The 226,860-nt window shown below is 41.9% G+C and overlaps 6 protein-coding genes and 2 long non-coding RNA genes across 21 annotated transcripts; 5 read left to right on the top strand and 3 right to left on the bottom strand.

Annotated features, from left to right (window-relative positions):
* The first annotated feature begins 1,340 nt into the window (after window positions 1–1,340).
* On the top strand, window positions 1,341–17,511 carry NDE1 (nudE neurodevelopment protein 1). 5 transcript variants are annotated; one of them, XM_085074793.1, is made up of 9 exons: window positions 1,341–1,361; window positions 8,257–8,384; window positions 8,933–9,086; window positions 12,199–12,347; window positions 12,662–12,798; window positions 13,820–13,996; window positions 14,412–14,503; window positions 14,872–15,008; window positions 16,118–17,511. In XM_085074793.1, exons 2-9 carry the CDS (start codon window positions 8,299–8,301, stop codon window positions 16,209–16,211), a joined length of 1,026 nt encoding a protein of 341 aa, XP_084930919.1. In that variant the 5' UTR covers window positions 1,341–1,361; window positions 8,257–8,298; the 3' UTR covers window positions 16,212–17,511. The 5 variants fall into 5 exon arrangements, with proteins under 5 accessions (XP_084930919.1, XP_084930918.1, XP_084930914.1 ...); XM_085074792.1 differs by lacking the exon at window positions 1,341–1,361 and adding an exon at window positions 3,972–3,992; XM_085074788.1 differs by lacking the exon at window positions 1,341–1,361 and adding an exon at window positions 4,042–4,195.
* A 1,725-nt stretch (window positions 17,512–19,236) lies between these two features.
* Window positions 19,237–72,570, bottom strand: MYH11 (myosin heavy chain 11). 4 transcript variants are annotated; one of them, XM_085074786.1, is made up of 43 exons: window positions 72,449–72,570; window positions 65,982–66,340; window positions 61,773–61,929; window positions 55,485–55,512; window positions 49,623–49,725; window positions 47,940–47,960; window positions 45,616–45,708; window positions 45,190–45,253; window positions 43,862–43,960; window positions 42,714–42,857; window positions 41,236–41,331; window positions 40,742–40,860; window positions 40,426–40,578; window positions 40,086–40,259; window positions 39,726–39,899; window positions 39,167–39,281; window positions 38,143–38,339; window positions 37,863–37,984; window positions 37,682–37,751; window positions 37,382–37,542; window positions 36,421–36,529; window positions 35,404–35,535; window positions 34,917–35,123; window positions 34,393–34,530; window positions 33,614–33,737; window positions 32,984–33,155; window positions 32,203–32,415; window positions 31,924–32,068; window positions 31,627–31,833; window positions 30,694–30,798; window positions 30,439–30,591; window positions 29,772–30,020; window positions 29,322–29,534; window positions 28,403–28,615; window positions 27,573–27,734; window positions 26,683–26,811; window positions 26,064–26,152; window positions 25,716–25,839; window positions 25,340–25,548; window positions 24,664–24,772; window positions 23,897–24,069; window positions 22,758–22,789; window positions 19,781–19,923 (listed from the first exon to the last, which is right to left on the bottom strand). In XM_085074786.1, exons 2-42 carry the CDS (start codon window positions 66,321–66,323, stop codon window positions 22,762–22,764), a joined length of 5,835 nt encoding a protein of 1,944 aa, XP_084930912.1. In that variant the 5' UTR covers window positions 66,324–66,340; window positions 72,449–72,570; the 3' UTR covers window positions 19,781–19,923; window positions 22,758–22,761. The 4 variants fall into 4 exon arrangements, with proteins under 4 accessions (XP_084930910.1, XP_084930911.1, XP_084930912.1 ...); XM_085074787.1 differs by having other exon boundaries at window positions 22,762–22,789; XM_085074784.1 differs by lacking the exon at window positions 22,758–22,789 and having other exon boundaries at window positions 19,237–19,923.
* Window positions 56,016–77,461, top strand: LOC146430804 (uncharacterized). Of its 2 annotated transcripts, none has more exons than XR_014855116.1 (4): window positions 56,016–56,122; window positions 74,758–74,963; window positions 75,299–75,406; window positions 76,474–77,461. It is a non-coding gene; the product is annotated as an uncharacterized LOC146430804 (long non-coding RNA). The 2 variants fall into 2 exon arrangements; XR_014855115.1 differs by lacking the exon at window positions 56,016–56,122 and adding an exon at window positions 69,741–70,603.
* A 459-nt stretch (window positions 77,462–77,920) lies between these two features.
* CEP20 (centrosomal protein 20) lies at window positions 77,921–82,143 on the bottom strand. Its single transcript, XM_085074783.1, has 5 exons — window positions 82,030–82,143; window positions 81,411–81,608; window positions 80,745–80,829; window positions 79,724–79,860; window positions 77,921–78,406 (listed from the first exon to the last, which is right to left on the bottom strand). Exons 1-5 carry the CDS (start codon window positions 82,055–82,057, stop codon window positions 78,330–78,332), a joined length of 525 nt encoding a protein of 174 aa, XP_084930909.1. The 5' UTR covers window positions 82,058–82,143; the 3' UTR covers window positions 77,921–78,329.
* A 107-nt stretch (window positions 82,144–82,250) lies between these two features.
* On the top strand, window positions 82,251–84,661 carry LOC146430802 (uncharacterized). Its single transcript, XR_014855114.1, has 3 exons — window positions 82,251–83,855; window positions 84,145–84,306; window positions 84,522–84,661. It is a non-coding gene; the product is annotated as an uncharacterized LOC146430802 (long non-coding RNA).
* Window positions 84,662–85,391: 730 nt separating this feature from the next.
* On the top strand, window positions 85,392–132,958 carry LOC146430801 (multidrug resistance-associated protein 1). 2 transcript variants are annotated; one of them, XM_085074776.1, is made up of 32 exons: window positions 85,392–85,547; window positions 97,766–97,942; window positions 98,677–98,802; window positions 99,879–100,016; window positions 101,136–101,258; window positions 103,087–103,148; window positions 104,009–104,140; window positions 105,185–105,412; window positions 106,079–106,256; window positions 106,986–107,147; window positions 107,821–107,913; window positions 109,009–109,212; window positions 111,119–111,265; window positions 111,630–111,717; window positions 112,165–112,234; window positions 112,910–113,036; window positions 114,142–114,318; window positions 115,385–115,552; window positions 115,926–116,103; window positions 118,410–118,454; window positions 120,230–120,314; window positions 121,464–121,602; window positions 122,541–122,748; window positions 123,506–123,816; window positions 124,654–124,853; window positions 125,346–125,472; window positions 125,845–125,946; window positions 126,907–127,053; window positions 128,019–128,177; window positions 129,385–129,551; window positions 130,118–130,312; window positions 131,439–132,958. In XM_085074776.1, the coding sequence occupies exons 1-32, from the start codon at window positions 85,500–85,502 to the stop codon at window positions 131,545–131,547; spliced, it is 4,620 nt and encodes a 1,539-aa protein (XP_084930902.1). In that variant the 5' UTR covers window positions 85,392–85,499; the 3' UTR covers window positions 131,548–132,958. The 2 variants fall into 2 exon arrangements, with proteins under 2 accessions (XP_084930902.1, XP_084930903.1); XM_085074777.1 differs by lacking the exon at window positions 118,410–118,454.
* Window positions 132,959–134,941: 1,983 nt separating this feature from the next.
* Window positions 134,942–162,407, bottom strand: ABCC6 (ATP binding cassette subfamily C member 6). Of its 5 annotated transcripts, XM_085074779.1 has the most exons (31): window positions 161,682–162,393; window positions 161,001–161,177; window positions 160,530–160,655; window positions 159,782–159,919; window positions 159,410–159,535; window positions 158,770–158,831; window positions 157,855–157,986; window positions 157,357–157,569; window positions 156,548–156,725; window positions 155,949–156,110; window positions 154,633–154,725; window positions 154,031–154,234; window positions 153,554–153,700; window positions 152,769–152,856; window positions 152,427–152,496; window positions 151,645–151,771; window positions 151,000–151,176; window positions 150,482–150,649; window positions 149,579–149,762; window positions 149,142–149,205; window positions 148,542–148,659; window positions 147,727–147,934; window positions 146,741–147,051; window positions 146,172–146,371; window positions 145,934–146,060; window positions 145,242–145,343; window positions 144,358–144,504; window positions 143,762–143,920; window positions 143,360–143,526; window positions 136,832–137,026; window positions 134,942–136,299 (listed from the first exon to the last, which is right to left on the bottom strand). In XM_085074779.1, the coding sequence occupies exons 1-31, from the start codon at window positions 161,733–161,735 to the stop codon at window positions 136,191–136,193; spliced, it is 4,533 nt and encodes a 1,510-aa protein (XP_084930905.1). In that variant the 5' UTR covers window positions 161,736–162,393; the 3' UTR covers window positions 134,942–136,190. The 5 variants fall into 5 exon arrangements, 3 of the variants coding, with proteins under 3 accessions (XP_084930905.1, XP_084930906.1, XP_084930907.1); XR_014855113.1 differs by lacking the exon at window positions 136,832–137,026 and having other exon boundaries at window positions 143,360–143,554; window positions 161,682–162,407; XM_085074780.1 differs by lacking the exon at window positions 136,832–137,026 and having other exon boundaries at window positions 161,682–162,400.
* A 120-nt stretch (window positions 162,408–162,527) lies between these two features.
* On the top strand, window positions 162,528–186,663 carry LOC146430799 (BOS complex subunit NOMO1). Its single transcript, XM_085074782.1, has 31 exons — window positions 162,528–162,706; window positions 162,936–163,025; window positions 164,268–164,313; window positions 164,748–164,848; window positions 164,972–165,078; window positions 165,269–165,341; window positions 165,854–166,006; window positions 166,681–166,818; window positions 167,358–167,447; window positions 168,071–168,176; window positions 168,603–168,753; window positions 169,932–170,109; window positions 170,326–170,467; window positions 171,340–171,471; window positions 172,239–172,375; window positions 172,641–172,728; window positions 173,172–173,235; window positions 173,717–173,812; window positions 175,883–176,092; window positions 176,386–176,468; window positions 177,455–177,614; window positions 177,731–177,857; window positions 178,113–178,226; window positions 178,862–178,989; window positions 179,595–179,736; window positions 180,554–180,637; window positions 181,542–181,652; window positions 182,998–183,099; window positions 183,317–183,436; window positions 184,022–184,114; window positions 184,865–186,663. Exons 1-31 carry the CDS (start codon window positions 162,575–162,577, stop codon window positions 184,994–184,996), a joined length of 3,630 nt encoding a protein of 1,209 aa, XP_084930908.1. The 5' UTR covers window positions 162,528–162,574; the 3' UTR covers window positions 184,997–186,663.
* The last annotated feature ends 40,197 nt before the right edge of the window (window positions 186,664–226,860 follow it).

Genomic DNA, 226,860 nt, shown 5'->3' with positions numbered 1-226,860 from the left:
AACAGAACACTGCAAATCCTTATTGCCTTGACAACTACTGGTCAAAGAGAGTCGAGCAGAAATGAATAGAGTATAAGGTTAAATAACAACTTGGTGGCAGCTGATAGGATGAAATACAACCTCAAATTACTGCAAGTGATTATGCTAAAAAAAAAAGTCCTTACTCAAGATAAAAATGACTTAGCAAAACCCAAAACATCAGTGTTTTATCAGCACCACTTGCATTCCGAACCCAAAACACAGCGCTGTAGCAGTTTCTGAGAAGAAATTGACCCTATCCCAGCTGAAACCAGGATAGTGACTGTTTCTGTATCATTCTCTCTTTGTTACCATTTTGTATAAAAGGCTCCGCTGGTTTCCTCACAGGGGTACCACCCGTGTTAGATGCCTGACACCCTGTTGTGCAGAATGGTAACAAAATCAAGTATCTTCCCTTGGTGTTGCTTGACTCTTGCACTCTGCATGAAAGAACAAAGGGACAACAAAAGGGATCTCCAGTAAATCCTGTGCAATGGCCTGGCTTCCCAGCAGGTACCTGAGCAGTTGTGGTCATGGCTCAGACATATGGCAAGCAATAAGGAAATTGCCAGGGCACTGGCAAGTGGAATTGGGCTCTTATAAGTAACAATTCTTAATGCCTTGCACAGAATTTAAAGTTTCACTTAGAACTTAAGTCACACACAAAAAAATCTGGGTGGCTTGCCAGGGACATACAGTTTTAAGTGGTTTTAGGAGCCTGTTCCCTTGAAGGCTGTTTTTAGTCCCAAGCCCAAGGACAGCAGCTGAATGTCAATACCGTTCAGAAATCTGCTGTTTGCTTATTTTAACATGTCTGACCTCTCTGTACTTTCTCTGGGTGCTTTGGACATCATTAGCTGTTCCCCAAGTAAGATCTACACAGTTTGAAAATACAAAGCAATTACTGGCTAACAAAAAGCCAACTTGCTAAGGACCCACTGGATTAGGCATTAGTGTGTCCCCACCCTGTGACAAAACACCTGAAGTCTGCTGGCCAAAAAAGCATCAAGAAATCTGTGGGCATCCCCTCATCATTCACTGGCTCTGTTGATGCGGTGGCACTGGCAACTCACTGGAGATAACTGGGGTTTGCTCGCTATAGGATTGTATAAGTTTCCCCATTGACACTTTTCCTCTTGAATCCTTGTGCTGCTAATAGTCCTTGTCTCAACAACCCCACCTCTTTTTCTAATTTTCCTTCTCTTGTCTTTCTACAGACATGGCTCTGTCTCACGGTTTAGCAGCTCCCTCAGAAGGCTGGGCCAAAGTCATGCAGCCAATCCTATCATCCAGGCTGAGCTTGCTCCTCAGCATGCAGGTGGCTGAGTCCCTCAAGGAGCAAGGTTACTGACAGCACAGGGTGAGGATCTGCTTTTTGGTGGCTCAGTATCTTTTGATCATAATTGTCGTATTAGGCTAAGCTGGAATTTGCCCCTTTGCCTGAGAAGTTGCAGCCAGCAGCAAGGAGAAGCCTTGGTGACAATGCTCAAAGCCACAGCCAGGCTTGCCAGGGTCACTGGGGGTGTCACTGCTGTGTGCCAAGGCCTGAGAGCTGCTGTGTTCTGCTCTGCTCAACAAACTAATGCTATTAATGAGCACTTGACAGTTTCATCAAAAATGTGTCAGTTCAAAATATCAGAAGGTTTTTTACGGAGAATATGTTTCTTGCTTAAGCATGTGCAAATCTGATTCTACATATACAGACTGCAGAGAATTATGTAACATATTTAAAGAGACAGAAGTAGGTTTTATTGATGTTAAATACTTGCTCTTCAGTGATAGCAATATTTCCATGTGATATTCTAGCATGTTTGTCACATCTTCTTATGGGCATCAGTAATCCATTTGAGAAAAAAAAAGCAGTTCAGTAGTTTGTAATGACAATTGATGAGCAGTTCCTGTTCCATCCACAGAGTGAATGGTGTGGTGAGTTATTTAATTCTCTCAGCAAAGCAAATATATTTTTCCCAACAGAAGCTTATTGCTAAAAGATAAGGTGTTAAAACGTTACCAGAACTTACAGTGGATACATTTTTGTCCACTTTGTTTTCATGGAAGAAGCAGTGTGGCCTTCTTATTAAAATAACCAGCACATGAATCCTAGCACCACAAAGATCTGCCAGTTATTAATTATTAATCAGCAAGCTAAAAATAAATGCATAAAATAATTTCTCCTCCTCTGCTAATTTTGAAATGGACAAGTGTTCTTGTTCTTCTTGCAAACAAGGCAGTCACAGTGATTACAGTAACCTTTCTTTAAGAATATTTATTGCTTGTGTGCAGTAGTGCCTCTGGTAGTGCCTCTGAGCCCCTGGCATTTATTAGGGTGCTGTTTCACTGTTTTGGAATTGGAAGAGAAGCTAACAGCTTCCTCTGAAATCTCAGAATTTTTGCTGTGTTTTACAAGTATTTCAAGATGAGAAATATTAAAAATACTTGGGTGTACCTTTGACATGATCTGTGTAGTCATCCTATCCTCAAAATTTTGCTTGAAGTGTTGAAGTAAAATGCCCTTTGTCCCAAACTTGTGAACGATGTATAATTTTTTTAATTACTGGAAACATACTACAGTAGTGTGTGGTTTATTTTCTGCAACTTATCCGATAATAAAAACATTCTTGAGTAATGACAGAACTGCAAATGCTATTAACCCAATTTTTTAAATACCTAGTTTGGTTTTCTCTTCATAGTTATATGATAGTTTGTTGCCTTTTACTTCTGCTGAACATCTGACTTGAAAACATAGTTATTTTGCTGAACGCCTGATGAGAAAGTAGAATAGTTTTGCTCACCCTTTTCAGTTAAAGTTATTTTAGTTATGGACAGATTCCTTCTAGTGTAATATTTATAGAAAAGCATCCATCCTCTGAGTTACAGTCCCAGCCTTGCTTTACAAAGGGAGAGGCATATTTCCAGTTTAGACAAGTCTTTTCAGAAGCAGACTGTGCTGCAGGCCTGGTGTTACATCAGAGAGGTAAATGAAACTGGGAGCAGAGCTCCTGCCCGTGGGTACACATCAGCAGCAGTTTGGGGTGTGAGGTGACACTCGGTGACACATGGCCCTGCCTGTGTGGGCTGCAGTGATACACGTGTGGTAATTTGTGGGTTTGTTTCGACTCAGGAAACAAATGCCAGGCACCACTAATGAGCAAGTGTTTGTGTACACGGTTGGTACGAACACACCCGGGGCACTTGAGAAAGCCTCTGCATACCTCGGTTGTCTTCCTATTGATCGTGCCTGCGAGGGCACGGCAAGGAATTTCTGAGCTGCAGTGAGCTGCTGCTCTGTCCCATTGTCTGCCGGAGCTCGATTCCCCTGCGGTTGCCAGTGGCTCGTTTTCTGGAATGATGACATCGTGCTGAGATGGAGATGAGTGGAAGTGTCTAATATTTCATAGACTGCGACACAGAAACCTGTCCTTGCTTCGGAAAAGGGCACTTTGGTCTAAAGATGTTGCGCTGGCATTAAAAATAGTTACGGGCGCTGTCTCACTGCTTGCTTTTGCAGCAGAGGTCTTTCGAATTGAGAAAAAAAAATAATGCTTATCCTCTTTTAGATAATTTTAAGGGCAATCACGTCTTTAAAATTACGGCGTGTTGGTTTACACCCTTAACTCCTCGGAAGATGCGCAGCCTTGTGCGTGTGACTGTAGGTCGTTGAACACTGACGGGGCGTTTAGCGATGCTGACGGGAGCTGGGGCTGGGAATAGGGATGGGATCGGGATCGGGATCAGCACCGGCCGCCGCCCCCCTGCGCCTTTTGAAAGTCTCCAAAGTTTGCGAAGCGCGTCCCGGCGGCGCTGATTGGCGGAGCGCCCCTCCGCACGTGACCGGCAGCCAATGGGGCGGCGGCGCCGGCCGGGCCGGGAGCGGCGGTGCGGGCGCGGCGGGAGCGCGGAGCGAGCCCGGAGAGAGCCCGGTGAGAGCCCGGGGGAGAGGCACCGGCACCGGGACACGGCACCGGGGACACGGGGTACGGGACCCTCTGCCGCCCCGCACGGGCCTGAACCCCCTTCTGCTTGTGGAGCTGCTCCTGCGGGTGCTGGTGGGGCGGGGAGCGGAGCGTGGGAGCCGTGCCCGCTGGTTTAGCTCCCGCCCGGCTTCGTGCTCCGCATGGGAATGGCAGCCGGGAGCGCTGCCTCGCTGACCCCTTGGCTTGCGGCTGGAAACACCAAGGTCAGGCGTTTCAGCGGAGAAAAGTGCGGAGTTTCCTTGGGAATCCCTGCGAAGTTGAAAGTATCGGAGCTGGAGTGGTAACTGAGAAGAGGAAGGTTTTGCTGAATTCAGCCTTTTGGTAGAGAAGCCCCGGAGAAGCTGATAACTCTTTTCAAAGTGCTGGCTGTGGGATTCGGTAGTAATCCTGGCGCTCCCGTGACCTCTCCCTTTTCTTTCTCTTTTGTGGTGATTTTCTTTTGTATTGCTTAAACAAAAGAAAATAGGCCCCTGTGCTACGGGAAGACCCTTTCATGAGGACTCTTTTAAGCAAATGTAACTTTCATAGGATGGGGAAGTTCTCTTTCAGGAGCATTGAGGTGGTTTGTTTTGGCTTACATTTAGGAAAAAATGTCTAATAGGAGCTTCATCATGTCTGTCATGGATAATTCAGTAGTATTTGTGGTACTGTTTTACTTTCTTATTATAATTAGATCAAGATTAATTATTATTAATTTATTTGACTTGGACTATTAGGCATTGCTGCAAAGGTAGGCCAACTTTGTTCAGCAAGCTAAATGTTCTTTTGTGAAGAAAAAAGTTAAGTATCAGGGTTGTTTTGAGTCCTTTGTTCTAGGACTGAAACAATCTGATTTGAGGCCTTCATGAGTTTGGGTGAACTCAGACCCTGATTCCCAAAGTGAAGTTCCTTCAATAATTTTATGTGTGGCTTTTCTTGATACTTGTTTTCTTCCTTCGCAAGTTTGCAATTCTGCTCTCACTGCTATGAAATTGTTTCCCGCAACATTTATGCTGCGATGTTTTCCTCATTACAAAATTCCAGTCCCCACCCATGATCACTTCCACTTCCTGCATGATGTGGAGGTTTGTAATGCTTGTGACCAGCGCTTGTGCTGCCTGCACGCAGGAAGTCTGGCCAGATGTCTCTTCTGGTCTCGTGTGTGTGAAAACAAGCAAGGTGCAGCCAGTATGTGCTTGTTACACTCTTTCTCCTCGTTTTCCCCAGCTTTTAACAGGGTTTAACAGAGTGTTTCTAAAACTTCCTTCACCCCCCTTGCTCTCCCTGATTTTGTAGTGAGCCCAGACAAGGAGGAGTTGCCAATTAATTCCTTTTCAGGCATTTTACATGTTGTCTCAAAGTTGTTAAAAATTAAGGGGAGAAGGCAGCAGGGGAAAATCAGTCATAGCCCTACCCTTTCTGCAGGCAGTTTAGCAAGACTTATGTGGTTTCTGTTTGCACTTTTCTGAGACAAATTTCAGGAAAAAAGTTTAAAAAAGCTTTAATACATTGTCTCAAACTTGGAATTTTTCTTTTCACTTTAAGTTTGTATTTTTCATCTTTGGTTAGTTTGAAAATCCCTGTGAGCTATGAGGTAGTGCAGGGAAGGAAACTAATAGGTCCTCCATGTGTGTTGCAGGCAAAAAACATGTGCCTGTGGCACTGGACAGTAGCCACATCTCTGGAATAAGTACAGGTCCATAGTCTGTCCATGTATTTGCAGTTGAACAATTAATTTTAAATTGTGAGTACTATTTAGTAATGGTAACCATGAAGCAGAGTGAGCTGTTAATGGATGACAGCCTCAGTGGGACAATAATTTCATGTTCACAAAGACATACCTGGAAACCAAAGGGGCACAGCACCTTTGTGCTGCTATGAATGTTCACAAGGTTCTCTGAAAGTCTGATAGGTGTATGGATCAGTTAAAGAAAGTTCTTTTCTATGTGGCCATACAATCTTAAAAAATCCCAATTAGTACAGTCTTTTAGTTCTTCCAAAGTGCAGTAGAAAAACACAAGAGCCAGATATGAACATGTTCAAGATTTTGGGGCTTGTGGAAAAGCTATCTGTTAGTTCCAAATGGTTGTTGGAAAACTTTTTGAGGCAAGGTGTATTGCACTCCATCTTTCCTGAATTATTTTTGTTGACTGTCTGAACACAGATATTTGATTTATTAAAATGCTTGTGTCAGAAAAAATCCTTTCTGGAATTTTTTCTTCACGACTGTGCTGCAAGGATCGATGTGTATGTACACAGTGCCTTGAGCAGAAGGACATGCTTATTAACATCAAAGGCACTTTCAGTTCCCTTAAAAATAACAGAGTAGATGTGTCATAAACTGTCCTAGGTCAAGAATGTTAATTATGCTTGGTCATGATTTTCTTTTCAATAGACAAGAGTACTATTTGGAAAGTCACTCCTCCTTACTCGCACTCCTTCTCCTCTTTTTTTGCCCAGCCTTGAGATTTTATGCTGGAAATGTGTCAGTACATTATACAGTGCTTTTATTTGTTAGAAGGAACACATGTAGCTTTGTCTAATGAACATTTGTGTCAAACTCAGTTGTAAAAACTAAGGCTTAGTAACTTTTTGCTTCACCTGCCAACTCCCCTTTTAAATAATAGTGTAATTTCTGTGAGCTGATACTGTGCACTGAGGTATGTGGGCACAGCCCACTTAGCTGTGATGCTGTTTACTCCTTGCTCAATAATCTGATAATTACTTGAGCTGTGAACAGGACTTGGGCTTTGTGGCATTGCTTGGGTACGTAAGAATTGGGCTTTAGACTACCTTGAGTACTTTTGTCTGTAGTAGAGGTAAGAACTACTTGGGTTTGTCTCAACAGAGTTACTAAACAGGTGGCTGTTAATCAATCCTGTTTACACCAGATGAGTTTCTGGAGAGGAAACTCAACACAGGTTAAGGATATTTTTTCCATTGAGTTCAATAGATGTGCAGTGTATGCACATTTTCTTTAGCTAAGACATGCAGCTCCAAGGGCCAACGCCAGCATTTTATGAGTATCATAAGTAAGAGTGGAAGGCAGGGCTGACATCTAAGTTATCTTTGAAGGCTTCAGGTATCCCTTCTTCATTGTTCCATCAGTATTACCTCTAGGAAGTGTTTTGCTCAGCAGAACTGGAGTAGAAAATTGTGTTTCTTCAGTCATTAGATTTCAGTGATATGGTTTTCTGACAACTGCCACTGTCATGAATTGTTCAATTCCACCTCTGTTTGCTGTTCTTGATCTAATTTGGTTTCTGTTAAATTGGTAATGTCTGAGTGGAATCTTTGCCTCACCCAGGGCATTATGGGCAGATTATGCAGAACACTAGGTTTGATGTTTCTCCATTGTCAGTACAAACTCATATGAAATGATACTTGCTACTGACCCGTTTAATAGTGTGTGTCATGCACATCACAGGACATTTAATTGTGGTGTTTAGATTCTTTAATCCTCAAGTGGGAGTGACCAACCTGAGGTTCTTGATTCCACTGTGGCTCTTTCACGTTTCATTCCCATTTGGGACGATGTCCTGTGATCCAGTTTGTGCTGGTACAGGGATGGCTGGATGGCCTGGATTGCTGCAATCTTATCTGCATACCTAACCCAGCCAGTGGTATTCTGCTCAAACCTCTGGGGAGCTTTTAGCCCCCCTTCTCCCATGGCTTTCTGAGGTATCCAGATATATTGTAGTTCTCAGCCATATCTGGATTTTGATATTTCAGATTTAAAGTTGGGTAGCTTTGTCTGTGTTGACCTAAGGAAGAAAGTTTTCATATGTCCAGCATTTATGTCCATAAAAAGCTTATGTCTTCCTGGAAATGTTAACTCAGGAAATCAGTCTCTTAAGTATCTAATCTGTGTCTCTTTGAAGCCTCTCTTTAATTTCACAATAAGTGTCCTAAGGGTTGTTTAATTGCAGTGTGTTTGGAGCTGAAGTTGTGCCCAAGATGTCCTCTTTCCCTTGTGTCCTCTGTTCATTGGCACAGCTGCAGCTCAGCTTTGGGGTTTTGTGTAGTCAGAGGTGTGGAAGGTGCTCACGGCTGGGGATGTGGAGTAAGCCTGAGGCAGCTTTGGGAGAACTGGGAGAGGGACCTGATACCTTAGCAGGGATTCTTTCACATTTGTGTCTGTCTGACAGAGTCCTGTCAAGGCTGGCCTTTAGTGTGGTCTCCAGGCAAGCAGGACTGTGTGAGAGGAGGGATGTTCTGTCTGCAGCAAGGAGCACTGAGGCTGCTCAGTGCCTTAGTTCTTATGGTTGACCCTTTAATTTTTCAGGGGGGAAAATGAAACAGAAGTTTTAAACTTTGAGGACTCATCATGGAAGACTCAGAAGGACATCACTTCAGCTCAGTGGAAGAGGAAACCAGATACTGGAAGGAGTTGGCTATGAAATACAAGCAGTGGTAAGGCAGTGACTTCATTCCTCCAAGTTGCTGGATAAGGTGTATAACACTGCATGCAAAGACACAGACCTTTCATTGCTGCTTGTTTAGCTTGCTGGAGGATTGTTTCAATAGAATTGTTCAATAATATAAAACATTTCCTTTAATCTTTCTCTGTTTCTCACTTTATATTGCTAATCAATAATAGCTTTGCTCATATTTCCAAATAAATAATTGAATAATGGATTAAATGTGCAGATGGCAGTGGACAATTTACAAATGAAAGAGATGCCACATATCCTCAACACCTATAGTGTGAAGACAGACTGGGATTTTTCTGTTTATTTGGACTTCTTTTATTTGTTTACCGGTTTGCTATGGGGTGACTTTCTATGCATGGCAGGGAAACATTTGCATATGGTTCTCTCTTCCTATTGAATACATATGTTGGTGAAAGGCATATAGCCTTCTCTGTTAAAGAACGGTATTTTTTCTTACCTTGAACGTACAATAGATATTTTTTGTTGTTGTCCATTATGATGAGCTGTGTTGCTGGAATTGCTCTGTAGTGCTGAGAATACCCAGGAGGAATTGCGTGAGTTCCAAGAAGGGAGCCGAGAGTATGAAGCTGAACTGGAGACTCAGCTGCAGCAGACAGAGTCCAGGAACAAAGACCTCCTGTCAGAAAACAATCGTCTGCGGCTGGAGCTGGAGTCAGTGAAGGTAGGAGCTGCTGATGCACACTGTGTGAACATCCTCAGTGCAGAGGTGAATAGGGCAGGTGTTCGTGGACTCTGTTTGCCCTATGGTGTCACCCTCAACATTACAAAGAAATTGAACAGAAAACTACAGAAAGTCTTGAAAAATAAAGAAATGCCAACCTGTTGTGTGCTTTGAGCATTCTGTGTTCCTTGGTAGTGTTTCTGGACCCCTGTTCACAGGTTGTGGCTGTGTGTCAGGATAGATTTCACAAGGGAAAAACTTGTCCACAGTACAGTGGAGACTAAGTGTGAGTACAAGAGAGCTGCTGTTCTGTTCCTTCTTCCATCTATTTAGTGCTTTTGTTCATAGATTTCTTGCTGTCTGCATTATGCAGTCACAGATAATATTGCAGAACAATCAAAGTACAAACACTGCAGCTGTGTTTTTGCATTACGTAAGAAAACTCAATTTTAAGCCCTTTTTACATAGTTGTGTGTTTATTATCTGACATTTCAGATAAGCTGGGAAGCAGCAGCTGGTGGGTAACATAGAAGTGAGAGTCATAAAACAGTTTCAGTCCTGGTTTTGTTATTGAATCTGTCTGTCCTTAGGGAAAAATGAGTTATCCTCTTTGCACTTGGTTAGCATTCTTTAAAACTAAGAACCAGCAGAAAGGCATTATCTTCCAGAACTATAAAACATAAAGGATACAAACTTATTGAAATGGGGCTTCTTGAAACAGTGGCTTAAGAAACAATGAAGCTATCTAGAGTATGAAGAGTGAGGAGTGCCTCATTTCAGTCTCATCCAAGAAAGTGCTAGTCACCTGTGCTGATTGACAGGTTTAGGAAATACTGGTAAATTCTCTAAAGTTTGTGAAAAAATTGGCAGTGGAATTGGTGTGGCTTTTTAAAGTTTGATTTTAGGCCTTTTGCTTCCAGATGAGTTACAGGCACCCAAGAAGTACTACACTGTGTTTTGTAGGGCTAAGTCAATCCCTGTGGAAGCAGGGATTAATGTAATTACACTTCTTCTACTCAATTGGATGCTATAATAAGCTAATAGGAGTGAAGGTATTTGTATAAGTGATTAATCACTGGGTGAATCCAGGTTTGCAATGCCTTTTGTTTAAGCTGTTGTCCAAATTACTGTCTTGAAGAAATACTCTTCTGTTCCAGGCAGATGTCCTGTCCCTCTAGCACGGGCTTAGCCATTCCCCCACCCTCTCTGCTTTTTGATAGCAAGACCTCCAAGACTTTTTTCATTGTATTTGTTATGTTACATTATTCCTCCTTGTTCTTGTTGTAGCCCCTTAGAAATATTAAATGTTGTGCATGTTGTATGGAGTATTGGTCTGCTGTTCTATGTGGCCACGTAAACCCATGGAAGCTGATGCATTTTTGGAGAAGACAAAAGTTTGACAAAAATAAAACCCATAGTTCATATAATTGAGGAGTGTGTAGATTATTTTCTTTCTCTAGCATAGCTGGAATGAGAGTAAGGGACAGTGAACCAGCCAAAGCAGTGAAGAATGAAAATAATAGGAGACAACACAGAGCCTCAAAAAGTGGAGGGTAGCCATATTTTAGAAAATCTGAAATTATTCTTCACAGTAGATAACTTTCTTAAAATATATTCTGCTTGAAATAAACCATTTAACAATTGGCTATTCATGCAGCCTGAAAACTGCAGAAACAGCCTGCAGGGAAGGAACAGAGCCACCATTGAGGGCCAGATCAGCTGATAGTTTATTACAATTGGCTAAAAACAAAGACTCAGACCTTGCAGTTTGGGTCTTTTATCTGAATCAATTCAAGAGCAAAGCATTAATCTTGGGAAGCTATTGAGCAGCAGTGTTAACTGAGCCCATCAAGGATTGGGATCTGCATCTAGGTCAACACCAGTGAACTTTGCCAGGCCCACACAGCTTGTGGCTCTGAGCTTACCAGCCCAGTGTGTGTGCTTGCTCCCCCTCAGAGCTCACAATACCTAAAAACTGATGGGAATAATGCTTTGGAGGGTTAGTCTAGAGAGTCCTGAGAAGCTAGTTGAAAGTAATCTGCCTCTTGGAGCTTAGAGGATTTTAGGGATTTGGAATTATAGCAGTGTCACTACACTGCAATCAAAGAAGGATTTCTTAGTTCAAGATGGGTATCTCTTTCCCTCCTCCCTGTCTATGCATTTCATGTGCTAAAATAGCTGTCTTCACGTTATCATTCACACTAGGCTACATGTTGTGGTTTTCAAATTCCAGTGCATGGATTTGTTTTCAGTGACTTCAAGTGTTTTGTACTTGAATTCTGTCTGAAGAGCACTTCAGGAATGCTGCTTACACAGCAATCTTGGAGTTTCAAAAAAAAAACCTCTGGCATGTTGAAGTGGTCTGATAGTGAGGTGGTGAAGTATAAAGCATTGTAGTAGTGTGCTGTGAAGCTTGCCTTGTCACATGCTGTGGAGCTAACTCCACATGTAGTGGCAATGCAGGAGAGAGAGATCTGATATGGAAGCTAAGTCCTCGTCCCTGCCTGTGTCTCTCTTAAATGTACTCTTGTATAAATGGTATAGAGGGAGATAGAGTTTGCTTTAGGTTCACATCCAAAGCATAACTGTACCTGAAATGTTCTGGGATCTAGAATTCTGAACCTGCTTTGGGCTAATAAAACCACATGGGCAGTGCAGAATCTTGCTGATTCCACAGCAGCGTGTAACAGTGTCACGCTTGGGTTTTTTGGTTTTTTTTTTTTAATTCTTTCTACTTTGGCTCCTAAATACTGTTTGGCTTCATATTAGGGTTGAAAATAAGTGGCTTCTCTTGCATCCTGTTTTGTGTATTGGTGAGAAACTGTGCTGAGTCAGGCTGTCTGAGAGAGGCAAGGAATGGCCTTCTGCTGAGAGGTTGGGAACGTTCCCCAGCACTTCTGTTTGGTAAGGAGTAACAGGAAGAGCTCTTGTCTGCTGGCAGCCCAGAAGTATGTGAGCAATTGAATTTGTTGGTGTTTTAACATAGGTAAAATGATGTTTCTCAAAAAACGTCAGAGCATGTCTTTGCCTTTCAAGGGGCTCAGACAATGCTGCAGAGAGAGAACGTGTGTTGCTAAGTACCTGATGTGCTGTTTGATTTGCCTCTGAGTAGGAAAAGATTGAAATGCAGCACTCGGAAGGATACAGGCAAATCTCTGCACTGGAAGATGACTTGGCACAGACAAGAGCTATTAAAGAGCAGCTTCAGAAATACATTCGAGAACTCGAGCAAGAAAATGATGACTTGGAAAGAGCAAAAAGGTGACCTGCTTTTTGTGTTTTCTTTTTTCCCACCTTTATTCTGTCCCATGAACATGGTGTCACTGAGCTCTGTGTGACACTGTACTCACTAGCACTGGTGTTGAAGGCATTCATTGCAGATGGGCAATGTGATGATTTTTTTTTTACCTCTTTCATTCCCCTGACTGCACTCTTTTGTATCTTACAAGCTAAAATAAAAAATAATAATAAAGCAAACCAAACAAAAATGTTACAGTATCCATTTTCTTGTGAGAGAGGGAGTCGTGGATGTTCTTGAAGGATCTGATAGTGCCACCTTATGCATTCTTTTTCAGAGCCACTATAATGTCTCTGGAGGATTTTGAACAGCGTTTAAACCAGGCTATTGAAAGAAATGCTTTTCTGGAGAGTGAGCTGGATGAGAAAGAAAACCTTCTGGAGTCTGTGCAGCGCCTGAAAGATGAAGCTAGAGGTTAGACAGAAATTATTTGTATCTTTTCCTTTCTCTCCCGCTGCCTTGTAGCTGTTTGGTCCTCTCCATATACCTTAGAGCTTGGCTTTTAAATTTGCTTCTCTAAAACTTGCTATCTGAAATGTAGAAGCAAGTGAAGAAACTTAAGAATGATCCTCCCCCATTCCTTGAAGTCCTGACCTTGTTCCAGAGCACTAACAGAAACAAAAGCCTGATCCAGCCTTCTCCTTATCAGGGCCTTAGGGAGTTGAGAGGAGCCAGTCCAGCTGGGGCATGTGCTCGTAACCCATGAAGGTCAGCTTTAATGCACGTTAACCTCTTTATTTCCCTGGCCTGTGAAAATAAAATAAAACACTAATGGGGAAATAAAACTGGAGGGCTCTGACTGACTTCTAGTTGCCTTGGAATGCACTGGCTTGTTGCCATCTGTCAGTAAGGCTGGGTGAGAAGAGAGAGATCCTGGAACTGGCTAAAAGTCTGTTTTCAGTGCTTGGATTTTGTGCCCTTGAGTGGTATTGGTAAGCTACAGCCAGGCTGTGGGACAGAAGTGCTCTATCCCTTGGCTAGATAATGATGTGGCTACCACCTGGCCTCAAGTTTCCTTCTTCTGGAAGCCAGGATAGAAAAGGGTACAACAGGTAGGATCTCAGCCTTGCAGGGAGCCAGAATGTAGCCAAGGTGTGCCAAGTTGCAAAGCCTCGGACTTGATGTGCCTCTGCTTACCAGCCTGTAATGTTTGGAGAGGAGTTAATTCCCTGTCTGAAGGGGAGCCTTGTGAAAGGGCTTGAAAATGAAAACCAGATAATAGCAGCTGAACTAATGCTACTAAAACATCTTGAGCCATAATCCTAGAAAGACCTTTAGTTATCATCTGGATTTTGAAGATCTGCCTGGAGTAATCTTTACAAGGATAAGTGACTTTACCTCCATGAGAAGAAAATTCTTTTGAGCAAAAGATTACCTCCTGTTTTTATCTTGGTGGCTACATTCTCCAACACTTGCTTTGTTGCTTCCTTCATAGATCTACGACAAGAGCTTGCAGTGCAGCAGAAACAAGAGAAACCCAAAACACCAATGAGGACTCCTCTGGAAGCAGAAAGAACAGACACTGCAGTTCAGGCCTCCTTATCTGTGCCCTCAACACCCGCAATGCGTCGCACACCCATCAGCATACCCACCCCTGGAACATTCAGGAGAGGTGACTGGCAGGGAACCAGCTCAGAAATACAATTTGCTGCTCTTGTTTTTACTATAGTTTGCTTACTTCTTTTTGTTCCTCTTTTAGCCACAGAGTGTGTAGTGTGGTGTAATACACCTGAATCCAATCACCACAGCCTCCATATTCATAGACTGTGATTTTTGGAATTTATTCATAGGCTATTCATTTCCATTTGACTTGAACTGTCCAATAATAAGTGTGAGTGATAAGATGAGCTGTTGGGACTTTACTGTTAGTTCACAACTGTCCCAGAGATGTTGGTCTAATTTAGGGGAAAGATTTAAAAAACCCATGTGATCTTTAATCATGTTACTTGAATCATCTTCTCTAAGAGAGTAGGGTCAATTTTTTTTTTCCCAATGAGTAACATATCTTTCTTTAACCTGCCCTGCAGGCGTTGAGGACAGTTACGGTGCAACCCCTCTCACACCAGCTGCAAGAATATCTGCACTTAATATTGTGGGAGACTTGCTGCGAAAAGTGGGGGTGAGTGATTCCCTGCCAGGTAGATAGTGCTGATGCTGGGAAAGTTATCCCATTACTTCTGTGTTATTCCTTATGCCTCAGTGCTGTGTTGTTACAAACATTTGCATGACTCTTAGATGGGCTGATGATACAGCTGGAAAGTGACTCAATAAAGGTGGGGTGATCTGGAATGGTAGCATGTGATGGAGAGTAGGATATCTGTGGCTCATCCCCTCTAGTGTACCAGCTAATACATGTCTAGGGAAGCAAATAGCTCAAATGAACGTTTAGTAATCTACAAAGTGATGCCTGTAAAAAAGATGTAAAAACCTCCCTGAGGAAGCTGAGGATTTTGTGTTAATCTGACACTTGCCTCATGTTTACTTCAGGCTTTGGAGTCCAAGCTTGCATCTTGCCGAAACTTTGTGTATGACCAGTCTCCAAACAGACCTTCAGTGTCCATGTACATGAACAGAGATGTCCTTGAAACACGCATGAGTCCTCATCAGCCTCTGTGTGATACAGGGTGAGTGCTGTCTCTGTTGGTGTCTCAGTGACAGCTGGTGGTGTTGGAAATTAGGGACTGCTATTTGGCATTAAGGTTTTGGTAGAGACAGATTTGTTTTCAAAATATGTGAAATTCAGTTTTTTAGGATTATGATTTGAATGCTTCAGGTCAATTTGAAATTCAGAATCACTAGCTGCTGAAATTGGAAGACTAGCTGAAGTCAAGTTTTCAATACCTCAAATCTGAAGCAAGTGCAAGATGTGTTTTATTATAAACTAGTGTTTAAATGGGTCCAAGTACAACAGTTCTTGCTCATTGGTTCAGTTTGTTTTATGCTTTATGTTCTTGTACAACTGATATGTCAGGAATGTCGTGGCATATAGGGAGGCTTCCCTTAAAATTCTCACGTATGGGAGAACTGGAAAAAAAGATGAATAGTGGGTCCGTTCAGAATGCTTTACATTTGCTAAGATGTGTTTTTAAGGACCAGCTGACCAGAATTTACCTTAGTCAACTTAGAGATTTCCTTGAATGTTTGAACTGGTTGTCTCTTTTTAATCAAATGAAGAAAAATCAGCAAGGTTATTACAAACTGCTATTCAGTGTCTGCTTAAACTCTGCCAATCCTGTACTGCACATTCTTTAGGTTCTGTGTAAGTTAAGTGCCTATAGTACACTTTGTTTCAGGCTTACTTATTCAGCCAGACCCCTGTGCTATGAGTACTGGTTTGTCCTGTTACCCAGTGTGCAGTGTTGCTGTTTGGAAGGAATGTTTCACATTGTACTTGCTCTCCTAGCCTGGGGAGAAACCTCTGAAACCTCCTGCAAGAAAGCCTCAGGAGCCATACATTTACATATTCATGCAGCTGATTATCTATCTACTGCTGCAATGCTAAACTGAAATTCCAATGCCTGTAAAAGATAGTGTTCAGTACTGAGAGGGAACTAGAGCCTTGTGTTACAGGGGAAACTCAGCCCAGTTAAGGAATGAGCTCATGCAGTGCTGAGAGTGCTGTTCTTTCATCTGCTGGTTTCTCAGCTGAGTGGTGTGTTCTGGAAGTGAGCAGTTATTTGGAGGATGGTTACACTGAGCAAGAAACGCACTGACTTCTATTTCATATTTGCAGGTTAGCGAAACGCCTGGAGTTTGGAACACGGCCTTCAAACATTCCAGGACCCATGAGCCACCCCTCACAAAGTGTTGTCAAGATGCTGCTATGAAAAGCCTGGCTGGCTTTGGGAAAGGAGAAGAAAATGTGTATTTCAAACTTTAGTTTTAAAGAGAGTATCAATGAGCAAGCAGACAGCAGTTGTCAGGGTAGGTGAGAGCTGACCAAGAAGTCACAGTTGGCAGTGGCTTCCAGTGTGGCCTCTGAGCGAGTTCTGTGGGTGACAAAGTGTGACAAAGCAATGCTGACTGTGGCAGTGCAGGACTGGGAATTGCTTCCTGCATCAGCTGCTGTAAATAGCTCCTGGAAGGTTGCTTCTTTTGACACTGCCAAAGTCACTGCCCTTCTGCCTACAGCACAGCAATATTCCCTATGCAGCTCCTCAGGCTTTGGCTTCTGGTGTTAATACACTACCAGTTCTGGCTGGAATTCTGCCTTCTACCATGGGTGTTGTATGGTGCAGTCACCCAAGTTAGAGGAGTGTTTTTATGTGGAGAAAGGTATATTTCTGCAGGGAAGCTGTTCAGCTCCTAGTGGGATGTTTGCTGACCAGAATGCTGCTGCACAAAAGCCTGCCTCTGTAGTGGCAAGATGTTTCTGTAAGCAGTGATTTGTCATTCAGAACAGGTCATGGGTAAAGGTGAGAAATGTCTAGTGCTTAGAGTGCTCAGGAGATCCCAGAGCTAACAGCAACGGGAGGAACTTGGCTTAGCATGTAGACATATTTTATTTTTTAATTTTTTTTCTCCCCATAGTGGCCCATAAAGCCTGGTGGTTGTGGGATGCCAGAGACCTGATTAAGTTTCTAGTTCTAACAACTTGATAGGTGGGTTTTACTGCTTTACAAACCTCCCTTTACTAAGGTGCCTTGGGTGTTAGTGATTTTTTCTTGTTTTATTTTTCTATGTGAATATATCAGCTGTCACTAATTTTAGAAATGCTTTTTAAACCTGAAAAGCTCTATATGCTAGGGAAGTGCATATGAGTAGAGAATTATTTTTAAATAATTTTACCCCACTATAGAATATTACTGCATTTGTTTTTTAAATGGAGTAGATTCATTCCCAGTGTTAATGTATTTTATGGAAGCCTGTGCTTGCAAAAGTAATCATGACTAAACAATTTTTAGGGGTTTTGTTGTGGCAGGTGATAAGGAGAGCTTACTTGACAAAAAAATACATAAATGATTTTGATGTTTTTTGGTTTTTGTTTTTTTTAAGAAAGTGCTGTGAAAACAGCCACTGATGCATCTATTTCTCTAGAATATGGAAACCACAGATCATTTCCATTTTTCAGTCCACCTATGCAGTTGGCTTAACTGGGGAGCAGAATAAAGCTTATTTTGAATCCAAGTTGTTGATGCATTTTGAGTTTTTTTGCAAATTGTTACTGTGGTTTATACAGATGTTTGCTACCAGTTTCTCTCATCTGTTTCTGATCAATGAAGTTAAAAAAAGATATTGTTTGTTTTGATGAATCATATGCAAAGATTTTCCTACATCACTTTCTTCTCATGGTTTCCTACCCTGAGGAGTGTGAATATTGTCATAGCTAAAGATGCCTCTCGGATTTAGTGCTTAGTATTGGCATTGCCTTCTCAAAATCTTGAACTCGGGATTTTTGTCCTTTTACACTGTTGTGATAGGACAAAGGGCAATGGTTTTAAGATGAAAGAGGGTCAATTTAGGTTAGACAAAGGGGAGAAGTTTTTTACAATGAGGTTGGTGAAACATTGGCATAGGTTGCCTAGAGAGGTGGTGGATGTCCCATCCCTGTGAATATTAAAGGTCAGGTTGGACAGGCTCTGAACAGCCTGATCTAGTTGAAGATGTCCCTGCTAGTTGCAGGGGGTTGGACTAAATGAACTTTAAAGGTCTCTTCCAACCCAAACCATTCTTTGACAATGAAGTTGCATTTTCCTTATCTTGCCAGAATTTACTGGTTCTGTTCCAAGCACTGGTACTTGAGACCATTTTATATGAAGTCTGGCTTGCTTGGTCTCCTTGTTCCCACACATGCAGGCTCCCAAACTGTGTCAGCAGCCAACTCTTGAGCAGCTTTACAGAGCTGGGCTCTGTGCCTGATCAAGCAATGAAACAGTCTTATCCAAAACTCCTAACCTCCCTCTGCTCAGTGTGTCATCTTAATTGCTCTAAATGGATTCTTCCTTTACTCTTTCATGAGCAGGGAGAATTGTCTGTGCTCTGATTCTGCTGGCTAAATGCTGCCTAGTCTGTCTCCCCAGTTCATGATCTCTGTAGTTGTGGAACAATGCTTAGATTTAGAAGATGATTGCTTTAGCTGTCAAGGTGGATGTTTGTGCATGATTTGCTCTCCCTGTAGTCACACTGCTTAAGGTTCACTTGCTGTTCAATCAAAGGCATCAAGTAAGCTCTCTGCACTGGATTTAGAGATTTTACATCCTGCTTTTCTCCTGCATGGCTCCCTACTGCCCCGGTGTGACCACAGAGCTGCTGCTGTCTGAAAGTGCTTGAGCTGCATGGGTTTGTCGTAGGTCCTGGTAGCTCCCAGGAGTAGGTTGTGGTCTTGTTAGAGTGCTCCAAAAATAAAAAGTAACTGCATGCTGATCCCTTAGTGCAGAATAGCTTGGCTTGGATCCCTGCATTCAGTGTGGGCTGCTGTTTCTAATTGTTTTCAGCCTGCTCTAGAGGCTTTGGTTGGAAATATTTCTGCACATAACAGACCTCAGGGTGGGTTCAGTTGCCCACAGGCAGACAGGCAGAGAGCCCTGCCTGCTTTGCAGCTCCTGCACCAGAGTGCTGCAAGGCTCCTGCAGGTCCTGTGTCTGGCAGCCCTTGGATACATCCCAAGGCACCTCAGTTAGCACTGTGTGTCCATGAGGGACTCAAACCTGTCCCATGTACTTATGTCATTTTACTTCCAGCTCAGTTACAGACTTTTTTCCTATTTCTTCAAAAGCATTGCTCTAGAGAAAATCAGGGTTTTGTTCTAATGATTACAGATGAACTTTTCTAAGAAGTATTTCAGTTTTAGAGAAGCTCTGCTGCATCCCCCCTTCCCATCAAGAGACACCTGTACACAAGAAGAGTAGAGTAATTTTTATAGCCTTTTATTAGTGTGTAAGCACATCCATGGTGCATATAAAACTGTAACAGTTGACTTAATTTGAACAAATGATATTTTTCAGTAAGTGTTAAAAAGGCACTTCCACCTTGTGAATTGTGCATCAGGGGTGTAGTAACCAGGAGAAAACCCTATATTAATTGAATACTCAAAACAAAATGAAAGTTTAAGAAAAGATTAACTGACCAATGCCTTTTTTTTCCCTGCAGCAGTCTCACAAATCCTGTGTAAACTATAGTTCACTGGGATTTAAATCATTTGAGCTACTAGAACTCATTTTCTGCAAGATTCTCAAAGTGAATTACTCTGTTAAAAAACCCACCTTTTCAAATACACTTCATGGTAAGATAAGTTTTGGAGTACTTTTAGCATCAATCTATACTTTGGAGACAAGGCAGTTGTGCTTTTATCTGTCAGAGGAGTGGGTGTATGTGACCTTGACACTAAGAGTAGACTTATACAGTGCTAAATATCGTCTTCCCTCCCTCCCCTTGCTGCAGTGCAATTTTTAAAAGCGTGTTTATTCACTGGCTTTTGTTCCATTGAAATCTCCATCTCTTGCATCCATTTCGTCATCACCTCCATCTGTTGCATTCTCAATTACTCTTCTGCCTCCAGATCTACGGGGTGGGGCAAAAGATGCTGGCTCATTTCCCCTCCTGCAGTAAGAGGGGAAAAAAATAGAAAAAAAAATCAGGTGTTAGGTCATTTGGAGTCCTCACAAATAAGCAGAGTTTTGTAACAGGACCTGTGGGGCTGACGGTTCTAAGTGCAGAAAAGCCAAGAGCTGTGGGCATCTAATACCACTTTCTGTTCTGTAGCATGTAAGAGTAATTTGTGAACAGGCTGAGACTCCCAATTGCTTGGAAATGTGATGGGTTTCCTGCTCTTGTGCTTGTGTCCTTGTCCTCCTCTAAATAGTCTCATCAGCCCCAAATCACTGCAATTTTTCCCTTCATTTCACTGTCCCCTGTTGGGGATTGTAATTGATGGTGCTTGAAAGGAGTGGAAGAAGGAGCTGCTTGTACCACCACAGCAGAGGAGTGTCCCTTCTCCCCTCTAGGGGAGTCAGGACAGAGAGTCATTTGTACAGAACTTCTGCCCAGCAGTTGCTGTGTGCCTGTGAGGCCTGGGGCAGTGCTGTGGATGTCAGCAGGAATTTCTGAGCCCACAGTTCCTCTCTGCACAGGCTGCATTGGCCAGAGCACCACAGGTGCTGTGACAGCTCTGACATCCAGGTTCTGAGTAACTCCAGTCTCCTTCCCAATGGAGAGAGGAAACAGTCATTGCTTTGGAACTGTTGTAACCCAGGGACTGATGCTTAGCAGTGCAAGTGTCTTATAAAAAATGCTTTTCCCACCTTACCCCCTTTTCCTCTCCCATCTCCCTCTCATCCCCACATATTTCATAGGCACATCCCAAGGCAGGGACACTTTGGTCCTCAAGGTTAACTTTTTGGGGAGGTGTGAGCAAGTGAGACAGAAGATGGGTTTGTCCCATGGCCTCCACTGCTAGTGTGCTACAAAGCATTTCAGTTTTGTGACATGGCCTCTCACTTGCTCCTCATTAAGCAAACCTTTGTAAAGGCTTGAGACCACAGACATAAGCAATGAAATAAATTCATGATCACTGGATATTGTGCCAAAAATACTAATTTGGTGTTAAATAGATCCGAGACTGCACTTTTGGGTACAGCAATCATGCATAAATATTTAAAGGCTTGTCTTGTCCTTGCAAAAGACTAAGCCAGTGCCCTTTCTGAAGCTGTTATTTAAGCCCAAAGTTCAATCTTCCATATGAGGGAAGATGGTGGGAACATTGGCTGGACTATCTTAGTTCAGGGGCATGAATCTGCATTTCCAAGATGGAAATATTACATGTAGTCTGTTTTCCACAATTCTGCCCTTAAACTTCAGTGTGAGCAGGCAATTAGCTGGCTAATAAAGCTTCATGTGAGATCTGCTGATGGTTAACCATGGTTGTTCTGGTGCTGATTGAACAGAGGGGTGTGCCATTTCTACCCTGGTGTGTGCTTGGCAGGGCCTAACAGCAGGGTCTACTGTTTCATGGCAGCAGATATTTGCTATTATTGTTTAGCAAGAAAGTTCTAATTAGGTTAGTAAATTCATTAATTCTTGTTAATAAAGGAAGAGCTCTCCACCCCCTTGGACTTGTGCTGTCTGGACTCAGCTACTCACGAGCCATTTGTGCTGCAGTAATTCACTGAAGTGCTGAAAGAGAATGTGGGACTGAGGGGGAATAACAGCAAGAGTCTCACCAAATTGTAGTTTTGGCTAGAAAGTGAACTCCTTATCACCCACTAACTACTTATTAACAAACTTGTGTAAACTTACCAGTTCTTTTAACTGGTATTGGCCCTGTGGATAAACACTTTTTGTTTATATCTGTTCCTCTTAAACAAGTTTATGTGTTTGATAATATTCATGTGGTCATTGACATTAGTAGCTTTAGAGTAATGTGTGTATCTGGGACAAGCCTTCAGCATCAGTGTTTGCTTAGCACCTCTGTATTTAATCTGCCTTTGAACAAGTGCTACTGGAGTAGTGCTTGAGTAACAGTCTGACTGGAAATATTAGGCTGACTAAAAGGCACATGCAAGGACAAGACATCATCTTTAAATATTTGTGTATTCACAGCAAATTCCAGCATATATAAAATAGAAAATATACAAATATTACAAGGCAATAGCTCTTTATTTTTTGCAGTGAAGGTATTATTCCTATTTCCAGGGAATGTGCTAATAAGTACAACATAATGCTGTGCTAGGTTACAGTGTCAGCTTTAATTTCTGTGTCCGTGCTTTATGTTTTAATAACAGTAAACAAGCAACGTAATGTCTGTAAAATAGTCTAAAAGCCTCAGTAATAACTCTTTGTAAGCAATACAGGCACAGAGTGCTATATAATGAAAGGCAAGACTTTCTCTTTTGTCTGTGATTGTGTGGTGTGTGATAAATCACATGCAAGTAAGGTCTTCCCAAATCTCAGGTGAATTAGATGGACTCTTACCTTAGGTCAGCATTACAGTAGGCACAAGAAATACTGTGAAATTCTAATGACATGCTGTGACACTCCATATTCATTAGTCCTTTTAATCAATTTTACTAATCAATGGTGTATTTTATTTGAAAAAAATTACTCTTTGTGGCAGTGCACAAAGATGATGTGCAAAAAAAAAATTCATGCAGAAAAAGTCAGAGTACTTGATTAGGTACTCTGTTGGTAGAGCTTGTGAGAATGCAACATTGGTAAGTCTACGTCAGTACATAACCTACTTGTAAGAAGGATGTATCACTGATGAACAGCTGATGGTAGCTAAATTATTGTAATATTTGTCTTTTTTGATAAAACAGATTAATGCCAAGATATCCAAGCCTTCACAGTTTGCAGAAACCTCACATAATTTTAACCAGGGCCAAAGAAAATGGAAATTTGTGCAATACAAGCTAGCTGCAAAGTTGAAGGCATGGTACCTGCTTAGTCATGCGAAGGTTCCTGTGTCCCTCTGAAACAGAGATAAAGAGTCCTGGGCAGTTATACTAAGCACATGGTCATGATCAGAGGTAGGTAATTACTTTTAAATAATTAAACAAAGTACATTACAGCCAATTACATTACATTTAGATAAAACAAAAAAGAGCCTTATGGTGTTCTATGTAAAAGGGCTGGACACAGCCACTGCTTCGTAAAGCAGCCAGGAGCATGTACTACCCATGATGGTGCTAGGGGAAAAGGCTGCCATATCCATAACTCTTCACTTTGAAGGGAATCCACATCTAGTAACACTGAAGCATCTTACTGGTCAATACTCTGGCAAACTACTTTGAGAACACAACTAGATAGGTGCTTTTTATTTCATCTGACATACTGTTGGTCTTAGGTAGAACGCAAAATTTTACAGTATAGAGATGCAGATAGAGAAGTTTCTTTTTAACTCAAGTCAGCCTCTTTCAATGAGCTTATGTTTTCAAGCCCAGTGAGTGCAGAACTCAGGGATGGAGCTGACTGACCACAGCTTTATCCTTTTTCCCACACAGTTTTAACAAGAAAATGTAAAGGGACGTTTTAATCTTTTCCTTGGTCTGGTGACACTGAATCCCATTGTGTTGAAGTCCAAAGAGTCTTTGGAAAAAGAATAATTCAATGTGCTTTGCCTTTTACTGCCTGTGATGTCCAAGACTGTTCACAGTCATTACGTGTGAGTTGTGCATGTGTGAAAGTGTGAAAAGCACAAGCATTTCTACCCTTTTGTGACGGCTTCTGTACAAATAGATACAGCTGTTATATAAGGGGTGTTTTCAAAAGCAACCAAGACAAATTCTGTTCCAATTCAAGCCAAAAGGATTTTGATTAGAGAAGAGTAAGGCCTGTGCCATGTTATCACAGTTCATCTCAGCTGAAATCCTGAGACAGCTGCAGTTTTTGAAATGCACTTCACTCCTGACTTCTTCCTTTTGTTCTGAGTGCCAAGCTAACACAAGGAGTGAGTAACTTCGCAGCCTTATCAGTGTCTGTCCTTTACCTGACAGATTTTTTTCCACTTTTGTAGTTGAATTCTAAATTTCAAGGCTGTCAGTGAGTGGGAAGGCTATCCCAAACAAGGGCACTCTACCTGAGCTTGCTCTTTAGTGCTGCAACCTCACGGCCCAAGGCTTCGTTGCTCTCAGTAGCTTCATCCAGCTCCCTCTGCAGCTTCCTGCGGTTTGCGTTGATGCGCTGGGACTCTTCCTCAGCCTCCTCCAGCTGCCTTTTCAGCTGCTTCAGCCGTGTGTTGCCCTTCTCGGCCTAAAGGGGAATTTGAGAGTAATGCTTTAATTTAAAACATGTCTAATAGCTTTATATCCTTCATTTTAATTTCATGCTTCTATGGAGAGTTTTCCTGAAACATGACCCAAATCAAAGATGGAAGCTATAGCCTGAGAATAACCTTGCTTTATGAAAATTCATTTTGCTGATAGCTACTGTATTCAGACACAATTTTGTTGTTTCTTTTGCTGCACAGCCCAACCTCTGCTTTTTGGGCTTGCAGAAGCATGTGCATTGGATAAAGCTAAAAATTTAATGTAAAATGTGTTCAGCATCTGTACTCATAAAGCACTAAGGGTGTTGTGCACAGTCCTGTATATTGCTGTGCAGTCAGACTGTTGCAGCTGGCTGGTGACAAGGACTTGTGCTTTGGCACTTGATGTAGCATGGAAGAATTATATTGTCCCATCTTTTAGTAAAGGACTGTACAGCTCTCCCAGCATAGAATCTAAGCATACATTCTACTTTCTAGAAGGGCATTTGCTTGAGGCAGGACATGGAATCTTCCTTTCTTAGCACACAACATGAAAACTCCTATGCCCTAGACTGAGACCCTTGTGACCCAGTCTGTACCTGATCTTTGTACTGCTCTGCTTGCTTCCTCTCATCCTCCACCTGCAGCAGTGCATCCTTCAGCTTCTTGTCCTTCTGGCGCAGTGTCTTGGCCGCTGCCTGCTTCTCTCTGCAATGACAGGGCAGCGTTTGGTGATGTGCAAGGTCTGTACTCTGAACCCTGCCTCAGGCTCGTGGCTCATGAAACTGCTGCCAAGGACCTGTGTGTTAAAGGTCTTACTGAATTTAACAGGTGAATTCTAAGGAAAACTTAAATGCCCTACTCTTCTGATCAAAACAAAAACAAATATATGTCTCTGCTGTATGCTAGAGGTGCTCCAGGAGACCTGTTCTGAAACACAGGTGATTTCCTCAGGGAATAATCCAACAAGTGGTATGATGTGTTATGGCAGTTAACCTGGCAGAGTCATAGGGCAGTTACTCTAAAATGCAGGGCAGCAGATCCTTGCCTTTTGTACCAGTAGAACCTTTCAGCAATAAAATGGATCTTAATCAGAAACTGTAGCAACTCCAATTACTTGCCATATAGCTCAGAAATTTTAAGTGAGGAAGAGACTTTACCAAGTCCTACTGGCATTGAGATCCTGATGACACAACTCCTGCTTGCCTATGTTTATTTTCTGTCTCATTAACTGGAACAATAAATGGACAGCTGTGCCCTCTGGGAGACCAGTACCTGGCTTCCTGTTCCAATTGCTCTTCGAGAGAAGCAATTTTGGCCTCCAGAGCAGCAATTGTAGCTTTGAATTTGTTCTTCACAGCTCCCTCCATCTCCTGCAGCTTGCTCTTTAGCTCCTTGTTCTGCCTCTCCAGTTGCTGCCGAGCATTTTCATTCTTCTGTGCAGTTGAGCGCTCTGTTGCCAGCTCATTGTTCAGCTGCTCTGCCTGCAAGGTGGGAAGGGATGCTGTCACAAGTGTTGCATGCTCTCAGAAGTGCTGCATGCTCTCAGAGAGAGACAGGTGGCAATTTGGGAGGGCAGTTCTCCAGATATTCTGAACCACAAGTAGCTTTTGCTGGAACAGAAAGTGCCATGTGCTGGAATGAGCTGTACCTGCTGTACTGCTTTCCTCATGCGGTCACCCATTGCCTCTATGTTGCTTTGCTCCTCTTCCAGCTCTTCCTCCAGCTGGGCAATTCTTGCCTCCAGACGCCGTTTCTCATCTTGAAGGCTTGTCCTGGAAGTTTATATTAAAAAAGTGAGTAGTTATGGCTCTGATCATATGTTATGAATGCATCATGAACTGCCAATAATCCAGAGAATTAGATATTTCAATGAAAGTAGTCATATGTGTGCATGTTGGGTTGTCAAGACCAGATGGCTGTTGGGAAAGAACAAAACTTCTCTTGGCAGCATTAGGAGCATGTTCAGAGCCTTGTGTGTAATTTGCTGTACTCCTACCTTCCAGAGGCAGCGCTTGCAAGTTCCTCTGCCATCTCTTCTTTCTCCTGGTCTGCTTGTTTGCGAGCTCTCTCTGCAGCAGCCAGGTCCTAGAGAAATGGAAAAAGCAGCATAGTAAAGAAATCAGTAAATGCTCAAATAGTTATAGCATGATACAAAGGACTGTAAACTTTCTAAAGCTGGTGTAAGATGGGTTGTTTTGTTAATGGAATAAATTCTTGTCATATCATAAATCCTAGGGAAGTACAATGAAATAAACTTTATCCAGCCAGTCGGCTGGTTTCTATTTTATTTGTTTAGTCACAAGATTGCCATCTAATAAGGTAGGAATAATAGCACTAAGCCTTCAAGAATTTATTGCTATGGAAAACAATTTGTGTTGGATCATACAGTTAATGTCCCTTTAAGGCTAGTGATCTGTACCTTCTTCCAAGGTGATTTTTTTCAGCTCAATCTGACTATGCTCAGATGTAGATCCAGCAACTTCAGTGGAGTGCATGGAGCACATGGAACTTGTTACAGGTTCAGTCCCTAAGAGCTGTTAGATTATTTCACTGCAGTTCTGTTTTGCTACTGAAGGTCATATTTCCTTCATTCTGCTCTAGGTTTCCCACTTTACCTCCTGAAGCTGCAGGAGTTCTGCTTCCAGGCTCTTTGCTTTCTTCTCATTTTCTCTGGCTGTAGCAAATATTTCTTCTCTGGCAGCCCGTGCGTCATCCAGCTCTCGCTGGTAGTCCTTCATCTGAGCCTTGTTGAAAAGAATAACAAATTCGGTAAAATTTCAGTAGAAAGAGATTTGGAGGGAACAGAACACATACACATTTGCATAGTCATAATGCTGCTTAAGTTCTATTTTCTGGAGAGATCAGGTAGCACACGTTGGAAAGGTCTGAAATGCTATTCCAAGGAGGGCAATGCTTCCACTTGTATACTGCATCTTTTGTAATGCCTATTGTCCATATTTTCCCTGAATATCTGAATACATGTACACTTTTAATCTTTCTGATTAAGACAATTTTTTTTGTTTAGTTGTTAAGCATGTGACAGAACAGTTGATAATGGAGATTTAAAGTATAAACAGGAACATGCTAATTCAGACACAACCTGATTTCTGAAGAGTCTTTTATGCTCTTGAGTCAATTAGAACCAGGATTGAAGCTCTGTAATAGATTTTATCTTACAGTCCTTTCTCTACGTGTGAATCTTTGTTTTCCTCCATGTGGGTAAGTCAGTAGCAGATGAGTGTTGGCTAGAGATTCTGGAAGCTCTCTTCCATGATGAAATAATTTTCCATGATGAAATTAATGCATAATTTGCCCTGTGAATTTTTCCATTGTCATTCAAACTGAGCGTTGAAATACTGATATTTGGATGTGGGAGTCTGGTTAAAACTCCCCCTCTGACCAATCATCTGTAATGGGTGTCAAGTTCACAAATGTCACCTAACTTTTGTATTGTGGCTGTACAAGACACAGCAGTGGGAAAAACTATATTTGTGGGATCACATACCTGCAATTTGCGCAGCTGTTTGATGGCTTCTTCCCGACCTTTATTAGCAGAGTCAGCCTGGCTCTCCAGGTCTTTAACATCCATCTCCAGCTTCTTTTTGGCAGCAGCTGCCAGGGCACGCTGCTTCCGCTCATCTTCCAGTTCCGTTTCATATTCATGGAGCTGATCATTAAGGAAAACAAGTTCAGTTTAGGAAGGTGTTTGAGCACTCATAGACACTGTTTGTATGTCTGAATGGTGTATACAGACCCCAAATCTCTCAACTCTGATTTCTCTGGCAGTTAAAATAGATTTCAATTTTGTCCCAAAATTAAAGGTTTTTGAAAGGACACAGCAATTTGGGTTCTGTATTCATGGAAATATGTATGTTACGAGATGATGACTGCAGCAGTTGTTCTTGCTGTCACAACACTTCTGTACAAACAAGTTTTATCCTAAATAAGTCTTTTTTAATCTCCAATGCTTTTGTATGCATTCAGTGTACCTTGGGAAGACCGATATATTAGAAGTTGACTTTTTTGCACTGAAAATATGGGAAAGATGTTTCTGACTTTGTCAGAAAAAACAATTCATATGTTCTATACTGTATTGGTTGTAGAGTTAAATAACTACATTTGTTGGTAATTGTGTACCTGCTACTGAAACAGGGAAAAAACCCTGCCTTTTTCAGTACAGTAACACTTTTTTTCCCTCTTTTTTTAACCAGCAAGTACAAGGCAATGTAATGTTTTTTTCTCATTATAGTAAGGTGCTTTTAATAATGGCATGAGGCTGGGGACTTTCAGCTGGCTTGGTTAGATATTTATAAAGGCAATAGTAGGCAACAGTACCTGTCTGAGGAGTTGTCTTTTCTTCTCCTCATTCTGTTCATCTCTGGCTTGTAGATCTCTTTCAAATTGGCCTTTCAGGGCCTGCATATTAACTTCCAACCTGAGTTTGGCATCTTCAGCAGCCTGTAGCTCATCCTCTAGCTCTTCTAATTGTGTCTTCATCTCTTCTACTTGTGCTTCAAGGGTCCGTTTAGATTTCTCCAATTCGTGGACCTTTCAAACAATGAGAATTTAATGGACTTTTTATGAGAAATAAAAGTAATTCTAGTTATACACAGTATACCTGCAGTAAAGGCCACATTTGAAATTATCAGCTGTGGACAAAAAATGAACTAATTTATGCTTAAATGGTAAATTATCTTTTTTTGTACACTTGCAAATCTGTCTTAAAATGACTTAAGATTCTCTTTATCCCAATCTTCCATTTTTATCTAGCAAAATATAATAATTTAATTTATTTAGTATTAGAAGTAATATAATCATATCCCTGTAATAAAAGAAGTGATTGGCAGTGCATAAGTAGAAATTTGCTGCAGCTATGTAAGTAAATATAAGTCAGGTGGCAAAGTCAAATGTAACTAATAAAATAAGATTTGCAGAGTTTACAATTTCAAAAAAGTGTAATAAACTAGTAAATTATTTGGAATCTCTTCAATGTTTTTTCAGCCCTAGAAATCAATAAGAATCTTCTTCATGCTCAAAGTTATATTAATAATAAACATAGCTTACAGTTACTTTGCCAAGTCTGTTGAAAGTTTGGACACAAATGGAATAACCTTTGAATTTGGTATGAAATATCTGATCTTGCTGAATGGATTTGTGTGCTGCAGAGAATTTCCCACACTGAAAACAATGATCTCTCTATTTAGCTGCTATTTTAAGTTATTGTTGTGGGGGTTGTTCTAAGGCCAAAACTTACATTCTTGCCAACATCATCTTTGGAGCTAACAAGATCTTCCATTTCAGCTTTCAACATTTTGTTTGTTCTCTCCAGTTCTTCTTTGGCTTCCAAAGCCTCTTCAAGTGCTCGAGCCAGTGACAGAGCCTTTGTTTCCTTTTCTCTAGCTTCAGCTTCTGCTCTGTCCCTTTCATCTGCATATTTTGAGGAGATGTTCTTTTCTTCAGCTAGCATCTGTCAAAAGGTAGTGCCAATACAGGAGGTCATTAGTAACAGGGTTTTCCTAGTGCAGCTGTCTTGTCAGTTGTTAATGACAGAGAAGAATCTCTGCTTTTGATAAATGCATATAAATACAAAATTAACCACTGTTTGTGTAATTAAATTTTACCTTTTTTTTGTCCCCTTGTCCCAGTGGGCACTGTGAGTTCCAGACAGGTGATAACATGAAAAGGGAGAATCTTAAATCCATACCTGATCAAACTTCTTCTGTTTCTTCTCCAGGTTGGAGACCAGCTGACGCTGGTTGTCTAAGTCCACCACCAGGTCATCCAGCTCCTGCTGGAGTCTGTTCTTGGTTTTTTCCAGTTTGTCATAAGAAGCAGCTTTTTCTTCAAACTGTTGTGTGAGACTTTCAATTTCCTTCTGAAGTTTCTTTTTGCCTTCTTCCATGAATTCTATTGTGCTGGTAAATTCCTGTATCTTCTTCTTAGAGTCAGAGAGCTGAAATTTGAGTTCAGAGGACAAATCTTTGTAGCTGTGACAACAAAACTTGGCAGAGAGACAAAACCTGGCCAGGAGACAACTAAGACGTGAAGCTTTACTTATTTGACGCGTGTGAAGCTGGTGACCAGTTACCTATCACCCAGCCTCCGTGAAATGAGGCAGAGCACAGACCTAGGATACACATAAAGGCCTTGTGTGCAAGACTATCTGTGGAGCTACTTTGCATTTGTACCTGTCCTAGAGATGGCACTTTAAAGGACAGGGAGACTGCCGCCTCCATTGTGGAGGCATCTGGGCTAACAGCACTAATTCCCTGAATGTCTGTTTGCTGTGCCAGGATAATTCTACAGAGCCTCTGGAACTGCTGACAAGACTCTCAGTGGTGGAGCTAACGATTTAGCTATGGCACTGATACCTGTATTGTCAGTGTTGAAATATGTCTCTCCACATTTTGTTTTGCTTCTATTTCTTCATCCAACTGCTCCTGCAAGCTGTTCTTTTCATCCTCCAACTGGCGGAGCTTGGTAGACACATTGAGCTTCTGCCGCGTTTCTTCCTGAAGCAGCTCCTGCAGTCACCACATCAATTGGAAAAACAGTCATTAGTTTAGGTCTTTTTATAGTGCATTTGATGGATATTGTAGGTGAACTGTTCTTGGATGCAAGTTTACCTGTGTATCTTGTAGCTGAGATCCTAAGGCTGCAACGTCTTTGGTCAGTTTGATGTTCTTGCTTTCTGCTTCATTGAGCAAGCTGGTGACATTTTCAACCTCCACCTGTGAGACACCACAGAGAAAAAACTCAGTCATTTTGCAAAACTTTGAAATCTTCCTCAAACTTTAGTTTTCTTGGATTTGTCTGAAATCTTAACTAATGCCACTTTTGTCTAGCTTACCTTAGTATTTATTACTCTATGTCAAAACCTAGTCATGTTCATAAAGCAATAATAGTGTGTTCCTTCCAATGAATTGCAAAAGAGAATGGGGATTTTGGGTGGATTTTCCTTCCTCTTCCCGAGTTTGACAGAAGTTAATGCATTTTGACTTTATTTCCTTATTTTTCCACCAGCTTAAAATAATAAAGCAAAGCTCACTGCTAATATGAACAAGATGTAACAATAACCTTGATTAGTATATCTGGACATTGAACATCTACCAAAGAACCCTTTTAAATTGTCTTTAGTTATTTCTTAAATGGTAGATAAGCGAGCATTCTCCTTTCATTGTAATCTTTTCTGAGCACATGTGTTTAATAGCTGTCTAATCCATTTCCAGAAGCCACATTCCTATTAATTTTATTATACCACCCAAAAGTGAAAGAGCAGAAAGAAACTCTGTCAGATGGTCAGTGGTGGCATTACAGACTGCACCATGCACAGAGGGATGGTGAGAGTAAAAGCTCTCAGTGCCACGAGGTGGAGTGGTTAAAGATGATTAGTGGCGTGATAATTGAGGTAGGAGTTAAAGGTAGGAACCCTACAGATGACAAAAAAAGAGCATTTTGGTGGCAGGGCCATAATTCCTCCAGGTATACCTTAACAGAACAGTATCAACTGGGCTTCTCAGTCCCCCAGTGTCACAACAAAATATCAGACTCCTTCCTACCTGTAATTTATGGACTTTTTCATTGAGTTCTGTCCGAACACGCTCTCCCTCTGTGTATTTGGACTGCAAATCCTGCAGCTGTACTTCCAGCTTCTTCTTCTTGTGCTCCACATCTTGTTTGGCCTGATTCAGGCTCCTGACTTCATTAGCCAGATCAGCATTGTCTTTCTCCAGTGACTGTTTGGTCTTATCCAAGTTTGCTTTAGCCTACAAGCATGAGAAGTGAAGAAAGGTGAATTATAAGAGGAAACTCTGTTATCCAGGAGATAGTTTTCAATAGGATGGATTTCTGTTTACCCGTTTAAATTGTTCCAGCTGCTCTGTGAGCTCTTCCACAGCCTGAGTGTGCTTTTGCCTCATCTCCTGCACCTGGGCTTCGTGAGTTCGAGTCTCCTCCTCCAGAGCTTTCTTCAGCACTGTGACCTCCTGCTCACGCTTTGCTCTGGAAGGTGACACACATCAATGGAGCAGCAGCAGCAGCAGCAAAGAGCATTCCAGCCCTACTGCACAGCAATACACAGTATTGTGCTGAGCTTGGGGATATTTCTTTTTGCCCTTTGGGCTACATCTCCATACCTGAGCTCCTGCTGGGTGGCTGTGGTATCCAAAGTATCCTCAAGCTCTGTTTTAAGAGCCTCCAACTCTTCACCTAAGTCTCTCTTCTGTTTTTCTGCTTTGTTTCTTGCCGCTCTTTCAGACTCCAAGTCTTCCTGGAGATCAGAAATTACAGATTCCAATTCACGGATTTTCTTGAGGGCATTGTTCTTCTGAGTAGTTTCGTCTTCAAGCCTTTTGGAAAAGAGAGCATTTCATTTTAGAAATTAAAAAAAATAATGATTTCACTTTGAGAAAATCAGTGTACACTAAAGATTTATAGGTTCTGTGCCAGGAAGTACCTAAGAAAGGGAGGACTGATGCAAAAAAGATCAGACAGCTATACTTCATCTGGATGCAATGCCTGGAGATGCTGATGAGTTGATTCAGCAAGTTTTGATTGATTGTTTTCCCTCTTAAATTTATACAGAAAATCCACTGAGATTCTGGAGTGGATCAAGGTCAGACTCTTAATTAATTTTGCCTATTGCCTATTTCATTGTACTTGACAGCACTGCCCTTGCCTATAGCAAGAGGAGTTTCAATTGTTACCTGGGGGTAATTTAATAAAATAGATTATTTGTCTATGGACAAGCAATACCATAATTATTTTTCACAAAAGGACATTTGGAAAAGGTGAAGCATAGTGAGGGGGGATGAACTGAGAGAGCAGATTCATGGCTGCAGCTGCTCAGTGTCTGGGAAGGGGCAAGATGTGTTCCAGCCTTGGCTTTCCACCTCATGCAGATCCAGGAATGAGTACCTGGCCAGAGCAGCCTGCAGCTCTTCCTCCTTCTTGGCCAGTTGTGCCTTCAGGTCAGCGATTTGTGCCTGGAGCTCTGCGATCTGCTCATGTAGATCATTTGCCTCCCCTTCCAGCTTCCTCTTGACTTTGTCCAGTTCTTGTCTGCTCTTCTCTTCCTTCTTCAGCCGCACTGGAAAAGGAAGGATTTTGGTCACCAGAGTGTGGTAGTGCCTGGAGTCCTTAATCTCATCTTGAACTTAGGCAAAAAGTGGTTCTGGCCTCCAGTGTTGTCATACATTTAACTACAAGTCATTGTGTTTTTGAAGGGATATGCAGTACCTTATTTCTAGCCATCCTGAAGAATAATTTCTTTATATTTTTCCAAAATAAGCATTTTTCCCCTCAATTTTTTCTCTTCTATTTTGTATGCAAAAAATAAAAGGTTTCTGTGTTTTGAGCACCATGGGGATTTGGTGATTCTCACCAAACTTGCTTCAGCATAAAAAATTTGGGAAATACCCCACTGAGTTTTTAGAAATTCTCTCCAGATTCTGTTTAGTTTCTTTTGTTCTGTGCCAAGAAAAAAAAAATTTCTACAACCCCCCCTTTCTACGTCCCCCCCCCCCCCGAAACTATTGTTCATGTTACCTTCAAGTTCTGAAATCATAGATTCATGTTTGTTCTTGAGCTTTGTAAGATTTTTGGCTTTTTCTTCTTCTTCTGCAAGATTTGTTGTTAGATCACTTATTCTTTCCTCAAGGAGTTTTCTTTCCTTAAGAAAAATAAAATACTTCTTTAGCAAAAGTGTCTGTCATTGGTGATTATCAATCAACTCTTTGCCAACCAAAAATGTTCAAGAGGCTGTCCTTTTATGCTGTATTTCTTGAGATGGTAGTGATATATTTCAATTTTTCAGTTACAGAGGAGCTGTGGAGTGGTGTCTATGACTTCCATGTTCTCTAAGCTGCTGCTCTTAGAATCTTGTGCTCTCTCTGATGACTGCTAAGTACAGGGCTCAGCTCACAGGAGCATTCCCTTTCAAAAAGTACTGTAAGACATGCTTACTTCCAGTTTTAATTGTGAAGTTTGGTTTAAATTAGCTGAAACCCAAGAGAATTATTTAGTCTGCTATTGGACAAGAAGAAAAATCTTCCAGTGATTGTGCTTGACTGCTGTGGGTATTTTGCTTGAAGATATTATTGCTACAGCAGATCTCAAACACAGTAGTTTTACACAAATTTTAATTGATTAAATGAGCAATGGAAAATTATCAGAAATGTATTTGATACAGGCTGGACTGATGACCTGTTATAATTGTATTCTCATGAGATTAGATAGTCAAGAGTATTCCTGTTCTAGTGGAAGAGAAGGTTTTCTCTCAACTTTCACTATTTTCAGAGTAAAAAAACTGGACCCAGACCATTTACCTTGGTTAGTTTGTTATTCTGATCTTCCATTATCAGAATATCATCTTCCATTTTCTTTATCTTGCTATCTGCTGCTACTTTTTCAAGTTGCAGTTTCTGCCTTGCAGCTTCTTCTTCTTCCAGCTGTTCCTCAAGGTCCTTTGAGGGGGGGAAAAGAAATCCACAAAACATGAATTCTGGAAATAAAATACCACTTCTATAATTCTTAAGAAATGCTTGATGTTTATTACTATATGTTGTAAAGTTTGTTGTTTTTATTAAGAACTAAATGCTCTGTAATACTTGACGACACAGAAAGATTTGCTAAAAAAATGTTTTAGAGAAAAGATTATTTAAAATTGAGATGGGAAGAAGAGAACTCTGGAGGAAAGAGCATCAAGTGGTTGTTACTTCAGTGGCACAGACAGACATTCTATAGTGGGCTGTGTAGCAAGCCCTGACTTAGAATCTGATGTTTGCCAGTCTCCATTGTTTCTCAGTGAGATCCAAGTTATTGTCTGTGTTTGTCACTTATCCCTCCTTACCAGCATTTGTTGTTGCATCTTTTTCTTCTCTGCCTGCAGCTGCTGGCTGCGCTCCTCCTCCTCCTCAATTCTGGCTTCCATCTCATGCAAGATCTCTTCCAGCTCTTGTTTTTTAGCAGCTAAACGAACTCTCATCTCCTCAGCCTCAGCATACAGCTCTGTTTCTGCCTGAAGCTGCTCCTGCAGGAGGTTCTTCTCTTCACAAAGCTGCATGAATGAAATGGAGAGGAAGTTAAGCCTTGGAGTGCAAATTGGTTGTTTTACTGGAGAGTCCTGGGGCACAGGCAGGCAGCTCTAGCAGACATTCTTGTGTGGATGTTGGGCCTTTACTGAAGTGACTGGGAGCTCATCTGCACTGACCTTCTGTTCTGGACCATTGCTATGAAGACCCTCATGAGTGCAAAGGAGAGATACCTTTATTATAACAGCTTCTAGACATGGTAAAAGAACACCTTGTGTTTCCCAGAGGCTCAGAGCTGTAAATCACCTGTGAGTGTTTCAATTCCAGCTCCTTCAATTCACTCTCTGCTTTTTGTTGTCTTTCCTTAGTTTTTTGTAATTCTTCATCCTTGGCCTGCATTTCTTCCTCTTGGCGGGTGACTTGCAGCAGTGGTTTCACCTGGAAATAGAAAGGGTTTTTAAGGATGTTTCCTGTCAATATTTGTGTTGCTGAGCACAGGACTTACAGGACTGCCTGGCACTAATGGTAGTGCTGTTATTGCTCAAGACTGGACAAATACTGTCAGCCGAGCTTGATGTAAACATCTTTAAAGACCCAAGCCTCAGCAGTGCTGCTCTTAGCTGTCACTGTGTTAATTCCTGGGGCATTGTGAGCACCTCTGCCTCTGATAGTGTCACTTTTGGAATGGCTCATGGCCTGTTTTCATCCCTTGATAGAGTCTAAAGCTACATCTTCTGCATAGAAAGGCAATGTGCACACACAGGTGTGTGTTACGGCCTGTTTCTGGTTGCAGGGGAGTTGGCTATCAATCCAAGTAGGAGAAGTTTTCTGGATCCAAACTAAAGGCCATTCTTAAAAAGCCCGAGCCTCTCTAATAGGAAAATAGACTTAATTTTCATGAGTGCCCAGCAGGAAGATATTTAGTGTCCCAGTTAAACAATTTCTGAGCTATTGGGTTCCCCACAGATATATCACACTGCATATTCAGAAAATTCAGTTTTACTCTGTTCTCATTTTCCACTCCTGTGAAATGATTTCATTTTTTGGCAATTAAAGAAGTTTGAAACATGCAAAATCTTATATGAATTTTTGCTTAACTAGATTGTTTTCTTCTCAAACTAGAACTAACTTTAATCTTAATAGCATTATATAACTATCCAGAGTATCTCTAACCCCAAATTTTGTGAAACTAATGACACTCTTGCCATCAGCTGCAATGGACTTTGGAACAAGGAGTGTTCCTGGCAAGATGTACCTTGGTATCATGTGCATTTCATTTCTTTTGGAAAACAGAGGAGAGATTTACTGATAGCAGTCACTCACTTTAGTGAACAGTCTCCACCACTGCCAGTTCCTCAGCTTCAGGTAAGCAGCACAGTTTCTTTGGATAACCTTCATTGCAGTCAGCTGTTGCTGTCTCTTAGCAAAGGCTCTGTGATTAAAAATATAAAGCAAATTGGTTCAGTCTGAGAATAGAACGTGTTTGCAGTATACACACATTAAGCAAAGAAACTCTGGCATGAGAGTCTGCTGATGAGCCACATGGTTTGGGAAGTCTGGCACAAATTCTTTCGTTGCTTAAACAGCACTTGTGCTTTCCTGAGGCAAGGTGGTAACTCTGGTTACCTGTCTGGTATTTTATTTGGTCTTCTGGTTTTTGGCTGTTTGCACTCCATGGGGAGTCACATTTATAGAAAGTATAGATCTAGTTTAGGGTGTGGACATCTTTCCAGAGTAAACAGGCACTCAGATCTTGTACTGATCATCATTCTTGAAACATGCTATATTTCAATTTGTATGGCAATTTGAAAGCCTCGATAGTATGCAGGAAAAAGGCATTATTGTTGATAGTTCTGTGTTGTACGTTAACTGAGATCATGCTAGATGATCAGTGCTCCATGCTGAAGCTGTAGAATAAATAACTTTATATTTTATAAATGCCAGGGGTTCTGCTACTTGTAGTGCATAAGACTGCAGTCATGGCTTAGGATGCTCCTTCTCCTGCTGGTACAAACACATAAATGTTTAAATGATGGGTCATTGCCTCAGAGAGCTTCTTGTACAGAGGGGTGTGAGCAGCCTCACAACGTAACTGCTTCCCTGTAATTACACTAATGAGCCTCTTCTGGGAGCAAGTGAAACTTTCATTGGACACAAGATAGTTCTAATGCAACGTAAATAATAGTGAAATGTCTCAGTATCTTCAGTTTGCTCTATGGAAAACTAAAGGCCCCTGCAGATATTTGCTGCAGAAGACATTCTATTTGTTAGCACACGTTCTTACTTTCTTGCTAGGTAGCCTCGGGACATAGCCTGGAAGGTGATAATAACATCTGTGATCTTCAGGTCTCTCTCTTCTTCCAGGTGAGCCAGAACACCAGTTCTGAAGAAGATTTTACTCTGTCCAATTCTGTACAAGTTGGGATCAAGTTCCAGTGCTTTGATCTGGAGGAAAACAGGGATATTTGTTAACTCCAGTGCTGAGGTTTAGGGTACTAAAATCACTTCTCATTTCTGTCCAGTCTCAACACTTTTATATAAGTATAAACCTGATTATCAATAGAATCAAAAATGCTCTCCTTACCATGAGTATGCAAGCCTGCTTCCCATCCATGAATCCCTTAGGAATGGCATTTGCAGCAAGGATTTCATATCTGCCAAAAGATGCTTATGTTAGGGAGGCTGAAACACATGGGATGGTTTTTTGGAGACAGACAGGTGTTACAGCACTGCTGAACCCAGAGCTGGGGCTGAGGGGCTCCTACCTCTGGCGGAACTCCTGGAAGACAATCCTGTTGGGGAATCCCTGCCGGCAGATACGGATCCCTTCCAAGACACCATTGCAGCGCAGCTGCTCCAGCACTAAATGGGCATCAAGTTTGCCAGACTGAAAAGGGAAAAGAAGGTATTTTTAGCAAAAATTCACAAAAATGTTATTGTCCACATATATACATTTAAAGGCATCATCCAGCTCTAGCATGTGCAGTGAGCAGCTCAACAGGAATAATGTGCCCAGAGTCTGAAAACTGAGCATGTGAAATTTACCCTTTTTTCATGATTTGGAATGATGCAGCGGACAAAGTTGGGGTTGGTATTCCTTAAGGTGGTCATCAGTTTGGTCAGCTGCTCCTTATAGAGTTGTCCAACGGTACGGAACATGCCCTTCTTGGTTTTTGAAGCACTGGGAAGAGAGGAGCTTTCACTCATCTTGGCCATTTGGTCCATCCCAACTATACGATCCACTGAAATAGAAAAGAAAGAATAGAACAGTTTATATAAATGTTATATAACATTCTATTTATATAAACTGTTCTTGACTCACATTACGCCCATCATTGGCATTGTTAAACTGCAACTTGCCAAAGAGGACCAGTATATTTTGTATGCAGTAGAGGCATTCTGACAAATGTACTAGAACCCCTTCTGGGTAAATAGTCTACTTCTGTCAAAGATGAAAATGTGGATTTTGTTAACTAGTGACAGAATGGAGCAACTAAATACCCAGGATATATATTTTTTTTTTTTGCTGTAAAAAGGACAGTTCTTCAGCAAAATATCAAATTGGTAGGTTGGTGTCAGAACCAGGAACATCATCATCTCTTGACTCCCATCTGTTACCCAGTGATTCTCAAAGATTAGCTAATCATCTCCCTTGGTTATCTGATAATTCAGAGCCACCTTGCTGGTGTTTGAATGCACATTTATGCCCATGAATTAAATAGACCTGTACAGAATTTACATGAGAGGATTCATAAAACCTAACAATAACCTGTATTAAATGAGGTCTACAATATTACATATTCAGCAACATTATAACAGTGTAATGAATAATTTTTATTCTGTTGCTGGACAATATTAAGGAAATTTTTTGATAGTGCTCAAAACTATCTAATAAAGTTTTTCATAAACATGTCTTCAGAATACATTATTCTCATTTTTCTTAGTTCAGTCTCTTCTATGCTTATCATGTTCACACTTGTGTGCTGCCAGCATGGGATGGCTGTCAAAAAGTTCTTGTAGGAGTTTCTCACTTTAAACCCCATCACTGATTTAGAATTGTGATTCATACCATCCTTCCAAAGGTCTGCTACAAATTTGTCTGAAGACTGGTTCAGCAGAGAAGTCACATTGTCATTTAGTGGATCCATGTTCTTTGTTAGCCAGGCAGTTGCATTGTAGGTAACCTGCAGGGGACAGTGAGTGCTGCATCAAAAATCTGTTCTTGATAAGAAATCTGGAGTGTCTAAGAACACAAAATCATACTAATAATGTCTGCATTAACACAAAATCATAGAAATAATAATGTGCAAAGCTTTCTAGGGTTGAGAGTTGAGTATTTATTCTCACATGTATTAATGTCTTTAAAAAGTCTGCTAGCTAGAAAAGAATCCAAATTACTTGGTTTTTCAATAACATCAGCGCTGGTTATTTTTATTTTCTTGTGAGCTTAGCACAACCATGATTTGCAAATCTTATTTCATGTGTTGTGTAATTAAAGAACTTAATAAGCACATGATGTAATTAAAGCCACGTCTCATCAATGCAAGTACTGAACTGTTTCTCTTTTACCATTTGGGTATCAAAGAATTGAAGTTCCCTAAGTCAAAATAGTTCAATCTGTGCAGTACCTTTCCTGCATAGTGCATTATACAGAACTCTGTTTTGTCCTTGAGTTGCTTGGGCTTCTGGAATTTGGGATGATTGCCTTGTTCTTGCATTAGTTTCTCCACAAACGATGTGTCAGTAGCCTTGGGGAACCAGCACTCTTCATCCAGCAGAGACAGGACACCAGGGGGGTTGGTCTGCAATGGGAGCGATATCAGGTCAGAATCATGACAAGCAGAGGCAAAGACAGAGCAACACCTTCTTTACCCCTTAGGTTACAAATCCTTCCAAGAAATAAAGGAGCTGAAACACCTAAGAGACCCCTCTTATTGAACTGACACATAACTGAATGTATTATCCCACCTACAGAGAGATAATCTTACTGGTCTTTCGATCAGCTCAATGCAAGGTTGCAGGTCAAGGCCAAAGTCAATGAAATTCCATTCAATGCCCTCTCGCTGGTATTCCTCTTGCTCCAGTATAAACATTGTGTGGTTGAATAGCTGCTGAAGTTTCTCATTAGTGTAGTTGATACAGAGCTGCTCAAAGGAATTGATCTGTGAAGAAGAAAAAAGCCAATTTGTAATGTTAGAAAGAGGCCTTCAAGAGTGAACTTAAATAACAAGATGGTATTTGCTATTTTGTATTTCTTTTTGCATATTAAAACCATTCAGATATAAGGATCCATATGAGTTTAGTCAGCTCGTGTCTGACAGGACGTACCTCAAAAATCTCAAATCCAGCAATGTCAAGGATCCCCAGGAAAGAAGCTCCTTGTCTTTTTGTTTTATCGAGAGCTTTGTTCACGCGTGCCAGGATCCAACGGAAAAGACGCTCAAATTTTGCCTTGGCCAAAGCTTCTATGGCAAAGTCTGCCTGGAAAAGGTAAGAGGAAATGATAAGTGAAAGATGAAACCCACTTAACTTCATTTCTGTAGAAATAAGATAGAAAACTGACATTGCCCTTTAGACAAGATGTAAGGAGAAAAAGAGAAAACAAGAATAGTTTCAGGAGAGCTGAGCAGAGTGCATGTGGTACCTGCTCTTTGGTCTGAGCTTTCTGGACAACATCTCGTCCAACTTTGATCCTTGGGGTCAGAATAGATCTTGTGAAATCTGTCACGTTAATTCCCATCAGGTGACACACTTTTTGTGCAGCTAGAATAAAGGAGCGAGATTTTATTTCAGACTATATTGCCTCTTAGCAGGTCAGGAAGTGTGAGTATGAGTAGCTCAGCAAGTATGTGAAATTATTTATCTTCCTTAAAACTTCTCTACTGTACATACAAGAGATGACACTTGCCATAAAAGTAACATTTGTGATCCAAGCAACAAATTCACCATTCATCAATTTATGGACTCAAGATTACTAGAAAAGGTAATGGTAATTGAGCTGATTTTAAGTATATTTTGAAGCCTGAGAGCTACAGAGGTAATAGCAATTAAATAAAAAATACTGCTAAAGAGTGCTTATTCAGTTGCTAATTTATTAATTTCTTAAATTAAACTAAATTTTGAAGTGGAAAATCATACCAGTATCATCTGGCATAGAAGCTTGATCAGTGTTCCTCTCCTTCTTGAAGACAATATTACCAAGCTGTAGGACAGCTGAAACCACCTTCAGTATAGCTGTAAGAGCAACAGACAATATAAATGAGGAACAGAATGGCCATGTTTTGAAAGCTCTGTTCTCTGCAATAACAAAGATCTATTCTATTGCCTGTGATAGTCTGTACCTCTCTGGAAAGAGTTAGGCTTGTTTTAAAGGACTGTGCCATAAACTGCAGGAGTTTGAGAGCTGATTGAATACCAATCTCAGCAGGCTGTGCAGTGGAGTAAATTGGCCAGTCTGGGAACACCAGCACCTCAAGCTAAATTATGCTGGCTCCCCACGCAGATCCCCACATCTCAGGAATTCAGTTCCCATTCACAGTTTCTCTAGCATCATCCCTGCTCAGTCACTCAAGAATATTTCTGTCTTTAAGATAAAAAAATTATCTGAATTACCAGCAGCTTCAAAAATGCATGGCACTTCTGAAGGTCCAGTTATGCAGGGACATGTGGATATTTAATTGGGCAATTAAATAAAATGTATAGATATCTTTAAAGGATTATTTTCAAAATACAGAAAAGGCATTTATTAATGTTTTATTACTAAAATATATGTAAATGTAATCCCACCTAATCTCGGGTAGTAAAATCTACTGATATGTCACAGCTGAGGTTATATGAGTCTGGGCAGCTCTATTTGTTTATCTGGTAAATTTACACAGGAGAATATTGTCCTAATGGGATTCTGTTTCAGAGCATGAAATCAAAGGGCTTCAGGCAGTAAAATGACTCCTGTTGCTGCAGCTGCTGTCCACACCAATACTGGCTGGAGAGTGGACCAGTGTGCACCACTAACATCATCCAAATTGACCAGGGCTGGGGTTTGCTCAGCATCCCTCCGTCACTGATGCAGGTGAGGGATGTGCTCTGCTGCTGCTGCAGCTGCTCAAGGCTCAGGCAATGGGATGATGCTGCTTTTGCCACCAGGTGTCACTTGGGCCATGGCAATGTGCATCCAAGGGCTCTGCACACTCCCTGCATCACCAAGAGGTAAAAGCTATGCAGGTGGATGGTTCTGGCAGGCCCACATATTCCAGATAGTTTAGTTGTTGTTTCATGCTCTTTGTTTTTATTTCTCTTTTCTCTGAATCAGTGAGCACATATGATCTATTTGAGCCTGTTCCATTACTTTCAAAAATAAATCCGATTATTTTGCAATTTTTTCATGCTAGTTGTTGTAAAGTTCATAAAAATGGCTTTAAATGGTCATCACTGTTGTTAGAACTGACTTGAATTCAGCAATCTCTTTTTGGGTATGTAGGGAGTTCCAATATTCCTTTTCATGAACACAACCTTTGCAAAGTGGTTATTCTGGACAGAATTAACCTCTGCATTTGCATCTCTATGTCATGTCACTTGTAGATGTATATCTTGAATATACTGTTGATAACAATTCTCACATGTCTGTTCCTCATCAGTAAAGCCCATAATTTTCATGGCTTCCAAGGTCTCCTGGAACATTTCATCATCTTGTTGAGAAGGAATAGGCACGTAGCCACTAGATAGAAAGGTGTAATTGTTGAAGCCTTCCACCAACAAATCATCTAAAAGGAAGAAGAAAACCTTTTTAAAGTGAATCTGCTTAATACTCTTGGTTCATGAATTCTCCTAAGGAACAACAGAAAAAATCCCAAAATTTTCACCAAAGGAAGATTCTACTTGGATGAGGAGTTCAGGGTTTTATGGTGGACAAATATTTTCAAAATAACTATTTAGCAAGCTTGATGGTGTTAAGTTTCCATTAGTGACTGGGGAATGTCTCTGCACCTTGGTGTAATTTTGTCTCCTATGGACTCAAATCAGAGCCATTCTTCCTAAAATTCTTTTATTTAGTGCCATATGAAACCTACTCAGAATTATGCCTCTCCCTATGGGGATTCATATAATAATAAGAATAGAACCAAGTAGTAACCAAAGTGAGCAGAACTAACAGGCTATTCAACCCTATTCTGTGGCCAACAACAGATTCTTAGGTAAGGAGCAGAGAAGCCAGGGAAAATACAGAGTTACCCATTGCTTTATACATTCTTTGGAAATCAGTGATTTAGAGAAATCTGTCACCAGGAGGTTCCAATACATATTGTGTCTAACCCTTACACTTTCACCTTCTCAACATTCTGAAGCTGTGGCTTTCACAGTGTAATAATGTGCTGTGGGAAAAACATTATCTTAATTTATTTAAAACAACAAGCTGATATTCTTTTGGAACCCCCAATTTCTTTTGTGTAAAGCAATTAAAACTCTTCCCAATTTATCTTCTCAATATTATTCAAGATGGGATCTGAATGGGTCTACATCTCCTGTAAATTGAAATATCCTGTAAACTGCAAACAGCATGACTAAAACAGGTGGACATGAATTGATGTTTTCTTAAAATTCACTAGAGAAAATTATTTTCTATAGCTAAAGGGCTATTTATTAATAGTAAATAAATAAGGATTGAATAAGTAAGGATTGAATGACATACAATTAAAGAAAGAAAAATACTTAGGCAAGCCATTGCTCAGACTTTTCAATGAGATGAGAGAATCATTAGTAAGGAACTTACTTCTCATTTGTTCAGAAGCTCCAGCAATCAAATAGTAAAAGATGTGAAACGTTCTTTCATCTTTAGCCTGACGAATGGCACGGGATTTCTCAAGCAAATCTGTTTGTCAAGTGTGTTAAAAAAATCAGTAACATATTTCAGTCCTTTCTTAATCGTGCTATCAGCCTCAGAACCATCAATAGCATTGTTGAAATATTTGCCACGAGCTTGTCTAACAGGAATATGTGTCTAATTCTGTGGTAGGAGCTCTGGTATTAGTATAATCCTTACCACAAGAAGCAGACCAATTTCCAACCTCTCATTGCAGGGTAAATGCTGCTAATCATGGCAGTAAGCACAATAGACCTGAAAGCTCCTAAAATCAGAGATATAAAACTAATAGTCACAATATAACTCACACCACTTTGAAAATTAAGTACCAATATAATTCTTTAAACATAAGGTAGGGCTTCTAGAAAAAAATAGTTCTTGTGTTCTTTTATTGTAGGTATAAAAGCAATACATTCAAGTTTTATTTATGGACCATTTTTGTGACTATAAGCTAATGAAAATGAAGTTAGCATTAGTCTAAATATTTCAATACCAGTCAGTGATTCACTCTTTAAAAGCTAAAGTGCTATAGAGAAAACTTCAGTTAAGACCAAAAATGTTAAAACATGATTTTTTCTAAAGATCAGTTGTCAAAATAAGAGCAAAATGATAAACTGTTTGTTGCCTGATGCTACACTCAAGAGATAAGGTCCTTTTTATATCTGCATCATTCTTTCTCATTTGCTGCAGCAAGAAGCTCCTTCTGTATGCAAAAATGAGCAGTGCAACACTGAGGGAACTACCTGCATATTAATATGTTCATTAGAACATACTATCTCGTAAACATAGCCAAGGGAACACACAACATGCTTGACAAGCAAAGTCAGACTGAGCTGAATTTCTCTGTACATTTTTCCTGAAAAAATACATCAAGGTTATTGATGTACAGCTCACTGCTCTGGGTGTGTCATTTGATACAGCAGTGAGTATTTAGCATCCAGGCAAGACAACTTCTCTGGACATGAAAACATCCATTGCCATTGCCTTAGGTATGGGTTGTCCAGTTTCTCAAGCTGTATTTGGGGAATAGCTCACTTTCCTATAGCTGAGAAAACAGACCTGAAAATGCAAACCTGAGAGCCACACACACTGAGAAACTGATATCAGCACAAATGGAGCCACTTCCCTCCCTCTTTGTTTGTAACAGCCTCAGCAATATTTGCCTTTCTTCGACATGCAATGAGCTTGTTTATCTTCCTTCCTTCTCTCAGCCTAGTGCAGCTCACTGGAAAGGATACAAGTCTCGATGTTTGCTCCCACAATGTAGCCAGTTGCATCAAAGTTGATGCGGATGAATTTGCCCTGTGAATGAAAAGAAGATCTGAATTGCACTGTTCTTTCAGGTAATGCCAGGTTTTCCAATATTAGCCAGTATTTAGCCTGTTTCATAAGATGTGTACATTCAGGGGGAAGTGACTCTAAAAGGTCACACATAAACTGCTCAGTTGTGAGAGACAATGGTACTGCCAAGTTTGAGCTTGATCTTTAATCTTCTATCAAGCCAAATTCCTATTTCAGAGGGAAATTTGAAACTGTTTGTAAGGCATCAGTTATAAGGCTCTCTTTAGAGAGAAGCACTGCTGGGGTCCACTGTCTGTACATTGGGTTTTAAAAGGTATTTTACCTCCCCCCCATACAGACCCAAATGGATTTCTCCTACTTACGAATCGGGAGGAGTTGTCATTCTTCACAGTTTTGGCATTTCCAAAAGCTTCAAGAATAGGGTTTGCCTGTAGAAGCTGTTTTTCCAGCTCACCCTAAAATGCATTCAGAAGCAGTTAACACTAAACTTCATAATTACTTAGTTGAAACCAACACTTGTTCACGGGAGAGAAAGGTGAAATCTAATTTAAGAATCTAATATTTTTTGCTGAATACTGCATTTCATGTGAGTTTGTTTTCATTCTCTATTACTCTTCGTGTTTATCTATTTGTTCAATTGACTGCTGCTGTGTATACATGACCCTTTTCCAGTCCTGTTGCCTGTAACAGATCAAACTCTATTAATCTGTTTAGCATCATGACTGGCCTTTCTTGAAAAAAAAAAGGGTCATTCAATGTCAATTTTTTTTCCAGTTTAATATGGTTTTTAAAAGGGACCTTCTTAAAAGAACGTCTAGCATGTCTTTTCCAAGTTAGTTTATTGAGACCCTTTGCTAGCAAATGACAATGTAATTAGAGTAACTTGCCGAGAATCATTTTAATGTAATGCAGCACAAAGCTACAAAGCAGATTTCATCAAGTCTATTAATAATGATCCATGCAAGGCTACTTAGGTTAAATATGGAATTGCATTGATTTTCTTCAAACTAGGATAATGAATTCTCATGCAAACACACAAACTTCATATTATATGGTTAATTGTGATTGCTAATTGCTAAGGAGACAAACCATGCAATGAAACAAGCATGCATTTAATTCCATATATTTATCTAATCCTATTTCTAAGCAAGTCAATGAAGCTGAAAAAAATACTTTGCATATGTATACAGCTTTTCAGAACTTTACATTCAGCTCTGTCCTATGAGATTATTTACATTCACGATTACTTTGCCACACTATTCTTTGAGTACTACTCTGCAGTAATATGCATTATTTGAAATAACTCACCCTGGAAAGGAAAAAGTCCTTGATAGATAATAAGGCATAATTTAAATAATTTAAATTAGGAATTAAGGCAATATTTTGTTCTAATCTAGGAAATAATTAGGAAAATGAAAGTGCTTCCCAATTAGTGTACAAAAACCTGGTAACCTTTTTCTAAATGTCACTCCTGAATGTCCTGTAACTTCTGTGCCACTGATGAGAGCTACCTCAAAAATATCAGTAAAAAGCTTACTACCTAAGAGCTGGAGGAAGAAGGAAGGAAAACTTCCAAACAAGTTCATACAGAATCCTGGAAGAAGTAATGAATTCCTAAAAGTCCCTGAAGATCCTCTGTATTGAGCAACTTTGTCCAGTTACACTCTGTAGACTTAAAAACTCCAGTGTAAGTGAAGGGTGTTGCTGCAATCACATAGTGACATCTAAAGCAGAACCTTGTCTGTTAAACTGACACAGACACCACCTGCTTCTAGTGCCATGAACTTGGGCTATAAAACTTTGGCTCCAGATGGCCAGCACTTGGTGCAGCTCTAAGTCCACCAAACTCCACAAAGGTGCCTGTGCAAACCAGGAATTAGAGTTTTCTGCAGAGAGATTGTCAAAGGAAGAACTAAATTAACTAAGGGACAACACTGCTCTTTGGAATAGCTGAAGGCTGGGAGGCAGCAGCCAGAATGGGGCAAAAAAGACTGCATGAAAGAAAATAAATCCCATTTGTCTGGCACAGAAACATAAAGAATATGCTAGCAAACTTAGCTGTATTCCCAAAGCATGGCTATGTGGTATGGCACAAAGAGAGGAGGGCCTCTAACACACCTGCAGACAGGTGCTGCAGTGGGAATTGCTCTGTCACACATCACAGCAGCAAGCTAAGAACATGCTAACTCTTGTGGTGGTGAACAATTCTCAACAGTTGCATTGAAATGTCAAATTCCAAGCAATAACAAATGGAAAGCATGCAGCCAAACAAATCAAACACTGTGAGGTTTAGCAATTATTTCACAACAGTCCTAAAAAGTTCAACCTGAAGCAAAAAAGCATTTGGGTATTTCATTCAGAAACCACATTGTTTCATTTCAGGCTGAGTGGCTCTTCCAGGATCGTGGGAAATTTAATTCAAACTATGGCAATTTGAACACACACAGAAGTATAGAAGAGGGTGATATTTGAAAGATGACCCTGCCTGTGTCAGACCTCATTCTCTGCCATGGAGCCTGACACAGTTAGGGTAGATTTGTGAGAGCATTTGGTGCTATTGTTGCTTTTTATCATATCATACAACATATTTCAACAAAAATCTCTCTTAAATTTTTGGGGTGCAACAATAGCATGCAGATCTACACTCAGTGCCTTAAACACACATCAAACAGTCTAAGTTACTCACGTAGGCAAAAGATGGACCTTGCTGTATTGAATAACATGGTATAAAACAGGTGTCAGTATAATTTCCATTAGACAGACATTTTTATTGCTTTTCCTGTATTAAAATATCCAATACACAATTTCCATGCAAATAAACCAGGAATACAGATACAAACAATCTATTGCAGACACTCCAAGAGTACAAACACCATTAACATATATAGAGCATTTTAACTGAAGAACAGAAAAAAACCTGAAGCAAAGGGAAGGGATTTGGATCCAGTCCCAGGTTAGTCTCTCAGGACCAGACAAGGACAAATATTTTTATGATAAATCCCTAGTTCTTCTCTGGTGCATTTTGGTATTCATTATATTTTAATGACTGAAATTGCAGTGTCAGTAGTCCAAATCACTGAATAACTATTTGTCAGCATGTTACAGAACAGGTTAGACTTTCTCTCAGCTCCTCTCTGATGGATATCTGCCTTCAGGTCTGTCTCAGAGCAAATTTGATCCTGAGACTCACATAATTCCCCAGAAGAGTCAGCAGCAACTGCAGTTAGGGATGGCCTTGGCACCCCATGTTCATTTTCCCCAGCAACTGAACAGGGACTCAATAGGAAGAAATAACTTTTTTTGCATAAAAATTAAACATTAATCTTGGACTGTTTCCACTAAATTTAATCACAGATCTCTAGAAAATACTACTCAAAAGGACATCTACTCCCTCCCCTGCCCCAAATTAGAATCCACAGTACCTAAAAGCCCAGTTATTTGTGGTGGAAGAGGGAGAGCTTCACACCCTGGGCTCTGGAATCCTCTATCTGCTGACACATGGGCAGGGGCAGCTGTGAGACTCAGCACAGGAGTGGTAATGAGATTTTTACTTTATTTTCCTCTTCCCTACTCATTACATATATTGGACCCAGTCTTGTATTTGGAGCACAATGAAATGTCTTCCTGAATTAAGCCTGTTTTGTCATAAAAGTGTATTGCTTCATTTTTCTGCCGAAGTTTGAGTAACGTTGGAAAGGCTGGAAATTACATAGGACCTGGAGTTGTATCATTGAGAACAGCAAAGACAGCTGAGAGCCCCAGCCATGGTAATGACCTCCAGGACCTGGGCAGGTATTATGATTCAAAGTAAGAAAATGAACTTTAGTCTCTCAGGCAAGACTATTACAAATTTTGAAGGCAAAAAGTACTTATAAAAAATTCTGCCTTTCAAAATTGTTACCTCCGACAGAGCAGTAAAAAGAAAAGACAAGTTTTATTCTGGGACTCTTCGCTAGCTAATAAGAAAACTTACTAACAAATCCAATCAAAACTTTGGAAGTTTAAATGCTGGTATACATTTCTGTGATGCAGTTGGAAAATGTGTTAATCACAGGCTTTCCCAAACTTCTTAGTTGCCAGAGGTCAAGGGTAAAACAAGGACTTGAGCCCTTGCAGACTTCAAGGCCTTCATGCTGGGCTATAAATAGGTGCTATGCATATGGAAAGCTATGAATATTTCTGTTCTCCCACAGAACATCCTGATTTGATGCCTAAGATGGTGTCAAGCAAAATTTTTTTTTCCATAAACACAGAGCTGTGATGTAACTGTGTACTCTTAAGATGTGGACTGTTTGACAAGCCCCAGTGCCTGACCTCAGCACAGCCCTGAGAGGCTGAGGGAGAGTTGGGTATGGAAGTGTTCACTTACAGTGACGCTGGTGTCCTTTTTGCCCTTATGTGATGAAGCAACAACAGCCAGGTACTGAATGACCTTTTTGGTATTTTCTGTCTTGCCAGCTCCAGATTCACCTCTGAGAGGAAAGAAAATAACACAAAAGAAGGTAGGTAACCAGTGGGCTCCTTCTGACATGTAGATGTATGTGGTGTACAAAAACAGGACTGGAAACCACTTGGCTCAGTTCTTATCTACCCCAGAACACCATCTCTCCAAATCCACCTGACTTCAGCCTGCAAAGAATGCATTATCAGAGCTACATCTCTGCCCTGGTAGTATTTTGAGTTGACGTTGGGCCATTTAAGGGCATTCTAAAACATGATGCATTTTTGAACAGCGGTTCATTTTGCTTTGGCAGCATCTGAGCACTTATTACAAGTGGGGTTGGCAGGCAGTCTGCTGATATTTTAAGATCAAAACCCACAGCATTAACTATGATGTAGTACAGCAGCAAGATATGGAAACAGCAGCAGTGATACTATGGTTTTCTCTTCTGAAACTCTGGCATTAGAGCAGACTAACAGCTTGATCTTGCCTCATCTGAACTTCATGTTCAGGTGCTTCTCGAATCCAGGGGACCAGGAATAGAACTGCCTGAGGTGTCCCTGTTCACAGGGCAATAAGGGACATGGTGGGGAGATGTCTGGCCAGCAGAACTGCCATCCCAGCCCTGCTCCATGCAGCGTCCCTTGGGAAGCAGGAAGGCAGTGGTAACTTTTTATCTCTTGGAAGACTTCCAGGTTGTTTATTTACAACTCTTAAGCCCTCTCTTAAAGTGAAAGAGTGGTTTTCAAAGTACATTTACAGTCTTTTCTCAATAGCAATTTCTACCCAATTTTCCTAATTGTTGCATTACATTATCTTACATCTTTCAGAAACCTCTAGCTCTGATGATTATATGGACAGAAATGTTTTTATACTGTCCTGTCTCAGCAGTCAAAAAGGGTGGTAAAGTGGGTGTGGATGTAACAAATGAGTTCTTTCAACTGAGCTAATGCTGTGAGGAGAGCAGCAATCTAATCTTGGATCTCTTTTTCTTTGGATATAAACTAAAATGGATTTAAAAAATATAAAAGAACAATACATTCAAAAATCCCAGAGATGTTTGTCAGCTCTTTTGGGTCTGAAACTGTTTAGCTGGATCCATTGCAGTTCTGCTTCTTTTCCTAATTAGGAAATACAGGAATTAATTTTTCCTACCAAAGGACCAGTGATAATGGACATAAAAATATGGAGAAGTGCTGGGCAGAACTTTCAATACAGAATGACATTGATATAAACCTTTGGAAACCAGAAACAATTCCTGCCTGAAGTATGACATGATAAGAACTTCTGGCTTCTTCTGGCTTTTAGAGTTTTAACCACAAATAATTGAGATTAATAGATTCCTTTTCACAAGACCTGGGTTAATTTGCACAGTTTAGAGATTGGATTCATCTCTGCCTGGGCTTCAGTGCTAAAACATTTCTATGTTTTATTGATAAAAATTAAGTGTCCTGGGAACAATTCCAAATCAAGCACACCAATTTGAACACATATGCATACAAACTTTTCAAATAAATCTACCTTACAACTTTGTTTCTTTGGAAAAAAAACAAGCAAAACAACTTTCTTCAAACAAACCCTGGGCTTTGAACTATTCATTTTATTAAGGGTTATTTGTAGTTCATCACATCATCACTGCATTTTCTTTCTCCCAGGGCAACAGTGCCCATCATCTGGCTTTTCCCTGAATCCCTGTGAGTATTACCATATATGGCATCATTTTACTTGTAATTATCCCATCATACTGTAATGCTTAAGTTACTTAACATTTAGCTCTGCTCTTTCATCCTTAACTCTTTGCTTCTGAACAGGCTGCGGGCTTTCCTGTTTTCTGCAGATAGACTTGGGGCTTTAACTTCCTTTTGAAATAGACAATAGAAAGTTTCTCAGCGGGAAATAGAAAACACACAGAACCTCAACTGCTTTAGGTTAATTAGGAAAAAAGTCTCCAAGTTCAATAAGTAATGAAGAATAATGTCTATCTATAGCTGATGAATACCTCTGATTTTCAGCATATCAGATCAGTTATAAATGTCCATGACACTAGACAGGTCTGATGAACAAGTATCCATTAAACAATATTACATACCCTGAAGGATGTATCAGCCATATGACAATGTCTGATTTCATCTCAGTGATGAAATGCCATGTGTTTGAAAACCAACTAGTGAGGAGGAATGGCTAGGTCAGGCTCAATGCTCCTAAATATCAAGAAGTTAACCAAAGGAGCCCCAGGAGGGGGAGAGCATATGAATCTCCTGGTTCACTTCACAGGTGGATGAAATTCCTCCTAGAGCTATTGAGTTGCAACAGAATTGGTGATGCTGGTTTTTTTTCTCTGCATCTGCTTTGAAGTACCATAATTCTGAGGTGGCATGAGAAATCCCACCTGCTTTAAAATCTACATACTCTCTTGAGCTCAGTGACTGAACTTTTAAAGATGGATCTCTTTCTTGCAAACATCTTTCAGTTGTTTTGGCATGGATCATACACGATGGGGTTCCTCCCAGGAGGCACCTGCTCCTGTCTTCTGAGTGCTCATTCTCCTCAGACTTAATTATGTTCCAAATAGGTGTTTACTATATATATGTTGTTACCACTGTCCTAATCATCATCTTTAGGAAGCAGACTGAGCATTTGTTTAATTGAAGCATCTCAAATAATTCTTTTACCTGCCATACACAAGTGAGCACATTTTCTGCCAGTGCTGTTCTTTGCACCCAACTCACATGGCCAATGCAAAAAAACCAGATCAAAAGCACATCCCATTGCACAGTTCTGAGCAGCCCAACAGCAGCACTTTAGCTGCTTCCTATGCAAGTTTTCCTCCTAAGAAACTCTGGCTTTCCCCAGGTAGAGGGCTCCACTAGGCTAACATGCATGCTCTGTTAAAAATACCACTCTCACATCATGGGGTATAATTTAAACTTATTCTTCCCTTGTTGCTTGCCAAGCATTGTTTTAGGAATTCAGTACAGGATTTAAAGCACATAAGCTCACATATATAGTGCTCAGCCATAACTGAGTTTTTGTACCTCATGAGCTACAAAATCCTTGATGACTCCATTACCTTCACCTTAAACTAAAATTATCCCAGCTAGAATAGGTTTCCAGACAAAAACAAGGTGAGACTAGCAAATTGGCCCCACTGTTGTGGGTTGAGCCTGTGTTGTAACTAGTTGAGAATAGCTGGGGGAAATTGGTTTTAAAAGTGTACTTTCATTGTTGTTGTTAAAAATTTGAAAGCTTTCCACGTTAATATTATGATATGAGACTTAGCTTAATTCCACTTTTGGAAACATCTGAAAAGCAACAGCAGAATTTATTTTCAGCGTTTGTTTCAGTAAGCAATGAACCACAAGAATTGCCCGTTCACACATCCCTTAATCCGGCTGTGCTGGCACTGTGGGAAGCCCCTGTGCACAGGGCACTCAATGAGGTGCTCTAAATCACATTAGGGCTTGGCAGCCTTGCTCCTGCAGTATGAGATATGCAAACAGAATGAAAACCTTTGTCCTAGACCAGCTGGACCCCACTGGAGACCCATCTCAGAAGCCAGTAAATCCTACGGGTTTACTTCCAAAACAATTCCCGAAGGATGGAGTGGGTTCAGCATGGAGCTGAACTGGAGCTCCATATCTGTGATATCTGTGTGGGAGAGAGGCCAGGCAGCAGTGCCTGCCAGCTCCAGCCTTGGAGATTTACTGAGCTGGGAAAGAAGAGTTTAGCCTCTCTCGTGGAGGAGTCTTTTGAGTAATGGTTTGGAGATGTTCGGGATGATTTTGCTTCTTGGTGCATGTCAGGGAAGAAAACAGGCTGGAGTTCCATGGCTGGGTGAGGCTTGGGAGAGCTTGCCCAGAGAGAGTGAGAGGGGAAGAAGGGGAAAAGGGCAGGATGGCCACTGTCTCACTTAATGTTTTGTCTGTTCCCATATCAAGTTAAGTGGAAATATGACCCTGCTACTTCCCTGTTTTTATACCAGCTGCTCAAACTGAATGCATGTTTTAAAAAAGAAAAAGGTAACGGAAAAGTACTTGATTAGATATACAGGTATTTAACAGTACATGTTTCCACAGACTTCACAATACCCCAAACACTCAGAAACTGATTGTTTTCTCATTCATTTAAGGTAGCTTTTTGTTTAATTGAAACGTGTGCACAGTTCTCTTAGCCACATTTGCTTTCTAGAAAATACTCTACCTGCTCTTCTCAGGAAGTGGCTAAAAATATGATAACCCCGAGATCAGACAGGTTTGTGAGGAAATTGTTAAAACTCTCATATGGTTAGCTATGCAAATAAGCACTTGTAGAATTTTTAGTAAAGAACCTTTAAAAACCTCCAGGAGAATCCACTTGTGTCTTTAGAAATCAAACAACAAAACACCAGAAATCTCCTTTGAGGTCTTGTATCCCTACTGACATTGGAAGAAGCTTGAAAAGCCACAAGTCTGTTCACTGGCCAAAAGATGTGTGAGGAATTTTTTAAGCTATGGGTCATGATGCACATCCAACATACAGCAATTATTCTAAACATCTTGGGAATCACTTGCTGTGGCTGTTTTCAAAATGGGAAAGGCATTTCATTCTCCCTATTTTATATATTATTGGATGGAAAAGGCAATTAATTTTTTCTGTTTTATATATTACTTGTGTGAAACACTTCAGGCTTCCAGCAAGATGGCCAGGTAATTTCAATAAATGGAAGCTGCAACAAGTGGATCCTTTAATGATTTTCATGAACAAAAAGGCATAAACTTGCAAAAGAAAGTCCCTTTCTTGAAAGCACCAATATTCCAAAGTTAAAAGAAGATTTACTAGTGGAAAAATAAACTGAAGTACAGAAATAGAAAGAGGAAATGCATATTGTAAATTAGTCTTCATAACCATGACATGTTTCATCCTGGGAAGAATGTGATGGTCAATCTTTACTTCATCATTGCAGGAACTTTAGATTTCTTTTTGGTATTAATGCATTTGGGGGCAGATTTTTAATTGGTATACTTACAAATACTGAATTCTTGTTATAACAGAAGTTGGAGCTATGATGACCCTTATGGTACCAGACACAGTATATAATTTTTATTAGGTGATAATTTTTTTCCAGTCAGCAGTGGCACTCAAAAACAATATTATGGCTGGTGATCAGTGGCAGTGCTTTTTAAAACCTTTAGTGTAAATATATATTCCTTCAGTAGCCACATTTTCTCAGGTAATTTAAATCTGACAGATTACAGCATCATTGCATGAACCTGCTATAAATAATACACATGCCAGGTCTGCAAAGAGTATTAGCATTTACAAAGAATCAAATCCTATCTTTTATCAGAAAAACTGGAGAATGCCTAACTTAACAAACACAAAATTATGGCAAAAGCATCCTTGATGGCATTCAAGCAGATAAAACCAACTAACAAGCGACAGAAGAATGGTGAAAGAGTAAAAACTGAGGGTCAAGGAGGAGATCCCTGTCCAGTCAAACAGTTTGAGTGATTTTGGGATTTTGTGGAGTAATAACCACCCTCCCCCAGCTGTTCATTGAAAACTCTTAAATCTCTAAATTTAGGAAAGTCAATTTAAAGAAATAATTTTGTGCATTAAAGAACTTTCTATGACACTGATACCTGGTTTTAATCTTATGAACAGGGCTATCAACTGAAGCAGGGTTGGGACTGGAGTTCAACATTATTGAAGGTGAGGAGAATGTGTCCATTCCATCAGAATTTGAATCAATTTTGAATAAAGAAAGGCATTGTGTCATTGAGATATACTAGAATAGATGAGTTTACTTACGTGCACAGGATAGACTGGTCTTCTCGATCTGTGAATAAAGAAAAATAATCCATTAATTAGGGAAAATGGCTTTTCTGACAGAAGCACTTATATTTGTAAGGATTTACATTGAACAGCCTAGACCTTCTAAAATTTGGCCAACCATGATTAGCCAAAAGTACCAGGTTCACATCTTATTTAATTTGCCCTTGCATTTAAATAACCATCTCTAATGGAAATATTTTGTACAAAAAATGAACAAATGGTTAAGAGGTCAAAAATACTTCTTGTAAATTCCATTAGAGATGAACAGTAATGAGGACAGCAAAAGGATCAGGCTCTCTGTAAGAAGATTATAACAGAATTTCAACCCTGAAACTCGAGTTTTCACTCTGCTTATGAACTATGGCTAGCAGCCCACTTTAAACAAAGTCTGGACAGAGAAGGTATCAACAACTAAAATGTTTTAAGCTGGTCTTGCAAAGCTTTGACTTTCAAAAGCAGAGCAGTTCAAATACCTGAATAATATACTCTCTATTTCCTGTCAGACTCAGAGACAGCTTTTATCAAGAGGACAAGTAATTTCTTTAGAGAGATCTTCCAAACAATAAGTTAAACAAGATACATTGTAGATTTCGCAAGCTCGTATCAACAAGTATGTAAGTATCCTTTATGCTTTTTACTATGAACAGACCAGCAAACACATTTTGTATCAAGGTTTATAAAAACAAGGACCAAAGTCTCCAATTGCACTATGTGAGGCATGTGAGAGGTTTCTGCACACCAGAGTCAGGTGTTCTGTACTGCTGCAGGAAGGTTTAGGGTTGCATCCCATCTCCATAACCTGTTCTTGGAGTGATCCTCCCTGCTTATTGTTTTGGAGCTGGAGTTTCTCTCCACCTTCAGAACTTTTACACGGATTTTTCTGCTGAAAGGCACGATGAACATGTTTGCTGTGATCCATTCTGAAGTACAACCATTTTCTTCACTTGTCAAACACCAGGGCATGTTTCCCAGAGAGGTGTGGTGTCTCCAGCCCTGGAGCTCCTTGGAAGCAGACTTGAGCAAGCAGCCCCAGCACTGAAGGCTGCCCTTCTTTGACTGTCAGTTTGCCTTTACAGACTGTAGGAAAACCTGACTTAGAAAAATTAATTCCCAGACAGGTCAAATATAGTTTTGAAAAGTGTGCTTAGTTTATAAATCTGAGACTTGAGGCAGATAATTAGGCAGAAGCCAGTGCTTCTGTATGGTTTGGCATGATTTATCCAAAGCAGAGCCAGCATCAGCCTCTGCTCAGAGGTTAAGACATGAACTCCTTTTGCTCAGTGTGTGGGACAACTTGCAGGAATACCTGTCTGGTTGCTCAGCCCTACTGCTGGCCTTGTATGTTATAAATATCATGAGATATACTTATTTAAACCCATTTATTAAGCTTTCAAATTGCAACTTCTGCCTGGCCCACAGCCAGCCTAGGAAAAGCTTTAGAGGATTCTGCAATGGCTTGGATTGATATTAGACAACTGTTTTACTCCCAGTTCCTCAAAAGCTATAACATTAACTGCTTTATTGATCACCACACAGCAAATAATGCCACTTAACTGCTTTGTTTGGTAAATTGGTACAAAATAACTCATTGCATTTCTGTTAGAGATATTTGTCAGCAATCAGCACAGCAGGACTCTTTGACATAAACATTTGGGAGGAGAGGAGCCATGAGCCATGTTTGTTTTTCACTGCAGGATATCAGCTAGGCTTTCTTTTAAGTTAGAAAAGTGAGAGCATGGAAGAACTTCTACTAAAAATACACTGTTGTGTAAATAGAAACCATGGGCAGATATTGATATTGCATCATTAACCCATAAATACCATAAAGAAAACAAAAGTGACTTCTTGATACTGAGTTGCCAGTGGAATTTCTGAGCTCAGGGAACATTAGAAAAAGTTGGGCTCCTCCAAGCCAAGTATTTTCTCACTACTCTTTGCTCCCATTGCTGCCCTTCTTTTGCTCCCCAAACCACCCAAAGGTGTCTCACAGACTGGCCCATCATGGGGGCTGGTGTGAGTGCCTGTCTGGGGGCAGCCTGAGGACATGTAAGAGCAGCAGGATTAGGAAGGTCAGAAGTTGCACCAAATGTCCTCAGGGATAGGTTAATCATGGGAGAAACCTCATGCTGACAAACTCTGCTGTGCACACTCATGCAGGGAGAATTCCAGATGTTATTCTGTCTCCTCCATCAGTTCTAACTAATTGAAATTCTAAGGATGAAATGTATGAGGAAATCCAGTCCTATTCTGTTATGGCCTGAGCTGCAGATACTGGTCTCACTTACTTTCAAAGGCTCTCTCATTCCTTTAATCCTATTTCTGTTCTGGAATATTTAGTCTGTATAGAAAAGACTGTGCCCTATTTTGGGAGTCTGCAACTTTATGGGGTTAGATCTATCAGAAGAGAATGCATTGCATAAATAAAACTCCTTAAACATAATTTGTGGAGCTTAAAAAGCAACAAAATATGTCTTCTAGATTTGAATGGCTTTTTGGCTAATGTCTTCAAAGAAAATTTGACACTACATGGAAGAGTATCATATCCACCTCCTGTATGTCTATATTAGATATTTTAAACACTTTCAAAATTTTCTCCTCAGTTTTTAATAGAGACCTACACTTACATTTTAAACCTCACCAGCTTTCCTAAACATGCAGCAGAGTTGTTTTTTTTCTTTCTGCAATCTGCTTACTTTTTTCACCAAACACCTCCAAATTGCCTGTAAGAATTCTTGCTCCTCTGTTCTTGATAGACCAGTAAGTTCTGCTTAATCACAAACAAAATCAGATGGTTTATCACAATGAAGCAGCAAGTTGGCAGCTTTACCATAAAAGGAAAAAAACCCAGACTGAAACCATGTTCCACCACTCACTTACTGCTTCTTTACATTTGTTAATAACTACACTGCCTAAAGGGGACATTTCTGTGCAGTCCTGCTGAGGACACAGTAAACAGATGGCTTCTCACAGCAGCCTCCTTTGCTAAGACCTTGGGAACTGTGCTTCCCTCCCATACCTCCAAGGAACTACCAGGTTGTTTGTCTTTCCATTTTTAACTCAGGCTTGCATAAAAGTGGCTCTGCAGAAAATAATCTCCTTGAATCCGCAGAAAGCTGCAATATATCTTCTCCATGAAGATTCATTGCCGGAAAACTTAATGAAGGCCTAACCAACTACACAAAAACTTTGCTACTTCTCCATAACATGACTTTTCATATTTGTATTTTCACTTTGTATCTCTTTGTATGGAGCTACTTCATCCCAAACACAGGAGACAGCAGAGGGTGCAGGAGCAGGTAATGTTTTATGTTTTATAATTGCAGTCTCTAAGTGTAGCAGTAATCAGCTATAGCTGTCTGTAAACACAGCCAGGAGGGCCCAGTTCAGTGTGGTCACTCCTGGGGGCACACACACAAATGCTCTTGCAGAATTCTCAGTCTTTGAGATTAAAGAAAATTGAAGTTTATTCTTGTTCTGGCTGGAAATGAGCACCCATGGCTGTGCCTGGGCAATGATCATACTGCATTAATGCCATGGTAATCAGCAGATTCAACAAGACACCCTGGCTGAGCATGAGACAGCATGACTGTGATTTGTAAAAGGGTTTTAGGTGCTCAGAACCACTTGAAACAAGTGGAAATTTTATCTTCATCCAGCCAACATCTTTGATAATTCCTGTGTCCTGTGAGATGTCAGCTTTTCTGCATATTTGGAAGAAAGTCTGATTATCTGATTGCTGATAGCTGTAGCTAAGTGTTTTTATCAGAACAGCTTTGATGGGACTTAAACATCATCCCTAATGAATACATTAACCAAGTAAGTCTCTGAAGCAGAGGAGGAATGCAGTGTGCACAGCTCATGTTTTTTTGCTGGATGTTTGTGCCAGCAGAGGGGAGGGTGAGAATGTGAAGGGCTGTGATTCCCAGATGATGAACCTGCAGTAGGACGAGGGATCTGCAGCCACAGAGGCTTGATTCACCCAGAGATAAAGGATCCCTGAGACATCTGAACAAGCTGATTGCTCTGGGCCAAGTGGCCCTGGTCATGAAGTACCAGAATATAATTCCTCAGCCTCATGAATCTAAGACATATTTTACTTTGGCAAGCAGAAACTATGCAAGTTTCCAGATAAGGAGCAGTACCGACTTTTCACAAGGAAAACATTTAGTGCTCTGATCCATGTTTATGAGCAAGAACTTTTGTTTATATTCCATTTGGAAATATGCTCACAAACCCCCCTGAAGCTCTCTGTGCCTATACGTGTTGCATGCTCACACAGAACTGTGTTGACGCCCACTTTCACCACTCCAACGTGGAGAGAATTTGGCTGAATAACCAGAGTTATTTTGAGGGTTGGTTTAGTTTTATGCACAAAACACGAGTAGGTTTTTACAAACAAAAGCACAGCTTTAAAAGCAGCTGGGGCCCTCTTCAGAGATGGAGAGACTCCAAAATGACATGTGCAAGTAAAACGTGGGTTTTGGGCTTGTGCTGGGAGCTCTGGTGGTTCCACTCCACGGCTGCTGTGCCAGCTGTGCGTGGTTGGGGTGGGAGGCAGTGAAAGAGCATCCTCTTAAAGGTTCAACTGATCACCTACTCCCTCCTTGTTCCTTTCTGCTTGCTCTCCCCCTCCTCTCTGCTGCCAGGAAGAATTCCTTGCAAAGGGGGCACATGAATAATAAGGAGTAAAGCGTCCCTGAGAGTTGGTAAGGTCAGGAAATTATTCTGAGCACCAAAAGAAGTGAATAGATAGGAGCCCCCACTCTTGCTGCCTCCAGCATGCAGCCTGGGAGGCACAGCTGAACCCACAGCAAAGGGCAAACCAGCTCCAGTGGCTTCATCACATGCTGGGAGGGACAGGAGACAGAGAGAGGAGGACTGAAAACATCCCTGTGCTGCTTGGATCAGGCTCATCTATGCTGGGGTAGAAAACTTGTTGGGACAAAATAATTCTCTTTGAGCATAGGCTGCGGTCATATGTTTGTTATTTTTTTCCTTTCCTCCAGATAGCTTATGGCCCTTTACTAGTTTCTTTCCCCCACTTAGTTTCTAGGGACAAGTACAGTGCCCTGCACAACTGCTAATGGTCTGCAGGAGCCAGGAGCTTCTTCCAGAGCTCCTCTCAAGGTTTGCTGCTTAAATAAAGGATCTGCCCTGGCTTCAGGGCCTGGAGATGTGCTGCATGCAGAGCACAGGGGTCAGGAGGGAAGCTGGAGCACAGATATGTGCCTGTGGCTTAGTGGGATGACCTCCTCACAAGTAAGTTTTTTATAAATATTATATCACACAGTGTGTAGGAAGGTCTGTTTTCAGGATCTTTTTATTGCTTTATTGGTCCTCCTCTGCTGCACTGTAGCTCTGCCTTCTGGGATGCACTCAAATAAAGGAATTAAAATAGCTTCAGAAAAGAAATGTCATATAAGCCATGGGAAGAAAAAAATTCCTAATCTTTAAGCCCCAAACTGGAAAACTCCAAACTTTAGAGCCAAGCCTGTGAATTTTGCTGAGCCATAGTTGTCAGCCAGAATTTCTGCAGGGTCAGGGTCCTTATGAGGGCATATACATTTCAAAATGATTTTTTAGAGCTCCTGGTTTCCTGTAGCACCCAAGGTCGCTATGAGATGGCAACTAGCTATGGCCCTGTAGTCTGGAGGCATTGCACCTCCTACATCCATTACTTTAGCTTTTCCATCCCTAAATGATGGTTTCTCCTTAGAACAAAATCCCCTCAGTCTGCAGGAGCAGGACAGCACTGTGAATTTTGGAGGGTTTATTTGCACGTTTTGGGGCCGAACTGCTTTTCCTCTACTCATTGCCACCCATGTTGGAAAGCAGAGCACATCTCAGCTCAGGCTCCAGACATCAGGCTGCAGGGAAAGTAGCCCCCAAAGACTTTTTGAATTTGCAGCGCTGGGGGGAGAGAGTAGCAATGCTGACAGATCCAGCAGCGCTCGCAGCTAACTTTGGAATAGTCTCTACTAGCGGAGAGGGAGCATTTTCCATGCCCGTATTTGCCAAAACTATTTGCTTGACTTTGAAACCTTCCCACATGCCTCAACACAGATGGGTAAAAGGATTGTTTTTCCTTTTTGAGTCACAGCGTTTGTGGACCGCTGCTCCTGCCAAAGAATTCCTCTGAAAGTTCTAGAAAGGCAGTGCTGCCCTCGGTGAGAGCTGTTTGCCGGGGAGCTGGCGGGAGCACGTGTGGAGCTGTATCCCCATGGCAGGGCAGGCATTGCTGCAGCCCAGGCAGGGCTGCCCTACCTTGCAGCATGCTCCTGTAGGCTGTGTCGGCGATGGCGTAGATGTGCGGTGGCATCTCATGCCTCTTCTTGCCCTTGTACATGTCGATGATCTTGTCGGAGTAGATGGGCAGCTGCTTGTAGGGGTTGATCACAACGCAGAAGAGACCTGAATACGTCTGCAGGGGAATGCAGATAAAAGCTGGGCTTAGGATCAGCGGCTGTGTCTAGGCTGGGAAACACTGGCATCAGCTGCATTGAGTTAGTGGGGTTTGAGCGAGTAGCACTGCTTTGTGTTCTGCCCGGGGGAATAAATGGAGCAGAGATTTTCTGAATGTATGTGGATGGGTGTTTGCAAGTGCACAAATAATTAATTCTAATAAGCAAGCTGCTGGAAAGTAGGTGAATTTAGCAATCTGTAAAAGCACTATGACCTGATGCTAGACCTTCTTGTCTTCAGTTATTTTCAGTACATAATCCATACCCTTATTCCAGATAAGGGAATGAATTAATGAATTAATTTCTTTAAAAAATAAAATTAAGCAAAAAAATAAGAAACTTTAAACTCCCAAAATAAAAAAATGGACAAGTTACGAGATCATTATTGCAGGAGTATTGTGATATTTAAACTGGCCTATGGGAAAAAAAAAAAGAAATAGCTGTTTCTGACATAGGCAGAAGTGGCTTGTTAGGGTTTAAGAAAAAAATTTATTATTTTTTATTTCATTTTCTTGCTGTGAGTGTGAATGAGAGCTCTGCGGGGTGCAGCTGCTGCCATCCCGAGCCCCAGGGCTGTGTCCCGGCGTGGCTGGAGCTGCTGCGGGGCTGGGCTGGGCAGTGGCACCGGGAGGCTCCGGGCACTGGGATTTCCCTTTCCTGACCATAATAGGCAATGGCCCAGCACAGCCCCGGCACAGCCTGAGCACTTTATATGGTATTCAGCAAACTGGGAGCAGGCTGGGTGCTCCAGCTGGGCACAGAACATCTGGGGTGCTCCGGGTGGTGATGGGGAGTGACCTCCACCCGTGGCTCAGGGAGTGCCTGTGGCACCACAGTCCAAGGAAATCGAGCTCAAAGCCTTGCCAGTTCTCAGCATCCCCAAGATGAACCCCTTGGTGTGGAAGGTAGAGAATTGCTGGGCTGGATTTTCATTGACATGGGAGTTCAGAATGAAACTGTGCTGCTCATGTCAAAATGAACTTCAGTGTTGCCAGGATAACACACTTGAAAAGTGTCAGTTTTATCCTACAATGACCACCAAGGCCCTTATGGAAAGGACAGCAAGACATTTTTTAATAGCATAAATAGATTAACTGTATGCACTCAATCATTCCCACCCAAATAAAATAATAGGAGAAGAAATCAAGCAAATTATTTAGGCCTCCCTTCCCTGAGATTTCCAGGCATTTCCTGATTGGCCACATGCAGGGCTGTGTGCACACCCAGGCACACAGTAACATACCTTTGAAGGGCTAATTTTGAGGCAGAAGAAGCAGGCTATTGAGGCAGAGCAAAAGCTGGAGCTGATGAAGTTGAGGAATCCTCATTTCTAACTGGACTGTGACTGATTTGATCTGTCACCTCAGGAAACTCAATCAAGCCCTCTTATTTTGGCTGATCATAACTCTGGGAATCTGCTTTGCAAGGATTTGGGGAAGCTAGATTAATATAGGTGATGTTTTGACACAGCCAAGTGTGTGATTGAAAATGGAGGCACTGAAGCCTCCGTGCCTTAATCCTTCTCCTTGGGGCACAGCCTGTCTAGAGAGAGGCACCCCCAGCTGAATCCCTCCCCAGAGGGTCTGGAGGAAGAACATAATCTGAAATATTTTAGGGATACTTCTATGGGAGTGCTGAGCTTGTGTATCCCTCAGACAGCTAATGCTGATGGGTATTTACAAGAGACTAGCACAAATGTATTGTAAATATTTAGGTCTGGGCAGAAGAATCCAACCTCAGTTCCAATAAACCTATATTGTTTTATATATCAAAGACAGCATCTTTCACTGTTAAGTGAAGACTGAACAAGTAGTGCCTATGAGTACAGCAACAAGGAACTTGATTCTACTCTCAAATCCAGGGAACTTGCATTGCTGTGTTATTCATGCTTATATAATAATTTTTTGTGTAATTTGTGTGTGGATAAAGCAGATTCTTTTTGTTCTGAGCAATGTGAAACATGAGTTAGTGGCTCAAGTTTCTTTTTGCCCTTCTATCTTAATAATCTGGGATGAAGCAAAAGGCCAGGGTGTTTTTGTAGTGTGCAATCTGCTCTGAATTTTTTTATTTAATAATATTTAATATAAATGCAGGGGGGAGATGATTTTTTCCCCAGCTAGATTGATTATTTTTCTTTAGCAGATTTGGGAATCCCCATTTGCGTCAGTGATGCTCTGGAGAGAAAAATGTTGAGGTCATGTTTTCTTTGAATGTGTGGGACTCCAAGGGACACAAATTAGGCAACACATGGCAAAGCCAAGGGACGGTTGTTTGCAGTTAGTTTTGCAGTGGATGAGACTCAAAGTCTCTTTATGGCCCCCTCTGGTTCCAAAAAGGTATGACAGTGTCTAGTAGGCTAGCACTGTATAAAGCTGGACAGTTTCAAGCAGGTTTTGGTTACTGAAAATACAAATAACCTGTTGCACTACAAGTCAAAATAATTTCTTTGAATCTTTTACCATCTTAAAATCTAGTCTCTTGAGAAAGAAAACTTAATTTCAGATACACTTGCATTTTTGCCTCCATGAAAAACTCTTTGATTTCTAATTGTATTATCCACTCTTGGAAATTAATTTCCTCTTTCTGTAGAAAGTGAAAATTCCACAAAGTAAATATAATGGAAACCCTGGACCATCTATCCAGAGTGTTGCTGAGAACAACAACAAAGAAATCCACCCCCCCATTTTATCCCACTAACCTTTTACTAATTCTTTTAATTTTTGCAACAATGCAGAACACTTTCAGAAAAAGTCTATTTTAATAATTAATGCTGCATGTTCTGATATAATAGCACATGTGTCCACATGTTCACCTGCAAACTTAAAATCCAATAAACTCAAATAATGAAAAGATGGGAAGCCTAGCTTCTTTCAGGAACCTGATAATGTGCATTTTAGTACATTCCTGAAGGAAAGATCTCGAGCTTAGCTCTTTGAAGTTATGCATAACAAGTAAGTAGTTCCTTTGTAGTACTCCATATAACTATCTTATTTTCTGCTTCATTTCCTATTTTTCAATTTAGCATTCCTCATATTAGTAATAAGACCTTGACTACTGTTTCTACTTAAGCTCTGTACTTTCTTTCACTCATCAGTGGTTTGTCATGCAAGTACAATTTTCATAATTGAAACTGTAGATAATTTTTCTGCAGCACAGAATCCCCCATGTAAAACCAAAGATTACAGCTAAGCTCTTTGGAAAAGTTTTTGTGCTTTCCTATTGTGGTGTTCGCTAACTGTTGATGTGGATAGATTACAGGGTCATTAATGTCAAAATATTCTTGTGTTAATGTACTTGTGTGGCCTGAAAGACAGAATAATCTTGCTATTACTCACATGAACACAGAGAAGATTACAATTTCTTCAGGACTGCCTGATCTATTACTTGACCAACATGAGGGACAAAAAGGTTTAGTGGATGTGTGACTTTGCTTCAGTGACACACTGGTATGTATGAGTACTCTTGCCTGAATTCCAGGGGGTTTCTCCCTTTATCCAAACATAAGGTTTAACTCAAGCACCACCAAACCAGAACTTTTCAGCTGTCTTTCAGTGGGAGTTTTGCCTGAGAAAGGACTGCATGATTTGCCTTTTTCGTATGCTCTTTTTGCAGGTTACTGGAAACTTGTTCAGGTTTGCACTGAAGTAATTTCAAAGTCCCTATTATTTTTTTCCCCCAAACAGCAGGACTGAGGGTTTTGTTAACCTATCAGAGAGTACTTTCCAAGCCAACAATATCCTTTCAGAATTCATAATTTTTGTGGAAGAAACCCTTTATGTGTTTTAATTTAGTTAAGTAAAGAAGCAATTATTAAAGAAGCAGAAGAGTCATGGGGAATCAAGTTAATTTAAAACATTTTGGGGTTAGGATGCCATTCGTGGGGGTTAGGGCTTGCATGGCACTGTGACACACAGGGCCTGTGTCCCAGACAGTGGGTGGGATCCACCTTGCTGTTGATGGGACACAGTCACATGCAGTAGGAAATGCTCCGCGTGTGTTTGGGTCTACTCACATAAATTAGACCTGAGAAGTATCTCTCCCTTAGATTGTGCAGCACTGAAGCTTCATTGAGGCAAGTCAGCTCTGCCATGTCTTCCACTTTGGAGAACTTTGGAGGGTTCATCTTCTGGACATCATCCTTGCTCAGTGTCACCTTCTTTCCATTTTCTGCCAGTTCAACTGTCACCTCGTCCCCTTTCTCTTCCTTGATACTTGCTGCTTCAAATCCATGTTTCTCTGATGGAACCCAAACCAGTTTCTTTGCTGACCAGTCAGCCTGGGCAAGTGGGTTGTTGATGAAGTTTTTGTCCACAAAGAGGAATTTCTCATCATCGCTGAGAGGTTTTTGAGCCATTTTGACTCAGCAGACACCTGTTGAGGAAGCAAAACATTCTGCTTTAAAGGAACAATGGAAGGCAAATGTGGAGACATTCCAGGCAAAACACATTTGTCAAATCTGCCATGCAGTAGGTCCAAAGCCCTCTAGGCCCCGTGTCATATCTCACATTTCCATGTGGATACTTTTGGGTGCCAGCTCAGATACTTTAGAATATCTGTGTTCAGATTCCCATGCCTTTGTTACTGTGTTTGAAATCACCAAACCCAAAATCTTCATGGCACAAAATTAAATTAGGATATCTGGGCTTATTACTTTATTTTGTTTATGTTGTACTGAAAAGCAGAGAGAAAAATAAGGCATAACTAATGCCTGTGCAATGAGACTGTCAGAACTGCACCAGGATGACCAGCTGAACACCTTCCTGCTGCCTCAAATCCTGCCCATCACAGAGTTAATTTAATTCAGACAAATATGAAATTTCCCATCACCCAAATGCTGTTGGGTGCATACTGAAACAGCAGTGCAATAATGAAATTAGTAATAGAAGGATAGTTCCAAGGCTGTGTTCCAGCAACGACAGAAAGGAACCTCTCTTGCAAAGGACTATTTCCAATTACTTAACACCATTTCATTTGGAGGAGAATAAGACTAAGACAAGGTCAACAGAAAAAGCAGAAAAAGCACTTGTCATCAGTACTGCTGGTGAAGGAGAAGTAATTTAGAGTTAGCCCCTCCCCATGGGTCAGACAGTGGGAGCTGATCATTTATGAAGGGTAAATGTCTATCATGTGTGAGAGAGAGAGAGAAGAAATAAAAGCAGCCTGGAAATTGCCTCAGCTAAAAGATAATCTGAACCATGATGCTCAGACTGGAGGATGATGCATCTGTGTCATGCAGTTGCACTTGAGCTCAGCAGGGGAGAGTTTAGGCTGCTTTGCACGGTGTTGAGACAGGAGGCAGCTGCTCTCTCTGGCCACTGAAGTTTGGATGTGGCTGCAAGATCAGTGCTGATAACGCTGGAGCTTTGTAAGTGTTTTGCTCTATCCCATGGGGGGCACAGGACTAAATGAGGGAAGGAGTAAACAGGGGATTTGTGGTTTGCCCCAGGGCAGAAAGAGTCGTGCTGGATGGGAAACCTGCTGTGCAGTGGAGCAGAGGGAGAGCTGGGGAGGAGCTAAAAAGAGTGTATGCCCAAGAAAAACATCCCTAGGAGACAGAGGATGTTTCATTTCCTTATTGAGAATGAATTTAATATTTACAGCATTCAAACAAACATGAATCTGGAGGGAGCTTGGAGAACAGACTGCTAAAGATGTCAGCAGTGAACCCATGAGCAGGACAATATTTGTAACGACCAAGCTCTGTGGTATGTAGCCAGATGGACACCCTGTGCTCTGGGAGTAGCAGAGCTTGCTTTCCAAATATTTATCCCTGAAACCTTCCCACAGATTAATGTTTTTTTGCAAGGCCATGCTGTCTGAGGGCTCTGAGAAGGAAACATGGATCATGCAGAAGGTGACATAAAGCTTGAAAACCAAAACTAGGATTTTTAGAGGCGCCAAAGAAGGTTAGATGATATCCCATTGAAATCCAGTGGAAATTAGATGCCCCAGCTCTTTAAATTCCCTTGGCAATTGTCTTGACAAGAAAAAAAAAAAAAAAAAAAAAAAAAAAAAAAAATCTAAATTTGCTTGTTCTAGAGCCTTGCCTGGAAATCCCAAAGAGGAGAATTCACTCAGGTAATCCATGGAGATGCAGTGTGTAAGAAACACCCTGGCAGGCTGGACCTGTGCACTGCCACTGGCCCCTGAGCAGTGTTCCTGCTGTCAAGGCTCTGTGAGGGAGCATCTGTAGGATGTGGCCCTCTGCTCGCTCCCAGGAGATTCTTGGAAGAGAGCAAGAGGAAACTATTTGACCTCTGTGTGGATTAAGGCAGAAAATGCTCCCTGGTTGCCAAGAGGGCTGGTAGAGCCGCACAGTTCCAATAATGGAGATGGTATTCTCTCCAGCTGAGCTTTCCAGCTGGCGGCTGCAGGGGGAAGCTGGCTGGACAGGGGAGCCATGGAAGTGCTGCTTCATCTCCAGAGCTGCCCCATCTTCAGAGCTCAGGGAGCAGCAGGAGCTGCCAGGGCCTCTCCCACTGCTGTGGCAACAGGCAAGGCACATTCTCCGCCCCACTGCCCCAGCAGCATGGGAGGAACTGCTGCAGCAATGGAGATGGGGATTTCACTCCATCCTGTGCCCAGAAGAGAGTTATATGGCCATGCTGAAGCATCAAGCATCAGAAAGGTTGGACAGTGCTGCCTGTGGCTAAATGCCAGGTGGCAGCACTTTTATATACATAGGAATTCACTATTGCTGTCAGAAACACCAAAAGTGAGACTGAGCTGCAGAGCTGAGCTCCAGGGGGTCAAATCCTGCAAATAGCTGAGGCTGCCCACAGAAAATGATGATGGAAATCAAACTGCCAGATCATCCTGACTGTCAACCTCAAAAACCCAACCACAGCTAAAACTGTTGGCCTGGCACAAAACATGTCACTGTGGGACATCCCAGAAGTTCATCTGTTCTGTTGCCCAAGGAAAAGTTGCTTTCCTTGTTACATGCTAAGTCAGGAACATCTCCCACAGATTCTGGCATGAAACTGAGAGCTGGTCTGTCTGTATTTGACTAAGTTCTCCTACTTCTTCCTGCATGTACATAGCAAGGTGCAGAAAGTTTAAAATGCAATCTTTTTCAAAGCAAGATCCATTTGGAAGGTATATAAGCTGGAATGAACTGCAGAACTTGGAAACAGAGGTCCTTATTCTCTAGATCCAAGCACTAGGACTAGTTTCAATATGGTAAGAATAGATCCCCTAAAAGAACTAGTGAATAGACAGTCTGAGCTGGATCCCAGAACTCTGAAGCACAATGAAGTGAAAATGTGGATTTGTGTGGAAAGAACTTATCATGACTGAACCTCTGAAATCTGGAGATAAAGTTTGAACAAATGCTGACTACCACAATTAAAAGGAAAATGCAGTTATGGAGTGTTGATTAAAGGATATTAATAGTTTAATACATTTATTACTTTGCACTATTAATATTCATTATAAAGGAAAGTTTCTGAATATGATCTCCACAAACTCAACTAAATTTCTCCTAGTGAGGACTAATGAGCTGCTAATGAGATGCTGAAGCTTTCAGGTTAATATTTGGCAGTAAATCTTCTGGTCCATCTCTGACCAAGACACCACTGCACTGGGCCAGTATGTGATTGATACTGGGGAAATGGGCCAAGGGGAAAGACTCCTTACTGCCTACTTAGAACACTCCCTGAGAAAGCAGAATTGACCCCTTAGGCAGTTCCTGGGTTTAGTCCATAGGACTGGCGCAGAGAAATGGAGATCACTATCTCATCTGTAAAAGAGGTGATAGGAAGTTCTCATCCATTTAGCCCAAATCATGTACAAGAGCATACACTTTTATATGCAGAGGTGAGTTAGCCTGACAATGGGAGAAGGAAAAGCAATCACAAAAATACCATTGATGTGAAGTTTCTCGCCTTAGAATTGTGCCAAATTACCCCTAACCTGATCCATTTGCTGTACTTGTCTAACCCCCAAACATGCATGGGTATTTCCACAGCTCACTCTATTCCTCTGTCTGCTGTCCCTCTATGGAGATATCTGGCTGATCTTCACTGTCTTTTCCCTTTTCATGTTAATGACGGAAGCTGAATGCTGTCTTTATAATTACTTTATCCTGAGTATATTATTCCAAGGATGAAATATAAATATTTCCAGGAAGTGCACTTTAATTAAAAGGTTATTGGCCAAGCAGAATTGCCTCCTGAGTCAGAGCTTAGAGGGACTGCTTTTCTCCTAAGGAAGAGATAAAGGACACTTCTCCCTTCCTTTGCAGGATATGCATGTCAGTATAAAGCCTTGTCACATCTGTACAGGGGATAAGTATTGCAACAGAGGAACATATAACCAATTATTTTCAAAAATCAAGTCTTGCTCTCATGAGTATTTGCTGATGGAAGAATGTAGCAGTAACCTGCTGCTTGACTCAAACTGCATTTCTTGCACTACATATCTTTTACTCTTCCAGCACTTTAATGAATTATCCAACTGAGCACTGCTTGAAAAAAAGATAATCAAAAGATAATCTAGGAGTGAGTCCTAATCTTGTCACCTTCATTTGGGAACTGGTTCCCCAGCAGTGATAGCTTTATCACAAGCACTGCTATGAATCCTTGCCGGCCTTTCACCTTTCCTCATTGTGGACATTTTCATCTGGAAACAGAGGTACCATCAGTTTGGGGAGTTCTTTTTTTGTTTGGTTTTATTTTTTGGGGGTTTTTTTGTGGTGCATTCGCTATATACTTCAATCAAATTGTCTGTAAGTGCCTCAGTTGCAGTAAGGTCTCCTCACCTTTGTTAATGTGAGTTACTGTATAACTCTGAGTAAACACTTGATTAATTTTCTAATATTCAAAAGAAATCAGCCCTAGTTATTGCCTGTGTTATAAATTGTAAAAATCAGAAAAGAAGGGGGAAAAGGATAGATTCCCTTTATCTAGAAAACACCAGCTATTTCAAATGCTTGTAAATGTCCTTCTATTAACTAAATCAGATTCTGTATATTGATCAGAATTCACAAATAATCCATAAGTTAACTGGACTTTGCACAAATTGGCTCTTGGCTTCTTCTAGAATTAACATACTTAAAAGCCAACAGATTTGCAACTAATAAGTCTGTGTGATTTCCAGAGCATTGGGATCTCTGCATACATCCACACGCTGCCTTTTATGGAGATGTTCTGCTCAATACTCGCTGTTCCGCAAAAATGTAATGATAACAAATTCAAAACAAATACCTTTTAGGGACTAGTGTGTCAATTGCAAATGAGATAATAAAATTCATTGTTTACACCCAAGCGAACACAGCCAGAGCAGAATTGGGCACTAAACTGAAGTGACAACTTAATCAGAGCTTTGCTCTCGGGGGGTTCATCAGCTCAGTCCCTGCGTGAGAGGCTTGAGGGAAGGGGAACTTGGGGAGCTCAGCAATTCCATCCAGACAATCTTGCTGCAAACTGCCTGTCAGGGCAAAGCTTGGAGTGAAGGACAAGCTGGGCTTCTTTTCCAGCAAGTATATTTTAGAAAAGATTTTACTGAGATGTATGTATTAGATAATGACAAGCCTTCTGATTTCCCTTATATTGAAAATATCTCATGATGCTTGTTAATTAGGCAAACGTTTATGCCTTTCACATCCATATCAACATTTTCATAGGTGTGCATGCACACATACACACACAGATACACACATTTGTGAAAGAAGGCTGTGAACCTCTGGGATGATGCTGAAGCTGCTTTCTGCACTGCCATCTACTGTCTCAATTTACTTATGGGATTTTTTTAGAAGTTTGTTGCTTTATTTTCCCTTTAAAAAGGGTATGTCACCGGAGAAAATAGTGTAATTCAGTAAATTATCAGATTAGTTTTGCTTAAAATTTATTCCCAGCATATTAAAAGCATATACATGTAGTGCTGGGGCGTTTATGTAAAGGTGTTTCCATTCCTTCTTTAATTTTTAAGCATTTTTCCTGTTTAAAGAACAAGTTATTGATGAACCGATTATTTTATTTGGGTTGCACTTTCTTTTAGCAGTCCTTTATTAGGACTGAGAGGTTAGGAATACGTAAAGAAGATCAGCAGCTCAGGCCACCAGGCTTTTTCATTCCCAAATGCTCATGTGGTGGTTACCTGCAGCAGGTACCTGTGACCACCTGCACTTTGTGGCTGCGTTGCTGCTGGCTCAGAGCACAACTCCTTCCCTGCAGCCCGTGTTTTTCAGGCTCAACCCAGCAATGGCAGTGTTAGCAGTGACCAGAAGCAGGCTAGAGCACCTGTGCACACTTTCAAGCATGCACAGTCTCTGTGCATTTTAACCAGAACCCAACCAGTAACACACAAACCAGGATAAACCGTCCGAGCACCTCTCTTAGCTCTGTTCCCATGCCCAGGTTAATTCTCTGAATGTTTGCAGAGCAGTGCAAGAGTTAACTTGCCAGACTCCCCATCCCAAAGGGTATGAGCCCCCAGCCCGGTCCCCAGCAGGGACTTCACCCCCCCCATGGTACTTACAGGTGTCCAAATGGGGGAGCAGAGTGAGTTGGAGATACAGCCACCAGCCGGGACAGCCCAAGTCCTTGCTGCCTTTGCAGCCTCCCTATATAGAGGAGGAGAATCTTGTCAGTGGGGAGGGGCCCTGGAAACCACGTCCTGCTGGAAAATCCTTTTGGTACCTGGCTGAAAAAACACAGCCTGAGCCAAGGACCTCGTTCCCAGCAGGGCCTAACCCTGGGCTGCTGCCCCTGCCCCAAGCCACTTTTTAGGGAAGCCGGCTGGTTCTGGCTTTCAAAAAGGTGTATGAAAGGGTCCCCAAACTGCAAAGGGGTGCCTCTAACTCCCAAGTTCAGAGATCTTGCCTTTTCCTGGGGTTAAACAGTTGGACAAAGCAAATGGACCTTTAACTCCTTCCTGCCCTGGCAGTATCCCTGCCCCTCGTGGCCGTGTGCCTAGAAGGGCAAAGGGCAGGTCACGGACCCAAGTGGCACAGGATGGTTCCTACCCACTGTCACTGCATTTTCTTGGAGCTAAATCCCTGAGTTCAGGGGTTGCTTGGGCAAAGAGGGTTATTCCTAACCCAGCAGGGCTGTGTGGGTGGAGGTTGCTCTGGGTCTCCCTGTGTTTATATGACATTTAGGGCGTGGGGCTCGTTTAAGCATCCTTTACCCATGTGAAACTAGGGGGTTGTTTCCCACCTTCGCATAAGTTTCTTTTGCAATCCAGCGTGCAGCTCAGTTTTTGAGAAAGGACTGTAAATACTTGTTCATATATAAGAAATACCTCCCTCTGTAAAAGTAGAAGAGAAGTGATGAGGAGCTGGGGGGCACAGTCCCTGGGATGCATGGAAAGAACAGGGAGCAGGCACCATGTGCTGGCAGGAGAGGAGGACAGGGCGCTGGGAGCCAAACCTGCAGGGGTTAGGAAGTGATCTGGTCCTCATCAAACCTTCCTCACACCCCCCAAACCTTCAGTCCCCAGCTGTCCCCCCTCCTTCCTCTCCTGGTAGCCAACAGCCTTGTGCAGTAGGACCTGTGGATGGAGATATCCCAAAAAGGGAAAGCTAGGATCCTCTAGGAATTCCCATCAACGTGCCAAATACAAAATACCGAAACAACCCCCTCTCAGCAACAGACTAAATATGGTGTATACCCAAAGGATCAGAGCACAGGCCTGAGTGAAATTATTTCTCTTGACATCAACAGCCCTGTCTTCTCTGGAAAATAAACCCTCCCGGGGAAGATGGATGGGGCTCATATTGGTCTCATCATCCTAAAAAAATACCTGTGAGGGGAGGCTGGGCTGAAAACCTCTGCTGTCACTTGGTCAGGAACTTGCAGGTGTGACAGATCTGTAGCCCCTTCTTCTAGCTCTGGGCAGTGGTGAAAAAAATTTGGACAAAGAGAGAGGGAAAGAACCCTGGGGTTTCTGCCCTGCAACATTTCAGAAATATCAGGTGCAGAGTGAAGTTTACGCCTCAGCTGGAGAAGATCAGATTTGCCAGGGCAGTGACACAGTGCTGTCCTGCCAGAGGGAGGGTTGGTGTCTGTGGTGGTGTGGGGCTGCCATGGAGCCATGCAGAGCCTTCCAGGACCCAGCAGTGCCATATCAGACACGTGCATGTGTGACTTTGTTGGAGCAAAGTCAAGGGAAATGATCACCATGATATAAATCCAAGAAACTTGCCCTTGTTAGCAGAAAGCTCCTCACAGGGCAGAGTAGTTCACCCTATTTTACTTTTTTCCCCTGCAGTTTCTCTATTGCAAACTTAGTTTTAAAATAGAAAAATAATGAAATGCAAGGGGATCCTCTGAAAAGTATGATCATTTTAACATTCATCAAAGTTATCCTAAGAAGTTCCTTTTAAACACATGCAGCTGGTTCACAAAACCAGACACATTATAATAGTAGCTTAAAAAGGAGTGGAAATTATTCTGGCTGGTCTGCAAACCGCTGCACACGCAGGCTTGCTGCCCAAGGAGGGTGTTTAACAGCAGCACTGCTGGAGGGTGATATATGATGTGACATTAAACGGAGCTGGAAAGTCTGAAAAAAATAGGGACTGCTGGGACTGAAAGAGTTGCACTCTCAAGCAATGTGGGGTAGGAACTGATAAGTGTAAGCATGGCTTCCAACCTTCATTTAAAATTAATGTAAGAATATACTAATCTGATAGCCTGGTTCTTGAATGTTGTCGTATTTGTTTTAAACCAAAGTTGCCTCAAAATGAAAGCTGTGGATGCCCAGGGGATGATGAGTTTGTGACAAAAAAATAAGCTCTGTTTAAACCCCCTTAATTTATTTATTTGTTTTAATTACTTTTCTAGGAAAAATTAAAGTATTGAGCAGCCTGCCCTTAAATATCTCCTTACTGAGTTTGCACTGTAAATATTGTACTTGGGGAAAAGAAAGAGGACCCAAGAAGGAAAGAAATGAACTTTCAGCTGCCTTACCATGGTGTAACCTGAACACAACAGAGGGGAAAAAAGGAAAAGCACAGATGGTGATGTTAGTTTGTTAAATAATGCAACAGGTAAGTGATTTTTGATTTGTTTAAAGATGTTTTTACTTAAATTTTACCCACCACATTTCTCTATGCCGACAAATGTAATTGGAATTGGTGATTGTACTGGTGGATTACCACCTGTGTCAAGCTGTGCCCTTGCAGCAGGAGGGACCAGTCTGTGTCCAAGCTAGGACATTCAATCTTGAAAACAGTCTGATGAGGGAAAATGCTCACCAACTGCTTGATGTTAAGGTTTGTGCTTTACACTGGCTGCAGGTGGTCAGGTGAGGTCTGTACCAGCTGCTGCTGAAAGGGTGTCTTTGCAAGTGTGAACAAATCTTTTGGGGTTTCTTTTCCTCAAGGTGATTACCCAAGGATAATCACTCCTCCGGAAAAGTGATCCAGTGACACCAAGATTGGGTGCCCAACGCCAGGGTGCTCAGGAAGGAAAGTGTAACTGACTCCTCACAGTGAGCTGATAAAGCTTTGAAAAAATCTCCCCTGTGCAGGACAGAAACTAAAACCTCTGAAACAGCACGGCTGCCCTGGAGCCTAGAGACATAGTTTGCTCTCATTTGAGGGGAGAGCAAAAATTTGGTCTTAAAGAATTTTTTTATTTTTAAAACTTGTGGGTTAAGTTCTTCCAAAGTGCTTTCCAGATCTGATATCCACAGCAGACTTCCCTGGCTCCTTGTCACCTTCACTTGTGATAATGTGCTTAGACAACAAACAGCCTCTTTTAACGGAATTCCCTCCGTAATGCTCTTGGTTAATGTTCTATCTTCAACAAAATTCAGAAATGCATTTTGCTATTTAAAGCACCTAAACTTCCATATGCTTGTATTTTTTTTCTTTTTTTCATTTTCTGTTGTCAGTAGAAGGAATAAAGGCAGTTAATGCAAGACATCCCAGGCTGTAATTAAGGTAGATCCAGCTTCTTAAACTGAGAAAATAATTTTTGTGTATGCTCACCTACATGGAAATTTCTTCTAAAACCTGAACCTGTGACTCTAGGACTGTGAAATATTTTGATCTAAAACTTGACCTCACCTTAAAATTTTAAGGAATGCTAAATGCATCCATATGGTATAGATTTTGCAATTCCTCTTCACCCGGTAACAAGGCAGGCAGTCTGACACATTCATGGGACTTGCTGTATGTCAGCATCTTGAAAGATACTTTCATATTTCATGTTCTGTCAAGATAAATGCTAGACCATTAATAATATTAGACCAGTATATTTTCACAAACATATTTCAAAGCCTTGCTGTACAAATAAATATCACTGGAAATACACTTTAATTTGCTTTTAGTTTGCTTGGGCAATGACTATACTTTGAAACAAGAGATTGTTTCAAAACCCCAAATGTAGGCTGTGAAGATATTGGAGAATTAGAAGAAATGCAAGTTGCACGCAGAGCAAACAGACCAAATTCCACCCACCGTCCCAGTGTAGTGTCTGGACAATAGGTGAATCCACAGAGAAAATTGTCCAAAGATTCTCTTTGTTTTAAATTTATTTCTTCTCTGATGTCAGACATACACCTTTACCTCAAAGCTCAGTGAAGGGTGCCCTCGTAACAGCCTCTGCTTTGCTGACTGTGGAGACAGGAGCCTGCTGAGCTGTGTGTTTGGGAAAGGGCAAACACCAAACATCCCTTTGCCTTCTTCAGCCCAGGCAAAAACTGTATTTAAGTTCTACCACTAAAAATTCATTTCCCAGGGAGCTCCATGGCACCTGGGCAGCATCTGAATGATCTATAGTGGCAAGACAGAAAGCAGAAGCAGTGACTTTGGTTACACTGAAACATTTGCATAGCAGAGAAGGTTTGAGTTTTTGTTTCCCAGAGCCTTTTACTTTGCCCTTGAAAAGACAAAACATACATAACAATTTGATCCACTGGTTCATGGGAAAACAGGGGTCTAGCACTGAACCTCTGGAAAATCAAAGTAAAAATTCAGGAATGACTCTTCAGCCCAGTAGCTGAAGGTGAGGGAGGTGTGAGCACAGAGCAAACACTGAGGGCACACAGAGATTCCCTTCCCTGATCCAGTGGTCAGCTGCCACTGCTGCAAAGCTGCAGAAGACTTGCAGATGGATTTGATTGAGGTTTATTTGCAAACACATGTCCTCCCCTCCTGGCAACAGTCCTGAGACACAAATCAGCCAACAGGGAGCTGCCAGCACTGCCAGTCACACGAAGGAGATGAGCTCATGGCTGAGGCTTCACATGGATAAATGCAGCCTCTCTGCAATCTCACATTAGAGTACAGGCTGCCTGTAGAAATGAAAGTATCCTTGCAATGCTAACTGGGTCAAATCAAGATAAAGGCAAAACCTCACAGTGTGCACAATTTGGGGTCCTCTCAAGTTCACAAACTGCAGGTTCTCTTCCTCTCTTTGCCCCCACCAACTCACTGTACCATTTATCTAACAATAAAGATTTTGAAGAACCTAACCCTAAATATTTATTTATACAAAAATCCTCTCAGTACCACTGGAAACATTTAACATTTATACATTTTGTTAAAATGAGTAGAGAAAAAATAGATGTTATTTTTATGTATCCCTGTAAGTTTGGCTTTTAAAATAAATCACCATTTCAAAACATGTAAATACTTCAGCTAAAAAAGAGTTCTGGGAATCAGTAATCTACTATCAACTTTATTTTTAGCTTTGCCTAACTTTGTATTTCATGTTGTTTGGGAAAAAACCCCAGAAGTTCCTTTCACTCCCATATACCCAGTGTTACACCATACAATTTATAGCAACTCCAGATGGAAAAAACCTCCTCTCATTTGTTTGCTAGCATGAAGATAAATATAGTCCCCATTTCCGGAGAATTAAAAACAACTATCCCTCTAAATCACTTCAATTTTCTGTTCAAATTTATTTTCCCTTACTTATCTGAAACTTGCAGCTTCTTTTTAAAAAGAATGATTAAAATGTTTTAATTTGAACACTCTCAAAATACCACACAGAATAAAATTGAGAAATTTTATTTAGAAACAGGAAAAACACACAAAGATGTTAAGTGCAGCCATGATAAGTCATTATATAAAAATTTATTGGATAAACACAGTACATTCAGGTGCTGTAAGTCATTATATAAAAATTTATTAGATAAACACAGTACATTCAGATGCTATTCTAGACACAGGATTCACTAATGTGACTCCCTGTACAGTTTTCCTTCTATCAGCACTGAGGAAGGAGAGCCTGGCTAACATTTTTTTCTCTGACGGTAAGTATGACCTTGTAATCCTGTCTCATGAGTAGAGGTTACAAGATAAAATGGTCCCATGTGATTTATTGGAGAAATTCATGCAATGAAGAATGTCCTAAATTAGATCTGACAGACCTTGATACAAGAAATTAGCAAATGAAAGATATCATCTCTTTATACTTTGTAAAATAAGGGGCTCTTCGATGCTCGTGACAGCTGTCCTTCCTGGTTCTGGAATTCTGTCTGAAAATGAAATGCAGACAAAAATATTCTCATGCATCTGGAAGTCCAAGGTGTAAGTGTTATTTTCTACTATTATTAACTTTGATACGCAATATCATCATAGGGAACTCAGGAAATTTTACAGATAAATGTTTCCATGCAGCTGTAAGAGATAAAAGCTTTGCATCACCAAGATTAGATTTCAGACAACTTCCAATTCACCTGCAGTGAATGAGCTAAAGAAACACCATATTCCACATGTTTTATCAGGATCCCCGGTCTACTGGAATATTCATACATCTAAACAAGCAAAATAATTTCTAAAATGAAAAGCAAGTTAGATGTTAAATAGGAGATGTGGAAGGTTGAGTTTATGAATGGACTTATTACTTGAATATGCAGCCTAATTAAAAGAACTGGATAATTAGTATTTTAAACCCACGGCCTTTAGATGTCCAGTAACACATTTCACAAAAACATGGAGAAAGTAATTTCAGAATGTATTTACTTTAAGGTTAAAAGCCTTGAAACTGATATGCATTTGTTTAGTTCTAAAAGCAATGTGCTGTTGTGTCTTATGATTAATCCTGCATTTGGTAACTAGCTCTAACCAATTAAATCTCCATGTAGAGTTATATTGGAGTTAACAGGGCAGGGTGACCCTGCACAGTCAACAGAAACAAAAGTATACTCTAAAAACAGTTCTCCTATACACTCAGTTTGTTTTGAAAATGGAGAAATTTCTGATAGGGATAATTGTTTTCTAACAAAGAGGTAATTTATAGCAGTTTGGGTATGGAAATTTTGTTTCTTCAGCCCCCTCTTCTGGCAGAAGAAAACCAGCATTGTTTCAGTGAATTACATGTTAAAAAACTGTAAGTACTTCTTACACTTTTTAGATATCAGTGAGATTTCAGGCCTTGTACTTCTCAAATTTTTGGATACAAACCAAATAGTTCATAGTATTAACAGGAGAGTAATAAATTTCCACACTAAAAATGAAGCAATAAGCCACTTGATCACTTATTTAAACAAAGGCACATCCACAGGTAGTTTCAGGAATCATAGATGGGTCTTTCTTGAGTTGGATGTAGTAGGACCTTTCTTACATGAACAGCTGAGCAACAGGTATGGCCAAGTCATGCAGCTTAATGGTATTTTTAAGATATAAACACTGTTCTACTGAAGACTTTTCCTTACAAAAGGGGTGTCAGATGAAAGCATTCCTTGCACAGAGAAGGAGGTACACTGTGTCCAGCTGCATGCTTATGCTGTTATAAGCATATATAGGAAATCTAGTTACACATAGAAGTTCTGCAAAAATGACATTGCACCCACCTTTTTGATTTCTTTCTGTTGGTGGTTTGCCACGGTTCTGCTTTGGATAATTCAGTGAAGACACTTTTGGAATGATATTCTGGGTACGTTCTTCATCACCACGTAAGAAATGAGAGAGAATTCCATAAAGGAGAGGTCTGTTTGAGAAAGAAATTACAAAAGTAGCCTATAAAAGCTATGAAATACTGAACATTAAAAATACACCCTTTCCCCAGAACTTCTTAGATCTTAAGATTTACTTCCACAATATGTACAGATTTCTTCAATGATTTAGGACACGTTATGCCAAGTATCATTACATAAATAAACACAGACCTAAGCTCCCCCTGAACACCAACACTCCCCTAAAAAGCCTGGACTAAGAGACACTCTCCACTGCACTCCAGGTCCCCTGGCAGGCGAAGAACCAGAGCTTGTTTAGCACAAGAACACAGATCCACATTCTCACTCATGGATCACAAGGATACACACACTCCCAAAGGATCAGACTTTGGTGGGCTATAGGCTAGTCCACCATGGCACACCCCAAACTTGGCTCTTCCTAAGCACCTCACAGATTCATACAATGCAAGCTACAGAGAATGCTGAACATGTCTGAACCTACTTCAGCCCTCAGCTCATTGGTGGAGTTGTATTGGAGCACTGTGACTTTATATCTAATCTCATAGTAATCTTTTTATTGCTCCACACAGCAACTCCCAGATATGCAGAGAGCAGATCTATTTTGTATAAAACACAGACAGTACTCGTGAGAGAGCTGTGTTTTGGTGTGCAAGGACACTATTTGGAGAATGCCATCATGTTGGCAGAATTGAATGTCAGTTTGGAGTATGTCTGAAAATAGCCCCATGTTTGGCATCATGAAGCTGAATTCACATCAGAGCAGGCGTGGGAGCAGCCACATTTCAGTTGGTGAGAACATTTATATGGGATTTATAATAACACTAAGTATAATATATATACTGCTATACAGAATATAGAATGTACAGAATATACTGTGAATTCCAAAACTCCTCCTTACACTGATTTTCCACTTGCATCTTCAACTATATTCAGCTCTTTGGCAAGAAACTGTCTATCCAAGGGCACTTCAGGCTGGCCGGATTCTGGAAAAAAAACCCCAAAATTTCTAAGACTGGTAAAAAAACCATCACCAATTAACAGAAGATTTCAAAAAAGCACAAGGTCACAGACCTCCCTTTTAGACTATCAATAACTAACAGTATATTGTAATTCCAGGGAACTCACTTAAGCATTAGTGATTCACACTTGTGTAATTTACAATAGCACATTACAATTTTTGTCTTCACTCTGAAAGAATCTAAGAAAAACATTAAAGAAGTCTTACAGTATAAAGATAAATTCATCAGGTAAACAACTCTTTCTTTAAACTACTACTCTCAGACATTTCAGGACAGGTATTTTGAGTTTGCACGCTTCTATCAAGTTTCCTTGTTCTTGCATCAACTACTTTGTCAAACAATTCACCTCAGGGGTAAAAGGGCAGAGACTAATTTAATGATTTGGCTTAATGCTGCAAGCAGAACTAGGGAGAGGTTGTTTGTACCCTATTAATTCCCCAGAGAAGACAAGATTATACAGCTTGTCACACTAATTCCATAATATCAATTGATACCAAGCAATTACTGATTACTATTCCAGCGATGACACAAATTAATCCCAATACCTGCCATCAGAACAGATGCCGTGTATTTGTATCTGTTGTACTCCAGGTACTCCCGAATGAGCTCATTGATCAGCAGGTTCTCCCGGGACAGCGTCGGCCGCGGCTCGCTCCGGTCCTCCAGCGCGTTAAACACCTCAGCTCTGATCCTCGCTTTGATCTGGCCAAGAGCTCCTCTTTTTTCCAGCGTATCCTTTAGAACTGTTCCCACAAGAAGACGCGTTAATGTAAAGCCCAGCGCACCCCAAGTTTCCCACACAAACAGGGTTTGGCGTGTCCCCAGTGCCACAGCGATACGGTATCTTATCGCAGCGCCCACCAGGCTGGGCACGCCGCAGATAAAAGTTAGGCCTTCAGAGAAGTCACAAATAGAGTATTTTTTTTAGTGGCAAGCATACGTTCTGGCAGTTTCAGAAGTAGGATGTTACTGCACCAGGACGTGTTTAATACGGAAAGATACTGAAATACAGCCCGCCGTACATGACGAGGGCAGCGCCGAGGGTCGGGGGACAGCGCCGAGGGACAGCGGTCCCCATTAGCGCCCGGGGCGGCTCTGAGAACGCTCCGGGTGCCCGCGCCGCCCTCCCGCCCTCCCGGCGGCCCAAGACAGCCCCGGCCCGACCTGCTTTCAGCTCCGCCACCGTCGCCATGCCCGCGCCGGGACCCGGATGGCGCCGCGCGCGCAGTGCGCAGGCGCGGGCCGGGCGGGAGAGCCCTGAGGGGAGAGCCCTGAGGGGACGGCAGGGGCTGGGCGGGAGAGCCCTGAGGAGAGAGCCCTGAGGAGAGAGCCCTGAGGAGAGAGCCCTGAGGGGACAGCCCTGAGGGGACAGCCCTGAGGGGAGAGCCCTGGGGAGAGAGCCCTGAGGGGACAGCCCTGAGGGGACAGCGTGGGGCCGGGCGGTGGCAGCGCCCTCAGGGGACAGCGCGGCTCCCGCCCGGCCCCTCAGGGCGGGGGAGCCCCAGGGCATCCCTCTGGTGCCAGCGGCCGCGGGCAAGGTCGTGCCGGGATAAAATAAGCAGCATCAGCAGCGCCGCCGTGCTGCCCGTGAGCTAGCGCTCGGTGTCCTGCTGTGCCCGCCCGCAGTCCAACCCTGCCAGCTGGGCGGAACGTCAGGCTTGCCGTGCTTTACCCCTCTGTAATTGAGAGGTTGTCAAGGATTGAGGAAGGGAACTTGGAAAATGAGCGAGAATTTCTCCCATGTGTGTGGCGGAGGAGTTTTGTCCCGACTCCGTGAAAGATGTGCTGTTAATTAAAAGGACTCGCCAAAGATGAGCTTCTAATGCCAAGGACTTGCCAAAATGTAACTGTAGACGGGGTGTTTTGCAAGCCTGAGGATCCCTGGCGTGTCTGGAGGCTTGTGTGCGTGCTCCGTGTTGCTGGGATGAGTCAAGGGTGTTTATTTTATCAATGCTTTAAGTATTTCCCAAAGGAAACGCAGCAGGGGTGGGTGAACAAACTGGATTTGCCATGGTCTAGATGGAGTAGCCTGCTGGGGCTTGAAGGAAAATGTGAGTCGTCTTAGGCAGTAAAGCCTAAGACTCGCAAGACTTAAGTGTGTGGGCTGGGGGGGTTATTGGGATTTTTTGTTCTGTTTGTTTTTTACATTTCCTCTCTAAGCAAATATTTATATGACGACCTTCCCAAAGCATCTCTGGAAAGAGGTCAATAAATCAAATTCAGGAAAAGAAGAAGCGATGGTGAGGTGCATGTGTTTCCTTAGCCCAGCAGTCGCTCTCAGTGAGTCACAGCAGTTCGTGCCTCTGTCCCCCTGCCCGCATCCCTAGGGCGACTCCGGGGACAAACAGCTGCTTATGTTTAATGTTAGGGCATTTTCACAGTCTAAACATGTTGCTCCCCATCCTTCCAAACTTCTCCATGATGTTGTGAGTCACTCTTCTATCACACCTGACTTCCACCTGATAAGTTGTTGCAGTTTTTCACACTGTATTTCCTGTCCGGCTTCAATTTGTATCCTACCAAAAAAAAAAAAAAAAAAAAGTTTATATAGAATTTCGTGTGGCTCTTTTTTCTGCTTGCAAGGGAATCCCTTTTTAAAACAAGATTTCAGTTTCTATTTCTTGTATTAATCTCTATTTTAAAAGATGCAGTTACAACAATGGTTTGTGAAATCCATGTCCAGTGACTTTCTGGTACTCTGACACCTTGGTTTTGTATCCCAGTTCTGGGCTTGTGTCAGCTCTGGTTTTCTCTTCCACAATAAATATTTTGAGTCTGTTACATTTTTCTTCTGAACTCTTCTGCTTCCTCTCACGTTAATTATTTACTCTGTATTTTGACTGTGCTTTGCTTTATAAGGAAATAGAATTAATTAGAAGAGAACTAGTTTGAGGTGGAGATCCGAGTAGTATTTGAGGAGAAACATCATTAACATGGAGCATGACGACTGGTGACATTGGGACAGTCTGAGGCTGAAAGAAAAGTATTTGGTATGTATAACTTAAATTTTGTTAATCTTTTAGCTTACAATAATATCTTGAGAAAAACGTGGGTAAAAATGTATTTTTCTAGACACTGCTCACTTCATGCTTATTTACTGTTTTCTGTATATAAGGGGAATCATACATGAGTGTTTTGCTGTTCTCTTGCAATAGTATAGAGATTTTAACATGGCATGAACTAAGGTATGGGTTAAACTGACAAACTCGTAGAACTTCTGACACCCAATGTGTGTGGTTTGATCTTTCTGTGATGATTCTGCTCTGTTCATCAATGCAGATGTGACCTGGGTGTGGGCTGAACTCAGGTGTTGCTGCTGCTCTTTGACAGCTGACACGCTGAGAATGTGAGAGCCGGGGGGACAGACCAGAAATATTGCAGTTGGATGGACAATCTGGCCACCACCAGCACAGCTCTGAAACTGCAGTTTTGAAACTGCAGGTGAGTAAAGAAGCAGTCTGTGATATGTTTTTGTACTTGTGATGTCTGGTTTTAAGTTATTAATTAAACAAAGGAGACCTGTCTCTTTTTAACAACTTTGTCCATTACCGTATTTGCCATGGATGGACAAGAGCATTTTAAATTGAGGTTTGTGTGATTAAAGATTTCAAATGTCACTGTAGGGTAGTATGTAACCACCCTGCTATTTCCTGCAGCATATGATGCCATTCCATATGTACCACCATACTCCAGCTGGTCTATTCTGGTACAGTAGTCAGCCGAGCTGGCTGGATTTAACGGATGTATTTTAAACAAGATGTGAAGACTGCACCGTGAGACACAACTCAGTGCAACCACAGGGCTGTGCAGTTAGCTCAACTAGTACATATTTTGATGTAAACCTGGTTGTGGATGAAGTAATTTTGGTTCTGTTCATGCTGGTCAACTTGAACTAGTTCAGGGCATTGAAACCATTGAAACCGTGAAACTGGTTCACGGTGAGAAGTGAGCTATTTGAAGGTGAGCTTAGGCTTTCCCTGGGGCCTTCCCCGAGGACGGTGCCCTGGCTCAGTCCTGCGGGGCCCGGGTGCCGGCGGGGCACTACGGTGCCTCTCCTCGGGTGGTACGTGGGGACCCTGTGCTCAGGGGCCGGAGCAGTGCCACGGGGAGGGGGATGCCGTGATGCCCGCCGCCGGCTCCGGTCCAGCCCGGCGGGCAGGTGCGGTGCGGGTGGGAGGTGCGGGACCCTTGGAGGCTGCTGGGGCAGCTGATCCGGGCAGGCAGGCGCTGCTGCGGTGTCCCGGGGGCAGCCATTCCGCCCCGGGAACGCTGCTGAGGGCGCGGGACATTTCTGCGTTCAACAACGGCACGCGTTGGGCTCCGGCCGAGTCTCCTGGGCCCGTCCTCGGCCCGGCCGGGGAGGCGTTGGTGCCCCGCGGGACGCGCAATCCCCCGGCGTTGATGCTCACCCCCGGTCCCCGCACGCGGCGCTGAGCGGCCGCCCCCGCCCCGCCGAGGCGGGGCTGCGCAGCGCGGGCGGCGGCGGCGCCGGGCTCGGCATCCTCGTGACGCGGAGCCAATCAGGGCTCCGAGCTGGCGCCGCCGGCCCGGCCCCGCCTGCCGCCGCCCGGGCACGGAGAGCTGCGGACGGGGAAGCGCTGCCGCGGGAGCCCGCGGTAGCCTCGGCGCGCCCCATGGGGATCGAGAGCTTCTGCAGCGCGGACGCTTCCGAGCCCTTCTGGGTGAGCGGCGGGATGGGGCCGCGGCGGCGCGGCTCGGAGGCGGCTGCGGGTGCCGACACGGAGGGATGGCGGGGAGCAGGGTGGGACGGGGATGGTGGCGGAGCCCGAGGGGACTGCGCCCGGCAGTGGGGAGCGGGAGCCGGAGCCTGCGCTGCAGGCGCTCCCCTGGGCAGAGCGCGGGGGCTGCGGTGCGCCCCGGCCGTGCGGGGCGTGAGCACCGGCGCGGAGCGGCCGCGGGCCGGCGGCTTGTGTCCGCCTGGGCGCGATGTCCCCAAGGCCGGGTCGCAGAGCGGGCGCCGGCGCGCCTCGTGCCGGGTTTCCGGCAGGGATATGCTTGGAGGGTGAACTGGCGAGGGGCTGCCTGCCCGGGAGACTGGGAAGGAGTTCCCGAGTGACCGGAGCAGCTCCTCTGCCCACCCCGTTTGGCCGCTCGGCTGCGTTCCTCGGGGCCGTGCGGTAACAACAATAACGGTGTCTGGCGGCTGCCGTCACCCGAGAGCGGTGTGCACTTGGAAGGAGGCCACAGACGCGCTTTCTGCAGCTTTATCGCGTGTTTGTATAGAATACCGTCGCTCTTCCTTAACGAAGAGCGGTGAGCACAGGTGTTGCGTGTGAACTGAAAGGCAGCTGTGCGCGGGTGAGCGATATGGGGACGCTGCGGTGGGGTCTTGCTCAGCTGAGACACGGGCTCCTGTGCGGAGGCACGCGGGTCCTGACAGCAGCGAGGCACCTGGGAGAGCAGGACCGGAGGAAAAATTCATCTCGGGGGAAACTGGTTGTATGTAGAACGAGGTTGTGTGGAGGAAGGGAAGAGCTGGAAGTTAAGAAAAAAATACGTAGATTGGGAGCTACTGAAGGCAACATAGGGGAAAAGAACTACTTGTGTATTCAGATATTTGCCAGATAGTGTTGAGCTAATGAGCTGTCTTACCATTTAAAAATAAAATAGAATCAGATGTCTCAATAAATACTATTGTATTTTGTCTCAAGGACCACTAAGATATTACTAGGCAGATACTTTTAAAATCAAGACTAAGACAGTTTTCCAACTGATCAAAAGTGACTCTGCTAACTTGCTTTTACATTGCTTATACTGATATCTCTTTTCTGCTATGTCTCAGATTTTTAAGAACTAGCTAAATTATGAGTTGTTATTATACATATTTTTTTTCCTCTCCTTCTAGAATGAGACTTTTTATTTGAAGGGCTCAAGAGAATCTATGTTTCAGAATTAGTTTGTGGAAAAACTGACTTGAGAGAGTAGTAATGTTGTGAAAAAGAGCTGCCAGCTCATTCTTTGAGCTGTGGACTTGTAACATCAGGTAGATGCAAGAAATTCATTTAGGATGTTGAACTAGTTTATATAGGATTTCTGATGGCAGATTCTTTTATTAGGAAAACTATTCTCATATTTACCACAGCCATTTCTGATATTTGTGGTGTGTCATAACTACTCCATACATTTTTTCCACTAGTTGCATTGATTCCCAATGTTTTGCAATTTGTCATCGTTCTCCAAATCACGTGGACTCTGCCTTTCATTTCTTCCAGCTTAAGATCCCTATGGGTGTGGTTGTTTGATTTCTGGATTCTTCTAATCCTGCAGAAGAGCAATTACGCATTTGAGTTGGGGTTAGATGTGCCTGGAAAAGTCTTCCTTCATGCTGAACTTGTCTGTTTCCTCTCAAACTCTTTCCACTTTGTTGTTGCATCATTCCCAGTAGGGGAGAGTAGTAATGCCTGTTTGGGTCCTTATGGGTACTCTGGCTGCTGCTTTTTCTGGCATTTCCATTATTGCTACTATTTGAAGCTGAAGTTGTAGGGGTTTTTCAGAAATTGTCTGTGTATATGCAGTGTTTACTGGGCTTTTAGATATGCCCTGTGATTGTGCTGCTGTTCTTCAGTGGCTTGTGGGCTGTGCTCTTGTGCTTCTCACAGCTGGGTGATAGCTGGATACACAGTGGCACGTGTTATTGCATTCTTGTGTTGGCTGCATGAGGTTTTTTTGGTTGGTCCTGAAGCCTTGCTAGTGGAGCAGAGGGATTTCTGGCAAACTCAGCTTCAAGGAGAAGTGTTTTCAGTTGAAGGTGATGCTGAGTTTGGGACAACTCAGTTTTAAATTGTGGGGAGACTGTGGCTGAAAGGACCTAGTGGACCCTTCAAACTGTATGCTAATCTTCTTAGGCTTTGCTGGCCAGGATTTTTCTTGTTTGTACACCCAAGGAATGTTATTGTTGAAAGTTCTTGTCTGAGAATTAAACAGATTGGTTTTATTTAATACTTACTCTGAAAGGTCAGGAACCCAAGGTAGTTTGCCATCTTCTTCACTGCATGTTTTTTTCTTTCTCATTGTGTAACCTATCTCTGTGCCCCTACTCAGTGTATTAACTTCATTGCCATGAGATTTGTTTATAGAACTTTACTGCATCTTGCTGCCTTTGAACAAGACTCCCTTTTTAGACAAGTACCATTTGCTTGCTTGCTCTAGCATCAACCCTTGCTTGCTCTAGCATCACTGAGTGTCTCAGAATGAATATTCCATCTGTAATATAAAGAAAGCCACAGCTGTGCAAGATAAAGTAACTATTTACTGATAGGTGTTGATGAAATAGAAGCTTTAGAAACCATAGAGGACTTGGGGTAATGTTTTGCACTACTTGCCTTCCAGTTCAGTGATTTTAAGGGCCTGTTCAAGCTGTAAAAGTTTAAAACTGACATACTGAGATAGCTTTGGCCAGAGTAGCACTGCTGTCTGAGTGCAGTCTAGCTTGTTTCTCTACCAGCACACAAAAAACAGAGGTAAAGCAGGGTGAGGAACACTGTGGTTCCAGGTAAGCAGGATAAGTGTCACAGTAGATGTAGAACTCACTGTACACTTTGGCCTCCTGACCTGACTGTCTGGATATAGACACACATCGGTTAGTGGTCTCAGTGCATTCACATTTTGAAATAGCCTGCTGTTTTTTCTTTGAATAAAATTTTGGTTTCCGTTTTTTCAGAACTTGTAAACTCTACAGTATCACATTTAGAGAAGTCTTTTCATGTTTGAAATTGCTAAAGGAAGAGGTTAACAGTTTTTGTGACACTTGGAGATTTCAAAGCTCTCAATAGAGCTTTTAGGAAAAAAGTGAGAAATATGCATCTGAAACTTTTGAGGTTCTTGCTTATATTTAAGGGAATGTGAGATAAGTGGCTTATATTTATATAAGCTCCTATCATGTTATTCACAGGCAGACACTGTGTTTTTTAAAGTTAATTTAGATAAAAGTTCTTTATTTCAGTGGGAATTTAGCAGATTTTCTTTTTCCACAGTTTTCTAGTTGGGCTTTTTGTTGTTGAGAATTGACTGAAAGCAAGTAACTGCATTCACTTCTAGGAGAAAAGCAAGTTTTCAGCTTCTCTGTTTTGTTTTGAGAGCTAGAGTCCTGTAATGATTCAAGCTATATCTCTGGCTATGTAAACCTGGCCTGCTTCTTCCCTGTTGGTTCAGAAAGCTTTTGTGAAGCCTCTTCACTGTTAGTAAAGGAATGGTATCACACTGTTCTAGGTTTAGCACTTCTTCATATGAAACCAAACTATAGAAGAAAAACAGAATGGTTGAGTGAAGGTGAGACAGAGCCTCACACACAAAATCTAGAGACAAACTTGGAGGAATTGGGCTTTGCTTCCTTTGCTACTGTATAGAGTTCTGTCTGAGGCTTTCAGGAATGTTTGTCTGCCTAAATAAATTATTTTCTTAGTGTTTCTCCAAAGACATTATGTTTTGTATTTGGTTGACATAGTTGTAGTGGGAGAGATCTGTAATGTAGCTTGATAGAATTTTATTAAGAAAAAATGTATTAATATTCTTTAATACATAACAGTTATTAGCTGACATTTCTGAAGTGATACTATGTGACATAAACAGCTGCTGTGCTTGTATTGTCTATGAGGATACTGGTAGTTTTACTGAAATAGACTTCTGAAGGAAAACCAGACTTCTTACGTAAAGAGCAATTTCATGTTCTGAAGATCTGTGGCTTGTGCTGTCACACATCAGATAGGCAGTACATTGGCACGTCTCTTGGAACCCTGCAGCTTTTTGCACTGCAAGATATGTCTTCAGTGCTTTTTCAGTGTGTTTGTGGCGCAGCTAGGGAGGGACTTGGAGGTGCTGTGAGAGAGTACTGGGTGAGCTAGATAAAATCTGTAAGTTCAGCCTCTGCTAAAGAGTGTGCAGATCAGGAAACTGCTTATATTTGCTGACATAGGAAGGTCATATGTGCACAGCATTTGGAACAGAGGAGTAGCAGAGTGTTAAACAAGAAAACCTTTACACAAAATGGTGCTTTGTTGTAATTAACAGCAGCTTGCATGATTCTTATGTCTTGGCTGTTGTGTTTTTTAGCAATGAAATAAGCCAGAGGCTTATTTGTCAGCTTTCTTCCATTTATGAACAAGGGTCTAAATGTGCATAGAAAAATTAAACTTAGATTAGAAATGAAACTGATATCGCTTGATCCAGAATAGATCAATTTAAGGGAAATACAGGGAAATTAAGCCTGATAATCTGTTGTTGATGGGGATTTTCTGAACAGATGACCTATCATTCTGCAGCTGTCAATTCAAGGTGGCTCAGAAAAGTTAAATGAGGGGGAAAAATGCCACAAAATGCTTGAATAACTCGTGCTGTTTCATGCAATTACAGTGCAGTTTACATTGAAACACTGTGCTATACTGGGACCAAGTGAAGGTCAGCCCGGGCTGTGCTGAAGTCACTCTGGGTCACATCTCTAAAAAGCCTACTGCTGGGTACTGACCTTTTGCTTACTTTTAATAGAGCCAGAATTCTTTGCATTACTGTTTTCTCACTCTTTGCATCTGTGGTAGCTTCAGATACAGTTTATCCCAACTTAAGCTGTTATCTTAGTCCCTATGTAAGATTATTACCCAGGTGTATTCTAACTTCTCAGTGATTTGAACTCAAGGTACAGGGTGTTGCTTTATTAAGCAGAAGTCCTGGATTTGGTGCAGTAAAGGAGATGAGAGCAGGAATCTTTTTCTTGTACCCTTTCAGGTAACAGTGATTTCAGTGAAAAAGTTTACAGAAGGGTAAAAACCATCCTTTGGTTCTGAAATTAGGAGTGGTAAATATTTTGTTGTCAAGTGGCCAAATGTTTTGTCATGGTACTTGCAGATATGGCAGGGTATGGAAGTGCTAGTCTATGGAGAGAGGCTAAATTTCAATTTTGCAAGTGGTAATAGAATCTGTGATATGTTTCTCTGACACACACAAAAAATTATCCATAGTTGGGTGGCTTTTAGCTTCTTAGATTACAAAGCTCAGCTCTTGTAAGTGCCACAGCTGCAGGTGCTCTTTTATCTGGCAGTTTGTTAGCACTTATTTTAGACTTATTTTGGGCTAATGGGGAAAAAAAGCAAAACATGCTTTTATCTTGGAATTTTACACACAGTTCCAGCTGATGCAGTGGTTTCTATCATAAAGGATCTCAACTCTTCATAAACATTAGGAAGTACTAATGTTTCGGTTTGGGACAAGGAAATACAGACACCTGATTTAAGTTCAGGACCAGTTATTAGAAGGTAGAGGCTTTTTCTTGGCTGTGTTAACAAGTCAAATCTGCATTATGTAAGTCATTACTGCTGAGAACTTAAACCATTAAAACCATTTATAACTCACTAAAACTATTTCTAATAGAAAACATCATGAGAAATTAAGGGCATTTTCCTGTCACTAGAAATACTTGCTGGTGTTTCCCCCTACCAAACTTCTTTATATAAATAATATAAAAATTTTAGGATCCTTGTTTATTATGTGATTATTGTTTTTTGTAACTTTTCCACCTCTTGCTCTAACAGTCTTGTCTTGTGACGACATTAAGAGACTCTTAAGAATAAATCTTAGATTTCAGAAATGCTTTGAAATGAAGGAGGGGCATGGTCTCTTCCCTTTTCTGAGGTCTCAATCTGCATGGGTTTTTTTGGGAAGCTGGGCTAGAAGGCTTGTTTATGAATGATTTAAGGCTCTTTTTCTGACACAACTTGCATATCAAAATCTTAATTGGAGACCTGTATTTTTAAAATTTTTTCTGAACAGTTTTTTGTTTCATCTTTAACTGACTCCTACTAGCATTTTTACCAATGAGCTTCATAATAGCAGGAGTTTTGTTCCATTTGTGGCTGTATGAGAAATCCAGAATTGCATGGTAAGTTTAGTTCTCCTGTAGTAATAAAGAAAACTCCAAACCACGCTTTTATCTTTTTTTGGGGGGGGGGGGGGAATTTGATCTCCATGAGAGTTGGAGATCTGGATCTAATTCTTACAATTTAATTACTCAGTGTGGTAATTACCATTAATGTTTCTTATTTCACCTTTGTGGCAGTAGAATAACAAAAAGGCAGAAACTTATTGATCTAATTGGGCTGTTATTGGCCCAAAGAAAGGTCAGAGAACCTTGTGGGGGTTATGAGCACCTATCCTCACATGAGCCCATGAAGGGAAATGCTGAAGTCTCTTCCCAAACTGGCAGTCAGGCTCACTCTGTTCATTTGTTCCATTGCCTGTGGTAAGTGCTATAGTTCTGTGCAGAGTTCCATGATTTCTTCTGGCAGAAGTAGTTTCTAGAGTCTGTGGAGATCTGGGAATGAGATCAAGTATTTGGTTGTGTGGCTTTTACTTTTTAGTAGAATCCTGGGTTTGTGTGTTCCAAAAATAACAAAAAATCCCTGCTGCCTTTCTTTCATCAAGCATGTAAAATAGCTGTTAGAAAAGTATTGTAAAATCTGTACAAGTATTGTAAAATTTTCTTCTGCCTCCTGTTTTGCAGAGTACACCATTAGATGCTACAGTAAACCATTAATTTCATGTAGTTAGTACAGACTTCAAAGGAATTGGCAGTGTATTGAAAGTTTTATATAAATACAGCATGAGGTCATTGTGTGCAACCACCACAAAGGTACCATTTTACTTGTACTTTCTGCACTCATTTCAGTTGCAGGGAAAACAACTACATTGTGTCACAGGAGAGGTCTGTGCATTTTGAGTGACTTCCTGTTTATTAAGGAAAAAAGCTAGAGGAAATAAATGTCACCTAAGGTAAAAAGGTATGTTTGTCTGTGTATATTGTGCTACTTCTTGACTTGATTCTAGATCCAGTGGATCCTTTATTGCAAGTAGTACTTTTTTTCAAAATAATTTCAATATAACAGGTATAGTATTTTGAAAGGACTTACAAACAAGTAAACAGGAAGTTTGTGATGGTTATTTGAATTTCATATGCCTCATTTTGTGCTTTGTTTACCACTGTTAGGGATGTTGTTACTGTCTACTGCTTGTTTCTGTGAATATTGCTGAGGAGACAGGAGAGCTGCAGTTGTGGGTGTTTCTGCTGCTTTTTGTAGGGGTTCTGGAGTGCTTTTCTTGTACGAATATCTGTTGCTTGTTTTATCAACTTGTCACTCCCTGTGATGTAGCCTGAACAGTAAGCACAGCACAGCAGATGTGAAGCTGATGAAGATTGTGCCATGATTGTGCTTGATTAGGCTCTATTCTAAATGTGCTCTTGGGCAAATGGTGAGCCTCAGCACAAGTTTCATGATCTGGCTCTGAAATGTGAATGGCAGAACAAAGATACCGTGTCAGGTATCAGGGGCTTTTAAAGCAAGTTCAGAGTTCCTTTAAAGCAGCCTTAAAGAGAGAGGTTGTTTTCTGCACTCCCCTTGCCCCCTCCCTGTTGTGCACTGATGCAGCTCCTCTGAAGATGTAGGCTCAGCCAGATCTGCCAAATCGCCTGTCTGGGGAGAGGCAGGAAGTTTGCTGTCCTAGATAGATGCCATGAAGCCGCTGGCTCTTAGCCTACACTGGGAGAGAGTGGTTCAGTTAGCTCATGGGTTTATAGGTGCTACAGCGGGGAATTTTTTAATACTGTATCTAGAGCTGGCAGATTGTGAGACTTCCTATTTCAGTGGGAAAGTGATGATACAATTATAATGAAAGTAGTCAGCTGCAATTACGGTGTTAGTGTCTGAGAGAGCTAATTACTTTCACTCAACTAAATGCAAACATTGCATTAAATGAAAAGTCTTTTTACTGTTGGGGAGATAAGATTGAGAAACTTTATCTTGGTGTTACAAGGGAGGTGGTTCTTTCGTGGGTGATATTGAAGTAGTGGGTACACAATGTCAGTTGCAAACTCCATTTTGAAGGAGCTAATGTTGACCATGATGTTAAGATTCCAGTGTGGTTTTGTAATTTCATTTTTTACATAGATGTGTGATAATGCTTTAAGTCACTTTTCAATCACAGTTTGGTTCATGCAGGTGGATTTAACAGTGTGGCTGGCAGCCTGCACCTCGAGCACACTTGCACACAGCAGGTATGAAACGGAGCAATTTGGGTCTCTCCATTTCTGCCAGTGAGAATTCTGTGGGTCAAGTGGGATTATTGGTGTGAGAACAAGCAGCCCTTGGCTGCTCACTTGACAGCCTTTCCTGGCTGCCAGGAGAGAGGCAGCCAGCATCAAATACTGTTATTCCTCACATCAGCCATACTTGAGGCATACAGCTGCCCTTGGTCTGTCTTCCCTCAGCAAAGGCAGAATAACCGAACTTTAGTGTTGCAACTTCGTCTTACAGTTCCACTGCCAATGTTTGTATCTCATCTTTTCCTAAAATTCTAGATAGGAATTAGTACAGTTCTTAATTTTCATAGGGTTTATGCACTGTTAAATAAGTGGTTTACCTGTGAATAGATCCACTTGATTCTGGGGAATGCCAAGCATTTTTTGTGCCCTTCTTGTAGACAGACGGTTTCACTTCAGGTGTGATATGAAGCTTTTTTGTGCCATGGGAGAAAATATGCTACAGGGCACAAAAACTGTGGACTGGTATTTTTGAGCCATAGTGCTGATGATAGAAATGAAAACTGAGAAATAGGTCAGGTAGATTTAAAAATGCCCATCTGCTATTCTGGGATAACTTTAAAATTGTTAAGGAATTTTTGGAAAGAAAAGAAAAACCAATCTGAAACTATTTAATATCTGAGGTGTATTTCTTCTGGACTGCACTAAAACTAAGCCAACAGTGTATCTCTTCTCTCCCGACATCTACCAAGAAAGGAACAAGGATCAGACTGATTGTTCTCCAGTGGGTTCCTGCAGTCACAGTTTAAAATAAAGACTGCTTCCAGATTATACAGTCGAATAGCTATAGACCTTACCCCTTTTTAATTCCTCTTCCTTTATAGTAGGAGGCTTCTAGTTTGTGTAGGCTTTCAACAGCTGTATCTCTGTCATTTGGTGTGACGAGCTGTATCTCTGTCATTTGGTGTGACTTTGCAAAGTGGAAGAGTTACCTGATCAGTCAGAGTGAAAATTATTAATCTTTGAGCTGTAAAAAATGGCGTAGAACTTGCTTGTCTTAGAACTTGCTAAGACAGTGTATCTAAAACTCGACGCAGAAAAAATGTCCTTAATTTGCTGATTAATGTCTGTTAAATGCAAAGGTCTGCTTCAGTGATTAGCAGTGAGTGTTTCTGCATTTTTCTGTGAAGAATTTTTATTTGTGATGGAAAAAACCTTGAAACTGGGTTTATATAAAGCAAAGGAGAAGCATGTACTTTCCACTGGCAGAACTAGTCTAGACTTGTGTAACTGAAGCTGTAATTTGAATGTGAATGCAGGCTGGTTGCATGATGAGAGTGACACATTTTCCAACTGCAGTGGAATCTCCTAAAGTCATGGTGTGCTCCATGCAGAACTTAGGATATGCCTACCTTTTGTAATGGGTTGAGTTCCTCTTGTCTTTGTCCACTGAGGGTGATCACAGCTCTCTTCAGACTGAGAGCCTGCTGCTGATGTGTCCTACAGACAGTCCCCTGGCCTGCTTGGTGGGTCACTCCAGTGGCCCCACTGCCTTTTGGACTGGTGTTAACTGGGAACCTCCAGTGGCTGCTGGTCAGTCTGCAGGGGAGCTGTGACCCAGCGTGTTTGGAGCTGAGTGAAAGGACTCTGCAAGGACATCGAGTACTCAGCAGCAAGCATTGGGTCTGCAGCTCTGTTCCTGTGTGTGCTGCTGCCTTGGGTAGACACAGCCTGAGGGAATTGCATCTGGGAAACAGGTGGAGAAATACTGCTGTGTCTCTCTCTTCAAGCATTGCTTGTCTTTTGCTACCTGAAATAAGTGTAAGATGGAAGGGGCTTCTGCATCTCACCTGTGTGTTGCCATTTCTTTTGCACAGACAAGTGTTTTTAACACTAAGCAAGCTCCTACTTGATAGCAACAGTGTCTGGATGAAATCCTGGAAAAATATGAAAGAGCTGATGTTGCTGTTGCTGTTAAATTCTAGCAGTAGTCTTGCCCAGAATTGTCCATTTGTCCCATCTTTCTATTCTGAACCCTGAAGTACTATTGCATTGTACACTCTTGCCTTTTATGCAGAAACAAACACCTCCAGATAACTCGCAAATATGAAAGTCAAATGAAAGGTTGCACATGTTTTTAGAATATTCTCCAGCTGATATGCATAGCAGTCATGCATACAGCCCTTCTTGCTTTTATTTCGCCACGTGGCAGTGGCATGTGCATTACCTGCTCTGACCTTTCTGGTATTTGCCGGATTAATTTTATAGCAAGCATTCACAAACATTGAGAAAGGAGTTAGTAACTTTCTAAACAGTGTGTAGAGCTCCAAAAGTTTACTCAACATAAAGATGTCAATACTTTTGTTTGTTTCTTGTAAAGCTGATTACATCCTGTTGATTTGCTTGTATAATCTTATAACTATCTTAATTTGTGAATCGTAAACTGTTCTGCAGAGTCATGAGACTTTTTCTTGGCTGCTGTGCTGGAGTGGAGCAGCTGGGACTTAGAAAGCTGAAAACATTCATGTGGTGGCTAAATGTAAGGATGACTCAGCTGAAATTTCTGATGAGTTATGCAGTCAGGAAACTTAATAAGCATGTGGCTTGCCCACAGCGTCTCCCAGCCGCTGCCTTGTCACGAACAACTTGTGTGACCTCTGTGCAGATACATTCAAACATTACTGGCCATTTTTATGTTCTACCAGTGATGACTCCCCTGAATTGGCTGCAGTAAGCTCAGAGATTTTCTAAAAAGAAAAAATAAAATATTATACAAAGGGAGAAGAATTTTTAGAATACTGTGGAATTAGAGGACAAAAATAACAGCTGAATGTCCTGTGTATACTGTGTGTTGTATCTAACTGAGAAAAGTCCTAGATTCTGACAGAAATTGAGGGAAATGGGGAAGGAAAATGTGTCTTCCATTTCTCTTTATATCTGTGTTCTGTGCAATTGTGTTTGAAGCTGTTTATTCAGTGGAAGATGGGGCCAAACAAGGATCAAAGTGTGGTGATTCTGGGCAGCGGGATGTGCTTTCGACTTTGATGTTGTAATAGAGGGAGCAGGCACTACAGCTCCTTTTGGTTCTGTTTCCTCATCTATAAAATGTGGATAATGGCACCTATTTCTGTGACCAGCTCAGGCTTTTATAGAGGAGTAGGATTACTGACTGTCATTATGTCCCCAGTAGTGGTACTGGGGTTTTGTGTAGTGTAAGTGCAACTGTCTGAAAAAATGCTTTGCTGTGGAAAAGTTGACATCCTAGTTAAGAGCCTTTGGGCATGGGACTGCTGCTCTTGGCTCAGTGGCTTTTAAACAGAAGCCTGTGAGCAGTGCTTTGGCTGTTGAATATTGTAGTCCATCTGCAGCTGCAGTGTTGTGCATTTGCATTGTTCTGTTGGAGAGTCAAAAATCTACAGCACTTGATAGAAAGTGTTGCATGTGATAATTTTTTCAGCAAGATCAGTGATTTTACGGTAAAATTAGCTGCAAAAGATTTTCCTAACTCAGAACAATTGTAAATATGGTATGAAAGCTCATGTAACTACTAAATAGTCTGTCATTGTAAATAGTCCTTGTGACAGTAATTAAAATGGTCACATTTTTATTACTGTGAGCACCAGTTTTGGTTTGATTGTATCATGATTTATCCTGGGTTTGAGAAGTAAGAAAACATTGAATTATTTAAATTTACATTCTCTTCTTGTTGAATAGGAAATGAGCTGCAAGGGTGAGCCTTTTACTTGGTTCTGTGCCTCACTCTTGTGGATTTTTTATTCTGAGTCTCTGTGTCTGATTTTTAAATACTGAAGTTCAGCGTTGGCTTTTTCTGTAACTTAGCCTGTTTTCTTGCCCTAGGATTGGAATCTGACATGGCACACAGAAGATCCAGACTTCACCCCATGCTTTCAGAACACAGTCCTGGTCTGGATTCCTTGCATTTACCTGTGGCTCTGCTTCCCAGTGTACTTCCTGTACCTTCGCCGTCATGACAGGGGCTACATTCAAGTGTCAAACCTTAACAAAGCCAAAACGGTATGTGACTCTTTGAAACCAGAACTTACTAGGCTCCTTTGGAAATTGGAATCTATTTTCTGCACAGTATTGACCTGTGTGCACACTTCAGGTGTAACTTACTTGTTCTGCTTGTGATTGATTTCCCAGCCTTTCCTGTTTCCATTACCCTTTTATCAGGCTTTCTGAAATTTACCCTGGTGTAGCAACAAACATGCAAATTATTTTAAAGACCAGTTGGAGAAGACTATTTTAAGGCAACTCGATTTCAGGGCCCTTATTTCTGTCATAAAAAGAATTTATTGTCCTGTCAGCTTCTCAAGTTACACAGCATACGTTTCTAGAGCTGCTGCAGGTGTTCTCTTCCAGTTCTAGTGTGAAATAGGTTTTGGGGTTTTTTGGGGTTTTTTTCCCTCTAGAATGAGTGCAGAATTTTAAGAAGGACTATAATAAAACGTGGTGTATTGGAGAGGCTTTTGTCTCTGCAGTCTGTTATTCAGGAGTGAGATTGATGAGCTTTCTGCTTCATAATAGACTGAATTACATGGTATTAAATATCAGTAAACTATATTCTCCTAGTAGGAATTCAGTAATTTCATCCAAGTTGCTTTTCTTTGTGCATGTGGTAGAATTGCCCAAATGATTATTATTATCTGATTATGTCTTCTGTTAACATATAACATCTAGTGTTCATCTATATTTTGTGCTGCATTATCTGTGTGACCTGATGTATTAAAGACACTTTTTTATTGCAGGCTTTGGGCTTAATACTGTGGATAGTCTGCTGGGCAGACCTTTTCTACTCTTTCTGGGAAAGAACTCAAAATATTTTTCGAGCTCCGTTTTTTCTTGTTAGCCCTACAGTATTGGGTATAACAATGGTAAGTTCTTCTGCATTGCCATTGTTGATGCAAAGCTTTCAGCAATAACACCATCTTGGAATTATTCACAGTGCTGTAATTCTTTAAGCTGCAGACTTACTCTGCAGTTGAGCTGTGAAATATTGACTCTCAAATGTCTGCTTTCTTTAAAAAAATATAGAAAAAACAGACTCCCACCCATCTGTGCTCAGTGTGTTGTACATCAGCACACTAGGCAGTTTCAGGTGTCTTATTTTGGTAGGCCTGAGCTACCCTCCATTTAATAGTATGACTCAGGCATTGGGGTAGAGGAATCAGCTCAAGAGAGCTGATTCAACCTAGATAATACAAACCTCTGAACTTGGGGGAAGACTGTTCAAGTATCTTACTACAAACTCTCCTGCATGTAACATTCTTTAGTGTGTATTTTCTTTATTACATTTGATGGCACAGTGGAAAGTCTTAAGTGCTGTGAGCCATACAGTTGTCCCCAGCTAACTCCTTCACCCTACTTATGCAGAGGTTTTCTGCTTTCATACCAGTATCACTGCATTTCAAGAAAATGCCTTGCTATTCATGTATTGTCAGTTGCCTTAGGTTTATCACAGAGTTAGAATGGTAGTGATTAAATGTGATGCTCAAGGGGACAACACAACCCCAACAACAACCAAACAAAAAACCCAAACAGCCCTCAAACATGCTGACTAATGCAAGAGCTGTTAAGTAGTTCATGCCCATTTAATAAGGCAATTGTCAAGCTTTTGTCAGTCTGATTGAAAATGCATGTTGCAGTAGACAAGACAAGTGGTATAGAAGGAGAAAAGTAAAGATTGGCAGCTTTTGACAGTACTTTTGTGTGATTGTTTACTTCTATGTAATACATATTAATTTTCCCTTTTTTGTCCACTGGATCTTTAGAGAGAATTTCCTATTTAAATATATTTTTGAATTACACTTAAAATTTCTGGGTTTTAGAATGTCTGGGAGATACTTGATTAGAAATGTTAAATAAACAGTTTAGCACAGTACCTTTTCTATGTGCATAACATTGTAAAACTTAAAATTTTTGGATATGTTTTCATCTTATTTGTCTGCAGTTGCTTGCCACATTTTTAATACAGTATGAAAGACTAAAAGGAGTCCAGTCTTCTGGTGTAATGACGATTTTCTGGTTCATTGCATTGTTATGTGCCACAGTGGTTTTTATATCAAAAATAAAACAAGCCTTAAATATGGTAAGTGATTTTTATCCTCATTCAGTTGAAAATAATCCCAAATGCTGCAGTGATAGAATAGCTGCTTGGTAATTATGCCAGTCAAACCAGTCAATGATGCATTTAGTGTACCTTCATTCCTTGGGCTGTAACAGCAAAACAGGCAAGAATGAATGGCTTCAGTTTTGAAATGCTCGTGAAATTCATAGTGATTTTAACTGTAGCAACAGTTGCCAAGAAAATTCTGTTGGCTGTTGGAGAAAGTGGATGTGTCTGCTTGAGTGCACTCCAAGTGTGTAATCTTTGATATCAGACTGCTCTTGCTGGGAGTTTACGTCATCTTCCTGTTGATTCTGCAGTGGATTTCCTGAAACACTGTGTTCAGTGCTGCTGTGGTCTCACCTGCTTGGACAAAATCAAAGTATAAAGTGAAATATTTTTATGCCAATTTGCCTTGTACTAAGGCCACCTCAGATATCAGGCTGCCTGATGGAGCTGCCTGAAAGTGGCATACCATTTTAATTTGTTGAACCTTTAAGTTCTATTGGCAATTTTGAGAACTTTCAGCTAACTTTTGCCTTCAGCTGTTGGGAATGGGATTTTACTGGGGATGTGTGTTTGTCTATCCCTGTGCTTTGATTTCTGTGGCTTATGTGTTAGATATCAGTCTCAGTCTAAAAAACTGAGAGAGCCTGTGAATTTTGCACACAATGGAACAATGTGTAATCTAAATTCTGCTCTTCTAATTCTTACCTTCAGTGTGCATATTAATTAAAAAATTGCATTGAATACTGCTTGTTTCTGAGTGCATTAATGTCTTGCTCCTGTAAAGAATACACTGACTTCAAATTGGGGTTGTGTTGGCACAAACCATGATTTAATAAGAACGTTTTACATAAAAAATTAATGTGTGCATATTTATGGTAGTGACTGAATAAAAATAAATGTGTTTTTCACATCCTCTCCCCTGTCATTACCTTCCTTTTACCAAAATAGGCCTTGACTTTAATTTGCGTGGAGGTGAGTAGTGTAGCATTTAGTTTGCAGAATTTACATGAAGGAGCTGTTTTCTATTTAATAGTAACATGTTTTGAATAAATTCTTCAAGCCTTTTAATTGGAATATTACCTTCCTTTGTAGGGTGCTGATGATGGATTTCGTTATGCCACCTTCTGCATCTACTTCATCCTGGTATTAGTAGAGCTCATCCTGTGTTGTTTTCCAGAGCAACCACCTTTGTTTTCTGAAACAGTAAACGATCCTGTGAGTGAGTCTGTACTGAGTGCCAAGTATCATATGTGCAATATTCTGTGTAATGAGCTGCAGGGCCATAGTCTCCCATATGCCAAATAATTAAAATTCTGCTTTTCATTTGGTGATGCAGAAGAGGCCCATAACATGCAAAACTGAAAGAAGGAAGGGGCTATATACAAGAAAAAGCATAAAAATACTGTTGCACTCATTGCTGAATAGCATTCCTGAAGGATAAGTTATATGTATTTATATTCAGTAGTGCTGCTGGCAGTCAGTGGGAAATAGTGATTTGAAATGCTGTGCTCCTGGTTATCTGATCTGTTCAGCAGACAGTAACTTGCAAGGGTGTGGATTCCCTTTCATTTGAATGTGGGGAAGAATTTAGACCTGGAAAGCTTTTGAACCTGGGCAGATGCATTTGATTTCTGTATTTATCTCTCTTGTGTCAAGTGAAAATTTAACCAGCTCAGATGCAAGAGCAGCTAATGTTAGAGAGTGGTTTTGATGTAGATATTTAATTTTACCTAGACATGATATTTTTTGCATGTGTTCTTACTTATATGTACCAGCTCTATGGCATTGGTTGAAAGTGACCCAAGGGATGCTGGATCATCCTTGCACCACCTCTGGGCCAGACTGTCACAGTGACACTTGTCACTGCCTGGAGTTTGGTTGTGCCGAGTTTAGGAATTTCAGTTTTATACAAGGTCTAATTCTGGTTTGATGGCTGTTAAATGACACTGACTGATGAAGGAGAGTGTGAAATGTGTGAGGGGGGAAATAAGTGCTGCTTTTGTAACTGTGCAAAGGGTCCATGAGCAATTGCACTTACTGAATCCCAACAGTACCCAAGGTGCCAGTGGTGCTCTGCATGGCCATGGCAGACAGTTTGTGTGTGCCTGGAAGGAGGAACGTATTGCTGAGTCCTTGGATCCTCTTCATCTTTCAGTTCCTTTCATCTCATTCAGGGGTTAAATATATTTGACAGGTTATTGTAGGTGTAAGGAAACCTTCTTTTCTGCTTTGATCGTGGTTGTAATAATTACAAGGTGCTTTGAGACCACAGTGGTTTGTTTTTCTGTTCTGAATATTTCTAGGAATGTCTGTAGGAAATAGGGAAGATTGAGAAATCTGGAAGAGGGAAAAGAGAAATGTGTGCTGAAATTCTGCAATTAAATTAACTTCTCATGCCTTTGAAATTCTCCCAGCCTTTCTTTATGCTCTTTTAACCCAACCAGGTTAGGAGAGCAGCTAAAAGAGCTGCTGAGTGTGGAACCTGAGCGAGCTGTGCAGCTGTATGGATGGATGCTTAAGTTTCTGAAACATATTTGATGAATGAGATGCAGGGCTCCTGAGGGCTGTTTTGGATGGTTTTATGGAGTTTACAAATTTTTTTCATTTGTGCATCCGTGTGGATGGTGTCCCAACACTTCACAGCTGGAACAGGAGAACTGCATTTTTCATTTCTAATTACCCAATTAACATATTGGTGCCCTCATATGGTGGCATGGCTTGCATTGACATAGGCACTGAACACGACATCTGGAGAGACTGTCTGGCCTGCAGTGGCCTCTAGAATTCCTTCAGCTGTTTGTTGTGTTGTTGATATGGAGCACTGCTATTCCTGTGTCCCAGTGGTTAAGCCTGCTGACAGCCCTGAAGCTGGGCTTGTGTTTTCTGAACAAGCTCTCAGCAGCATAAATGGCAAATTTTAGTAATGTGAAAGAAATACTGTAAGCAAAAGGAATTTCAAAAGCATCTTTTCTGCTTTGCTTGTTTCTTTTGGCCCTGCATCAGTCACTTTGTATGTGAATTAATTTCTTCTTCTCTCCTTTAGAATCCATGTCCAGAGTTCAGTGCTTCTTTCCTCTCCAGAATCACATTCTGGTGGATCACTGGGTAAGACCAAGCTGTTCATAAAACACCAATTCAAGTTAGATGGTACTTAGGGATCCTGCTTTTAGCGTGAAATTAGCAATGATCATGCAAGAGTAATTTTGATTGGTTTGGTTGGTTGTGTCATAGTGTAAATTAAATTTTTTTTACAAATTTGGTTTATATTTTTTTACTTCCCTTGTAGAGTCTTTGTAATTTTAAATTTTGCCAGTATATATTTGGTATGGTTGATGAAAGAATATAATAAAAAACATTCTTTGGGAAATATAAGAACGTAGAAATCATCTGCTGTATTTAGAAACTAAGACGTTCAAAATGATTACCTCTTTTTGTGCAATAGGCTCTTTTTTTCCCATTAACTTAATTTTAGTTATGCTGTATGATTTGTGAGTTAAAACACGGAAACATGTAAAATAATATTGGTGTATATTGTGGCTGGTACTTGGCCAGAGTTCCAACAGAAGGCTAGATGAAAGGAATTGCTTTGCGAAATTAAAGGCTAATAAAGATTTTGAAACTTGTTAGGCATGGGAATATTAATTACCTGGCTGATTTTCAAATGAGATCACTTTAGCCTTTCTTTTATTTTCCCTGAAATTTGAATTCAGTGGCATATCCTGGATCCTTAGATGTTTTGGTGTCTAGTTCTCCTGGTTGAGACAGGAGGATGTATGTTTTAGCATCTGGATGTATGTTTTAGCATCTAGTTGCTGCAGGCACTAATGCTTACTTGCACCTTTGTGGAGATTGCTCTGGCTCTGTTCTGGGGCTGGATTCAACTATATCTATGTATCTATCTCTGTATATACACACATACATTTCTAGTGTTCTTAAATTTATGTTGCTGATTCTTTCTCATACAGGTTGATGATTCGGGGTTACCGGAGTCCTTTGGAAGCCAAGGATTTGTGGTCGTTAAATAAAGAGGACACATCAGAGGAAATAGTGCCAGGTCTGGCTAGAAATTGGGCAAAAGAGTGGTCAAAGACCAAGAGGTAAGTTCAGTTATCCTGGCATTCAGGTCTGCCATGATACAGAGGTTTAAAAGCTCTAGTTACTCAACCTCTACTTAGAGGTATTTGTCATTTGTTATCAAACCTGTGTTTGTAAGGCCATGTGGCTGCCTGTATTTGTCCTTAAGTGCACACAGGGCAGGAACCAAGTAGGGCATGGTGTTCCTTCTTTATGAAGAGCTGTATCAACTTTCCCTTAGTCTTTCATGATCCAAAACTTACTACTGTGACTTTTGCTGTGTGGGTTTTTTTTGGTTTTTTTTTCTTCTCTGGGGAGGGAATGTTTGGGCATAAACTTCTGTCATGTAATTTAGGAGCTTGGGCTCCCTCTGTAGTTAGCAAAGGCTCAGGAGGGTAGTGCAGGGTGTCAAAGTGAGCAGCTTATTCCTTTCTTTTGACTATATAGGGAGTCTGAGCATGTAAGCCAGATGACTAAAATTAGAAAGACTGCATGCCTGTGGTCTCCATCTTACTTTCATCATCTTTGGCTGCAGCAAATAGGAGCACCTTTTCATTGAGGGAAAATTGTGTGCTTGCATAGGCAGTGTGTTTTACATACGGCTTGTGCTCAGGAGTTCAGAGCATTTAGTTTGGCATAAACCAGATGTAAGAAAAGAATGTGTTCAGTCCCTTGGGGATGCCTTGGCATAAATCTGACTGCAGTCTTTTAACTCTGGTGGTACAGTGAAGCCTTGATTTTGATGAAGGTTTGGCATACTGGGTTCTAGAATAATAATGCCCTGTGCCCTTGAAGCTTACGAGTTACAGCCCTATTCCTGATCCCCCAGGGCAGACTTACAGGAGAGATTTACAGGGATGTTACCTGTCCAAGCAAAGAAAGCCATTTCTGAATGGCCAGTTCATTTAGTTGTGTAGGATTATTGAAAATGCTTGACAGTAAAACCCAGTTAAACTCCTAAGAATCATAATAAGCAGCTCATTTACATCTCATTTGTATAGGGTACATTTTTCCAGTTGACCTTATGCTTGAATAAAGGCTACATTCTGTACCTACTCTTATTTCAGGCAACCACTAAACATGTCATATGCACCCAAAAAGCAGCAAAAATCAGGTGACTCAAATGGTGATGTGACAGAAGAGGCTGAAGCTTTGATTATAAAACCATCTCAGAAGAGCTCTGAAGCATCTTTATTCAAGGTGTTATATAAAACCTTTGGACCATATTTTCTCATGAGCTTCCTTTTCAAAGCTGGACATGATCTCTTGATGTTTGCAGGCCCGGAAATTCTGAAGTAAGACATATATACTTCATTATTGTTTTAAAAGTATGTAACAGGATTTAAAACATGATGGTATTTGACCCCCCAAGCTGCTTTGCCTTCCGTTGGTTCAATGAGGTAGAGATGTTATACAAGGGAGAGATTATAGACAAAGATGATTTTGGTCCATTGGTTTTCAAATTGCAACATCATGCAATAAATATTTGACCTATGTTCCTTTTCAACACCAGGAAGCATGGCAGGAACATAATCAACAATAGCAGGAGAGTTTACTCTCTAACCTGTAATTATTTTATGCCTACACATCACAGTGTGGGATGCCACAGAGAGCTAAGGGGCTGGGAGGGGTTGTAGCTTTGAGCTAAGAAGTAAAACAACTGCAAGTGGTTTTATTTCAGCTGGAGGAGATACAAGACTTTCCAGTGTAGCTCCAAGGGAATGCTGTACATGTAAGCTATGTATTACTTCATGTTTCAGACTGGTATGTTGAGGAGGGAGTGATGTATGTGCATACAAAATGATCTCCAGTTTCTAAGAAGTTTGCTTAAGTGTTTTATCTGAGTTTGGTACTTTAGGTCCTTGCATGACCCTTACAGTGTTTGGAATAATCTGAGGTTGTAACCATGACATTTGGTTTAGTTTTCCACCTATTAAGAGAACTCACTTCTCTCTCCACAGACTGCTCCTCAACTTTGTAAATAACAAAGCTGCCCCAAACTGGCAAGGCTACTTTTATACGGTGCTGCTGTTTGTTTGTGCCTGTCTTCAGACACTGATTCTTCACCAGTATTTTCATATTTGCTTTGTAACTGGAATGAGGCTCAAAACAGCCATTGTTGGTGTTATTTATCGAAAGGTAGGTCTTTAAATATGCAACAGTACTGTCACTGCAAATATTCAATATCTGTGACTGTGAGAATGCATCACTTCAGTCTGAATAATAAGTTAGATTACTCTGGTGTGCTGATTCCTAACTCTTAATAGAAATAAGAGCATGTCTAACTTATAAATAAAAGCCTTTAAGCCAGGTCAGTTTTCTAATTTACTATTTAATATGCTTCTTACTTTGAATAAGAAACTTTGCCTCATTTGGACTTGGGGTGTGCAGTGTTTCAGTTGGTGAAGAAACAAGGATGCATCTACATTTATGACTTTACTTGGGACTTAGCAGCTGTGCCACCTCACCTTAGAATAAGCTGGAAGAATTTAGAAATCTGGGGACTGATAGCTCTGTGTGAGAAAAATGTGTCACAAGAAATTAAGATTCCAATTCTCACAGCAAAACAAGAACACATAGCAAACCAAGTAAACTATACCCCCAAGGAATAAAATCATCAGCCCTAACCCCAGAGTTTGCTTATTGACTTCAATTCAATATTAGCTTAAACCCAGCTGATTGAGCCAAACTGTACAACTTGCATTTTGCAAGGTGTACAGGGTAAACAGAATATGAAGGAGGAGTATGATTGCTTGTAATTTTAAAGAAGCCATTCTGTAAAGCAGTTGAATTCTGTGGAGAAAATGCAAAGGGATAAATCTGTCTTCATGTTGTTTTCATTGTTTTTTATTTTTGATCTTCATGTAGGCACTTGTTATAACAAATTCGGCTAGGAAGACTTCTACTGTGGGTGAGATTGTGAATCTGATGTCTGTGGATGCTCAGAGATTCATGGACTTGGCTACCTATATAAACATGATTTGGTCTGCACCTCTCCAGGTGATACTAGCACTGTACTTGCTGTGGCAGGTGAGCATTGTGTGTGGTTTCCTGTTTTGACTTTGGCAATGTGCTGCTTCCATAATTCTGTGACAACAGACAGCTGCTGTTCAGACCCCTGGAGGGTTTGCAGCACTGTGGGGAAGGTGCTGTTTGTTAAGAAGCCATTCAGAGCTGCTTCTGCAGCTGCTGTCAAGAAGGAAGGCAGGAGGTTCTGGATTTGCACATCTCAGTTCATGCTGGGAGGATGCAGAGGGGAGCTGTTATCTTTTGGGGGACTGCAGCACCTGTAGTATCTCACTTGGGCCTTGACTGAAATAAAAGTGGCCTTGGTTCTGTGCTCAGAGAGTCACCATATGAGATGTTTGCTGTTTCTAGTTCACACAGCACTGGGCTGACTTTTCTTCAGAAGAGCAGGCAAATCAGCAAAAAGTGGAAGACATGAAAACATATTTGTGTATGTGTATAGAGAGATATTTGGAGAGAGATTGATCTGTATGTACCTCTGATGAGGGCTCTATATGTATGTTTGTTTCAAAAGTCAATATGTGTAAATATTAACCTAAGCCCCTACTTGATCATCCTCTTCTTCCCCCAAGCTAAAAACCTATTTCAGAATGATTTTCTGTAGTGTATGCAGTGCTTTGGTCCAAGATTTAAAAAAATGAGTTGGAATAAATGTTTACAATTATGTACTTTTCAGAATTTAGGTCCTTCAGTGCTAGCAGGTGTGGCTGTCATGATCCTTCTGGTTCCAATAAATGCTGTGATGGCAATGAAGACAAAAACCTATCAGGTTAGCACCTCTGTATAATGCTTTTAAGAAACATCTATTCTTTGACTTGTTCCTAGAGGTTTTTCCTTTTTGGTTTTTTTTTTCCTCCCTCTATTTATCTCTTTAAAAAAAGGAAGGGAAAGAAAGGTCAGAGGTGTTGTATATTCAGGATAAACAAACTCATGTATTTTTCAGCCTTACAGCTTATCTGTACATAATGCTATAAAAACCTGCAGTAGTGAAGACCAAGGTAGCACTTTAGCCAGCTTCATGAGGTGTCCAGTGATTGAATTGGAATTAGTTCATTTTAACTTGCTTAAGAACTAAAGTGCAAATGTAAACTACTGTGTGCCTAATGAACCTGCATGAATTAAATACTCATGTTTCCAGGATGTGTGGCTTGTCCTTTTATGTTTTTGGTTTTTTTTGGGGGGGGTTTTTTTCGGGTTTTTTTGGGGTTTTTTTGGTTTTTTTGTTTCCTGGAGAGATGAAGAAAGGGAAGTCTCAGTTGTTGGCTGGTTTTGATCCCTTGTTGATTTTATTTGGTGGGGATCAGTTTGTTACAGAGAGTGCACATAAGTGAGTGTAGACTCAAACTCAAGTTCTCTACTGCAAAAACTACTTCCAACAACCCCACCAGGTGCTTTGTGGTGCAGACTTCACTACTTACTGAAGTTACTGAATGTCAGAGGACATTGATATATTTAAGTGAAACCTGTTAGCATTGGTAGTGCTGAAAATGAAGCAAGATCAAGTTTGGTCTAAGGTTAGATGCAAGCTACACATCTTGTAGTGGCTTATTTTTTAACTTCATGTCGTACCTGAGTCTCAAGGCTCCCTGGTGCAAGGTCAGTCACACTTAAACCAGGGCCACAATTATCTTGATCTTGGTTTGGATTTGTAGTTACATGAAGCATTCTTTTAATTGGTTTAAAACGTCTTGTTAATTCTGCATATTTGTTTGTTCAGATAGTATCTCAGATTTCCTGCTTGGGAAGCTAGTAAGCTTTTGATGATAATGAGGTAAATTTGCCATTGCAAAATACAAAGCTCAGAACTTTGAGGCTCTGCCAAGTATTGTGCTCTGTTAATTATTTTTTGCAATGTTGTTTTTAGGTGGCTCAAATGAAGAGCAAAGACAACAGAATTAAGCTGATGAATGAAATTCTCAATGGGATTAAAGTTCTGAAACTTTATGCTTGGGAATTAGCCTTCAGAGAGAAGGTATTAGAGATCAGACAGAAAGAACTCCAAGTCCTAAAAAAATCTGCTTACCTTGCTGCAATGGCAACCTTCACTTGGGTTTGTGCTCCGTTTTTGGTAAGTGAAACAAATCTAGAAGTCTTCTCTCCTTTTTGGGACTGTGCTTTCCAGGGCAGCACTTGAGGACTTCTTTTGGCTTTGTGTTTTAATGAGCTGAAATGCCCTCCAGAGTGGTGGTCATTGAACACTTAGGGGTCCATTTCTCTATGAAAAAGTACTACTGTTTTCTTTGAAACTCAGTAACATCCAAGTTGGATGTGTTCTAGAGGTTAATGGCCAAAGTATTTGAAAATAAAAACCTTCTCTGCATCTGCTCCTATTTTTTGTAGAGTACTTGAGGAACCTAAGATGAAATGTATGGTCAGATTTAGGAGAGTAAAAAATCCCTTATTTCAACATGTTTCTGAGAGCAGCAGGTCCTTACATAAGAGTTGCTGATTGAATGGGATGTTGTGCTCCAGCAGTGTCTCTGGCTGGGGTTCTTCCAGCATCTGTTTGACAGCAAAATGCAAGAGGCAAAGCTCTTGCGTAGCCTGAGATGGCTTCAAATTCTTATTTAAAAAAAAAAGTCCATGATATGCGAAACATCCCTCCTGTGTTTGTGGTTAGCTTACATTTCAACTAGTGCAAGGGAGAGAAGAGTGAGATCACATCAAAATTGTTTCAGACCCTATTAGAACAAGGGGGAATTGCTGTTCTCTGCAGAAGCAATTAAAAGCCATGACTACATTAGGATAAAATATGTGCTGTTCCAGTTGAAGGTGTTTAAGTGTACTTTCCAGTCTCAGATTCCTTCCCTGCAAACATTTATAGTGTTTACATTCTGCTCTGGGCATGATGAAAGGCAGAGAAGCAGTGCCCTGGGTAGGAAGCATCAGCTGCATTCTTAAGTGAATGCTTTTCTAAAAGAAGTCTGAGATTATCTCAATATAAATACATTATTAAATGAAATTTCTAAATAAAACTCTGCAGGTGGACTCCCTAATGCTGCTCTGTGGAGCCTGAGAAGGCAGATTGGTGTAATGTGTAGCTCTGGTCCAGCACACACAGGGAATATGTGGCACTGCCTCGTCAACATCTTGTTTCTTGGATTTTTGGGGTTTTTTTTGTATATTCTGCTGAAGTTCTGATGGAAAAATTATTGCAAGTGCCTGCTTGAAAGCACTTTTGACATTCAAAACTTTTATTTCCTCTAGTCCTTCCTCTGTTTCCATGGCCAAGGTTTTAAAAAACATTGTTTAATAACAGTGTCAGGGAACCACTTGTTTTGCAGTACCTCCCCTGCTGCTATGTGTGCTGATAAGGGTGTATTTCACACTAATTGCTGGTAACACGAGAGTGCAGACATGCTGCTTGTGAAGCTATTCTTTGGACCCTGTCTTGTTTTTGCTCTCCATGGGAGGGCTTTCTCCCTGGGATATGGTTATCCAAACTAAGGGCTGTACAAACAAGCTACTGTGCAAGGCACAGCTGAGTCAGCTGCTGCACCAAGAACAATACATGTCTTCACAGCAGTCAGATTTTAAACAGAAATCCTGATGTCTTCAGTGGATGCTGTGCTTAGCTGACACTGTTCCTTAGGTGGAGGGCTAATTGTTTCAAGTCTTTTACAAGGGGGGATGCCCAAGATTTGTTTGCCTTGATTTCTTAAGTGGCAGCCTGTGGGAAGAAGTTGCTTGATCTTGTGATACACTGAGGTTTGACATTTGTGATTTCACCCTTGCTAAGTGAAGAAAGTAAGCACTTAACACTTTTCCAAGAGGAGCCATCAGCTTCTTTTTACAACAGTAAATTTAAATCACAGGTTTGTTTTGCAAAAAGTGTTGTCAGGAACAAGAAGGTCATCAGAACATTTCACTTCCTTTGATTTATAGTCTTCTGATTGCAGTTTTCAGGCTGTGTACTCCTGACTTGCTATCTTAATACAGATTACCCTCACTGTAACCCCTGCACTTTGTTTCAGGTTGCCCTGTCCACATTTGCTGTGTATGTCATGATAGACAAGAACAACATCTTGGATGCTCAGAAGGCCTTTGTTTCTCTGGCATTATTCAACATCCTCAGGTTTCCACTGAACATGCTTCCCATGGTCATCAGCAACATAGTAGAAGTAAGGCTTCAGTCATTAACAGGTGTTTCTGTGCAGAAGCAACCCTGGGAGGAAAGATGACATTGGCCTGCTTAGAGAATGACCACTGGGGGGAATTTGGCCACCTCTGAAGGGAGCCATTTCCTGGGTGCTGAGTGCTGTGCAGTGAAATAATCCCTCTTATGGTGGATGGGTGTTCCTGACATCATCCATATTTCTTGTGGGTTGGGAAATGAAGGTTTTATGACTATCCAAGCAACTGTGCAGTGGATTTAAGGAGGGATTAGGAGTGCATAATAATGATAAAATGTGTATGTGGCACAAAACAGGGCACTTCAATGTAACGAGCAGAGTATAAATAGTTTTGCATCCTTTTTCTGTGCAGGCCAGTGTCTCCTTGAAGCGCCTGAGGGTGTTCCTGTCTCATGAAGAGTTAGATCCAGAGAGCATAGTCAGGGGTCCCATCAAAGAGAGTGAGTTTCATTGCTTGGTTGAAAATCAGTGTGTACAGGTTTTGGGTGGTTTCTTTTGCTTTCTATGACAGATTTACTCTATTTTTGATGGATTTCACTGATAAATTTGAGCCAGTTTGTAAAATGAAAATTATATAAAAGATCTACTTCCTTCTCAGATAGTTTCTTTCCTCTTCACAACTGACTTTTGCAATGCTGGAGATGCAGCTGAATTAGTTGGTATCTCTGCGTAGCTGACATTCATGTACCTCGTGGTTACTGAATAAGTGTAACCTTGGAACTTCTGCTGTCCTGTGAAATTCAGTCAAAGCAGAATGCAAGTTTTTGTTAAGCAGTGGGTTGTTCTGAAAAAGTAGCTTTATAGTTTGACTTCAGTGGCAAGATCCAGAACACACAATTTAGCTGCTTGCATTGGTGCTTTTGTAGATACGAGTTTTTTCTTTGCAGCTGAAGGATGCATTGTTGTAAAGAATGCAACGTTTGGCTGGGCCAAAACTGATCCTCCTTTGCTGAACAGGTAAGAATTGGTACCTTTCATTCCACTCCATAATCCTGCTACATTGTAAATTACCCATATTTGAATTATAAAATACATATGAAGAAGAGTTTGTTAACTTAAAGAAATAGAACACGTAACATCTGATCTCTGAATTTTTGTTTTTAAATTGGGGCTTCATGAACTAGTGGGATTTGCAGTGTGTTGCATTTATGGAATGCATAAAGGAGAGTAGCAAGAGGTGTAGGGAGGGAGGAAGAGAAAGCCCCAGGGGATTTCAAGCTCTTGCTCTGCGCTGCAGATGGGCTGAGCTCCATCTAGAGGATGCGGCCAGCTCAGCCCCTCGCAGTCAGCTCTGCTCCCTGCTGTTTGCCTGTGTCCTCAGGCTCCCTTTTACAGCCTGATTATTGCTGTACTCTGCTGTTCTTGATCCCGGGCTGCAGAAAGCAAACAGTGATGCAGCTACAAGCTGTGTCTCCCTGTGCCCTCTTCTCTTCCTTAACTTTGGTTGCTTTGTCCTCGGCCTTAAACAACAAATGAGAGGTTTGGATTTTCAACACTTACAGTTTCAGTGCTGAGTCAGTATTTGCAGTGGGTGTTCACACTGCACCTGGTTTTATATGGGCAGTTTAATTGACTGTTTAATTACTGGAATGTGTCAGCAAGCAAGGCTGAATTATGTGCCCTTTATTTCAGCATTAAATTCACTGTTCCTGAAGGCTCCTTGGTGGCTGTTGTTGGTCAGGTTGGCTGTGGAAAGTCATCTCTGCTGTCTGCATTACTGGGGGAGATGGACAAAAAGGAAGGCTACGTGGTTGTCAAGGTGTGATATGTGTGAAAAATTGTTCAGCTATTTGTGGGTATTGCCAGAGGGATTCTAGATTGCTGTCCAGAGGGGAAGAGACAGCCTTTCAAATGAATGCACTTTTTAGCCTGATTGCCTTGCAAACCATGTATTATGCCTTAGCCTGCATTGTGTGTAATTGCCTGTTAAGCCTTGACCCAACAGCATCCAAACAGTTGGTGTCAGATTTAGCCACATAAAACAATGGAGGTCTCAAAGATGAGTGTTCTGCTGAGTCTTGTTAGCAGCTGGGTATGAAGTGGGGAGATATGTTACGTATTCTCTGAGGAAGGGCAGTGTTGGGCTCTACCTTCTTAGACAAAAGAGAACTACAGGGAGAGAGGGTGCAGCCAGATACCCACACATGGGAAAAGCTGGTATTGCAGTTTGTACTTTCTTAGACATCAGAGTTGCACAGAGCTCACAGAGAAAAAATTATCTGGAAAGAAAATTATTTTAGGAGCAAAACAAATATGTTGCATTTAAAAGACTGTAGGTTTGGCCACCTCCAAAATTGTTGTGGAAAAACAAAGTAGTTGAGATCTGAATCACTAATTATTAGTGCAGAAAGAGAAGGCAGAACTGGTATTCAAAGCAAAATGCTCTGGCATTATCTCAGTCTCTTCCTTTGAAGTGACTTTTATATGAAAACCACTTCCTCTGCTTTCTGCAGAAATCTCTTGGCAGGGGTGCATTTGTTAAACACTTGCATTCCAGATTAAACTCTTTTATGCAGAACATAATTTATAATGATATGAAAGAAGTAATGACTTTTGACATGCAGTAATTGTACAAACGTTCTCTAAACAAATGTTTCCTCCAGGTTTATGTTAATCGTATTTTCTTTGAAGTCCCTTATTTTCCACCAGTGCACTTTGTTACATTCACTTGTAGGGAGGATTATAAAAATAACATTTTAGAGGAGGCGATAGCCCAAGAACTACTTTGTGCAGTTTGGAAATGACCGTAGGTAATTTGTGAGGTGATTAGCACTGCCTGCCTCACAAAGCCCTGCTGTGCTTTGACTCCGTGTGCAGACTCTTAGTATAAAGCACTGAATAAGAAACTTTTATTTTTCTTGCAGGGCTCTGTAGCCTATGTTCCGCAGCAAGCCTGGGTCCAGAATGCAACTCTGCAAGATAACATTATCTTTGGAAGGGAGATGATTGAGAGCCGGTACAAGCGTGTGATTGAGGCTTGTGCACTGCTGCCTGATACAGAGATTCTTCCTTCAGGAGACCAAACAGAAATAGGAGAAAAGGTATTTCAATACCCACTCCACTATTACAGTGCTGTTGCTTGTAGTTAAGGCTGTGTCACTTTTATTTTTACTTTATCTTGAAGTTGTATTGAGTTTAACACATTCAGAGCATAAGTCTTCTAGAGTAAGAAGCAGATTTGAACAGTATGTTTTCTTTCTTTTTAAGCCTCAAAGGGAAGGAAGCCTGTCCTCATTTACAAATGTAAAACTGTCAAACTGTCATAATGACGGTTTTTAATTGTCTCTAAGTTGCCATGGTCGTAGAGCAGAAAAATACATAGAAACAGGAAGAGAAAAATCTTCCAAACACTTCAGTTTCATTAAAAACAAGCCAACACCCCTCCAACCCCAACCCCCTGAGAAAACCCAAACCACAATTCACAAAAACAACCACCACCCCGAATTTGGCCCTTTGTTGCCAAAGCACAGTGGTGTGGGGTTTGGAAGCTTGCATAGCTGTTGTAGTGCTGTGCTATGGAAGTAGGACCTGGTGTCCCTGTGCAGGAGGTGGCACGGTATGTGTCTGTGGCTGCTGGGAATTCTCTGAGCTGATGCTCTCCAGGGGCTGGGATTTGTGCTTTGCCTCTGACTGGGCAGAGATGGGCTGAATCTCCCAGCTGTCCATAGAACTGACAGCCCCTCGTGCAGTAAAGGTGCAGCTTTATCTTCCTTTTTGGTCAGCAGGCCAGTCAGATTGTAGAGTGTGAACGTTGTTTCTTAAATCTGAGGCAGCACTGCAGAAATTCAGCTGGGAAGAAAAGTAGCCTCTCAATGTACAGAGTTAGGTAGGTCAGTCAGGGTTAATTGCTTTACAAGACTACCAAACACTATTTTTTTTTGCTAGCCCTTCACTGACAATGAGGACAGAATAGATGTGCTTCCTTCCATGAGGATTTTGACTGACTGCTTAGGCTATTGTAGCAGTGAAATTATTTGTGGAGATCTGTTTCATGCAATGCTGAAATTCCTCTGATTTAAATAAACCACCTATAACTTGTGTCTCTCATAAACTGTAGCAAGACATCTTCATTGAGCTGTAAATGATCATGTTTTCTTGTTTCCCCAGGGTGTGAATTTGTCTGGAGGACAGAAACAGCGAGTCAGTCTTGCTCGGGCAGTTTACTGCAATGCAGATGTCTATTTACTTGATGATCCTTTATCAGCTGTTGATGCTCATGTTGGGAAACATATTTTTGAAAAAGTCATTGGACCAAAAGGAATCCTGAAAAATAAAGTATGTCACAATGTCTCTAGAGAATGCTTTTTCTTGGCTGAGTTCAAATGATTCCAAGTTTGTCAAGTTGAATATTTAAACTTATGTTTCTAACATCTGAAAAAGGAAAGGTTTCTTCTGCAATTTTAGAGGATTTTTATAAAGCACTTAGATTTTTGTAGTGAAAGATGCTTTGGTTTCTGTAATTCAAAATTATTTAATGGAAAAATGAAGACAAGGACAGTATTTTTTCCTAAAGATATTGCATGCCTGTCCCTCATTACTACTGCATTACACACAGAATTCAAGCAGTAAAGAGCAGTAGCCCAGCCATGGTATTCACTAATCTGAGATGATAGAACCTGATGAATTATTATTTTTTTTTGCCTTTTAGACTCGGGTTTTGGTAACCCATGCAATCAACTATCTGCCTCAAATGGATACAATTCTGGTAATGACTGATGGAAAGATCTCTGAGATGGGCTCCTACCAGGAGCTGCTGGAGCAAGATGGGGCTTTTGCTGAGTTCCTTCGTACATATGCTAATGCTGAACAAACCATGGAGAACAGTGGTAAGCTCACAAATAAACTCTCTCAGCACAAGCTGATGTCTGTCATGTTACGGGAGGCCTATAAAAGGAAAAGTAGCTGTACTGGTAGGAAAGGTTAAAGAAATTACTATTTCTTGTGATCACCTATATAGGTAGGAGGTGCTTATTTCTTGAGGGTGTTGAAGATTGTGAGGTTAAACACACATTCTTTCTTAAAATTAGGAAAATATGTACCAGATGTGTAGTAAAATTTCCTCTCAGTGCAAAATTCAGATGGTAGTGAGACTGCATAAAGGCCATCTGGGGGTTTATACACCCTTCCTGTCTCTGTTAAGATGTGTCTTCTTTATGCAGCTAATTCCTTTGGGGATGGGGAGGAGGAAGAAGCAGCTCAGTGTTCTAGCTGCTGGCCTTGACTCCTGCTTCTGCTTTGCAAAACAGCTGAAGAGCTGCACTGGTACAGCAATATACTTCAGGTTTATTTTCCTTTTATCTGCAGACAGTTGCAGTATTGGATTTTAACAGGGAAACTTAGTCTCTGCCTCCAGCCTGTTTGCTCCAGCGGCCTGTGGTGATTTCCTGACAGGCGTGCTGAGAAGTGCAGGGGGTGCCTGCCCTGTGCTGGCTGGGGTTGAGCTGTTGACATGTTTGGTAGCAGATGCTGAGTGCTGCAGAGCAGGCTTTAAGAGCAAGGAGGGGCTTGAGTCTACTTTTTGCTTCATCTTCCATTTGAAAAACTAAAAATGGGTTCCTTCCCATTTCTTAGAGGGAACACAGAGCTGTTTATTGGTGTACCCCTCATGTGTCCAAAATGGGAATGGTGCCACATTTACCTGCACTGATACAGTTGGAAAGTGTTAAGGAGGTGTTGAATGGCTGCCTTTCGTGAGGAGCTGCTCCTGGTGCTCATGTCACGGTTCCTCATGGGAAGCCTGTGCTGGTCTGCCTTGCCTCTCTGAAGCTCTAGGATCCATGCTGGCACCAATCTGCCCCTGGAGTCTGGGAGTGGGCAGGGTTTGTTTCCTGCTGGTGCAAGATGGCAACTTCTCCTGGCTCCCTCTTTCAGGGAGTTGGCTTTGGGGATGATCTGTAATCTTGAGGCTCAAGCTCAGGCTGCCCTGCTATGAGCTAGCATTCCTCTTGGAGAGCTATTGTGGTAGTCCCAGTTGTTGCTCTGCAGACTGGGATGCTGCTTTGGGTGGATGCTCTAAACAGCAAATGCTGCATTGGGTGGGTGTCTCACTGGGGAAAGCACTGTGGGAAGAGATTTTGTGGGAGCAGAATCAAGTTAACTTCTGTGTATTTTCTGAAGGTGCTTCTGTAGCTACTTTGGGCACAGTCAATCTTGTTGCAGTCTTCAATGTATGTGAAATTTGTAGGCAAATTAACTTTCTCTGTGCTTCCCTAGGCAGTTAACAAGTTGACTCTAATACGAAGATTTGCCTCATTTAATAGCCTTGTTGTTTTAGTCTTTGTCTCCTCCCATTTTCAAACATGGAAAAGTAGGTTTTGAAATCCTTTTCATTAAACTAAATTACTTAATTTTTCCATTTAATGACTGAATTTTCTTTTGGAAAGTAAGCCAGTGCTTTGTCTCTTGCCACGAATGTTCTCTGCTGTTGTCTAGTAAGAGACACTTCTGACTTCAGTACCACCCTGGTGATCTGGAGGGGATTGCTGTATCACAGGGTTGGCATATCTGCAGCAAATTTGTTCATGAGTTCTACTCAAGTGATCTGCCAGTGGTAAAAAGTGAAAGACAGAGGCACTGCTTGTCTGATTCACAGGGATAATATTCATATTTATTGAATGTGTAAAAGGTCACTATTACTAACAATCAGAGGCTCTTGGATGACCACAGTAGTCTGTGGTGGGAGTCAGACTGAGTTAGCCGCAGGGTAACTTTTAAAGGGAGGCTCCCTCTCTCTGAAGTGGTGTTGGCAGCCTGAGAGCACTGGATTGGTGCTTTGTGGCTGGAATACATCTGCTGCTTCATGGGTGGGAAAGCCTCTCCTCCTGCCCAGCCTCTGAGCTTTGGCTGCAACTCTGCTCCCTGTTGCCTCCCAGCCTTTCTCTCCCGTTGGGATTCCTGAGGGTTACCTCTGCCTGTGTGCTGTACTGCTGCCTTTCCCATCCTCAGCTTCATGGGGTTTCTTCAGTGTGTGGGAAAACGTGTTTGTGGCTTGGGATTAAAAATAGGTCCATTTCAGCAAATTTGATTCTGCTTCATGTTTTGTGGTTTAGGTTACTCTACTTGGGTGTGTGGTTGTAAAGATTGAAAATGGTAGAGTGTGTTCTGGAAAAAAGTTAATTGTGTATGCTTTTAGAGTCAGATCCTTCATTAGAAGGAACGATTGAACCTCTGGAAACAGGTAACTCTTTGCCATGTGGCTTTATATTAGTGCTTGCCTTGGAGTAATATGAGTAGCTGCAGTTTATTTACAAGAGACTGAGTCATTGTTAGAAGAATTTTATCTGCACAGTAGAAGGTATTTGCATGGTTTGCATGTCCTTGTTTGTGTGAACTGCAGCAGTTGGTGTGGCTGCTTGGAGGGAACTCAGCAGCAGCAATTCTGTATCTCAAAGGCTTCCATGAGGAAAACTTTAAATTAGCTTTAAAGATACACCCTGGACCTAGAAATGTAGTGAGTGTACTGAGAGAAGCATCGTTCAGAATTGAGCCCTGAGGGTCTCTTTTGTTCTCAAATGTGTATTCAGTACTCCCACTTGTTCCCTTTTACAATTTCTGGGTGCTTTTTTTTCTGCGGAACCCTCATTAGTGGGCTTATACCCAAAGTGCATATGTCAGATTTACTGTGGCAGACTCAAGCATTTTTTTGCTCTCAGAAAATGAAATCAAATTTGAGCTTTTAGGGGAGGATGGTTTATTTGTGGTTTTGTTTTCTTCAGCAATGTTCTAAAGCAGTATGTTGCTGGAATGCTTGCTGTTTTTCATATGAGAGCCTTTCAAAACAAGTGCTGTCAAGTGCTTAAAATAACCTCCAGTCCTATCTTGGTTTGATCTTATTCACATAAATGAGAACTAAATAATTTAACTTTTTCACTTTTTCTGCTTTTTGTCTTTTTAAGACCATGGTGAACAGTTTATCTTGGGGTTTTTAGAGTAATGAATCAATATTCAGTTTGCAGACACAGAAGGGAAAGCAGTCCACACTTAATGCGTTGTTGATTTGTTTTATATATATATTTTGCTTTAGTATAAAAAGTCAGACTCTAGATCTACACAATTTTTCCTGAATATCTTTTGAATATTATTCAGGTGGGTATCTTTGCATAAACTATGCATAGATCCTTTAAAAAACCAAAATTCTTCGTTACAAATTCTGGATTAACCTTCATACGTGAAAACAGAGTTCTGTTTATTGACAGTTAATTTTTAGGAGTCAGAAATTTAGTTTTTCTTAGGAAAATTTACACAACCTTGGAACCTGGAAGTTTTAGTCATGGCACTGTATTACATTGAATTGAATTGCTCAGAAAAGGTTAATACTTCAATCTGACAGGTTTTCTTGAATGTTTTAGGCAATTGTCTAGTGTGTGCTGCATCTTGGTACAAGCAGGGTGTTGGGAGATAACAATTAATGGAAAGATCTCTTACTTAAATTGATCTGATTGCTACAGTTGCCTGAAACAGCAAGCTTTTGCACATTTCTTCCTGCTTTGCAGGAAGGCTCAGTTATTAGCACATCTGCTGTTCTTACAGCTTCACGCCGTCATTTACAGAATGTATTCTCATTGCATTTTAAAATAAAAAAAATTATAACTAACTGTAGAAGCTGTGGTTTGAAAGGGAGTGGTTGGAGTGTTGGGTTTGTTTCCATGGAGTGGGACACATGTGACTTGGTATTGCATGCTTGAACATAAAGTGTGTCCTCATACTTATTTTACATTATTATTACTGACCTACATTTGCTAGAAAAAGAAATGTTCCCTATCCTGGCAATTAATCCTGTTGGAGGTTGAACTAAACTGATTTGTTTACCTGGTCGATTTTCTGTTATCTGTAAATACTTGTGTTCCATGCTTTGTTTGCACATTAAGTCTGCAACTGGCAATTAGGATTGAAATGAAATGCCTGTGTCTCTTTGCCCTAACCATTTTCATGTTTACTTTTTCACCCCCTCAGATACAAACAGTCCATCTGCCAAGGAAGGCAAGCCTGTAGAAAATGGAGTCCTTGTGAATGAAGCCCCTGGGAAGCTGATGCATAGGTGTGTTCTCCTTTATTTTTTTCCTCTTACCCCCCCTACCCCCCATCCTTTCAATCCAGTAACTCATATGTGGATAAATAGTAATTTGATGGTTATGGTAGTTGTTAGAGGAAAATAGATCATGCTGGATCCAGCAGCCTATGAAAGGCAAAGGTGCTGCTTCTCCATGACTCCAGGTCCAGCAGTAGGAAGTGCTCAGCAGGCACACAGAGCACCCCCATAAACACAGCGCCACATGGCCTCATCCAGGCCCCTCTGGGCCTGAGCAGGATGAGGTTGGCTAGTGGGAATACATTACTTGTATCCATACAAGGTGGATCTCTGCAGTGGGTGGGCTCCGCCCCTCAGTCTGCCTGGGAGCTGCCCTGGCTCCCAGTTGCTGGCTCGTGGCATTTGAACCCCTGGGGCTGCAGCCCCACTCCAGGCTGGCACATTCTGTCTCCATACACACCTCTCATGATATTCTTTCCATGTGAATAAACTCTTGTGTTGTGGCAAGAGGGTTTGGCTTACATAACAGGGAGAGTCCTTTATTGGCTGGTCCAGCTTTTCTATGTGTTCCCAAGGATTCTGCATTTGACTGCTGTCAGATGGGATGAAGTGCCACATGGACCTTTAGTCTGACCTAATACAGCTGCTATTATGGTTGCAATCATTCTGATTATACCTTTCTAGAATCATCTCCTAGTCTATGCCTTATTCTTCTGGGGCTCTGGAGACACTGTTTTTCTAGAAGCTAATGAGTGCCTGGGAGTTAAATGGCCTGTTTTGATGTGACTGTGGGTACCCTTTTTGCACTCCAGCAGCTGCTGTGTGTCTAATGATGGGGTTTGGAAAAGCTGTTCTTGATGGGCACAAAGCATTTTTTTGTTCTGGAGTGTGACTGTGTAACCAAGGCTTCTTTATGTGGCTGCTGTAACTTGTACCTGAACGTGGGTACGTGGGAACTGAACGCCAGGGAGGGTTAGGAGGGTGCACTGAGGGGAGGAGGGAGGCTCTAGTAACCTCTGGCCCACATGATGGCTGATTAGGAGATCTCCACAGGAGTGTAAACCACTGACTTGGAGCTGTGGACTGTCAGAGCCTATTTGTGAGGTAATCACCTGTCCTGTGGCAAGCTAAGACTGATAAATAAATGTCTTCCGACAGGCAACTCAGTAACTCTTCAACGTACAGCAGAGACACTGGGAAGCCACAGCAGCAGGGCAGCACAGCAGAGCTGCAGAAGCCACTTGCTGAAAAGAATTCCTGGAAACTGACAGAGGCTGACACAGCAAAGACTGGGAGGGTAAGGTCTCCCGATTCTCCCTTCTTGTACCCTCCTTCAGTTTTGGAAAAATCTGTTTCAGAAGAAAATAACTTACAAAGACCATGTAACTGGTGTGAGAATGGGCTGAGTGAATTCTTGAACTTGCTGCTTGTTGTGTAACACTTGATGGAAGTGTTGCTGTACCTTCTGCTTCCAAACCTGAGCCCAAACCTTATTTGCCTGTGGAAAGAATGTCGACACAAAACTTCTGTGTAAAATGATGGGCTTGACCACATCAAAGTGCAGAAGAAGAAACGAAAACCTTGCAGCTATGTCTTGGAGAGAGGTTGTGACAAATGAGGTGACCTAACTGAAAACTGCCCTTCAGTGTAAGGAGCTGCAGTTGACCCAGATGAATTTTAGCCAAGTTTCCACTGTAGACACAAGTATCTAATCCCAGGATACCCAGGGCTTTTTGAGAAACCTGAGACTGAGGTTCCTGGGAAAGTGGAATTACACCTCCTAGTAATGTTGCTTGAATCCAGGCTTGGATTGCTTGTTGTTGGTTAAAGATAGATCATAGGATACAAGCCATGTGGAGCAAGGGTTGGTTTAAAGGCTTTACAATCTTGTGGTACAAAGAGAGCCAGAAACTGGAACTCCTCAGTGAAGTTTTTGGCTCTGCTACTGATGCTCTGTGTTACTTCAGGCAGCTCTCTCCCTACTCCTCCCTTCCCCTGGATGACAAGGGAGGGATGATGTGTGCCTGCCCTGAGGGGATGTTGGATTTGGCATGTCTCCACAGAATACTTTGCAGCATGTGTTCCCAAGCAGTGGCTCTCTAGAGTGCAGCTGCTGTGTTTTCATGGCCTGATGGAGGAATACTGACTTTAAATAGACATTGCAGAAGGGGGAATTGCTGCTTTTGAAACTCAACTGCTAAATTAATATTTACTTTTTTTTTCTTCTGTCTTCAGGTAAAGGCATCAGTGTACTGGGACTACATGAAAGCAATTGGACTCTTTATGTCCTTTTTGGCCATTTTCCTCTTCATGTGTAACCATATAGCCTCCTTGTCTTCCAACTACTGGCTAAGTTTATGGACAGATGATCCTGTTATCAATGGGACACAGCAGAACACAACTCTCAGACTGGGAGTATATGGAGCACTGGGAATTTCTCAAGGTTTGCTAGTGATTTGAGTGTGGGTTTTTGTGGAAAGATGAAAAACCTGAATTAAAAAAAAACCAAGCAAACCAACCTATAAAATTATTCAGTTAGTAAATGTGTTTTTTCTTTCAATTGTACAAAGTGAGAAGTGTTTTGCTGGCTGATGAGCCAGAATTGTGACAGAAGTTTTGATGTGAGGAGTGGCTCCTTGGCCTGTCAGCAGCCTGTGCTGGGCTGCTCTGCAGGGACAGTCTGTCACAGGAGGGAGGCTATGGCTGTGCTGCCTCCCTGCAGCCCCAGCCTGCCTCAGCTGCCCTGGCTGGGCTTTGCTCTGGCTGCTTGTGGCTCCATCCAGGGCACTGTGGGGAGACTGCCTCAGTGATGGTTTGTTTTGAGTCATCCTTGTGGTTTAGAGTTTGTTTGCCATGAAACCCAACACCCCAAGTACCCCGCTTCAGAATTGCCATGAAAATCCCACAATACAAAACAAATGTGAAGTGAAAATTCAGGGATTTCTACTCAGGGAAAGTGTTCAAATATATTACACAAATTTTTGTAAGGGAGAAGCAACTTCTTCCATGAAAGGAAGGTGGTGTTTTCACTGATTTTATTTTTATAAAAATTACTTGATGTAATTGCTGAGTCTGCCTGAAGTGAGCCCTAGTTCTCAGGATTATTGTACTAAATCCATGCTAATGCTAAATGATGACAAAATGAGGAAAATGTTTTGTGTGAGAGGTGGCAGCAGTTAAAAATGAGTCTCCTTTTCCAGGTATTGCTGTGTTTGGCTACTCAATGGTTGTGTCAATAGGAGGAATATTTGCATCACGACATCTGCACCTTAACCTGCTGCACAATGTCCTGAGGTCCCCAATGAGCTTCTTTGAGCGAACTCCCAGTGGGAACCTTGTGAACCGTTTCTCCAAGGAGATGGACACCATTGACTCTGCCATTCCACCCATCATCAAGATGTTCATGGGCTCCACATTTAACGTGATTGGGGCTTGTATCATCATTCTGCTGGCCACACCTATAGCTGCTGTCATCATTCCACCTCTGGGGCTTGTCTACTTGTTTGTGCAGGTAAGGGCTGTTAACCTGGGGGAAGCAGGACCAGCAGTCACATCCTCTGGTATTTAAGATAGTTCTTACTCTGCACTATGAAGGATTTTCATGATTTGGATTTGAGTCATGCTCGACTGACTGTGCTTTTCATGGCTTACTGATAATCTCTGACGTTAGCAGAGCATTTCCTTCCTTCGTCAAATATCAAATGACTTCTGTGCAGAAGTAAATCCTTTAATGCCTACACAGACTTTATAAAAACATGCCATTATATTTAGTGGCAAATTTTGTACAGCTTGTTGCTTAGAGCCTAAATGTGGAAAATGTATGGGCTTCTCAAACCTTCTTTCCAAACAGGAGAGTAGCCTGTTTCATCAGAGTGTTGTCTACAGAGCAAGAGAGTGGATGGCAGCCTTTCACCGCTGTCCTGTGTGGGCAGGGTGTTCTTGTTTCACTCTGGTTTTACTCCTAGAAACTGGTAGAGCCAGCACAGATCGAAGAAAAGCAGCTGAGGTTTGACTTTGGTTCTTGAATTAGTAAATCCATTTGGCTCTGTTAGTAAATCTTAAAGGTGGTGATGTGTCTGTTTTATGCTGTTGAACTAAACTTGCTGATAAGAGAAAGAGGAGAAAATGGCTCTGGCATGAGATGGGTTGATGGACAGTTTCGTTTAAAGGCAGCAGAGTGTATGCAATGGTCTTTTGGGCCTAAAAGTGTTGGAGAAAGTTTGTATTTCCACGTGTAAGTTGAATCTCTGTCACTAACAGCCCAGATAGCAGGGAACTGTTTATGATTCCCCTTGTCTTTCCAGACACAGTGTGGATGTAACCATAATTCTCATGCTGTGATTTGCAGAGATTTTACGTGGCCACTTCACGGCAGCTCAAGCGCCTCGAGTCTGTCAGTCGTTCTCCTGTGTATTCGCACTTCAATGAGACTCTGCTGGGAGTCAGTGTCATCCGAGCCTTTGAGGAGCAGAAACGTTTCATCAAGCAGAACGACATGAAGGTGGATGAGAATCAGAAAGCTTATTATCCAAGCATTGTTGCAAACAGGTACCAGTGGGGCTGCAGTACTGAACAGCAGTTATCTGGTGGGGATGTGGATCTGCTGGCTGTGCTCCTTATCAACCACAGCTCTTGGCATGCTTGTCCAGGGGAGGGAAGCCTGTGTGGATAGATAGGTTTCACAGATATTTTGCATAAATTTCTGTGATGAAATTAGGATTACTTCTGAATCTCTCATCTTTCTGTGAGTTTCTGCCTTGCCTTCTGGGTTACATTTTTTTAAAAGTTTTGAGTTATTGATCCCAATATTCAGAAAGCAGTTAACACAGGAATTTATGCACCTGAAAGATTCATTAATTTTAGATGCCTTTAGGTCTACATGCAGAACATCACATGCCTTGCAGTGCCTGTGTCACTAGCGGGACACACGTGCTATGTTATTTAGCTTACAAAAAAAAGGATGTGTGACAGATGATTTGTTGTCCACATCCCTATTCTCTGTGGGTGAACCTCTGGAAAGATGCATTTTGTGCCTTGCAGATGGCTGGCTGTCCGTCTGGAGTACGTGGGGAACTGCATTGTCCTGTTTGCAGCATTGTTTGCAGTGATTGCACGCAACAAACTCAGCGCTGGGCTGGTTGGCCTCTCAGTGTCCTACTCACTGCAGGTAATTTTGCTTTTTTTAAAAGAGCAAAACTTCTGAATTGTTACACTGCATCAGAAAGTCAGAACCTTGATAATGGCTTTGGATGGAAAACAAATGTAAGGGACATAGAAAATAACTGCAAAGAGTATCTGAGAAGATGCTGGGAGGTTTCTTCTGTGCCTTCCCTGTGTGAAGGGATGTGGCCAAGGTGTCTCATCCCCTGCATCTTAAAGGCATTTAGACTTTCCTCCTGTTCAGCACCGATTACCCAAGACCTTGCCTGTGTTGATGCATTCCATGCATCAACTTGCAGTGCTTTGGTTGTTCTGTGTTTATTTCTTGCAGATAACTTATGAAGTGTAAACTGCTCCTTGACTTCTTTGACTCTTGCAGATTACAGCATACTTGAACTGGCTGGTCCGCATGTCATCTGAGCTGGAAGCCAACATTGTTGCTGTTGAAAGAGTCAAAGAATACTCTGAAATGGAGAAGGAGGTACATTGGGTTGTCCCCCATGGTTGTGGAAGTTAGTGCCCTGTTCTGAGGTCTCAGCTGCCCACTGAGTGGGCTGGAGGGTGGGGCAGAGCTCAGGGCTCTGAGCGTCTGCCAGGAACAGACTGGGGTCCTGTGGGAAGTTCCTGTTAGTGCTTTTGTGGTGTATCCACTGGTATTTACACAGTGCTATTTAGGAAATGTGCTCCTATGTCCTGGGCTAGGCAGTGGGGCTGTACAAATGTTTTGGCTTCCTAAGTCTTTAAATACCATGTTTTTATTTGTGTTTCTCTTCTTGCTCTCAGTAAGGGGAATAAAGAGGTTTTACTATTTTTTTTTTGTTGAGATTCAAATCATGTAACTCGTTTAATTTGCAGTTCCCTTTATGGTTACAGAGCTCCCTGGGGCTTCTCTTTGCCTTGCCTATCTCTTGAACCTGACCTGAGTCACTATTTTGGCAACCAAACATTATGAAGACCCTTCCTAGAATTTTTTCTTAAGTTCTGGTAGCAGACCAGTGTTTATGTTTAAAAGCCTTTTTATTTGGCACTGGCAGTGAATGCAGTGGGATCTGTTCTTTCCTTTCTCACCTCAGTGGGAGACTGAGGCAGCTTATTAATGTGTTAGTGCACAGGCTCAGCTAAACTGCTTCTAGTTGCACATGTGGCTGCCCCAGAGGTCCTGGGGCTGTACAGGCAGCTTGTCTGAATGTGTGCTGCCTGCATGATTCTGCCACTGGCAGGACGAAAGTATATCCAGCAAGTAGGACTTGAGATAGCCAAGCCTTTGGCTACTCACAGCATTTAATCTGTCTTGAGACAACTTCCTCCCTCTCTTCTCATCACAGTTCCTTTTGCAAATCACACACTAAGAAGGATTTTCCTTAAGTGTATTCTGTGAGCCCTCTGAGTCCCTGTTGGTTGAAGCAGGAGCTGATCAGGGGTGTTTGTGTGGTCCTTTCAGGCAGAGTGGAGCATTGAACAAACAGCCCCAGCCAGTACCTGGCCCGAGGAAGGGAAGGTGGAGTTCCGAGGCTATGGTTTGCGCTACCGTGAAGACTTGGATCTGGTTCTGAAAAACATCAATGTTACCATCAATGGGGGTGAAAAGGTAATCACTCTGAATTCATAGCAGAGTGTTGCAGTTCATGGGTCTGCATGCATAAGCAAAAGAGAGGTTTAACCCTGTTCTGGTACATGTCTGGGGTTCTTAAGAACTAGAAAAGCTTCTGTGGAATCAGCTCTGCTGTAACTGCAGATGTCGTGGGCTCTCAGCCTTTGCAAGGTGTGTTCTGCATCATGGATAAAGAGGCACTGTTATGTGGGACTGCCAAGTATCATTTGGCCTGGTTTCAGTAGGAGGTGAAGTTTATCCTGTCTTCTCTCCTCTTCCCAGGGAATTTTGCTGATTTGTTTGCCGTAAGCAAAGAGGAGTAGGTTGCAGAGAGATTAAGTTAATTATAATCTCAGGGAAATAGGCTACAGTTAGAGGGGGAAAGCTTGATCTAGTGAAGCAGAAGTTGCAAGGTCAGACTGCAGGAAAAAATGGGACTTCAGAGCAGATTCTCTGGATCTGGCCAAGCTGATCTTTATGTTTCTCTTCCTGCTTCCTTGCCTATGCACTCACGCATGTCCCACCCCAGTCCTGTGTGGGTTCTCTGTCTCTTAATAGTGTGATCCTGCACAGCACCATAAAAGGTAGCTATGACAGATCTACTATCCAGCTTCCCTATTTGTGGTAGCCAACTGGGCATTTGTTTTTTCCTGAGTGCACACTTTGTAGCTACTAATACGGGCAGAATGCAACCTCAAGTGGTTAGAATGGGTAGATGGCAAGAAATATATCAGCCAATCAATGTTGCAATATTTTATATTTATTTTTAAAAAGAGAAAAGAATTGATCAAGACTTCACTTTAACTGGGAAGTGAAACACAGAGTGTGAAACAGTGTTTTGCTGTGTGGATGACCCCAAAAGTATGACAGCCCTTGGAAAATGAGTCAGTTTCAGGTGGAAATGCTTGGAAATGCTTTAACTCTTTCCCAAAGTAAGGTGTTCCTGTATTTCTTCCCAACAGATTGGAATAGTTGGAAGAACAGGAGCTGGAAAATCCTCACTTACTTTAGGTTTGTTTCGGATTAATGAAGCAGCTGAAGGAGAAATTATTATTGATGGGGTTAATATTGCAAAGATAGGGCTCCATGACTTGCGCTTCAAGATCACCATCATCCCTCAGGTAGGTGCAAAATCCTGCCACTACCAGAACTCCTTGGGTAACAGTGCTGTTTCAGTAATATACTGAGGAGAAAATTGTTATTCCTCCTCTGATCTGTGCTATGAAATTCAGTCACTTCAGCTTGCTCTTTCATGGACTTGAAACCAGGCTTTTTTCCCTAGGCTGGTTTCAATTTGCCTGTGCCAGGTAACAAGTAGGAGCTTGGCTGTGGCTGAGCTGTGTTGTGGAAGCAAAACCTTGGCCTCTGGACTCAGGAGCTGATCACTTAAATGCTGCAGACAGCTCAGCTGAGTGGGAAGGGCTGATCCCAGCTGCACACCTCCTTGGGATCCCTTTGTGAACTGGGCTCAGTGTGTGCAGTGCAGTGCTGTTCTCTCACAGAAACCTTTCATATGTTCATAACCATCCCAGCCTAGCCCAGCAGCTGTGGGTTTGGTAGTCCAAACAACATTTGGACATGCAGCTTCATGAGCACTGGATTTAGTCTCAAATCTTCTTGTTCTTACTGTGGAGCCTTTATGGCCTGTTCTGATTCAAAGTAAGACTATAAAATGTGATGTTGTGAATTACCATTGCAGCAGGCTGGCAAAAACAAATGAGCTCACTGTAAAAGGTTTTCTGTACCACTTCTTTTGGAATTCTGGGGGGGACTTTGCTTTCTTCTTTTGATAGCTTTGCATCAGGATTTCCAAAGTTGTATTTCTTCCTGTCCAAGAAAAAAAAGGCAGTGATTTAATTCATACTGCAGCTGAAGAGTTTTGAAATATTTACAGATGGTGTAATTCCCTAAGAACTGAAAAGTTGACCTAGAACCCCTTGCTGACAGCAAATTAAGCAGGGAGGGCCTTTTTTTTTTTTTTTTTAGCTTAGGGGTCCAGTAAAAAGCAAATTGGCTGGGATTTGGGTGTTTTGTTTGTTTGTTTTGGTGGGGTTTTTTCCAGAATTCACGAGTTACTGACTAATGGAAAGGTCTGGACTGTAAGAATCTGCAGAGGGCAGAGGTCAGGCCCCCAAGATGCATAAGGAATAACAGCGAGGGAGAATAACTTGTTATTGGGAAAAAATGATCCCTCACTCCTAAGTTTGGTATATTAGCTTGCTTGCAGCTGCATCCGTACATGTTGTTTCCTTTTGTTATCTAAGAAATATTTTTGGAGCACTCGCTGTGTTCTGTGTACATTTGTCAATTACCTCTTCCCATGACCAGGATCCAATACTGTTTTCTGGCTCTCTGCGTATGAATCTTGATCCTTTCGACCAACACTCTGATGAAGACATCTGGAAGTCTTTGGAATTGGCTCACCTGAAGAACTTTGTATCATCCCTTCCTGATAAACTGAATCATGAGTGTGCTGAGGGTGGTGAGAACCTCAGGTAGGTCAAGGAGCTGTGCTTGTGAAAGTTCTAATGCTGCCCAGTCCTGTGTGAGAATTTGGGGAGGGAGCTGGAGAATTCTTAACATGTTACCAGGCAATCAACCAACTAGGTTTTATTCAACATGATTTCAGCTCTTGAGTTTTGGAATTTCAAATAATTTAAGAAATGTTTGGAATGCTCTGAGTTTTGCCAGCTTGGGCAGCCTTGGAAAGCATTTTAGCAGCAGCAATTATTCTAAGGAAGCTGTTCACTTGCTGTTTGCATCTGAACAGGGTTTTAAATGTGCAGTCTGTAAAAACCATTTAAAGTCGCCCCCAACACTGCACTGATTCAGTGAATCAGCCTGATGCAGTTATGCTGAAACCACTTGTATTCTCTTACTACATTGGCAGGACTTCATTTGAGGGGGATGTAGTTTCAGATGGTGTTAGATATTCTGCAGGGAAACAGTAAGACTGACCTTATCTTTAGAACATGGGATTGCCAGGTTTCAAAATGAATACTAATGAATGCTGCAAACTTGTTCTGACTTTCCTCCCCACCCTCCCATCCCATCTGTGCAGTGTGGGACAGCGCCAGCTGGTGTGCCTGGCACGAGCTCTACTCAGGAAGTCCAAAATCCTGGTTCTGGATGAAGCCACAGCTGCTGTTGATCTTGAAACAGATAAGCTCATACAGTCAACTATAAAGTCTCAATTTGAAGAATGTACTGTATTAACTATAGCACATCGTCTGAACACAATCATGGACTACACAAGGTAAAGTGCTATTACTTTTATCTTGCCAGATGTGTGACCTGCCCTGTGCTCAACTTAAATGGGAATCTTTGTGTTAGTTGGATATTTACTAGTTCATTTTTAGCTGCCTCTGCACAGAGCTACTGGAATCCCTGATTTGATGGGTAGGGTGTGTGTGCTCTAGCTTGTGTTGGCTGTGCTTGGCCCGGGAAGAAGCTCCTCTTGTCCTTCTGCTGCGCTGCTGTTGTGCTGTTCCTGCCTGGGCAAACTGGGAAGGGGAGAGAGGCAAGGACAGGAGTCTGTTCCTGGGTCTTGGCCTAATTTAGGCCCAGACAGCATAGGGAGTCCAGAGGCGCAGATCCTGCCCTCTGAAGTTTAAGTGTTTCACTTCCCGTAACTTCTGGTTATAGTTTATACAGCCTCCCTCATGCTCAGCTGCCTTGCTAAGGTGTGGTTTCAATTTTAGGCTCTCTTGTCCCTTTTATCACAGAATGGCAGAGAGTAAAGTGACCAGTGGTAGGATTTCAGTGTACTTCTGTAGAGCTCTCTTTGTGCAGCAGTGACAGATCAGACAGAGCTGCAGCCCCAGCAGTGCTGCCAGCAGGGGAACACCCAGCTCAGCCATGGCAGTGGTGACACCAGGCAGCAGCCCCTGCCTGGGGCTTGGTGACCATCTCTGCAGTGCCTGGCCATCCATGGGGGGAGCTGGAACAGTGTTTTAGAAGTGAGCTGACCCCTGACTTTGTAAACTTCCTTGTCCCACGTGCACGTTTGTGCTTTGTCCCAGCAGCTGTGTAACAGCACTTGGTGTACAGAGGTGTTACAGGAAGGTTATCTCAGATCCTGCAAGGTCCTTCCACACCTTGACAAGAAGTGCTGCCAGCTGGTTTCTGGCTGGCTCAGAGCACAGTCCAAAGTGTCCTGGCTGTCTGCAGATGGTTGGGTAACCATGTGCTCCATAAACAATGCACCCCACAGACCATCTGCAGAGAGCTGGGGAAGGGCAGTGAGCACCTCAACCTCAGCCTGTTCATAATCAGCACTGTCTTCACTCGAAAATAATAGCTATGCTGCAGTCTCTGCACACACATCCATGTCCCGTGGCTTGATAATTTTTTCTTCTTTTTTTTATCTCCTTGTTTTACAGAGTTTTAGTCCTGGAGAGAGGAGAAGTGGTGGAGTGTGGTACCCCAGACCAACTACTTCAGGAAAAAGGCATTTTCTACAGCATGGCCAAAGATTCAGGCTTGGTGTAGCATTTGAGCTTGGCTATTTACTGTGGGGAAGAGGGAGGTGATACATTTGGAGACCTATAACTTCCCCTGAGCTGGAACCACACAGCTGAGTTTCAGACACAGTGAAGTTAGCCAGAGCATGGCGATGGAAGTAACATAAAAATGCAATTTTTTTCTTATTTTTTATTTCTCCTTAGTATTGATTTTAGCCACCTTTAGGAGAAGCACATGCACTGTGCAAGACACTTGAGAGACTGGTATTTTTTGCCTGAAATCTGTCATTATACGCTCATGTATGATGGAGTGATTCGTCAGAGAAGTTCAGAAAAGCTTTTTCTTCTCATCTGCTCTTACGTTCTGAAGTTCCCTCCTCCTTTTTTTTTTTGTTTAAAACATTTTTGCAAATTCTAGTTATTTACTTTGTGGATTCCTCATTTCATGAGCCATCTATTGTGGGATGCACTTGGAACATTTTGTGGCATATAGGATGATAGTCCAAAGATTTTTCTTCTTGTGAAATAAAATGTGTGCCAGACTTTGTCATTATGGCATTTACTGTACATGGTTAATGCTTTATGCATTGTCCTAAAGGTTTCCAGTGTTTACAGTGTAGAGCAGCAAGTTCACTGTAATGTCAGTACTGCTGATGTGAAAAAGCACAGTCAACTTCCAAGTAGTATTTAAGCATGTCTGGAATGACAATCACTCCAAAACCAAATTGGTGCAGCAGTTGGTGCTTTACTGTGTGCAGCCCCTGATCTGACACCCAGCTCACTCAGGAATTCCCACTGGGGTTCCCAGTGCTGGGGACACCTGTGGGGACGAGGCTGAGAAGGGAGGATTCACCTGAGCAGAGGCTGCAGGCTCAGGGTGACGTTGATTGTAACACCCTTGGCTTTGGCAGTTCTGTGCTTTCATAGCAGCTCTGCCACATCAAGGACCATTAGCCTTATATCAAAGAAACATGCCCTTCATGCTGCTGCTGTTGACTCTTAAAATTTTGTGGGAAAATGTTCTGTTATAGTTGTTTTAAAAAAAATAGTGTTCTTAAAGTTGTGTGTCAGAAGGGTCTAACAATTCAACTAGCAATGGAGTCTGGTTTTCAAGATCCATGTTGAATTTTCATCTTTCTGTGGTAAGAAAAATGTTACTTTTCTAATGTTCTGATTAGTCTTATTTTAAAGGAAAATGCTGGAAGAAAGCAAACTAAGTCAGATGGATCCAAATACTCAGCACTGAGAATGTGGACTTCTGTGATTGATGTTGCTGACCTTAATACTAGACAATTGTTGTCCTTAGAGTAAAGCTATTTATTTTTTTGTAAATTATGACTCTCTGAAATTGAATAGACTGAAAAATTCTTTGGTATTTTTTGTAATGACTATACAAATATTTGCAAAGAACTTGCAGTAAAAATTTGTTTGAAAGAAAATGTGTTATTTCTTGCCTTGTGTTTGACAAGGGGTTTGCTTTGTCAGTTCAGCTTTTTGCCTTGAAAATAGAAATTATTGGTCCTGCTTAGACTAATCATTTTGCTTGGCCTGAGGTTGTTAGGGTGGTGGGTAAGAAGCCATGAGTGCAGATAACTGTGCTGTGGTAGGGCTGGATCATTTTGTGGTTTGCTGAGCAGACCAGGTCAGAATGCTACATCAGCAGAGCAGGAGTCACAGTGCTGGGGACCTTTGTCACTCCCAGTGGTGGCCATGGCCTCTGTGTGCCACATCTCCTGGGCAGCTCGGGGTGAATTTTCTCTGTGGAAATGGAATGACCAGGGGCTGATTGGGGAGTCTGGGAAGGAGCTGTGGGTTTTAGTTTTGCAAACCACAGAACACTTGTGCAGCACTGTGATGGCCAGAGGGGTGGAATGATTGGAGCACATGGCTCATAGGAACAGAGAGCAGAGAAGGAGTCTGTGGGTGAGGCTGCTGTTGTACATTAAGGTGGAGATGGACCTCCCTGCAGAGACACAGAGGAGCAAATGAGAACACCAGAGACACCTTTCCTGCTTGGGAACAATCATCCTCCAGCAACACTTGATGCTCCCCTTCTACCCCATCCTAGGAGAGCCCTGGCAAGGAAGGCAGAGAGGAGCTGCTGTACAGTTGCATGTACTGTATCTAATTTCAGTGTGCATTGATGTATCTTGGCTGACATTATTTACTGCAACATGGAAGATTTCTCAAATCTGGAAAAGCTGATTCTGCCAAAAAAACATCAGGATTTTTAGGAGACCTGCAAAAAACACCCTATCTAATGTGTGTGAACAGAGCTACTTCGTAAGTGTTCCCTAGAGCTAACCCACACAAAGATCCTTTCATGGTTTGATGGCGATGAACAATTGTGCTGTGGGTCACTGATATCTTTAACATTTTGGCATTCCTGTGTATCTTGTGACCATCTGGGCACTGGGAGTGTGACTTGCACAGAACATTTGGCATGAACTGGGTGTAAATCAAAGCACGACGCCTTCAATTTATTTTCTGGCTTCAGTAATTTCAATATTGCCTTTATCTTGGAATCATGGGGCAAGGATTCTTTTAAGGTAGCATTTCTCTCCTATGTGGTATCTCCAGGTGTTAACTCCTTTATATCTTTTGCTGTAGGCAACTTCTAGATAACTTCTATGAGACTTGAGCTCTAGATTTGTCACAATACCACTTGGATATATCACTGGGGACTCCTGCTCATCTGCAATGATGGTGGGTTTTTGTCACATGCAATTTTGGGAATTGCATTTTTTTTTGCCTTTTCAGCACAGCTTGATGTGTGGAAGCTGATAGTATTTTTGCTTGCTCTTAGTTTGGGTAAGCTGACAGCAAAACTATGTCCTTTCAAAGGTTACCAGTGTGAAGTATGTTTTGATTATTGTCTCCTGTTGCCTTCTCTCTTCATTGCCAACTTAGGAACAGAACACAAGCATATAGAAGATGTTTATATTGGAGATTATGGAATGCTAAAGGATGTCAATTTCAGAATTACCCAGCAATGTGGGCAATTCTGTTCCTTTTTGACTTCCATTACAAGAAAAAATACCTAACTTTTATCTCAGTATTTCTAAATGCTCCTGTTTTTGAGATCCTTTGATAAACATTCAGAGTGCTTGTAAGTTGTATCTGTTTTTAGAATTGTTTTATCTGTGCCCTCAAGTAAGAGATTTGGAGCAAGAGGGGAAAAAATTGTCTTTTCTGGTACCTGAGCACCACTGTGGCAGCAGCACTAGACCTCTGTATCTTAGGCACTTGTCCAGCAGAAACTGCAAACTTCCTGACTTGGGTACAGAAGCCACTGAGCAGCTGTTGGAGAAGGAACTGCCAGGTTTCACCAGTCTGGGTTGATTCTTGCAGCTGGAATGCTCCCATCCCCTCCCCATTGCCCTTTTTGTGTTACATTTGCTTTAGTTTACTGAGGAGACCCATTTCAATACTTGATTCTATTTTTATTTCAGCTCTCTAGAAAATGAGGTCCTTTAACAAAAGTCACAGTAAAGAGCAGTATCTCAGTGTGCATTCGTCTGTCCTGCTGTCATCTTGTGATTCCTGAGGAGACTTGGGGACAGCTCTGGCTGCAGACACTGCTGGAGGCTCGGGAAGGCTTTGCTTTCAGCTGCTGTTTTGCTTTGTTGAAGCAACACCTGCCAGGTGACCATGCCAGAGGCTCTGCAGCACCAGGGTGCCACATGCAGGACTCAACTTGCACTCGAGAAGAAACCCAGGAATGAACCATCAGGTCAACAGGTGAGATCCTGCTGCTTTCCTCATGTGCTGCAGGGATCAGAGAGGAGGGCATTTCCAACCAGGCCAATTCCTCATGGCCCAATTCACTTTGGAAGTATTGGTGTCTGTCAGGGTTTGGACATGCCCTGCTGTGAGCACCTGGTCCCTGGCAGTGGGAATGCTCCAAGCCTTGGGCAGAAGGAGCGATGGATGCTCTGCTGCCTCTCCTAGCCACACTCCAATCCTGCCCTGCTGAGCCAGGGCTGGAGCAGCTCTGCTCCTGCACAGGGAGGGAGTAGAGCTGCTCCCCAGCTGTGACAACAGGCAGCCTGTGCTTTCCTGAGTGACACCCTGCCTCCTGTCCCCTTCCTCCCAGTATCTGTGCACTGGATGATGAGATCCAGCTGCTGCCTTGAGCCCACATCTGGGTAAGAACAGCACTCGGGTGAGCAGTCCTTAACACACCGACAAAATACTGCATTTGTTCTGCCTGGAGCTTAGGATAAACTGCTAACAGTTAAATTTCCTTGCCACCAGTTAAATTCCTCCTTGCTGTCTATAAAATCTTGTTGGCTTTTAAAAGTAATCTGTGTAATCTGTAAGTATGATGGGTATTTGGGCTCCATTTATAGTATAAATTGGGAATGCTGTGGTCTTTCTCTTTTGGCTTGTTTGCTTTTATACCAGAAAAGTATTTAAGTTCTGACTGGCTCGTTTTCAGCTGTCAAGTGAAGTTCTGTTATCTGGAAACATAATGAAAGTGGAATCACTAAGTTTCCTATGGAAATAATGTGTATCCCAAGTCACCCCTTTCCACCTAGTCACTGCAGTTTGGGCTCAAACAACCTTTGTTCGAGTGTCAGGCATTTCAGACAGAAACCAAATAACAACTCAATTATGAGATCATTTACTCCTGCTAGTGGTGGTGCTGTGGCATATTCCATCAGTGAGTCATGCAAGGCCTGATTCTTCCATCAGCCTGTAGAATAGTCCCTTCTGATCTATTAAGTGTTCTGGAGTATCAAATTCAGCTATGCGACCATTTTCCAAGACTAAAATCCTGTGAACATTAAAAGAGAAGTGTAAGTTTGGGGATATACCAGCAGCTCTAAAAAAACCTAGTTATTTCTACTTAGTTTTAAAATAAATTTCAGTACTTGCTGGTTATTCAGCCAAGCTTTCCAACAGCTTTTCGGCTGGGAAACAGTGCTGGGATAGAAAGGGTTTCTGATAAGTGACTGTTCAAGCACTGAGTTTGGGAGGAAGGTTTTTTGGCAGCTGAGCCTGGAGTGAGATTTGTGGGGTAATTCAGTTTCACAACTCTTAGGTGACGCAAGGAACTGTAGTCATGGTTTTGCTCTCAGTGGGGGGAAAGGGCTGTGACACAGCATGAAAGGCATTGTGTGGGAGTAAAGGATCTCTGATTAACCTGTTGGTGCCTTGCTGGTTTGAGAGAGATCCTCCAATCTCTAAAGCAGAGCCTGGAGGGTTAAACACAAGAGGACAGAAATGAAGTTGCTGCTCACTAACACTGTGGTGTGTCAGTCCCATCAGCTGCCTGTGTGTTCCCTCCTGCTCAGCAATGTCTTTACCTGTCACAGTCCAGGACTGTGTTCACCCGGTGAGCGATTGTTAACACGGTGCTCTCTCTGAACTGAGTCCTCAGCATGGACTGAATCTGGAGATCAGTTTCTAAATCCACTGCTGCTGTGGCCTCATCCAGAATGAGGATTTTGGCTTTCCGCAGCAGTGCTCTGGCCAGGCAAAGCAGCTGTTTCTGACCAGTGCTGCAAGTAAGAAGAGGGACGGTAAGCTGAGGGCAGTAGTCACTTCTCCCTGGGGCCAGAACAGATGATTCATTTGAAATTAATAATGAAAATGTGATTGTTCCCTTTTCCTGAAAGGGTGATTGAGACTGGTGGCACTGCAGGTAGCTAACAGCATGAAACAGCCTTAAGGAAGTAAAGGGAAGGTATTGCTATGGCACCCAGAAGATCTGCACTTGGAACAGTATTGCAGGGTTTTAAGTATTGCACAAATGCACCACAATGGTTATATCTCAGAAGTCTTCCTTGGTGTCTTATGAATTGATTTAATGCTGCTAAACAGAACAGTAATGCAGCAGTTTGCTGTCTGGACACCATTAAAAAAAGAAATTAGTTTTTAAAAGGAATTAGCCTCCTCATTGTGTTGGTTTGAAAACAGACCAGTGGGAGATCACAAGTCAAGACTGAAATTAAAAATAAGTGAAATAATACAAGGAAAAGCACTGACAAAGTCAGATACAACCTAACACCCTGTTAGGGTGGTAGTAGCAGTCCAACTGAAGTAGTCCAGTTGAAGCGGTGATCCTGTGAAGGTCTAGTTTCCAGCTGAAGATCCAGTAGTAGCTCTGGTCCTCTGGGAACCCAGTAGACAGGGCTACCTCAGGCAGTTCCAAGGCCAGGTTATATCCAGGTGGGAACACCTGGCTCCTCCCTCATGGGCAGAGCATCTCACAATGGGATGAGATAAGTCCATGAGTCACACGGTGGGTCCCTGATGGCCCATTGCCTGTCATGCGGGGTGGGTCATTAGCAAGTGATAATAGCTAAGGATGGCCCATTGCCTGTCATCCGGAGTGGGTGATAGCAGCTAATGGCCCACAGCTGGTGGTACTAGAATACTTAACTACATCAATATTGCAACCTAGGACATTATCCACCCCTTATTCTATTACCATCTACACAGTTCTCACTTAAGATAAGGTCTCCTTGTGGTACACAACAGGTTTCTCCATCTGCCTGCATCACCCACCAAGTATAACCAGGTCCTTGGGCAAAAACCACTCCACGGATGGGTTTGCCTTTCCCTGAGGTGGGACTAATCCAAACAGTCTTTCCTAAAAACCTCTTACGTGTACCACAGGGACTTTATCTCCATCCACTGTGTGCAAAGGTTCGGACTCGGCAGGACCGGCTCGATTGATAGAACCCCTTGTGTTAACCATCCAGGTGGCCTTTGCTAAGTTCAGTTCCCAATTTTTGAAGGTTCCCCCGCCAAGTGCCTTCAAAGTTGTCTTAAGTATTCCGTTGCACCGTTCAACTTTCCCAGCAGCTGGTGCATGATAGGGGATGTGGTATATCCATTCAATTCCGTGTTCTCTAGCCCAGGTGCTTATGAGGCCATTCTTGAAATGGGTTCCGTTGTCAGACTCGATTCTCTCAGGGGTACCATGTCTCCACAGGACTTGCTTTTCCAGACCCAAGATGGTGTTCCGGGCAGTAGCATGAGGCACAGGGTAGGTCTCTAACCATCCTGTGGTTGCTTCCACCATGGTCAACACGTAGCGCTTTCCTTGGCGTGTTTGGGGAAGTGTGATGTAGTCAACTTGCCATACTTCCCCATACCTGTACTTCGACCATCGTCCACCATACCACAGAGGCTTCACCCGCTTGGCCTGTTTGATTGCAGCGCAAGTCTCACAGCTGTGGATGACCTGTGAGATGTTGTCCATGGTCAAGTCCACCCCTCGGTCACGAGCCCACCTGTATGTCGCATCTCTCCCTTGATGACCAGAGGCATCATGGGCCCAACGAGCTAGAAATAATTCTCCTTTGTGCTGCCAGTCCAGATCCACCTGTGACACTTCCACCTTGGCAGCTCGGTCCACCTGCTCGTTGTTACGATGCTCTTCATTAGCCCGACTCTTGGGTACATGTGCATCCACGTGTCGAACTTTCACGGTCAGCTTTTCTGCCCGGGCGGCGATGTCCTGCCAAATCTCAGCGGCCCAGATGGGTTTTCCTCTGCGCTGCCAGTTAGCCTTTCTCCAGCGATCTAACCATCCCCACAGTGCATTGGCTACCATCCAAGAATCGGTGTAGAGATAAAGCCTTGGCCATTTCTCTCGTTCGGCAATATCCAAAGCCAGTTGGATGGCTTTAAGCTCTGCGACCTGACTCGATCCACCTTGTCCCTCGGTAGCCTGTACAGCTTGTCGTGTGGGGCTCCATACTGCAGCTTTCCATTTCCGATCTGCGCCTACAATTCGGCAGGAACCATCAGTGAAAAGGGCATAGCGTCTTTCACTCTCCGGCAGCTCGTTATACGGGGGTGCTTCCTCGGCACGTGCTACTTGCTCCTCTGCATCTTCTGAAGATAATTTAAAAGTCTCACCTTCAGGCCAGTTTGTTATAATTTCCAGAATCCCAGGGCGATTCGGGTTTCCAATACGGGCGCGTTGTGTGATGAGGGCAATCCATTTGCTCCACGTAGCATCAGTGGCATGGTGGGTAGAGGGAACCCTTCCCTTGAACATCCACCCCAGCACTGGCAGTCGGGGTGCAAGGAGAAGTTGTGTTTCTGTGCCGATCACCTCTGAGGCGGCTTGGACTCCTTCGTAAGCTGCCAAGATTTCTTTCTCGGTGGGAGTGTAGTTGACTTCAGACCCTCTGTAACTTCGACTCCAGAATCCCAGTGGTCGACCTCGGGTCTCGCCAGGCACCTTCTGCCAAAGGCTCCAGGACAGACCATGGCTCCCGGCTGCAGAGTAGAGCACATTCTTTACCTCTGGTCCTGTCCTGACTGGTCCCAGGGCTACTGCATGAGCGATCTCCTGTTTGATCTGGGTGAAGGCTTGCTGCTGTTCAGGGCCCCAGTGGAAATCGTTCTTCTTGCGGGTTATGAGGTAGAGAGGACTCACAATCTGGCTGTACTCAGGGATGTGCATTTTCCAAAAGCCTATGGCGCCTAGGAAGGCTTGTGTCTCCTTCTTGTTGGTTGGTGGAGACATCGCGATGATCTTATTGATGACCTCAGAAGGAATCTGACGCCGTCCGTCTTGCCACTTTACTCCCAGGAACTGGATCTCTCGGGCAGGTCCCTTGACTTTACTCTTCTTGATGGCAAAACCGGCTTCCAGGAGAATTTTGATGATTTTCTCTCCTTTCCCAAATACTTCCGTTGCTGTGTCCCCCCACACAATGATGTCATCAATATACTGCAGATGTTCTGGAGCCTCACCCTTTTCCAGTGCAGCCTGGATCAGCCCATGGCAGATGGTGGGACTGTGCTTCCACCCCTGGGGCAGTCGGTTCCATGTGTACTGCACACCCCTCCAGGTGAAAGCAAACTGAGGCCTGCACTCTGCTGCCAGAGGAATGGAGAAAAAGGCATTGGCAATATCAATGGTCGCATACCACCTTGCTGCCTTGGATTCCAGCTCATACTGAAGTTCCAACATGTCCGGTACAGCAGCACTCAGTGGTGGTGTGACTTCATTCAGGCCACGGTAATCCACTGTCAGTCTCCATTCTTCACTGGACTTACGCACCGGCCATATAGGGCTGTTAAAGGGTGAGTGAGCCTTGCTGACCACCCCTTGGCTCTCCAGATCCCGAATCATCTTATGGATGGGGCCACAGAGTCTCTGTCAGTGCGGTATTGCCGGCGATGCACTGTTGCTGTAGCAATTGGTACCCGCTGTTCTTCAATTCTCAGTAGTCCTACAGCAGACGGGTTATCTGAGAGACCGGGCAGGGTATTCAGTTGTCTTATGTCTTCTGTCTCTACAGCTGCTATGCCAAAAGCCCAGCGATGTCCCTTTGGGTCCTTGAAATATCCACTCCTGAGATAATCTATGCCGAGGATGCATGGGGCGTCTGGACCAGTCACAATGGGGTGTTTCTGCCACTCGTTCCCAGTTAAACTCACTTCAGCTTCCAGTACAGTCAGCTGCTGTGATCCTCCTGTCACCCCAGAAATGGAAATGGATTCGGTCCCCACATACCTGGATGGCATCAGGGTGCACTGAGCGCCGGTGTCAACCAAAGCCGTGTATCTTTGTGGGTCAGACGTGCCAGGCCATCGGATCCACACAGTCCAATATATCCGATTATCCCTTTCCTCTACCTGGCTAGAGGCAGGGCTCCTCTAATCCTGTTTTTGGTGCACGATGTTTTTCTCCTGTAAATGTGTTCCTGAGGTCCCTTCAAGAGGATCAGTCATATTATCACTTCCATTCTGTCTGGAGTTCTGTCCACAAGAGACTGGGGCAGTGTTGTACCTAGATGAGCTTCTTGAGGTGGATGTTTCTGTTTTCAATTCACGTACCTGGGCTGCTAAGGTGGAGGTGGGTTTCCTATCCCACTTCCTCATGTCTTCCCCATGCTCTTGAAGGAAAAACCAGAGGTCACGTCGTGGAGTTTGTTTTCTTTCCCTGGCTGGGGGACGTCTGCTCCTGATGGCAGAGACTCTGGTTGGTTTCGGTGTGGCATGGAAAAGTCCTTCTTTGAGCTCTTTCCTTAGTTTCTGATTCTCTTCAATCAAGCTCCGGACTTGCTCGGCCAAGTTTGTTTCCACCGATGAGACCTGGGTACGTAGTGGAGCGGTGACAGTGTCCTCGTAGATTCTCAGTTTGTTTGCTAACACGCCCACCTGGTCTTCGCCTTCCCTCCACTGCAGTGTTGCCAGGTAACGAGAGTATATCTCTGGTCCGAGCCGCGCGAATCTTAGCCACATTTGTGAAGTGCACTGGACGTTATCTGGGCTCTTGGGGAATCTCTCGTTGTCCGAGAAAATGATCTCTAGCACGGCTAATTCCCTCAGGCATCGGATACCTTGTTCTATTGTGTTCCATTTTCTCTGGTGCATCTGGAGGTCTTCTTTGCAGAGGTATCTGTCCCGTACACTCGCCAGCAATCTCCGCCAGAGGCTGAGAGTTTCCTGGGTTTTCCCAATCCCCTGGTCAATAACCACATCCTGGGACAGGGATCCCAGTTGCCTGGCCTCACTTCCATCCAGAATGGTGTCATTAGCGGCGGCATCCCAGATGCGGAGCAGCCAGGTCAGGATGGACTCGTTTGCCTGCCGGGTGAATTCCCTCCGTAGGTCCCGCAGCTCCCCCAGGGATAGAGAGCGAGTGATGATCTCCGGCTCTGTTTCTTCTGCTTGGTGGGATGGTCCTGCCGCATCCCCATCAGTCGCTGTGCGGACTGACTTGCTCTTGGATTTCTTTTTCTGGACGGGGGCAACTGCTACGGGCTTCGGCTGTTTTGATTTGCTTTGTTTCTCCTCCGCAAGAAGACAAAATATTTTCCTGATCTGCAGCATGAGGTACACGGTGCTGGTCAAAGAAAACAGAACTAACAAAAAGATTATGCCATCCCTAGCATCCAGAGAGAACTCAATATCCTCAAAAACGGCTGTGCCTGACCTGAAAGGCTGGAAGAAACCGCTCTCTCCTCCTAACCCCAGAGGGTGGGTGCGATTGCTGAGGAGGTCCCAGACGTAGTGGCTCAGATTAGGCCAGGCAGACAAAACTGAGTATATGTTCCGAATGGTATTCATCGCCTCACAGGTTATCATACAATAGGCATAATAAACCAATAGAGCAATTCTCATGCCATTCCCTGGTCGCAACAGGAGCACTACGACAGGCAGATAGTTTCCCATTTGAGGAAAAATATAGAGAGCGAGATACAGCACCCATGTAGATAAGCTGAGCATCATGGTGATAGGATTTCTGAGTTTCCTCAGGTTCGTGCCCCACGTTGGGCGCCAAAAATATGTGTTGGTTTGAAAACAGACCAGTGGGAGATCACAAGTCAAGACTGAAATTAAAAATAAGTGAAATAATACAAGGAAAAGCACTGACAAAGTCAGATACAACCTAACACCCTGTTAGGGTGGTAGTAGCAGTCCAGTTGAAGCGGTGATCCTGTGAAGGTCTAGTCTCCAGCTGAAGATCCAGTAGTAGCTCTCGTCCTCTGGGAAGCCAGTAGACAGGGCTCGCTCAGGCAGTTCCAAGGCCAGGTTATATCCAGGTGGGAACACCTGGCTCCTCCCTCCTCGGCAGAGCATCTCACAATGGGGTGAGATAAGTCCATGAGTCACACGGTGGGTCCCTGATGGCCCATTGCCTGTCATGCGGGGTGGGTCATTAGCAAGTGATAATAGCTAAGGATGGCCCATTGCCTGTCATCCGGAGTGGGTGATAGCAGCTAATGGCCCACAGCTGGTGGTAATAGAATACTTAACTACATCAATATTGCAACCTAGGACACTCATCCAACTAGCTCAGTTCTCCTAGCCCAGGGACTGGCACTGCCCTGCCACTGTGTTTCTGCAGATAAAGGTACCTTAGGTTTTCCCCTTGGTCAGTGCACTGATATTCCAACTGCTCTGGCAAATCTGCAACGAAGTTCTTGAGCTGAGTCAGTTCCAAAGCTGTCCAGATGTCTGCATCAGTGTATTGGTTTAATGGGTCGAGATTCATTCTTAGGGAGCCAGAAAACAAAACTGGATCCTGAGCACAGAGACAGTACAAACAACTCCTGAAATGAATTATAAAAATGAGCTCTCAGGCCCTCCCTGCTGGGTGGAAATCTGTGACTAATACTATGTTGAATGGCAGAGGAACATGGCAAAGAAGTTATTTCCAACTTTGAAACTCCTGAATGTCCCTCCTCTCATGGGGTCTTTATAAACCCTTCCCAGGTGTTCAAGACACTGCTCAAGGATTTTGGAAATGAATTCCATACCTGGGGAACGACAGTTATCTTGGTTCTGAGGTCATGCAGACCTAGCTGGGCAATATCCTGTCCATCGATGAGAATGGCTCCTTCTGCAGCTTCCACCAATCGCAGCAATCCTGCAGCAAGGCTGGATTTCCCAGCTCCTGTTCTGCCAGTTATGCCAATCTGTAAAGTGCAATGGAAAGACTTTGGTTTTGATGCTGTTTTCCCACAGTTGGAGAAACCTGTCACGTAGTTCCTCTTGGCCTTTTGAAGAGAGACAGCTTTGCATGGATCAAATCTTTCGGGCTGTTTGTGATTCAGAGTCTGGCAATACTTTCTTAAAGGGAAGCATGTATAGTTTGCAGTTGTTTTGTATGAAAAGCAATAATGAAAGCCTTTGATGGGAAGAATAATTACAAGACTTGGTGGTTCGAACAGAGCTTTGAGGTGGCACTGGAATGAAAAAGTGGAATTCCTTTGCTGTACCAAGCTGGACAAGGTGTGCAGTGTGGGAGATGGGCTGCTGCTTCACTGCCAGGCTGCTGTGGCTGGTGCAGGCAGGGGCTGTTTCCCCTCAGCTCTGCTCACTGCCCACTCTGCTGAAGGAGAGCTTTTCCTACCTTCTCGTGCCCCTTGATGCTCACACTGACACGCCTCAGTGCTAACTCCAGACCTGGCCTGTAGCACAGGCTGTAGTTTCTAAATTCAATCCTTCCTTCAGTGAGCCAATCTTGCCCTTGGCATTTGCCATTCAGAGTCCAGGATGCCTGAAGAAATGGGAACAAACAGCAGTGTTTAAAGCTGATTTAAACTACCCAATCAAACGGCCATGCTGGAATGGGAAGTTCATGAAGATATCTGTGTCAAGACCCCCCAATCTCTTTGCTGTTTCCAAACCAGAAAAAAGCCTCTAACTTTCCTACTGCAGATTGTTGACTTTTGACTTTATCCAAAGATGCTGATCAGATTTTCTTTACTAAAAATGGGGATGAATGTTTGCTTGCATGTCAGAGTTCTGACACTGAGTGGGTCAATTAAAAAAATTTAAATGCCCCTGTAAACAGGACTGTGAAAGCCTCGTCTCTCAGGGCAGCATATGGAGATATAATTTTAGTGATTACAGAACAGAAATCATTGCACTGGAGACTTTTAGCAGCTAAAAGGCTACCTAGGAGCCATCAGTTATCAGAGAGTTGCATCTGAAGTTGCACCATAAATACTCCAAATATGGGCAGAAAATATGTCTCATTCCATGGGTGCTACTAAGTCAAGTTATTTTAATGGCAATCAAATGCTTAACTGTCCTAAGGAAATAAGGATCAGAGGTCATAAAACAAGCCTAGTCAGTTGGATAAAACCCAAATGCTGCAGTTCTTTAAAGGACACATGACTGGCCTTTTAGAAGGGGAAAACTAGAGGTTCTTTCAGGAGGAGCAGAAAGTTACTTGTTGGGTTTGCAGAGATGTTCAACCCCTGCTAATAAGGTCAATAGTGGATTAGCTACCTCCTTGGGAGTCCTCAGGTATTCTCTCACTCTCTCCACAGAAACAATGTTGTTCTCTATTTCTGTCCAGGAGCGAACCATCCAGTTCAGAACACCAGTTATCTGCCACATGGAAAAAGAAGCATTAGGGCACATGAGTCTTGACCTGTGCTTGGGAGTTACCTGGTACTTTGTCTTACTGATTATTTCAAAAGATCTCCTCATCAGCTAATTATATCAGAAATTAGATTACATCAGAAAGCCTTAAAATGATAAAGTGAGACTGCAAGGCTGTGTTAAATAACCAGTTCCTCTCACAGCACCTTCAGCAAGTTTATAGAGAATGAAATGCTACTGATTCTGGCAAATTCTGGGTGCTAGAAGATGGTGTAGCTGTTTCTTAGGCTCTTGTGCAACTAGTCTGCAAGCAGGTAAGACAGATGCTGAAGATCTTGCTTCAGCTGCCCAGGGCTTGCTTTGACTTGAATATAAATTCAGCTGCAGGAGGAAGATGATGGCCTATATGTGTGTTTATTGAGGTTCATTCCCTAAGGGGCCATGGGCTCCAGATGCTCTGGATTTCAGCAATGACAGCAGGATTTGGTAGGAAAAGACATCTAGAAAGGCACAGAAATAGTTCATGATTTCTTAAGAATTAGAATGCAGTTGTTTTTGATAAAGGCAAGCATGGTATTATTTACACGCTGGGTTACCTGGAGAGCACAGGAAATGGAGAATCCAGCAGTTCCTGGGCTGAGCTGTGTCCTGCCCAAGGCTGCAAACAGGGCTGCAAACAGCACGAGGCCATTGCCCAGGAACTCCAGGTTTGTAGCAAGCCACCTGCAGGAGGAGGAGAGCACAGGGCTGCTGCTGGGGCATCTCTCCCTTTCTCCCAACACAACGTGTGATTATTCTGCAGGACACTCGTGGAGCTGCTGGGCAGATTTTTACCTGTCAGCAACAGCTCCAGGGAAGCAGATTCGCTGATTCTCATCCACTAGGAAATTGCTCTTCAAAATAAACCTCTGCTGGTCCTTGTGGGCACGGATCACACTGCTGCCTTGGAACGTTTCTGACATGTGGGAGTAGATGGGTGACCTGCTGGCAGCCTCCATGCGTCTCAGCTGGCAGGCGGTGGAGACATAGAAGTGCTGGTATGAGGGAAAATGGAAAGGGAAGTCTTTAGAAGGCTCATGTCTCCATGGAGATGCTCCACTGGAAATTTGGGAAGCCTCAACAAGCGTAATAGTACATATTATCCTCATGTTAAAAACCTTATGTGCAGGTAGGAGATGCTTTTAAAAGACGAGGGAGTGTTCCTACCTCTGTTATGTCCTATCTTCATTAAGAATAATGCTGTGGTTGGGGCAAAGGAGTCAGGGTGCTCTGAACCCACAAAACCTCTACACTCCCAGTTTCTCCTGTCACTGAGCCCTCAGTTTCTCCTGTCACTGAGCCCTTTGCTTGATGGAGAACAGAGGTGTACTTGCACCCTTACTTGCCCTACCTGGAATTCCTACCTGGAATGCAGCATAAAGAACAGTCAAGGGCACGATGGCCATGGCTGCCCATGGTGTAGCCACCACAATCACCAGGTAGATCTCCAGTAAGTTGAACAAGAATCCCAGCACGGACTTCAGTTTGTCAGGGATGACAGAATCAACAGCATCCATGTCTCTGGAGAAGCGATTCAGCAGGTGCCCAATGGGTGTTTGCTCAAAGAAGAGCATTGGGGATCTCATGACATTGTTCAGCAGCTGCAGGAAGAGCTGGTGTGAGGCTAACACACCTCCCAGCAGCACTGCTGCTATGCAGGCAAACCTGCCAAGGGCTGTGAAAGGAAAGAAATTACTATCACTAAGTCTGAACAAACCCACCTTAGAGCTCTCCTTTGCAAGATCATGACTGCCACTTAGTCCTGTGAATGCTGCGCCAGTGTGCATTCAGGAAGGTGCAGCAGGAATTAAACCTCTCTTGAGCAGGAATTAAGCCTCAGAGCTGCAGGGTAAGCTGTAGTTACCCTTTCTGTAGGGTGGTTACAGAGAGGCCAAAGACCTTCTAAGCCAGCTTGATGGGGGGCATGGGTTCAGCAACTTAAATATGCAGGACAAATTATTCATTCATCACAAAATGAGTTTGACTGGGATTACTTTAAATTGCTCAGTGATGTTTTTTCTTTTTAAATAGTGATCAAAAGAACGGTGGCTATTTAAAAAGAAAAAAAATGTAGAACTCCGCAAGTTTCTCTTCTACCTCTTTTAATGTGACCTAAGCCAAGATTTAACTCAGCATGGAGAAGAGCCACCACTTGCACTTTGATGTAATTAATTTATACTGGAAGGATGAAAAGAGATAAGAAGAAAGAAAAGCCTTTAGGGCTGGTGCCAAAAGCCCAGGAGGCTGAAAGCCCAAGGGCATGCACTTGTTTATATTCTGAGAAAACATCCTGGAATGGGGAAGGGAAATGGGAATACACATCAGAATAAGGTGGGCAATTTGAACGAACCTTGAACAACTCCTAATGCAGCAAAGACTCCAACTCTGAGCTCTGTGTGCTGCTGTGTCCCGTTGTGCACAGGGTCATCTGTCCAGAGGCTGAGCCAGTAGCCCCGGGAGAAGGACACAGCCTGCTGGCACGCGAAGGACAGGACGATGTACACACACAGCGCGGGGCCTGTCGCCCTCAGGTAGGCTCTGTAAACCCTGGGATGAACCTGGAGCAGGCAAGGGGGAAAGAGAGGAGGAGAGGTTGGGAGGATCGAGCTTGTTAGCAAAAGAAAAGCAGCTCTGAGGCAAAGAATGATTTATTATGGCATTTCTTTGTTATGTATCACAGCCATAGCAACCATGCTGATTCTTTTTTTTTTGTTTTCCTCATGGATGAATAATGAAGGCATACTTAAAGAAATCATTAATGAATGATTATTATCAACTGATGAATGTTACTGGAATAGGCTCATGTTACTTCTGGAATGCACCTAAGGCTTTCCTTATGTGGGGCAGTGGTTCTCCTGTGTTCTTGGTGTGAGAGAGAACTCTCAAGTTCACATGGGGTGCTTGTGTGGGGCCTGCTCATCCAGAGAGGTGAGGAGATCCCAGTCTGGCTAGTGCTGTGCTTCCCTGGAGGAAAAGCTGCCTCTTCTGGGGTTTTTCACTTCATACTCTAATTTCATCTCAGTATGCTCTGTCTTCATCTCAGTTATAGGGCAAACTTGTTCAGCTGAGGTGACTCTCCTGGCCCTGGCCTAGCTGACCTGCCTGCCATGAGTGTGATATCCCATGGAATGTGTCCTTACCTCTGCAGGAAGGTGCTGTGCTTACCCTGCCATGCTGAGCTGTCTCTGCCTTGGTTAATCCTCCACTGGTGGCTGCAGCACTGCTACAGTCCTGGCTCACAGGAATGGTCTCCCTTCCCACAGCAGATTTGACTGAATCACCACTTCAGTAAGAAAACAAAAATCCTTTCAATTTTTAGCCATCCATCCACCCCTAAATTCATGCCTATTTTGAGGGCTGCAGTTTTTGGGGTCCTCCAGGGTGACCCCAACCATTGTCCTTGTTTGTCACAGGGACTGGGCTATGTCAAGCCATTGAGAAGCAGAGGCTTAAAGCATTCCTTCTCTGGGGCTGGTTTGGGATGAGTCTGACCCTACAGCCCTTCTGGGAAGTGATCAGCAACCAAAAGTATCATGGTGCCTGTAGCTGAGCACTGTTTTGGCTCCTTGTGCAATACAGAGGAAATATCAGTCAACCTCCACATTCAAGAGCAGGTTTTTACCTAATCTTGAGTTTTGCTTGTTTGCTGTTAGTATGAATCTACAGATCAATCCAAAATCCATATCGTACTCAGTAAGAGCATCCATGTAGGCTTGTATGGGCTTTTGGAGAAAATTTTTCAGTCTGGTACTGCTTTAAACTTACCTAAGGGGTTTCTCCTGAAATGGACCATTTCCAGTGGTGATGGTGCCTTTGGTGTCTCCAATAGCTGTGAAACAAATATATTTTTTTTCCTAAATGCTTTAGAATCCTGTTTTGTCCTGTATAGCCTTTGAAAGACAGGTGATATGAAGGAAAGATTCATTTAAAAAAATTGTTTCTAAAGGTAGAAATATCAAGGGTGAGGCTTGAAGAATAGCACATATATAGTGGGTAATAGTTTACTGCATAATTGTCTCCTGACCTGGATTCAAGAACCAGTGTTGAGGTGATGAGTGAGCTAATTTGACAGGCCTATTTTTCCTCACACAAAGCAACACCTTACCTGATTGGATGTCTGCTTTCCATAAAAAACCAAATGTGATATGAAGGAAACAACTGACTGATAAACCTAGTAAAGGATTCCAATTGGTTTGGATTACCTGGAAAACCAGCACATGGTTTCTCTTCTGCAGTGATGTGTGAACGGAGAAATTCTGCAAAGGCCCCATTCCTCTGTAGGAGCTCCTGGTAGGAACCAGTTTCTGAGATCATTCCATCCACCAGGAAAACAATGTTGTCCACTTGAGGCAAAATGTTAATTGTGTGAGTCACCAGCACACGAGTCTGTTTGAATAAAGAGGGAAGCTAAATTGTTCTGCTGTCAGTACTGATAGCAGTATTTCAGGATCAAATTTAGGCCTCAAAAATTCATCAGCCTGAATGGAATTTAAGTGCATTTTCTTTTATTTACATTTCTGAGCATATTAGCACAGATAATTACATGTAGGAAAGGACATAAAAATAATTTTTCTCTAGATGAATTAGCATATTCTGCATTTCTAATATACAATCAAGTCCTTTGAGTGTTCCTTAAGTCTGATACATTCTCTTTAGCTAGTCATTCTGTTTCAATACAATAATTATATTCTGATACTTGCAACCAATCTTCACAGAGAGAAAGGTATTTATAATCAGATATGTTTGTTTTAATTGGACTTCCTAATGCAAGCAATTACCTGCATCCTGTTTTCCTTCTATAATGTGAAACTGAATCGAGTGTTTCTAGGCAATTTATGTTATGAATCCAATAGAGCTGCCCTAGCATCCCTTCTCATCTAACCACATTTATTACCCAGGTTGCTTGTCAGCAGAGAAATACCAAGGAATAACAAAACACAACCAGGGCAAAAAGAATGGAGGAGAAGTGTTTAAGTGCTGAACATTTGGGTGATGAGAACTGTGAGCCTTTGATAAAGGAGCAACGCACCCTACTGGAAACATTTCAGGGGCTCTGCTAAATACAGACATTGTGCAATAGTTTAGACTTCAGGTTTAAAGCACACCTTGTCCTTCAGCAAACCATTGGGTCCAAGAACATGTTCAAAAATGTGCTGCCCCACGTGGGCATCAACAGCTGACAGGGGATCGTCCAGCAGGTAAATGGAAGCCTTCTGGTACACAGCCCGAGCCAGGTTCACCCTCTGCTTCTGCCCTCCAGACAGATTGATTCCCTGGGAAAATGGATGCACTCTTTTTATTCCAAAGCTACAGCATATCTGCCAGCTGTTGACTCCATTTTACACTGAGGCTTTATGACTTCCTTATTTTTAAATCAGTGCATCTCCCTCCCTCTCTCCCTCCCTCCCACCCACCAGGACTCTTGCAGAGGCAGAATCTCTTGAACAACTCCTCTATCCTGCAAAACAGCATCCAAGAATGAGCTGATGTGTTGAAATTTCTTCTTTCCAGAAATTCCTAATACCTGCCTCTTGCAAGTTTAAGTTTTTTGTGCTTTAAGCATGACACCTTAGGTGTAGTTACTCAGGGAAAGGTTGCCCAAAACATAAACCCAAGGCAGTACCTTTTCTCCTATTTCACTTTTCTGCCCTGCAGGAAAGCTGTCCAAATCAGGGTGCAGTGCACAAGCCTCTGTAACTCTGCTGAACCAGGTTTCATCCATCTCTTTCCCAAACAGAATATTATCTTCCACAGAAGCATTTAGAACCCAGGCTTGCTGGGGGACATAAGCTGCAGTGTCCTATAAAAGTGGAAGACTGTTAGCAAAGTTTTCCATAAGCTCAACTTGACCCTGTGGGGACCCATCTTTGAAGAAAAGCTCTCTCAGGTATGGAAATCTGGAATGATCATCACCACTGACAGTTCTCAGTAGGCTTTGCAAAATATGAGTCTGCATTTTTATTACCTTACAGGGGAGTAAACAGGTGCAAGCACAGGATGCAAGTTACCAGGACGACACTTGAGCTCATTGTCAGAGTGGGAAATAGAACCAAACCTTTGAAGTACAATTCCAGCTCCCATTCCCCAAGCTGAGGCTCATCTGAGAGGTCTGCAGCACCTTCAGATAACTCAATGTGGACTGATACATACAAGCTGTGTTAAAATTCAGCAGTAAATGGGTTTTCCTTGGGTACCTGATGCCGTGGTTAACACCTTAAGGTTCCTGCAAACAGCTTAATTAGATGCAAATGCTGAGGGGAAAATTCACCTTCATGGTCACACAGCCATCCATGGTCACCAACTCGCCCAGGAAAGCTGCCAGCAGGGAGGACTTGCCAGCACCCACCTGCCCAACCACAGCCAGCAAAGAGCCCTGGGGCACGGTGAGATCTATGCTGTGGGGAAAAGATCAGTCTCTTACCACATTTTAGGTACATTTTCTGAAAAGAAAATAAATGTAATTATCAAAATTCTCGCTGCTGTTGGGTATGTATCAAGTAAATCCCCTAATTTCATCCTTCAAAGACACCTCCAGCCAGAAAGTCTTTATCCATATCCCCATCTGAGTTTCATACCCACATCCCCTCTCTGGAGATAGGCTAGTCCAAAGCATTGGATGTAAAACATTCCTGAACATCAAAATTTTTCAATGCTTTTCTTTTTCAAAATGCCAATGCCTTTTGAAATAAGCTTGTAGTAATGTCATTTATATATGACATTACATTATATGACATCTGCATACCATCTGTTCTACTTTTTTGACTTAAATTACTGTCATTTCATATTTGGATGAGAAAATAGTTTAAAGAAAACAGTCTCCATATATTAAGGCAACATCCAGATACAAGGACCTTCCCATTTATGTGCTCCCAAACATAAAAGCAACATTATGTTTTGTCTGATTTTATAAGTTTCAGAATTCAGCACTGAATATGAGGCAAACTCAGAAGCCTCTGGACATACCACCCTGGTTTCACTTAGGCCCTGAGGAATTAGTTCATTCAGCATCCCTTGACCTACAGAATGAGGTGACTAAGGGTAAGTCTGTACCTTCTAAGACAAGGAGAAGTTTCTTTGCTCCAGCAAAAAGTCCCATTTCTTATGGTGATACTTGTCTCTACTAAGGCAGGAAGAGAGACCACTTGTAAATGCAAAGGTAGCTACAGAAACACCCCTATTTATGTGATTTTATGTTTCAGTGTGTATTTACATTACATAAAATGAACCGTTATTATGAACAGAAAGGGTAAATTACCAGATTAGATTTCACTGGTAGAAATAAAGAAGCCAGAGAGACAAAGTGACAGTAAGGGGCAAATATTTTTCTCTTGACTATGGTAGACACTCTGACTAGAAGCTGAACAAGACAAGAGTGCAAACATGAAAGCTCACCACAGCCAGAAGTGTTTCTGCTTGAGCTCTCAGGACTCAGTTCTTCCAGATTCAGAAAAGCTGCTAAGCGGTTTAAAGAAACTTTGGCCTGAAATGAAGCAGCACAGAGAAAATAAGATTTAGAGTGGAAAGGGAGCAAAAACCCAAAGTGAAGACTTCCCTTGAAGACCCAGTTAGACTACTGACTAGGTGCTATGCTGCAGATGCTGTAGGCTTAAATGGCCAAAGGCAGCTCTTCTTTATGTTACCTGCCCTTATTTCCCCTTAGCTTAGCAAAAAACCCATACCTTCCCTGTGCTTGTGCTTCAGTGAAATTGGTACTTTTTCATCCAGTTCACCCTGCAATCTTTCCAGTGACAGCTTCTGTACATGAAAATCTGGGACAGTCTTGGAGGGTAAGGAAAATTAATTTCCTGATTTCTTACTGAACAATGAATTGCTTTTCTCTCTGGCCTGGGCAAGCAGGGTTTCCACAGATCCCCTTTAGAGATTTTATCTATTCTGATTTCTGTGATTTAAAACACAACTGGAAGCACCTTAGAGATCTAATGGTGCTTTTGCTGAGGTACAAAAGACTTAGGAGTAATTCTTGTTGACTGTTTTGTCAATATAAAGGAGCCTTTCTGAAAGCAAAATACTTTTAGGTGCAAGCCCTTGCGCTTCATCATTTTGCAGTGACAATTAAATAGCTGATGTGCAGAGCCCTAAGAAATCCCTACCTTTACCTCTTAATGGTGATATGTAAAAAAACCCTTAAAGGAAGAGGAACAGGGCCTGCAGTTAACCTGGACAGCAGCATTGATGGAGAAGGGCAGGAAGGAGTGGGCAGTGTTGAGGATGTTGATCAGCGTCAAGGACACAAAGGCCTTCTCAGCATCCAGCACGTGTGTGTTGTCCACCAGGGTGTAGACAGCAAACATGACAAATGTGATCTGAAAGGGAGTAAAGGAACAGCAAAACATTGGCTGCAGAATGATTCAAGGGTGCCAGGCCCTGCCTCAAGACTGGATTTATTTGGTTAAATCCAGACAATCCCCTTGAGGTGCCTGCAGGTACCACAGGCAAAGGTCTGGCATGTTGGTGACAGAACCAAGTCTGACCATTTGATATTTGTTCTGCTTTCAGGAGGTTTTGCAGCCCCAGCAACTCCTGTGAGGCAGATATAATCTTTAGCTGTCCACAGGAAAAATCAGTCCAGGCAGGAGTACAAAGCAAAATGGAAGTAATAGCACATGTTTTATGTAGGAAGCTGATCGACTCACCAGGAAAGTTGATGAGTGGAAAGAAACTAGGGATGCTGAGAAGAGAATCTGGGATCTTTTTAGGGCCTCAAGTTCTTGTTTTCGGATTCCAAGCACTTTCTCCATGAAGGTTTTCTCCCAGCCATACAGCTTGATTACTTTAATGTCACTGAGAATGGCATTGGTGAGTTTGGCCCTCTCATCCTTATGTTTCATCTGGATTTCCTGTAATAAATGTTTGAGTTTTATCATTTAATAGGTTGAATGTTTAATGGTGCAATTATTCTGAAGAAAAATACCTTATTCCTGCCTCCAAGTCCTGAATAAATTTCCCTGCTGTTGAGCTGTGTATACTGTTTTGCTTATGAATCTTCCAGGCTGGGAAATATTTTACTTTTCATCTTCAGAGCTTTATTTTTACTGGCAGTACATAAAAACAACAGACAAGTTGGGCAAACATGGCAAAAGACTGAACATGCACGAGCTCACTCTAAATTTCAACAAAATTTGCAAGCTTCAAATTCTCCTATATTACTTCAGACAGTCATCATAAGCATGAATAATAAATATAAGCCATCACATAACTCAATAAACCACTTCATTTTTATGAGGAAAAAATGTACCTGAAACTGACTCCTCTTCTTGGTGATCACAAAATTCAGAGGCAAAAGAAAAAGGAATACAGCGATTGCAGTCAAGGCAGATGGCCCTAGAAGCTGCCAGGAGAGAAAAGGAAAGAGAAAGAGCTTTTGGTGATGACTAGAAAAGACTGTTTTTCCTTCCCCTTGCTTGCCTTCCCTCTTATTTGAATTTGTATGTAACATCCCTCTGGCTAAGCCTTTACTCTCATGTTGCCTTTGCCTTTCCTGGGAATTGTGCTCCCCAGGCACTGTGGATTGTTAACTCTGTGGCAGGATAACTCCTGTCATCAGGCTGTGCTGGATTTATTTGCTCCCTTGTTAGGAACTGGATCGGTTCTGAAGGCGACCCAGAAGCACGCAGGAAATCCCAGCCATTCCCGGCCGTCCTTGGATGCGTTCAGAAGGACATCTTGTGGCTGCCCTGAGTAAGTGACCCCAGACAATGCCAGGTTTTCCTTAAAAAAAAAAAACTCCAAACCCTCAACGAACTGTTCCTGCAGCATAGATAACTCAGTTCATCTGCATTTACGTCAGGGTGAGATGAAATGGTGCATTATCCTGTGCCATTATCTTGGGAAAGCTCTGGGATCTCAGGGTTCATAATAATTGTGTATCAAAACTTGTTTCTCATGGGCCTCTGGAAAGCTCCTGTGAATCACCTGCCTCTGTAGTGCTCATACTTCCATTTGGTGTGTTGCCAAAAACAGGGACTAAGAAATAGGGCTTGGTACTGCTGAGAAAATACAATGCATTAATTAAAAATAGATCTTTTAGATTACCATCCATTATTTCTAATTCAGTTTTGGCTCTCTCCTTGCTAAACTCCTTGGTACCTATGAAATCAAAGTATCCAATACTCCTTTTGAATGTCATGTAACTTTGGTTCAAGTTGTTCCATGCTGAAGTATCTTAAGTTGCTATCTCAGACCATTCCCCATTATGTTCTGGAACTATGCCAAGGAGCTGAACTGGACTTTCAGCCTTTTGGTTGTAAAGAGAGGTGACAGAGGAAAATCTGAGGCAGGAGTTTATCCATCAGTTCACAATAACCATACTCACAGTCTCCTAAAAGAGACTGAATGCTGAACACACAGGTGAGAAGATGAACTGAAGGATCAGGCAAGGATTCTATACCAATAAAAAGTATCTTCCAGAAAGAAAAGTGAATGCACCATGCTACAGAGCTAAGAAAAATATGGCAATTTCATGCAATTCAAACCAGGAAGTAGAATTTTGAAACTTCTTGTCCCTTTGATATTTAGAATAGAAAGGGATTGATAAATACTGTCATATTTTACCTGCCACAAGAAGACAAAGCAGATGATAATCCGAATAGGAGCCAGCCAGGTCCCATTAAAATAGATAATCAGATCCATTAGCTTTTGCACATCAACAGATACCAGATTAACAATTTCACCTATGGTTGCTGCTTTCCTTGAGGCATTTGACATAACTAGGATCTAGACAGGGCAGAGAAGAAAGAAAGAAAGAAAGGACATCATCAAACAGCAGTTTTGGTCCAAAAGTCAAACAACTTTCTTTTCCTCGTAAGGAAAGAGAACAAAGAGAGGGAGAACAATGTCAAATCCCAGGTATGGAAGCCATGCTGCAGCCTGGCCCGTGTGGCTTCACTTTGAGATGAAGCATTTACTCCTTTCCCCAACCATCATCTAAAGCATAAGAAAGTTTACATTGATTTTTGCTCTTTCCTTGGCTTTTCCTTCAGAGCAAGCTCTGAAAAATGCACCTGTCACATAGGTAAATATAGGACAGCTACATCCCAAAACTAGTTTCTAATGACATCTCCCCTGATATTGCTAAGAGCAATGTACAACATCATAACTACTAACACAGGGCTAGAGAAAACCCAAAACTGAAAGAGGAGCTGCAGCCTCACCTTCCTGTACACAAGGCCTGTCAGTGCAGTTCTCAGCCTCAGCCCCAGAACAAGGCACATGTACATATAGCGTTGCTCAAACAGAGTCTGCAGACAACCCAGCAGGAACATGCTGAAGGCATAGAAATAGCCAAGCCAGCTGGGTGCTTCCTTATCTTCAATGAACTTCAGGAAAAGGCTGCAAGATAGGAGCAGAATGTTGCTGTATCTGTGTGGAACTGATGAAGTATCAGACGCAGAAATACCAGTGATTTTCCTGTATTCTCTCTGGCTGAGGTTTATCAGTAAACAGCAGAAGAGTTGGAACATATCCTGAATTTTGAAATCTAGCCACTCCTGGTTTTGAAGCAATCTCTGATCTTAGCATCCTCTCAGGGGAGACCTCATTTTCAGTGTTAAGGATGGCTCCTGATTTTCATGAATTTGTCAGAAATATGCAAAGTGGTAGCTATAATCTAAGGAAGTCATTGACATTTCCAAAACTTCTCCTAATCTTAATGACTGAGAAGGGATTTTGCCCTTGAAAATATAATGCAATACAGGTTGGTGTTGTACCAATGGAATCCATGAAGCATTTTATCAACTAACAAAGCTATTTAAGATGTGTAGGATGCACAGCTGTGTTCTTTATTGGTCAGGGAACATGGATCCTTAAGACTACAGCAAGTGGCAAGTGATGTGATAGAGAGAGAGATAAATAACTCCATCAAATAATTCCTGTTCTGGTGAGGTTGTCATACACATTTCTGAGCTCATGGACACAGCAATCTTGTATGTGTGATAGAAATACATTCTAAACATGCACATACCTCAGTAACCTTGGGGTGGAGAACAAGAAGACATCACAGATAACTAAGCAGACAGTGCTGAGAAGGAAGTAAGTTCCAAACATGCTCCAGAGCATTTTCAGTAAGGGCCCACTCTGACTATGCTTTGATTGAAGTAGAGCCTCTGTCTCCTCAGCTTCTGCTTTGCCAGTCTCACTTTTCTTACCCTTTTTAAATGTAGCAGACTCCATTTTTCTGAAGGAAGAAAAAAATGAGAAAGCTAGCTACAACTGGAGAAAGCTTGGAAATTTTGTACTTTCAAAAAATCACTAATCTCATGCTGGATCTCATACCATGTCCAGTATAAATGTTCAACAAAAACTGACCCCTGTCACATGAAGTTAGTACTTCCAGGAATGGAAGGATGTTAAAATTAGCTTTTTCACAAAAACACACCCCAATAGCTGTGAGTGTATCTGCTTAGATCATCTAGAGCTACCCAGCTGAGCCTGTGCTGTGCTCTCCACATCAAGTACTCACTGCTGGCTCCTGCTGTGACACTTCTTCCACTCTTTTTCTGCCCAGGCAACAATTTCTTCAGAGGAGTCCTGTTTCCTCACCGGCCACAAGTCATCCACCTCCAAGATGTCCTGAGAGCCTTTCCAGAGGAGCCTGGAGGACACAGAGTGCAGTCAGGGAGTGCAGGAGGATCTGTGGGATGTGTGACACTTTCAGAACACAGGGGCATTAATCAGTGCACCACGGAGAGCACACAAGCACTAACTTGCATCACAGCAAAACTCAGGACTGTCTTGTCCCACAATAAACATGAATGTCCAGGAGTAGCACTTTTGCTTTGAATCCCTAGGCTATCTTCTGTCAACCATGGGGATTTGCAAGTCAGCCCAAATTTCCAGTCCATACTGAGAGTCTTGGGCAGTGGAGCACAAAGTTTAACTTTCTCTGGGCTCAATGAAATGTAGATGAGACCTGATCCCAGTGGACATTAGGCCCAAAGAATGTAATTGTTTCACTTCTGAATGCTCAGTAGCACACTGGGCCTGTGTTCTCTTCACTGATTTCCCCTTTCCCAGCATTGGTTACAGCAAGGTGTGGCAGCAGAGGGCAGTGGCTGGTGCCCAGTGATCTTTTGAGACTGATGAGATCTATTTCAAGGTTGGGACGGCACTGGAGGGCTAGTTGGGAGACAGGAGAGAATTATCCAGAATCACAAATTTGTGTTTTAAGCTATTTTATAAAAGTAAGTTAAATTTTTATAATTTGATCTTGTGAGAGTACCTGAAGCCCCCAGAGAAATGATTTAAATCCTCACTCCCTAAGCTGACTCAGGGGCTGAGGTGTTTCCTGCTGGCTGCCATCTACACCCTCTCTGATCTCTGATGCTGCTGGTTTTTTCTGACATTGGTAGCAAACCCACATGTTCTGTTTTCTTACCCAGAGAACCACCAGTATGTGATTTTGGAAAGAAAAGAGCTGCTGGCTTCTGGACACTGATTCTGATGGGAGAGAAAACATGTGTGATATTTATATGTAGAAGAGGGCATGTGTCAGATGAGTACAACTCCCTTCTGTGCTTCCCCAGGAAAAGCAACCAGTTACCCTCCCTCCCCATTCATTGAACCAGAGTAAGTGTATTGTGGAGGATCAGTGGGATGGGAGATTTTGGAGAGTTGGACTTTGCATAATGTCTCAGATGAAAGAAGAGAGAATATAATTCTTCATATCCAAGCACGTTTGTTTTCTTAAGCACAGAGCTTCTCCATACTCATACCACCAACAGAGTATTGCTGCACAGAAGAGCAGCAGTAGGGGAAGCAAGAGGAGCCCTATCCACTGGTTTCAGTCATAAGGAACATGAGCATGGATAGGCTTTTAGTTTTGAAAAACATACATAGAGAGACAGAGCTCTGTTATCCCAAATTCTGCCAGTTCCCTTTTAAAACTGTCAGCTTTTATACAGAATGATGCACCTTACATCACCCAGATCCTCCCACAGTGCCTGTGTATCCCCATACATTTAAAATCCTGTTTCAGCAGTGAAGCAAGGCATTAGGAAAAGCTGCCTTATACTCACAGGATTGTTGTCAGCTTTAGAGAAGAAGGGAGGGTGATCAACTAAGCAGAATAACACAAGTTCTCCCAGCACCAGGCCAGCATAAAGGTAAGTTGTAACATGGTGGAAATGGTCTTCCAGGAAGCCCTAAGGAACAGAATACTGGTGAAAATGAGGTAAGAACCTTCATGTTAAACCAGCAGAGAAAGAGCTTCTCATGTTCTATCTTTGCAATAAACATCCACGACAAATAAAGTGCCATCGACCTTTTCTTCACAGCACATATTTTAAGGCAGGAATTTGGTTCTCCCCTTGCAGGCAATGAGACAAAACCAGCCCTGTTGTTTAGAGGCTTTGTAGCCCTGCACATTAAAGATATGTGATCTCACTTACTCTTTCCAGGGCATGCTGAATCTTGGAACTAGACATCACAAGTGCAGCCACAAATGAGAGCAGCCAGTAAATCAATAGGACCCCTGAAGACCGGATGCCCATCATTCTTTCTGCTTGGGTAAGGAACAAGGCAAGGACCTGTGAGGAAGCACAAATTTGTCCAAATAAATACTTGGTAATGGAATGCCAAACATTGTTATCAAATTAATGAATACGATGGAGAAAAATCAGTTAGCTTCTTGCCCAAACATTTCAAGATGTTCAGAGCTGCAGTACTGTTCCTAAGAGGCTAAAGCTGAAAGGCTTTATGTGCAATTTTGTACTCAATAATGTCTCCAGAGAAGGCAAGTAATAAAATTACAATGGGGCCAACAGCCTGGGAGGATTTAGGCTATGAGGATGCAATGACAGAAGGGGAGAACAGGCATGTATTTACTGAACAGAAATCCCATTTCACTCTAAACCATAGTAAATTGCATACCGTGGTTATGAGAAATGAAATCTTGTCTCATTGTGAGACCTCTTTCTAAACCCTACTGAAACCTCAGCTCCTGCCAGGTGTGCTCTGCCCACAGGGTCTGCCCCAACTCCAACCCCACAATGTGTCACACAGCACAGATGCACAAAGTGCATCCCCAGCCTTCTACTCCCCATCAGACAAATTTGTGCTCAGAGATATCAAGAAATACAAGATCTGTCCCAGGAGGGCTAAGCTTGGCCATGTGCAGACAAACAAGGGAAGAATTACCATTGTGATTCCCATCACAGCAGGGCTAATGAGGAATGCTGGAGTCCGTGGGATTCCTTGGCTTTTCTCCCACACCATGAAGAAGACATTAGAAAAACACAGTATGACTAGGATGAATCCAAGGGCCTGGGGCAGAGACAGAAAATACACACTGGAACGGACTGAAATGCTGAGACAATCTACAAACTGAATGATCCAAGCAGCCTGGGCAGTAAGAGTGGAGAGGTGCAAGATCAGGTTTGGGATTGAGAGTTTTATGGGAAATGTCAGGGAATCAAATGGAAGTACAGGGGAGATCTTATGACAGATCTTCCTAAAACTGTGCTTGATTTCTAGTGGACTGACTTTACCTGAGTCGGTAAATGTCAAAGCAAACACAGAGATGGGTCAGCAGGAAACAATTAATGACTTAGAAAGTTAAATTCTGCATCAAAGCTGTGATAATGTTAGTTGTAATAATGTCACCCTTACCATTTTGGCTTTGAAGATGTGGGACATCCTGATGTAGCCTTTTTTTCTGTGCCGAAGGTACCAGTAGTAGAACGGAAAAGAGATCCAAAGGTAGGCACTAGGGATCCAGGGCACGATGGAGCTCTCCAAGCACCAGGTCAGTGCCGGGCTGTTTGCATGCCATGTCTGGTTCCAGTCCTGAAACAAACAATGCAGATGTGAAGGACACGATGCAGAGCAAGGCTGGGGACAGCAGTCCCGTGATGGAAAGAGGAAGCAGAGAATGGCTTGCAAATTATTAGGGGTGTTTATCAACCCTGAGGGTGGAAATCCACTCGAGTCCAGACCGATGGGACTCACTAGAGCCCTTTTACAGATATTCCTGTAGTCGAATACTATCGTGTAGTGGAGGGCTGCGCCCTCCCTCGCAGCTCATCACATTTGCTGGAGCTGGACAGTCTGTTCTGTCGGGGCCAACAGCCGTCCCGGGGAGGCAAAGTCCGCACCCCACAGCCTGTGGCGGGACTCGCTTCCCGCATGGCCGAGCGCCAGCCGCCTGCCCTCAGCCCCGCAGCCCCTCAGCCCCTCAGCAGGCCCCGCGCAGGGACAGGGGCTCGGCCCGGCTCGGCCTGGCCCGGCCCAGCTCGGCTCGGCGGGGCTGGCAGGCTCCGTGCCGTTCCGCGGCCTGCGCTGCTCACTCACCCGCGGCGCGGCGGGGCTGTCCCGGGCCGCGCACAGCGCACTGCCCGCACCCATGGCCCTCCGCCCGGCACCCTCCGCCCGGCGCCGGCGGCGATTCCTCGCTGGGCAGAGCCCTGTGCCCGCCGGGAGTGGGAGCTTCTCCAGAATCCCCGTCCAGCCCCGTTCAGCCCCGTCCCGTCCCGTACGGCCAAAGTCCGGCCGCGGGCACGGCAGCAGCAGCAGCAGCAGCAGCAGCAGCAGCAGCACCGCAGCGCAGACCCCAATTGCCGGGTTTAGCAACCCTCCAAATACACAGAGCCTAGTTTAGAAAGGACTCTGTTTATTCTTTCCACAAATCCAGCACGCCAAGGGGCTAAAAATAACACTTTTCTAATGCAGTAAAAGTTACACGACCACGCCCATTAATACATATTTATGTTGTGACGTAACTGTACGCAATGCTTGAAACACTGAATTCTTTATTGAGCAACTTCTGCTGCAGAAGTTATCTGACATTAGTTACCTTTACAAAAGGTGAGAACACACAGGTTGAAGACAACAATCCCTTTGGTAAAGTTCCCTGGCAGCAGTTACTTTTACAAAAAGTGGGAAGATTTATCCGGGGACAGATAACCCACATTGGACACACCGGGGGCAGCAGGGCTGGGGGACAGTTGGGGCGTGTCCAGCGGGGTGTGTGTGTGTCCAGCGGGGTGTGTGTGTGTCCAGCGGGGCGTGTGTCCAGCGGGGTGTGTGTGTCCAGCGGGGTGTGTGTGTCCAGCCGGGCGTGTCCAGCGGGGCGGCCCCGGGCAGCTCCCGAGCCCTCCGGGGCGGCAGGGGGCGCTGTGGCGGGCGCGGCGCGGCGCGGCCCTTCCGGCAGCGCTGGCTGCGGGCGGTGGTGCGGCGCTGAGGGGATGCGGCCCCGGGCGGCGGCCGCGCTGCTCTGCGCGCTGTGCTGCGCCCTGGCGCGGGGCTCCGAGGACATCGTCGTGGGCTGCGGCGGCTTCGTCAAGTCCGACGTGGAGATCAACTACTCCCTGATCGAGGTGGGCGCCGCCGCCCCGCCCGCTGCCTGCCGGGCGCACGGAGGGCTGCCGCCGGGCCGCGGGCACAGGAGGCGGTGGAGCTGCGGCTCTCCTTCGCCCTGGCACTCTGCAGCCTGCTTGCCATAAACCCTGTCCTGCTGCTGTGGGACAGCACGGGCTTAGAGAGTGCCTGGTGCCAGCGCTCCTCGCCTTGTTTTAAAATACCTTTCTGTCTGTTTGCTTCTTTTAGATTAAGTTATACACAAAACATGGTACCCTGAAATACCAGACAGACTGTGCTCCGAACAATGGGTATTTCATGATTCCCCTCTATGACAAGGTAAGGCACAAATACCTGCGCCCTGTGCTGGAGGAGGCAGCTGCCTCCGCCTCGATCTGCCGGCAGATTAAATCTCAGAACAGCACCCACCCATGAAACATTTGAATCAGGACATAATTTGGTTTGGGCCAAAGTTTCAATGGTTTATTTTTGTAATGCAACTGCTTCGTTTCCCAGTGCTAATTATGAAGAGAAAAGCCAGCTAACTGTGGCTGCAGTGTTGCATTTGTGCTGTTTATTGGAATGACTGCAGCATTTATAGCCTGAGTTACTGCCAGCAAACTTGTGCTGCAGCTGTACCAATACTGCTCCTACAGAGTACAGATAAAGCTTTCAGTTTTTTACCTGTAGAAATGGAAATAAATGTATATGAGAAGGTGTTTTGGAAAATAACCCGAATGGCTAATTGCAGATATTGAAAATGTCATTAAGGAAATAATGATCCAGGAAGCTCCAAATGTGTCAGTAGTCTGATGTCTGCTGAGACTGGAAAGGTGTTTACATTCAAATTAAATACAAGCTGCCCTCAGATGGTCCAAGTGATTTGCTGTTTTAGGGAGCTAGTTGATTTAGGGATCAGAAGCAGAAACAGAATAGTTTGGATTGAAAGGAGCCTTTAAAGGTCATCTAGTCCAACCACCAAATAATTCCTTCCCTTCCCAGTCTAAGAATGTAACGTATTTCTGAAGCCAGTGATTTCATTCTTAGGCCTTTGAGCCTTTCCATGGAAGAACTTCAGAATATATATGGCAGAACACATGTGGTGCCTTCTGGTAAAAAGAGGATCCCTGTGTTGATTAATACCCTTCTGGAGCAGAGCTTTTAAAAGGATTGAACTTATGTTATCCCATGTTGGGGCAGAATGGTTGAGTAAGATCTAATGGAAATATTAAAGGCTGATTTGGAGCCCATCTGTTGGGGCAGGTAGAGATAGATTTGAACACTTTTTGGCACTGAGCTGCTTGAATGTGAGCCAGGTTTGTGCTGGAAGCAGTATAAACATGGTGATACTTAATTTCTGCTCCTGGCTGGATGTGAGCCCAGCATCCCAGCCTGTCTGGGCAGATACTGCTGCTTCTTTGAACAGAGTATCATAAGGAGGAGGAAAGGAGAATGGTGGAGAACGGTACACTTCTTGTGGTCCTCTCTGCAGCATGATGCTTGTGTTCTAACTTTCTTTTTCATCCTCTAGCTAAATTAAATGTAGATCTATGAAGACAGTTATTGCTTTTTATTTTTTAGGGGGATTTCATTCTTAAAATTGAGCCTCCCCTAGGGTGGAGTTTTGGTAAGTGCTTGTATGTCTTCTTACAGTAGGACACTGTATCTGCTGTGTGGGACTTATCTCTAACTTGCAGCTGGCAGGGAAAATGGAGCACTTTTCAAAATATATGAACCATACTGCATGGTTTAATAACTGAAATGTACTTACTGTACCAGGGGAAAGTAAAGCTATGTGGCAGACATTGACAAAGTAACCCTTGAGCTGATTTGAAGGAATGTGCTTTTTGACAGAAATGGCTGCAGCGGGAGGAGGGAAAGAGGATTTTCATCATCAGGATTTGGGGGTGCTTTAACTTAGCTGAAGAGAGACTTCCAGAGCAATGCTTGGCATGCTTGAATTGATACATTTCTGTGGCAGTTTTGTAAAGCTGAAGCAGAGCTTGGTTGTGATTGCTCTCTCACTAACTACCTTGGTGTTTCATCGTTCTTCTCTTCCAGAACCAACCAGTGTAGACATCCATGTGGATGGCATTAATGACATTTGCACAAAGGGAGGTGATATTAACTTTGTGTTCACAGGATTTTCTGTGAACGGAAAGGTTAGACTCCTTTATCTTTATTTATTCCACCTTATGCTAATTCAGCCTTCATAACAACATTTAACTTCAGGTCTACAAGTTATTTTCGTTCATTTATACTTTGGTTTCTTTTTATTTTGACAGGTTCTCAGCAAAGGTCAGACATTAGGTCCTGCTGGAGTTCAGGTTGTACTGAGAAATGCTGGCAGTGACATAAACATACAAGCAACTATTACACAACCTGGAGGAAAGTGAGTGTGGGTGGTGCATACTTAATTTATCTGTTCATTTGCACGAGATTCTTTCAATTCTGCCATACTGACTGGGACTGTAAGAGATCTGAAATATTTTTTCTAACATTTGAATAGAGTTCGAGTTGTTTTTCTGTGAACGAATGTTTGTGACTTTCTGAAGAGACATAATCCCTTTCTTGCCTTGCAGGTTTGCTTTCTTTAAAGTGCTTCCTGGCGAGTATGAAATCTTTGCATCTCATCCTACCTGGATGTTGAAAGAGGTTGGATGTTCTGGGCTGCCTTTTTGGGGAGGATGGATCTGCTAGACCCTGTCTTGATCAGTTAGTGTGAGGAAGAGGTTTTGTGAATAGACAAGGTTACTAGAGTTTTTGTACATCTGATTCAGGCAGTCAAGAAACTGCCTTGTGCAGGCCCAGTTTGGAGACAGTGAAGCCAGCCAGGGAAAGACTGGCAAATGAGCTCTTGCTTTCCATCTTCTGATCCTGTGCATTTTACAAGAGCTTGATTATTGTAGCACATTCTCTAGTCTCAGATTGCTTGCTTTCTGAGGAGCACTGAGATCCTGACCTCTTCCTAAATCAGTAAAGCAGAAAAAATACTGTTTTAGAAAGTGTCTTTTTTTAGTGTCTTTGTGGTTTGGGTAGCCTTTTTGAGTACTGCTGCTCTGGCCTCTGCTCCTGTTGCTGAATGTACAGCCTCTGATTGTTATTTATGTACTGTAAGTGAAATCTAATGCCTGCTTTTGATGAAAACATTTGTTTATGTATTTCAGTCAAAGACAGTGGTGCGGGTGACAAGTTCCAATGCTTATGCTGCCAGCCCCCTGATTGTTGCAGGCTACAATGTCTCTGGGTCTGTGAGGAGTGATGGAGAGCCCATGAAAGGGGTCATGTTTCTCCTTTTCTCTTCTTCAGTCTCTAAAGAGGTAATGGTGGATCAGTTCCTTTTCAATATGAGTATGGACATAAATAAGAAGAACTATTCTAGATTCATATTGCCCTGATACTCATCTCAGTCCTTCACTCTGTTGTGCAGCCCCTCAAACTGTATTTTTGTGTTTGGTTCTTTTGTGTGATTTCTTTTTTTTTCTTTTCCCAACAAGGCCCTTGTAATCCAACATGACCTCCATGGAATTATTTCACAATTCCTTGTACAGTACCTGTAATTTGTCTTCAGCATGAGATCTTAATTACTCTTTGCCCTTTTGATGGGAGGACAAAGTTCAACAGCTTCCATTGCCACCTTACAAGTGTGTTAAGAAATGAGTGTGAAACATTTGGTCATGTAGAGTCAAGCTCTGTTCTGTAATGTTCACCCTGTCCACAGAACTGAAGTCAGTTAAGGCACAAGGTAGAGTTCTGGGGGATGCTGAATTTCCCAGTGTTCTGTCCTTGTTACCATAAAGTTATTATTTGCTGTTTTTTCGTGTTTTACCTATACGTGAGTTCTAAGCCATGTCATCAAACTTTGCCTCTAAAATGGTTTTATTCTTCCCATCATTCATTCACAGTTGAGTTTCTGAACCCTCCTATATCCCCCCCAAATTATTCTCTCTGTTCTTCCTCGAGACAAAAGGTTGTATTGCATTTATTACTACAGGATGTTGTGGGCTGCAATATTTCTCCTGTGGATGGGTTCCAATCACGAGATGAGTCTTTAGCCTATTTGTGCAATGTTGTATCAAAAGAAGATGGATCTTTCAGTTTTCTTTCTCTGCCAAGTGGGAAATACACTGTGGTAAGTGACTAGAAACTCATTGCTTGTCTATTCAGTGGGTTGTTAACTTTCATTTTCTAAACCAGAGTGTGCTGTTGGCACCTGCTCTCCTTCAAACTGTTTCCTTTTTCTCTCATTCTCTTTCTTCCAACTGGATGGTTTTGGGAGCATGTTCTCTGTGCAGTGCCTGGAGTGATGATCTTGCATTCTCAGTCTGCATGCTCTAGAAGAGGAATTCAGGCTTCTCTCATTCCTTTAATCCTTCTAGCAATCATACGGATAGTGTCCTATCTCTAAGCTCTTGCACATCCAAGTACCTTGGCTGTGTTCTGAGTAGGACATTACTTTTCTATCTCTTCTGATAATCTCATGGCATCCGTCAGTCTTGAAATATTGCCCATATTCGTGTCTCCATCCCTCTGAGTTATTTTTCCCAGGAGGTTTGCAGCTCATTTGACTCTTGGTAGAGGTGTCTGATGGTGATAAGAACATGAAAAATGGTGAAGGAAAACTGTTCTGTCATCACAGCTTAGGAGTCAAAGCCATGTGTCTCCTTTCAGATACCTTTCTACAGGGGAGAGAGAATCACCTTTGATGTTGCACCCTCTAGACTGGACTTCCTTGTAGAGCATGACAGTTTACAGATTGAGGTAAGGCCTTCAGAGGAAGTAATCCTTTTGTGCCACTCATTCCTGTAAAAGTCTAACTGATTTTAGAAGAAAGCAGCTGTATTGTGGGAAAACTTCTTAGCAGGAAGTTGAAGACACTTGTTTATGCAAACCCTCTTGCACAGCAGGTAGAAGACAGTTTTTAGTGCTGTGCTGTATTTCTATACTTTGGTCTTTTTTACTAGGACGGAACAAAGTAGGGCAAAGCTGTCTGCTACGTTCATTTTCATGTCCATGTGGCAAACAGGCAGGAATCTTCCAGGTTGCTTGAATTTTCTCATTTGGAGTGTCATGTCTCTGGCGAAGGGCCTGTAGGTTTTTATGGTTTGCAGGGTGCCTTGTGTAATGGCATCATGGTGTATGACTGGGGCCCTCTGAGCTCTACCAGTGCAGATAAATTGCGAATGTGATTTGTACTTAGGGGAGCAGTATGCCTGCAGATCAGTATGTACTTTCACTGTGATTATCCTGGTACATTTTCTTCCTAGAGCTAGAAATACATTTCCTTTATATGTGTGTGGAGGGAAAACAGTTGGTGTTGATTGCTGTAGGTGTGTGTTTGCGTTTCCTGAGTAAAGACTGATGTTAATTCTTTCCCATTTCAGCCTGTTTTCCATGTGATGGGTTTCTCTGTCACAGGCAGGGTGCTGAATGGTCCTGAAGGAGAAGGAGTTGCTGATGCCACTGTGACTTTGAACAATCAGATTAAAGGTCTGCAATGCTCTTGATCGTCGTTGCTACAGGGCAGCCTTTATTAAACTCAAGTACAGGACTAGTTAGTATATGATGTAGAATTAACCCTTTAGGATAATACACTGCTTTTGTTGCAATTTATTTGAAATATTAAAGTGGATTTTATGCAGTTGAATAATTTTGCATTTTCCAGCTTAGATGAAACCATTAAGTGTTCATTTGTTTGGCAGTTGAAAATTTCTTACTTTCTTTCAACCATATGCCAGATTGTACTTCAAAATACAGAAAAAAAGGTTGATTAGTAAAAAAGCATACTATTTCTTTGTTGTGTATTATGAAATAAAAATAGCCTAAAGCGGTGCATGTCCCCTGGATCTGTTGATACCTAAGGGTAGACAGTCAACATATGCTCTGTTTTTTAACTCCTCTTATTTTTTGTTGCAGTGAAAACAAAAACTGATGGCTCTTTCCGCCTTGAGAACATAACAACGGGTACATACACAATTCATGCCAGGAAAGAACACCTCTTTTTTGATACTATTACTGTGAAGATTGCACCAAATACACCTCAGCTGGCAAACATCATTGCAACAGGGTAAGGACTGGTTTGCATTCATGATGAAAATGCAATTTGATGTGTGCATGAGGCTCTGAAAATGGGTGATCTTTCCCATGCCATGCCCAGACTTGTGCAGTGCTGTCAGGAGCTAAATGTTGCTGGAGAAATTCAAGGTAACAGGACAGCATGAGTGCATGTTTTGGCCACAGTATTTTGTTCAATAATAGTTAAGGTTTGAGCACCCTCTTAATAAGCTCTCCCTTCCAAATGAAGACACTAAGGCATGGGCATATTAAGAATTTTAGAATGGTAGAACCAAGAATTTTAGAATATGAACCAGGAAAGCAACAGAGGTGCTTTCTGCCATTTCACTCTTGCACAGAAGGAGGGTATCTGGAGTCACACAGCTGCCTGGTGCAGTGTTGTAACAAACCTCTGCATTTTACTGCTCTCTCTCAAGGTCGTTGTTGCTTTACCTGAATTGTCTTTTTCTTTTTTGGTGCCTTGACTGTGAATGTAGGGCTGTGCAGCAGTGGGAGATACAGCATGAGCTGAGGAAGTTGAAAGGGCCATGGTTCTTTGTCCAGGATTTATGAGGAGGAAAGAGTGACAATGTTCTGGAGAAGTGAAAACTAGGAATTTACTGAGTCAAATGGCAATCAGCTCCTACAGACATAGCCAGACAATTAGAAAAAACCCCTGTGTGCTGCTAAATGATTGGGTACAATTTGTTCAGTAACTAAATATGTTGTGCTGTTGAAGGCGATAAGCAAAACTTACCAGCATCTAATTTGTCATCCTGTCTTGTGCTTTCACAAGTGTAGGTGTACCAAGGTTGTGTTCCAGTGGATTACCTATCGTATTCAAGGCTTTTGGCACAAAACATTTGAAACCACTTAAAACCTGAGGAAAGAAAATCCTAAATCCATTGCCTGCCTAGCACAAAAAAAACCCCAACCAAACAAACAACCAAAAAACAAGGGAAGAGGCTTGAAGTGATTGGGCAGGGAAGAGTGAAGCAAGTTGCTTGCAAATCTCTCTTTCAGGAGAAATCCTTTTCAATTATTTCCAATTATCCTTTCCAATAACCTCCCAATGTTGTGGTTATTACCTCAACATAGTGAGGTTTACTCTTTAGTAAAGTTTTAAAAGTGTTTTTTATGATCTCTGTCAAATCACGATATTTGTTCTCATGACTGGCTTTTATGTAACAGGTTCAGTGTGTGTGGCCGCATCTCAGTAACTCGATTCCCTGACACAGTCAAACAGATTAGTAAATACAAAGTAACCATGATACCTGAAGACAGAGACAAAGCATCTCAAGTGACAACAGAAACTGACCCTCATGGATCATTTTGTTTCAAGGCAAAATCAGGAACATACAATGTTCAGGTAAGAATGAGCTTTCATTTCTTCATTGTAGGACTGTCATGGTGTTTTAGAATATTTTAAGGTTTTGGAAGCATGTTGGAGAGGCTGGTTTTGCTTTGCCTGGGATTTACAGTAAATTTCCATAAATTTCTGATAAATGGATTGAAGACAGCACAGTGGGTGTATTTGGACTAGTATCTGAAAGCTGTTGATATCTTGCTGTCATATACTGTACAGGTAATTATTCCAGAGGCTGAGACCAGAGCAGGATTGGCTTTGAAACCCAAAATGTTCCCTGTCACTGTCACTGACAGACCAGTGATGGATGTGACCTTCTCTCAGTTTTTGGCATCTGTCTCAGGGAAGATCTCTTGTTTAGGTAAGTCCATTGTGAGAGTGAAATGGCAATGGGAATGGAGAACTTTAGCAGTGCATGTGTGAGTGAGTGCTGTTGAGACCAAGACACTTGCTGTGGTTAGTCCCAGCAGCAGATAAATAAATGTAACTTCCAGCACATGGAAAAAGCAGCTCTTTTTTTTGGGAGATGTTGTGACCTAATAAGGTACCTTAAAAAAGTTTGCAGTAAAGTTATGTACCTACTTTTAATACTCGCTGGAGATAAGCAAGTATTCCTTCCTCAGAAGATGGGTTAGGTTCTGGAAGGAGATGGTCCTGGCTGCCACTTGGGATACTGTACATCAATCAGAGCAGTGCTGGAGGTGAAAAAGAAGTCTACAAAAAAAAAAAAAAAAGAAAAAAGGCAGTGCGTGTAAAAACTGTAGGACAGATCCTCAGGCTATTGGCAGAAGCTTTCAATCTCTGTTCTCTTTCATCCCGTTTTGTCTTTATTTTAGTCTAAGGTTCCTCTCTTCTGCTATTTTCCTTGATTACCCACTGATTTTAGCAGATGATGATTGGAGCCTGAGTTTTGTCATTTTTACCATTCTTCTTTCCTCTCTGCACTTTGTGTTGTCTCTCAGGTGTTCAGTGGGCTCTTTAGTCTCTGCAGCGTGAGGTGGACCCAGGGATTTAATGTTGATCACAGGGTTTACTTGCCATTAGATAAGAGTACGACTAACAATCTCAAAATCCTGCACAATGCAAAAACCCACTGGTAAACATGCGCCTAAGAAACAAGTTTTAATTGGAAACATCCTCTACTGGGAGGGAGTAACCATTCCAATGTCAGTATCGCTGAGTGTGGCTGGAGGGGGTTTGGGCTGCAGCCTCACGAGCTGTTTTCCCTCCCAGACGCGTGTGGTGACCTGATGGTGACACTGCAGTCCGTGAGCCGCCAGGGGGAGAAGCGCAGCCTGCAGCTGGCGGGGAGCAGGGACTCGGTGCCCTTCACCTTCGAGGGGGTGCTCCCGGGCAAGTACAAAGGTAGGACTGCTTTGGGGGGGCCTTGCTGGCTCAATTTGTGACCTGAGCACTTCTGTTATCATGGAGACCTTTTGCAATATGCCCAACACAGCTGTGAAATTTGAGAGAATCTGGAAAAATACCTTACAACAGTACATCAGGTTTTCTTAATGGTGTATGTGTAACCCTGTGTCAGCCCAAAGGTTACTGCTCCCCTGAATTTTAGGGTTTACGTGGCTGGTGTGGGGGAAGTGGGCTTTATCATGAACTGGCTTGTCCCAAGCCTAAGAACAGGGGCACACTGTAGTTCTGCTTCCAGAGTGCTGCTCCTGTGAGTAATACATATTTTGGCCAGCCTGTCTTGGCCTGTGAAAATACATTGTTTTCCAGGGAAAGGTGTAGGAGGAGTATATAAATTTTACTCTTTATACAGTAGTGGGAACATTTTTCCACCAGATTAAATTGGGGTTAGGGTGTGATGTCCCTTAGGCTGCTTTGCCTGTCTCAGTGATAGTGCCCATTTAAGAGCCTTCCAGGAGGGCCAAGCTTCATTATTTCTTTTCATAGTAAAGCTTTCCTGATTCTGTGTTGGATTCCTGGTGATGCTGCAGTGCTGTGAGCCAGGTTTGTTATTACAGGTGTTGTATATTTATCTTTGAAGATAAATATCTAATCTTCCCTATCTTATTGTCAGGGAAGTTAGTGATATAAGCTTTTTATACCACAAAACCTTCCCCTAGTTACACAGTTGTACATTACTAAAATGCTTTGTGTGGCATGTATTCTAGTAAGCATTGTACATGAAGACTGGTGCTGGAAGAATAAATCTTTGGAACTGGAAGTCTTGGAGGAAGATGTGTCAGGAGTAGAATTCAGGCAGACTGGATATATGCTGAGGTGTTCCCTTTCTCATGCCATCACACTGGTATGTTGGAAACAAACATCCTTGCATGTTTTTAATGACCTTGTGTAGGTTGGATTATGCTTGGAATCAAGGCTTTCTCCTGTCTCTGGAGGGTCACACAGCGTGGCATTGATGTTTAGAGTGCTTTTAGATTTGTCCCTTAGGTTTGGTAAAATGGTCTTGTGATGTTAGATGCTATGAAGGAGATGCATTGATGTATATTTAGGCAAATGCTGTTTTTGTTGGTTGGTAGTTACTAATACTGAACTGTGCTGTGGCTTCACAGGAGTTTTATCAGGATGGAAATGGACCAGAGAATGTTGGTGTTTATAACTTGTCCAAAGGAGTTAATAGATTCTGTCTTTCAAAGCCAGGTAACACCTTTAAAATATAGTTTAAAAAATTAAACTATATCCAGTCAGCTAATATCGCTGGGAGCCACAAAAAAAATGTTGTGGTTTCTGAGGTTTCTGAAAGGCATTGTTTTAATTTCATCTGTCTATAAATTATCTGTTCCAAGTGTTTAGAATTCTCCCTTTCTTCTGTTATTTAGGTCTTCACCTAAATCTAGATTCCAGAAATAAAATATTATGGTTTTTTTTCTTGGTGATGGACTTTGCTCTTTAATGAAGGAAGATCATGTTAAAATAATCTTACTGGTATGGGTTCTATTTGTCAGACACATTAGGTAGTGTCTGTATGAAAGGCAGCAGATACATAATCAAATTTTGTAGTTGTTTCTAGTGATCCTGAGAATTCAGCCAACAAAGTAAGTTTCAATTTTTCAGCAGATCATTCTTTGCCTTAATGCTTGCAGGTGTGTATGAAGTGACCCCGCGCTCCTGCCACCAGTTTGAACACAAATATTACACCTACGACACGTAAGAGTGGAACTGTTGATGACCTTACACCTACCTTACACCTACCCAAATTCTTATGATTTTCCATAAAAATTCCTTCTGCTGCTTGCATTCAGCAGGACAGGATGTCTAGAGGGAAGCTTTAGCAAGGTGTATCACATGTGTTCTGTCCTAGAACAAAGAGCCCTTTCTGTCCTAGAAAAATATCAACTAATGATAGGCTTTCAGGATGCTTTAGTTACTTTAGATGGGTATTTTTCTCAGCCTTCTGTCTGTTTAGTGTTGGGTTTGCTTTGTAGCAGAGATGTTGATCACTTCTGAGAGCTGAAATGCAATGGACAGGATAGTAAGTTTACTAAGAGGCACTTACCACTGTTGCATGTCACTAGTGCCATGACCCTCTCGTGATTTGATTCTGCTCACCCCACAGACTCTGCTAAATAAGATTTGGTTATTTAGGAAGGGGACCTTGAATTCATGTCTTTGTTCCTTTGCTCTGCAGGTCCTCTCCCAGTATCCTGACGCTCACTGCAGTTCGACATCATGTCCTTGGCACGATTGTAACTGATAAACTGATGGATGTGACTGTTACCATTAAGTAAGAACAAAGAAATTGTGGGGCTATAAAAAGTGGAAGAAAAAGACATCTCTCTCATAAAGCTTTACTCCAGTTTTAACGCTGCAGTGTCTGCTTTCTAGGGTGATGGCATCCTAGCCTAGGCTGTAAGAGGTTTTTATGCTAAGATATGCTTTGAGTTCTTTGGTGAGAGATAAATCCAGCCCTCATTTTGAGCAGTGTCTCATCATTTCAACGTTGTCCCTCCCTACTTTTGTGTCTTGGTAAAAAGGAATTATTTTCTGAGTTTTTATGTACTTTATTGAACTGAAGTTTCAGAATTCAGAGGGTATAGTTTTAGCTTAGGTCTGAGCTCTTTAGGCACTGGCATCTATTTTTTTCCTTTTTTCTTTCCTCAGAATGAGAATCTGCTGCTTTAGAGCATTGTTACTGGTATGAAGAGGGTTATAAAAGGAAAAGCATGCAGAGTGATTACACACTAATGCACCAATTTATGTTTATATGAGCAGACAGCTCACTAGGCAGCACTGATTTGTGAACAGCTGTAATTGTACAAGGTGCCAAATCTGCCTGAAAGTGTCTGATAATGATGAGTGTTTTATTAGTGCTCTGCTGATGTCTACTTGTTCTAGACTATGGGTTCTCAAACTTTTTTGAGTGCAGAAAACATCTTTTCAGAGAACATTACCTGCAGAGCATTGCCTCGAGTTCTCAAAGATTAATGACCCTATCACTGCAACTGCTGGGCAACTCCAGCAGCTGGAAAGGAGACATTGAGACAGCAGAGAGTCATTAGGATTTTAAAAACAACTTAGTGAGGAGGTGAATGTTGTACCAACCTACTCAGCTTGTCTTTTGGAGACTATTGGCAAGTGCTTTGAAGGCTGCTCAGTTGCCACAGATATCTCTGTTGAGGACTGCCTCAAGCTTTTCAGTTAAAGTCCAATTTGTGAAGTGCCATGAAAATAAAGGAAACAGCTCTGGGTTTAAAAGCAAACTGTTTGTTTTTACAAGTCTGTGCACCACATCCATGGCTGTAACCTGAACTTTCAGTTAAAAATCCCCAAACAATCTCAACCAAAAGTAAAGCTGATTCTCATCAGTTTTGGATAATGAATTAGTATGTTTTAAAAATAAGACTGTGGTAATTAATTATTAATATCTTGAGACTGTCTGTGCCTGGATGGATTTTTAGTAGGCTTTCAGGCAAAAATAAATTTTTACATGTTTCTGTATTGTGTCTGGACTACAGAGAAAGAATATAAAGCCTTGATGAAACTTAGTGTGATAGAGCAATAGTAACACTGTCTCTTATAAAAGACAAAATAGAATATAGGTGAAGACTGAAGCAGGAGACAGAACTATCCTGATAATCTAAAGTGGCTGTAGGAAAAGTAATTGTGATCTTTTCAGTTCACTTCTCATTGAGAATTCAGACTGTTGGAAAAGAGGCAGATGATAAGATACAAAGGATGGTTGAGTCTAGAAGAAAACTCTAGTAGAGAGAAGGTGCCAGATCAGGGAGAGTGAAACTAAATGCATTGTTCTGAGCTGATTCCAAGAATTTGGTTGAACTTATCTTGCAATTTGTTCAGTGGACAGTGACAAGATAGCTGTGTAGTTCAAATGCATAGGGCAGATAGGTGAGAACTCAGAGCTTTTCCTGGGAATTGCTGGCTGTTGGAAGTATTTATGTGTGATAGAAGCTATTTTCTCCTTGTATACTCTGCTCCTGAGAGGTAGGTTCTGAGGGAAGAGTTCCTAGTTCCGAAAAAAAAATACAAGCTTAGCAGTATTTTTGTTTATTTTGTGTAACTCATCCTTTCTGTATTAGGTTTGTTCTCAGCTTTGACATTCCAGCCTTTTACTTTAGGGCTTTATTAAAGGTACTCTTGCAAACTGATCCTTTAGCCTAAAGACTTACCGCTCCTGTGCTCTTGCCAGAATAAACAGAGCAGTTAAAAAGGAATGGGTTTAAAAAATATCTTGGGACTTGTCTGTGGTGGTATAAAGGCAGTAATTAACAGATATAACAAGCTCTTATCTCTCCATGTGGGCAGAAATGATGTTGTTTTTTCTCCATGTTTTCAGGTCATCCATTGACAGTGAACCTGCCTTAGTTTTAGGGCCCCTGAAATCTGTCCAGGAGCTCCGTCGGGAGCAGCAGCTGGCAGAAATTGAGAGCCGCCGGCAGGAGAGAGAAAAGAAGGGTCAAGAGGAGGAAGGAACAAAGCCACCAGTGCAAGAAATGGTGGAGGAGCTCCAAGGACCTTTCCTATATGAATTTTCCTACTGGGCAAGGTAATACAAAGTGGAAAAGGTGTATTTTTTGTACTATTGCGTGGTGTTTCCACCCAACAGAATAGTGATACAATTCCAGATAGGGCAGAGCTGCTGTCAGGGTGCCCATGCCTTTAGTGGCTGTCAGCTACATGGAAACTGCTACCACATAGGAAGGATTTTGCTTAAGTTGTTGTTGATACTTTTTTCTTGGAGTATTTTGATGCATTCTTAGGTCAATATGCTGTTCTCTGTTCTATATGAGAGCTGCTGATTCAGTTTTCTTCTAATTACATCTTATTTGTGTTTTACAGGTCTGGAGAGAAAATTACTGTGACACCATTATCAAAAGAGCTGCTTTTCTACCCACCTTATGTGGAAGCAGTTGTTAGTGGAGGTAAATATAAATAATTTATTGTTTGAAAGGAGGAGATTTTTAAGGTAGAAATGTTTCTGTGTAGATAAACACATGAATAACTCTAAAAAGTAATGTTAGGAAAGTTTCAGTTGCAGCTATCTCTTCAGGCCAGTTTCATTCTGGAATTTGAAGCTATTTGATAGAGGATGCAAGTACAGTTTTTGTCAGCAGAGTATTTTTCCAAGTGCTGAAAAACCACCTGTCAGTAGAGGAAGGACAGGTTTCCAGGTCTTACATCAGATTTTCAGAATTGTTCATATTACTGTCATCTAGAAAAAGAGTGGTGCAAAAACAAGGTTTCTATTTTGAATTTGTTACCAAATTCAAGTTTCTGTTAAAGTTTCTTTTCTTTCTTCACTAAATTACAATAATAAAAATACTCACAAAAAAGGGTAAACTTCAAAATTGTCGGGGTTATCATCATTGATGCTACTTTTTAAGTGTCCATCTTGTCCTCAGGTTCCTAAGTGAACATACTTTGTTTGAAATCACTAGGAAATATTAAGTGCCTCTTTTTATGTGACTCTTTGCACATTCTAAATGTGTTTGAGGAAGGGAAATAAAATTTTGCTTAATGCCATTAGCCATGACATATGCTGACCTGAAACTGAAGTTGAAAAATGTGCTCAAAGATCAGTGTAATCTGGCTAGAAGGAAATTATTGTTGCCACCGTCTCCCTGTGGCTGCAGTATTATGTAACATAATGTATCCTATGACCATTTAGGAAATGCATCAGGTTTGTTTTGGAGATGTGCTTATAGCTTTGAAACTTAGTTACTCATTTTGGTACTGTTCAGATGGTTTAAGATGTGTTGAGAGGCCATAAAATTGTGTGGATTGATCTCGTATCCTAAGGTAAAAGGACATCAGCTGATCACTTTGGAAGTAGTTAAACTCCTGCTGTAAGCCAGTGTCAAGTGTGTTTTTAACTTGTTTGTCTTAAATCCCCTTCGCAATGACCAAGAGAGTTGTCCTGGGAAGCTGATAGAGATTCATGGAAAAGCAGGCTTATTTCTGGAAGGACAAATTCATCCTGAATTGGAAGGTGTTGAGATTGTCATTAGTGAGAAGGGAGCCACTTCCCCACTTATCACAGTTTTCACCGATGACAAAGGCACTTACAGGTAATAAGCAGATTTGTTCTGAGCCTTTGGATTCTTTAGTTAAAATGCAGTGACAATATGGATGTGATATCCAAGTGTTTTTTCTGAAACAAGTTCTGTTTTCCTTTTGTTTGAAGTGTTGGGCCACTCCACAGTGACTTGGAATACACAATCACTGCTCAGAAGGAAGGTTTTGTTTTGACTGCAGTAGAAGGAACAGTTGGAGACTTCAAAGCTTTTGCTCTTGCTGGGGTGACGTTTGAGGTAATGAAGTGGTGGAGAATGGCTGCAGTGGTGGCACAGGGTGTGCCATGGGCTGTGGCTGCCCAGGGCTTGGGAGCACAGGGTTCTGCAGCCCTGTTCTGGCAGGAGGGGATGCACTGCAGATGTGTAGTTCTGCTTACAGCTGAGTACTCAGAGCCAGCCCACCTGTGCACTCTGCAAGGAGCTTCTCAACTCAATCCTTCTCCATAAAGAAAGCCTTACTTACACTTAAAATGACTGTTTTTTCAAAAACAGATCAAGTCAGAGGATGACCAGGCTCTAGCTGGAGTTCTCTTGTCTCTCAGTGGAGGGGTGTTTCGGTCTAACCTCCTCACACAGGATAATGGCATGCTGACTTTTTCCAATCTGGTAAGTTGAAATGATTTTTCTATGTGTGGGGTTGTGTTACTTTGCCCTCCCAAGTAGGACTCTCTTGAGTGGCAGGTGTCCTCTGAAACCTAAACCCACAATGAGAGACATAGATCCCTGAGAATGGGCTTTAAATCTTAGCAAGTGAAAGATGTGAAACCTAACATGGCAAGAGATTTCTCCCCAACAGGTAGTAGATGATGTTGATTGATGTCAGTTACTAATTTGCAGTCTGTAAACATGAAACAAGCCAATTTGTTGATAATCATTTGAGAGTCTTTAGGGGAAGGAAATCTAATTACGTTATTGATCTGTATGTGTGTAGACATGCTTGAATAGCTTCCTTTCAGACATCCTTCTTTTGTGGTCACTTTCCTGTCCTTGAGGTCTTGTGGTAAGGTTTTGGGGCTGGAGTTTCCTTTCTCTCTAAACACTTTGTCACCAGCTGGAATTCCATTGGTTTATTGTCCAGTGTGCTCCCAGTTTTTCACTGCTCACATTTTCTGACCAGTGTAACCTGTGGTTGGAACAGAGAACTTCAGCTCTTCAGAGAGCTCTTACAAAGCATGTTTGTTAGGAGTTGGTGAGGTTTTGCATCACTCTGAGTAAACAGCTTGTTTTGTGTCTCTTTGCAGAGCCCAGGGCAGTATTACTTTAAACCCATGATGAAAGAATTCCGCTTTGAACCGTCATCACAAATGATAGAAGTGCAGGAAGGACAAAATCTCAAAATCCAGATAACTGGTTATAGAACAGCTTACAGGTCAGTGGAACTGGAATGCTATGGAAAACGCTATAGGCTGTAGCAGGATGTGTTGTGCCAAATGTGTGTTTCCTCCCAGCACACCTCTGTTCTTGCAGGTTTGGAGGAGACTTTCAAAGTCTCAATTTAACTTTGTTATGTTGTGTATAAGTACTTTTTTTGGCTTTTTTTCATGGATGTGGCTACATAGCTAAGCCCAGATGGCAGGGCTATAGGGAGAAACATGGCTATGAAACCACTGTCTCAGTGGCACTGGAAGTGCTTTGTGCTGCCTCCAGTGAGAAAGGAGAGGACTTTTCTTGGTATGGCAGACCAATTCAGATATCTGACTTCAAGATCCTTCCTTTCCTTGCCCTCAGAGGGAAGAAAGAGCTGCTGTTCATGGAGTTCAGGGAACTTGGATTGCTAAAGTTGTGCTCTGAACTCCAGCGAATTCTAATGATTTAAACTGTTCTTACACACACATTATTAAAAGCCCTTTTCTTCATGCTATGGTAAATACATTAAGTACTTTTTCCATTACTTACAACAATAAAACGTCTTTAAAATATGCATTAAAACAGCATCTGCACATCTGTAGCAACTGGTTCTCTTTATACCTCTAGCTGTTATGGCACAGTTTCGTCTTTAAATGGAGAGCCTGAGCAGGGAGTGTCAGTGGAAGCTGTGGGACAGAAGGATTGCAGCATCTATGGAGAGGACACAATAACTGATGAAGAGGGCAAATTCAGGCTCCGTGGCCTTCGGGTAAGGAGTAGGAGGCTCTCTGTCATTTACTTTTCTGTCAGTGTGATGATAGAGCAGTGAAATGGGTTCTGTTCAGTAGCCACTGATTTCTGTTTTCCCATCATGTTTGCTAACTCAGACTCCCTTGAGTTTCTCTGTGTGAAGAAACACTGTCATGTAGTGAACATTCAGTCTGATAAAAGGGGGAAGAATTTGTGCTGTAAATCTGTGAACTTGCTGGCAGCATCCAGTGATGGCCTCCACAAACACTGAGCAGTTGGTGTGACAAGACACAAGCCCCTGGTCAGTGCTTGGGTGACCAGCTGGGAACTTTCATAGGCAAAAGAATTCAGGGAAGCATTTAGTTTCTCTTGTGAAGATAACAACAGCCTGTTTTTAGCAGGATACTGGGAGTGTGTATGATGTTGATTGCACAGTGTGTATGTAAAGTAAGCTGTCCTGCAGGGAATGGGGAAGCTGAATTTATGAGACCATTATGTAAGGAGTCAACAATTTGCTGAAGTAGAAAGCAATGTTTGGTCAGGTTTTAATCTTGTGTTTTCTGTCATCACAGCAGCTGATTTCTTTTAATACTGTGATGTAACAAACTAATAAAAGTTATGGGATAGCCTTTTCTTATTTTCGGACAATAAGCACTTGTAATAGTTTTATTGAGTTAAATTTTCTATTTGAGATAAGGAAAACTTCAACTGCATAGAGTTAAATCTGTTTGGGTGGCATATCTTAAATGGAGTGTTAGAAAACTCTCTTAGTGCTCTCTAAAATTAAAGCATGTATTATTCAGTGTTGGGATTTATGATCTGAATGTTGCTTTCAGCCTGGCTGTGTGTATCATGTCCAACTCAAAGCTGAAGGCAATGATCACATCGAAAGAGCTTTACCACAGCATCGGGCAATTGAGGTAATTTTCTCTCTTTTTTTGTAGCATCACTTAAATATGAAATAGATCTGCCTAGGCATTCTGTCTGTTCTATCAGCAGCAGTGTGGTGAATGCATTCTGTTTAGACAAGTGCCTTTCAGCAAGTTAGCTGCCTAAATACAGGCCCCATATTGTGTGTCAGCACCATAGCTCAAAACTGAAGTGAGATGAAGCCCAAACAGTAAACAAGTGAAAAGGATTCTTTCACAGTCATGAAAACTATGCATCCAGAAACAAGAGAATAAATGTATGGAATACATTTCAACGTTTCTTTATGATGTGGAACAAAGCACTAGTAACTTTATGTCATAAATTCTCATGTTGTACTGTCTTTATATTTAGTTACGGATTGATAGATATTGTTGTGTTTTGTTTGGTCCAAATACTGCAGTCTTGATGTAGGTGAAATTGTAAATTGGACTAGCAAGTCCTTACAAAATGCAGTAATAACTTTGAATTGAAAACTGGTGGAATCTTGTTCAATATTCCACATTAATCAACTATATATACATTCTAGTGCAGCAGCGTGCATCTCTCAGCATGGATGCAAAATACTGAGCCCAGTGTTCTGAGATCAGGCAGTCCTGTGCATGTACCTCAGCCCCTTCCAGAGTACTGTGTGCTTTTGATACTTCCATTTTTAGTTTAGTTTAATGCATTGAGCCTTGTGCTGATAATATACAGGTCTGCAATTGCAAGCTGTGCACTCTGGAGAGCAGGGACTTGCAATGGGAAAACCTTCAAGCTTCCATGTGGTTGTATAGAACAAAATTCACTTTTTATTTAAAATAATCAGCAATGTCTGTGTTGTGTTAACAGTTGTGTTACTGTTCTTTGTTGTCTGTTCCTCTGTTGGTAAAAACCTGAGTCTGTTTTCCATTGCAGGTTGGGAACAGTGACATTGATGACGTTAATATTATAGCGTTCCGGCAAATTAATCAATTTGATTTAAGTGGAAATGTAATTACAGCTTCTGAATATCTCTCCACACTATGTGTAAGTTCAAGCCTTTAATCTTTGTCAAGTGTATTTGTTACTGCTTTCACAATGATTTTTTTGCAGGGTCACTGGAAATGGTTCAGTAGCTAGAGCACACATTTCATTCAAATTAGAACTAATAGTTTAATGAAGGTGAATTTGAGTTCCAGATAGAATGAAGATTATAGTGTTCCTGACTGCTTTGCTTTAATGTTTCCGTTTTTCATGGGAATATGTTTAAGAAATACTTTCTCTGGTTGGCCTGTACGTTTTGGGATCTGCTTCCATGATTAGGGATGACCTATCTGTAGAGAGATCAAGACAGCAAGGGTGAAATGAGTCCTTTTTATCAGACAATTGCATTAATTCCTGGAACACCTGGAATTTTTCACCTGTATGTCAAACCTAAAGATACCATGTGAATGCAGTGATACCACAGGACATGTGCATTTAAAAGTACATAATAATAGACAGTATGAGACAAAGAGTAAAGCTGAAATTTTCAAAATTCAGAACACCATACTGTGATCTGAAAAAACTTGCTAAACACCTCTGATCCTTTTGGCTTAGGGTGCAAATGCTGGAAGTGTCTGCAAGAGGTGTTAGTGGGGTAGGAGTTAGTGTCATTTCTCAGGTTTAAAAGCTCCTTGAAATGTTACCTACAAATATAAATGCAATGCTTGGATTTCTTTCACACTAGTTTGTTATGCATCTCTCCTGCCAAGATCTCATTGCTAAGCTGTTGGGTTTTTTGGGAGACATTCAAAGGATCCAACACTCAGAGCAGGTGTGAAAGGAAAATGTATCACCTTACTGAAGAGCCTCTGAGCATGTGTCCCATCTTTCTGGGGAAATTAGTCCCCTGCAGTTCAGCCTGAGCAAATAGGAATTGAGTTCAAAATTTGATTCTATGGAAGTTACCCAAGCCTGTGCCTGTTTCATATTAGCTGGGGTCTTGTGTTGCATGTGCTGCACGTGAGCTGTTGATGGGTGCATGTCATCACCGAGGCCTCCAAGGCAGAAATTCTTGTCTTTGAAAGATGTGCTAAGGTTGGATACAGACACAAGTGAGAGCAGTTTTGTGATCCACAGCACAGGCTGCTTTTGATACGCTAGGTATGTGAAAATGTCAAACAGCACTCATTCCTAAATTATTTCAAGTTCTATAAAAAGACTGTTTCTGTGACTTTTCACATCCCAAATTAGAATATTTCCAGGTGTTCTTACTTGACAACTTTCTGTTTATATAAACACAGGATGAATTTTGAAGTGCTTTTACCACTGAAGATGTGGGATATCTGAAATACCTATTGTGCTGCAGGCTCAGAAATATTTGGTTTGTGCTTTCTTCCTTCATTTACAGGTGAAGCTCTACAAAAGTGAAAATCTTGACAACCCAATTCATACAGTCAATTTAGGACTATCCCTGTTTTTCCATTTCCCACCACTGCTCCGAGATGGAGAGGTAAGAATATTGCTGGAAAATTAGCTTAGATAACTTAATTTTTTTTCCCTAAGGATGCTGAAGTGTAATTTGTGGTGTGCCTGCAGAGCTGTATTCATGCTGGACTAACCAGTGTCTTGGAAGATTTGAAGCCTGTTTATCTGACTTCTGCCTTTGAATGTGATTTTGTCTCTGACTGCTCCTGTTGCTGTAGCCTGAGTGTATTTTTTACCCACAGAATTATGTGGTGCTCCTGGATTCTACATTGTCTAAGTCACAGTATGACTATACCCTGCCTCAAGTTTCTTTCACTGCCATTGGATATCATAAACACATTACACTGGTCTTCAGTCCTACTGTAAGTACTAAATATTTCTATGTTCCACTGTTCACCTTGGGAGCAGTATTTGATGTTATAACCTGCATATATTTTGTGCTCTTGGCCAAGCTTTCTGTTAGTGTAAATATAAAGAGGTTTATGAGTGGCAATAAACTGACAATCAATTTGGATTTGCTGTGTGTTCAGTTGCCAGTGGAACAGGAGGGAAACATGAAACAATAGCAGGATTTGAAGGGTGCAGATGTGCCTGAGGGGTTCTGTGCTGCCATGGCTGCTGTAGTGGCATCATTGGGGTCATAGAGGTGTGGGCAGCATGGGACAGATAAATAAAAGCACAGCAGGCTGACAGTGGAGACTGACCATCAGTGAATTGGCTTTACAAAGCAGCAAACCTCAGGAAGAGGGTAATACATGAGTGACTGATCCAGAGGGTGGCTTTGAAGTGGAAAGTAAAGTAAATCTTAGAGCAGCATTTGGAAGGAAGTCAGATGAGAAGGGCTGGATGTGCCACATTATCCTATTGCTGATGTTTCTTAAAGCTTAGGGATTTCACAGTCAACTGTTTTTAAAAAAATTAAAATCCATGATCTGCACTGTTTCCAGAGAAAGCTGCCTGAACAAGATATTGCCCAAGGATCTTACATTGCGTTACCACTGACGCTGCTCCTGCTGCTGGCTGGCTACAACCATGATAAGGTGAGTCAGGTGTGGTTTTGCTCTTACCCAAATATTATTGTCCTATCAGTGAGTACACAGTACTGTGCTAAGGGAGGGTTTGTTTGGTTATCCAGAGACATATGTGACATATGGTAAGAAAAGCTACAATGTAGCCATGCTTTTGGACAATTATGTTCCTTTAAAAAGACTTAATGTGAAGGTGAGTTCCTGCACCATGGCTGAATTTTGGCTTCTTGTTTGATGGGTGTGAGAAAAAAATAATACAGCATCATTCAAAATCAGATAACAGATTCAGTGATAATAGGAATGAAAATAATTATTTTATTGGCTTCGGGAACAATCAGACTGGAAAAAGTCTTGTAAGTCTTCAAGTCTAGTCTCTTTAGCTTTATATTCTCCCTAATTCAAAAGCTCTCAAGAGGAATACAAATACCTTCTATCTAACCCCCTGTGTCTTTGTCATCAAGCTGTGCTCTTCTAGTCTCTCTTGATATGACTGGATTTCTGTTTTAACAGGAAGAGAAATGAAATTTGTCTGTGCAGTTTGATTTCCTCTCAAACAATCACTTTAGGTTCTGATATTCAGAAATTCCCAGATGTTTGGGTTGATTCCTCCCCAGGATTTGCTGCCATATTCTGATATCTTTGTAGATGTGCCATTTATGCAATAGATTCAGTTTGTTAAGGACTACAGGTCTAAAGAATGATACCATTCAGACCTTACATACCATTGTAATCACAAATTGCTTTCCTTTTTTTTCCCCCCAGCTTATTCCCTTACTGCTCCAGCTGACAACTCGGCTGCAAGGAGTGCGTGCTCTTGGGCAGACAGGCTCTGACACTGGCGGCTCAGAGGATGCAAAGAGACAAACCAAGAAACAGAAGACGAGACGGACGTGAGGTGAAAGGAAGGATTGCATGAAGTGGTGCTCTGTCAAACTGGAGCCTGAGGAGGCAAAGCCACTAAAACACGTTTTTGTTGAATTTGCAGACTTGACATTTTCGTTTTTGCTACATGAGCACCATTTGTCACATTAGCTCCATTTCGGCTGTAAATTTTCTATGGAGTCTATAGATTTCCTTGTTGTAAAGTGATTAAATGCCTCTGCTGTCACTGTGAGTGCATCTCTCATACTTGAAGACAATTAATACTTTTTTTTTTTCCATTTCATTGGAACAGGTCATGCTGTCCTTATTAATGATTTATAAAATCAGTACTAATAGACTACTTGATTTCAGTTTCAGTCTCTAGATTCTTGGATGATTTTTCCTTACCTTTTGAAACACTCACTTTATAGAAGCAGCACCCAGGGGTTCTACTAAATCAGTGTTGTTTGAAACAAAGTTTTAGGGAACATAGCTGGACTGGTGAATCATGTCATTGTCACTTGCAGTTCAGCAGCTTGTTGGAAGAGTGTCTGATTTCAGTTCTTGTCCAGTGATTAAGTTATCTTTGATTAAGTTTTTGCCTGATGAAGACAAATCCTCAATGTCAGGTAAGGTTAGTTGTTAATATCAGGTAGGTTCTGATGTTCCTACTGCAAAAGCAGTGTTTCTATTCTAGTTTCACATCCAGTGTGATCTCTTTAGACCTCCAGTATTCCTGAGGTGGCTCCAGCTGGCTGCACTATTCTTTCCAAAGCTGTACTGTGTTTTTGGTGTTACCCATTCACCCATGGTGGTCACATCTCCTGCTCAAGCCATGCACAGCCTTTTTCCCAATTAATGATTGATTTTTATTTTTTTTACCTTTTGGGTTTTTTTAACTCTAAGGAATGTGAGCTTTTTGAAATCCCCAATGTGTACAGTCCCAATAACATAGTCTGTAATAAATAACTGTTTCTTGCAGGCTATCTTTTGATTCTTGCTTGAAGTAGGTAGTTGGACATACACAGTTTAAATGTTAATGGGGCTTTTTATTGACAAATACTATAAAGGTTAACAGAGCATTTGAAGATGCACATAAATGCCTACAAATATTGCAAAGACATTGGTACTGCCAGTAAGTGGCAATGTTTCTCTTTTACAATACTTGAAATAAAGTCTCCTTACATTTAAATGTTTAAGCTTACAAACCCTACCATTGTTAGAAATTTGGATGCTGAAGGTTTGATGCTATTTTTGTTTCACCTTCCAAGAGTTTGGGCCTAAATAATTACAATTTCATTCGGTGATGATTCTAATGTCTCAGAGGGAAATTTTGTCAAGACCATAATAGGAATGTAGAATGTTGATAAAGCATTATGTATAGAGCTTGGGCTGAAGCTCTAATAAATTATCATGGTCTCTACTTAATGACTTTGAATTTTATATTGCTGTGATGAAATACATGGGGAAAAGACAAGGTGTTCTAAGATTTATAATAAATTGTATGTTTTCAGTACATTTTTATTTTAAGCTGGTGAATGTTAAGGAAGTTATTGCTACTTTGGGGAATGTATGAGGAAGAAATGCACATATCCAGGTGCCTCGAAGGAGTTTCAGATATTCTGATTTCTGAACTGTGAGAGTGACTGATGATTGAATTTTAACATTGGAACTGCTGTTAATAAAAAGAAAAAAGAAAAGTGTTAATTATTCCTAATTTAATGTCTGCTTCTAAATCTAGAATTTGCCCAGTGTCTCTTCTAAAAATTGTCTTTTCTTTGCCTTCTCCAGCACACTTGTGACTGACTTTGAGTCTCATGTTTTGAGGTTTATTCTGCTTTGGAAGTGTTAATTCCTAAAAAAACCATAGCTTCAAGTTTCTCACAAAAAGTGAGGTTTTTGAAGCTTTTTAGAAATCCTGTTATACATCCAAGTAACTGACTTGTCCAGGAAAGCTGAGGCTGAATGTGGAATTGAACCCAGAGATGATTGGTGTCTAATTTTCCTGCTATTCAGTATTCCTTGCTTTGTACAAAAATAGAAATACATCTGTATTTCTATTTTTGTCCACTCTGAAAGTAATTTAAATTCAGTTTCTTGCAAAGGTAAATACAATGAAATGAGTGATGTAGAAAAGGTCTGAAAGGCAGGAAATTTTCTGAGCTGAGCACAACAACATTGGCTCACATCACACCCAGTGGTGAGTTCACTTTATGTGTGGTAAGTGATGTTTTCCTTGCAGATAGATTAATGGCTTTAGAAAATCCCTGAAAGTCCAGTAAATCTATTTCTGGTGCATTATGGACTAATGCCGGAATTCTTATTTTTTTAATTTTTTCTTTTTTACTTTTAAAAGAACATCAATGAATTTAATCTCTGTCATTCTGTCATTTATTTAAACCTGGAATGGGTCCATACAGCCTTGTACATCTGAAGAACAGCTCAAGGCTGATTAGCATTCCCTGTGCCTGCACGGATTATTATTAGCAACTTTTCCCCTTTGAATGTTTACACAGCTTTTGTGAGCTTTTTACATCAGTTAGCTTGTCCTTTCAATTTTCTATTATACCTTTTGTAATTGCTTTCTGTCTATATTTGATATGTTGTTGCTTTACTCCAGTAACTTCCATTATCACTTTTAGCTTTGCTATTGCTGGGATCAACCTGATTGCATTATTTACTCTATTTGCTTTAAATATCACTTTTTCCTTGTTCTCCCCCCTCCTCTCCCACCACCTTTCTGGGAATATCTGAGTTTAGCAACATGATGCTGACTGAAGTTTTATTTGTTAGCTTCACAACCTAGGACCATGATTGCTTGAAGTCCAATGATATCTTATCATAAAGCACTAAACACCCACCAGACCATTATTGAATTTGTCATAGCTACGAGCTCAATACACAGTGAAAGATAAACTTGTTTTTTACTGCCTGTGGAAGTTGGGCAGGTTGATTCCTCCTTTAATTCTCATTTTTGTCAATACCAGAGTAATTAAATCCCCATCACGAAGACCAGTTTCTTCACAGCTCTCTCACCACAGCGAGTCCAGCTGCTTTTTTTTGAACATAGGGTTGTGCTAAAACATAACAAATTTCCACTCCAAGCCTTCCTGCACGTTCATGGGCTCCACTGCCTACCAGAGGCTCTGTGCCCTGCAAAAGGAGAGGGTGGGATGCTGCCCAGGCCCTCCTCTACCCTTTTCTCAGTGTGATGTGTGACAGATATGGACAATTTCTCTTTGCAGACAAACTCCACAGTTCATTGAGTGCATGAGGGGTCTGGGTGTGTTGTTTCCTGCTCCACAGACAGGCCTGACAAAGTTTAACCAGCACCTGCCATTCCCAGCCTGTCCAAACAAGCCCCCTCTGTCACTGGAGGAGTGAAGCCCTTTATTTGCAGAGAAAAAAATTACTGTGTTATAATAAACATGGAAATTGGATGCAAATTTTCTTCTGCATTTCAAATGAGAAATGGAGTTTCCCTTCTGTTCTGCACTCCAGCTGTATGTGCTGTTATCCTTGGGGAGGCTCAGTGGGATTGCAGAGTACAACTACAAGCAGCTCTCTCTCTGGCATAAGAGAAGGCAAGACCTGATTTAACTAGGAAGTTTCAGCTCTGTAAGGAATCTGGTTTGCATGTACATCACAAAATTAAATAAAGACTTAAAACAGATTTATCCTGTACTTCACTACATATGAATATTCAGTAAATTTAACTACTTAATCTACTAATGAATTCTGAAGAATCAGCTTTGTTTATCATTGTAGGGAATGGGACATTTCTGATTAAAATTAATTACTAGAACATAGGACATTTGTGAGGTGTTAGAATATATAACATTATCAGATGAAAATCTCAGCTTCTCTTCTTTGTAACCTGGTGTCAGCTCTCCCTGCTGTGTCTTAAATACATTGAATAGTTGACTATTTCACAAATTGAGCTGTTGCTTTTTCTGCATCCACTGCCACTGGGCCGTGGGTACTCACACCCCTGTTAGCAGGTTGGAAAGCATTGTTGCTCCAGAAGACAAACTATGCTTCAGAAAGTGTTTGTTGTGTAGGTCCAGGCTGACATTTGGACTCATGTACAAAGGCTCTGGATGCACCTTCAAGGAAACAGCATGGTGCTTCTGGGATCTTGCAAAAGAGTCTGAAAAAAACCAAATACAGCCACTGAAATCCTTAGCTTTGCATCTTCTCCTAAAGCCAGGAGCACAAACTTTATTGATTTAAGATAGATCAGAGAGATTTGGTCTTCAAGACAACATGACAACACAGCTCCTGAACACCTGACAACTTCTTTAGTTTCCTTTCTCCTCTCGTGACCCCTTTTTAGGTGCATTGTATCAGTTTTGCTCTCTGTACCACAAGAGACAAAGAGCAACAGGTCCATTTCCTTCAGGGCCTTGCAGATCTTGCCTGGGGATATTTGTTAGCTTCTGGTTCCTTCTAATTTCCTTCTGTGTGAAAGAATAAGACATAAAAGGCCATCTGCATATTTGTACTTCTCAGATGAGGATTATTTCATTTGCAAGGAGCTTAATAGAATTCTGAAGAATCAGTTTTGTTTATCATTTCAGGGAATGGGACAACATTTCTGCTTAAAAATTAATTACTAGCATATAACACACTTGTGAGACCTTGTCTGGATTGAGAAAAATCCCACATTCTCAGGAGAACTATTGGTCCTTTTGTCATTTGTAAAACTGACTTTAAAATGATAGCATTAGTGATTAAAGACTGAAGGGGAGAGGTCTCAGAACAACCAATGGATTCTCTGGCATATGTTAATATATTCTGTTTGGAAAGGTTACTTCCATTTATATTCCAGATGAAAATACTTGGTGACTTTATAGCATGTAATCACATTTTTTCCTACAGAAGCTGAGTACTCTGGTTAGCACTGGGAATGAGAATGTAAAAAAAATGGTGATGGATTAAACTAATAAAGAAGTGTTGATTGCAATAAAAAACATTTAAAGATATTAGAAACAGAGAAACATACTGGATGGGGCTCTGAGCAACCTGTTTTAGTGGAAGGTGTCCCTGCCCATGGCAGGAGGTGGAGCAAGATGAGTTTTAAGGTCCCTTCCAAACCAATCCATTCTCTGCTGCTGTGATATTTAAGAGGCTCCAGCCTGGGCACCCAGAATGTTTTTCAGTGGGCCAAGCCTTCTCTTGAAAGCTCCCATTTACACAGGACAGGTGGCTAATCTGAGAAATTCAGCTGGGCATGTGATACACCTGGCATTCCTGACAGACACCAGGGTCCTTCCTCTGTGTCCTTGCATTGTGGGCAACAATCCTCTCTCTGTAGAAATTTGTTTCCTCATCCTTCGCACTCCTTAGGGGAAATCTATCAGTCAGGTCAACTAATTCTGAGCAGGAAAGAATTTTCCAGATCCCTAGAGTGGTTTGAAGCTTGGAAATTTTTTTCTTCCTTTTTCAAGCTAGGACATAAATGAGGCTTTTCTCAGTTTTCCCCCTGAAATCTTTTCCATTCCTTTACATTCAGTCCCACCTTTGTCACTTGAAGCACTCATTTGGAGGGTAGGACATCATTCAGATTCCAGTCACTCCACCCTGCTAGTCTGGTGAGGGGGATATCAGCATCTCAAGAAGGTGTTTTAAACATAAAGATAGGAGACACAGTGATCTGGGCTGTGAATCAGTTGCTGCAGCGTTTAGCTGAGCACAGAAAAACCTGAATAAATAAAATGGGCATGGGAGGTTCACAGCACCCTGTGAAAAACCTCCCAGCACTGAAGGGAAGTAGTTTTAGGGAGCTCAGGCACACTGCAGCCAGGTGGCTGTGAGCATCCCTCAGCTGCCAACAATAACATCTACAGCTGCAAACAACAATCCCAGGCACTGCTTGCAGCTGGGGGTAGCACCAGCACAGCCCCAATCTCTGAACCGCCCAACCACCTGGAGCCACAAGGATGACTTAACCTGGGAAAGCAATGAGTGGCCAGATAGATTTACTGCAGCTCAGAACGTGTCAGTAGCAGACAGGCTGTTCCTGAGTGTGTGGTTGCTTGTAGCTCCTGAGAAATCGTGACAGGGTGTGTGCAGAGCAGGTGAGCCAGCAGGGAGATCTGGCTGCCAGTGCCAGCATTGCAAGGACAACACACTTCCCCTGCTTCAGGAAAGTTTCCCTGATTACCACTTAATATCTCAAAGAACCAGCACCTGTACCCTCCTCTTCCTCACTTTTAAAATAACCTGTTTTCTATGACTTTACAGCTTAAACCGATGCTGGCAGCAGCAGCTTTGCTCCACTGTTCAGGTTTGAGCAGCCCCGGGGGTGGCCCAGGGCAGGAGGCTCCAGGTGAAAGCCTGGCTCATTAGTAAGATAAATTAGAGATCATCATTAGTGAGGTGAATGCTGGGGCTGGGATAAAAGGCCCTACAGAGAGGTGAAGGCTAGAATTAGGCTCAGCTGGTGAGAGAGCCCTAGGCGGGGAAGGGCTGAGGAGAAGAATGGCTGAGGAGCAGTGGAAGCACCCAGCTATCACTGAAATCCCTGCAGAAACAGGTGCTGAGAAGTTCCCCTGTCGTGGCAGGAGACTATGCTTAAATCCTCAGAAACACAAAACTAGAAACAAAAAAAAACCTTACAGCCAAAACACTAAATCTTGTGAGGGGAGATGTTTTCCATCTGTGTCTCCTGAAGAAAGGCTTTACCCTGGAAGTGGAAACTGAGTTGGCAGAGGAGGAGGCAGTGAGGAGACAAACCTACAAACCTTGCTCCTGCAAAATGAGGTAAGTTCTTCCACCAGGAACTTTGTCATTTTTGGGGATAGTGTTTGTGCCTCAGCTCTCCTGTGTGTGGGAGCAGGCATAGCTGCCATCAGGGCAGAGTTGGCTTCCAGAGTGGCTGCAGTTGCTGTGATGTTGCTCACTGGTATTGGGTTCTTTTTTCTGTGGATGGTGAATTACAGATTTTGCAGTCTTGCATGTCTGCTTGCCTTGTTCCAGGAGTCTGTTGTGTCTATTTGGAGATGAGTTGGAAAGCCAGGAAGAGCCTGTAGCAAACTCCTGAGCTTTGTAAGACCAGGAGAGCTTGCTCATGGCAGGTGTGTTCTGAGGTTTCTGCTCAGTCTGGGCTCTTCAGGTGCTGTTTTGCACTGTGCTGCAGTTGCTGTAAATGAGTGTTACTCTGAGTATTGCTTCTTTTGACTGGGGATCTAATTATGACTAAACTGAAAATGCATTTGCAAGGGAAATGCTCGAGCTTGTAGACTGCTTTGGAGTTAACTTCGAAAAATCACTTTTCTCCCCTGGTATTTTTTTGTTTTAATTTTCTTCTTCCTCTCCAAGTCTTTCTGTTCCTGGGAGGACTGAGGAATAGATTGTTTTCATTATCATTATTTCAGAATGGGGGGCAGGAGTGGATAATGATCCTATTTCACACTTCCATGAGTTGCCATGTGGTGATGACATATGCCCTCCAGCAGGAAGTACTAACAAGTAGCTCCCAATTTGCACTGAGCCATACTGCCATTCCCAAAACTCTGTTTTCTGCAGTTTGTATCACCTGGTACTCCCTAGACCTTTGTAAATATTGCTATTCAAAATTGCTGTGCAGTAACTTGAAGATTTTTAGTGGCATCTCTCAGATGTGGCTTCTTCTTCCTCCGCCTTCTTTTGGTCTCAAAGCAAAAGAGCTGTCTTAATAAGCACACAATAACACATGCCCCAAAACAGAAAAGAAAATGAGGTCTACTTGACAGTATGGAGGACTCTTAGGATATAACTATGGGTGAATCCCAGGCAGCACACAAGATTTAACATGTAACTTCTAAAGAAGTTAATATTTCATCTTGACCTGCTGTGATCTAAAGGAAAGATTGTCTCCTGTGTGTCACATGTAGTCTAGACCAACTGTTCTCTCTACTTTTTCCTTGAATAATCCTTAGTGTGCACATTTCCCTCTCAGGACTGCAGTGTGAGGTGTGGCTGTGAGCCAGGCAGGGTGTTTGGGGTTGGATGCTCTCAAGGAAGGAAAGTAAAGCCTTGCTGATCCAATGTGAACTGAAGAATCAAAACACACATCTGACCTTTCCTGAAGCAGCAGGAAGAGCTGTGGGATGTTTGGGTGTGACTGTGCTGCAGCACAGGTTGGTGCTGTGCAGACTTTCAACGACTCAGTGTTAAGGTGTGCAGAGCAGACAGATGGAGAGCAGCAGATCAGTGTAGTGAGCTGCAGTGAAGAGCCAAAGAATGGATTCATTTGGAGGCCAAAAAAAAACCTGCATCACTAAATTCCTGCTTAAAGTATCCATTGCAGCAGTAATGTAATATTTCTGCAGAAAGCATTGAAAATGTGATGTGCAAACATGTGACTTCCTGGTATGTCACACATAAAACAGACTCAGTGTGTGTCCTGGGAGTGGCCAAAGATTTTTCTCTTTCCTTTGTAGTAAGGAGAAAAGATATCATAAATAAATCAAACCTGAGAAGAGTAATTCCTGCTCCTCAGGTTGCTCGTCAGATAAGAATATGATAAACATTAAATGACAGCAATTTCAGTATGAAGTCAATTATCTGTGTGCAGCAAATTAAAATTAGACACATCCTTTAGTCTAGGAATTCATCCTAATGGATATGCAATTCTCTTTCTGCTGAAGAATAGAGTCCCTTGAGTATCACATCAGTGTGCATCAGCTCAGGAGGAGCATTGACTCGACAGGCTTGGGAAGCCAGTGGCTCTGCTTTCCCTTCCCTGAGTTTTGTCTCACTGTGTTGGATAATGTTCCTTTTGCCCTACATTTTTTAGTGCTCTGAGGCACTTGGATATTATAGTCTTTCATCAAAAGCATAAACAAAAATATCTTGAGTTTATGAAAAGAAAAGTAAATTATTAATTGTATGGAAAATTGATGAGAAACCTGCAAATTTGGATGTCCTCTGTCCTCCCCCACCCATCAGGGTCTTCATACTCAGGTGGAAATTGTTTGAACCATTTGAGGATGGGGTGGAACTTCCACCTGTTGTGTGGATCAGGTTTTTCTAATGCACATTCTCCTCTGGCTCAGAGTGGGAGCAGACTCCTTCAGAGGTCCCTGCTTTTGAGCAAAGAGTCAATTCCTAAAAGTGGCTCTAGGTAACTTATTTTTCGCTGGCTGGTGATGCACATGCTGGTGTGGTGCAAGATCTCATCTCCTAAACCACACTGCTCCTGCTCTGGGTCTGCTTTCCATGCCTGGGCAGCAGTGCCTCTGCATGACTGAGCAGCCTCTTTGTGAAAACTGTGGGAAAAAAAAAATCTGTCTTGCAGAAGAGAAATGGAGTTAATGTGTAAAATTACTGTATTAGTTCACTGATGGATTTGCTTCTGCAAAATGAATAACTGGAAACTAACACCCGATTTGTTTAATGGGGACATGAGAAGAAGATAAATCTTGAAGTGTGCTCTTAATGACTGTAATGATTAATGGTGTAATCTAAAGCACTTAGAGGGTGCTTTGTGGATGTCCCAGTGTCACACACACCAGTGCAGAGCCAGTGCTGGAGGAGGGTAGCAGCAGAGTTGGGTTTGTCTGGGACCACAGATGAGAATGATAAACCTGGTTTGGTTTTTGGCTGCCCAGGATCCAAAACAGCCAAGTGAGGTTTGTAGGGAGAGGTGAGATCTCTTGCCAGACCACCAGGTGTTGGTTGCTGCCAGCAGTGCACATACCTGTGAAGGCATCTGGGGACCCTTCAAGCTTTGTAAATAGGGCTCTTGTGTGATATTTTCCTTAACCTATTCCTAGAACAATGCTTTTATTGCTAAGAATATATAAATTGGTTGGGGATTCCTGTTTTATCCTGACATTTATTCTGCAGCATCCAGTGTGTCCTGCCAGACTGCAAACATTTACCTCATATATTGCTTTGCTTGATGAGTATTGGTATTCATGAGTAAACCACATCCTTGCGAGTGTTTCTATCTCATGGATTTTTGTTTTAGATAGGCTGTGCTGCTTGCTGCAAGTTTGTGGTGTTTTCCCTTCCATTCCTTTCCTTGTGGGCTTTACGAGTGCAATCTAGTCCCAGCCAAGCCTTCTATGCTTGCTCACCAAACCTACTCATTATTGAGAAAAACCCTGTAACAAGCTGTTTGATATTCCTCCCTGCTGCAGGGAGAAAGTTTCTGCAATGAGCTGAATCTGGGAAACTTGGATCTGAAAGATTTCCTGTGCTGTTAGTTCAAAGGGGGCTTGAACAAGGTCGTGTCTCCTCTGTGGTGGAGCTATCTTAGAGAAAGTGCTACTTAAAATGAAAGGACTTTATTTATGTAAATCCATTTTACTATTGCACATTAAGGAAGCAGTTAACCTTAAGTTGTCCTTTTACTTGTAGAACTACTGTTAAGCTTTTCTGACCTGTGGGCTTTTCTAAGTTTGAAGCACATATTAACAAAATGTGCTCTCAAGAGGAATGCAAGTACCCTGCCAGTCATTCCTGGCTGACAGGGACCTGTCACTAAGTGACACTTCCTCTTGGGAATGGGGGAAGCAGACATTAACAAAGCCTTTCTCCTCCCTGAAGTAATCCTGCCAGCTGGCAGTGGCTGTCCCAGCAATGGGAGGCTTTGGCAGGCAGCAGGGTGAGCTGTGGTTGTTGAAAAATAGGCTGAAGTAGCAGCAGCTGGCAGCTTGAAGAATCTCTGACAGTGTGGTGATAACCTGTCTAGTACTGTCATCATTTGGCTCAGCAGGACCTGAAAGAATCCTGATGATCTAGGGAAGATTTGGAAAAGTTGTGAGTTTTTTCTACTTTATCAAAGAATGGTTGTTTTCTTACAGCATGAAGGATTGTTTTAGCGTTTGCAGAAATAAAGCTGAAGCATCTAGACTGGCCTCTAAGGCCAACCTGACCTAAGTTTTACAGTTGCATTTGTAGTGGGAAAAGAACAATCAGTTTGAGCATCAAGTTTATTTCAGAAATCTGATTCCCTTTCAGGGGAAGGAGTGGGTGTTGCCCCTCTCCTGTTTATTGTGTGACTTCGGCAGTTTGTTTTAGTTTGGTGAAGTGAGTGGGTGGTCTGCAGTGTAACTGGGAAAAGAACAGATGAAATACTAAATGTCAGTGGATGATTTCCTTGCACAGAAGCAGGCAGTGTTCCCAAGGGATAGGGAGATCTGGAGTTCTGAAGATCCAGGGTCAGCAGGGACAACTATCCCCAGGTCAGGTAATCCTGCAGCCACCATGAGCACTGCTGCAGGGAGCCTGATTGCTATTGAAATGCTATTTAAATGAGCAGCTGAAGTGCACAGCAGTGTAGAAGTCAGTGCTTCAGTCTGGGCTGAAGGCCTTTTCTCTTGCCTCTGGTAGTGTTTGGCTGGCATTTTGGAGATCAGCATTATTGACTGTCCAAGTGAATTATTCCACACAGCCAGACTGAAGCTAAATGGGCCCCAGTTGTCCCTTCTGGAAAGGATTTGGGCTGAAATGAGGACTGCTGGGATGGTCATTGAGAGGTGAAGATGCCAGACAAACGAATTTCAGCATTTAGTCTGGAGAGAAGGCACAAATTTGTATCTAGGTCTTGAAAAATGAATGAAGCCTGTCTTTTCCTGCTTAGTGGGAAAGGTGCACCAAGGAGGTTTGTATGTTCATACACACAGCACTGATGTTTTTCTGAGGCCAATTCTGAGACAGGATATTGTCCTAAAAATAAAGATGTGTATGGCAGAGCTCTTGTATCTGGGGAAGCTTGACAGTCTGCACTAAGCATGGGCTGGAATCAAAGGTATTGGTGTGAAAGACTCTTGTTTATCATGGATACCTCTTGAATTCTGGAGCAAAGCTTTGTATTTCAGCTCAGCCCAATGCTTTGCTCAGACAACCATTATTTCTCATTAGCAGGTACCTAAAATTGCTCTGGAAGCTGTCTTGTACAAATGTAATAGAGTAAAGTATGTTCTGAGTATTTATACAGTGCCAAGTATTAATTAACATGAAAGATACCAGCAATTGACTGAACCCTCTGCAAGTAATTTTATTAATGCTTAATCCTTATTAATGACATATTATAATTATTTGGGTACATGTTTTCCTAGCACATTTAGCACTCTCAGGCTCCATCATTTCCTTTACAATAGAGATAAGCTAAACCCCAGGAATAAAGCTGAGCTCCAGTTTTCCAGCCTTTAGCTAAGCCTGGAAGCACTTCACTTGGAAGGAGCTGCTGTGAAGGCATGGCAGCATGGAAACCATCAGCAGGGATCCTTTGGGTGCAGGTATGGATTTGGTGCTGGGAGGGAGAGCCAGTGTTTTTCTAATAAAACCAAATCCTGTTTGAAGGTGTGTGCCTGACTCTCTGGAGCCCTTGAAATCCCACCTGAGGAATCTGCCTCAGATTGTTTTCAGCCAGATTTGATGTTCCAGCAACATAATTAAAATTTGCATGATGGGATGAAAGGATTCTCAGCACCTGATGAAAACTGTGATTGTGTCTCAGGCTGCAGTCATGGTACAGCAAACACCTGAGCTGCAAGTTGGAGATGCTGTGGCATACAAGCCAGTCTGCCACTGAATCATGTTCTCAAATGGCACAATTCCTTTTCCAGGCCTCCTCTCCCCCCTTTCCCCCCAGTCCTTAGATGGAGAGATGGAAGGCTTCACTGAGTGCATTATCAGTAACCTGGCGTTCTCTGAATGGGGGATGATGATAATGTGATGACCTTCCAGTGATAAGAGTTTCAAAGAAAAAACAAAGGGGCAAAGCAGGTAATTTACACTTGCAAGGACAAAATGTACAAATCATATCAGAGAGAAAGAAATGCTCAGGCTTATGATGACACTGTTTGTTGTTTGTGATGTTATCACAAGATGCTGTAGCTACTTTATCTTGCATCTAATATACAGACTAGACATGACAATTAAAAAAACCCAAATCAAAAGAGCTTGTGGGAATTAATTTTGCTGTGGGCTTTGTTCTTTTCTTGAATGAAAATAGCAGTAAAGGCTAAAGCAGAGCAGTGAACAGCCTGTAGCCTGTTGGCAGCTGGTGCCTTCCTTGGGGTGTTTTTTTGTCCTTCTTGGTTGTTGATGGAAGAACAGCGAATTTCAACAATTATTAGCAATAGATGCCTTTGAATCATTGCTACACAGCTCTACAAATGCCTGTGTATCATTGCAATAAATGTTAAGAGTTACATACTGGTGGAACACTGTTTTAGTTCTAGAATAATGGCTTGTTAATCTAAGGAGTGAATAGGAGTGGAGAAAATAAATGAGCAATGAGTTTGGTTGCTGAAGCAATATTTCATTAACTGGGGAAAAAACCTAACCCTGCATAGCTGCAAAGTTTATTGGTGCAAGCAAATAATTACTTTGCTTTCTACCAAATATATTTTGATTTGCAATAATTACAGGAAACACAGAAGTGTTTCTTCTAGGAATTGTTTTTTTCCCCGTTACTGTATTAGTTGAGAATATTTACTAATGGCTAAATATAATGAATATTACTTTTGACTATCTCAATTTTCTTTAAATGGAGCTTGCTGAAGGCACTTCTAATTCATCCCAATTACTGTATCATAGAGTTCCTGTAAAATTCATAATTAGACATGATGCTTTTTTGAGTGCAGAGCAAGAAGCTTGCTTTGCTAATAAGCCATGATTTCCCCAGTCACCTTTTTAGTGACAAATGTTTATTACCACAAATACTGTCAAGCATGGAGCAGAAAAGTTAAAGGAGTTGACTTCTGTAGTGCAGGAATCTCCCAGCACAACCCTGATTGCAGGAACTCCTTGGCTGATACACCAAGTGTTGGCATATCAATGGAGAATATTAAGGGCGTCAAGCAGGGGATAGTAATCTAAATGAAATTAGCCTAACAACCTAAAATACTTAGAATAATAAATATCTCCAGCCACAAGAGGCTCATTTTACTTAATTCAGAAATATTAAGCAGTTTGTGTAATTGTGCTTGGAGCACATTATGAAGAGTGCATATGGAAATGAGAACACCACCCTTGTTAAGTCTGCTGAATTACAGAGTTAGAAGTGTACATCAATACCTAATATCTGCCCTTTTTTATTAAAAACTGCAGCTTTTTGCTATCTTCAGCTGGAAATTCTATTGATCACGAAACAGAGTAAGGCAGCTAAGTTTTTCAATAAAAGCAGAAGATATGATATAATGAGAGGTAATGATGAGGAGTATAATAGATCCTTTTCTTACTGTGCAGCCAGAAATCCATTGCCTGCTGCTGCCTCTGGAAAGGTGTAAAAGGAAACCAAACAAAATGTGTTGAGTGTCTCTGGACATGGGATTATGTGAAGAAAAAAGAGCTTTGCTGATGGCTTGTAATTCTGCTTAGTTACCCTTTTAGTTGCTTGCCATGATGGGGAGGATGTTTCACCTGGCTAGTTTTCTGTAGCTAGTAGGCTAATTTTCCCAAAAAAGTTGTTTCTGTGCACAAGTTTGATGCAGAAAGGATGTTCTTGCAATTAAATAAATAGACCAGGTTGGCTCAGTCTTCAGATCTACCAATTTTTTCTTTATTCTAAAAGCTAGAAAAATAACCTGACACTTGTAAAATTAGCATTAATATCCTTTTTCCTCATCTTTAGTACATTTAGATGTCAACTCTTCTCTTAGCATATAAAGAGTCCCTATGGATTGCACTGGAATTTTTATGGGGGACTTTAAAAGGTATGGATTAACAATTCACTGTTCCCAGATAAGTCTGTTATGAGAATGAAAAGAAGTCATTAGTGACTATTCAGTGTGTAAAGCCAGAGAGAGACAAGATCTTCCTAATTAATTGATCATTGTAGTGTCAGTCTCAACAGGTGGCATTATCAAGTAAAAAGGGGTTTCCTGTTAGGGTACTCATTGGTACAGGTTAAAAGCCCTGCTGGCTGCTTCAAAGGCACATGATGTTTAGTGGACAATATTGACAGGATCAGCCTCACCCCATTCTTGCCACCCAATCATTGTGTCTGGAAGATTTAGAGGTTCTATATCTTGAAATTCCTGATTGCACTGGTTTTGTGTGAAATTGGAGTGAAGGAAAAGGAGAATTTGGATAGTACAGTGGGGAAAAAATATTTTAGGTTCTTCACCCCCACCAACAAATCTGAGCATTTTACTGAGGAAGAACAGTCCCAAACCATTGTATGAACATGGACTATAACAGTTTTAACTGGAAACATACCAAATAATTACATTGCTTCCTAAATAGCAGGCATTTATTGACTGCCAGCAATGCTCTGATCCTTCATAAATCATAAACAAATCAATTTAAAATACTTTTATTGTGTTAATCTGTCTCAAACAGGGGTTACCCTGGCAGAAGTTTATACAATGGCTTAAAATGGGAGCTGTGAATGCAGAAGAGGAGGACTGTTAAGAAAAGTAATTAACGTTATTGAAAATGGAATTTGTTCCTGTGAGGTGGGAGTGCTGATTGAACACATGAGCTCCACTTAGGTTTTGTTGTGTGATAGATTTTTTTTTTTTTTTTAAATAACACTGCAGGCAAATTGTGATGGAAAAGAGAATCACTGGAGTAGAGATTTTTTTTTGGTAGTGTTTTATTTATTGTAGCTTAGGAAGGATTCATAGTGGATTCTATGTTAAATAGCTGTTCTGCAGTACCTTTGCAAAGTTATGGAAGATAAAACCTCCAAAATGATGTTGAAATTAAATATCTGTTTGTTAGTAATTTCCAAAATGTCACATTTAAAATTTAGAAGAACAGATTAGCTTTGACATCTGAGCTTTATTATTAAATTTGCCTTCCCAACCCCACCCCCCCCCAATCTGACAGCAGAATTTCCTTTACATTAAATAAAGACATTTTTAAAGAAAAATGTATTTCTGAGCCTTAGGTCTCTTTAGGAGCCCTGAAAAGCATCCTTGATATGTAGGGGCAGATGCAGTAAATTGTATCTGAGGTGTTTGTGTTCCTCCATGAGCTCCTGCAGCTGTGGAACAGCACCACACACCTGTGGATGTGCACTGGGCTCCCTTCATTTTAAGAAAGGTAAAGTCACCCTCTGCTGTTAGTAAAAGCTATTTTTTGTTGTTCTGTCACTGAACCAAAATAATCAAGTTGCTTGTATAGCTTTGCTGGGGAGTAGGGGCCATTTTTTGAGCACTTGCATTCCTGACTGGAAATGCATTTTAATTCTATTTTATTTTAACATTCTCCCATCTTGCAAGGTTTTTCCTCACTGCATTTTATGTACAATGTTTGAATTATATGGGCAAGATAAGGATGCTGCTCATTGAAAAGTGTGACAGGCTGGCATTAACCTGTCCAGAATCTGTGTCTGATGGAGCAGATACTGTTCAGATGAATTATATATTTGGTCTCTGAAAGCTTTTCAACACTAAACCAAAGCCCTTCACTTTTTCTAACAATGATGTAGCATGACATCAAAATCCTTTTATTTTTCAGTAAGCCATGGCCAACAGGAAGGCACTAGGATTACAGAAGCCTTTTGGAGGGATGGATCAAGCTGTTCTTGTTCCTTGAGCTCTGATTTTGGGGTTGTTTTCCCTCCCTTGCAGCCTCTCTGGGCAGGAGCTGATCTCCTCAGTGTCCCAGCACTGCTCTGGTGGCCAAGGTGTTTCTCCTGAAGGTCCAGGGCAGTTGGGTTTGTGATAAACTCAATCTCTTATTGCTGCACTCACCAAATCAAAGGTCCTTTTCCTGCTCTTAAATCCCATCCATGGATGTGACTGCTGAAACCCCCTCAAGAGTGGCTGAGATTTTGTCCAGGATGGAGTTTGCAGCATGGAAATGGGATGGGATTGTAGACATAACAGCCTAAGGGTGTGAAACTCCCACTGGGTTTTGGGAGCTGCAGTGGCAGCCTGCAGGAGAGGATGGGGTGGAGTGAATCCCAGGAAACAAACTTGTGCATCTCACCCAGGGGCTGGGAATGACTGACAGGAACAGAGATGGCAAATCCAGAGTGGAGCTGCATAACCTCTTTGCTTCCTTCTGCACATCACCCAGGCTGGGATTGCCCTTGTTGCAGTGATGGGGGGAAAAACAGACTGGGTTGGCTCTTGTTTGGGATCCAAACTCCAGGAAGCCAGTTGTTGCTTGGAGAATTAATTTGGCCTGCTGAATGTCATATTAGCACATTCAGAGCACAAAATGCCCTTTCTGAAAATTTCTATTGATTTTTATGACAAATGAAATATTGCAGAGTGAGAACACAAATGTTATTTCTCTTCTGCAGAGATGCTACAAAATTCTGTGTAATTCTGGTGAGAAAACTGCTGCAAAGGGACTGGCTGAGTCCTTTAAGCATGGAGGGGGCTGGTGGTAAATCTCATATATGAGAGTTTCAGAATGAAGATATTTCTGTTTGTGCAATCTAAGCCCAGGTGGATCATACTGAATGCACACCAAATAATTCTTCTCCTTTTCCTGGATCTTTATGGCTGGGGCACAGCTGACATTCAGTGATTTCAGTGTGCATAACTCAGGCATCAAGTTTTGTGGCATTTGTGTACTTAATGTTGATGAAGAGTTCTGTGCATCATTGGATTAATCTTTGCCTACAATAAATTTATGAAAATATATGAAATGTCTGCATCTATCTTGCTGTCACCTCCTGGTTCTCTGGAGATTGACACATAAATGCCCAGAAAAGATGGAGAGATCAGATGGAGCATATTGCTGTGATCTGCTGGGATGGTTTCCCAGGAAAACTTGATTGTTTTACATAATCCTGTCAAAATGCCTCATAAGGTAAAGGAGGAATGCAGTTAAAGTGATTTTTCCATGTCAGTCTTTCCCTATTTAAGCTATCCTTGCCCTTTTTGAGCTAACATCTCCCCCATCTGCTTTTTGACTCTGAGATGTTGTTTACACTTACCCAACTTCATTTTAATTTTGATGTCAGATCTTACTGGCGAGTGCTGATGTGTATAAAATAACTCTAGCCCTTCAAGAGGTGAATTGTAAGGTATCAGAGATACTGCCAGGATAAATGCACCTGCAATGAAGTTTCCCAGCCTCTAGACTTTGATAAATGATGCCTCCTTCTCAATTTTTGCTGCTATGAGAAATCTTGAGGTTATATTAAATCATGTTTGGTTTTTTTTTTTAATTACACTTCAAAGGCTGTGTTTGTCTCTTACCATGAGATGTTTAGAATAAATAATGCTTAGCCCTCTAGAGCTGCCTAACGACCCTCCTGGATGGAGATAAAAGAACTTGAAATCTGAATATTCCCCTTGCACCCCCCTGCTGCCCCTCCCCAAGTGTAAAACCCCAGTCGTGCTCTGGATGCAGTCTGGATTGAGACAGCAGTCAAGAAAGGCCAAATGCTCAGGATTCCTGTGGAATCCTTTCAGCTTTCAGCTGGCTGAGAGGAGCAGGATGTGCTGAGCTCTCTGTGCAGTGTCACCTTGTAAGGTGCTCAGCCATCAAATGACAGAATTCAATGACACTTAAATGCATAAAGCAATTACCTTGTTTTCCCATTTATCTATGATTCCTTTCTTTTGGTGTAAAACCAGTTTAACACTTTAAAAAAAAATTTCAATATGAAAAAGTGTGTGATGTTTGGGTTACCCAATAAGTGCACTCTACTGACAGCAGTTAACACCCTTTGCCTCTCTACCTGCAGCCACAGAACAGGGCTGGTTGTACAGGGAGCTCCTTGAGAGCAGCATAAACTTTAATAAATTTCATTTGTCTGCAGAATTTGTGATTTATGGCTGTGTTGTTAGGAAAGCTCAAGAAGTATGATTCTGTGTTTGATGGACTTTGACAGATATGGCTCTGTACTGTAAGGGAGGTAAAAACTCTACCTGCAGGAAATATGGATCTGTAAATACTGGGAAATTCATATTGGGAAGCACTCTTGGATGACCAAGAAAACCCCCTGTACTATTTAAATTTCCATTTTGGAGTTATATTTCTTAGTTTTTGGTTGAAGTGTTGTAAACCAAAGAAGGTGGCAGTTGGTTTGGAGGACAACGTTGTGAATTATGTTTCTGGTGGCAGAATGCAATTTCCTTTCAAGAGACACTTAAAAATGAATGAAGGCTGCTAAAAGTACTGGCTTTGCACTCCCCCTTATTTCATATGTAACCTAAAATAGTGCTGTGATTTGTATTGGCAAGGCATCAATCCAACAGACCAAAGTCTTGGAATCTGAGCTGCATCTGAGTGTTTAGAGGTAGCTGGTATAGATCATATTCAAACAGCTTGGTGGCTTATTTTTTTTTAAGATTAAATTTTGGTCACTTCAATACACTATTTTAAATCTCTGGCTTAAATATTGGAAGTAAGTGAAAAATGTTGTTGTGGTTGCTTTTAAAATTCTTTGTGTAATATCAAACAATGATATTCTGTAAATTCATCCAATTTAGATGAATTCTTAACAAAGTTTGTCAACAGCTAACCTAGAAGGCTTCTATGTTGTTTCTATGCTCCCAGGGATAAAAAATTAGAAATGTAGCCTGATCTAGCTGTTCTGAGAAAGCAAGACCTTTAAGCAGGGAGAGTTTAGCTAGTACTGTAGATCCAGAAATTGGGGAGGTTTTTCCTAAAGTCATGTTCAGGGCAGAGTTTAAGCAAGAGGACAACGTGCTTCAGTAATAACTGCAGAGCTAAAGAAAATTCACTTTAACAGCATAAGCCCTTAATACACTGCAAAGTTTCTCTCTTTGAAAAACCCCCACTGAAAGACCCCACTGAAATCATGGTCAACTCAAAAGAAAAGGTGTGAGCAGAAAAGCCCCTAATTGTATGGATGAGAGTAACTGGTAATTTAAAAAGCCAAGCACTTTGAGTTAAGAGGTGGATTAATGAGATAAAACACCAGGAAATCTAATTTGCTCAGCCATTTATTTTATATTATTTATTTTTATACCACAAAGATTTTATCGTGGCTTCTATGAAGCTCATAGGAGCCCAGTCAGGTTTAACAATACTCCCGTGTAATGAATAATTTATTTTATTCATAAATAAAAGTACACTTTAGATGCAAAGAGAGTATCAAGACCATTTGATTGACAGTTTTGGTGCAGTAATGGTGAAACTGTAGAAGGAGGCAGAGTTTCTGGTCTTATCCCTAAAATACAGATGGTGACTTAAAGTAGTGCATTTTTATGGTTTCCTCCCATTTGTGAGAAATGTATTTCTCTGTTCATGGCACTTGCACTGTGCTTTTACCCCTGGGTACTGAATTCTTCACAGGATGTGGAGAGGCAGCAAGTGCATCTGCCCTGTCTGGTTAAATGTGCTTTGAAAGCTGATTGTTGTCCTAGGTACTTTTATTAACAGACACCTTAGAAAATCCAAATATCCAAAAATCAAAGTTGCATGGGCTGAAACCCAGGGAAGTACCCAGGGTACCAGTGAAGACTCTGCTGATAACCAGATTTCTGTGGGATTAGCTGAAGCTGTGCAATAAGGAGGAGCTTTGTCCAGTGGGTGCACAGGCAGTTTTATTGAGTGTCCCTGTATGGGTGGAAATGATTTTAATGCCCTGTGCAAACAGCCTAATCTGGCATTGATTCAGCTTTATCTTATTTTATGAAAGTACATGAAGACTGAGAACTTTCAGGCCTGTTGCATGGCTGCAGGATTTTTCCAGGCTGGTGTTTAAGAAGGATTTAGTCACTTTTTCCCATCTATCCTGCAATAGGAAATGTGCCCAAGGTCACCCAGCCCATCCACAGCTCCTGCAGCCTGGCAGTCCACACAGATATTGCATGTTTTATCTGTGCACTGAAATTTAAAAGCAGGGACTCGAGCAGGTCAATGTGCAATTAGGACTGGGGGATTTTTTCCTGTTTTTTTTGAGGAGACAAATCTCTTAAATTGGGTTGCGTCTTTTTCAGACATAATTTGGTATTCCAAAAGTGGCAGAAAACTTTTCAGGAATGTTGGTTGTTAAACCTTTGAAATGGGTCTTTGCAATTAGGCTGTTCTCACACTTCTGGTCCTCAAAAATCCTTCAGAGGTTGATCTGAAAAGCTAATTTACATTTGCCTTCCTTTAAAAAGCCTTAACATTCTACTTTTTGCATGAGTCAAATGAACTTCTAATACATATTTTTGTTCTGTTACCAACCCAATATAGACATTATTCATGCAGATCTGCATCTCCAGATAATTGCAAGGAACATCCTGAGTAACATCAGAGAGTTTTCTGCTGGTGTAGGGAAGTGACTCATGCAGCAAGAAAAACTCCTCATGTTTCACCCTATGGAGAATGATACTCTGGAAGGGCTTGCATGACCAAAGAATAAATTGTTGTAAATGAACTTTGTTCAAAAAGGAAATTTCTGTTCTTCCAGAAAAAATCTGCTTTTGTGGGTCCATTCTCAGTTTTTGTTATTGAAACTGCAGATAAGATCTGAATATGCTTAGGTACAGCAGTTAGATCCAGGCTGATAAATGTAAATTAAAGGATAAAAAAACCTGTTAAAAATATTTAAGGGAGGACATGGAAGGGAAAACAGAAGCAAAAGAGGAGAGTCCTTGAGTGGTGGGTACTAAAAGCAATGATTTTTGTTTTCAGGAAAGGAACAGTTGTAAGCATAATTTTTGAAATGTGTGTAACTTTTAATAAGGATGCATAAAACCTAGAAGCTCTTGGGAAATATCAGTTCTATAAGTAGAAAAATTTAATTAAAGTCCATCTACTTGGCTTTGTTGAAAATAACCCTAGGCAAGCCTAGAGCTTTCTCCTGAGATTATAAATTTGGATATAATTGTGTTAATTTAACTTCCTTAAACTCTTTAAAGAGACTTGATTTAGAAATCCAGGGTGTTTTGATTCTGAAGCATATGGATTCAGAATGGGCAAACAGCTAATCTCAAAGGTAGTAGATGCCAACAGGACATCATTTGCTTGGTCTAGAGTTCTGTGGGACTCGTTCTGGGACCTGATGATGTTTATTCAGTGATCAAAAGGAAACAAAAAAATTTAATTTTGTTTGGGTGTGACAGGTGAGTTGGGGGAGTGCTAAATAAAGCCTGATTTTTGTTAAATGCAGTGCAGTCTAAGACATGAACTGTGATAGTTGGTGAACGAAATGTATATCCTGGGGGAAAAAAATCCAGTAGGGACTCTTGGGTGGGGAATATCCTGGATAATCAAGAAGTGTGGTAGCCCACATGTGGCACTCTGGGCAATAATGAGTGGGAATTTGGGGGAACCAAGGCAAACATCTCTGTGGCAGATAGTCCTGGAGACTTTTAAATGGAAGTTGCAAAATTCTAGGGTTTGGAAAAGACCATAAAAGATGCTTCAGAGGTTTCAGAATGTGTCTTCAAGTGGAAAATGTATGAAATCAATCCACTTCCATGATGTGTTGGTTTGAAAACAAACCAGTGAGAGATCACAAGTCAAGATTGAAATTAAAAATAAGTGAAATAATACAAGGAAAAGCACTGACAAAGTCAGATACAACCTAACACCCTGTTAGGGTGGTAGTAGCAGTCCAACTGAAGTAGTCCAGCTGAAGCGGTGATCCTGTGAAGGTCTAGTCTCCAGCTGAAGATCCAGTAGTAGCTCTGGTCCTCTGGGAACCCAGTAGACAGGGCTACCTCAGGCAGTTCCAAGACCAGGTTATATCCAGGTGGGAACACCTGGCTCCTCCCTCCTCGGCAGAGCATCTCACAATGGGATGAGATAAGTCCATGAGTCACACGGTGGGTCCCTGATGGCCCATTGCCTGTCATGCGGGGTGGGTCGTTAGCAAGTGATAATAGCTAACGGATGGCCCATTGCCTGTCATCCGGAGTGGGTGATAGCAGCTAATGGCCCACAGCTGGTGGTAATAGAATACTTAACTACATCAATATTGCAACCTAGGACACATGATAAAGAGGAACGAGAAGTTGCTTGATTAGAAGGCATTCATGGGGATAAAATATGTGGTGTTAAAGAGCTCTGGAAATTAGTGCAGAGATACACAATGTTTGTAACTGAGTGTAGACAGGGAGCTGAAACCAGAGTCAAGGAAATCCACAGCAGATGGAAAGGAAAACACATTTGTATCAATGAAAGAGGCATCACAGAAGAAAAAAACAGGGAACTACTATATTTTTCTTCACTTGTATTGCTAAAACAGGACCAAATAACTTTTCTGCAAGAGATTTTAATAAAACATGAGTTCTGCTAATGGTAACAAAAATTTTGCAGCTTTTTTTTTATGGAATGAGAGCTAACCCACACCAGATTCAGGTATGCAGGTGATGGCCATGAGCTCTCCAGGTCAGCAGTACTTGCTGAATGAATAAAACTGTCTTTTACCATTCTCATAATATTCTGGTCTTTATCTGAAGTAGTAAACAGCAATCAGGAGCTGATGTAATAAAAATATTCAGCCAAGTCTATTGATACAGAACATCTACAGTACCTGTTAGTCTGCTCTGTTATACTTGTCCAATTTGGACCAGACTTTTCCTCTTTCAGCAGCTCAGATCCTCTGCAGCATTCAGAGATTAATTTTCATGCCCCCTTAGCCTCTGACCAGATGTTACCTTTTTCCTCTTGATTGAAATCCTGCCTGGGTTGACCTTAATGCATTTCCCACCCTCTGTGGAGTCACCTGCTGTTTCTGTGTCTGAAGCTCTATACCTTTGCTGGTCAATATTTCTATTCCTGTCTGCAGACTTCTAATTGCCCCTTTGATCCCTGAGCCTTCCCTGCTGGGTGCCTGGGCTCTGTAGTTCAGATCTGCACTGTTGTGTCCTTTTGCTCCTCCAGCTCACCAGTTTGCTCTGTGGATGGCTTTGCTGAGCATCCACAGCAGAGTCCTTTGTTGTGATCTCCAGACATCTCCCTCCTACCAGGGATGAAGTGTTTGGGTTAGAAGGTATTTTATAATGCTGGTTTTTTTTTTTAAATTTATTTTTTTTTTCCCCCTCCTCCTAATAACTCTCTGACCTACCTGCTAGCATTACTGTCCTGCTGCTCCCAGCCTGTAAATCCTGTGTGAGTCAATTCTTCTGTGCATCATCAATGTTCCAAAGGCTCTTGGCCACCCCAAACCTTTCAGGAGCTGCTGGTACCTAAATACACACAGCCCAGATGCACCTTTGTGCCACAAAGGCCACTGAGACTCCTTTTGCCCTCTACCAGCAGAGTGTGTGTTTTAATCCATCCTCTTCTGTGAACATTTTAGGCACTAAACTTACTGCTGTATCCAGAACTCCTGATTCTTCAGATTAATCTGACTGCAGCCTTGTCCTGCCTGGTTGTGGGTTGGGAATGTGCTGAGCTAATTTTGTTAGTTTGATTCCTTTCATTTGATATGAAAATGGTGTAAAGTGGAAAAGAATCAGGTCCATCTAGGGAAACCAAGTACATTCTTCATCTTGGCTTGTGGAACAAAGAAAAAATTTGCTTTGAGCAGAGGGAAACCTCAAAAGTTCTATGAAGTCCTACACTACAAATTTAGAGCATTTTTGTTCATCTATCCTACTTCTGCCTGAGAGCTGATTTTGGCTTCATGTGCTTGTAATTGAAATTTGATGTTGTTCATATTATAATATCGTTGGTATGCAAAATGGCACACGCTGACTGTTTGATTTGTAAATGGCTGATTTAAAATGGATGATCCTGAATATTAATGAAGCAGGCTTTCAAACAAATTGCCGTTTTCTTCCCCTTCTCCTGTCCTTTTTTTGATGTAGGTGCAAAGGGTTTGACAGTATGGAAATTATGAAAATAAGCAAATTCATTTCATCAAGTGCACCATTAATTATTCATTAACTATTTAACAAGCAACATCTCAGCTCTCTCTCTGTGTGTATATATATAGTGTCATTCACCATTTACTCTATGAAATGTTCTGTCTTGGTTTCAGTAGGTGTTCATTATTAATTTTTATCACAACTTAGTCAAAAGTCTGTGGTTCCCTTCCTCAGATGCTTTTGAACTGATAACACCATTGCTGCTCCTGTTCTAACTACATGGGCATTTCCAGTCATGTATCATGTGCAGTGCCTGCCTTTTATCAAAGCAGGATCCAACACAGCTTTACAGCCAAATTAAAGTTGCCTTCATACTTAAACTGAACATTCAGTTCATCTTGTGCATCCAGTTCTGTACAGCAGATTTGTTTCATTCCACACTGATTTATATTTTCAGAAGTCTGTATTCCAAGCCCTGAAAAAGAGATTAGAAATTGCATTGCAATGAAACTTCTTTAAAAAGGCCAAGTTCTGTCTTGTAACAAAGTAAAAGGAAAATGTGAAGTAGAACTTGTTTAAAACCAAATTATGAAATTGTCATGAAGGTTATCCTGTCATTACTACTAAGAAGATATAAAAATGAAAAAATCAGCACAGCATATGGCTTTCAACTCCCAGATGGATTTCAGGTAGACTGTCCTAGGCAGAAGCAGTGCTGCTTTGACTGTCAGCCTAGGACTGAGATTTAATGCTGGGAGAGAACCTTTGTGAGCTGCTTGGCTTTACTTGGGACACTACAAATATTAGGTACTTACAAGTGCATATGAGTCTTATGGAAATAGGTTTCTGACTCTTGCTGGACTTCTAACATTATTATTTTGACCTCATCTCACAGAATATAAAGGTTCTTATGTGACAATCAGAGCTCATACGTAATTAGATGCAATTAAAAATCAATAATGTCTGAATAAGTGACATTGAAAAATTACTAGCAAACATCCACTCAGACAATGGAATAATATACTGTGCTAAGCAGGAGGAGGGGAGGCTGTTTTCAGCAAAAGTGGTGCAGCTTTCAAAAAGAACAGATGCCCAAACACAAAGTTGATAATAAAATCAGAAGCATCCCAATCGATGTAATTTATTCACTTGACTAAGCTCTTGATCCAATTTGCCATATGCTGTGGGATATAAATTTTGAGTATATGTTCTGTTTTCTCTTATGCACTTATCATTACACAATCAGGAGAATGTTAAGGACCTGGTGAGAACAAGGACATTGCAGAGGTTCCTCCTTTGATTATAAACATGGACCACTGAGTTTGAGTTTGGCAGCTTGGGTTGGTAGTGCTGTGTGGACTGAGAATGGTTGATAATGTGCAATTAGCTGCACTCTCTAGCCCCTGAGAGCAGGAAAGGGAAAAGGAGGCTGGGATTTGAAATGACAATTCCCCTTTCCTGGTGAAAGCTCCAGGGAAAGTCAGAGACATGGGGAAATATTGGTGTCCACTGTTTTCCCCAGAGCTTGTCTTTGAGTGAGCACTGCTCCTGCAGAGCTGCCTGGGGTGGGGAGATGGCAGAGCTGCTGCACCCTCTGAGCTCTAGAGTCAAGTTTGTGGCCATAAATAAACATTCTTAACACAGGAACTCTGCAATCACGTAGGGAGCAGAAGATTTAGGTCATGTCCTGCTCTATCAACTGAGTTAGCCTGTGTTAGACCTCTGCAGCTCTGTGCTCTATCCAGATGTGCATTGCTCTATCCAGATGTGCCTTCAGTGCCAGGGACATTTCTCATGTGCAGATAGATATTCCTAGATCATAATTCTTCAAGTGCTAACTGGAGACAGCAGAGTTGCTCTGTGTTTCATGTCCTGAAGGGACCTGCCTGTCATGGCTTTTTTGGAATATGGGAAAATCATGTAGGAATGGCAGGGAGCTAGAAGCTAATAGTGCAACATGTTTATTTTCAAAGAACAACAGAACACTCACTTGAAGTCAGACATTCTAAAGATGTGTTCAGAATGCATAATTCAGCAAACACTAAGAAGTAAGACTTGAAATATGAAGAAACAAAGCCTGCAGTTAAGTTAAATATCCAATTAAGCTATCTGCTTGGCTGCAAAACATCATCCTGACAGACAATTTGTTCTGGGCAAGTCAAACATTTCAGCTATGAATTTATACAGGGCAATTAAAGAAACTAATCTATATTTGATGTGAAGAAGTGGTAAATTGGAAAGCTGCAGAATTAATATGGAAAGATTAGACTGTGTGGACTTCCCTGCAGTCTTGCCCCCAGTATGGGGAAGGAAGTAGTGATTTTCTGGATGCCCCTGTAGTGCCTTTCTTCTCTGTGGAATGTCTCCAGCAGGACAGTATTACTGATTTCTGATTCACACGGGAGATGTTGAATGCCAACTCCATTTTAATAGCCAGACACAAAAGAAGCGTGCACAAGGTTACAGATAACGTGGAATAGATTTGCAAATCATTTCTCTAAAATGGTATCATAAATTCTTTGGCTTTGTTGCTAGATCCTGGGAAGGGTTTCTCTCCCTGCCTGTAGGATCTCTCCTGGCTCTGGGGTGCTCAGCTCAGTTGGTGGCTGGGCTCTGGCACTGCTGAAATCACCAGGAGCACCTTCTCCCTGCACCAGGGGCTTCCCAGCAGTGGGGCAGAATTTGGATTTTGCCATCCCAAGGCTGATTAGCTGTGGCTGGGCTGCTTCTGCAGGAAAGGGAAACAGATTGTGCTGAGGGAGGCATCCCAGAGCTAACTTTGAACCTCCAGCTGCTTCTGAAGGAAGCAGGAGCAAGGAACAATTGGAGGAATGAGAAATGACAGGATCTGCTTCTGTAGGACTCATTTCAAAAACTTGGAACTTATCAAGTGTTCAGCCTGAATGCATGTGTTACTACTGTCTCATTTGCATGCTAAGTGTTACAGAATGCTCCTAACTTTCTCTTGAAAAATGTCTCTTATTAATTTTTATGAGACTGGTGTTTATATGAGGATTCTGATATAGAGCTGAGAGCCTATTGGTACTTTTAAATATTTTTTTTTCTGCCTCATTTGTCTCCTCTTTCACTTAAACTGCTCTTGATTCCTCAAATTCTAGTGAATAAAAATTTTGCATGTACAAGAAATTTAGGGCATGGCCTCCCTGTCCAAGCTCTAAAATACATGGTGCTCTATTATTCCTAGAATATAAATAACTGGGCTTCCTCCCTCTCCCCCCTGCCCCTACTTTTGGCTCCATGGGCTTTATTTTACCCAGCCTAAGGAAATGCTCCACTCCTTATCCTTGCAATGCCAGAAGCACTGAGAGCCTTGGAAAAGGCTGTGATATTTCTATAGCTAATATTGTGTTATTGTTCAGTTGTGTTCCTGGAAGCAAATCTTCTACCCCTGACTCTCTCTCCCCCAAATATATCCTGGTCCTAAAAATGGATTTCAGCCATTTGAGGTATGCAGAACTGCATTTGTGCTGAAAACTTGTCGATATGGCAAATTTTAGTTTAACACAAGATGGAATTGCTGCTCTCTGTGAAAGTCTTGAAAAGCAGAATTTATAGTGGAAGTGGCAAGTGACCAATAGGTAGTGAGATTGTTGAGGTACTACTATAATAAATTGTTTTGACTTTATGAAACGGTGACATAAAGAAAGCCCATTTGGTTTTAGAGCATAATTATCCCATTATTCTACTCTCTAAATTTTGTTTTACTGCTTTCTCCTAAAATAAATTTTATTACAACCATAAGCATATTAAGCCATAAAGCAGTCTGTCCCACGGGCAAGTGTTTGCAGTTCTGGTGTGTGCTTTGTGTGTGTAAGACAAGCCATATTTTATGTGACATGTGCAGGGACCATAAACTCCACCAGTGCCTGAAAACCTTAATGTGGCACCATAATCACAGTTCAAAGGTTTGTGCAGGTTTTCCCATTAAACCAGTGCTGAACAAGCATGTTCAGTACACTAAGCACAGCTGTAAGACCAATTTCCTTAAAGTTTAGAGAAGGAAACAAATAACTGTGAGGTTTTTTGTTTGGCTTTTTCCTTTCGTTTACTGAATTAATATTGGTTCTGTGAAGTTCCATCCACTGTTCCTTGAGGTAGCTGCTGTTTCCCCTGAATTGTGCTCAGGTGTTCCATGGCTGCAGCCCTTGGGTTTAGTGGGGGACAAAGTGCTAAATCAAAGCAAATGCCCAACATTCAGCCAGGCAGGCTGTCAGTGGGTGAACCTGTTGATATAAAGATGCATATCTGTATCCTGTTTTGTTGTATCTTCAATTTTCAGTATTTTCAATTCCTGTGCACCTTATAGCAGAAATATTACCCATTTCTGAGAAATTTTATAGGTAGTGTAATTTGTTTAGTCAACATGAATCCTTGTCTGTTTTTCTGATTTTTAGTTGTGTTTTTCTTTAATAGATATGGTTTAACAGCTGAAGGTGCCAGCAAGGGTTGAGTCCCTGTTGTGACTGGAGATGTGCCATTAGCAAACACTGCTTGTTGCTTCTTTCTGTTTATTAATTTCTGACTCATTGAAATAATTTCTCGGTGGGTAAGGATTATTTTAAAACAACAAAGATGGGCAATAATTTGCTTGGATGGCATAGCCTGGTTATGTTCATCCAAGCAGGGGGTGACAGACAAAGAATAATGAGGCTCTGCTGTAACAAGATGCTGAAGTTCATGATTGGCTTGACCACGCAGGAGCTCTCAGGTGAGCTCAGAGTTCTGCCCTGGACAGCCTCTGTCTCAAGGAGCATCTTTGCCATCAGCTCTCAGTCCTGTGCTCTTCATTTGCTTTTGTGCACAGGATGATATTAATTATCGCTTTCCCCACAGAGCTCTGCCTAGGAAAATACTGTGTTAAATGTCATTTTGCAGCAGGCACCTTCTCATTGCCAGTCTGCCTCATTTTCTTTACAGAGGGGTGAGGGTGACATCAATCTCTGCCTCCTCCAGGGCTCCAGTCCCCCAGCTACTCCTCCCTTAGATCTCATTTTCCATGCCATGCTGGCTACATCTCTACATGTGGATGCTCCATCATGAGCACCCCTCCCACATCCTGCATGTCCTAAATTGTGGCTGTAGCCTCATGCTGCCTCTGCAAAGACTCCTCTGTCTCAGGGTGAGTGAAATACTTCATACCTACAGTGCTGTCAGCGTGTGACCATTCATATTGATTAGACAAAATGATGAAGCAGGTAGCAAAGAGGAAAGAGAGCTCAGCTTTGCCAGCTGTCTCCTGGGTGTGATGGAACACACTTCAGAGCAGTCTCTTCCCCTCTCCCTGATCTCCAAAGGTATCAATTAAGAGACAAATCACAGGCAACTCCTGTGCTGCACCATCTACAGAAATAACTTATGCTCATGAAAAATATTTATTCACTGTTCTGGTGATTATGAATTCATGTTGTGATGGATTCTGTTCATCTGAGAAAGAGTAGAAGTACACTGATATTAAGTGGATATTTAAAGCTATTTTTAATAACAAGCAGTAAGATCTTTGTAATGCACAAAAAAAAGGAGAGGATTGAGATGTTATGGAATGGAACGTCTATCACCTAAAGAAGATAACCCCCCTTCCTTCAGTATTTTGTATAAATAGAGCCTACCTAAAGCTTGTTTGTTTAATTCCTTTGAGGTGGTAGAGAACTAATAGGCTGTATGTGGACCACCTCCCAAGGCAAATACATTATTCATGGGGAGGTATTGACTTGTGTACTACACTGCTTGTGTCCTGCCTTAAATCTGGAAAACCATCATTTATCAGTTTGACATTTTCTAAATCTTACCAAGCACTGTAATCACTGCTTGCCTGCTCTCATTGGGGTTTGGCTGGGCATTTGACCTTGCCAGCATTCCTGGCTTTCTTTAGCAGGAAGATTGTGTTTGAAAGGGGTAATCTGTAATAGGTGCCCTTTAATGATTAATATAATGGAAGGTTCTAGGGAATATTTTCAGCATTTTTCAATTAGAGAACTGGTAACATTTTAATTAATTATCAGAAAGTTAGTTGATTAGGTGTTATCCCTTTCAAAGATGTTAGATTTCCCTTCCCTCCACTCCCTGCTTTCACAGGGTAATTTGAGGGAATTGGTGTTTTCTGGGAATTAAAGGGAATGCAGCACTGACAACATCTTCACAAATTTGGTAAGGATGGGGACAGTGAATTCCTACCTTGGAATTGCTTTGTTCAGTTCATGCAGGGGATGCAGTCTGCTCCCCTGAGGATGGCTTTGGGAAACTGCAACATGGGGAGAGAGGTCAGAGACAGAGGGAACATCAGCATGCTGAAAACCCACCCCCTGCAAGTTATGTTGGCTTCCTCCTGCAGTAATCCTGGATGTTGGACATGAGTGTGAGCTGGAATGCTCCTCAGAATGCTCCTTCACTGCCTCTATCCATGCCTTGTCTGGAAAGAAGTGTTTTGTGTAGAAACCTCAAAATGTATTTGGCTCCAGATGGAGTCTGGGGAGAAGAAGGCATGGTTACCCTTCACCCAGATTCTTCTCTCCCCATCTTAAACAGTTTCATCCACCATTCTTTAGGGTGTGTTGTCATATCTTACTACTGCAGGAATTAATATAAGAAATGGAATTACTTTGGTTTTTAACTTTTTTTTTAATACATGCATTTGGACATGTGAAAAAGGTTTCCTGCCAGGGCCTTCCTCTTCTCTCTTATGTCTTGTTTTATCTTGAAATAGAAACATTTGTCTGATATACAGTTGGAGGTGAAACACAGCTTGCTTTTTTTCTCCATGTTGTTGCTTAAGGGGAAAAGTATGTCAGGATGATCCATTGTGGGCAGTTAAGTAAATCCAGCTCCAATTTGTATTCTGCACTTTTATCAGTAGAACATTTCTCATGGCCTTATCAGGGCAATTTAAAAATATGCAAACTGTTGTCAGGTTCCATGGTGAAGAACAAAAGGATTACTGAATAATTCACAGTGAAGCTCTGGTGGTGGGTCTGTCTCCAGCTCTGTCATTATTCATCCTGCTGGGTATAAATGGGTAATAAATGACTATCTGCCTCAGTGCTAGTCTTAGATGTTGACCTTCCTGTAGTGCCAAAGAGATTCCTTCCTCATCTGACAGTAACCTTTCCAATATGATCACTTCTGTGCCATACAGTATTAATGGAGCCTCAATCAATAATAAATGCTTTCCAAGACAGCCTGCTTGTTTCAATTAGCTCGTTGGATTTCCCAGGAGGAACTCCCATTGATTGTCAGGTGGGATGTAGATATTTGTGCTGGCAAGAACAGCCTGCTGTTGTGGGAAGAAAGGTAAATGGCTTTGCTTCAACATCTGTAAGCACAGGATACTGTGGCACAGATAATAGGGGCTTACTTTATAGATTGATGCTTGCCATGCAGATGTGCATCTGGATGGTGTAATATGGGAAATAGAGCAGAGATTTTGGGCCAAATATATGTGGAATCTCCAGCTGGACAATGTTAACCATCGTGCAAAGTAGCTTGGAGTCAAACCTCTGGCAATATATTGAAGATAAAACACTGAGTTGGGTTATTTTGCCTTCTTAGCACTGGAATGATCATTTCAGTAAAATGGGATAATCTGAGATTTGAAATGGTCAGGAACTAAAAGCATTCATGATGCTTTTCCAGCTATAAAAAAGGACTTTTCCCAAGAATTTTTATAGACTCCTAAAAGCTTCCACCTTTTTTTGACGTATTTGAGGGAAGGGAGAAAGGAGAAATGTTTTGAGGTTAAAATAAAAAATTTAAATTAGCATGTAGCCTTCAGATGATCCAGGGGACTGGAGCTGGTGGGGATTCAGCAGGGCTGCATGTGCAGGTGAGAAGTTGCACACAACCAAGACTGAGCTGCAATCATGGTGGAGGGACTCTGTCAAACATAATCCAACACTCCAGACTCCAAACTGATGTGGCTCCACACCAAAAATAAGTGATGGAAGTGTGGCTGACTTTTCTGTCCACAGAAAGGAATCCCTTGTAAAGTTTCCATCAATAGGCATAGGGCAGAAGGGTGAAAATCTGTGCCTCTGTTATCTTGCTTTAATTTCATTTTGACTTAGATTTAATTATTTATGTGTTGCTATTAAACTGTGATAAGGGGAAATCTTCTGTCCAGTTTAAGTAGCTGAGCTATGGCCATTTATGACTTTTTTGAGCTGATTATAAAATCTGACAAACCTATTAAGTAGAAATTTTAAATGAAATCCTTTTGCTGTCAGTTAAAGTCGTGTATTGTTAACAAAACCTCCTGCAGGATTCCTGTAGGCATTTCTCACAGGGTAATAAGCAACTCTGATTCTCCTCCTGTGCAGCAGAACAAAAGCCCTGCTTTTATAGCTTTTTGCAGGGTTTTATGCTTGGTAATAACATGAATTTGTTTCCATTGATGAATTATGTTAGGAGAAAAATCCTGTTTTCTGGTTTATCTTGCCTAAATACCTTGCCTGGCTGACTGCCCTGCAGGCTGCCTTGTAGGGTGAGAGAGTCTGCAAATAGACTAATCATAGTATTTTAGTGAATCTAAAATTCTCTTTTCTCTCTTTCCCCCCCTCAAAAGTTTCTGCTAAGGCAATGTATTTCTTGTAGCTCTCTGTGGGGTTTGTTCAGCCTTTTCATGCTTCAGCCAGGGAACAGCTTATTTTTTATAGAAAGGAGACAGAGCCACGGTGCTGAAGCAGAATAGGGTAGTTTGAATTTTGTTTTATCTCTGTCTCTCTTCTTCTTCTTTCCGTGTGTTTTCTTATGACTATTCTGTTCTTTCTGGAATCCCTCCCAAATCCACTTTAGCCTATTAAGTTTGTAAACATTTACTAAAAGGGGGGATGCAGCTTTACTGGGGGGAAGGGAAGTGCCAGGGTTGTTTGCATGGTTGTTTTTGAACCAGCCAGGTTCATCTTTCTGTAATGAAAAAAACAAACAAAAAAAAAATCCAAAAGGGAGTGACTTTAATTATGTTGCACATAGTAATTTGGCAGTGAAATAATTTGGAGGAAAAAAATCTACTCTCATAGTGCCTATGAGCCAAAAAAACAGGTAATGAAGAAAGAAGATTAAAAATGATCATTTTGGGGAATATTTGTCAGCTCCTCCATGACAAAAGCCAAGTGATGAAATATAGATGTACAAGCAGGTGAAGGCAGTTCATAGCATCTTTGGGTAACATCAGGCAGTCTTTCTGTCATAAATTTTACAGCACCTTTTGCCACTCTGGATATTTAACTTGCAGATGAATTACTTTTGCTTGCGTTAAATGCATCATATGTGGATAATATCTATGCAAATCACAAGCTGGTTTATTTTATGGTTAGATATTTGAAATAATGTCATTGTATGGGTTTGATTTTCTGCCTTTGACTTGACACCATTCTTCTGGGGGAGAGGGTGTTGGATGAGCTTTGATAAACAATGGTGAAATGACAGATTTAGGCTTTAAATGAAATTGTGTTCCATAAACTGTGAAACAAAGAGTCATAACTTACCCTTAGCTACATACATTTCAGGGAAAATTATCTTTCATGCTTTGATCTACACTGTATCATTTTACTGAGTGGCCTCATGTGCTGTATCAATCAAATCCACCGAAGATGGGTGAGAATCTCATTTAAAATCAGAGAATACAAATCATAGATTCATCTGCCTGCTGGAAAGGAGAATGTTCCATGAGTCCCAGTTTCTCCAATTACAACTGAATTATTTTTGTAAAACTCCAGAGCAGAAACTCCTGCAGCCTTGGTTCTCATGTATTTCTCTGTTTCCATCAACTGCACCTCCAGCCCTGCTTGTCATCCTCATAAACACCTGAGCCTGGGAAAACCAGGATGGCAATGTTTCACCAAAGTTTGTCACCCAGTGGTGGAGCCTAGAATTCTGTAGACAAGAGCCTGGGCTGTAGGAAAGCTGCTGTGCTTTTTCTACTTCCTTCAAGCCATTGCTCTCCTTGGCAGCTTGGCATGAGCAAGTGATGCAGGACAGGAAGGTGCCACTCTCTGAGGTGTATTTCCCCAACCTCTTTTTAGTGACACTTCAGTCCCTCATTTCCTTGCTCCAGACACCTGTAGGAGATCAAATGGGGCAGTCTGGTCCAGGCTGCCTTGATTCTGCCTGCACAGGAGGTTACAGTCAGTCTGCAGTGAAATGCACTTCAGCAGACACCCATTTTTCATTCCTGAGCTTCCCCTTAGGAAGGGCACATTGTTATTTCTCTCAGATTTGTAGCAGCTTTTACTGCCCCTGTTTCTGTCTGGATGTCTTACTGAGCTCCTGTTCTGACTCCTGCAGAGCTTGGGAGCTGATAAGGCAAAGACAAGCCAAGAAAATGATCTTCTGGGCTCCCTTCCTGGAAAGCTGTGCTGCCTGCTCTCTGCCTGCCATTCACGTTAAAAATTAATACTTCTTATTAATATCCCTGCAGGTAAATCAGTTACTGAAACTGAAGTGAAGCAGCTGTTTTGAAGTGTGGTTTTGTGTTGCTTAGGCTACTCCAGCTGCTTGCTTTCACTCTGTCCTTCTGACCTGCCTGCCAGGGGGAATGTCTGTGGTTTCAGGAAGGCTGAGTGACAGGTGCCCTGCAGGATAAACTGGACACTGGAGGAGTATGGTCCCCCTCTGATCTTGCCCCCAGGCTGTGAAGAAGCTGATTTAAGGAAAATGTTTGAGCCTGCCCTTTGACTTTACTTTATATTTATTTTATTTATTTATTTTTTTAGTAGAAGGTTTGGAGAGGTGTTCACATTCTCCCTTCATCTCCTGTCCTTGATTTTGGACTTCCAGGAAGAAGGTTGTTCTACCCTTTCTGTTCTATCATGTTTCCAAATGTCATTTTCTCCTTTAGGGTGCAAGAGAGGTAAGGGTTGCTATTTAGCAATGGCTCTGTTAATGGCATTAAGCATGTTTGTTAGCAATCTGAAACCCCCAAGAATGTGTCCTTTCCCCCTGTGCCAGTGTGGGAACACCAGCAGGGACACTGCCAGCCCTTAGCCTTACCTCTTCATCCTGGAGCTCCTGGGGCAGAGGTGGGAGCTCCTTGCTGAGGACTGTGCAATGCTCAGAGCAAGCAGACCCTGTGCTCTGAGACCTCATGGTATTTGTAATATTTGTAATAAATCCCACAGAGTTCAGTCTTGGAGATGATCAATGAATCATCTCCTTAGCACAGCCCAGCTGCAGAGCCAAGGTGGGCTCATCCCACCCTGCAGCACTCTGCAACCTGCTGTGGCTACAGGTGGGGCAGAAGTCCTTTCCTGTGCAGGTATCACAAAATGTGCTCACAGCTATAACAGCTCCCTGCATTTTGGCATGAGAACATGGATTTTCAGAAGTGAGATAGAAATCCCATTTTAAATATATTGGGAGGGGAACATCTGTGAAAAATCGCAAGAACAACTTAAACATCTGCCCCTCTAGAGGGAAATTGCCCATTTTCTCATTTTATTTCAGATAAATCTGTGAGTGCTGCACTGTTTACATATGTAAATGCAGATTTGAAATGGAAGAAGTGACTGATTGGTTTAGCTCCAGCTCTTAACACGTGCATTGTTTTTAATGTTAATTGAACATTTTGTTCATGGGGTTACTGATTTTTGCCACAGCTTAGACTGTACCTTTAATAGTTTTGTGTCTAATCTAAACCTCTATCCTGTTCTGGTGTTAAACAAGTTATTAATTCAGGTGAAGGACACATTCTCTGTTTATTGTGATACTGCAAGACAAGGGAGAAGAAAGGGAAAAAAAGATATTATGAGGAGGAGTTCTCAGTCTTGGTTCCTGATTGCTGGGCTTTTCTCAGCTGATACTGATTTAAATACTGTGACTGCTGAAATAATTCTTTGCAATCTTTGAAGATACCTTCTAGCTCTCCCTTGTGCTTAGCTGGGAATCCTAGACAGCTTTCCCATCATTGGTGTATTCCAGTGTTGGCTGAATACACAAAGCCATAATAATTCTGCAACAATTTAAAAGGCATTATCCTCAAATTTCAGGTGGAATCAAGACTAAAGCTTTCAAGTAATGCTAGACCTTTTTCATTAGTTATAAGTGAACCTGTAACTGGTGCTTGATAATTCTGTGTTTGACTGTTCAGCTGGGTAATGACTGTTTTGCACAAACAAAATCAGGGCTCAAATTTTCATTTAACCTTTCTTTCTTTCTTTGTCAGCAGTCTATAACTAAAATCCTTTCCTGCATATCCCAAGGTGATTTGAAAGTGGGTCACCACAGAGCAAGTGTGTGATTAACTGATGGAAATAGTGTGTTGCTGTAGTTCTCTGCTGTGTTTTTAGCAGCAATCCATTCACAGGGTTTGGTTGTTTGCTCAGTGTGGGAGGAGACAGAGATTGCTGTGAGCAGATGACAGGGTGTCACACTTGGTTTTGTGTGTGAAGTACAACGTATTGTTAAAATTATGTCTTTAACCTTTGTCTGCCTCTGCTTATAACCATAAATTTCAATTATCTTACAAACACTGCTCTTTGTTCAGCTTATTCTGCCAGATGTAGAGATGTGCAAAAATACTCCTCTTTCAGGAAAGACAGCCAGAATTGTCTTTTTCTTGCAAACAAAACAATTCTTTCCATTTCCCAGTATCACGCTCTCTTAATTAGAGAAGAGACATTGCTGAAGGTCAAAGCCTGTGGCACTCAATTTCACTCAGGCTGGGTGTTACCCAGAGGATTCAGCAGCTTCAGCTGTCACAGAAATGCTTTGGCAGTGGAGGCAGAGCTCTCACTCTGTGTGCATGAGAAAACGAAAGGTGCATCACATTTCCCTGAGACACTGTGTGATCACTGCCTGTTCTTTCAAATCCTCCCTTTTAAGTGATGGATTTTTAGACTTTAAAGGTGATGGGGTTATTTTTTGTTGTTGTTTTACAACTGAGGGATTTTTAACTTACTGTTTTGTCTGTCCTGTAGCAAGACTAGCCATTAGGGGTGATCAAATATATACCTGCTGAGATTTGTGTGATACTGTAGTTGAAGTGTTTCCATGGAAGTTAAACCTCTCCCACCAAACTTGGGTTTGAGGAGAAAGATATTTGCACCCTGATAGGATGTAGAAGCAGAGAGCAGCAGTATAAGGTGTGTGCAGATGTTGGAGATGAGAACCTGTAAAATGTTGGAATTTCTCAGAAAGTGGAGGAAGCTTTTTCACTCAGTGTCCATCTGACAGGAGCAGGGAGCTGTAGCCAGCTGTGCACAGAAGGGAGGAGAGCTGAGTGGTGCTGATTCAGAGCAGCTAAACCAAAGCTAGATGTCTCTAGCTGGTATCAATGTGAATTTATTGGTCCATTTTTGTCTCATTAGGGCAAACCTGTTACATTCTCAAACAGCTCCATAGTAGCCCAGTGATCATTTCAATATTATAGTTGTACAGAAATGGTTTTTGTAATTGAATAATATAATTTTATCTATTTTTTAGGTCTTTGGTCTATCTGGCTAAATCTGTGCCATCCCCCCACCCAGAAAAAAGTTTTAGAAGTGCACCTTTTATTTGAATTTTTTTCAGAAATTAATATTGTAGTTTAACCCCAGATGACAAATACCATGCAGCCACTCACTCCTCTTGTACTTCCTCTCATCCATTCATCAAGGAGTGAATCCTTGGTGGGAAGGCTGAGCTCTATTCCTGTGTCAGATGGAGAGTGTCCAGCAGCTCTCCTATCCCACATGCATGCCTTGACTTCAAACTTCATTGCTCAGAACAGGGGTTAATGTAAAATACAGAGTTAGCATTCAGTGTATTAAATAACTTCTACTGTTAACACAGCAACAACTTCAGTTAAATAAATATTCACCATAGGACTACATATCCTTTTGAAAAGGAAGCTTGGTTCAGGTGGAAAGCTTGCTTTCTATTAATTAATTGCCTGTGTGTAAGTCAGTAAATCACTTCAATGTTTTTAAAGTTTTTTTTTTTTTTTTTTCCCACCTCAACGTGGTAATTGGAAATTTTCCCAGACATCCTTGCTTGGTAGGGTTTTCTATTGGAGAGAAGTTTTTATTGCAAGTTTCTCTTGCAAATACATTTTCCCAATAATCTCTAAATCATATGGCATATTTCTATTCCACTGTCAGAATGCAAAGGCTTAATATAGATCTATCAATCTTACTTGTCTACAGTCATATATATATCTATATATCTATGTATGCCAACTCATTTCTAGCAGCAGAGCTTTCATCTTGAAAATTGGTCTTGTATTTCTGCACCTACTGTTGCATTTCTTTTGAAAATGTGGCAACTATTTACCCTGCTTACTACACCTAAAAAAGCACTTAAAACTTGTCAGGGTAAGGTGTGGACTGTATAAACATGAAATGTATTTACACAGAGAATAAAGCAAACATTTGAAAAGTTTATTCTCCGGGGAAAAGGCAAAACTTTGCATCTTCCTTACATGAACATGGAACTGGTTCATAAGGAGCCTGTTACTATGGCAAAACTTGTAATTGAGGTTTTTAAAGCACTGTCAGAGTACCTCTGGCTTTATTGATGAGGTGTAAATATCACCTTGATGTCTACTCTTCCATTATATTTATGAAGCTGTGGGCTAATACAGAAAATTCCTATTTGTAGCTTTATTGGTTGTTTTTCAAGATGTCTTTTAATCCTGCCAGTAGGTAGTCATAAAAGGTGTATTTTCCCTTGTCTTATGCCTGTGAGAATTCGTGCAGCTTTAGTTTTAATAAAATGTATAAACCAGAACAATATCAACAGTATTGGTAGATTTAGTATCCCAGCACACATTTGAAGCAAACATGCCAGGTGTGAAAGGCATAAACCTCATGTACTGTATTTGTATTTTAAATGCCCTTGGAAGATAACCTTTGAGAAAGAAGTTGTTTGTGCAGTGATTGAAAAGCAGCCTGACTTTATCACAATGACTCTTGATAAAATTACTTTTTGCACAACACAGTGAACAAAAAACTAATTTAATTTGTTTTATGATGCATAGAGATGAGCTGGAAGCATTTGTTTATTTCCTTTCCTGGTTCTTGACCACGGATGTATTTGGAGCAGTTAATCTTCTTTAGTTTTGCTGGACTTGTCCCTTGAACGTGGGAAAGCTTTTTAATGTCATTTTTCTCTGGTTTTCACTTCAGAGACGTGTGTGTATCTTCATTTCAGTGCAGAAGCCTTTTTTCCCATTCAGTTCTCATTTTTTGGTGGAAGCTGTTGCTGATGAAAAAAACAAGTGAAATAGAATGATAATGTAGTGTCAGAAGCTTCCTGCTTATTTCACTGTTTGCACAGAAATACAGAATATTTATGTATGGTTATTGGTGTCCTCCATTTGCATTTTCTTAGTAAGATGTGATATTTAGCATTTTTCAGGTTAAAAATATTCTCTTTAAAGTGTTGGTGGTTTCCCATATCTGATCATCATAAGGAAATAAAACACCTTAAATCAGTTTCCCAATTTCCCAGTCACAATTCTTTGTTTTCCTTTTTGTCATATTGTCAGATGCAATAGGACAAATTTGTCCAAACCCAGAGCATTTCTGGGCGCAGATGCCTTCATGCTGCAGTCATTACCTACATCATTAGCCCAATTTAAAAATGTTATTCCACAGCCACTCATTAATCTGGCACCAAGCTGGAGATGTCACAATTAAGGTGGTGGCAGGATTTCCATTGCTGATATTTTCTTCAGCAGGAGGAAAAGTTACTGCTCAGCAGCAAAGGAAATAAATCCTGACCCAGACTGCCTGGTGCAGCCATCAATTCCCAGCCCTGTCTCTGACCTCCAGCCACAGCACCAAACTCATCCCTGGCAGGCAGGGAATGCTGATGAATTATCCCATCCACTATAGGGGTGTAGGTGATTTGGGGATGATCCCACTGCTTCCACCCTGCCCAGACCTGGGGAGGACTGGCTGTGAGGGTTAGGGGGGCTGAATCCTGTGTGCAGGACAAGTTGTTTTTAAATAGGTGACTTTTCAATCTGTTAGGATCCAGCCATTCAATGAAATACACTTGCAGTATTCAAAGGAAATGAGTTGTGTTCAGATTTTAAAGGCTGCAAAGGAGACAAAGCCTTGTAAGACAAGCATGGCATCCACCATCAATATTGCAAGATACAGATTAGCTTAACAAATCACCTCAATTGGTATTATTTGCTTGTGCTGAATTATGCAGACAAGGCATTAGAGTGTACTGGTGAATGACTTTTTGTCCACTGTGTAAATCAAGACATGACAATTTGGTGTTTTGAAGCATCTTCCTCTTGCCTCCTATTAATTTTGTGTTTTCCCTTGCTGGCTGTCTCAGTTCTGCTTTCCTACTCTGGCACTACTCACACACAAGTCTAAAGCAGTTCTCTAGAAGGTCACACCAGAGCCCATATCCCAACTTTACCTGTAATTCCCTTATGATGTATCTTTTTCCCTACCCTTTGCTTTTAGCCCTGGCATTTACAGTTATTTCTCAATTTTCTTCATTTTTTTTTTTTCCATATGGCCACTTTCCCCCTTTTCTTCCTATTACTATCCAGTCTTCTGAATCTTTTTGATTACTTAAGACTCCTATAGTCCCTTTGGTATCATCTTTCACATTTATAGATTTGCTTGTCAGTCTTGCTATTACTGGCTCTGTCTGCTTTACTGGATGTTCTGCCTTTCTGTGTAATTTTCCTCCTTTTTGCTCTTCTTAATGTTTAAAGAAAAAATTAAAGAAATTTCAAGTCTGCCTGCTTAATAAAACAGACTTTAATTATTTTCTTATTTTTTCTTAGAGTAATCTATGACAGGCACAGCTGCACTTGTTGGCTGTAGTCTAAGTGAGTAGGATCTAAATTTCTGTAGTCCTCCTTCAGAAGATTCTTTTGATCAATGCAGAATTATTTTATATAATTGTATAATTATATAATGCAGTGTTCTTGAGCTTCAGGCCATGGGAGTAAGAGAGGAAATAAAGTCCTGTTCTACTCTGAGCCCTGAATTTGGTTTGCATTGTAGCAAGGAGTGGAGGGCTTGCTTTAATTATTTAAGAGGCTCTCTTCTTCCACTGTTATTTTATATTCAGGATTTTTGTATATTCTTCATTGCAATGGCAATCTCTGCGTTTTCCCCCAAATCTTGATTTCATGTTGCAGATCTGTTCCTCCCCATGGCTCCTCTCCCTTTGAGTGTCATTTTGGCAGCCTGTTTGCAGGGTGTGGTGTCACATCCTCTCCAGGGGTGAGCCCTGTTTGCTCTGTTCTGTGGTTCTGTGTGTTCTGCAGTGCTTTTCTACATTTCCTCTTCTCCATGAGCT

The sequence above is a fragment of the Lichenostomus cassidix genome, chromosome 14 (genome assembly GCF_008360975.1).
Source record: "Lichenostomus cassidix isolate B80296 chromosome 14, HeHo_3.0, whole genome shotgun sequence".
Classification (NCBI taxonomy): domain Eukaryota; kingdom Metazoa; phylum Chordata; class Aves; order Passeriformes; family Meliphagidae; genus Lichenostomus; species Lichenostomus cassidix.
Note: the sequence above shows the minus strand (reverse complement) of the source record. Positions and strands in the feature narration are given on the sequence as shown.

Excerpts from the sequence above, each read along its gene's own strand:
- NDE1 (XM_085074793.1), top strand. The coding sequence starts at position 8,299 with ATGGAAGACTCAGAAGGACATCACTTCAGCTCAGTGGAAGAGGAAACC. Across the intron at positions 8,385-8,932 it reads GCTATGAAATACAAGCAGTG|TGCTGAGAATACCCAGGAGG; the intron begins GTAAGGCAGTGA and ends ATTGCTCTGTAG. Across the intron at positions 12,799-13,819 it reads CCTGAAAGATGAAGCTAGAG|ATCTACGACAAGAGCTTGCA; the intron begins GTTAGACAGAAA and ends CTTCCTTCATAG.
- MYH11 (XM_085074784.1), bottom strand. The coding sequence starts at position 66,323 with ATGGCTCAAAAACCTCTCAGCGATGATGAGAAATTCCTCTTTGTGGAC. Across the intron at positions 26,153-26,682 it reads AACTCCTGCAGCTTCAGGAG|GACCTGGCTGCTGCAGAGAG; the intron begins GTAAAGTGGGAA and ends CCATTTCTCTAG. Across the intron at positions 24,773-25,339 it reads CAATTGGAACAGGAAGCCAG|AGAGAAGCAGGCAGCGGCCA; the intron begins GTACTGGTCTCC and ends CTGTCATTGCAG.
- LOC146430801 (XM_085074776.1), top strand. The coding sequence starts at position 85,500 with ATGGGGATCGAGAGCTTCTGCAGCGCGGACGCTTCCGAGCCCTTCTGG. Across the intron at positions 103,149-104,008 it reads ACATTCTGGTGGATCACTGG|GTTGATGATTCGGGGTTACC; the intron begins GTAAGACCAAGC and ends TTTCTCATACAG. Across the intron at positions 106,257-106,985 it reads TTGGTGTTATTTATCGAAAG|GCACTTGTTATAACAAATTC; the intron begins GTAGGTCTTTAA and ends ATCTTCATGTAG.
- ABCC6 (XM_085074779.1), bottom strand. The coding sequence starts at position 161,735 with ATGGGTGCGGGCAGTGCGCTGTGCGCGGCCCGGGACAGCCCCGCCGCG. Across the intron at positions 159,920-160,529 it reads CTGTGATGGGAATCACAATG|GTCCTTGCCTTGTTCCTTAC; the intron begins GTAATTCTTCCC and ends GCTTCCTCACAG. Across the intron at positions 158,832-159,409 it reads CTAAAGCTGACAACAATCCT|AATCAGTGTCCAGAAGCCAG; the intron begins GTGAGTATAAGG and ends CTCTCCCATCAG.
- LOC146430799 (XM_085074782.1), top strand. The coding sequence starts at position 162,575 with ATGCGGCCCCGGGCGGCGGCCGCGCTGCTCTGCGCGCTGTGCTGCGCC. Across the intron at positions 165,342-165,853 it reads CTACCTGGATGTTGAAAGAG|TCAAAGACAGTGGTGCGGGT; the intron begins GTTGGATGTTCT and ends TATGTATTTCAG. Across the intron at positions 170,468-171,339 it reads AGGGAAGATCTCTTGTTTAG|ACGCGTGTGGTGACCTGATG; the intron begins GTAAGTCCATTG and ends TTTCCCTCCCAG.
- CEP20 (XM_085074783.1), bottom strand. The coding sequence starts at position 82,057 with ATGGCGACGGTGGCGGAGCTGAAAGCAG. Across the intron at positions 80,830-81,410 it reads GGCATCTGTTCTGATGGCAG|AATCCGGCCAGCCTGAAGTG; the intron begins GTATTGGGATTA and ends TTTTTTTTCCAG. Across the intron at positions 78,407-79,723 it reads AACAGAAAGAAATCAAAAAG|ACAGAATTCCAGAACCAGGA; the intron begins GTGGGTGCAATG and ends TTTCATTTTCAG.